Source organism: Hevea brasiliensis, chromosome 17 (assembly GCF_030052815.1).
Source record: "Hevea brasiliensis isolate MT/VB/25A 57/8 chromosome 17, ASM3005281v1, whole genome shotgun sequence".
In the NCBI taxonomy this organism is placed as follows: Eukaryota; Viridiplantae; Streptophyta; class Magnoliopsida; order Malpighiales; family Euphorbiaceae; genus Hevea; species Hevea brasiliensis.
The window spans coordinates 11,974,603-12,259,643 of record NC_079509.1 but is presented as its reverse complement, the minus strand read 5'-3'; the positions used below and the strand labels follow the sequence as shown (position 1 = coordinate 12,259,643).

Genomic DNA, 285,041 nt, shown 5'->3' with positions numbered 1-285,041 from the left:
TTTTTGGGCATCGTTTTCAGTTCCAAGACAAAATAAAAATTTAAATTTTTGTATCAAGAATCAGACCGGCCGAATCGAACCAGACCAGGTCGGACTGATCGAATCCTTTTTCCTTTCCCCTTCCCCCGCACGTCCTGACGTCTCCACTTCTCTCCTTGTTTTCTCTCTCCTCCCTCCGCCCCTCGCCGGCCAGCCACCTCCCCAGCCCTCCTCGATCTCTGGCGCACCTCCCTGCCCCTCCCCCGCCGCCGGTAAGCCTCCAGACCGCCGGAAACTTCGCGCGAAACCCACCCCTGTGCGCACGCGTCGCTTCGTCTTCTCGGCCAAAATTCGGCCAATCCGGCCATCGATTAGACCGAGTCTTGTGCCAAAACCCATCTACACCTCGAGAGCTTTCCATAGACACCAAGAAAATCAAAATCCATCGAGCGGTTTGTCCAATTTTTGTTCGGGAAGTTTTAGCCCATTTTGATTTTCGGGCTAGATTTCTCAAAAACCATAAACCCCACCAAAAATCCGAGAGTATCGGAGCACTCCACTCGTCGAGAGCTTCGCAGCAATACCCATTTCAAATTTTTCCGACACCGTTTTTCAGTGGGTCTGCAATTTCGGACTGAGCAGACAGGCTACCGAAAAAGTCTCCAAAGTGGTTCGAGGTTATAGGCTACCCCACTGTTTTCAGACGTCCCAGACGCGTCTCCAGGGTCGGAATTGGCATAAGTAAACCCGAACCCTCATTTTTCTTAAATATCTAATGCTTGATTTCGATTAAAAATCCATAAAATATTGGTGATAGGTTAGAAAAATATAATTCCATTTGCGTTAGCTCTATAATATTGCTAAGAACCGCGGGACAAATTTTTAGAATTTTTAGAGTTCATTTGGATAGTTTTGCAAAAGGGGTAATTGTAGGGACTAAATTATAATTTTTCAAATTATGATTGTTGACTGTTTGGGTGGGCCCAGGAGGGGCCACGTGATGTGATTGAGTTGTAGATGTGTGGCTTGTAAATATATAAGTGTAATTTGAATCCTTTTTCAGGTTGGGTAAGTCCTAGATATAGGAGAGATCTGCCAGATTTTCGGCATGACTTAAGGCATCTTTGGTCCTTTTCAAACTTGTATTGAGTCAAATATATTAAATAATTGTAATAAAATTTGTCAGGTGAGCCGGGACAGCCTTCCTCCTCCGCCCAGCCACCGTAGTAACCTAGGTTCAAGTTTGTGAGTAAAATATTAATTTTAATTATAATTTCGATATAATTATATGTTCAAGCATGCTCATACATCACTTATAAATATGTATCTATGTAGTTAAACACTAGGCACGTTTTATATTGTATTCATAATTAATGAAGTGCCATGGATGTTGTTTGTGGTAATTTGGAGCAGTGTGCGTGCGTTGGCGTGAGTGTGGTATGGTATTGGATATGGACAGAACGGGTAGACACTGCTTGAGAGACACTTGCTGGGACCCGGTCCTTTATTAATAAGTCGGGACAGACACGGCTTGAGAGACACTCACTGGGACCCCGCACTTAGTTTATTAAGCGAAAGTCAGGCTTGAAAGACACTCACTAGCAGAGGTTGGATTAAGAGAGCTATATAGGGGATCAGCTCCTATATATGTACTGTTTGAACAGTACTTGGTGGGTTAGTGTTCTAAATTACCTTTTTACTGCTATGATTTGGTTTGTATGAAAATTATAATGATGTTGCATTTCCATTCCTTAGGATGCATTAGCTTTAAATAGCTATAGAAATTGTGGTTAAAATTAGTATTTTACTCTCTAAGTCGAACGCTCACTCCTGTTCATCTATTTTTTCAGGCTACAGGAGGATTATTTGCTGTGGCTAACCTACTCTTCTTCTTCGCAGGTCCATTAATAGTATTTAATATATTTGTATAATTGAGTTAAATTTTAGACTCCGCATGTGTTAGAAGTACTTATTTTTATTTTGGGCCTGTATTATAAAAGTTATGTTGAACCTGTAAAATTATTAACTGTATGTATGACTGGATTGGATGAGGGAGCTAAGCTCCCATTAGACTTTTGATATTATGAGCATGTAGAGAGTGAGCTGAGCTCCTCAATTTATTTTATATTGTGTTTACAGGTCGAGTGAGTCAAAAACTCCTCATTGAATTGTCCATTTTATGGCCGGACTCTGTCTGGTTGAATTCTTGAAATTGGGCCCAAATGAAACTTAGAATTGGGTTGAGAAACAGTTAGACTTACTACGGGCCTCGGGGGCTTTAGGCTGGCCCAAGTCCTAGTGCTAGTCCGGTCCATAGGTTGGGTCGTGACAGTTGTTTTTGTTTCAAATATAACTAATTGTTAACTCACCAAACAAATATAGGAAAATTTTTATACACATCAGGTGTATATACATTCAATTAATAAATATTTAATAAATTATATTTTTAGATAAATTCCACTATAATTTTAGATAGAATTTATTATGATTTTATATATCATGGCATTTTATACATTGATTGAATATATACAGGTAAATAAAACATGTGTAAAAAAAATGCACTACTGCCTCGGAAAAAGAAGGGACACCCACCCTCGTGATCACAATATGTTATAGGTATAGATATATGAAAGATACATCGACGTGGGGATCTCTCTTCTTTTGGGATTTTTTTACAATATAAAAAATAAGCAGGTTTGCAATTGATTCTTGCAACCAAATTGTGGTTTTTTTTTTTAAATAAAATATTATAAAGCAAATTAAATTAGTTATTATTAGCAATCAAAATATAATCAGTTGTAAATCAATAATATAAAAATCTTAAATATACAATTAGCAATCATTCATAAATCAATTACTAAAATTGATTGTTATTGGCAATTGACTACTAAATTGTAGAATCTTTATTAATTAGCTCTGCAATTTGACAACTAATTGTGAATTGATTGTTAAATTTAGTAATTAATTCATAAATCAGCTGCTAAAATTAGAGACTTTTTGAAAAGCCATTTCAATTTAACAACTGATTAAAATTGTTTTCTATTAGTAACTGATTTTTGTAATCAATTTGCAAATTGGTTGTTAAATTTAAAAAAAAAAATACCGTCAATTTTTTCAAAAAACTTTTTTTATTAATTTGCATCTATATACGAATCGGTTGCTGTTGGCAACTGATTTTTACAATTACTAAATGAATTTGATTGTTATTAACAACTAATTTTTAAATCGATTGCAAATTTTAAGGAGGAAAAATACCACCAAATTTTTCAAAAACCTTTTTTTTTTAAGTTTGCAATCGATTTATGAAACTGTTGTTATTAGCAATCGATTTGTAAATTGATTGTAAAGAATTGATGAAAAATTCTATCAATTTTTTAAAAAATTTTAGCAACCAACCTAGATTTTTTTTTTCATATTTCTTTCATTTTCTTTTTCTCATTTCTCTACTTTTTCTCTTTTCTCTTATTTTCTTCGTCATCTTTTTTTATAGATAATTTATTTTCTATTAATCAATTTTGTTTCTCATATATTTTCTTCTCCATCATTTTTTCTTTCTCATCTATTTTCTTCTCCTTTATTTTTTCTTTCCCATCTATTTTCTTCTTAATCATCTTTTCATTTCTCATATTTTTTTCTTTTTCTTTTTCATTTATTTTCTTATGCATCATTTTTCTTCTTCTTAATCATCATTTTCTTTTTATTTTTTATTTAATTTTTTTGTTGGTTATAAAATAGAAATTTTTATACAAATGAATTTTTCATTAGTAATTTATTTATAGTAACAATTTTTAGTAATAATCAATTTTTTTATAATATATCACTACAAGAAATTAAAAAAATAGCTATGAAAATTACCGACTAAATATACTGAAATTTCGTAGGTAATCAGTGATTACCGACGAATTACCGACGAAATTTTTTCGTCCACAAATACTAGCGTAGGTAATTTTTACCGACGAAAAAAATATTGTCGCTAAATTTACCAATGAATTATTTCGTAGGTAAATTTAAATTTTTTTGTAGGTAATTTCGTAGGAGATTTTACTCTTATAAATTACCGACTATTTACTGATAAAATTTTTCGTTGGTAATTACTGACGAAAACAAATTTTCGTAGCTAACTTTTATTTAATATTTTTTAATTTAGTCATTACTTTTTAATTTAATTTAATTTTTATTTTTTTTAATTTAAATTAACTTTTAAATTTAATTTAATTTAAAATTTAATTTAATTTAATTTAATTTTAATTTAAAATTTAATTTAATTTAATTTAATTTTAATTTAAAATTTAATTTAATTTAAAATTTTTAAATTAATTTTTTAATTTTAAATTAAATATTAATTATTAATTATTTTAATTTATAATTTTTTAAGATTTAATTAACTTAAAAAAAATTATTAGTAGGGCCCAACGTAGGCCCTATATATGTGACTATGCCACAATTACTCTATGTTGGAAAGTAGTTTTCCTTTTATAGACAAACTCACTACCCTCCAATCTATTCTCAACTGGTGTGAGAATTTCACATTTTTTGTGATTTACCGACGAATTACCGACTAAATATATTTCATAGGTATTTTTTAAAAATTTTATTTTCAATTTCTCTTTAATATTACCTACGAAAATTGTTTCGTTGGTAATTACCGATGAAAACAATTCGTAGCTAAAATTTTTTAAGTTTTTAAAAATTTTTTTTCCTATTTTCTTTTTAATATTACCTACGAAAAGTATTTCGTTGGTAATTACTGATGAAATACTTTTCGTAGGTAAATTTTTTTAATTTTTTACAATTTTTTCTCTATTTTCTCCAAAATATTACTTACGAAAAGCTTTTCGTTGATAATTACCGACGACAAATTTTTCGTAGGTATTTATTTTATTTTATTTTATATTTTCTCTTTAATATAACCTATGAAAACCGTTTTGTTGGTAATTACTGAAGAAAATAATTCGTAGCTAAAATTTTTTGAGCTTTTTAAAAAATTTTTTTCCTATTTTCTTCTTAATATTACCTACGAAAAGTATTTCGTTGGTAATTACTGACGAAATACTTTTCGTAGGTAAATTTTTTTTTGTTTTTTAAAATTTTTTTTCTCTATTTTCTCCTAAATATTACCTACGAAAAGTTTTTCGTTGGTAATTACCGACGAAAATTTTTTCGTAGGTAAAATTTTTTTAGTTTTTTAGAATTTGTTTTCCCTATTTTCTCCTTAATATTACCTACGAAAAATTTTTCGTCGGTAATTACCAACGAAAAATTTTTCGTAGGTATTTTTTTTAGTTTTTAAGAAATTTTCTTCTCTATTTTGTCTTAATATTACCTACGAAAAACTTTTCATTGGTAATTACAGACGACAAATTTTTAGTAGGTATTTTTTTAAAAAAAATTATTTTTTATTTTCTCCTTAATATTACCTACGAAAAGCGTTTCGTTGGTAATTACAGACGAAAAAAATTCGTAGCTAAAATTTTTTCAAGTTTTTTAGATTTTTTCTTCTCTATTGTCTCCTTAATATTACCTACGAAAAACTTTTCGTAGGTATTTTTTTAAAAATTTTGTTTTCTATTTTTTTCTTACTATTACCTACGAAAAGCATTTTGTTGGTAATTACCGACGAAACATTTGGCTATTATTTTTATTATTTGGTCGCTAATTTGCCGCTAATGTTAAGCACCACTTTTACCTACGAAATTACATCGTCTGTAAAGTTTTGTTCGGTAATTAGTCGGTAATTTCGTCGGTAAAAATTAGTTTAAATTTTATTTCTCTTTTTCGTCGGTAAAGCGTCGGTAATTCGTTGATACATTACCAACGAAATTCTGTAGTCGGTAATTTTCGTAGTTATTTTTAACATTTCTTGTAGTATACATGGCAAAATTTTTAAGTAATTTATTTCATAAATGTATTTTTATATTAAGTTTTTGCTAGTATTATAGTTATTAATTATTATTAACAATTTGTTTTTAATAATATTTTTGTATTAATTTTTTAATATTAATTTTTCATTAATAATTTATTATTTTAGTAATTTTAGTAGAATTTATTTATGTGAATTTTTATTTGTTATCTGTAAATTTATTTTTTTTTTATAATTTTTTAATTAACAATGAAAAGTTGATTGCCAAATTGGTTGTTATTTGTAATTGATTTATCATGTTAAATTACAAAACTAAAGACACCGAAAATTTGCAGCGGATTACAAATATTGATTGTTATTAGTAATAGATTATAATTGCTAAATTGATTGCTATTAGTAATTTTTTGTCAAAATTTATATTTTTTAAATTTAATTAATTTAAGAATTAAATCGGTTATCAATTGTTGCAATCGAATTATTGGTTACTAAATTAATTGTAAAATAAATTAGCAATCGATTTTAATGAATTAACAACCAATTCAGTCATTTTTTTTAAATTTTTTTTAAGTGTTATCCATCATCATCTTCCTCTTCTACTTGGTTCAACTTCTATTTTCTACCCTCTCTTTTTACATCTCTATCAAATTTCTCTCTTATTTTTTTATGAAATTTTCTTGGCGGATTGTTAGGCGATTGCACTTTTTTTTATCAATTGCTAACTTGATGATCGAAGATTTCATCAGAAGGAAACTTTTCAAACCTGTCTCTAACTTTCTACTGTTTTTACAGGATCCAAATATCCAATGCTTGCAAATTTACAACCATATAGGTCAATTTGTTTTAATTACAAGAATATATATATATATATATATATATATATATTATAAAAGGGAAAGCAGTTAAGTTTAAGGCCTGTTTGGTATTACCGTTAAAATTACTATATATTGAGAAAATCACTTTTTAAAAAATACTAATTATAGGGTATTAAAAAATAATTTAAAATTAAATTTGATAAGTTTTAATCATGATAATACTAAAATAATAAAATATTGTTTTTTTAAATTACTTTTTTCAACAGCACCTAAAATGATATTTTTATTGAGAAAAATAATTTCGATCATCCAAACGCAATATTAAACAGACACTTAATTAATAACGAAAAAATTAGCTCTACCACATCAAATTTGAGACTAATTCAAACAAATTAGAAACATGATAAGTAATGAAGCCAATAAATACTTAATGAGTTTATTTTATTATCATAAACAATGGATGGAGCTCTTCATACATTTTATTTATTTAATAAGCTCCAACATATTAATAACTCACTAGTAATTCAAGCGACCTTATTTTCCTCTTATAAAGGATGGAGCTTTAACATCGCAGGTACAAACGTGATTTTGACAAGTACAACTTCCACACAAGCATTTGGGGTAGACACATTCTTGAGTTTCATTGCATCTGAAACTAACTATAGGGCCTCTTTCCACTTGAGCTTCAACAACATGCAGCTGCAAATCATCTATATATACAAAACAAGTTGCACATCATTACAGATAAACATATAGATACTAACAAAAAAAAAATTGAAATGATAATGTAAAATAAAGATAAATAGATGGATAGAGAGACTAACACGATCCAATCAGCAGGAAAATGAGAAGGAAAGCCAACTTGAGTGCAGACATTTTGATATGCCAATCCAAATTGCTGGGTCATGTGTTGATGGAAATGTTGATGTTGATGTGTATATATATGGAGTTATAAGGTTTTATTTTAGGAAGAATATTTTAATTTAGGAATGTGATATTTTGATATAGAATAATAGATTTTTCTTACCTTATATTAATATGATAGTAAATGATTTTAAAAAAAAAATTAATTTTAGATTTTATAGTAACTTATCGCAAAGTTTGATTTATTTGACAAAATAGAACAATCAGGCAGTTTCGCCAAGTAGATATTTTATATTGAGATATTGTTACCTTTAAAAGCAAGTTAATATTTAATACATGTGGATATATCAAATATGGTTTTATTCACTATACAGTTGGTCCCAAATGGAACTCAATCATTGGCCGATTATTTAATTATTAAAATTTTTATAATTATATTTGCATGTTTCTATTTATATCTCCTAATGAAAGGAAAGGAGAATTTGGATTTCAATCAGCAAAACATTAATTTTAAGAAAAAGGAGAAGGTAAAATTTTATAATAAAAAATTACTATATATATTAAAAGTATATATGTTTTATTAAATATAAAAATTATTGCACATAAATAATTTAATTACACTGAGAAAAATTATATGAAGATAAAAATTAATTTTTTTACTTTTTTTAAAAAATAACATCAAAATATAGTCATTATTTAATTATTATGATAAATAAAATGTAAAACATTTTTTTTTAAAAAAAATTATCATCTATTCTATATTATATATAAATGTGTAAACGGAGAGGAAATATTAGTTTTACCTAAATTATCCTTTATTATTTATAATATTCATAATTATATTTTTTATTATTTAATTTTATAATTTATATAAATTTAAAATTTTTAGAACTTAAAATTTAATTGTCTATATAATTTTATAGTTTATATAAATCTAAAATACTAAATCTTACTTATATTTAAATTCTAATTAAATGAATTGGTATTATAATATGATTTAAAATAAAATTTTATAAAGATACCATGAAATTAAAAAAATAGCTACGACAATTACTAACCAAATATAATTAAATTTTGTTGGTAATAATTGATTACTAACGAAATTTTTTCGTCCACAAATACTAACATAGGTAATTTTTACCAACGAAAAAAATATTGTGGCTAAATTTACCTACGAATTATTTCATAGGTAAATTTAAATTTTTTTGTAGGTAATTTTATATGAGATTTTACTCTTATAAATTACTAACTATTTATCAATAAAATTTTTCGTTGGTAATTATTGGTGAAAATAAATTTTCGTAGCTAATTTTTATTTAATATTTTTTTAATTTAGTTTTTACTTTTAATTTAATTTAATTTTTAATTTAAATTAACTTTTAAATTTAATTTAATTTAATTTAAAATTTAATTTTAATTTAATTTAATTTAATTTAATTTTAAATTTTCAAATTGCTTTTTTAATTTTTAAATTAAATATTAATTATTTTAATTTAATTGCAAAATTAATTTATAATTTTTAAGATTTAATTGACTTCAAAAAAAAAATTACTAGTTGGACTCAAAGTAGGCTTCACATATGTGACTATGTCACAATTGTTTTATATTGAGAAGTGGTTTTTCTTTTATAGACAAATTCATTACCCTCCAATATATTTACAAACGATGTAGGAATTTGACATTTTTTGTGATTTATTGACGAATTACCGACTAAATATATTTCGTTAGTAATAATCGATGAAAAATTTTTCTTAGGTATTTTTTTAAAAATTTTATTTTATATTTTTTCCTTAATATTACCTATGAAAAGTGTTTTGTTGGTAATTATCGATGAAAAAAATTCATAGCTAAATTTTTTAAGCTTTTTAGAATTTTTCTTCTCTATTTTCTCTTTAATATTACCTACGAAAACTTTTCGTTGGTAAAATTTTTTTAGTTTTTTAAAATTTTTCTTTTCTATTTTTTTCTTAATATTACCCACGAAAAGTTTTTCATTGATAATTTTTTTAAAAAAAATTATTTTTTATGTTCTCATTAATATTACCTACGAAAAGCGTTTCGTTGGTAATTATCGACGAAAAAAATTCGTAACTATAATTTTTTGAGCTTTTTAGAATTTTTTCTCTATTTTCTCCTTAATATTACTTATGAAAAGCATTTCATTGGTAATTACTGACAAAAAAATTCATAGGTAAAATTTTTTTAGCTTTTTAGAATTTTTTTTCTCTATTTTTTTTCTTGATATTACCTACGAAAAGCTTTTCGTTGGTAATTACCGATGAAAAATTTTTCATAGGTATTTTTTTTTAATTTCATTTTTTATTTTCTCCTTAATATTACTTACGAAAAGCGTTTTGTTGGTAATTACCGACGAAAAAAATTCATAGCTAAAATTTTTTTGAGCTTTTTAGAATTTTTTCTCTCTATTTTCTCCTTAATATTACCTACGAAAAGCATTTCATTAGTAATTACCGACGAAAAAAATTCATAGGTATTTTTTTTAATTTTATTTTCTTTTTTCTTTTTAATATTACCTACGAAAAGTGTTTCGTTGGTAATTACCGATGAAAGATTTGATCTTATTTTTTTTATTTGGTTGCTAATTCTTCTGCTAATGTTAGGCACCACTTTTATCTACGAAATTACATCATCGGTAAAGTATTCGTCGGTAATTAGTCGGTAATTTTATCGATAAAAATTAGTTTAAATTTTATCTCTTTTTCGTCAGTAAAGTGTTGGTAAATAATCGATAACTTACCAGTGAAATTCTGTAGTCGATAATTTTCATAGTTTATTTTAATATTTCTTGTAGTGATAATGATTTATATTATTTACAAAAATAGGAATGTATTTTATTTATATAAATCATCTTTTTAATGAATTTTAATATATTTCTATCTCTACCTTATAACTATCCATGTAAAAATTTTTTAATACAATTATATTTAAATTTATAAAAATTAAAAAAAAATTAATTTTTGCTAGCCAAATATATGAATACTTTTATTAATATTTTTTAAGTTTTCTTTTAATTTAATTTCTTATAAGTTTATTTTGAAAATCTTATAAATAGATATATTAATATAGTTTATTTTAATTATTGCATTAATTTATAAATTAGTTCTAAATAAAATTGAGTTTATAAATGCTACTACATTTATTGATAAGCTATATATATATATATATATATATATATATAACTATGAAAAAATATTATAAAAAAAATTCATATTTGTTAATTTATAAAAAAATATTTAATTAGTATGTAATATATAATAAAATTATATGAATATAAAATTTTAAATAATATATAATTACATATAAAATGTATAAAATAAATTATATATATGAGAAAAAAATTAAATAGATAAATATATTATTTAAAAATTAATAATTAACATAATATGTTTGACTTAAATTTAATTATAAAATTAATATAATTAATAGAATAATTAAAATTTATAATACTGGTTTCTTTTTTTATTTCAAAATGGTACATTATTAAAAGTTTAAAAAATACTAATATGTGTACATAAAAAAAAATAATGATTCTTTAATTTTTTAATACTATAATCTTATTTTAGTATGTCAAATAATGATATGTACACAAAGAATTAAAAATCATATTTTGAATATAGAATTGTTATTTCAATTAGATAAATTTATATTTAAATATCAACTTAAATTAATATTTTGATTTATAAATAGTCTAATTTTAACTCCACCTAAGTAGTTTGTGCTTAGCCAATCTCAAGTCCAAATAAAGGATGAGGGTTGCAGTAGGTAACAACCAGCGTAAAAATTTTGTCACACTTCATGATACAGATTCTTACGATATAAACGTTGGGGCATCCTTTACTTACGACACTCTACATCGGAGCCCGCGTGTAGTGAGAAATATGCAATGGCGTAGGGAATTCACCGAAAGCGACATGCCATACTAGCGCTTGGGTGTGGTGTTAAATAAACAAGGGTTCCCATTTCATGGACAGATGTAGGTAAAAAAGTTAGTCCATAGAATAGATAGTAGAACAGATAGTGAAACAAAACACAAGATAGGCATAAGGAACAATATAAGATATCATAGAAGAATATCAATTAGGAAGGAATAGGATAGAAGGAGAATCAGGGTGGGTACTTAGAATGTTGGATCACTTATAGAAAAATTAATAGAGCTTGTGGATACCTTGGAAAGGAGAAAAGTGAATATTGCTTGCATTTAAGAGACTAAATGGGTAGGAGAGAAAAGCAAGGAAGAGGATAATTCATAATACAAACTGTGGTTTACCGGAAAGGAGAGGAACAAGAATGGAGTGGGCATAATCATAGACATGACATTAAAAGATGCCGTAATAGCTGTGAAAAGAGTAGGAGATAAAATTATACTAGTAAAGCTAGTAATAGAAGGAAAAACAATAAATGTAGTTAGTGCTTATGCCCCACAAATAGGACTAGATAGTGAGAGTAAACAAAGGTTTTGAGAAGATTTAAATGATCTAATGCAAAACATACTGAATGAAGAGAATGTTCTCATCGGTGGAGATTTGAATGGATATGTAAGAAGTGATAAGCAAAGTTATGAGAATGTTAATGGAGGTTTTAGTTTTAGTAGCCGAAATGAAGAGGGGAAAAGCATACTGGATTTTGTCATGGCGTACGACCTAATACTAGCAAATACCTACTTTATAAAAAGGGAATCGCATTTAGTGACTTTCAAAAGTGGACAATATAGAAGCCAAATTGACTTTCTCTTAATCAGGAAGACAAATAGAGCTCTGTGCAAGGATTGCAAAGTTATTCTGGGAGAGGCTTTAACAAGTCAACATCAGTTAGTAATCTTGAATGTCAAGTTTAGGAATAATTTAAGTAAGGCTAGAAGAAATATTGTAGCTCAAACAAAGTAGTGAGAGTTCAAAAGAGTAAAGCAAGTGAAGTTAAAAAATGAGCTTCTCGAGTCTAAAGCATGAAAGCTGAATGTGAAGGCCAATGATATGTAGTTATGAAGTTGTGGGAGAGTCTAGAGAACATGGACCACCCTCAAAAGAGAGATGGTGGTGGAATCAGGAAGTACAAAAGGCAGTGAAGAAAAAGACAGAATGATATAAGAAATTAATTAAGTGTGATAATAATGAGACTTATGAACAGTACAAGATAGCAAAGAAAGAGGCAAAAAAGGCGGTTAGTCAAGTAAGAGCACAAGTCGTTGAAAAGTTGTATGAGAAACTTGGAACTAAAGAAGGGGAGAAAGATATTTATAAATTAGCAAGGAGGAAAGAAAGGAAATGTCAAGATCTCATTCAAGTTAGGAACATTAAGGATAAAGAAGGAAAAGTGTTGGTGAAAGATGAAGACATTAAAGAAAGATGGAGAAATTATTTTGATGATCTCTTTAATAATAGTCAAAGTGGTAATAGCATGAATATAAACTATAGAGCAATAGAAAAGAATGTGAATTACACTAGAAGGATTAGAGTTTCAGAAGTAAATGAAGCACTTAAGAGAATGAAAGTGGATAAAGCCTGTAGACCCGATGGAATACCAATTGAAGCATGAAAGTGTTTGGGAGATGTGAGAGTGGAATGGTTAACTAAATTATTTAATAAGATTCTAAACTCAAAGAAAATGCTTGATGAAAAGAGAAAGAGTATTTTAATACCTATTTTTAAAAATAATGGAGACATCCATAGTTGCTTAAACTATAGGGGAATTAAACTCATGAGCCATAATATGAAGTTGCGGGAGAGAGTTGTGAAACATTGACTATGTCATGACACTTCAATCTCTCTTAATCAATTTAGCTTCATGCCCGATCGTTTAACTATGGAAACAATTTTTCTCATTAGAAGCTTGATGGAGAAATATATAAATGGGAATAAAGATCTACATATGGTTTTTATCGATTTGGAGAAGGCTTATGATAATGTTTAAGAAATGTCTTATGGAGAGTGTTAGAACAAAAGAGGGTATCTATTAGATACATACAAGTGTTAAAAGATATGTATGAAGGAGCAACTTCTATTGTGCGCACAATAAGAGGGGATACAAGAGATTTCCTATCGCAGTTGGATTACACTAAGGTTTAACTGTGAGCCCTTACCTTTTTACATTAGTTCTAGATGAATTGACGAAACATATACAAGATAGTATCCCTTGGTACATAATGTTTACGGATGATATAGTTCTTATGGATAAGACGTAAGAAGGACTCAATAGAAAACTAGAGTTTTGGAGAAGTACTCTAGAGTCAAAATGCTTTAAGTTAAGTAGAACGAAGACAAAATACATGCATTGCAAGTTCAGTGAAGAGTTACAAATATTAAATATCATTAAAATCTTTGGCTAATTTTAATCGAATTGATACATTACATGATGTGAATGTTAAAATTTTAATCTTCAATTTATTTTATAAAAATTCTCAAATTTAAATTTTAATATCATTAAAATCTTTATGACTTAATATTATTAATGATTAATTTACAATTACATTCCAGTTACTATTTTTTAATTTAAATAAGTATATCACACTGTTTATATTATAAAAATTATTAATTATAAATTAAATTATATTTGTCCTTATTCAAATATTAAGTAATTTTTATTTATCAATACACACTTTCGAAGCATTACATGATATGACATTTTATTATTCACCATTACAAATATTAAATAATTAATAAATTTTAATATAACATTGTTAAAGCAATTTTAGAAGTACAAAAATCTGCAACTTAAATCTCGATTTAAGCAAAAGAAAAATAAATAAATAATGTTTTCATATTATTTTATATTATGTAATGTTGTTGTAACTAGGGGTGACCACGGTTCAGGAATCGCCGGTTACGGTTCTTGAACCGCCGGTTCAGGTTTAATGAAATTATGAACCTGAGCCAAACCGTCATGGGACGGTTTGGAAGACGGTTCTTGAACAGCCAGTTCCTGTTCGAGCCCCAGTTTAAAACGATTTAAAGGACGGTTCGAAAAATGACAGTTCAAGATGGTTTGAAAGCGGTTTAGGAGCTGTTTAAGAGCGACTTAAAGGAAAAAAATTAGAGGAAAATTTTATTGATTTAGAATTTAAGTTATATTTAAAATATTTTAATTTTTCTTAGAAATCTTTCAATCAAAATAAAATAAGAAAAATAAGAATAAAAATAACTTATTTTTAAGAAAAATTTAATAAGCAAAAACTTGAACTTATTAAAAAATTAGAGATGAAATTAATTCTTAAAAAAAATTAGAAAAAGGTGCATGAATTTAATTTTGCCTATGTATCCCTTTAGGATTTAGAGGAATCAAAATTTTCAGTTATAAGTTGAGAGAAGGGGGATTGAGGTGGTTTGGTCATGTGAAGCATAGACATAGGAAAACTCCAATTAGACAAGTAGAGCATATTGGGTTGAGGATAGAAAGAAAATAATAGGTAGACCTAAACTGACTTGGAGGAGAATAGTATAACATGACCTAGAAGCATTACACATTTCCAATGATTTAAGAGTGGAGAAAGAGAATCCATATAACTGACTCCAATAAATTTTTGAGATAAAAACTTAATTGAATTGAGTTGAATTGAGTATTACTTACCCTTTTTAAAAAAATTATATGATAATTGATAATTAAAAAATATAAAAGAAAAAAAAATCAAAATGGAGGGTATTGAAAATTTTATTGAAGATATAAAATAATAACAGAGTAATTGAGATAGCATAAAAATAATAAAGTAGGGGAATTTTGAAAGCACTGAGAATTAAAAGGAATGTAGAAAATAATTATTTAAAAAATTTGAGAGAAATTGAAAGAGTATTAAGAATTAAAGAGAGAGTAGAGAATAATTGTGTAGAGAATTAATGATATATATATATATATATATATATATATATATATATATATATATATATATAAATGAATTAGGAGTAGAGTAAAGTATTTATTGAATTTTTTTGTATTTAAATCGCTGATTTTTTTCCGATTCGAAATCGTCGGTTCAATCCGGTTCGGAACCGCCAGTTTGGTTTCTAAAAATTATGAACCTGAACCAAACCGTAGAATGACGGTTTCGGTCCGGTTCGAAGCCGATTTCGGTTTTGACCGGTTTTGATCGAACCGATTTCGGTTCGGTTCCGGTTCAAAACCGGACCGTGGCCACCCCTAGTTGTAACACCCCTAATTTTTAAATTTATTATTTTATGGATAAATATTAATATTTTATTTTATTTGAATTTCGAAAAATTATTTGAAATTTTTAAGATTTTAAAAATTGGGTTTGATTTTTTTAAAATATAAAACTTTGATGATTTTTAAAAATTAATTTAAAGACCACGTGACAAAACTAAAAATATATTTGGACTCTACGAATTTTTCTGAATTTTTTATAATTTTTGGGCATCGTTTTCAGTTCCAAGACAAAATAAAATTTTAAATTTTTGTATCCTGAATCAGACCGGCCGAATCGAACCAGACCGGGTCGGACCGATCGAATCGGATCGACCCTTTCCTTTTTCCTTTCCCCTTCCCCCGCGCATCCTGACCTCTTCTCTTCTCTCCTTGTTTTCTCTCTCCTCCCTCCGCCCCTCGCCGGCCAACCACCTCCCCAGCCCTCCCCGATCTCTGGCGCACCTCCCTGCCCCTCCCCCACCGCCGGTAAGCCTCCAGTCCGCCGGAAACTTCGTACGAAACCCACTCCTGTGCGCACGCGTCACTTCGTCTTCCCGGCCAAAATTCAGCCAATCCGGCCATCGATTAGACCAAGTCTTGTGCCAAAACCCATCTATACCTCGAGAGCTTTCCATAGACACCAAGAAAATAAAAATCCATCGAGCGGTTTATCAAATTTTTGTCCGAGAAGTTTTAGCCCATTTTGACTTTCGGGCTAGATTTCTCAAAAACCATAAACCCCACCAAAAATCCGAGCATATCGGAGTGCTCCACTCATCGAGAGCTTCGCGGCAATACCCATTTCAAATTTTTTCGACACTGTTTTTCAATGAGTCTGCAATTTCGGACTGAGCAGACGTCCCAGACGCGTCTCCAGGGTCGGAATTGGCATAAGTAAACCCGAACCCTCATTTTTCTTAAATATCTAATGCTTGATTTCGATTAAAAATCCATAAAATATTTGTGATAGGTTAGAAAAATATAATTTCTTTTGTGTTAGCTCTATAATATTGCTAAGAACCGCGGGACAAATTTTTAGAATTTTTAGAGTTCATTTGGATAGTTTTGCAAAAGGGGTAATTATAGGGACTAAATTATAATTTTTCAAATTATAATTGTTGACTGTTTGGGTGGGCCCAGGAGGGGCCACGTGATGTGATTGAGTTGTGGATGTGTGGCTTGTAAATATATAAGTGTAATTTGAATCCTTTTTCAGGTTGGGTAAGTCCTAGATATAGGGGAGACTCTGCCAGATTTTCGGCATGACTTAGGGCATCTTTGATTCTTTCCAAACTTGTATTGAGTCAAATATATTAAATAATTGTAATAAAATTTGTCAAGTGAGCCAGGACAGCCTTCCTCCTCCGCCCAGCCACCGTAGTAACCTAGGTTCAAGTTTGTGAGTAAAATATTAATTTTAATTATAATTTCGATATAATTATATGTTCAAGCATGCTTATACATCACTTATAAATATGTATCTATGTAGTTAAACACTAGGCATGTTTTATATTGTATTCATAATTAATGAAGTGCCATGGATGTTGTTTGTGGTAATTTGGAGCAGTGTGCGTGCGTTGGCCTGAGTGTGGTATGGTATTGGATATGGACAGGACGGGTAGACACGGCTTGAGAGACACTTGCTGGGACCCGGTCCTTTATTAATAAGTCAGGATAGACACGGCTTGAGAGACACTCACTGGGACCCCGCACTTGGTTTATTAAGCAAAAGTCAGGCTTGAAAGACACTCACTTGTAGAGGTTAGATTAAGAGAGCTATATAGGGGATTAGCTCCCATATATGTACTGTTTGAACAGTACTTGGTGGGTGAGTATTCTAAATTACCTTTTTACTGCTATGATGTGGTTTGTATGAAAATTATAATGATGTTGCATTTCCATTCCTTAGGATGCATTAGCTTTAAATAGCTATAGAAATTTTGGTTAAAATTAGTATTTTACTCTCTAAGTCGAACGCTCACTCCTGTTCATCTATTTTTTCAGGCTACAGGAAGATTATTTGCTGTGGCTAACCTGTTTTTCTTCTTCGCAGGTCCATTAATAGTATTTAATATATTTGTATAATTGAGTTAAATTTTAGACTCCGCATGTGTTAGAAGTACTTATTTTTATTTTGGGCCTGTATTATAAAAGTTATGTTGAACCTGTAAAATTATTAACTGTATGTATGACTAGATTGGATGAGGGAGCTAAGCTCCCATTAGACTTTTGATATTATGAGCATGTAGAGAGTGAGCTGAGCTCCCCAATTTATTTTATATTGTGTTTACAGGTCGAGCGAGTCAAAAACTCCTCGTTGAATTGTCCATTTTATGGCCGGACTCTATCTGGTTGAATTCTTAAAATTGGGCCCAAATGAACCTTAGAATTGGGTTGAGAAACAGTACGGGCCTCGGGAGCTTTAGGCTGGCCCTAGTCCTAGTGCCAGTCCGGTCCACGAAATTTTAAAATAAAATAAAACTTTTCGTTGGTTAAATTTTTTTAGTTTTTTAAAATTTTTCTTTTCTATTTTTTTCTTAATATTACCCACGAAAAGTTTTTCATTAATAATTTTTTTAAAAAAAATATTTTTTTACATTCTCCTTAATATTACCTACGAAAAGCGTTTCGTTAGTAATTATCGACGAAAAAAATTCGTAGCTATAAATTTTTGAGCTTTCTAGAATTTTTCCTCTATTTTTTTCCTTAATATTACCTATGAAAAGCATTTCATTGGTAATTATCGACAAAAAAATTCATAGGTAAAATTTTTTTAGCTTTTAGAATTTTTTTTCTCTATTTTTTTCTTGATATTACCTACGAAAAGCTTTTCGTTGGTAATTACCGATGAAAAATTTTTTGTAGGTTTTTTTTTTTAATTTCATTTTTTATTTTCTCCTTAATATTACTTACGAAAAGCATTTCGTTGGTAATTACCGATAAAAAAAATTCATAGCTAAAATTTTTTTGAGCTTTTTAGAATTTTTTTTCTCTCTATTTTCTTCTTAATATTACCTACGAAAAGCATTTCATTAGTAATTACCGATGAAAAAAAAGTCATAGGTATTTTTTTTAATTTTATTTTCTATTTTCTTCTTAATATTACCTACGAAAAGTGTTTCGTTGGTTATTACCGATGAAAGATTTGATCGTTATTTTTTTTATTTGGTTGCTAATTTTTCTGCCAATGTTAGGCACCACTTTTATCTACAAAATTACATTATCGGTAAAGTATTCGTCGGTAATTAGTCGGTAATTTTATCGATAAAAATTAGTTTAAATTTTATTTTTCTTTTTCGTCAGTAAAGTGTTGGTAAATAATCGATAAATTACCAACGAAATTCTGTAGTCGATAATTTTCGTAGTTTTTTTTAATATTTCTTGTAGTGATAATGATTTATATTATTTACAAAAATAGGAATGTATTTTATTTATATAAATCATCTTTTTAATGAATTTTAATATATTTCTATCTCTACCTTATAACTGTCCATGTAAAATTTTTTTAATACAATTATATTTAAATTTATAAAAATTAAAAAAAATTAATTTTTGCTAGCCAAATATATGAATACTTTTATTAATATTTTTTAAGTTTTCTTTTAATTTAATTTCTTATAAGTTTATTTTGAAAATCTTATAAATAGATATATTAATATAGTTTATTTTAATTATTGTATTAATTTATAAATTAGTTCTAAATAAAATTGAATTTATAAATGCTACTACATTTACTGATAAGCTATATATATATATATATATATATATATATATATATATATATATATATATATATATATATATATATATATATATATAACAATGAAAAAATATTATAAAAAAATTCATATTTGTTAATTTATAAAAAAACATTTAATTAGTATGTAATATATAATAAAATTATATGAATATAAAATTTTAAATAATATATAATTACATATAAAACGTATAAAATAAATTATATATATGAGAAAAAATTAAATAGATAAATATATTATTTAAAAATTAATAATTAACATAATATGTTAGACTTAAATTTAATTATAAAATTAATATAATTAATAGAATAATTGAAATTTATAATACTGATTTCTTTTTTTTATTTCAAAATGGTACATTATTAAAAGTTTAAAAAATACTAATATGTGTACATAAAAAAAATAATGATTCTTTAATTTTTTAATACTATAATTTTATTTTAGTATGTCAAATAATGATATGTACACAAAGAATTAAAAATCATATTTTGAATATAGAATTGTTATTTCAATTAGATAAATTTATATTTAAATATAAACTTAAATTAATATTTTGATTTATAAATAGTCTAATTTTAACTCCACCTAAGTAGTTTGTGCTTAGCCGATTCCAAGTCCAAATAAAGGATGAGGGTTGGGGTAGTTGACAACCAGCGTAAAAATTTTGTCACACTTCATGATACAGATTCTTACGATATAAACGTTGGGGCATCCTTTACTTACGACACTCTACATCGGAGCCCGGGTGTAGTGAGAAATATGCAATGGCGTAGGGAATTCACCGAAAGCGACACGCCATACTAGCGCTCGGGTGTGGTGTTAAATAAAGAAGGGTTCCCATTTCATGGACAGATGTAGGTAAAAAAGTTAGTCCATAGAATAGATAGTAGAACAGATAGTGAAACAGAACACAAGATAGGCATAAGGAACAATATAAGATATCATAGAAGGAGATCAATTAGGAAGGAATAGGATAGGAGGAGAATCAGGGTGGGTACTTAGAATGTTGGATCACTTGTAGAAAAATTAATAGAGCTTGTGGATACCTTGGAAAGGAGAAAAGTGAATATTGCTTGCATTTAGGATACCAAATGGGTAGGAGAGAAAATCAAGGAAGAGGATAATTCATAATACAAACTGTGGTTTACCGGAAAGAAGAGGAACAAGAATGGAGTGGGCATAATCATAAACATGAAATTAAAAGTTGCCGTAATGGCTGTGAAAAGAGTATGAGATAAAATTATACTAGTAAAGCTAGTAATAGAAGGAAAAACAATAAATGTAGTTAGTGTTTATGCCCCACAAATAGGACTAGATAGTGAGAGTAAACAAAGGTTTTGGGAAGATTTAGATTATCTAATGCAAAACATACTGAATGAAGAGAATATTCTCATCGGTGGAGATTTGAATGGATATGTAAGAAGTGATAAGCAAGGTTATGAGAATGTTAATGGAGGTTTTAATTTTGGTAGCCGAAATGAAGAAGGGAAAAGCATACTGGATTTTGTCATAGCGTACGACCTGATACTAGCAAATACCTACTTTATAAAAAGGGAATCGCATTTAGTGACTTTCAAAAGTGGACAATATAGAAACCAAATTGACTTTCTCTTAATCAGGAAGACAAATAGAGCTCTGTGCAAGGATTGCAAAGTTATTCTGGGAGAGGCTTTAACAAGTCAACATCGGTTAGTAATCTTGAATGTCAAGTTTAGGAACAATTTAAGTAAGGCTAGAAGAAATATTGTAGCTCAAACAAAGTAGTGGGAGTTCAAAAGAGTAAAGCAAGTGAAGTTAAAAAATGAGCTTATCGAGTCTAAACCATGAAAGCTGAATGTGAAGGCCAATGGTATGTAGATATGAAGTTGTGGGAGAGTCTAGAGGACATGGACCACCCTCAAAAGAGAGATGGTGGTGGAATCAGGAAGTACAAAAGGCAGTGAAGAAAAAGAGGGAATGATATAAGAAATTACCTAAATGTGATAATAATGAGACTTATGAACAGTACAAGATAGCAAAGAAAGAGGCAAAAAAGGTGGTTAGTCAAGCAAGAGCACAGGTCTTTGAAAAGTTATATGAGAAACTTGGAACTAAAGAAGGGGAGAAAGATATTTATATATTAGCAAGGAGGAAAGAAAGGAAATATCAAGATCTCAATCAAGTTAGGAACATTAAGGATAAAGAAGGAAAAGTATTGGTGAAAGATGAGGACATTAAAGAAAGATGGATAAGTTATTTTGATGATCTCTTTAATAATAGTCAAAGTGGTAATAGCATGAATATAGACTACAAAGCAATAGAAAAGAATGTGAATTATACTAGAAGGATTAGAGCTTCAAAAGTAAATGAAGCACTTAAGAGAATGAAAGTGGATAAAGCCTGTGGACCCGATGGAATACCAATTGAAGCATGAAAGTATTTGGGAGATGTGAGAGTGGAATGGTTAACTAAATTATTTAATAAGATTCTAAACTCAAAGAAAATGCTTGATGAAAAGAGAAAGAGTATTTTAATACCTATTTTTAAAAATAATGGAGACATCCATAGTTGCTTAAACTATAGGGAAATTAAACTCATGAGCCATAATATGAAGTTGTGGGAGAGAGTTGTGAAACATCGACTACGTCATGACACTTCAATCTCTCTTAATCAATTTAGCTTCATGCCCAGTGGTTTAACTATGGAAGCAATTTTCCTCATTAGAAGCTTGATGGAGAAATATATAGATGGGAATAAAAATCTACATATGGTTTTATCGATTTGGAGAAGGCTTATGATAATGTTAAAGAAATATCTTATGGATAGTGTTAGAACAAAAGAGGGTATCTATTAGGTACATACAAGTGTTAAAAGATATGTATGAAGGAGCAACTCCTATTGTGCGCACAATAAGAGGGGACACAAGAGATTTTCCTATCGCAGTTGGATTACACTAAGGTTCAACTGTGAGCCCTTACCTTTTTACATTAGTTCTAGATGAATTGACGAAACGTATACAAGATAGTATCCCTTGGTACATAATGTTTGCGGATGATATAGTTCTGATGGATAAGAAGCAAGAAGAAGTCAATAGAAAACTAGAGCTTTGGAGAAGTACTCTAGAGTCAAAATGCTTTAAGTTAAGTAGAACGAAGACAAAATACATGCATTGCAAGTTCAGTGAAGAGTTACAAATATTAAATATCATTAAAATCTTTGGCTAATTTTAATCGAATTGATACGTTACATTGTAACACCCCAAATTTTAAATGTATTATTTTATGAGTAATATTAATATTTTTATTTTATTTAAATTTTAGGAAATTATTTGAAATTTTTCAGATTTTCGAAATTGGGTTTGATTTCCCGAAAATATAAAACTTTGATGATTTTTAAAAATTAATTTAAAGACCATGTGGCAGAACTAAAAATATATTTGGAGTCTACAAATTTTTCTGAGTTTTCTAAAATTTTTTTCGAAATTTTTGGGCCTCGTTTTCGATCCCAAAACAGAGTAAAAATTCAAAAATTTGTATCCTGAATCGAACCGATCGAATCGAACCGGCCCGGATCGGACCGACTTAATCGGGCCGGCTCCTTTTTCTGCTTCTTCTCCTCTCCCGCGTGCGTTCTCCTTCCTCTCTCTCTCTCTCTCTCCCATTTTCTCTCTCCTCCCACCCCAGCCTGCCGGCCAGCTGCCTCCCCTGCCACCCCAGCCCGCCAGTGCACCTCCCTAGCCGCCCCAGCTCACTAGCCGTCACCTGGAGCGTCGGCAAGCGTCGCACGAAGCGACGCGACACACAAGCACGCCACTTCATCTTCTCGGCCGAAATCCGGTCGATCCGACCACCGATTATGCCGGGTCTTGTATCTAAACCCATCTACTCGTCGAGAGCTTTCCATAGACACCAAGAACACCAAAATTCATCGAGCGATTTTTCCAATTTTTGTCTAGGAAGTTTTAGCCCATTTTGATTTTTGGGCTAGATTTCTCACAAATCGTGAACCCCACGAGAAAACCCAGAGTACTAGAGCGCTCCACTCGTCGAGAGCTTCGCGGCGATATAAATTTAAAATTTTTTCGACACCTTTTTTTGGTGGGTCCCACGGAACTTCATAGTGTTTTTCCGAGCACTAAATGAGCTTAGAAAATTCCGTAAAATTTACGTACTAACCCCCGTGTTGTGGGCTTCATGTAGGTATCTTCAATTCGCGGAAATTCGACAGTTGTCCGGGTCTGTGAATTTCCAGCCAGACAGACCAGCTACCGAAAAAAAAAAGTCTCCGAATTGGATCGAGGTTTTGGCTACCCTACCATTTTTAGACGTCCTGAGCGCGTCCCCGAAGTCGGAATCGGCAGAGGTAAACCCGAACTTTACTTTATCATAATTTTCTAGTCCTTAAATGGGATTAAAAATTCATAAAATATTCGTGGTAGCTCAGAAAATTATGATTCTTTTTGCAATAGCCTAGTAATATTGCTAGGGACCGCGGGGCAAAGTTTAGAATTTTTAGAGCTTATGTGGACAGTTTTTGCAAAAATGATCAATTATAAGGACTAAACTATAAATTTACATATTGTGATTGATAACTGTTTGGATGGGCCCAGGAGGGGTTGTGTGATGTGATTGAGTTGTGAGTGTATGATTTGTGAATATAGAAGTGCGTTTTGAGCCTTTTGTAGGTTGGGTAGGTCCTAGGTATAGGGGAGACTCTGCCGGATTTTCGGCACGACTTAGGACGTATTTGGTCATTTTCTTAGTTTGTATTGAGTCAAATTTATTAAATGATTGTAATGAAATTGTCAGGTGAACCGGGACAGCTTTCTTCCTCCGCCCAGCCACCACAGTGACTGTTGTCAAGTCTGTGAGTAAAATATTAATTTTAATTGTAATTTCAATATTATTATATGTTTAAACATGCCCATGCATCACTTATATGTATGTATCTATATAGTTAAACTCTAGGCACATTTTATGTTGCATTCGCAACTGTTAAAGTGCCATGGATATTGTTGTGGTAATTTGGAGCAGTGTGTGTGCATTGGTGTGCGTGTGATGTGGTGTTGGCTATAGATAGGACGGGTAGACACGGCTTGAGTTCTTCGCTAGGACCCCGATTTGATTTATTAAGCGAAAGTCCGGCTTGAGTTCTTCACTGGCACAGGTTGGATTAAAGAGAGCTGTATAGGGGATTAGCTCCCATATATATATGATTTGACATTACTGGGTGTGTGAGTGCTCCAAATTACCTTTTTGCTGTTATGATGTGAAAATATTGCTGATGTTGCATTTCACTCTACAGGGTGCATTAGCTTTAGATAGCTATAGAGATTATGGTTAAAATTAATATTTTACTCTCTGAGTCGAACACTCACTCCTGTTCACCATATTTTTCCAGGCTACAAGAGGAGACCTTTTTCAGAATAACCTGTCCCTTTCCTCTCAGGTTATGAAAAGATTATTTAATTGTATTATTATTCTCCAAATTTGTAATTTAGGACTCCACATGTGCTAGTAGTAGCATTAAGCCTATCAGGGACTGCATGAATTTAAGTTTTCGTATTAATAATGAAATTTTTTTATGAGTTTTAATGATTGTAAATGAGGTAATAGGGTAGAGCTGGGCTCCCCTAATTTTAGTTTCTGATAATTACTATGTTAAGTTGGCCCAAAATATAATTATAACAGTTTAATTTAAATTATTTTATATGCATATTGGCCCTAAATTGTGGGCTTAGTCATGGGTTTGAAAACAGTAAGGCTTACTATGGGCCTCGGGGGTTTTATACTGACCCAGGTCTTAGTACCGGTCCGGCCCATAGGTTGGGTTATGGCATACATGATGTGAATGTTAAAATTTTAATCTTCAATTTATTTTATAAAAATTCTCGAATTTAAATTTTAATATCGTTAAAATCTTTATGACTTAATATTATTAATGATTAATTTACAATTACATTTCAGTTACTGTTTTTTAATTTAAATAAGTATATCACATTGTTTATATTATAAAAATTATTAATTATAAATTAAATTATATTTGTCCTTATTTAAATATTAAGTAATTTTTATTTGTCAATACACGCTTTCCAAGCATTGCATGATATGACATTTTATTATTCACCATTACAAATATTAAATAATTAATGAATTTTAATATAACATTGTTAAAGCAATTTTAAAAGTACAAAAATCTGCAACTTAAATCTCGATTTAAGCAAAAGAAAAATAAATAAATAATGTTTTCATATCATTTTATATTATGTAATGTTGTTGTAACACCTTTAATTTTTAAATTTATTATTTTATGTATAGATATTAATATTTTATTTTATTTGAATTTTGAAAAATTATTTGAAATTTTTAAGATTTTAAAAATTGGGTTTGATTTTTTGAAAATATAAATATTTGATGATTTTTAAAAATTAATTTAAAAATCACGTGACAAAACTAAAAATATATTTAGACTCTACGAATTTTTCTGAATTTTTTATAATTCTTTCAAAATTTTTGGGCATCGTTTTCAGTTCCAAGACAGAATAAAAATTTAAATTTTTGTATCCTAAATCAGACCGGCCGAATCGAACCAGACTGGGTCGGACCGATCGATTCGGACCGACCCTTTCCTTTTTCCTTTCCCCTTCCCCCGCGCGTCCTGACCTCTCCTCTTCTCTCCTCGTTTTCTCTCTCCTCCCTCCGCCCCTCGCCGGCCAGCCACCTCCCCAGCCCTCCTCGATCTCTAGCGCACCTCCCTGCCCCTCCCCCGCCGCTGGTAAGCCTCCATACCGCCGGAAACTTCGCGCGAAACCCACCCCTGTGCATGCGCGTCGCTTCGTCTTCCCGGCCAAAAATCGGCTAATCCGGCCACCGATTAGACCGAGTCTTGTGCCAAAACCCATCTACACCTCGAGAGCTTTCCATAGACACCAAGAAAATCAAAATCCATTGAGCAGTTTGTCCAATTTTTATCCGGGAAGTTTTAGCCCATTTTGACTTTTGGGCTAGATTTCTCAAAAACCGTAAACCCCACCAAAAATTTGAAAGTACTGGAGTGCTCCACTCGTCGAGAGCTTCGCAGTAATTCCCATTTCAAATTTTTCTGAAACAGTTTTTCAGTGGGTACCACGAGGCTTCACAGTGTTTTTCTGAGCATTAAATGAGCTTAAAAAATTCTGTAAAATTATATACTAATCCCCGTGTTGTGGCCTTCGCGTAGGTAACTTCAATTTGCGAAAATTCAACAGTTGCTAGGGTCTGCAATTTCGGACTGGGCAGACAAGCTACCGAAAAAGTCTCCGAATTGGATCGAGGTTATAGGCTATCCTATCATTTTCAGACGTCCCGGACGCTTCTCCAGGGTCGGAATTGGCATAAGTAAACCCGAACCCTTATTTTTCTTAAATATCTAGTGCTTGATTTCTATTAAAAATCCATAAAATATTTGTGATAGGTTAGAAAAATATAATTCCTTTTGTGTTAGCTCTATAATATTGCTAAGAACCGCGGGATAAATTTTTAAAATTTTTAGAGTTCATTTGGATAGTTTTGCAAAAGGAGTAATTGTAGGGACTAAATTATAATTTTTCAAATTGTGATTGTTGACTGTTTGGGTGGACCCAAGAGGGGCCACGTAATGTGATTGAGTTGTGGATGTGTGGCTTGTAAATATATATGTGTAATTTGAACCCTTTTTCAGGTTGGGTAAGTCCTAGATATAGGGAGACTCTGCCAGATTTTCGGCATGACTTAGGGCATCTTTGGTCCTTTCCAAACTTGTATTGAGTCAAATATATTAAATAATTATAATGAAATTTGTCAGGTGAGCCGGGACAACCTTCCTCCTCCGCCCAACTGCTGCAGTGACCTAGGTTCAAGTTTGTGAGTAAAATATTAATTTTAATTATAATTTCGATATAATTATATGTTCAAGCATGCCCATACATCACTTATAAATATGTATCTATGTAGTTAAACACTAGCCACGTTTTATATTGTATTCATAATTAATGAAGTGCCATGGATGTTGTTTGTGGCAATTTGGAGCAGTGTGTGTGCGTTGGCGTGCGTGTGGTATGGTATTGGATATGGACAGGACGGGTAGACACGGCTTGAGAGACACTCGCTGGGACCCCGTCCTTTATTAATAAGTCGAGGTAGACACGACTTGAGAAACACTCACTGGGACCCGCACTTGGTTTATTAAGCGAAAGTCCGGCTTGAAAGACACTCACTGGCAGAGGTTGGATTAAGAGAGCTATATAGGGGATCAACTCCCATATATGTACTGTTTGAATAGTACTTGGTGGGTGAGTGTTCCAAATTACCTTTTTACTGCTATGATGTGGTTTGTATGAAAATTATAATGATGTTGCATTTCCATTCCTTAGGATGCATTAGCTTTAAATAGCTATAGAAACTGTGGTTAAAATTAGTATTTTACTCTCTGAGTCGAATGCTCACTCCTGTTCATCTATTTTTCTAGGCTACAGGAGGATTAGTTGTTGTGGCTAACCTGCTCTTCTTCTTCGCAGGTCCATTAATAGTATTTAATATATTTGTATAATTGAGTTAAATTTTAGACTCCGCATGTATTAGAAGTACTTATTTTTATTTTGGGCCTGTATTATAAAAGTTATGTTGAACCTGTAAAATTATTAACGGTATGCATGACTAGATTGGATGAGGGAGCTGAGCTCCCATTAGACTTTTGATATTATGAGCATGTAGAGAGTGAGCTGAGCTCCTCAATTTATTTTGTATTGTGTTTACAGGTCGAGCAAGTCAAAAATTCATCATTGAATTGTCCATTTTATGGCCGGACTCTGTCTGGTTGAATTCTTGAAATTGGGTCCAAATGGGCCTTAGGATTGGGTTGAGAAACAGTTAGGCTTACTACGGGCCTCGGGGGCTTTAGGCTGGCCCAAGTCCTAGTACCAATCCGGTCCACAGGTTGGGTTGTGACAGTTGTTTTTGTTTCAAATATAACTAATTGTTAACTCACCAAACAAATATAGGAAAATTTTTATACACATCAGGTGTATATACATTCAATTAATAAAAATTTAATAAATTATATTTTTAGATAAATTCCACTATAATTTTAGATAGAATTTATTATGATTTTATATATCGTGGCATTTTATACATTGATTGAATATATACAGGTAAATAAAACATGTGTAAAAAAATGCACTACTGCCTCGGAAAAAGAAGGGACACCCATCCTCGTGATCACAATATGTTATAGGTATAGATATATGAAATATACATCGACGTGGGGATCTCTCTTCTTTTGGGATTTTTTTACAATATAAAAAATAAGCAGGTTTGCAATTGATTCTTGCAACCAAATTGTGGTTTTTTTTTTAAATAAAATATTATAAAGCAAATTAAATTAGTTATTATTAGCAATCAAAATATAATCAGTTGTAAATCAATAATATAAAAATCTTAAATATACAATTAACAATCATTCATAAATCAATTACTAAAATTGATTGTTATTGGCAATTGACTACTAAATTGTAGAATCTTTATTAATTAGCTCTGCAATTTGACAACTAATTGTGAATTGATTGTTAAATTTAGTAATTAATTCATAAATCAGTTGCTAAAATTAGATGCTTTTTGAAAAGCCATTTCAATTTAACAACCGATTAAAATCGTTTTCTATTAGTAACTGATTTTTGTAATCAATTTGCAAATTGGTTGTTAAATTTAAAAAGAAAAAATACCGTCAATTTTTTCAAAAAACTTTTTTTATTAATTTGCAACTATATACGAATCGGTTGCTGTTGGCAATTGATTTTTACAATTACTAAATGAATTTGATTGTTATTAACAACTAATTTTTAAATCGATTGCAAATTTTAAGGAGGAAAAATACCACCAAATTTTTCAAAAACCTTTTTTTTTTTAAGTTTGCAATCGATTTATGAAACTGTTGTTATTAGCAATCGATTTGTAAATTGATTGCAAAGAATTGATGAAAAATTCTATCAATTTTTTAAAAAATTTAGCAACCAACCTAGATTTTTTTTTTTCATATTTCTTTCATCTTCTTTTTTCTTTTTCTCATTTCTCTATTTTTTCTCTTTTCTCTTATTTTCTTCGTCATCTTTTTTTTAATAGATAATTTATTTTCTATTAATCAATTTTGTTTCTCATATATTTTCTTCTCCATCATTTTTTCTTTCTCATTTATTTTCTTCTTCTTTATTTTTTCTTTCCCATCTATTTTCTTCTTAATCATCTTTTTATTTCTCATATTTTTTTCTTTTTCTTTTTCATTTATTTTCTTATTCATCATTTTTCTTCTTCTTAATCATCATTTTCTTTTTATTTTTTATTTAAATTTTTTGTTGGTTATAAAATAGAAATTTTTATACAAATGAATTTTTCATTAGTAATTTATTTATAGTAACAATTTTTAGTAATAATTAATTTTTTTATAATATATACATGGCAAAATTTTTAAGTAATTTATTTCATAAATGTATTTTTATATTAAGTTTTTGCTAGTATTATAGTTATTAATTATTATTAATAATTTGTTTTTAATAATATTTTTGTATTAATTTTTTAATATTAATTTTTAATTAATAATTTATTATTTTAGTAATTTTAGTAGAATTTATTTATGTGAATTTTTATTTGTTATTTGTAAATTTAATTTTTTTGTAATTTTTTAATTAACAATGAAAAGTTGATTGCCAAATTGGTTATTATTTGTAATTAATTTATCATATTGTTAAATTACAAAACTAAAGACACCGAATATTTGCAGCGGATTACAAATATTGATTGTTATTAGTAATAGATTATGATTGCTAAATTAATTGTTATTAGTAATTTTTTTGTCAAAATTTATATTTTTTAAATTTGATTAATTTAAGAATTAAATCAGTTATCAATTGTTGCAATCGAATTATTGGTTACTAAATTAATTGTAAAATAAATTAGCAATCAATTTTAATGAATTAACAACCAATTCGGTCATTTTTTTTTATTTTTTTTAAGTGTTATCCATCATCATCTTCCTCTTCTACTTGGTTCAACTTCTATTTTCTACCCTCTCTTTTTACATCTCTATCAAATTTCTCTCTTATTTTTTTATGAAATTTTCTTGGCGTCAATTGCTAACTTGATGATCGAAGATTTCATCAGAAGGAAACTTTTCAAACCTGTCTCTAACTTTCTACTGTTTTTACAGGATCCAAATATCCAATGCTTGCAAATTTTAATTACAAGAATATATATATATATATATATATATATATATATATAGGCCTGTTTGACATTACCGTTAAAATTACTATATATTGAGAAAATCATTTTTTAAAATATATTAATTAGAGGGTATTAAAAACTAATTTAAAATTAAATTTGATAAATTTTAATCATAATAATACTAAAATAATAAAATAATTTTTTTTAAATTACTTTTTTCAATAGCACCTAAAATGATATTTTTATTGAGAAAAATAATTTCAATCCTCCAAACGCAATGTTAAACAGACACTTAATTAATAACGAAAAAATTAGCTCTACCACATCAAATTTGAGACTAATTCAAACAAATTAGAAACAAGATAAGTAATGAAGCCAATAAATACTTAATGAGTTTATTTTATTATCATAAAAAATGGATGGAGAGCTTCATACATTTTATTTATTTAATAAGCTCCAACGTATTAACAACTCACTAGTAATTCAGGCGACCTTATTTTCCTCTTATAAAGGATGGAGCTTCAACACAGGTACAAACGTGATTTTGACAAGCACAACTTTCACACAAGCATCTGGGGCGGACACATTCTTGAGTTCCATTGCATCTGAAACTAACTACAGGGCCTCTTTCCACTTGAGCTTCAACAACATGCAGCTGCAAATCATCTATATATACAAAACAAGTTGCACATCATTACAGATAAACATATAGATACTAAAAAAAAAGAAAAATGAAATAATAATGTAAAATAAAGATAAATAGATAGATAGAGAGACTAACACGATCCAATCAGCAGGAAAATGAGAAGGAAAGCCAACTTGAGTGCAGACATTTTGATATGCCAATCCAAATTGCTGGGTCATGTGTTGATGGAAATGTTGATGTTGATGTGTATATATATGGAGTTATAAGGTTTTATTTTAGGAAGAATATTTTAATTTAGGAATGTGATATTTTGATATAGAATAATAGATTAATTTTTCTTACCTTATATTAATATGATAGTAAATGATTTAAAAAAATAATAATTTTTAATTTTAGATTTTATAGTAACTTATCGCAAAGTTTGATTTATTTGACAAAATAGAACAATCAGGCAGTTTCGCCAAGTAGATATTTTATATTGAGATATTGTTACCTTTAAAAGCAAGTTAATATTTAATACATGTGGATATATCATATTTGGTTTTATTCACTATACAATTGCCTCCAAATGGAACTCAATCATTGGCCCGATTATTTAATTATTAAAATTTTTATAATTATATTTGCATGTTTCCATTTATATCTCCTAATGAAAGGAAAGGAGAGTTTGGATTTCAATCAGCAAAACATTAATTTTAAGAAAAAGGAGAAGGTAAAATTTTATAATAAAAAATTACTATATATATTAAAAGTATATATGTTTTATTAAATATAAAAATTATTGCACATAAATAATTTAATTACACTGAGAAAAATTATATGAATACATAAATGGGAATTATGAAGTATGTAAAGATAAAAATTAATTTTTTTACTTTTCTTAAAAAATAACATCAAAATATAGTCATTATTTAATTATTACGATAAATAAAATGTAAAAAAATTAAAAAAAAATTACTTTCTATTAGGTAGTTTGAATCATCTATTCTATATAATATATAAATGTGTGAAGGGAGAGAGAATATTAGTTTTACCTAAATTATCCTTCATTATTTATAATATTTATAATTATATTTTTTATTATTTAATTTTATAATTAATATAAATTTAAAAGTTTTAGAACTTAAAATTTAATTGTTTATATAATTTTATAGTTTATATAAATCTAAAATGCTTAATCCTATTTATATTTAAATTCTACTTAAAAGAATTGTTATTATAATATAATTTAAAATAAAATTTTATAAAGATACCATTCATTACAAAAAATTAAAAAAATAGCTACGACAGTTATCAACTAAATATACTTAAATTTTATTGGTAATAGGTGATTATCGATAAATTATTGACGAAATTTTGTCATTCATAAATATTAGCAGAGGTAATTTTTACCGATGAAAAAAATATTATCTCTAAATTTACCAACAAATTATTTTGTAGGTAAATTTAAATTTTTTTGTAGGTAATTTCGTAGGAGATTTTACTCTTATAAATTATTGACTATTTACTGATAAAATTTTTTATTGGTAATTATCGGCGAAAATAAAATTTCATAGCTAATTTTTATTTAATATTTTTTAATTTAGTCTTTACTTTTTAATTTAATTTTTAATTTAAATTAACTTTTAAATTTAATTTAATTTTAATTTAAAATTTAATTTTAATTTAATTCAAAATTTAGTATAATTTAAATTTAATTTAGTTTAATTTTAAATTTTCAAATTAATTTTTAAAATTAATTTTTAATTTTTAATTTTTTAAATTTTCAAATTAAATATTAATTATTTTAATTTAATTGCAAAATTAATTTATAATTTTTAAGATTTAATTGACTTCAAAAAAAAATACTAGTGGGCCAAAAGTAGGCCCCACATATGTGACTATGCCACAATTGTTTTGTGTTGGGAAGTGGTTTTCCTTTTATAGACAATCTATTTACAAACGATTTGGGAATTTGACATTTTTTGTGATTTATCAATGAATTACAGACTGAATATATTTTATTGGTAATAACCGATGAAAAATTTTTCATAGGTATTTTTTAAAAATTTTAGTTTATATTTTCTCCTTAATATTACTTACAAAAAACGTTTTATTGATAATTACTGACGAAAAAAATTTATAGCTAAATTTTTTGAGCTTTTTATAATTTTTCTTCTCTATTTTCCTCTTAATATTACCTACAAAAAACATTTCGTTGGTAATTACTGAAGAAAAAGTTTTCGTAAGTAAAATTTCTTTAGTTTTTTAGAATTTTTCTTTTCTATTTTTTTTAATATTACCTAAGAAAAGCTTTTCGTTGATAATTATCAATGAAAAATTTTCCATTGGTATTTAAAAAAAAAAAATTATTTTCTATTTTTTCCTTAATATTACCTACAAAAAGTATTTCATTGGTAATTACTGATGAAAAAAATTCGTAACTATAATTTTTTGAGTTTTTTAGAATTTTTCCTCTCTATTTTCTCCTTAATATTACCTACGAAAAGCATTTCGTTGATAATTACCAACAAAAAAATTCATAGGTAAAATTTTTTTAACTTTTTAGAATTTTTTTCTCTATTTTTTCTTGATATTATCTACAAAAAGCTTTTCGTTGATAATTACCGACGAAAAATTTTTCATAGGTACTTTTTTAGAAAAGTTTATTTTCTATTTTCTCCTTAATATTACTTACGAAAAGAGTTTCGTTGGTAATTACCGACCAAAAAAATTTGTAGCTAAAATTTTTTGAGCTTTTTAGAATTTTTCCTCTCTATTTTCTCCTTAATATTACCTACGAAAAACATTTCGTTGGTAATTACCGACGAAAAAAATTCGTAGGTATTTTTTTTAAAATTTTATTTTCTATTTTCTTCTTAATATTACCTACGAAAACCGTTTCGTTGGTAATTACCGACGAAAGATTTGGTCCTTTTTTTTTTTTATTTGGTCGCTAATTTTTCCGCCAATGTTAGGTACCACTTTTACGCACGAAATTACATTGTCGGTAATTAGTTGGTAATTTCATTGTTAAAAATTAGTTTAAATTTTATTTCTCTTTTTTGTCGGTAAAGTGTCGGTAAATCATCGATAAATTACCAACAAAATTCTGTGATCGGTAATTTTCGTAGTTATTTTTAATGTTGCTTCTAGTGATAATGATTTATATTATTTACAAAAATAGAAATGTATTTTATTTATATAAATCATCGTTTTAATGAATTTTAATATATATTTCTATCTCTACCTTATAATTATTCATGCAAAAATATTTTAATATAATTATATTTGAATTTATAAAAATAAAAAAAAATAAATTAATTTTTGCTAGCCAAATAGATGAATACTTTTATTAATATTTTTTAAGTTTTCTTTTAATTTAATTTCTTATAAGTTTATTTTGAAAATCTTATAAATAGATATATTAATATAGTTTATTTTAATTATTGTATTAATATATAAATTAGTTCTAATTAAAATTGAATTTATAAATACTACTACATTTGTTGATAAGCTATATATATATATATATAACAACGAAAAAAATATTATAAAAAAATTCATATTTGTTAATTTATAAAAAAAATATTTAATTAGTATGTAATATATAATAAAATTATATGAATATAAAATTTTAAATAATATATAATTACATATAAAACATATAAAATAAATTATATGTATGAGAAAAAAAATTAAATAGATAAATATATTATTTAAAAATTAATAATTAACATAATGTGTTAGACTTAAATTTAATTATAAAATTCATATAATTAATAGAATAATTGAAATTTATAATACTGATTTCTTTTTTTTTAATTTTAAAATGGTACATTATTAAAAGTTTAAAAAATAATAATATGTGTACATAAAAAAAATATAATGATTCTTTAATTTTTTAATACTCTAATCTTATTTTAGTATGTCAAATAATGAATACATACACAAAGAATTAAAAATCATATTTTGAATATAGAATCGTTATTTCAATTAGATAAATTTATATTTAAATATAAACTTAAATTAATATTTTGATTTATAAATAGTCTAATTTTAACTCCACCTAAGTAGTTTATGCTTAGCCGGTCCCAAGTTCGGATAAAGGAGGAGGGTTGCGGTAGGTGACAACCAACGTAAAAATTTTGTCACACATCATGATATGGATTCTTACGATATAAACATTGGGGCATCCTCTACTTACGACGCGCTACATCGGAGCTCGGGTGCAGTGAGATATATGCAAGGGCATAGGGTATTCACCGAAAGCGACGAGCCATGCTAGCGCTCGGGTGTGGTGTTAAATAAATAAAGGTTCCCATATCATGGACAAATGTGGGTAAAGAAGTTAGTCTATAGAACAAATAATAGAATAGATAGTGGAACAGGACACAAGATAGGCATAGGGAACAATATAAGATATCATAGAAGGATATCAATTAGGAAGGAATAGGATAGGAGGAGAATCAGGGTAGGTACTTGGAATGTTGTATCACTTACAGAAAAATTAATAGAGCTTGTGAATACCTTGGAAAGGAGAAGGGTGAATATTACTTACATTCAGGAGACTAAATGGGTAGGAGAGAAAAGCAAGAAAGAGGGTAATTCAGGATAGAAACTATGGTTTACTGAAAAGGAGATGAACAAGAATGGAGTGGGCATAATCATAGACAGAACGTTGAAAGATGCCGTAATAGTTGTGAAAAGATTAGGAGATAAAATTATACTAGTAAAGCTAATAATAGAAGAAAAAATAATAAATATAGTTAGTGCTTATGCCCCACAAATAAAACTAGATAGTGAGAGTAAACAAAAGTTTTGGGAAGATATAGATGATCTAATGCAAAACATACCGAATGAAGAGAATGTTCTCATCGATGGAGATTTGAATGGACATGTAGGAAGTGATAGGCAAGGTTATGAGAATGTTAATGGAGATTTTGGTTTTGGTAGCCGAAATGAAGAGGGGAAAAGCATCCTGGATTTTACTATGGCATACGACCTAATACTAGCAAATACCTACTTTATAAAAAGGGAGTTGCATTTAGTGACTTTCAAAAGTGGATAATATAGAAGCCAAATTGACTTCCTCTTAATCAGGAAGACAAATAGAGCTTTGTGCAAGGATTCCAAGGTTATTCTAGGAGAGACTTTAACAAGTCAACATCGGTTAGTGATCTTGGATATCAAATTTAGGAACAATTTAAGTAAGGCTAGAAGAAATATTATAGCTCGAACAAAGTGGTGGGAGTTCAAAAGAGTAAAGCAAGTGAAGTTCAAAAATGAGCTTCTCGAGTCTGAAGCTTGAAAGCTGAATGTGAAGGCCAATGGTATGTGGATACAGATGGCATCAAAGATTAGATAAGTAGCTAGAAAAGTACTTGGAGAGTCTAGAGGACATGGACCACCCTCAAAAGAGAGATGGTGGTGGAATCAGGAAGTACAAAAGGCAGTGAAGAGAAAGAGGAAATGGTATAAGAAATTACCTAATTATAATAATATTAAGACTTATGAATAACACAAGATAGCAAATAAAGAGGCAAAAAAGACGGTTAGTCAAGCAAGAGCACAGGTCATTGAAAAGTTATATGAGAAACTTATAACTAAAGAAGGGGAGAAAGATATTTATAGATTAGCAAGGAGGAGAGAAAAGAAATGTCAATATCTCAATCAAGTTAGGTGCATTAAGGATAAAGAAGGAAAAGTGTTGGTGAAAGATGAAGACATTAAAAAAAGATGGAGAAATTATTTTGATGATCTCCTTAATAATAGTCAAAGTGGTAATAGCATGAATATAGACTATAGAGCAATAGAAAAGAATGTGAATTACACTAGAATGATTAGAACTTCAGAAGTAAATGAAGAACTTAAGAGAATAAAAGTGGGTAAAGCCTGTGGACCTGATGGAATACCAATTGAAGCGTGAAAGTGTTTGGGAGATGTGAGAGTGGGATGGTTAACTAAATTATTTAATAAGATTCTAAACTCAAAGAAAATACTCGATGAATGGAGAAGGAGTATTTTAATATCTATTTTTAAAAATAATGGAGACATCCAGAGTAGCTCAAACTATAGGAGAATTAAACTCATGAGCCATACTATGAAGTTGTGGGAGAGAGTTGTGGAACATCAACTACGTCATGACACTTCAATCTCTCCTAATCAATTTGGCTTCAAGCCCGGTCATTCAACTATAGAAGCGATCTTTCTCATTAGAAGCTTGATGGAGAAATATAGAGATGGGAAGAAAGATCTACATATGGTTTTTATCGATTTGGAGAAGGCTTATGATAGTGTCAAAGAGATGTCTTATGGAGAGTGTTAGAACAAAAGAGGGTATCTATTAGGTACATACAAGTGTTGAAAGATGTAGAAGTAAATGAAGAACTTAAGAGAATAAAAGTGGGTAAAGCCTGTGGACCTGATGGAATACCAATTGAAGCGTGAAAGTGTTTGGGAGATGTGAGAGTGGGATGATTAACTAAATTATTTAATAAGATTCTAAACTCAAAGAAAATACTCGATGAATGGAGAAGGAGTATTTTAATATCTATTTTTAAAAATAATGGAGACATCCAGAGTAGCTCAAACTATAGGAGAATTAAACTCATGAGCCATACTATGAAGTTGTGGGAGAGAGTTGTGGAACATCAACTACGTCATGACACTTCAATCTCTCCTAATCAATTTGGCTTCAAGCCCAGTCATTCAACTATAGAAGCGATCTTTCTCATTAAAAGCTTGATGGAGAAATATAGAGATGGGAAGAAAGATCTACATATGGTTTTTATCGATTTGGAGAAGGCTTATAATAGTGTCAAAGAAATGTCTTATGAAGAGTGTTAGAACAAAAAAGGGTATCTATTAGGTAAATACAAGTGTTGAAAGATGTGTATGAAGGAGCAACTACTACACACAATAGGAAGGGACATAAGAGATTTTCCTATTGTAGTTAGATTACACCAAGGTTCAGCTATGAGCCCTTACCTTTTTACATTAGTTCTAGATGAATTAACGAAATATATACAAGAGAGTATCCCTTAGCACATGATATTTGCGGATGATATAGTTCTAATAGATGAGACGCGAGAAGGAGTCAATAGAAAGCTAGCGCTTTGGAGAAGTACTCTAGAGTCAAAGAGCTTTAAGTTAAGTAGAACGAAGACAGAATACATGCATTGAAAGTTCAGTGAAGGCCTAACTGGTGATAGGGAAGGAGTTAGTTTTGATGGAGTGGTATTGCTCCAAAGTAATCACTTTAAATATCTCGGCTCAATCCTTCAAGTAGATAAGGAATGTGAGGATGATGTTAGTCATAGAATTAAAGTCGAATGGTTAAAGTAGAGACGTGTCACGGGAGTTTATGTGATCGTAAGATTTCCATTAAGTTGAAAAGAAAATTTTATCGTACAGCTATACGACCGGCCATGTTATATGGTAGTAAGTATTGAGCAATGAAGGAACCATATGTGTCTAAGATGAGAGTTGCGGATATGAGAATGTTAAGGTGGATGAATGGCCATACTAGACTAGATAAAGTCCGTAATGAGAATATTAGAGAAAATGTGAGAGTAGTGCCAATTGAGTATAAGTTAAGAGAAGAGAGATTGAGGTGGTTTGATCATGTAAAGCGTAGACATACGAAGGCTCCAGTTAAACAAGTAGAACATAATAGGTTAGAGGATAGAAAGAAAAGAATAGGTAGACCTAAACTAACTTGTAAGTGAATAGTACAACATAACGTAGAAACATTACACATTTCTGATGATTTAATAAAAAATTGTTTAGAGTTGAGAAAAAAAAAATTCATATAGCTGACCCCAACAAATTTTTGGGATAAAAGTTTAGTTGAATTGAGTGTAAATAGTCTAATTTTCATATGAATATAAGTATTACATCATTTAATACAATTTTTATTTTTTTGGATTAAATAACTTTCTTTATTGAAATTTGACAATTTCTTTAGAAAATTAATTATAAAAAATTTAATTTAAAAATATGTTATAAGTTAATTTGATAAAATATTTTATTGCAAATCGAATAATTATCTACACATTTTTTAATATAATCATTATGATTAAAAATGATAATATATTAACGTTAGTATTTTTTATTCTATTAGCATTACTTTTTTATATGAAAAGAAAATTTTAATTATTAATTTATTATTTATAAATAATTTATTATTATTAATATATTTTCTATTTTATTTTTAAATTTTTTTATATATTATAAGAAAATAAAAAATTATATAAAATATTATATATCAAATAAAAATCAACAACATTAATACTTAATGATTCGAGTGTCCATACATAATTTTATTAAATAAAATTAAAAAATCCTATAAAAAATAATTAAAAATTCAATATTATATGAAATTACACTAAATAAAATTTATTTTACTATTATATATACAAATTTTTAAATGGTATTAAAAAAGTTTAAATTTTTCACACTAATTATATATATTTTATAAAAAAATTATATAACACTAAAAGCTAAATAGTCTTGATAAACATTTCATTATTAAAAAAATTTATGAACCAACTAAGTACCAAGTAGTTAAATTTATATATTTATACAACACTTACAATTATAAAATTATATTATAATAATAAATTTTTCATAATAAATTTTATTAAAATAATTTCTTATTTTTATTTATATATTTTCATTTTCATTAACTTAATCTAAAAATAATAAATACACATAAACATACATATCATAAAAAATAAAAAAAATTATCATATTATCATAATAATATAATTACAATACACATAATGAGTACAAAAAAATGTGCAAGGCACATTTAAAAAATAACTATTAAATTATAAATTTAACTTAGACGCCTCATTTTTAATTTGAATAACAAAAATTATTAAAATCAAATTTAATATATTTTCTTCTTCAAAATTTTTATAAAAATATTCATAATAAATTGAATTGTAATTAAATATAGAATCTAAAAAATTTTTTAGTTAGTTTCAAATTTTCTTTAAATAAAAATTATAATTTTTATAAATATTTATAATTTAATTAGTCAATTTAAAATTATAAAAATTAGTAACTCTTATTTATTAAACCCAAATAAAGCTTTCTCTGTCTGTTTAGTTTATCTCAAACCATACCGCTCCTATATAAAAATTTAACTAAAGCTTAAGCATATGATTCTTCGAAGAAAAAAAAAAGCATTTAAAATTAATTGCAAACTAAATGGTGATCATCCTTTATTTAAATATAAAGTCATTTTTATTTATCGATAAGCACTTTAAACATTACATGATATGGCATTTTATTATTCGTCCACCACATATATTAGGTATTAAATAATTAATAAATTTTAATATAATATCATTAAAGTTTTTTTTTAAATTATAAAAAATCTCTAATTTAAATAAAAAAAAATGTTTTTCACAATTTTAAAAAAATGCACACATAATCTCATATGTGGGTGAAGGCTTTTGTCACAATTTGATTAAAATACAGAAGCTTAGAAGCATAGGATACATAAAGCATAATTCTGGTTAGCTCCATATGCCAAAAATTGTAGCAATAAGTAAGCATGCGTTATAACAACATTCATTTTAACATACAGAAACTACAAGCCCCCAGAACTGTTATATCCAACTATTAAGGACAGATATAGGACCAGCTCCTTACTACAGAGTATATACCTGCCACTTCAAAACGATAAACAATAATAAATTTGAAGGCATATATATTGATGGAAATCAAAAGAGAAAAAGAAAATGCAAAGTAAGAAATGCTAGAATATGGAATGCACATTAATATGAAGGCACATCTGTTCTTTTAAGTTCTTGCTCAATTCGTCATGAAAAAGACTAGTGAACAAGACTAAGAAAGATATTGATATTGCACCATGCTCGTATAGCCTGAATTATACACATAACAGACTAAGAATTTTGGTGCCTACATTTACTCCAACATCCCTACGTTAGCAAGATAACCTTCGATAAAAAGAAGCATTCTAAATATCCCTCCGGCAACCAACCTTAAGAATCACCTCCACCTTGCCAATGCCGCCCTCTAGAACATAGCCAGAATAAAGAAGGAAACCAAAAGCAAATACTGTTAAAATCACTCAAAGGGCCAGGCTACCCGCATTCATAGATAGACTTCAAAAAATGTTAAGCATTATGTAGCCACCGGGAATACTCAATGAAGAGCACAATCACCACAAATCATCTATCAAAAAAGCAAATTTCGAGCCTCGTTTGAATGAGAATTACAAAACAGAAGGCAAATAACAGTCATGATAAATTTATGAGATAAACAATACCCAATTTAGGCTCCTTTACAACTACTAGACGGGCCTGATGAAAAAAAAGAAAACTGTACAGCAGTACAAAATGACAACTTTGAAAACCAAATTTTAGGGAACATTGAAACGAGAGGCAATTTAATCAGAGAACTTTGAAGACCATATTCCACATGAAATTCGGCCATTAAGAATCTCATCATTTTTCTTTGCCTCTCACATAAGCCTAACCATGTTGATAGTCATAGTGCCATTAAGAATCTCAATTTAATCATTTTTCCTTGCCTCTCACATAAGCCTAACCACATAATACCATATTGATAGTGCCTCTCACATAAGCCTAACCATTTGTAATACAGCAAAAGCCTATTCTTTAATATAACAGCTAATTTTGCTTAAACCAAAAAAAAAAAGGCACCCATTTTAGAACAATCATAAAGCTAACTACCATACACTAGAAATTCTTAAAAACCCAATTGAAAAATTCAGATCTAAGCAAATGCAATCAACAAAGCAAAGCAATCAGAGAACTTTGAAGACCAATACGACGAGATGCGATTCCACACCTAAATTCAGATTCAAAAGAAATCATCATTTTCGCTTTGCCTCTCAAAACTTTTGAACACAGAAAGACCAAATCCGATTCCGAAAACATTTGAAAAAGAATAAAGTTCCTTTTTCTTTTAAGGCAAAACATATTCTCTGCGCAAGATTACAAAGCTCAAATAAACAGCACAGGAATTAAGAGATTTGCCTCCAAAATTTTTGTTTAATATCGCACCTTATAATACCTTTATCTCGTCGATTCCTTGAAACTCTGCAACTTGAAGATTCAAGGGGCTAGTTGGTGCATTTGTAATAACGAAAGAAAGATATCTACTAATCTCTTGCTATTGCATTCATTCTCTTACCTAAAACTGAGAGAATTCTTGCTTTCAAGAAACTGATATGCTATAGAGCATAGAGTTTCATCTGCAAATTCGGAGACTTTTAATATTCTTTTTTTACCGCAATCATTTTTCCATTGTGGCTTATGATGCTTTTATAGTGCGTTCGTTCAATTCGGGATTAGGGTTTTAAATAATTGTCATGGAGGTGATAAAAATCGGCCACGTGTGCTGAGGGTGGAGGCGCTGAACTTGGTTGTGAACACGACGTCGTTTAATTTAAGGTGGTTCAAGGATCTTCACGTCTGATCGCTTCTGTTTAATTAATGCTCTAGCCAAGAGTAATTGATAGAAAAAGCATCAATATCAAGTTTTCATTCCCCAAACATTTAGAAAAAGGAAAAAAAAATTTCAAAGAATTGATAATGAATAGCGTCTCATTACAAAGATTCACATTTTGCCATGGATGGCACTGATAAGAAAAGAAAAGGGAAGAAAAAAGAACAATTATATTCAACTATGACACACAGACACAGTTACAACAAACTATTACAACATGTAATACAGTGGGAGCTGCTAGAATGTGGTCTTTATGGTCATAATTTCACTATGAAAGTCAGCCATCAGAAGTTCTCAAATGGGACATATTTCTTCTTGTGTAACAAGTACATGACCATCACTGCAATTACTGCAACAAGAATTGCTTTGAAATTAAGCAACCTGTTAGTTTGCCCTGCCAGCTTTGTCCTCTTCACTTGAAGCTTTGAAACCAAGTCAGAACTTTCATGTGCGGGATGAGAACTCCCCACTTCAATCTCATGCGGACTTGCATCTTCAAATACCTTATCCACCTGATTCATTGATACAGAGAATATATGGAATGCACTTCTAGAGCGAAAACCCACAGTAATAAAAGCAGTAGTACAAAAAAATTATAACTAGAAAATCTTTGTTTTCAAGAGAAACTGTTTAAAACACACTCAGAGAGCAGAGATCACCATTATCGGATAAAAGAATTAATAAAAGAAGAACAGAAAAGATCCTAAAAGGTACCTGCCTGAGAACTTTTAGATAACATCGCTTCCTCAGAAGCTTTTCCAAGAGTTTCATTAGATAAGTTGCTTTCGGAAAAGAGAACCTTTTTATCAACATCTCCATCTTTGCATACATTTATAGGAGCATTGCTTTTGGCATTTCTTAATTTTTCCACCAATATTTTGTTCTCCCTCATCAAAGAAAATAGCTGCAAAAAACATGTTATGGCCGCACAATTGGAGATGAATGTTCTAGTCCTACAAGTCTGCTATAGATGACAACATAAATTTGCATAATCTTTACCTTAAGGAACTGAAAAAAGGGGACAAAAAAAGAAAAAAAGAAATTAAGCAAACAATGAATGTCAGTGGATATCTCATGGAAAATCGGTGGTCCAAATTTGTTTTGAATACTTTTAATGATCAATTACCTAAGGCCAGTAGCACCAATGACAGGAGCCATCACATTGGTAGTACAAGCTTTAGGGTTTTACATGCTGCCTTCTATGTCTATGTTGTAGACTTGAACAAAATATTATAAGAGAGGCATAAAACATTTCTAGTTTCAGCAGAAATCCAAATGCACTATCAAGTTCCTCCAATCAATTTGAGAGCAAAAGATGAATAAGCACTTTAAAGTTACAGGTTCAGTATGAATGCTTGTAGCAAATATGCAACTGAGTTAATACCTGATTCTGGATGCGCTTCCTTTCTCTGCTTAGTTCCCTTAGTGTATCCATGATAAGCCTGGTCCTCAGATTGATTTCTTTTGCATTTGCTGCGTTTGAGCTGTTAACTTGATTCAAAGAAGCCTCTAAGCCTTTCTCTCTAGACCTTAAGAAACTTATTTCTTTACTAAGTTCCATATTTGTTTCAGATAATATCATGCAATGCTCCTCTGCACTCTCAGTCTTACTTTCAGCTTTGGATACTTTCGATTTTAGATCTTCAATCAACGTTTCCATATCCCATATTGCAGAATATAGCATATTTTGTTGCTCCTGACTTACTTCAGATGATATCTTTGAATGCTGTAGTTGGATTTCCAATTCCCTTACCTGCTTCTCAAGCAAGCTCACCTTTTCGCTATTACTATCTCTGTGACTTTTAAGAAAATTAATTTCTTCTGTGAGTTCCAAATTTGTATCTGTTATTTGTGTAACTTTAGCCTCTGCAGTTTCAGCCCTACTTTCTGCTTCAAAGATGTTTTCTTTCAAAGACTCGGCTATAATTTCCATCTCACTAAGTTGTTCATGAATTTCTTCATTCAAAGCATTTGAATGCTTTAGACGTAATTCAGATCTTTTCAGCTGTTCCTCTAGTGACTTTACTTTTTCCATCAAAGGGGGCACTTCTGAGCTTTTGGTTACATGTTCTGCAATGCTACTCTCAAGCTTCCTCAATGCAGTATCTTTGGCATCTAGCTGTCTTCTGCAATATAGGAGTTCAGATTTTAATTCAGCTTCTCGTTGGAGTGAACCATTCACATTAAATTGAACAATCTGAAGTCGACCAACCAATTCCTTTGCAATCCCCATGAGCACCTCAGCAGAATTTTCTGCCTCTAAAAACCTTCCCCAAACCACTTCTGCAGCTTCCTCCATGCGAAATGTTACTTGTTCTGTGTAGTGTAGCTTTAATTTCAGCTGTTCTTCATTCTTGCTTAGTTCAGACAATTTCTTCTCAAGATCTAGTTCTCGTGCAAGAGACTTCTCCAACATTCTTAGTATATTTCTTTTTGGTTCAGCTGTCTGCCTTTTTGAATTTGCATCAACATTTGACAGTTGACCATTGGCTGAAAACCTCATGGACTTATCCTCTTTCCCTGTCAATGTGGAAGTCTCCAACATGTGAATAATGATAAAGTAGAGACTTCTTAAATATCTGCTTTGAAATCAATAAATTTAACTTACAGTTCTCAATTCTGAAAGCTGTAGAGGCCCTCTGCAACTTGACTGACTGCAACTTCACCTCTACAAACTTCTCTCGAGTTTTCTTCAATGATTCCTCAGAATCATGCAATTTCTCTTCCATGCTTCTGACTAGTTCTGTTGAGTGTCTGCATGAAAATATTTTATGACGAGCATCAACAATATCTGCTTGGATATTATCCATGAAATTCTCCACCTCTCTAACCTCAGAATCCAAAATAACAGATAGAAGATCAAACACCAGTGCCTTCTCAGCAGATGTTGCTGAGATATAGCTATTTTCTGCGGCAATTACCTCAAGATCAATATCCCAAGCCAATAGATGAATTACAAGGACGTGCAAATATACCAATTTCTCAGAAGAATATGCCAGGTCCAAGGCTGTTCTGGTTAAAATTTCCATGACATTTTCTATATCCCTCATGCCTCCCCCTTGGAATGAGTTTCCTTCATGTCTTTTGTCAGATTCTGGATTGTCAGCGTATGTATTGTCAATAAAGTAGTCATCCATTCCTATTGCTCAATTCCTTAATCTTGAAAACCTGGGGGAAGGAATGCAGAAAATTAAGAATTAATAAGCTTTTTATTAGGTCTTCCATAAGTTAAAATTCTGCTACTGACTGCAGAAGGAGAGAGAGGAAGGGGAAGGATTAATCAAAACATCGAATGATAGCATAATCATGTAATCCAAATAAATTCAAAACATTGCTATGGGCAGATTCAATTATTTTTACTTCATCCAAAATAGCAGGCAATAGTCACAATTCACCAGAATTAAACAGCAGAAAACCAATACCATCAGACTTCCTGCACAGCGTCACAGAACCAATGCAGACCACCAGAAAAATGGTTGACCACATTGCCATGCAGTGGCAGAATGGATGAGCACATGCAGCTTTCCCTCTTTCCCCAATAATAATAATAATATTTAATGATTCCAACTTGAGCTAGTATGTTATACACTCTTTATACACTCATTTACCAATGGCTGAAATGTCATGGCAAGGCATTCAGACCAACACAAATCTGTTCCCCACTTCCGAAAAAGATGAAAAACAGGAATGAAAGTAACATCCCAATAATAGAAATCCCATTTACAAGAATAAAAAATTTTTACATGGAAAACAAACTTGAAAATGCTTTGCAGTACTTTTTTACCCCCTCATTGCCTCAGCCTCCCCCTTCATTTTGGACTTTGAACGAAAAAAAAAAATCTCAACCAGCAAACCAGCATCTGAATTACACGAAGCTCACTTAACTCCCTCTTATGTTTCACGTTCCTGGTAGAGTTCACACACAATCTGCAATCTATGAAGTCCAACTCTAGATGATGAAAAGATTCTCAGATTTCCAATCCACATAATCCAACCACATTCACCTCAAACATAATCATGAAAACTCCTTAATTCCTACATTTGCAAAACTGCAATAAACAAGTCCTGATTTTTCCAGTTGCCAACTACCATTTAATCACATTTAAAAGCTTAATTGTTTGATATTCGGTTCATCGAGTGGATCTCCAGAGGCATTGACTAAGTATTTTGAAATGAATTTGAGCCACATTAATGCATTCCCCTTTTATCACCACAGGACCACAAACGAACAACCAACTCTAGAACTGATGAGCTATGCTAGAATCTCTGGCAATCTCAAAAATTCATTAAAACATAACAATTAAGTAAACCGAATCCTTGAGTTAAAATTAAATACTACAGACTCGATCTAACTAAGTCCAAAAGATTCACATTTCATCAATAAGCCACTTACCCACATATCAAAAAAATAAATAAATAAACAAACAATGAACATATGGTGAAGAATTCAGCTCCAGACTGCAGTGTATAGCAGAGAGCCCTGAAAAAGTAAGAAGTATAAACATGGAAAGAGAATCAGTGAATTGGGTGTACTAAAACAAATTACGTACCTGAGAGAAATCCTTGATGGATATTGCCAAGTTTTAAAGAAGGAAGAGAAATCAAAGATGATCCAGTTCCAGCAGACAATTGAAAGATGCTGTCTTTAACTACCCCTCATTTCATTCATAAAACCGTTGATTTACTGTGATCTGTGTTTTTGCATTAAGGATTAACTGATTAAGTCTAAAATGAGCCGAGGTTGTACTGGCTGGTCAACCGTCAACGTCAATAGTTAGCCCTCAGGCAGCCGTCCGTGCTGACAAATTCAATGAAAGGCCCAGGGTGGCGCACGTTAGCCAACCGCAGAAATGTGGTTGAATTATTGAGGAAGTAACGCTCCTGTCAAAGATAAGCCAGCATAAGCATACAAAGTGTCACGTTCCTGACCCTTTTTTTTTTTTTTTAAATGTCTTTGTTTAGCTCTCATTAAAATTTCAATCGAAAATTTAACACCCTATAAAAATTATTTTAGTATTATTAAATTATAATTTTAATAATATATTTTAAACTTATAAAAATATATATTAAATTATATTATTAAAATAAAAAATAAATAATTTACAGAACGCACAAATCGACCAGTGGAACATGAAAATGAAAAACCATTCATGTATTTCTCAAAAAGAATTGGAATTCTACTCTTTTAATCCAATCATTGTCCTTTTTTTAAATCCAAGTTTCTTTATTTTTAGAATAATATAATAATCCAATCTCTGAGCAGGCCCTGCCTTGCATTTTAGCAGGAGTCAATTGGTTTGTTATCTACACTGGGCTTATGCAGCTTTTGGCCTTTTAAATGAAATCTCAATTACCAGATGCAATTTTGTTTGGACCTGCCATTGTGGGCCTTTTATGAAATTTCAAGCATGAGGTGGATATCTTACAAAGCAAAAACTATATCTTATTATTTCTATTTTATATAAAATGATAATTCAGACTTTATTTATTTTGTGAAAATTTAATTTTATATATATAAATTATTTTTAAAAAATATTTTTTATTATTTAATTATAAATATTTATGTCATATATGTATAAATATTTATACGTTTTAATAAAATTATCAAAATTTAAAAAATATTTTTTCTATTTAATTAGTAAAATATTTTTTATTAATCTCAAATACTAAAAATATGAAAAATATTTTCTATAATATAAATAGTCTAAATAAATGAAATGTATGTAGATAATAATAAATTTCATAAATTATATCTATCTACTAACTATTTAATTTTATCTCTTTATTTTCAAAATAATTATATTTCATAAATTTAATAATTATATTTATATATATGTCTTTCTTTAATTGAATTATTATTCTATATAAATTTATCTATATAAAATCACAACGATATAATAAGTTAATATAGAATTTTACTAGTAATAAAATTTTATTTTAATTAATAACAAATCTTAGAATTTTATAATTGAGATTTTTTTTTTCCAAATTAAAATGTACATGATATAATTTCATCCATTAAATTAAAAATAAATAATTTTGATTTTATTTTTTTTAAATAAAATCCCAACCATAAATGAATTGAGGACGTTGGGGTGGGGGGGAGAAGGAGATCATCCAAATATGATAGGTCATACGTCTATGAATTAGAGAGGATCAAATCATCATGAAGTTTTGAATTTGTAACAATAAAAATAAATAAAATTTAATAAATTCTTGTTAAAAAAAATGGCAATCATCATTTGGCAATAATAATAAGGGGCTTTGAAAGTGGGACAGGTTAGGTAATGGACCACAGAAGCAGTGGGAGATAGGCAACTATTAGCCCAAAGTGGACCAGCCACAGTTGGTTAGGCGTCATAATTTTGGGCTTCCATGGCCCATCTCAAGTACTGCCTAACCTTTGTGGTCCATTTCTTTGATAGAGAACTTTTTTTTATCAAATAAAAATAGGAAAAAAAAAAACAATTTCTCTTTCTTTTCCATATTTTAAGGAGATATTTTTCTATATTATAATGGATTCAGCCAATAACTTGATAAAGTTAGTAATCCAAGAAATGCATATATTTCTTCTACGCCAATTAAGGTTCCATTTAATATTGAATTTCAGAGCTCAAAAAAAATTTTAAAAATTATGATTTTCAGTTAAATCATTTTAAAAAGTTTATATATATATATATATATATATATATATATATATAAAATTTTCTTCTCTAGATAAGACTTTTAACTTAACAATAAATGGGAGTGAGCAAAAAAGTTAGTATCTCTGTTATTTTTAATTGTCACATTCGGGTTTTGTATGTAGAAATGACAATAAATAAAATATTTATAAAAATTATTATATTTAAATTTGAATTCGATTAATATTTTTAAAATTTAAATTTATTTTAAATACAATTAAAATTTATTTTTAACTACTCGAATTCATTTCAAACCTGATTATTATTATACAGAAAATATTGAAACCCATTTAATTTTATATGTTTTAATTAAAAATTTACATAAAAAATTTATTTTTTAATAGTTTATATTTTAAAATTTATTATTCTATAAAATATTTCAATTTTATTTTATATAAAATAAAATATATAAAAATTTATAAATATTATTATAAAAAAATAAATTTTATATTTAATTATATATTTATATAGAGGGGTTCGAGAGTAATGAATATTCAACATGAAAAATTCAAATCAAACTCAAACCCATTATGGTTATTAAAATTTAAATATGAACATTTTCAAATTTAATTATATATGTAACACCCCTGATTTTTTATATATTATTATTGGGTTTCGTGTAGGTATCCTCAATTCGAGGATATTCGACGATTGTCACGATGTGAATTTCCTACGGATAGACCACTCTAGGAAAAGTCTCCGAATTGGATCGAGGTTTTGGCTACCCCACCATTGTCAGGCATCCCGAGCGCGTTCACGAAGTCGGAATCAGCAAAGGTAAACCTGAACCTTTCTTTTTCGTAATTTTCTAGTGCTTAAATATGATTAAAAATCCATAAAATATTCGTGGTAGCTTAGAAAATTACGATTCTTTTTGCAATAGCTTAGTAATATTGCTAAGGACCGCGGGGCAAAGTTTTATAATTTTTAGAGCTTGTTTGGGCAGTTTTTGCAAAAATGATCAATAATAAGGACTAAATTGAAATTTTGCGTATTGTGATGGATGATTGATTTGATGGGCCCAGGAGGGGCTGTGTGATGTGATTGAGTTGTGGATATATGGATTGTGGATATAGAAGTGTGTTTTGAGCCCTTTTGCAGGTTGGGTAGGTCCTAGGTATAGGGGAGACTCAGGATTTTCGGCACGACTTAGGACGTATTGGTCTTTTTCTTTGTTGTATTGAGTCAAATTTATTAAATGATTGTAATAAAATTGTCAGGTGAGCCGGGACAGCCTTCTTCCTCCGCCCAGCCGCCACAGTGATTGTCGTCAAGTCTGTGAGTAGAATATTAATTTTAATTGTAATTTCGATATTATTATATGTTCAAGCATACCCATGCATCACTTATATGCATATATTTATGTAGTTAAACTCTAAGCACGATTTATGTTGCATTCATAACTGTTGATGTGCCATGGATGTTGTTGTGGTAATTTGGAGCAGTGTGCGTGCGTTGGCGTGCGTGTGATGTGGTGTGGACTATGGATAGGATGGGGTAGTCACGGCTTGAGCAATTGGGACCGATCCTTCGAGGGTAGTCACGGATTGAGTAATTGTTGGGACCCTCGATTTGGTTATTAAGTGGAAGTCCGAGCTTGAGTAATTCGGCACGGGTTGGATTTAAGAGAGGCATGAGGATCAGCTCCCATATGTTATGGTTGATACTACAGGGTGTGTGAGTGCTCCAAATTACCTTTTTGATGTTATGATGTGAAAATGTTGTTGATGTTGCATTTCACTCTACAGGGTGCATTAGTTTTAGATAGTTATAGGGATTATGGTTAAAATTGATATTTTACTCTGAGTCGAACGCTCACTCTGTTCAAAAATTTTTGAGCCACAGGAGGATATTTTTTTGAGGTTAACTTGCTTTCTCCCTCGCAGGTCAATTATTACTGTTTGTATAAACTTGTTAAATCTTAGAATTTCCGCATGTGTTAGAAATGTTTATTTGATTTGGGTCTGTAAACTAAATTATTATTTTGGGACTCAGAACTTAATATGCTATGCATGTTTGATGGATTGGATGAGGAGTGAGCTCCCATTTATTATTATGTTGATGAGTATGTGGAGGGTGAGTGAGCTCCCAATTGACTATATATTGTGTTTACAGTCGGGTGAGTCGAAAACTCCCGTTGGTAAGTCCATTTTATGGCGGACTCTGTCGGTTTGTTTTCTTGAAAATGTACCAAAATGGGACTTAGAGTTGGGTAAATGAATAGTTAAGGCTTACTACGGGCCTCGGGGGCTTTAGGCTGGCCCAGGTCCTAGTGCCGGTCCGGCCCATAGGTTGGGTCGTGACAGATGTGGTATCAGAGCTTGGGCTCCAGATTCATAGGGAAAAGTTATCTAAGTGTTGGGAAGAGTCTACTAGGAGTCACATGCGGAGTATAGGATTCTGTTTCGTCTTTTCCTGTAATTCTTTGTTTCTAGATTCTACGTTATGCCTCGGGAAATATAAGATTACCTCAGTTAGTGTCTTGATTTTCGTGGAGTACACAGAAATGTGAAATAGAGTTAGTAGACATGTGAGGTCTATCATGAGGATACATACTCCAAGAAATGTTATATTTTTGTCAATATGGGTTTAAATGGTGTGCCCATTTCGTGTAAGGCACGAGTACATAAAAGTGAGTCTTAAAGGTACAGTTGCCCTAGATAAGGATGAGGATACCACTACTGGCAGTCATCAGTATATGACCCAGTCATAATAAGTTTGTGATAATAGAAAATTCAGGAGAGATAAGAAATTAGGAGACCTAGTCCGGGGACGTATCGTAGTAACTATACAATATTCTCGATGTATGCATTACGTAAGCTGCATTATAGTGCAGACATGAGATTATTGTGTAGAGCTGCGTACTTCCCTGTAGTGCTTATGATGAGGATGTTTGCAGGCAGTCTCTGTTTTGGTACAGTAATACCATAACAGAGTTCTATATCTGTAGAGGAGTTGGGAACTCCTAGTTAGGGGTCTAGAGTTAGAATATTGAGAGGTCACAGTGGGGTGATAACTAGAGTCAGTGACTCAGTTACCCTAGCATGAGCTAGAGTTACAATAAGAATTGCCATCAGACCAGAGGTTTCGGATTCGTTGCAAAGTAAAGGTGACACCGCTAGAGTGAGATTATCTAGTATTCGATGGAATTTTGGATGGTTTTGCGAGATGACAAACATTTGGTTAGACCTGAGTGAGAATATTATACCTTGTGTGTATCAGTATGAAATAAAGTTTAACCCTACTACCTAGGGAAAGTCATAACTATGAATTGATGATTCATGAGCTATAATATGATAGGAGAGTCATTAATTTGACATGGTTTTGGGCAAGGTGGTAAATGTAGTATCTTTGTTCTGACAAGTTAGTGTATAGTCCTATCTTTTCATAAGGGATCGAAAGTTATTAATATTAATGTTGACCAACAAAATAGTGCCAGATGGGACCGTAGAGTGTGGTAGAGAGAAGTTGGCTCGGGTATCTGCGGAGGATGCAAGTTCTATTATAGGAATCATATATAATCGATCACGATGGATGTAAATCCTTTGAATTGGATGACGGGTTTGGGGGCCCGGAACCTTAAGTTTTGGCTAATTGAGTAAACATGGATAATAATAATAATAACAAATAAATAAAATTACTACAGAATCAGTTCTCGAGGTGGTAAGGGTATTATTTAAGCTAAAGGATAAGAATAGAGATCATACAATAAAAGTATGACTGTAATTTCTTTGAGTTCCTTTCTAATTTCAAATTATTCAAAACAATAGTATAATCTAATTATAATAGTGTTAAGAGTAATAAATTAGCGAAGATAAATCATAGAAGGCCAATGGATAAAGAAAGTGCGAATGAAAGTTTGGACAATTGATTGCGGATGCAATATAATCTAAATGCTAGTGGAAGTACTAGCTAGAGTGGTCAAAGGACCAAATCGAGTAGCACGGACATATGATAACGCGATAGAGACTCTGAAGATATAGTTAGCAAATGCTATTATGTTAGGAAGAAGAATGGAACCAGGGATAGAATAGTCAAGTTCTATTTTGGGTAAGACAAAGGAAATAAATGAAAGGACAACCTAAAGAGCGCATAATAAAAGGAACAAAGTTAAGATATAGGATAGGCTAAGGGTTATTCTTGGCAAGGAGAATGACAAGGATGGAAAACCCAAAATGGGACCACATTAGTGAGAAAAGTGATGGAGGTATGGAATACAATAATAATGAGTAAATGTTAGAAGGTGTGCGATGGTATTGCGGACTACCTAAATAGGTAGAGAAAGAGAAGTTAGTAAGCAGTAAGTTGAATAAAAGTCAGTATAAGGGATCAAATAGGTATGATGAGAGAAAAAGAATGAACACGTGAAGTATCTTGTTTGGAATTAAGGCATGACACATATTTCCTACAGCCGTGTTAATTCAGATGGAACTTATAGTTTATGGGGCTCATATTCATCCAGGATAAGCAATTTCCTACTAAGGCTGGTAGGGAATGATAATGTTCTGATAGTTAAGTTGGAAAAAAGGGGGTACAAAAAAAAATTCTCTATGGGTAATTATAAGTGTTACATAAGGTGAAGAATGTGCTGGTAGGAGTAAATCATAGGGTTAGAATTCTCGAAGTAATGAAACTAGTAATCAAGATAAGACTAAGAAATAAAAAGAAAGTTAAAGTTGATGATGGGATAGACATCTTTGAAGGAAAAGGTGTAAGGATAAGATAGGACTAAAATTAAGGAATAAGTACAGCAGGTTGAAAAGATACCAACAATACCAAAAATAGGAAAAGGGAAGTGGATAAGATCCAAAGGACAGGAAGAGAGCTCGATAGAGTCAGTTATAATGATGAGGATAAGGAGTGTCTAACCACTGCCCCTGTGTTAACACTACCTATGAGCGGTGAAGGATACACCGTGTACTGTGACGCCTTCAGAGTTGGCCTAGGGTGTGTTTTGATGCGGAATGGAAAAGTAGTGGCTTATGCTTCAAGGCAGCTGAAGAGGCATGAGCAGAACTATCCCACCCATGATTTGGAAATGGCGGCTGTAATCTTTGCACTAAAAATCTGGAGACACTACCTGTATGGTGAAGTGTGCGAGATATACACCGACCATAAGAGTTTGAAGTACATCTTCCAACAGAGGGACTTAAACTTGAGACAGAGGAGATGGATGGAGCTTTTGAAAGATTATGATTGCACCATCCAGTACCACCACGGAAGGCCAATGTAGTAGCAGATGCTTTGAGCGAGAAAATCTTACAGCGCTTTGGCGCACATTTCAGCAGAGAAGAGACCGTTGATACAGGAAATACATGCGTTGATGGATCAAGGTTTAATCCTAGATCTTTCAGATGAGGGCGTATTGTTGGCTCATTTTTCAGTGAGACCAGATTTGCGGGACAGAGTTAGAGTTTCCCAAAGACGAGACCAACAATTAATGAAGATCATAGAAAGAGTACAAAGAAGGTGAAGGTGGTGAGTTCGGATTTGCCAATGATGGCGCCCTAGTGCAAGGTTCTAGGATATGTGTGCCCGATGTGGACAACCTCAGGAATGAAATCATGCGAGAGGCACACTACACACTGTACAGTGTCCACCCAGGTTCCACCAAGATGTACCATGATATGAAAGATAGCTATTGGTGGAATGGCATGAAGAGAGACATAGCAGACTTTGTGTCCAAGTGCTTGACTTGTCAGAAGGTGAAGTTTGAACACTGAGACCGTCGGGAAGCCGCAAGAGCTCCCTATCCCGAATGGAAGTGGGAAATGATCACTATGGATTTTGTGACTGGGTTGCCTCGTACCATGCGAGGATATGATTCGATATGGGTAATTGTAGACCGCTTGACCAAATCAGCTCACTTCTTGCCTGTGAAGACTACATATTCTGTGGCACAGTACGCCCGACTCTACATTCAAGAAATAGTCAGATTGCATGGAGTTTCAGCTTCCATAATATCTGACAGAGGGCCCCAGTTCACTTCTCGATTTTAGAGAAAGTTGCAGGAGGCACTTGGCACCTGATTGAACTTTAGTACGGCTTTCCACCCTCGTGACGGACGGACGATGCGAAAGGACAATCCAAACATCGAAGACATGCTTCGCATGAGTGTCTTGGATTTTGGAGGTCAATGGGATGAGCAGCTAGCTTTGGTGGAGTTTGCCTACAACAACAGTTACCACTCCAGCATAGGGATGGCACCCTATGAGGCATTATATGGAAGAAAGTGTAGGTCTCCTCTGTGTTGGACGGAAATGGGGGAAGCGAAGGTGCATGATGTAGACCTAGTGCAGTACACTTCAGAGATAGTTCCTTTAATCGTGGAACAAGCGAAAAGCTTTTTCAAGAGGCAGAAGAGTTATGCAGACCCCAGACGGAGGGATGTGGAGTTTGCAGTGGGCGACTATGTATTCCTGAAGATTTTTCCAATGAAGGGAGTCATGAGATTTGCAAAGAATGGCAAGTTGGCACCTCGGTATATTGGACCTTTTGAGGTTACTGATAGAATTGGAGCAGTTGCCTACCGGTTGGAGCTACCACCCAACCTTTCTCACGTTCATCCCGTGTTTCACATCTCTATTCTCAGGAAATATATTCCCGATCCTTCTCATGTACTACAGCCGGATGTGATAGAGCTAAAAGAGAACTTGACATTTGAGGAGCAACCTGTAGCCATAGTGGACTACCAAGTAAGACAGCTAAGATCCAAACAGATCCCTATGGTTAAGGTTTTGTGGAGGAGCCAGTCAGTGGAAGAGTGCACCTGGGAGTCAGAACGGGACATGCGTAGCAAGTACCCTTATCTGTTCAATGTATAATCATGTGCTTTATTCTGTCTTGTGTAAAATTTGAGGACGAATTTTCTGTAAGGGGGAAAGAATGTAACACCCCTGATTTTTTATATATTATTATTGGGCTTCGTGTAGGTATCCTCAATTCGAGGACATTCGACAGTTGTCCGGATCTGTGAATTTCCGGCCAGATAGACCAGCTACCGGAAAAGTCTCCGAATTGGATCGAGATTTTGGCTACCCCACCATTGTCAGGCATCCCTAGCGCGTTCCCGAAGTCGGAATCAGCAATGGTAAACCCAAACCTTGCTTTTTCGTAATTTTCTAGTGCTTAAATAGGATAAAAAATCCATAAAATATTCGTGGTAGCTTAGAAAATTACGATTCTTTTTGCAATAGCTTAGTAATATTGCTAAGGACCGCGGGGCAAAGTTTTATAATTTTTAGAGCTTGTTTGGGCAGTTTTTGCAAAAATGATCAATAATAAGGACTAAATTAAAATTTTGCGTATTGTGATGGATGATTGATTTGATGGGCCCAGGAGGGGCTGTGTGATGTGATTGAGTTGTGGATATATGGATTGTGGATATAGAAGTGTGTTTTGAGCCCTTTTGCAGGTTGGGTAGGTCCTAGGTATAGGGGAGACTCTGCCGGATTTTCGGCACGACTTAGGACGTATTGGTCTTTTTCTTTGTTGTATTGAGTCAAATTTATTAAATGATTGTAATAAAATTGTCGTGAGTCGATGCCTTCTTCCTCCGCCGCCACAGTGATTGTCGTCAAGTCTGTGAGTAGAATATTAATTTTAATTGTAATTTCGATATTATTATATTTTCAAGCATACCCATGCATCACTTATATGCATCTATTTATGTAGTTAAACTCTAAGCATGATTTATGTTGCATTCATAACTGTTGATGTGCCATGGATGTTGTTGTGGTAATTTGGAGCAGTGTGCGTGCGTTGGCGTGCGTGTGATGTGGTGTGGACTATGGATAGGATGGGGTAGTCACGGCTGAGTAATTATTGGGACCCGATCCTTCGAGGGGTAGTCACGGATTGAGTAATTCGCTGGGACCCTCGATTTGGTTATTAAGTGGAAGTCCGAGCTTGAGTAATTCGCTGGCACCAGGTTGGATTTAAGAGAGCTGTACAGGGGATCAGCTCCCATATGTTATGGTTGATACTACAGGGTGTAGTGCTCCAAATTACCTTTTGATGTTATGATGTGAAAATGTTGTTGATGTTGCATTTCACTCTAGGTGCATTAGTTTTAGATAGTTATAGGGATTATGGTTAAAATTGATATTTTACTCTGAGTCGAACGCTCACTCCTGTTCAAAAATTTTTTCGTGCCACAGAGGATATTTTTGAGGTTAACTTGCTTTCTCCCTCGCAGGTCAATTATTACTGTTTGTATAAACTTGTTAAATCTTAGAATTTCCGCATGTGTTAGAAATGTTTATTTGATTTGGGTCTGTAAACTAAATTATTATTTTGGGACCTGTAAACTTAATATGCTATGCATGTTTGATGGATTGGATGAGGGAGCTGAGCTCCCATTTATTATTATGTTGATGAGTATGTGGAGGGTGAGCTGAGCTCCCCAATTGACTATATATTGTGTTTACAGGTCGGGTGAGTCGAAAACTCCCCGTTGGTAAGTCCATTTTATGGCCGGACTCTGTCCGTTTGTTTTCTTGAAATTGGACCCAAATGGGCCTTAGAGTTGGGTAAATGAATAGTTAAGGCTTACTACGGGCCTCGGGAGCTTTAGGCTGGCTCAGGTCCTAGTGCCGGTCCGGCCCATAGGTTGGGTCGTGACAATATATTATTCAAATATGTCATATTAGGATTCTATTGAATCGGATACTCATAAAAACTCGACTTGTTGCCACTCCTATATATGGTGATTAAACAAATAATAAAACAATCTCATTTTTATAAAAATATATTAATAATTAATTAAATTACCCTCTATTTCATCTAGAAAATTATATAAATATTTATTGTAATATTTACTAGAGACAAAGAATAAAATAAAAAAAAAGTTAATACTCTTTAATTTTTTAAATATAATATATGAAAATAGATAAAAGCAATATAAATCAATATTTCATGAAATTAACAAATGAATTTTAATTTAATAGTATCAGAGTGGTTTCCTCTTTAAAGTTATATGATTTCGAGTTGGATTTATATTTTTTAAAAATATTCCTTAAAGCTAGTGAGCGGATGCCTCAAGTCGCCTTCACCTCTGAGACGTATGTTTCCTCACATAATAATAGCCAGTGAGATTTGAGCCGAATCAAGAACACTCTCATATACACGGAACCATGGAGGCTATATACATAAAGCACATGGATTTCAAGTCAAAGAAATACCTAAAATACGCAACACATTGGCTTTAAATTTTATCTTCTGAAAATCAACATGTCAAAACCATTTATGGAATGCCTACAAGACTTATAAAACCTAAATCCAATTTACACCTACAACACAAACCCTAATATAGAAACCCTATTGATATTTCTGAGTCGCTCACCTTCCAAGCAGTATATATTAGTAATAAAAACGTGATCCCAAGCAAACTCTTTTCCTTTTTACCTTAATTGGAAGGACACTGCCCTTCATGATCTAATAAATTTTAAGGAGTTTTCTCAAGATGGGGCACATATATAAGTAAATTTCTTGCGATTGTTTCTTGCTAGATCCATATACCTTGCCAAGCTTTGCTTTAGTTAGGTCATTTCTTGTTTCTTGGATGATTGCACAAATCATTGAATCATCATTTTTATATATTGGTTCTTGGATTAATTCCATAGTATATGCTCTTTATGAAAATGATTAATAAGATTTTTTTTTTTATTAAAGATATTAGAGTGTGTGTATTAAGGGTAGAGTAATTTTATAGTTAGCAAAATTCGTGGATAGACTTAATTTTACTTCTCTCTCAATTTATAGAGTATTTCAATATTGTCCCTCAATTTTAATTTATATTATGAAAATCAATCGAATTCAATTTGATACAATTTAAAGTCTTTTTGCTTAGATTTTGTTAAGAGTTCTAGTAAAAAACTGAGCTAGAAATGGCACGTTAGCACTTTAACAATAAAAAGTATTTTCTCTCATATAACTAGCAATAAAATTTCATCATTTAAGAGATAGATTAGAAAAAAAAAAAAAAAACAGAAGAAGGAGAGAGAAAGAGTATTAATGCCAAGTATGAGAGAGATTGATTTTTTTTTTCTTTTTTTGCTGAAACTCCATACGAAATCTAGTTAGAAAGATTTTGGATAAAATCAAATTGAAGTTAAATAATTTTTGGCGATACAAAAATATTAAGGGACAATATTAAAATAATTCTATAAATTGAGGAACGATAAATGAAATTAAGCCTCGGATGACCTACATCACAGATAACAGGTTTTGTTTTGGTTTTTTACATTGCCAAAAAACTGTGCATGGTCAAGTCAATTTTAGCATCTAACACTAGACGGGGAAGAACACAAAATAAACCCTTAAATTGTATTGCTATAAAATTGTAGAAAAACAAAAATTTTTTCCCTTGACCCTTAAATGGTTCAAAACTTATTTACTGTTTCAATTCGATTCAATTTAAATTATATTATTTATTTAAAAAATTAAAAATTAAAAAAAATCAACTATTAAATTTTATCAAATAAGAAATTAATCAAACTGAAATCGACAAATCCCACTATTTTGATTTCAATCTTTTTTCAACATTGAATTAAAACTTAGAAAAGTGTAATGTGATTTATGTTATTTTTAATAGATCTTGTAATTTAGATTGATAAATTAATAATTTGTGGTTAAATCTATTTAGGAAAAAAAATCTAAGCATTTTATTTTTTTTTTTAAATCGACATTTCAATTTTGTTAATGATTGTTAATATGATCACAGAAAAAAAAATTATGTCATCAATTATTAATAGTATTAAGATATATAATTTTTTTAATTAACAAATTTAAATGTATAACATATTAATTTATCAATCACATAATATATTGATTTATCAAAACTCAAATCACAAAATATTATCTAAAAATGGGGCCAACGTAATTGTAATCTCTCCTTTTAGTAATGTATATCCAAGGAGCCATCAACATTATAAATACTATTAGAAATTCTTATGATGGGTATCCCAAGTAATATATATATAATTTCATAATTCTTTAATAAGATTTATAAGATTAATAAATACATTATAATTTTAGTATAGTAAAATAATTTTTTATTTTATACGACCAAATCTAATTATATAGTTAGGTGGTGGGAATAATTTTTCTTGGATTAGATGGTGACATGATCGGTGATTAAATCATAAATCATTAAGTCGTTAGTTTTGTTTGAATATAATTGATGGAGACGATACAAATTTACCCATCAAACATCGGTGTATGCATGTAAGTAGGCTTGGCAAAATCATGGAAAATTCTTAATAATAAATTTTTGAACTATCTATTATAATCATATGGAACACACCCTTCATATTACAATGAGAGTTCACTTTTCTATAAAAGAGGAAACATTACTTTCTACATACTGAGATTATTTTAAAATCTTCCAAATCTCTATAGGCTCTACATATACATGTCTCTTTCTCTCAACTTTACTACTCATTCTCATAATTTTTTAAGATTATTAAATTATAATACCAACATGTATGAAAAGTTGGCTAGCTAGCTACCTTAATTTCAAATTTACACTAATATATATGAACATATAGGCATATATTGATAGTAATAATCTTGAATTTATCAATTGAGTGATTAAATTTATTAAGTGAGTGATATACCTTTAATCATTAGATTAAATTAAATTAGACAGTTATAATTTTACATTACATCTAGAAAAAGCGTGTAGAAGCTCTTCTAATATAATACTATATGAGATGGATCTAAACTTTTCATTTATTTTTCTTTTTCTTTTGAAATTTAAATTGATAATCATAAGCACTTTGAGGGGACAAAGAGTTTGGAATAGTAGGTTTTCTTTTATCACTAATTCTTCCACACAAAAGGGTCCCGTACCTAACTCAACTTTCTTAGTAACACATGAGGGAGTGACTGAAAACTTGGGCCGGCCGGTGAAAAAGGTCCTCACATTTTCAAGAGGCATCTTCTGATAAGAAATAATTATAATAGAAAAGGTGGATCTTATGAAATTAGGTTTTGGAGAAAAGTGAAATAAAAATGACTAGAAAGTTTGAAAACAATTGCTCAACAACGTCTCATCATGCTTTTGCAATGATGTTTGCATGAAATTCATACAACTTGAAGAGGATTTATCATGTCCTTTGTAGACTCACTTTCTACTCTTTTTCCTCTCCACCCTTCAACGATTTTACTAGTCTCTTAAAAAAATATTATACTTTTAGGTATTAGATTAAATTAGGTTAAATCTTTTGATGTATATATTTGAGTTTCACACAGAGTTAATTATATAAACAAAAAATACAATATATATATATATATATATATATATATATATATAAATGAAAAGAGTTTTAAAATGTTATATTATTCGGCAACTGGGGAAGGACATGCATAGACATAATAGTAGTTATTTTAAATTTTGCCCTCCTAGCTAGCTAAGTTATTCTGTTGTAGCACGCTTTATGAAAAATATAAGATGTTAAGATTCGTACGACCAATATAAACATATAATTTAATTAATGACTAAGTACAGCAATAATATAATTAAAGTCTACGTACAGTAATAATATAATTAAAGTCTCAAACGTGCTTCCTTTAATTGATTAAAGCTCAAACCAAAACCCACTTTATCAGCACTTCTCCATAACATGGAGAGAGAGAGAGAGAGAGAGAGAGAGAGAGAGAGAGAGTAATCATCAATGATGCAGTCTTTGATTCATGTTAAAGAATTTTAAAGCTCTGCTTAAGAGATCTCGAATCCCCAACTCCCATCCCATGTTGCTTTGGATGGGATTTGGTTGTTGCCTTGCTTGTTTTAATATAGCTTTTCCCTAAAAGGAGAGCCAATGCCAACCATTAACCAATTCCTCTCACCTTATAATTTTATTTTTTAATAAAGAAATTAAGAGAGTAGAATTTGAATATAAATTTATTAAGTGTTATGTTTTTAATCTCTAAATCAAATCAGACTGATTAAAATAGTTTTTAAGTATTTTATCAGGTAGCATGTCCATTTGGCAATACTCCATTTGCCCATTCCTTGGCTTTGCCATAACTTAATGGAAGAAATGGGTAATAAGAAATTCGATATAGGGGTGAGCATTCGGTTCAAATCGAACCAAATTAAATCATAAAAATCGAATTACATATTTTAAAAATAGAATCAAATCGAAATGGATGAAAAATTGAATCGAATTGAATCGTTCTATTTTGGTTTGGTTCAAATCGATCAGTTTTGATTTTTGATTGATTTTTTAATTTATACTTGACTTTCAAGTTATTTGGTCTAATTTTGACTTTAGTATGAACTTAATAACCATTAATCAATGAAATTAAACAATTTATATAAATAATTAAATATAATTCATAAATTTCACATAAAAATAAATCAATTCAAAAATCGATTCGGTTCGATTTGATTCGATTTGAATATATAAAATTACTATTCAGTTCGGTTCGATTTAATCGATTTTTTCTCTTCAAAATTTAATCAAACCGAAATTATCAAAATTTTTATAATATAAAACCGAACCAATTGAAATTTAAAATCAAACTAATTGAACCAAATTAACTCGATTCATTTTGATTTTTCAATTTAAGCTGAAATCTGCTCACCCCTAATATGATCCCTCGACTCTTCCATGTATAGGCTGGTGTTTTTTTCTTTATTCATTTTTGCTGTCTTCTCCTTTGGCCTATACCTTCAAGGATTTTTGTTTATGGTTTTCTTATAAGGATCATATATAACTATTATTAATTTAGATGAGGAAGCAGATATTTATAATTGTATGTACGTATATATATATTTTTGTTATTTCTCCAACATATATACCTTGTAAAAGCAACCCAATCAATACAAATCATTTTCCCTCTTACATGATTATTTTCTATATCCTAGGGTTAATTAAAGAATAGGGTTTAGCAAAGAAAAGTGAGAAGAGATTCCATTATTTTAAAGCTTAGATCTTTGAAATTGCAAGTACCAATGCCAACTAATAATGACATGAGAAGGAGAGAGAGTCCATCAATAGTGTAAGGTATAGTAAAAAAATAAAAAGGAAATTGCAGCAAGTTGAGCAAAGTAATTGTTTATTGTTCATGGAATGAACTCCAGGCAAAGCCTTGTTAAGGAAGAAATTAAGAAGGGTTTTATTTTGGAGGTGAACTGAAGGGGTGGCTCTAATGTGAATTCAAGTGAACTGGCCCCTAGATAGTTGCCATAAAAAAATAATGGTAAAAAGTTCAATTTAATTTTTATATTTATTAAAAAAGTTTAATTTAATTTATTTTTTGATAAAATAATTTAAAATTTTTAATTTAAATTAAATTAAATTTAAAATTTACGAGTTAAATTTTTTGATTTAAATAAAAAATTAAAAAATTTAATTTCTTAATTTTTAGATTTAAACTCAAAAATCAAGAAATTTAATTGGTTGACTTTCTTTATTTTTAATTAAATTAAAAAATTTAAATTAAATAAAAAGTTAAAAATAAATAAAATTAAACTTTTATTAGAAATAAAATTGAGTTTATAAGTTAAAAAATAATAGATAGATAAAGAAAATTGGCCACTTGAGAGACAATTTTTAATTGGGATTTTTATTCAACTTGAGCATCAAACCCACCATTCATATTTTTATTAAGTAATCTGCTGACCAAGAAGTTTTGTGTTATGTAATTTATTAAATCTCAAATTGCATATATGTTCGGTGCATATTAAACAGTAAAATTATTATAAGACTTTTTGGTTGTAACTTCACATTCAATGAAAGATTACGTAATCTTATATATATATATATATATATATATATATATATATATATATATAAACTTGTTAACAGTATAGTTGGTACAAGTGTATTTTTTTGTATATTTAATTATGAAGAGTTAAAAAAAATTTGAAATAAGGAGAAAGGAGGTACTTCAAGTGAGGAAATTTAGGCCAATATACAACGACTTAAATTTGAAAAATTGTTGAGTTATATAATAATAATAATAATAATAATAATACCCACCGTATACGCCTCAGTTTCTTAATTACAGTTTCTCAGAAACATTTCTGAAAATGAGGTAAAGCTAGATTTTGGGTCCTTGACCAAACAAACCCCATTAAAGATCTTAAGAGCTGCTTCCCAGATTTTAATCAAAGAGACAAAATTAAATTATCACAATAAGTTAAAGAAAACCATAATGAGAGTTGGCAATGTCAGTTGCTCACTAAGCATAATTAAACACTAAAATAAGCGAAATGTAGTTTAAAAGAAGAAAAAGGTAATCGGAAGTAATAAATGCAAAGTGAGCAAAGAAATAGTAGAAAGGAGGAGTTTATAATAATTTTACGGTGGCAGTGGCGGTGGTTAATCATCAAAGCTCTCTTTTTGATGCTTTTTGATGCAAGCGTGGGTATAAATCTAGCGCCTTTGCCCTTCTATTCTGTTTTCTTCACTCTCCCTTCAATTACACGGATATCTATCTTCAAGTTTCTGTCCGTGTAGCTAAATTTTTTCTCTGTATCTCTTGTTGTGTATATGTATGTGTGTTTAGGGGTGTGTGTTTGTGTGTGTGGGGGGGTGGTTGGCAGTGTGTAGCAGAGTGTGGAAGCGAAAAAAGCACAGGAGGGATTTGAACAGAATAGAGACGAAAAATTCAACAAAGTTCTGTTTTTGAGTGGAAAAAGGCTTGAAAGAAGAGCAGGAGTACCAAAAGTAGCACAGAATCTGAAATGGGTATCTTTCTCTTACCACTTTTATCTGGGGTTTCTCTCTCTGCTGCTCAACTCTGACTAGGGTTTTGAATGGGCTATTTATTGTCCTGAAATCAATGTTTTTTTGTTTGTTTATTTGACTGCTTCAATGGGAACCTTTTGCGGCTTTCTTTGAACTTTCTTTTTCTGAGTTTCTTTTGTCTTGGGGGTGCTTTCTGTGTTGTAATTTTGGTCCACTTCAACTTCACTTGTTGGGTAGCCTTGGAAATGGTACCAATTCAATTTCTGTGATCTTTGGAACCTAGGGGTTTCAGTTACAGCATTATTGTGTTTTTAGGCCAATTAATTGAAGTGGGTCTTTCTACTTAGTTATGCATGGGTGGCTTTAGATAATTTTTTTTTTTTTGGATGGGAATTGAGCTTTTGAAGGAATATCTACATCACTGTGAATTGTCAAGTTTCTTGTGTTGTAAGTTCACACTTTTTGAAGTTATTTTTATAATATATATTAGGAAACTGGAAGTTCTTTATTAGATTTATTTTCCTTCTCTAACTTTCCCCTGCATCTTTTGATCTTTGATCATTTTGATCAATTAGGATATCTTGGGATGTAATTAATTTTGAGTTCCACTTTCTATTGTTTTAGAATTCTATAGACTGTTACTGATAGCTCAAACACAATTGTGAGAGGAGGAATCTACTGTTGGCTACTTTTACTATTCTTGTGAAGAAGAGATGGAAATGGGTGACAAGGATAAATTTGAGCTAGAGAAGAGGAGTGATAATCATATAAACTATCATTCACCTGATAGTATGCCATCAGACTGGCGATATAGCAGTGCCAATGTCGCAAATTCATCTCTGGGTTTGGTTTCCACTGATAATCAAATGCCAGTTTGCAGAGGAGATCTAGTTGGCGTTTCTTCTTGCTCTTCTGCTTCTATGGTGGACTCTTTTAGTCCAGGACAGTGGGACCACCCCACAAATTCACAGAACTTGGGATTTTGTGACATTAGTGTCCAGAATAACGCAAGCACTTCAAACCCAATGGGAATTAGAAAAGGCGGTCCTGCTTCTTTGAGGACTGGTCTTGATAAAACGCTGGATATAGGGTGGAATCCACCAAGCTCCATGCTTAAAGGTGGCATTTTCTTACCTACTGCCCCTGGGGTGCTCCCACAGAGCTTATCTCAGTTTCCTGAAGATTCTGCATTCATTGAGCGTGCTGCTAGGTTTTCCTACTTCAATGGTGGCAATTTTAGTGATATGGTGAACCCTTTTGGAATTCCTGAGTCTATGGATCTTTATTCTAAGGGTGGGGGAATGATGCAAGGACCACAAGAAGTTTTTCCAGGTAGTGGGTTGAAATCCTTATCTGTCGTACAAGGTCAGAAGAATGTTATGAATATGGGCGACTCCTCTAGAGATACTTCTTTGTCAGTTGAACATGTGGCTATTGAAGGGAGCCCACTGAAGAATGAGAAAAAAAATGGGAGCCTTGTAAGATCTCATGATGAAGCAAAACAAGGCGTTGGTGGGTCTGGTAATGAGTCGGAGGAAGCTGAGTTCAGTGGTGGTGGTCGTCAAGATAAGCCATCTAAGTTGGAAGGAAATGGTGGGGAACTGTCTGCTAAGAGCCCAGCCTCAAAGAAAAGGAAAAGGAATGGGCAGGTAAGAACCATGTTTGCAAATTGTTTTCTTATTCTTTTGGCTCTTACATTAATTTTCCCATAATACACAGCTACTTTTTCTGTTGTAGGATGCTGACCTTGATCAGGCCAAGGGAACCCAACAATCTGTTGAAGCTGCAAAGGATAACCCTGAAGTTCAACAGAAAGGAGATGAAAACCCAACTTCAACTCCTATTAAGGCTACTGGAAAACAATGTAAACTAGGATCTCAAGCTTCAGATCCACCAAAAGAAGAATATATTCATGTCAGAGCTCGAAGAGGTCAAGCAACAAATAGTCATAGTCTTGCAGAGAGAGTAGGTTTCTATATTAAGTATCTAGTTTGAAGCAACTTTCATTACAGCGTTTGTTCTATAGTTGATTAATTCTGGTTACAGGTTAGAAGGGAAAAGATAAGTGAAAGGATGAAGTTTCTGCAAGACCTTGTACCTGGTTGCAGCAAGGTTTGTTTGTTGGTTAGGGAATGTGATTGAGTTGTCCACATGATTAAAATGTTGTTGCAGTTCATTTCATGAACATCAATTGTATTTTGCAGGTTACGGGCAAGGCAGTTATGCTAGATGAAATTATCAACTATGTGCAATCATTGCAACGGCAGGTTGAGGTATGAAAGCAATCGTGTTTCACTTTTCCCTCCTATGTTTGGGTAGTCCTTAATTAGTCCGGTGCTTCTGTCAGAAATAATTCAATTTCATTAACAGCTATGTTTGAGGTGGATAAAATTGTGCTGCTTGTGTTTTGGATTGCTTTGAAAGGATGCTAGTTTCTGGTTTTTCTCAATCTCACATGACCATGATTTTGATAAAATAAACAAAATACATTCGACTCTTATTCAGATTTTACCTCTTTATTTGGACTTGTGTGCAGTTTTGCTGAGTTGAAATTTTTTGTTTTTCAGTTTCTATCAATGAAACTAGCAACAGTGAATCCAAGGCTGGATTTCAACACGGAAGGGTTGCTTGCAAAAGATGTAAGTGAATACAAGTTTAGTTAGCTCACCCTGTCTATCATATTCAGGGATTTCTTAACCGAGAGCTAGTTTATGGATCAGTCAATGCAAATCTACCTGTGCATGCAAATGGGAGGACCTGTGTGTACGCTTGTTATCTGGTCCCCATAATATATTGGATTGTGCCTGTCTGTGCAGATCCTGCATTCAAGGGCGGTTTCATCATCTACTCTGGCATTTTCAGCAGAGGTGCCCATGGTTTATCCCCCATTTAATGCATCTCAACCAGGATTTATTCAAGCTTCTTTTCCTGGCATGGAGAGCCATTCTGATATGCTCCGGAGAGCCATTAATTCCCAACTGACACCAATGACTGGAGGATTCAAGGAGACTACTCAGGTAACTCATGGTCCATTTCTAGATTCCTGATGATGTTTTCAATTGTTTGGCTTTCTGAAATACAGGCATGTGGTGATAAAAATATTTTATTTATCAAAGGGATTATTTATCATATGGAACTTATCTGATCTCTTGAATATGAGACATTTGGATGCCTAGGACACTGGTCTCTAGGAATCCTTCTTTGCAACATATTATCAAGGGATAATTAGGAATTTAGATCTTATAATGTTTCTTTTCGCTTTTTGTCATATATGATGAGAAAGTTCTTGTGGGCTGAGACGAATATTGGTGATATATTCAAACAATCTGGATGAAATTCTGTAGTACAGTGCCAATCAAATGAAATTAGTCTTTCTACTTGGCGTTTGGAATATGTGTATGTGCTAACTTTACATTTCATTTGAATACACTCACCAGCTACCGAATGCATGGGATGATGAGCTCCACAATGTTGTCCAGATGGGCTATGTAACTTGTGCTCCACAAGATAGCCAAGATATAAATGGTATTAACTTTTTTCATTTTGCCCAATTAACCTTTCCAATGCTGTAAGTCAAGTGCTTCTACGCTGAGCACAAAGTAATCTTTGTTACAGGATCACTGCCACCAGGCCATATGAAAGCTGAACTTTAATTATTCACTTTGCTTTTATGTGACAAAAGTATGGTTGCACCACTAATTTTGAGGATAAAAAGCATGGGAGACGAGATTCTCCTCAAAAGTACAGAGGCTGATAAAGAGAGATGCTTCTAAGCCCAGCTTCAAAGGTTTGAGGGTCAGTTGCATGTCCAAAGCAAGAAGGTTTTGATGACTTAAGATGGTCAGTTGCATAATCTAAGCAGGGAAATGGCCTTCTTTCATGATGATTCTTGTTCTATTTGATACCATATTTGATCTCCATGCTTCTATCATATGGGCTTTAAATTATTAGACTCCCAGGAAAGTGGAAAAAGGCTGTGTCATGGAATAGGATGCTCTGTTGCAAGAATGTAATGTATAGATTGATACTACAAGGATCTGATGAATATAGGTTAATAGAGAAGCTCACGTATTGATCTGAAATTAAATGGGCTCAGTAATTTGTAAAACGATGGAAACCATGGTGGTATTCTGATCATATATGTTTCAATTACGTATATATGTACTTACATGAAAGGATTCATCCAGTTTGATTTACGTTAGATTATGGAGCAGTTATTTATTTGTTTTTATTATTTGTCTCTTATTATTAAAATATATTTTTTTTTTCCCAAGGATAAAGTAATTTCATTGATGGGCTTAAAGCCGTTTACAGTACAAGAAGGCTCGAATTCAATGCCAAGAGAAAAGGGTTTTCCAAATAGTTGACAAGCTAGATCCATTTACAGGAGGCCCGACCTAAGCACTAAAAACCTAGGCCACAAAAGACCTCACACGGCCGAACTCCCGTTTGCCGCTTGGATATTGTTGCTTAATCTCCATTATAAGCAAGGAATCTCTCACACATGAGAAGAGATCAGGACAAAGAAGCAACAAACTTAAAAAAAAAAAAAAAAAAAAAAAACTAGATAGTTGCTTATCTTTATTGGAGACAACAGAGACCTCATAGGTAAACACAGAAGCAAGGCTTCCTAGCCAAGGAAGTCACTGGAAATTGCAGATCATCTTGGCCGTCAATGGGGAATAGGGTGGTAGGCTTCTTCGGCGACTCACTCGAAGCTTAGGGTCTGCCATTTGTTTGCCGGCTCAAATATTCAGTGAGATACCACCGACTCAGAAAATATGGAGGTCCTCATATGCATCTACTAAAGCCCATCCGATGATTTGAGTGCTTCCCATAGCACTTGCAAGAAATACAACAAAGCACAATACCACAAAAAAATGGCACCCCCAAAAGGCACTTCATATGCACACCCTTCTGCAATCAAATTAAAAAGGCTATCTACATTCCAGCCTAGAGCTATCTACATATGCAGTTCCATGGCTAATTCTTAACAAGTGAATGTAAAAAAAAGGTGTTAATATTGTGCTTTTAGCAAATTTAATTTATAATATATATACATCACGCGTTTAACGTAGAAAAAAAAAATCCTAATATTAATAAAAAAATACTATAATTTAATGCTTTTTCAAATAAAGATATTTAGTTTATTTTTACTCAATTAAAACTTTTTAAATTATTAGTTAAAATGATAAATAAAATAAATTAAAATAGAATAAATTAAAATATAATTTTAATTATTTTAAAAATATAGGTTCAATTCTATTTATTTTTTAAATTAATATTTAAATTGATGAAATAAATTATGTTAAAATTAATAATTAAAATATTGATTTGTATATTTAGAAATAATTTATTGAGTTAAATTTAATTATTTTTAAACTTTAATTTATAATTATAAAAAAATTAAGTTGATGAGTTAAATGAAAAATAAAATAAAATATGAACATGGAAACAATTATTTTACATATACTCTAAAAGATTTATTTAAAATCTTTTAAATATTATCAACTTATTCAATTCAATTTATCTTTTATTTTTCAGCTAAAAATATTTAAAATAATGATTTGAGATTTAATTAAACCATTAATTTTTCTTTACTTATTTATTATATATAATTTAATTTATTTTAATTTTTAATATATATATATATAATAGATAAATATTCCCAAAAGATGTCACGTGGCACTTTTCTTGAAGAGCTTATCACGTATTACACTTTATAAATAATTCTATTTATTATTTAATTTTTTTATTTTTCTTTTAATTATTATTATTTACAATATTATCTATCATTTATAATTTAAATTATTATTCTTTTAAAAAAATAATTTTTAAACATTAAAACCTTTTATGATTAAATATAATATTTAAAAAATTATTTATATTATTTTTTTTAATAAATTTCACATAATAATAATAATAATAATAATAATAATAATAATAATAATAATAATAATAATAATAAGTCACTAATTGCTATTAATTTAAAGAAAATTAGCTATTAATTTATAATTTCATTATCAACTATTCTATAATTTAATCAACCTTAAATTATTTCATATATTTAATAAATATTTTTATTATATTGTTATATTTTTTATTATTTTTATTATGAAATATTTGTTAAAAATATAATCTATATAAATAGTTATAAAAATACATTAAAGAGATTTGACTTATTTATAATTAGTATGTACTATTTTTTATGTTAATAATTTAATATTCTTTTTATTTTACTTTTCTAAGATTAATTAACTTTGTTTTATTATTATTATTATTATTATTATTATTATTATTATTATTTTATGGCTATTAAATTGAAAATGTCAAATAAATAAGAAATATTTTATTATTATAAAAATTAAATTTGAATACTTTTATTACTGTTTTTCAATTAAAATATATTGTAACATATCTTATAATAATAATCATTTATTATAAATTAGGAAAGTAACTATTAAATAATTTGTATCTTATATATACATAATTGGAAAGTTAATAACTTAAATATAATTTAAAACAATTAAATAACTAATTAATGAAAAATAAAGGAAATTTAATAAAATTAAAGAAATTATATTTTATAAATAAATTACATATATATATCTAAAAAATTTAGTTATAAATAAAAATAATTAAAAAAATAAAATTATAATATAAAATTATGGGATCTACCTTTTAAAAAATAGAATGTATTTTTAATATTTATTACATTAATAAAAATTTGATATTTTAAAATTTTAATTTTTATAAAATATATTTATTTTATATCATAAATTTATATAAAACGATAATACTTATGTGAAAGAGTTATTTTATAAAATATATATTAGATTAATAAAAAAATTTACACTTTATAAAAATTTAAAAATATTGTATTTTTAAAAATTAATAATAATAAAATTTTATGTTAATTAATAATAATAATAATAATAATATATTTTTATTATTTTTAAAATTAAATAATTTAATTTATTATTAGTAACTTAATATTTTTTTATTATATTAATAATAAAAATTTTATACTTATATACTTTTAAAATAATATTATTTTCTTATAGTCTAATATATTTTTTATAATCTAAAAAATAAATATTAATTTACATAAATTATAAAATAAAATATAAAAATTTTATGAAATCTTCTTTTTTAATAAAATAATTTTATTACATTTTAAATAAAATAATTATTAAAACTGCTATTAATATACATATAAAATAAATTAAATGAATATTTTAAATAATTACAGCATAAATTAATTAAAATTTATTATTGCGTAGATGAAAATTTATTTAATTTAAATTAAATAAGTAAATTTTTTAAAAAAAATTAATTTAATAATAATAATAATTTATTTTTATTTAAAATATAATTAATAATTAAATTAAAAAATAAAAATTATAAATTATCCACCTATTACGCTAATCTACAAATAAAATCAGCTTTGATATAAGCACTCCATTGAACCCGAAGTTAAAAACGGTTCTTCGTACCAGTCGGAAAACCCAGAACTTCCCTTCCCGCCAAAATTAGTAGTGCAAACAGTGCAAAACACATATAATGTCCACCCCCTCAAATTACTATTGCTCCTTGCTAAAATTCTTCTGCGAAAATCAAAACCAGACCCAGGCCAAGAGGCTTCATTGCCACATAATCAAGAACGTAACGAATCCAGAACCTTTTCTATATAATAACCTCATAAACGCGTATGGTAAACTAGGCAACCTAACGTATGCACGCCGCTTGTTCGATGAAATGCCCATTCCAAATCATTTTTCGTGGAATACCATCCTTTCCGTTTATTCAAAATCTGGGCATCTCTCAGAAATGCAAGAAATCTTCAACCGCATGCCAAGCAGAGATGGGGTCTCATGGAACTCTTTAATTTCGGGGTATGCCGGTTACGGTTTGGTTACTAAGGCTGTTAAGGCTTATAACTTCATGTTGAGAGATGGAGTTGTTCATTTGAATAGGATTACATTTTCGACCATGCTTGTATTGGCATCGAGTCAAGGGTGTATTGATTTGGGTAGGCAGATTCATGGGCAAATAAAGAAATTTGGGTATGCAGCTTATGTTTTCGTGGGTAGTCCTTTGGTGGATATGTATGCAAAGATGGGTTTAATTTATGAGGCAAAGCAAGTTTTTGATGAGATGCCAGAGAAGAATGTGGTACTGCATAACACAATGATCACGGGGCTGTTGCGATGTGGGATGGTAGAGGATTCAAAGAGGCTGTTTCAGGGTATGAAGGAAACAGATTCCATTTCATGGACAACAATGATTACAGGGCTTGTACAAAATGGATTGGAGAGAGAAGCTATTGATTTGTTTGGACAGATGAAGCTAGAAGGGCTGTCTATGGATCAGTATACATTTGGCAGTGTGTTGACTGCTTGTGGGGGTCTTACTGCCTTAGAAGAGGGTAAACAGGTTCATGCCTTCATAATTCGGAGTGATTATAAGGATAACATCTTTGTGGGTAGTGCGCTTGTTGACATGTACTGCAAATGTAAAATTATCCGATATGCAGAAGCAGTTTTTAAGAGAATGACACGTAAGAATGTTGTAACATGGACTGCAATGTTAGTGGGTTATGGCCAGAATGGCTTCAGTGAAGAAGCTGTCAGGGTTTTCTGTGACATGCAGAGAAATGGAATTGAGCCAGATTATTTTACTCTAGCAAGTGTAATAAGCTCATGTGCAAACCTGGCTAGCCTAGAAGAGGGTGCCCAATTTCATTGTCGAGCCATAGTTTCTGGTTTGATTTCTTTTATAACAGTCTCCAATGCGCTTATTACTTTTTATGGTAAATGTGGAAGCCCTGAAGATTCCAGTCGCTTGTTCAATGAGATGAACTTCAGGGATGAAGTCTCTTGGACAGCACTGGTTTCAGGATATGCACAATTTGGAAAAGCCAATGAGACAATTGCATTGTTTGAAAGAATGCTGGCCCATGGTTTAAAACCTGATGCAGTTACATTCATAGGGGTTCTTTCAGCTTGCAGCAGAGCGGGATTGGTGGAGAGAGGACAGCAGTATTTTGAATCAATGTCAAAAGAACATGGAGTCATTCCTGCTCCTGATCACTACACTTGCATGATTGACCTTTTCAGTCGGGCTGGAAAGTTAGAAGAAGCCAAAAGTTTTATTAATAAGATGCCTTTCCATCCTGATGCAATTGGTTGGTCCACTTTGCTGAGCTCATGCAGGCTTTATGGTAACTTGGACATTGGGAAATGGGCAGCTCAGTCTCTATTGGAACTAGAGCCCCAGAACCCTGCAGGTTATATCTTGCTTTCAAGCATCTACGCTGCTAATGGAAAATGGAATCATGTTGCCCAATTGAGGAGAGGAATGAGAGAAAAGGGAGCCAGAAAGGAACCGGGATGTAGTTGGATCAAATATAAGAATAAAGTTCATATTTTCTCGGCAGATGACTGCTCAAGTCCATTTTGTGATCAGATATATGCTGAGCTGGATAAGTTAAATGAAAAAATGATAGAAGAGGGGTATGTGCCAGATGCTAGTTCAGTTCTCCATAATGTTGAGGAGTCAGCAAAGATACAGATGCTTAACTATCATAGTGAGAAGCTTGCAATTGCCTTTGGGTTGATATTTATCCCTCGTGGCCTTCCCATACGAGTAGTTAAAAATCTTAGGGTATGTGGTGATTGTCACAACGCCACTAAATATATTTCTAAGATAACTCAAAGAGAAATACTCGTAAGAGACACTGCTCGGTTCCATCTTTTCAAAGATGGAAAATGTTCATGTGGAGATTTCTGGTGATATGTCTCTCCTACCATCCAAAGCTGTTGAGGATGATATTAAAGCCTAGTATCACCTAGAGGAGTAACCAAGATCTTTGATTTCATGGATAGTAAAGAGGGCATTATGCAGTCACACATTACAGGGTGCTTTTTCTTGCTGGATCGATAATCCTGGAAGAATATCTTAATGTTAAAACAAAATGAGAATTTGATGTGGGAATCTCCTTGGTTAAAAATGTTGGTACGTACAAACTTGAACCATGTCCTTGATATCTCATTTATTTCCTCTTCAAGATTTTGCTATGTTGAAAATTAGGTGACTCTCACGTCATATATGTTCTATGTACTTCCCCATGGAGCACAGGTTTCTCACTCTGATTTATCAGCTGAAACTCAATGACATATTGTTTTATATATATAAATAAAGGTTTTTCTAGCTGTTTCCTTGATCAGAACAGTTAATTTCATATAGATGTCAGCTGTTTCTTAAAGATATTCTCTTAAAATCTTTGTAACTGAATTTATCTGATTTAATCAGTAAATATGTAATTTTGGCAAATAGTATATCCTGGACTATGGTTATTGGAAAAATTGCAGAACTTTGTTTAAAATTTCTTTTCAATACAAGCCATAAAAGGTAAAACAAACTGCATTTGTAACAAAAGAATCACAAAAAATTGACCACCTATTGCATTTCCCAGGTACAATTGCATTCTGAAGGTGTCCTAGACTGAAACCCTGGCAGCAACTATCTATAGAATGTGCAGAAGATCACACAGGAACAGGATCGTTTTGTCTTTCCTGAATTACAAAGAACAGAAATATAATAAAAGGCGAATCTGAAGAATGTATGGATAATTAGGACAAACTTCTTTTATTCCTGTGATATTTTGATGGACTTCTCTTGACTTTGCTGCTGGTTCTGCATCAGAAGTAGAAAAGTTGTTTGAAGTAAATGCATATTGGATAGCAACTCATTAAAGGGCTGGGGGAAGCTGACAAGAATTACCTGCAACTTTCTGCAAATCTCAATTACTTCAGCTAGAGGAGCCCAATCGCCAAAATTCCTTTCAATAAACTGGTAAGCAATTCCAGTCTTTCCTCTGCCAATTATAAAGAGGCCACCTTTAATTTCTCCTTCCCCTTTGAAGTTTTGCTTTATTCCCATAGCTTTTGCCCGCTTGTAATTTGCAATAGCTCGTGGGTTGAAAATAAATCCTGATATGAACTTGTCCTTCAACAGTTCTCCACCACCAAGAGCTTTGAAGAACTGCCTATCCCGATCGTAGAGTATAACACCACCCCAATATCGGGGCCAGAAGTCTTTCACCTGCATGACAAAAGTAGCAGTGACACATTAGACAAAGGAGTTTATTAAATGATAAGGAGTTGACAGTTCAGTAGATACCTCTGACTCTATATATTCATGAAGAACTGCAATTAACTGAATTCCTAGCGCATCAAATATGGGCTTCTTAGTATACAGCTGGTGAGCTTCGGCTCTGCACATGATGCATCTGTTTTGTAATTCAAGAAATACAAAGGAAATAATGTCAATTTCACCCATTTAATGGATATCTGACCAAGCTTGAAAGTTGATTCGATATTCAGAAAGTGCAGGACCTTCTAGTCCTGGCTCTAACTATTTATGGGTTCTTGAATTTTTTAGTTAAATATCCACTGCCACATCTTAGTGTTTTCATGCGTATCGACTGTTACGATTGCAATTTTTTACCGAAGTATCGTTTATGAAACAAGGTATCTACACAAGAAAACTATGCTAGTATGCAGAATATTAGTGTTTACCCAGGACGCCTGATGCAGAGGAGGACTGCTGGTTTATCTTGCCACAGTTCTAAGGCCTTCATCGGGGGCGCTTTTGTATTCACCAAGCGCTCCATTCCAATTTTGTACTCAGGAGCCAGTTTCTCAACTGATATTTTCTCAATCAAAGCGTAAGGAGCAACTTCATCAACCACTGGAGGAGGTTGTACACACCCGCATGCTCGAGGTTCAGCTGGTCCAGCAGCAACAATCCCTTTAAAGATGTATCCATCTTTAATCTTAAAATCAGCCAGAGATTGTTCAAGCGATTTATCATAATTTATGCTACTTCTAGTAGGAGATTTTGATGTGCCTTGCACAAATTTTGAGTTGACAGATCCAAAAGTCTTGAAAATGATATTATTTCCAGAATTTGTGCTAGTCATTTTCCTTACAGGTTGGGCATATGATTTGGGCAAGGGTTCTGCACATGCGCTGGTTCTGTCTGTGAAACGGGCAATGTGACCTCTCTTCATCCCAAATTGGGAAGAGAGATCTCCAGGGCTTAAGCTCAGAAGCTCGGGCAAACATTTCCCAGATGCCTCTAGCTTATCTCCATACTGCATGAGAGCACGATCATGCAGGTATGATCTTATTTCCAGAGCATCCTAAAGTAAGAGAGACACAAGCTCAGAATTTTATTGGTTATGACCAAACATTTGATGAAAAATGCCAATATATAACAGATTCGAGCAAACAGAAAGGGAAGATAATTCTATGAAACCAACCTTTTGCCTTTGTGTCATGTTTATTGCATCCATATCCTCTGCACTCATAATCTTCAAGGTTGGTACATCATCCCAACCATCTTCTAATAACTTTTGGAGCAGCTCCTTCAAAACTCCATTCCCTGCAAAATCCTCTATTGAAAAAGAAGACATTTTCTTTTTAGCTTTAGGGAATACTGCAAAATCTTGTTGCTCAACGAGGCCTCAGTGGGGTTTTCACAAGCTGTATTATTATCGTTAGGCCAACCACTCAGAAAAAACAGACCTTGAGCATAAATACTCAAAAGTTAATGAATATGCAATGATGGTGACGAGACACGGATAGGCTTAACTCTCTGCCTTATATGAGCCTCCATAGCTTTGAGATTAAAAAATTCAATTGGCCCATTGCTTTGGTGAAAAGCTCAACAATCCACCCAAATAGTGATTATCAATTTTTTGACTCAGATATTTCTTAAAATTTTGTAATCTTCCAAATTGGTAGCCCAGGAATTGGTATTTGTTTTGATCAAGTTTTTTTTTTTTTTTTTTTTAAATATTTCATACAGTTCCTTGTGTAGATGAACCATATAAAAATTGGAACTATATTTTTGGACTTTAGACCAACATTTGGAATCAAGAGGTATTGCCACGGAGAAAATATGCCAAAGAAAGAATGGTGGCTAAAATCCAAGAGCTAGAAACAACATGAAGACTAGTAAAATTTTCTTGGAGATGGTCAAAAGATGCCAACAGACATTTAGAGGAAGCAAGAAACAAGACGTGTTGAAATAATAAATATTAAAAAACATTTAGCAGTGAATATTAAAGGACTTAATTAACTATAAGATTGATTATTATAAATGATTTTTGTTTACAGATTGATTACAAGGGTAGATAAGTTTCAATTGCCGGCCAAAACCTACCCACCCTATTTTTATATGATGATGTCTACATCATCCAATGCTAATGGATGTCTTGTAAGTGAAGGAATATCTCTGTTGCGTTTGCATACAATGTCCAAGTCGATGATGTCCCTTTTACTGTTTTTATTTTCTCTGTTTATTATTCTTCCTGATTTTGTTCAGTTCTTGCCTGTTAATGATATTTTCCTGAAAATAAACAATGATTTCTGTAGTTGAAATTTGTGAATGCACTCCGGAGAATAAAATCTCCACATCTGTTCTTCTGCAATCAATTAGCTGTATGGATGCTGTTGACTTGTGTTTAAATGCTTGTACAAATTTTCACTCTGAAGTATGAACTTTACGTTCCCTTCACAAGTAAATCAATCATAGATGGAGTATAGAGAAGAAAAGATATCAAATTGTTGTTGCCTAGTGTTTTGCAAAAGTAGAAATTGAGAAAGTGAAGTTTGCCTTGAATTTAGCCTGCTTGTATTACTTATAATCATCTTGCAGTTGTCGACAACGTGTTTTTTGCATGTCTGAAAGTGCTATGATAACATTTCTCACCTTGGAGTGGACATAATGGATCCCACTTTTCTTAAATGAAAAGAATTTGGCTACCCAAAATTGATTCTAGAAATCACTAATTAACACTTACCAATATTGGTCTACAGTTTAAACATGTTTATTGTAGTGAGATTAGAATCAAAAAACAGCAGCAATACATTATAACTATATTCTACAATGTATAGCTGGAAGTAGAAATACTGGGCCCCTTGTTTAAAAGACTCAAGATCTTCTCAGCCATCTGCCTGGTATTACCATTCCCGTGATGAAAAGCACTAATTAAAGTGGCAGGCAACAACCTATCCTGTGATATGTCCGAAGCAGACTTATCCCCACCTTTCATCAAGAATCTTTCAATAACCCAAAAGGATTTTTGCCACAAACCTTCTTCTCGGTGTTCTTTCACAACATTCAGAACATGCCTTATAGCATTCAATTCACTCAAAATGCTAACACTCATTTCCACATCAACTTTGTCATCTAACAAAGTGCATATAGCTGACAATGCAGCCTCAACAACCACAACATTCTCACTGTCCAAACACGCCAATAACCTTTCCACTGCCTTTGCATCAACCAAACAGAATGTGTTTTGGGAGGAACAAGCTCCTCTGTGGACTGGACAGACAGGTTCTTTCCTCTTCTTTGAAGAACCAAGGTATAGGAACTTGCGTAAGGCTTTCTTCAAGGACTTGCTTTTCTTTATTTGTGGTGGTTTTGATAAACTAATTGATTCTTCTGAGAGATTTTCCAAGCCAATTGCTGATAATCTCTGAATTTCATCACTTGATGTTTTCATTAGCAGTTCTGTAAATAACAATGTGAAGTTGTAGTTTCTTGCTAGAGATAGGATTTCGGGCTCATACAGTGTTGTTGTGAATCTGACTAGAATGGCCACTAGACCTTCTAAGTAAGCACTTGCATACCTGCTTTTTCTTGTTCCAGTCATCTGGATTTGATTGATTGTCTGTACGACTGTGGGGACTGTATTGTTTCTGAGAAGAGCCAGATTGAGTGTTAGGTTCTGGTGGGGCAGTTTAGCTAGAAACTTTGCTGAAACTGCCTGCCTTTCTGAAATTTGGGTTGTTTTATGGCCTAGGATTAAGCTCTCAGGCTGACCCCTTGTCTTGCATAGCCTTTCAACAAAAGTGTGCCCCATGTGAGGTGAGAGTTCAATGAGTAGCTTGATTGCTGCAACTCCAAGCTCTTCATGAGGGTTATTGATTAGCTCAATCAAGGTGTAGCTAGCTTCACTCTCTTTTACCACAGAGACAATATTGTTGATAGAATTGGGATCCTTAACCAGGGATAAAAGAATCCTCAGGAGGTTGATATTGAGTTCCTCGGGAGTTGAGTTCTTGACCATGTGGATGATATTGTACAAAACATAGTCTGAAGTTAGTTTGTGTCCGTGAGTGTTTACTTGGAGATTTTGAAACTCAATCCCACTCTCAAAGATATTTGCAAGAATTGCAGCAGCCTCATTTTTTGAGTTCATGGGTTCATTGTAAATTCTCCGAGTGAACATCTCTTCAGCCATGACCTGTATGATTCCTGCTTTGGTCAATATTTTGGCACCTGGAGAATAAGATGAAATTTGCGCTAGAGCTTTAAATGCTGCACTTCTGCTCAAAGTGTTCCCCCTATGCACCATTTGAATGAGAGTTGGAGAAGCCCTCTCAGCAACATAGGTCTTACTGTCATTTCCGAGGGCAATTTCCCCAAGGTAGCTTGCCATTTCCATCTGTATCTCCTCAGAACCTGTTATATGTTGGATTTCGATGGACATTTTGTGATTAGAGAGCATGAGTTCTTATGTAATGTACTACTTGTCATTAACTACCACAATGATCAGAGTATTACCATTTCTTTTCCATAAAAAAAAAAAGCTGCTATTATCTTCTGGCATGTATTTGCAGTCAGTTTTGAACTAATTTAAAGTTCTGGAAGTTACCTTCAGTAAGATGATTGAGAAGGGGTTCCAAGAGTCCATTTTCTGCCATGTGCTTGATATTTTCTGGTGATCTCTCTAGTTTCCTTAAGATTTCATCTGCCTTTTCTGAAGAGAAGGCATCAACAGACTGATTGTATTTACTCCTAATCAGCATCAGAATCCCCCCAGGAACTGACCCAATTTTTTGACACAACAATTGGGACCTTGAGAACTCAAGTAATAACATCAATGCTGCATGCCTAATGGGCTGGTGGCCACTTGACAACATCTTGATTACTGTTGAAATATCAGCCATTTGAGCAATCATTTCCTGCAAAAAAAAAAATCCAACATTTAATAATTAAATTGTTGCATGGATTTCAGTTAATTGTTTCAGATAATAGTATATTCTCTTGTGCAGATAAATATCGAAACATACAGATAGGATGAAGCTTATTATGTGAATTATTAAGAGGTTTTAAGAGTTTATTTAAATATACGTCTGTTATGTGTTTGAGTTTTGCAGCTAATGTTTGATCAATTATGATGTTTCAGTTTGCCGGAAAGTCCCTTAGAGGCAGAAGCACAGCTAATATCAAAGCCTTATATCAAGCAAATGATTGAAGTTTACTCTATATTGGCTGGTCCACCAACAGTATGTTGCAAAGTAAATGACTTGAACCTGATGATAATTGTAGCCCTGGGTTTGGACATCCAAATGAGGTTAAATTTTACCCCTTTTTTTTTCTCCATTCATATAGGATAGTTTCCATAAAGTTTCAGGGTGAAAAGGAAGTTGAACCTTTCCATAATCATCATCATCATCTTCTGCCAATTCTCGTAATAATTCCAGCACTGCACATCTAACATCTCTGTCTTTGTACTCCAGAAACTTAACGAGCAATGGCAGTATTCCTGCATTACGGACTTGAACCTTATTGTACTGCTTCCTTGCACAGATGCCTTGCAAATCTCTTATTGCTTCAAATACCATACTTGCTGAACTACCTAGAGACAAAGCCGCACAGGCAACCTTGATCTTTGCTTCCTCATTTCTTGCTTTCCACTCCTCTATCGTGGTCTTAAGAGCTATATTGGGTCTTAAAAATATACTCAACAGCTTCTGCCCTGTGGTTGGACAGAAAATTTCCTCTGAGTTTTCAAACTCTTCAAACCACTCTACAATCGCATTTCTTTCATAGGTCACTCCACTTTCTATGGTCACTGGATCATCCATGATCTGCTTTGTTAATGGACAGTAGAAAGTCTTGTACAGAGGTTCTATGTACTCAACTGTTTGTGGCAATGTTGATGAGGACCAGCTTCTGTTATTAAGTTTACTTTGGCTGCTAAGGGTTTTGTTCTTCAGAAATTCAATCAAGTGTGGCATATTCAAGACCTGAGAATTATCTATGGAAACTTCAACATTGATGGAGTACACATCTGATTCTGTTTGTACTGGTTCTTCATGATCATCATGTTCCTCTTCAGAGAAAGACTTCTGAGGTTCCAGCTCTTTGGTCTGCAACTCTTGATTTTGGCTGACTTCAAAGTGTGCATGCTGCATTTCCTTTGAAAGAGAACGGAGTGAAACTTCTGCATATTTGTGGTTCTGAAATGTTGATGAAGGTATCAAGGTCAAGCATTCCCCCATGTGTTTTATCAACTCCTCCAGTTGTTGTACTGTGCTTTTTAGTTCAGAATCAGACTTTGAGCTGTTGCTTCTTTGGCATTTGTTTATTATATCCTTGGCCACATTAATGGCACTGGATAGGGAGTGTAAGATGTCCATTGCATTTTCTGGGGTATTCTCAGTCGTATGCAACTCCATTATGGAAGAAGAAGCTCGGTAAAAGTAGCATCCAATCTCAGCAAAAGTTTCCTGCTCTACTACTATCCCTGCTAGAGATTCTATTATCTCTGAAATTGATGCCAGCAAGGATTCAGCAACACTAGCGATTGAAGTTTGACCTTCTTTGAGCTGAAGAAAGAATAAGAAGATTAATGGGCCTCTCAAAGACGATAAGTTTGCAGTTGATTATGCTCATTAAACTTTGATAAATAAATTATATTTGCAAAGATAATAACAAAGCGTTGATTTTTGTTCTTTGGTGTTCAATAAAAAAAAAGGTTGGTTGTTTTTGCAGATGGCCAGCTTACAGGCTACTTGTAATTAATGGTTCAGAAATCACTTGTAATTAGTGATTTGCAGATGGTCAACTCACCAGCAATTCTCTGATTTCTTGATACCTATAGTTTTCTCATTCAGTTAGTGCAGCATATGATTCTGCACCTAGTATTCCTAATTAAAAAGAATGCATCAAACACCACCAACATATAATTCAACAGGTGTATGTACCTATGAAGGAAGTTCAATTGATGCTTGATTAGCATCTTTTATTTTATATGATGAATGAATTCGGCAGGCTACTCAATCCAATGGTTTGTTGATCAGCTACATCTAGAGGTAGTGGTGTTGAAGTAAAAAAAAAAAGGCACACATGGAACTTCATCGAAAGCATGAACAGTTAAAACTTCAAGGCTTATTGAAACTGTCATAAAGTGAAGAGAGAGAGAGAGAGAGAGAGAGAGAGAGAGAGCACTTAGAAGCTCATACCGACATCCAGCTGGAGCCGCTGCTGCCTTTCTGGTACATCCCCTCTTCTGCAAAACTTGAAGATGTAACTTACTCTGGTTGGAGAAGAATTTAATGATATTTGCATTATTTTTATGTTTGAGATATGTCTATCAAGCAGTCGAGCTGAAAGTGATTTTCCTACCAATAAATCAGACTGCTAATATAGAAACAAACTACTTGAGAAAGAAAGCATTTCAGTTTATAATGTCGGTGACGATACATTTTTCATAATTTTACTTTTGGTTTACATAGGAGACTTGACATGGAAAACTTGGCACTCAAATTAATAAGATTGACTTTGTCAACTTGTATTGGAAACTGTCATCTGTTTTGGTTGAAGGTTGCTTTCTGATATTTCACTCGCCAAATTCAACGAAGAAAACCTTAAATCTATATAAATTGCATTTGTATCTTCTTTTAACTTCACTATGCCAACTTTTCAGGTGCTTCTATGCCATGCTAATTTTTGCAGTAATTTATAAATTTGCATCAAGAAAAGAATTGCTGCAAGAAAACATTAGCTGGGTTTCAAAATATTTCTTGAATGACAGTGCATTGCCTAACATTTGACATGTTTGATTGGATCAGAGAACAAGAAAACACCCATTCATGCTAGAGACTTTCTTGGATTGTGAAGTTGAATATAAAATCTCATTTTGCTAAAATCTTGCAGACTTTGAGTGATTAGATTAATAAACCAACTTGATTTACAATTTACCTAACCTATTAGTATATCATATAAATCATGTTAAAATCAACATGATGCAGCTAAAATTTTTTTTTAAATTTGCTTTTCTCCTTGTTACATCAAGTGCTGACGCTGAATTTGTTTAAAAAAAAAAAGGAAAAATCTAATGGTTGAATGTATGATGATGGGTTGATATTTAAGATGCTATAATAACTCATTAAAACACCAATAAAATCTTGCATGACCTTGTCCACTAAATGCAATTTGCTTTTCTCCTTGTTACATAAGTGCTGACGCTGAATTTGTTTAAAAAAAAAAAAAAAGAAAAATCTAATGGTTGAATGTATGATGATGGGTTGATATTTAAGATGCTATAATAACTCATTAAAACACCAATAAAATCTTGCATGACCTAGTCCACTAAATAAGTGTTCAACTGTTAACTTGCCAAAGTCATGCCAACTCAACTAAAAGCTTTAATTTTTAGCTACCCTACCTCGATTAACTAACCATAGTTCTGATAAAACAGAGTTGATAGGTTCTCTGAAACCATGATTTGGGATATGGAAACCAATTCAATAGACTCAACTTGGTCTTAAATGGGCCTAAAGATAAATTCTTGAACACCTGGTTGCAGCCACTCCATTCTAACTCCATTGAATTTGGAGAGCTATCGTTAAAGTTACTCAAATTTTTTTAATTTTTTTAAAAAATTATTTAACTTCAATTTGAGTATATTAAAATTATTTGTGACTAATATTACAGGTTTTCACACATTAATTTAACTAATTTTCACTCTTAATCACTTAATTTTATATTTTTTTTCAATATCATCATTAGGCTTTAATTTTTTTTTTTTTAACTCAAAACTTTTATAACTTCAATTTAAGTAAATCTAAAACTTTTGTTACGGATTAAAGGTTACCACACACACACATACATACAGATATATATCTTCTCCTCACATCTCTTCTAATTTCATATTTTCTAATAAAAATTTAAAAATTTCAAATATTTACACTAACAACAATATATTTACACTATCTACATTATGTAATACCCTAGAAATTTAAGAAATATGTAATTATTAATTTTTAATTATTTTTTATATTTTAAATACATTTTAAGATTTATTTTAAAAATTTTAAATTTAAATTTTTACCATTAAATTTGAGTGTATTTAATGTAATATTATTTATTTATAATTTAAAGGAATAACTTGAAATAATTGTATTTTCTATATTATTATTTTATTAGATGATGAATATTTAAAATATGAAATTTTAAATTAATAAAAGATATTTTTAGGTTTAATGTTATTATATTAGTTATTTAATGAAGATTTTAAATAGTTTTTTTTTTTATTTTTATATTTTAAGTTAATTGAGATATTTGAAATTCAGTGATGCTATTAAAAAAACACTTAAAATGTGAGTAAAAATTAACCCTTATTAATTTGAAAAACTGCAATATCTTATTACATTGATATATGATACATGAATTGAATTGAAGTTGAATGATTTAAAAAAAAAAATTAAAATTGAGTGATACTCTAATTGATAATAATCCCTAACTTTGACAGTGGGGTTTGCTTTGCTGCCACATATTTTCCCATGATTCTTGAAGGTATATCAATTATTATCATTACACAAAATACATTAAGATAAGTCTACCAGACTGAATCAACAGATAAAAAAATCCAAAATAAATAAGAAAGGGTATTGACTCATGTACACGTAATTTAACTGTAGATACTGATCATCATGACAGAAGAACATTCTTTTAAGAAGGGAAAGTAAGTACTGACAAGACAGCTTTGTCCTTTAAGAGACTAAAGAGCTGGTGCCTGACTCTGATGATAAGAACGCTAGCAATGCATTATCGCTTAGTCATTAGTGATAAGTACCTCATTTATGCAAATAGCAACTATGAAGATTGACAAGAAAAAGATCAGGAAAACCCGACCAACCCAGGAAGCCATCAACCAGGAATCACCATTACTTCCCAAAAGAAGAGAAGACAGGCAAGAAATCAAAGAATTAAATGAAGCTTCTTTTGTTGGTGCAGTGTTTAATCTTTCAACGACTATTATTGGTGCTGGTATCATGGCATTGCCTGCCACCATGAAGGTTCTGGGACTTGGCATTGGGATTGGTATGATAGTGTTTGTTGCAGTCCTCACAGAGCGCTCTGTAGAGATTTTGTTGAGGTATAGCAAGGCCGGGAAGCTGGACTCCTATGGTGGGGTGATGGGAAGTGCATTTGGGAATGGTGGGAGGAGGTTGCTTCAGATTTTTGTGCTTCTTAACAATGTTGGGATCCTCATAGTCTACATGATTATAATTGGTGCGTTCATTCACCTAGTTCATATATAAATTCTGTTCATTCTTTTGTTAGACATGGTTTTGCAATTGCTTTAGCAGTTTCCAGATAATTAACATGAATTGGTTGTTACTTTGTTGATGTGTATTTATATGAATTTGATCACTGCTGCTAAGGTTTGAGATTATCATGTGAATTAGGTGCTGCACTTATATGTAGTTTTTGTGCTTGAAAGCAGAGCAACCTAAAGTAGAAGTGGCTTCTCTGTACATTTAGCCTAGCTACTGAGTAAAAAATCAGTGATATTAAGGAGTCGGTCTGCTTGTGAACTTAACACATTATGTGTTGCTCTTCTATGAAGAACTGAGAGTCTGGTGCTAAACTTAATTACCTGATTATACAGATTTTCATAAGATTAGATGGATACAAGACCCCAGACCACCTTTTTTTCTCCAATCTTTTAGATGTTAAATTATAAGCTATTCCTTAACTTGATCAACTGGAATTTTACCAGGATATGATATGTCGGGGAGACTATGCCAATGAAGTTTATTGCTTCTCTTCTGTCTAACAATGATTTTCCCGAACTCTTGCCCATCCCTGACGTTTGAAAATTCTTATTGATTCCTTTGACAAGGTGATGTATTGTCTGGGACAACTTCAAGTGGAGTTCACCACGCTGGTGTATTGGAAGAATGGTTTGGAATCCATTGGTGGAATGGCCGTATCTGTGTTATTCTTTTTATGACCCTTGCTGTGTTTGCTCCATTGGCATGCTTCAAGCGGATAGGTTAGTATCAAGTCATGACTCATTCTGATTTTATACCAGTCCTTAAGACCGACTTTCAAAATGACCCCCTTCCAGATACTTTCACACAACCACCTGGAGGTTAGTTACTTTCTGATTAACATGATATTCAAGGAAAATAGATTTATTCTTTTCCCACAATATCAGATATCATGTTCATATACATTAAGTTCCTATTGTAATTCGGATGATCTTCTGGGGTGATGGTGTGATGCGTATCAAGGTTGCGGCTAGACATTACAGATCTGAGTAGACTATTTTTTCCAATTGCCTAGTGCTTTCCCCCAATGTTATTTATCATGTGGCATATGTTTGTCAGAGTTCATTCATCAAGACACGTGCTTTAATTATTATTATCATCATCAATGGCCATCAAGGAATTCTGTTTAATAGGAATCAATCTTTTCTGTTAAATCTACAGTGCAGACCTCTATGTTGTAGATGACTGGTACTTTCTGATGCTCACAGATTCATTGAGATACACATCCGCATTGGCAATTGCACTTGCAGTGGTTTTTCTCATTATTACCGCTGGAATTACAGTGTTCAAATTGATTAATGGAAGTGTTGCCATGCCTAGGTTGCTCCCTAATGTTACTGATAACACATCATTCTGGAATCTCTTCACCGTTGTCCCCGTTATTGTGACAGCATTTATCTGTCATTTCAATGGTAAGTGGTCTTATCATCGTATCCTCTCCATGGCTGTGGATGAATTTGGCCATTTTAATGTTCTGTTACTTGTCCAATAAACTTAAGCACAATGAGAAGTTGCATTTTCTGCAGTTCATACAATTGACAATGAGCTGGAAGACTCTTCTATGATACGGCCAGTTGTGCGGACTTCACTTGCTTTATGCTCTACTGTCTATATAATGACAAGCTTCTTTGGGTTCCTTCTATTTGGCAACTCAACTCTTAATGATGTTTTGGCCAACTTTGACACCAACCTTGGTGTCCCTTACAGCTATGTGCTTAACGATGTTGTTCGCATCAGCTATGCTCTCCACCTCATGCTTGTTTTCCCTGTGGTCTTTTATCCATTGCGCCAAAATATCGATGGTCTTCTTTTTCCTTCAGCCAGGCCTTTGGTTTCAGATAACTGTAGGTTCACACTGCTCAGCATAGCACTCATTTCTTTCATCTTCTTGGGTGCAAATTTTGTACCCAGCATTTGGGTTGCTTTCCAGTTCACTGGAGCAACTTCTGCTGTGTGCATTGGATTTATCTTCCCAGCTGCCATTGCCCTGAGGTGGGTAGTTTTACTCTTGAGCCAGAATTTCAAATAACCCAAAAACTTACTACTTCTCTCAGTACGTCATTAATCACTTATTCACTAGATGGTTCAAATTTATGGTTTTTCAGGGATCCCCATTTGGTAGCATCCAAGATGGATAAGATCGTGTCTGTGTTCATGATTTTTCTTGCTCTGTTTTCGAGCTCAGTGGCTATTTACAGTGATGCTTATGCCCTCTTCAGAAAGAATCCCTCTCCACGCGAGTGATTTTGTTTGTTTACTAAGATTCTGATGTGCAAAGCAAATAAGCGATGCTTAGCAGAGAAAATAAGTTCCCCAATAAAGGCTGGCTTAACAAGTTGATGTGCAAGTATATAATGTTATGTAATGACTGTCCATAAGCATTGCTGTATTTTGGTTTGATCTTTTTATCGATTGTAATGCATCACCCTAATTCATATTTCATCAGCTTCAGGATGTTTTATATGCAATCATTTCTTTCGAGATTGCTTTTTCACTCGGTTCATCCTGTGGCTAAAAAAATGGAGCCTTTATCATTTATTTTCTCATAAATAGACAATTATGGCAAGAGACGAACAATCTCAAGAAAAGATACAACCACAAATCTTGTAAAATAATTAATGCAGATCCAGCAAAATACTACAAAAAACACATGTATAATTCCCATGTTACCTTTCCCTTGAACCCACTTCATTTTCAGAAGCCTAATGTCAATGTCAGCATCTCAGAAGGCGAGCACAGTAATGCCAGAAAATCTCTTATCCTTTTGTGATTAATTGGAATCACTTCAATAATAAATATCCCATCCCTACGATGCCGACGCTTTGATTCACTTTTGTGCAAGGCCAGCTTAGAATGAAACAACTTATTTGGTAATAATTGGAGCTATTCTTTCATACCATATCCTCGTTCACTTCGACTAAGGTAGACAAAAAAGACGGACAAATTTGAAGGAGCAGGGCCAGGATTGTAAAGGGGGCATCTCCAGCAAATAGTTATATCAAAATTTTTTCTTTTTTTCTTTTGACATATGTACAAAGTACTTGTTGGACACGCATACCTCAGATCTTTTAATCTTGGCCGTTTCTTCCTCAAATGAGTAGTTGGGTATCTGTGACTTTCACAAATGTGCACGGCAATGAGTGAAAAAACTGTCACCACCTCGCAACTGAATGAAAGAGGTATCAAGCGCAATTTCAGATCTGTCAAGATTTACTATATTGTTCAGACTAGTTGAAGAAATAGGGAGATTCCAGGACATCTCTGAGATCAAAGTCTCCTCGCTCTGGTAAGGGAGGAAATTTCAACTTAGGGAATGACGTTTGAAAGCCCTCCAACAACTACAAGCACAAAATCAATACAAATGAATTTAATAGTTCAATGCAACATGCCAAAAAATTAATTTTTCAGAATCAAGGCACTTTATATTTCTAACAATGATCATAAAAAAAAAAAAAAAAAAGAAGAAGAAGCTTTTAATACAGCCTTGCAGGTATTTAGCAGCAGTGCTAGGACCACAAATTAAAGAATGAAATTGATAATCATTTATGTTTTCCTGCCTCCAATTTCATGCTTTCTCAAGGGGCTAAATTCTCAAGCTTTTTATAATGGAAGAAGTTACTACCCTTAAGCACGTAGAAGATCTAAGAACAGGTTCAAGGTAATACATGATTATATGGTATGCTTCATGTTGACATCATGATAAAATAAATGCTTACATAATCTTTCTCTTTTTCCTTATAAACAGTGAAAAGAGAATAATACTACAAGCAAGACAAATAAAGTCAGGATCCTCTCAATAAGAAATAAACAAAAGGTAAAGTCAAAATTAACATAGCAAACTTCTAAGACAGTTGAATCTCCACTAAGGTATCCCATTAAATTAAATTCCCAGAAAGTAGAACACCATAGAGAAACCAATAAGATGATGCTAATCCCATAACAAACTGCAGAGTGCAGACGAAAGTATCAGTCCTTAAAAAAACATAGCACTCCTCTCCCACCAATACACATAAAATACAGACAAATAAGCAAAATAATATAACCAACTGAAATACTTGCTTTCTGCCAAGGAAAATGATCTGTTAGAACGGAGGGAGCACAAGGATTGTGTTTGAAATCTAAACAGTCTAGCTGACTTAAAAAAATGACCATCCCACGTTATGTTTCCTGCTTATTTTCAAAGAAAGCATATAGAGCTACAGATAGAAAAAAAATTGCATGAGGTGTCAGGATGGACTGGGAAAGCACAAGCTCTGTTCCATTTTCCCATAACAATGACAATATGAAAGAAATCTTGAGAAGCAGTTTTAAGATATTCTATAGACAGAGAAACTTTACATTCTCTAATATTGGTGCCTCGTAGAGTTCAACAAACTTTTCTCGAAGTATCCTATTCATTTCGTCAACATCACATGCATGCGTCCAGTATGAATCGTGGACCCCTGAAGTTGGATATTGAGATAAAATAATAAGATTCCAGACATGCACATATTGCAGAGGGTCAGAGAGAGAGAGAGAGAGAGAGAGAAGGAAAGCCACTAGCCCAGCACAAACCTGCAAAATTTAAACCTGCCCGTTTGCAGGCAACAGCAGTCATCATCATGTGAGAGCCATCAAGGGAGTGAACAAAGTTTGGGGGGAAAGCGGTTCTTTGCCGCTTAACCATCACCTAAACAATCACAAAAATATAATCAGAACCAACTTGAAGCTCTTCTGTCGCTTAAACATGCATTTTCATTTCTTGGTTTTCTGTTCAAGACTTATTTGAAGAGAAGACAATACATACAAACAAAAGGGGAAAGAAAGATCCTTCAGTAACCAGGCAAATCATATATGCTACAGTTATCGCAATATTAAGGTAATAGTTTCAAAAATATAAAAAGTGAAAAGTTCATGACAACCACCTTGTCTGTTTCTCTTTGCAATGCCAACATCTGCAGGGACGTTTTAATCTGCAAATAATTCAACAAAACATCTTAGAGACACTTAAAAAGAGTTGGCACTTTATCAGATTCCGCAATTGAATATAGATATTGGCCAATTTCTCAAAATTTTATAAATTTCTAATTACTCACAAGATGCCTTCCCAACTGTCTATACGGTTGTACAACAGGAAGTCCAAGAGGAGTGGTCCATCTCACAGGTTGATTCTCTGAAGCTATTACCTGTTTATGTTCCAGTTGTCAGCCACTGCAGAATAGTTCTTAAAAAAAGGCCATGGAGCAAAGAATATAAGATGTTGATTTATCCCAATATTCAAATTTTCAGAATTCAAGTGCTGAAGATACACCTGAAATATGATGAGGCAAGTAACATAAGAATGTGATAAAATCTTTTTCTTTCTCCATTTTCTATTTCACAATTCATAAGAACAGAAACTAGGATTTCTCCAATCAATGATCCATACTGCCCCTTTACAATTAGAGCCAAAGCCCACAAGCAGTAATGCAGCAACTATCAAATATCACAAAATCCCTACAATACATTTATACGTTTGTAAAGGCACCAAATAAGATATTATAATGATCCCAGACCAGCATCATAAAGATACTGGATACCAGGCAACTACAAGATAAGAGGTAGACCATGAATGATGAGTTGACTTTATAATACAAGTAGGGTGGAAAGGGAAAAAAAATAATTCATGTTGTGGGAGCATGGTTTAGTTTAGCGGAGTTACTAAATGAATATGCTTACACTCATGAACCACATTATGACTTGACACTTACACAATGAGAACCCCAAATAGGTTAACAAGATCCTCAAAAATGTTAAACAGTTCCTATGACAAAATTGAAGTTACAACAGAACCTCATAATTGAAACAACTAAGAAGACCATGCCCATTACTGCACCCAACAAGAGAGAGGGAGAGTTGTTGTTTTTTTTTTTTTTTTTGGTCGTGGTGGTGGTGGTGGTTGTGTGTGTGTGGGGTTGGGGGTGGAGGGGGGGGGGGTGGAGGTGGGGTGCGCGGGCAGCATCAACATACAAAATGGGATTCAACACATTAACATATGCAAACTAGTATCAGAACCTGACATTGTCCTCAAAGATGGTTGACAAAACAATAGAGAACAAAAAGAGAGTCCAATAATAATATAATTTAATCAAAGTATTCAAGAATCAAGAATGACATCAAATGATCATGAGAAAGAATTTGTCCTTGTTCAAATCCTTGAATAGAATTATCATATTAGAATATCAATCATCAAGGTCTAGAAAAAGAAAACATCAAAGAATCACCAGTGACTGGGATTTTAATCGAGTCTGCCCCTCCATGGGACTCATCAAATGACAGGACCAAAAAAATATTATGTACAAATGTTAGAAGTACAAGAAATTAACAGCTGCAACCACATAGGTTTGCTCAGAAAGATTTGATCATAACCCATGAATCCATTTGGCTAAGTAAATTTACTGTGATAGAAAAAGAAACACACCTTTGCACATTCACCAAGCCAGGCCATGATACTTCTAGCACCTTCAAACATCTCTTCCAAAGCCATCAAGGTGGTCTGCCAATGCAGCAAATAATTAATAAACAATCTTTTTGTTATAGGCCCACTCAGATACGAACCCAACTTCAGCTTAGTTTGCTTACTTTTGCAGCATAGCAAGAAGCAGGATACAAAGCTGAATCATCTGCAATGGTACCACGTTCTTTTAGCCTCCTTTTGATTTGGTCACGGGCACCAATATAAGTGACACCATACACAGATGTCATCACTGTCTGCTTCACCAATTTCCTATCCACCTAAAGTTTCCAAATTGTGAAGGAAATTATTAGCAATGTACTATATAAGTCATTCAAAAGCACAAGATCATACTTTTGGCTCAATCATCAAAAATAAAAGAATCATTCCTAATTTTAGTAATTCAAGTGACAAGAATTTTCTAGAATAATCTCATGCACCATTTAATAATGTTGTCGAGCGTAAGAAAGGAAGAAACCTGATTGATTAAAAGCTTAGCATGCAATGCATTTGGATCAGTTGCTGGATCTTTTTCAGCATCCCTCCTCATTATATCAAGAACTCTGCATCAAGATAACAATTGACTTGGATGATTTAACAAAAAAGCACCTTCAGACTATTATAAGGCTATTCAACATAAGTCGTCGGCACTTTCTCCAGAATCAGAAAAAAGAACTGCACAATATTATAGAAGAGTGTATTTAGACTCCAATAAATTGCCATTTGTTTGCCCTATTTTCTTTTATACATATAAATGCTTTTACTTATTGTTAATGTGTGTATATCCAAAAATTAAATCATACAAAACAAATTTCACGTGGCATCTGCTTTTGCAAAATGTAAATGATATTAATCATCATTTTGCTCAAAATATTGCAGTTCGCCCCCTACCCATCTTTGCATTCTCATAATTTCAACAGGTGTAGACACGCACACAGTGGCACCCACCTGGCAGCAATTCCTGAGTACACATCTGCAGGTTTCTCTCCCCCAACAAGATTAACCGCAGCTGCACCCAACTGATAAAAATGAAATTTTGTTAACATATATTAAAAATTACACAACTCTGGGAAACAGAACTAATATAACAAATCTTCATAATGTTATGGAACACACTGCAAAGTTTCCAACTCAAAAAAACGAATACTTAGTTATAAATTCTCCTTTTAAAATCCCAAATTATGCTTCTTTACTTCATTGCAAACAGGGTTTTCTTACCTTGTCCCTTCCAAGGGCAGCATAATGTTGCAAACCATTACAGGAACCATCCTTGAAAAAGAAACAAGAAAAGATAAAGTATAACTTGTTCAATGTGAGAACACAATCAAAGAACATTAACAACGGTATATTTAGAAAATGTTATTGCTGTTTCCTAAAAAATTCCATCACAAATGATCATATGTAGGCATAGACTTTATTTTGGGCCAAGGACTTGAAATAATAACTATGCAGAGAAAATGAACCTGATGGACTGGCATATGTGAAATAGTGGTCTCTGGAGAGGAGCTTCTCAATGCTTCTGAGAGATTAATACATGTTGCCAAGCATTGAAAAGGATCCTCTGCGTCCAACCACCAGCGCCTTCCTTCAAGAGGTCGGTCCGCAGAATCAAAAATATCATCCAGATGATTCTCAGTAAATGCCATCCTCCCCTCATGGGATAACTTGTCTACCCCACCAGCATATACATTTGCCAAATGTATCTTCAGCCAGCGTAAGCCAGACTTCCCAAGAGGTCGCCTCTCTGCAAACTCCAGAATGCCCCGACAAAGATCAGAGCCAAGATGATTCAAATACGGATGCATGGGGTAAGCACGACCACGAAAATCAAGGTTATGAGGGTAGTAGAAGCCTTCCTCATCCTTCATCTTCCGAGCAACCTGCACCAGTTAATAAAAGGTCATCATGCCATCCACAAAAGCAAGCAATATAATACACTGAGCATATCCCACCAAAACAGGAGTTTCTTACAGCAAGTTTAAGTTCTATATCACACCGCTGTGAATGTCTCTCACTATTTTCCTTTTTTACATTTCTCACTTTCCACTTCCATTTTCGAATTTGAGTTTCATCTTCTGTATCTGGTTCCTCAGGCAGAGGAACCTGTAAGATATAGAAATGATAAGGAAAAAATGGAGTTTCGGTAAGACAATAATAGATAGAAAAATGTAGGAAATTAGTAATAACAAGCACAAAAGAATGCTGAATTAAACACTTATACAAGAGACTGTGGAGTTGCTTTCTTTACCAAAGAAGGAATTCAAACCAGATTTGAAGAAAAATAATTCAGCTTATATAAATGCAACTCACATCTTCACGCTCAACTAAACCAGCAAGAGCACCTCCATTAGCCCATATTCTGTCAACTACTGCAAGAACCTTCTTATTTACCCTCCATTTGGTATTTCCTAGCGTATCCAGGGCCTGATTCAGGAAAAAAAAAAAAAAGAAGTCGCATAATTATTGGAATCAAAACAGCACATGGAGAAAGTGCAGGATCAAGTATAAATCTTATCACAAGTCATCACCATTCTGCAATAAAATTATTTAACTGTGAATGTATAACATAGAGAAGCAAAAAAATATTGCTCTCAAACCTCAAAAACAGCCTCTAATTGTTTCCTTGGAGTCCTTTTAACTGCTTCACGTTGTTGTTTTGCTCCATGGGTTCGCATAAAATAAGATGGCAAAAATAAGTATGCGCCCTTGTCATACCTAAAAAATTGGCAAAAATTTAAAAATCACTACATTATGGAGATTAATATTTTCTAGCTGTCTCAAATAAGATTTGAACAATATGGTTACTGTAACCCAGCAACTATAACTACATCATAAAATTGGTACCAAGAACAATTGAAGACCAAGTTGTTCAACTAAACTATTCTTAACCATGAACTTCAAAGAAATATAGGAATGTACAAACTCATGAAAGATCAAAGCTTAAAGCCATTACCCTGTCCAGTTTAAAGGAGGCACCAACATTGGCATGTAAGGAATGACCATGTGCCTAGCCTACATGAACAAACCACAATTATTGTCATCCTTATACCATAGGGATAGATACAGCTTTAAAGTGCGTAGAACAATGGCGAAACCAAGCCTGCAATGATATGAATATATTCATGACAATATGTGCTACTTACAGATTTCTCAAGCCCTCTACGAACAAGTGGATCACACTCAATAACACCGTATCTCCTGCTGGTTTTCCTATCCAAAATACAAAAATTTAGACATAATGGCATAAATGAGAGAGTCATTAAATTAAAAAGAGAATGAATCTTCTCACTGTGTGTCTTTTACGACATTTTTAAGTGTATGCATAAATGCAGGGCGAATATCAGGTAGACCATCTCCTAATTGATCAATTGGAGGTTGTATATAGGCTGTTTCAATTAACAATTGAATCAAGCGGCAGCCAACCTGGGATGTAGAAGAATCAGAATAAATTTAAAGAAAAGTGCAACTTCTACACATACAAATGCGGATATCACAAACCTTAACATGTGCTTCTTGACCCCATGGCAGTGAATCATCATGGTCCTTCACTAATCCCCTTAGTTGCTGAACCTTTTGCTTTTTCATCAGTTTAGTGACTTTTTTCCTCAGTTTCTCCTGTTCTTTAGCAAGTTTCTCTTCTTCAGTGATCACAGGATCTGATTCACCGTCAGGTACCTTCTCTTTTGTGCTCTTCTTTTTCTTTGTCCTCTCCAATAACCTGTGTATCCTAGCCTGATCCACAAAGAGGATGATTATGTTAACCTCTAAATATAAAAACAACAGGGCCACAAATGTTCTTCTCAGTACTATCAAGTTTGAATTGCTATGTGAATGACAAAAGATAAAGCACAGCCTCAGGAAATTGCCCATTAAGGCATCATTTATTAAGAAGCCAAATGACTAAAAAAGACCAAAAAAATTTTTTGAATCTGCAATTTTACTATTCAAACCTTATTAAAATGTACTAACATTTTATTTCATCAATATATCATTTTGTCTGTGTAATGAAACTTGACTACTAATGTAATGAGCATTGCATTTGTAATCAATTATATTTCACAACATGTTGGAGAAAGATAGCCAAACATCCATTTGTTTCGTAAAAATGGAAAACATTTTATGAGAAAAAATATTTGAGAAAATGACTTATTATATTGTTTAGCTGCTACAATGAAATTATAAATACACACACACACACACTTAAGAGTCGAATATGAAAAAAAAAAAAAAAAAAGTTGACTGTCGTTAGTGACAAAGCAGCAGCCACTGATGGCCAGTATTGCTAGAGAGGATAAGTGGTGGTCACTACTCACTAGACTAATAAATATGTGCTTTCATATGAGTTTCTTCCGTTTTATGAGTTCATAAAAGTCCACAAAAATTCACTCCTATCTTGAAAACAAGAATTCATTTTCCTTCCCTTTGATCAAGATAACATTTTTCAATAACCAATTTTCTTATGCACTCTAATTACTGGAAAATGCAAAAAATATTTTACACAAAAAAAACTGAACCGCACTGTAATCACAATTGCATCACAATAATTGAACTTTGTTTTTATATAATTAAAGAAAACAATTTCAAATATGAAAAATGAAATAATCAATGATAGAACTAAACTGCTAAGTCCACTCACCTCATGCTCAATTGCTTCACCTACTGCACAGGCAGCTTGAACCACCCTAATGCTCCCATTCCCTCCGTTACTAGTCATTAACAATCCCATCATCTTATGCATAGTAATAACCGCCATCATATCCGCTGGCAATGCTTCAAAATACTGTCCATGACCAAGAGATAACTTACCGCTCTTCTGCTTGCACAATTCCTGCTCTGCGGCAATTGCATCTCTCAAAGGCTCAAACCAACCCAGAAACAAAGACTTTACATAGGGCAAATTGGGTGCTAGCTTATGCTCACACATGTCCATTAACAATTCCTGATACTCTTTAGCTGCCTCCTCCCAGGCCTCTGTCTCCATTTTTATTTGCCTCCTTTTAAGTATATTGTACTTCCCTATACCCATACCTGCTATTGTTTTCTTTTGCTGGGGCCTTAATTGTGCCTCCATTTTCTGGTGGTGTTTGTCGATTTCCTCGACATATTCTTGGAGTTCATCGGACCCAGAAAAGTCTGATTCATCTGTTGAAACAATTGCCCGTGCAACTGCAGTTGCATAACTTTTGGAGAAAGCAGAAAGACCAAAAGGATTTGTTAAATTAGTGAAATTGGGTTTTCTCAATCCATCGCTTTGAGATGGTAAAATATCGATTCTGCGAAAACCCATAAACGAGTAAGGAGAAGTTAGGCATGTTTGGGCCTCTGGACACCTGATGTTCTCGACAAAAACTGAATCTTGATAGAATTTTGTATCATTTGAGGAAAATTTGAGCTTCTTAGAGGAAGAAGCTCGCTTGGCAAAGCTTCTCCACATGTTTTCGATTGATCAGAGACGGAACAAGACTGTAAATTTAACAGAAAAGAAAAAGAAGAAATAAGTGTTACAGGAACCAAATTTCAAGCGAGATGCGAGGAGATGAGAACTAGAGAGAAATATGAAGAGATTGATAACAGTGACAGATTCAATGTGGGAATGAGAAATCTCGAAAACAGATAGGAAAGGGGACCTGCCAGTGGCTAAAGTAGCCGCCTTAAAACCCTCCTTAAAACCTATAACCTGATATATCAAGTCTTCTTTGGATCTATCCAATCATTCATGTGTTTCGGATCCGACCCGTTTTAAGCCCAGTGTTAATAACAGCTATCAAAAGATCTATGGGTGGGTCGATGGATTCGGATGACCCGATCACTATTTTCTTCGTATTGTGAACATTATTAACCTGATCCCATACTAACATTTAACCCTAAAAAAACATTACTATTAAAAAAGTGAAAAATAAATTTAATCTCTTTAATTATATAAATAATATTAATAAGAATAAAAATTAATTTTGTATCAAATGCCTCCTTAATTTTTTTATATAAATTTTTTTTAATTCATAAATTCTATATTTGTTTTGTTTAAAATAAAATAAATTATTTTATAAAATTTATATAATCTATTTCAAAACATTTATGTAAATAAAACAATTAATTCATAAAAAATATTAAATTAAAGTATTTATTTTATTTAAAAAATTAAAATTTTATGAAATTTTTATATTTTATTTATATATTTTATATAAAGCGGTGCTCCGAACGTTTTTATTATTTGGTAAAAGAGTTATGCAATAAAAGGTAGTAAAGAAGTTTTTTGTAATTTATTATTTGATTTAATTGATAACTAATTTATATTTAGTATTTAATAAAATTATGTTTAATTATTTTTATTATTAAAATAATTATATAATTATAAATTTATTATATTATAATATTTATTTTATTATTAAAATAAAATATATAATTATTAATTTATTATATCATAGTATTTATTTTATTTTTAAAATAAATAAATTATGTTTGGAGATGTACTCTTAAACTCATTCCAAAAAATAATAAATTAAAATATATGAAAAATTAACTTAAACAACACATAAATAATAACCATTACCAAAATATATATATATATATATATATGAAATTTGTTTTTTTTTTTTTTATTCCATGTGCACTATTGACGCTTCATCCAGCACTGCTTGCTCTTAAATTTTATAATGTGAATGTGTTGGCGCAAGTAATGTTACAATGTTAACGCAGAGTGTACATAAGGATGAGGAATTGCGAGTTTCAATCCATGTATGAGTAAAGATTATTTTTGTCAAACAATAAAAAAGTTAAATTATTTTCACAAACAGTTTTATAATTTAAATTTATATAATTTACAACTGATAAATACCCTGCTAACCGTCACCTGCATTATTTAACGACTAAATCAAATAGGGGTGTGCAAACGATCGTTTTCGTTGAACCGAAACCGAACGAAAAAAAAAAAAAAAAAAAAAAAAAAAAAAAAAAAAAAATCGAACGAAATATGAAAAAAAAAAAAAAAATCGAAAATCGATTATATAAATTTCGGTTCGATCGATTTCAAAAAAATCAATATTTTATTTTTTTTTTTTTTTTTTTTTAAAATAAAAAAAAAAAAAAAAAAAAAAAAAAAAAAAAAAAAAAAAAAAAAAAAAAAAAAATAGTTTTTTTTCGTTTTCCTTTGATTTTTTTCATTTTTTTTTTTTTTTTTTTTTTTTTTTTTTTTTTTTTATTATATTATATATTTATTTTTTTTTTTTTTTTTTTTTTTTTTTTTTTTTTTTTAAAAACCGAAAAAAACAAAATAAAAAAAATTAAAAAATAAAAACCGAACCGAATTTAAAACCGAACCGAATTTGAATTAATTAATCGGTTTCGGTTTTTTTCGTTTTTTTTTAAAAAAAAAAAAAAAACCCTAAAATCAAACACCTCCTATACACAAAGGCTGTTTTGAGTCATATTTAGAAAGCATCAATATGTATTTGATAATATTTTTTTTAGGAGAGAGATTGGACCATCGACCATAACCAAGAAAAAAAAAAAAAGGCAACTGAGGAAAATACATTTAAAAAAAAATTATTGAGATTTACACTCGGCTTGGTAGCAACAAGCAAGTTTGGCAATGGTTCAAACTCTTTATAGGAAGAGCAAGGAAAGAGTGCAGTTTCTGCCATTGTTTTCACCTCATGACATTGACAAACATACAACACTTCATCTCTTCAACTATAAATCATCAGCAGAAAGAGACTATTCTTTTCCCACCACAAATTTTACCAGTGCTCTTTACTCTCTTCCACAGAGATCTTCGCTCTTGAATGCATATTTCCCCTGAGGTTCATGAAATAATACCCAAAAATTTCTAACATGTAAACACTTAATCGTTCCAAGGATCATTCTCTGCCCTCACTTCTGATGGTTCAACTACTTCTGGCTCTGTAGCTTTATCCGCATTGGCAACAGATTCTGCAGCATTATCTGCCTCGTCATCTTCAGATCTGCCCCATCTACCGCCAAGTGCCATAGCCATCATCTCATATATCTTGTTACCCAACTCAGCTGGGCTGTCAGGCTGCCATATATCAGGGGAAAAATATGAGTAATGCGAAAACTATGCAGAATCATTAAAACTAACATAGGGGAAGAGGGAAGGACCCTCATTCATCCTCACCGAAAATCCACTGGAGATCAATGCTGTGTCGTATAGGAGATCAACAGCTCTCTTGGCATCACTGCTATCAGGCACATTCTTGCATGCAGCCTGTGAAGTAAAAACATCATTATAAATAAATAAATAAAATAGAAAACCCCATCTAGAAACAAGCAATTCAGCTTCTATCTTAACATCCCATTGAATGATACACCACAGTTTCTTTCATCCGGTATGAAGTTTGCCACAGTCTGCATTCACAAACTATACCATTATTACAGTATTCCATTATTTACGGCTAAACTCAACCATTTCTAATTACACTTCAACATCACTACTTTTTATACTGCTCTACTCCATTCATGAATTATTTAGAAGGGATACAACTCTGCTATAAAGAACTAACGCAAAATAGCATGGCTTCGGTAATATCAACAACCATCGAGTAGAATGGCTTACATTTAAGTCTTTAATGATGGGGTGATCTGGATTAATCTCCAATATTCTCCTTCCTCTCATGAACTCCAAGCTGGAAGTGTCTCCAAGAGCTTGTGCTTTCATCAACCTACCGAAAGGTAAAAAGTCAAAATAAAATCAACAAACATGTGTTTGGGATTTTATTCTAAATCTAGAGGAGGGTTGGGGATCTTAAACGGTTAAACCATCCCCACCTTTCCATATTGGCTGACCAACCAAACTTGCCAGAAACAAGCACACAGGGAGATGAGCTTAGACGCTTTGAAACTTGGACTTTGGCAACCTTGTCACCAAGCTGTTGCTTGATCCAATCACAAAGGAGATTGAATTCCTGTTTAGTTTCCCTTTCTTTGACGTCATCCTCATCACCTGATATTAAACCCCAAATCATTAGCAAAGATGCACATCCCAGGGAGATAAGATCAATTAGAGGAGGTACGAACTTGGGCTATCAAAAATACAGCAGGAGTTGTAAGTTCTAACCAAGTTCTAGATCTTCCTTGCTGATATCAACAAATTTCTTTTCTTTGTAGGTCTGCAGGTTCTGGATGGCAACTTCATCAATAGGCTCAATTAAGTAAAGAACCTAAAACAATTAAAGTTATCAACCACATCAGAATCCAGGAAAGGAAAAGGTAAAAAGTGCAGTTATGTCTGCCTAAACAGGTAGCCTAAGACAGCCAAGTTTATAATGGGATTATGGGAATAGTAATAGAGAAGGTATGACGAAGCAAAGTATCATTACTACTTCAACCCCAAATAACAACTAGGCAAAAGGGGAAGGAAAACAGAAAACAGAAAATAGAAACTGCAAGTATCAGTTTCACTAACATAAATGAATATTAGTTTCATCAATTAGTCAACAAAGATTTATTCAAAAAAATAGTCAACAAAGAGGTTTAATCTACTTTAACATAAATCTATTTCATCCCTGCTTTGACACATTTATTCCCTGTACACATGCGTGAGTGGTTGTGTCATATTTAACCTCCTTTGCTTACTTCAGCTCAAATAAGAAAACATTTTATGTTACTGCCTTGCAGATGAACATGTATGCACTCTATTGAAAACTATTCAAGTAAAAGTATTGCCAAAATCTACACAACACACATACCTCAATTCCTTTCTGAACCAACTTCTCCAAGAATGGGGCACTCTTAGCACTTTTCAAGCTGTCTGTTGCCAGGTAATAGATAGCCTTCTGGTGTTCCCCCATGTTCTCAACATACTCATCTAAGGTTGTGAGTTCATCCTCACTTTTGGAGGTGTAGAACCGCAGCAAAGGAGTTATGCGCTTGTGATTACCAGTGTCTTCAATACATCCTAATTTGAGAAACCTGCCAAAATTCTCCCAGAATTTCTTGTAATCCTGAAATAAAGTTAAAAGTATCCTGAGATTCTTGGCTTAACTCAGATCAAACAAGAAAGCAAAGTACACATGGATTAATTGCGACCAACCTCCTTATTTTCACTTTCTGAGAGCTCTTGAATCATGTCAAATGTTTTCCTGACAAGTCTCTTTCTCATAATTCTTACAATTCGACTCTCTTGAAGAATTTCTCGAGAGACATTAAGAGGAAGATCATCAGAGTCAACCACACCCTTCACAAAGCTCAGATATCGTGGAAACTGCCAGAAAATCACATTCAGCTTATTGCTCTGAGGAAATTCTAACCTCACATTCCTATAAATACAAACATAAATATTTCACATAACTTACTAGCAGACAAACTAAAACATTGAATTTAATTTAGCTTATAACAACATCATGTTCATTTATATCTCCAATAATGTGATTTTCTATTAGCAGAAAAATATACATAATTAGTGCCAAACATCCAGACCACAAATAAAAGCATATATACAGATTTTCCCCAATTAAACTTCTGTTTACAGTGGTTAGTCAAGAACATAGTACTACATGGCCATGGGAAAGAAAAGCCATACACAATACAGAGCAATACTCGGGATTTCAAGCTATCAAGTCATAGCAACACTTACCAGCTCTCCATCAAAATCATCAGAGATAAATACCCGCTTCACATACAAGCGTATATTCTTTGTTTTTGGATTCACAACCTCCTCATTGTTAAGAGGTCCCATTCCAGGTATGTATAGAACACTCCTAAACTCCACCTCTCCCTGCAAAATTTTTCAAAGTACAGCTCATACCCAACCTAATATGTAGTCAACTAAGACAACCAAAAACATTTTGGTACCTCTGTAGTGAAATGCGTGCATGCAAGTGGGTCCAAGAATTCATTAAATGTTTTCTTGTAAAACTCATGGTACTCATCCTTTTCAACTTCCTTTGGACTTCGCATCTGCAAGATACCAAACAAAAACAAAACAAAATAAAATATATGATTGCATAAAAACATATGCAAGGCATCCATAAGAAATACAAAAGCAAAGAAAAGGGCATCTAATTGTGAACTAGTTCTCTCTCTCTCTCTCTCTCTCTCTCTCTCTCTCTCTCTCTCTCTCTTGCACATAGACGCTCATGCATAGCTACGAATCAGCAAAAAATAAATTGTCGATGCATGTACTCACCCATATTGGCTTTGTTTCATTGGCCAACTCCCAATCCCAATACTTCTCAGTTTTAGTTTTCTTTGTTTTCTTCTTCTCATCCTGGCAACAGGTACATAAACCGACTTAATGCCACAGTCAGCCAGAAAGATAAGCCACAAGCATAATCAGAACAGCTATGCTAATTTACCTCTGGTTTTGCTTCTTCTCCTTCTCTTGGTTCTTCCTCCTCTTCCACCTACCAAAATTTTGATTTAGCAAAGACAGTTTAATTCAGTGCTGGCTTTACTATACAAATAAAGTAAATAAGGAAAAGGGGAAAAAAAAGTAAACTAAAATCATCACCCTAAGTATTAACTCATGAAATGAAGAAAACAATTCATACAAAGATTTAAGAGGAAGGCCTAAGAGTAATACTTGAAAAGTTTTACCACTGCCACCACCCCCCTTAAAAAAAATACTGAGAGCACAATGTAGATTCAAGTGAAAGCTACCATCTACCATATATGTTATATGCAGTCCCTCCAATAACCTTTAAAGGTAAAGAGAGATGACATTTAATGTCAATGTTCTCACCTCAACAGTCCTTGATTTCTCTTGCCATGTATAGATGGGGAAAGAAACAAATTGTGAGTAGTTCTTCACCAAACCCTGAATTTTGACTGGATCTGAGAATTCATATTTATCGTCCTCCTGCAATAAACCCATGATTTATTAGACTCATTTTAGTATACAAAAAGCAACATCCAATAATGAGACTGTTTATTCATGCTATGGGAAAGGTAGATTAAGCAAAATATGAAACCCAAGGAAAAAAAAAAAGGAGAAAACAAGAAGAAGAGAAACCATTGTTGTTGTCTGTCTGTGAATAACAAAAATATTTCCTTCCAAAATTATGCTGAACATATTTTTTGCATTTAAATTTATGCATAACAACCAAAGAGCTTGAGTACCCTTAAATAAAGTGTAATTTGTGTTCCGCGACGTAGGAGCTTGTCAGGATCACTTTCTTCCTTAATCAAGTAAGAGCTACTGTCAGCTACTGCTTCCCAAACATATTGCCTATCTGACATTGGGCTCTTCGTAGCCACTACAACCTGATTGCACATAATATATAAAAACAGCCTTCATCAGTAAATTACCACGAAAAACTATCTGTTTTCTGCAAAAAAAATTTCAATAATTAAGCAATACATTGCAGCATGTCAAAAACATTGTAGAAATCGTATCATACCTTCTCAGCCACAAGAAAAGCAGAATAGAACCCAACACCAAATTGACCAATCAAACCATTGTCTGCCCCAAGATCCTTATTTTCCTGTACATGACAAGGGAGAACTTATTATAGGCACATATTCTATGAATTGCTAAGTTCTGGAGTTCAATGTCTATGTCTTGAGGATAAACAGACACCTTAAGAGCCTTAAGGAATTTTGAAGTGCCACTCTGAGCAATGGTTCCAAGACAGTCAATGAGCTCTTCTTTTGTCATTCCAATGCCTGTGTCTCTGCAAGTTAAGAAGAATAAAGAAGAATGCTCCAATCAACTTGGGAATTTTTTTTTCTTTGAAGCAAAAATTGTTAAAGAAGAAATGGCAATATACGTTATGGTGACGGTCCCATTGTCTGGATCAGGTTTTATGCGAATCTCCAAGTCACCAGCATCTCCAAGCAAAGATGGCTCAGTCACACTTAAAAACCTCAACTTATCTAAAGCATCGCTTGCATTGCTGGAGCAAAAAGAAAAAGAACAAAGTCAACCAATAGATTAAGAAAATATACTGCCACTTGCTGGCTTATGCATACTAGCAAATGAAAGAGAATAGAGAAGGATAAGGAAATAATACATTTCTTGAAGTAAAGAGAAAAGGCATGGTAACCTTTCCTGACAGATCACTCGTTTCATGTTTTTTTATGTAAAAGTTTGAAATTCTCTTAGAGCAATTACATACATTACTATGCTTCAAGCTTTTAGCAATCAGGGAACATGCTCACCTCACAAGCTCTCTAAGGAATACTTCCTTGTGGCTGTAAAGACTGTGAACTATCAAATCCAATAGGCGACTAACCTGAAATGATTAACCTTCTCAATCAGCAGTGCTTGGAACAAATATTCGACTCCCAGTAGAAAATTAACATAAAAAAGTTCAATCATATAACAAGCACAAAAAATCCACAAAGCCTCCGTCTTTTGCTCATGTAAAATGAAAAACCAATCTAACAATCAAAATTCTATACAAATGGCATCCATTTGTATCGATGACAGAAAAGAAAGACTGGTATTTCTTCTATCTAAAAATTTTCGTATCCGTGACAGACCAATCAAACTATTTATTCAAAAGTGTTCCAAGCACAAAGAAAAAGTACCAAAGCCAGCTATTTGAGGACCGACTATAAATTTCGTCTAGTGGGTCAAAGTGAAGCCAAACAGAATTAAACTAAAGACGCAGAACCCAAACCCAAATCGCTAAAAGCTCAAAACTCCCCAAAATCCGAAAATATAAAAGAGACCCACCTCAGCTTGATACTCGAATTTCTCGCCAGAAGAATCAGCGGCCTCTTTCTCAGCGACGGCCGCCTCGCACCTGACAGCAATTCGATTATTTCGTTTCTCAAGTTTCCAACTTAGGCCAGTACAGGAAAACCCCCTTTTAAGACCGTTATTCTGTGGCAAAAAGGGACTTCTTAGACAAAAGGACTTCAGGTTAAGGTGTTTACGTGAGAAGGGTGTGGAAAAGGGAGGGGAGACCAAAGAAGCAGAAGCACCTAAGCTTCTGCTCAGAACTGGAGCCATCGAGCCCTAGACAGATAAAAGGGAGTAGCAGTCAGTTGCTACAAGAGATATTTTGGGCGATCAATCAACCGCTATCCAGATTGCAAAGAAAACTAAAAACCCTCGAGGGGTTTAAGGGGAAGAGAAGAGGGTTCTAGACAGATGACAAAGAGGTATTGTTTTTGGACGTTTTTGTTTGGAATTATGAGGCCTAGATGCTGCCATCCCAGCATCAACCGTATCCTCCGTTTTCCATTTACTACATAGTGAAACCCAGTGAAAACAAATTTTATTATTATTAAATTAAATATTTATAGATAATATAAAATTAATTAAAATATTTATAATAAACAAATGAATTTACATATAAATATATAAATACTTAATTTAATAAATAATTAAACCCATCTTTATATGAGATCAAAATTATAATAATCACATCTAAAAAAATTTCTAATATTTTAAATAAAACATAAATGAATTTTTTATGTAATATTATCCATAATGATAGAATTAATAAATAGTTGTGGGTCAATCAGAAAATTCTCCAGTTCGGGTCTTCATTGAATCCTGAATAAACAGTTGTGGGCGTGATTTCAAATTGGTGAGAGGGATAAAATAATCAAAATTGGAATATCACTTAATTATAAATATAAAAAAAATAGATTAAATTAGCCTTTCCATTGTCATGGGAAATTTTTTTTCGCTTCTTTTTTGGGTTGGAATCCATGGTAATGTTGATATAGGATCCATTTTCAGTTCATCTGTCTACTGACATAGGAAAGGGGTGGGAAAGACCAATCTTGTGTGTTTCATTCTACTGAAGCCCAGGTATAAATCCCAGAGTTTGACGTTAAACTGATCAACGAAATGTTCAATAAATTTGGTTGACGGCGCTGTTTAGTTAAAATACTAGGCCGACCTTTTTGTGCAGGCAGAGTTAAAAGAAATAGCCAATCTTGAGATTGACTGCTCTTTTTCATTGGTAACTGTAATTTTTACAACTTCAGCTCATGGATGAATTTATCTGTGGAGATTTGTGATGCTCGCATTACACAATTCTTGACTCAAAATAAATATGGGTTTCACAAAGGGATGCAAAATCTGGAGGGCAGTGGCTTGGAGAATAAGCGCAAGCTTCCTTGCCATGTACCGACAGAGCACAGGCAAGCTATTTTGTCCCTGAATGAATCTGTAGCCTCTCTTCATGGCAGATATAAGCACTCTGCTAGATGATCAAGTAATAAAGAAGGGAAAATTGAGACGCAAGAAAAAAGATTTATGGTCATTGGCAGATCAGAATTTTGAGGGATGCAAAAACGAACCTAGCTAGTTAAATTATTTGCTTTTGTGTATTGCAAATAGAAAAGAGCAGCACCTCCACAAGAACCCAACCAATAAACCAAACAGAGAATCTAGGAAAGGATATTACATCCCACTTTCAAGCACTAACTTTCCTATATCAGGCCTCAGAAGCTGTCTGTTTCAAACAATCGACATTGCACAATCCCACAGATCTAACCATGTCTCCCAACCTGCCATAACAAGCCAGTTAATGCCAACAATTAGCTCACATGTTCAAATGACCAATAGAAAACCAACAATGGGAAATTAAACAAAGGAAGAAGAAAAGTTCTTAATTGTATACACTGACCGGTCGAGGCTGTTTCTTGCTTTCTCTGGCTGATCAGTGCTGTTCCTTGCTTTTGCTGTGCGATCAATGCTCTTTCTCGACTTCTCTCTCCTGTCAGTGCTTGCTCTTCCTTTCTCTCTGCTGTCTGTGCTTAGCCTGGATTTTTCTTTCTGCCCAGTACTAGGCCTAGCCTTATCTCTATGATCTGTGCTTGGCCTTGATTTTTCCTTATTGGAATCTGGGGTGTTCGAAGGCTGATCAGGCTGATCTGTGCTTTGTCCAGGTCCATTTCTAAGATGCGGAGGCAGCTTCTCAATGGCAGATATGAACTTCCTAAGATGCCGTAAGTACTCTGGGTAGAGTTCCAAGTTGCAGTGGCTTCCTCCTTTAAGCCACAAGGGTTCATACTTCTCTTTGCAGAGCTCCCACAACTGCTTACCATGGGAAAAGTCAACGACTTCATCTTCTGTTCCCTGCAATAACCAGCAGGGCAATTTTATTCTCATAACAACCAATGGCTGTTATCAAACCACAATTGCACAGAACTAGAAAAGGAAAGTGGCACTCACATGAATTACCAGAACTGGGCAATTAACTAGCGGAATCTTATCAATATTCTGTAATGATATGACAAAAAGGAAAAGTTAACACTCAATAGATGGATGAAATCTTAGAAAATAAGACAATTAGACTTATCTAATTGACCATCCAGGTGACAAACCTTGTAAATGTCGAACCAGAATGTTTTCTTGACAGGATACATGACACGAAGGCCTGAGAGGATAGGACTGTGAAGAATCACAGCTCTTAATTGAGGCAAACGAGTAGCCAATTCAAGAGTAGGTCCACTCCCTACTGATTGACCATACAATATAATATCTTCCTCCTTCACTCCATAAGTCTCTTCCAGGCATATATATGCAGCATCTATATCAGCATATGTATCTTGTTCACTTGGCTAATTGGGTGTCAGTGCATCACACAAAATCAGCAGTCTTTCTATTTATCATACAATTCACAGAATAAAACACATATTGTGCCAAGAACATGGCAAACAGGTATCAGAGTGTTTTCTAGTAATGAGCTTTAGTTCATCTCTAAATTGCCACTTCTTGTTTTGATACATTGCCTGAGCTGGCCCCGATGACCTATACTTTGATCTTTCTTGACTAGAATTCAAGATATAACTTTTTTTTCTTAAAATATGTTTTGAAATTTATAATGCGAAAAGAAATAAAATATGAGCTTCTTTAAGCAATTAAGCCGTCCCCCCTACCACCCCATCAACTCTCAGGCCAATCTGCCAAATGTGCTTGAGCCATGAAAACAGGGAAACATGGAAAATGTGATTGATTTGACATCAAATTACTAACAAACAGGCCTAAAATTTTTATCATGAGAAGTCAAAATTAAGTCCTACTCTCCTTTGACTGTGTACTACTACTACCATATGTGCTTGAATAATCATAGATTTGTCCTACGTAAGTCAAGTTAATTAATAAGAAACAACAACTTGTCAACTCAATTTGATCACTCCATCGAAATTTAGTTCGAGCATTTTGAGGTCAGAAAAAAGAAAGGGAAAAGAAAAGAATATACCTTTCCAGAAGACTGTCCATACCCAGAATAATCGTACCTGTAAAAGGAAAAAAAAAAAAAAGGCATTAATTTCTAAAAAATAAAATCCAGGATATTTTTTCATTAATAAACAATAGAATATGAAAGAACTGACCCCATAAGATTAACATTAAGGTGTTGGCTAAGCTCAGTGAAGATATGATACATCTGGCCAAGATCAGCAGCGTTGCCATGAGAGTATAGGACAGTCAATGAAGCTAATGGGTTCTTCACGTATATGGCAACAATCTCATTCCCTTTCTTTGTGGAAAGCTTCAACACGTCCACGTCGTCTTTCTGTTGGACATCTGAGATTCTCAGTTTCCCAGTTTCTTCATCAACTACTATGTTATAAGACGGTGGGTTAGGTGGGAAGAAGGCGAATTTCGCCGCCATTGACGATGTTGTTGTTCCCATAATTAACCCCAAAACAATGGTAGAACTAGGCGGTGATTTTTATATTCTATTTGAGAACGGATATGAGAAGACGGATGTGCATGGTCAAGTTCCAGTATATTTTGTTTTGAACTTTGAAAAAAGGTGGAGCGGCAGAGAGAGAAAGGATTTCGTAATTATGATGAATGAGAGAAATAGAACTATGTCAATGGGATTTCTAGATAATGGGTTTTGGTGGGTTGTTGTTTGTTTCTTGAGAAAATGGAAGGAACTATGGTTTTCTTGCGTTAAGAAAGAGAGAGGGAATGAAAGGAACAAGATTAGGGAGGAGAAACAGGCCTGCCAAATGGCATTTCTTAAAGGAAAAAATGGTTTATTGCCTTCCTTGAATACGAATAAATATCTTCCAATTCCTTTCCAAGAAAAGAAATATATGATTGGCAATTGGTAGTCTTTCTTTTTTAATTTGAATTTTCTTTCTTTTTTTTCTCATATTTGAATTTAATGAATATAAACATCATACATTTGTAGCCATTCTAAATTAATTATATTAAAATTTATATAAAATTAATTAAAATAAGTATTTAAAATAATAAATATATAAATTTTAATATAAATATTTAATTTAAAATTATTAAAGTTATTTTTATATAAAGACAAAGTCAAATTTATAATAATTATAACTCATTACTATTTCTTTCTCTATTTATTCCTTTCCCGAAATTCAATCGCATAATTTTCTGTACGGGCCACCAAAATGGTAGTGATAGCCTCAAAGTCAAAGCTTCATTCGAGTTCGAATCCCACGCCACACACTCAATCGAGACTCAATTAATAAAAATTAAAAAAAAAAAAGGCCGAAATAGGAAATATGACTGTAAAAATAATTTATTAATGAATTAATATTTAATTATTTTTCTTAAAAATAAAATTATCTAAAGTTTGCATAATTAAAATTTAATTTAATGTGCAAGGGTGCGTGAGTATATGACAAAAAAAATTGAAGTATGCTTATTTGCCAGTAAATTAGTCTTGAAAATCCCACATCATTTATAGAATGTGTTTAAATATGAATTATATAAGAACAGTGATTCTATTAAAATTGTTATAGTTTTAATGGTGATTTATCCTTGTAACCGATTCATATATTTTATCTCTTAAAAAAAAAAAGCAAAAAGCTGAAGGAAGAGTCGATGTGCATGAGTTCGTGATGAAAAAATCGAGACTGATCCATCTGCTGACAGGCTAGTTCTTTGGAATTTCATATCGATCATGGAGTGTGCGTGAATGTGGGGCATATGAAAGGAGAATTCGCTATAATTATTATGACTTTAATGATAGTCTATTTTCATCACTAATCTATGTGTGCGTACCTGACCTCTCTTTCTGATTTAATAATACTCAACTTACCTGTCGAGCATATGAAAATGAATATTTTTTCCCTATCTAAGCTATATCAACATAGCCAACTAGAAAACTCATCCGCTTGCCAATTCTTGATCTCATCCGTGTAAGAATTAGGAATTCCTTTTCCAACTCGTCCCAGAATGAGCGTTATGACAAAGAACAGGAAGAAAATAAAAGTTATTTTTGTTTAATGATAATATAACTACCTATAAGAAAATCATTGCTTAATTGTTATTTTCTCTCTCATGCACACACATACACAAATAAGTCATTGTTGAACATCCCTTAAATTCATGAAAAGAGCAATTCTTCATTTTAAGACTAAAACGAAGGGGCAAGAGTGAAATGAGTTTTCACATCAAAAATGATAAAAAAGTTGAAAAAACTTCGGAAGGGAACAATTTCACTGGATAGCAAACTTTTAAATTTTTAGTAAAAAATTTAAAGAATAAATTTGTAAAATCAGAATCAAAACTGACAATGCAATACTACTCAATTGAACTGAATTGTCACAATCGTGTTATAACTGCTCCATACTCTTATCTCCACTACAAGAGAAATAAGCCATTGCGTGCCACTCTATGGGCACGATTTTTAATTCCAAATCCATGTAAGTAATAATACATGTTAAAAGTTGCTCTCGTGACGCTTGCTTTGAAGCATGTTGGACAAAATGTATATATTTATATATAATATTTGGAAAATATGTTGGAGAAAATATATTTGAGAGAACAAGAAAGAGATGTTATGCTAGCAAAAGTGGAAGAATGATGAAGGGGGTGGGACTAATTACAAGACAGAGAGGGAACACTTCATGATTACATATATAAGTACATTATATATTTTTTGACTTTGAAAAATTAAAAGTAATTAAATTAAGTGGGTGCATATATTCAAATTATTGTTTTTAAATTTAGTAATTTAATAATTAGATATTTTATTTTTTAACGTATAAAAAATTAAAAAAATTTTAAATAATGGCAATACTTTCATTACAAAAATTTAGATATTGTGATAATAATATTACATTAGGTAGCCAACAACAATATGTTAAAAAGACGAAATTTGGATTTGCTTTTCCCTTTTAAGGTTGAATCTATATATATTGTGTGCTTAGTTGAGTGTCTTGATTAAGAAGTCCCCCATAAAGATAATAATATCAAGGTGGGTCCTTGAGAAGTTGGAGCCATGGAGTCCAAGCGTGAATTGCAGTGGAACCATCTTCAACTACAGAGGCTATCAAGAGCCTCCAGGCCATGCGACAACTCCTCATTCAATATTATATGCCCCAACCTTCTTCATCTTCCCCTTTTAAATGAAGCCTGCTGCGTGCCGTGCATTAAAATTAAATTTTATTTTTTAACAATTTGTTTATAATGATGGATTGACATTATTTTTTTATCTGAATTAAAGAATGCTTTAAATATAATGTAAAATGAATTCTATTCTATCTTTGATTTCTCTATGAAAATATGAATAGAAGTTTGAAGAAGGCAAAGGAGAAGAAGTCCTTGATCTGCTCAACTTAAACCAAAGGCCTCGCTCATAAAGTAAATCATCACACTTACGGCAGAGAGAATCAATAGATTTCTTTTCGGGAGCAATTCATCCTTCCTGAACATAAGGATACATCCTTTTATATTAATTTAACATATTGAAAATAAATAATTCTAAAATTTTCTTCAACAGAGAGACGAAATCAATAGTAAAAAAAAAAGCTTTCATAATTGAGTTATTAAAAAAAAGTTTAATGGTAGAAATTAATAAAAATGTTTTAATTATAATAATTTTTTCTATTTTAATCTAATTTTAAAAGTAAGTTGTTTTTTATAGCTTAAAATAAACATTAATTCTAAATTATTTTAAGTGGTATACAATTTTAATTGTTGATCTCTCCAATTTTAATCTTGTATCATAAAAATAGCTAACCTTTAAAATTAGATTAAAATTACAGCAAAAAATTAGTATAATTAAAAAATTGAATTTTTTTTGTTATCCCAAAAATGATCAAATTTTAAAGTCGATTATTTTCTTATCTTATTAGCGAGTGAAATTAATGGAGTTGAAAGGAACGGCTAGCGTTTGGCCCAACTGGGCTCGGAGCCAGGTGATTGGCTGCATGTTGAAGAAGGTGGATTGATCAGCAACAAAAAGTTCCATCCAGACCAGCGAAGCCCAGTCCAATAGAAACCAAACAACATCCTCTCCAATTCGTTTCCCATGGATATCTATGGACTTTGAAGGCCGTCAAAATGTCAACTAGTCAGCGTGAATTGAACTGGCACGGATTCTGGTGAATGTTGGTTCATGATCCAAAGATTTTGATTCAAAGTATGTGCTTAATGCTCAGGCATAATGGCTTTATATATAGATTTTTTTTATCTAATATTAATTTAAGATATTAGATATAAAATTGTCCTACCTTTATCCCAATTAGAGAGCTTAACAGGGTAATCCTTTCCTTTCCTCTAACTCGTGAAATTTTCTGATATATGTAAATGGTGCATATGCCATTGGGCAAATGTGAGCGGAACATGCCTCTGGCTAAAGGCTATGGCACGATTTTCGATTGAAGGAAAGTTGCCTGGAGGTAGAGTCACAGTATTCAAGGGGCTAGCAATAAGAACCCACTGAATTTCGAGTTTATTAGCAAGAGCTGGAGACCTTTTTCTTTCTCATACATTCTATGTCCTGGTTTCAGAGCTGCAATATAAAAATATATACCATAACCAAGGCATAGAATTCAAGTTCAAGCCATGTGGGGTGCAATAATATACCCCTATAGCTCTCTCTATACATGAGAAACACAGGAAAAATAAGCTTTTTCTTTTCTCGTTGATTGAATGGTTGCAGACAGGAGCAAAACACACGTACCTTCCATTCCACGTTACTGTATTTATCTCCTCTCGAGGGTTCATGTAAATTTCTGCTATTACTCTTTTTTTTTTTTTTTGGTCTACTTGACGAACATGGGGAAATCGAATGTTGGTACTTGTTACCATAGTTCTTAACTAGCTTTGACTTGGGTATATATAGGGCCTATAATGCTACTATTATTTAACCATCATCTAGCTCTATAAATCTCTGACATTGTGCTTTCATTTATTTCTCTTTTCTTCTGTTTGAATCTGAACATGGAAATGGCTGCAGTGCCAGCAAGGTTTATATGCTTTTTACTAGTTTTTCTGTTCAGTTCTGCAAGTTCCCAGGAAGGCAAGAATGCAATTCTCTTCGATAATATATTTTCGTGTAGCATTTCTCTGATTTGCTTTATTAAAATCTTTATCTGCAGTAGATGTTGCTGCTGTTTCAACTGAGAAGGTAATTAATTATTTCTTTAGTTTTTTTTTTATAGAAAAAAAAAAAACTCTTTATTGTTCACTGGTGATGCCGATGGTCTATTGTTATTTAGCAGGAAGTAGGGTATGGTGTTCTTGTTAAAAATGTTGCCACCAGAAATGAAATTGGAGGAAGGAATTATCTTCTGCAAAGTCACGGTCGAGAGGGTAGAAATTGAAGGCAATGGAGCAGGTACAACTTGGAGTTGAAATCATGTAGTGGCTGAAAAATCAGGCAACAATGGGAAGAAGAAAAAGGCTGTTGTGAATGGAGGAAGTAAGCCAAGCTTTAGTCATATTCCCGAACAGCTAAATAATGAGGCTGGTTTTGTAGCTTTCAGCTCTGATTACCATGCTCCTAGGCATCACCCTCCTAAAAACAATTAAGGGAAAATTGACATGTCATAAACTAATTTTCCTATCGATTTTCTTTCTTTATTTAATAAACTAATTTTCCTATCAATTTTCTTTCCTCAATTAATAAACTAAGTTTATTGTTTAAAATTATTTGAAGAGGAAATTATTTAATATGCATAAATTGACAAAAAATAAAATACTAAGTATGCAAAGTTTAACAGCCAATTTAATTATCGAAGCTAATAAAGAGTGCAAAAGATCAAAGCAAGTATAGATAGTAACTTCTGTTTTGAATTAAATTCAATCGAATTAATCAAATTATTAAAAATTAGAATTGAATTGAAATATAGTTTGAATGTAATCAAATTAAACCAAAAAATAAAAAAATCATCTTATTTAATTTTTCAGTTATAACAAATGGGTGTTCGGCACTAAATTGTATAAACAAGGGGTATTTATAAGTAAGAATAAATTGCTCTACTGTGGAACATTGAAACCATAAAAACTATTACAACTAACTTACAAGACTCAGTTTACCTAATTATTTCTCCCCATATTGAAAGAACCCAGAAAAGATGAAATTCTCGTTGATAGTTAAATACTAATTAAGCAATCTCAAACCTACACAATGGACAAACTCTACTCCTTTCTAGCCAAGTACAGATGCAACGATGATGATAAAGATGTGAACATGGCATGCGAACTGCTTCTGAACCAATCAAAATCTCCTCTAAACAAATCGTGCACTGTTGATTCCTAGGTCCGTCAACTTTCACAATCTCCAAAGCTTCAATGGATGATTTAGTTGCAGGCACTAGCAGGCTTGAATCTGCGGGATCATCATCACTCGCAACCTCAAAGATTATTGGTGGAACTTCGATGTTAACTTCCAGATGCAGAACCTTATGTGGACTCACATTGTTTTCATCATGGTCACTTCCAAATTGACGAACGTCATCGACAATCTGTTCTATCAAGAATTCCTGAATAGGAACATTCATATCAAGAAGAATTTGACGAACAGTAGACCTGGATGTTTCTGGTTGCAAGAAACGGTCACGTTCAACTAGGAATGTGCGTTGCGTAGTGTCCCATTCCGATTCGGCGCAAAGAAGAATTAAATTTGATTCATCATAATCATCTTCTTCTTCCACCATTGCTGAATCAAAATGAGGCATGAAGGTGGCGTTGACCGTGATGGAGAACATATTACTTGAGAAGGAAGCATTCTGTGGTTCAACAATGTGGTGAAGGGGAATGACATCGCAATTTATTTCGTAATCTTCTATATGGAGCGCCATAGAAAAACCAGGACAAGCTAGGTATGAATTATAGTACAAGAAAAATCAAAGATATATATATATATACATATAGATAGATGGAGGTTTTGCAGTAGTTCAAAATCCTAATTTAAATGGGAAACCAAAATCCAAGAGGACAAAGGAATACAACCACCTTAGTTAATAGCTATTCCTCTTTTAACTCCTCTCCTAATTAATGCTGGTTTCTAGTTCTCAAATACAAAACCAATTCCAATTGGTATTATACTAAACACAAGTAAATAATAATAATAATAATAATTAACTAGATGTTTATCCAACCAAGAAATTAACAAATCTCTTCCTAAACTAAACTAAACTACACTTTTTTATCGTTATTATCCTTTGTTGGTATTTTTTTTTTTTTTTGAAAACTATTTCTTTTTTAATTTAATTGTAACTATTGTTTAATTTTTTGTAATTAATTTTTATGTTTTAGAATTTTTTAATTAATAAGTGGTTGCCATAGGAAGGAGTTTTAAGAGGGTTACTTTTTTCTAAAACAAGGTCAGTTTTGAAAGTTACGTCATAGGTTGGGATTAATTTTATAATTATCACTATAACAATTAACATCCTAAATCGCATACAGATTATTAATTTCATCGTACAGTAAAATATTGTAAATAAGTGACACATATTCAAATTATTACATCGAGAAGCCAATAGCTAATAGATGCTTAGGCTGATACAAGCTGCATAATATTCAAAGGATTGCATATTGACGTCTCATTGAAGCAACGCCTTGCATAAATCATATTGGCACCCTGACTTGTATGGAATGCATCAAAGAAGAGATACTTGTCCCTCGCCAAGCACAGACTTTGGTTTGGAATCCAGCAAGTACTATTCATATTTGTTATCCCTGTAATAAAAAAAAAAAAAGGCTGAGAAAAAGAGTTTGCCATAAGAGAGAAATGTAATAATCACAATTGACACAAGGCAGATTATTGCCGTATGTTTCAGGGTTTTCTTTCAATTCTTGGAAATGCTTAAAGTTATCCGAGTGGATGAACAAAGAACCAGGAAGATGGGATTGCAACTCTAGCAGCTTTGTGGATAGTTCGACATTGTAAAGGTTCACAACCTTGTTGATGAATTCAACACATTCTCCCTTATGTTGAATTGAGTTGGTCATTCCTGGGGTACATCCTAAGGGTCCAATGCCATTCAACAAAAATTTTCTGGCGCCTAACTCATACAGTTTCTGCCAAGAGAGATCATATTCTTTAAACTGTTAGTTTAGATACCATCTTTTTGGAAGGAGTTTGCATAAGCAGGACTTGGGTAAAAAGCATATTCATTTTAGCTTGTGCTATGATCTATTACTGTACAAAGTGACACTAGAAAAGAAATTGAAAGATGAGAATGGAAAACATATTGCAAATTATTGTGCACCACATAAGAGTATAAACTATAAAAAAAAATAAAACAAACACACAAAATAATAATATTTACGCTTTCACCCCCTCAACATAGTGTTAAATCCACGGGCATGCCATTTTTCACTATCATTAAATGATAAATCATCAATTACAAGCTCAAACTATACTATCCATCAACCCAATTATACTCAAGAGAACCCATACTACTTAACAAATATATTAGTTAGTTCTTTCAGTCTTCTCTAGACATAACCCAATACATTTACTATTACAAACACTTCACCACAAAGGTGTTTTCAACTATAATGTACTATGATCCTTCCTCTTGGATTATGCTATTTCTCCATCTTAAGCCAAAGTCTTTTTGCCTCCATAGGACTGTAATGGGCAAGAGCCTTTTCATCAGTTGGGCAAAGCCAAATCCTCAGTAATTGGCAAAACACTTTTACTTACTTTTTTACAATGAGCTACAGCCTCACTTCATAGGCTGAAAGCCATTCTACGTAGGCATAGCCACTCTCTATATGTAAAATCAAATTAATCTTTTCACAATAATCCTATTTATAGCGTTAGTCTCTCAGTCCTAATCTAATTAATAATCTCACTCAATTTAAGAATAACACTAAAATAGAGTTCTACTGTATAGGAAATATTCCTCCATTATTTCTCCCACTCATACTCAAATTAGGAAGGGTCTTCCAAATCAACCAAGATTTTTGCCATAAATCTAATACAAATAACTGCATCACCACAATTTCCTTCCTGAAATTCATAGAATATTATTGAAATACACGAAAAGAATTTGGTAATGTATAATTCCAGCATCAGGAGCCTCCAAGATCTAGACGAGCAACCATAAACTCATGTAAGACAGAGTGGTATAGTTACATTTTACCAATGCAAGATGATGCATTGAAAGAGCTGCATTAATTGAGAAGGGTTAAAGAAGAAGACATAACCTGCAAGCGCTTGGCAAGCTCATTTATAAGGAATTTGGCAAATTCATCTGGTAAGAAAAGCTTGCTTATATCGCTTGAATTCTTAAAATAATTCAGGGTGTAGTCATTAGGACCAATGGAGATGAAAAAGATCGACTTGGCTAGATGCATTTCAAGGTTCTCCCTAAGCATATCATTGTTTGCTGTACTTTTGAAAAGATCTATTTGCTTGTCTAATGTCAAGCAGGATCCCTGAAACAAAATCCCAAATAAATAAACCTACGTGAATTCCTGAAGACCATTAGGTAGTGTACAAGGATTTCTTAAAAAAAGACAGGTAATAAATTTGCTGATTATGATCTCCATCTCTTCTTCTTATGCAGAACAGAACTCTTCTGGTAAATCAAATACATTTTTTTCTCTTATTAATGAATAAAAGAAAGCATGAAACTGATTCTCCTCTCGTATGAGAATCTTATTTAAATTGATGTGACATAACTATAGAAAAAACTTTAAAGTTGTAGCTTTTCTTCATCTCATACTCTCTAAAAGTTTACAATCTTAAAATCCTCACCGCAATTCTGTTCTTTTAAATATTCAATAAGGGTTTTTTATTTTTTAATTTTTCTATTGAAATGAAAAATAGAAAATTTCTTACCTCGGAAGATCCAGTTTCTGGCAGAATACCACAAGAAGAAGAACCATAATTCAACCCAGTTGTTATCTTACTCCTCTTGGTCTCTGAAAGATTCATATAAGCTGGGGGAAAAGGTAAACCAAGAAACATAGCTACAACAAAATCATACATCAGAAAGTGATCAAATGCAATTACTGTCTTGAACTTATATAGAAAAAAGGGTCCTACCAATACAATCAGCAATTGTCATGCCATTGGTGAAACGACCAGTTGGTGTATTATTAAAATCAATACCATAAGGCAGAAAATTAGCTTTAGCCCTTGTTGGGAGATTATTATTGTTTCCGGGGTCTACAGTGGAATCGCCAAAGATGTATAAGGCTGGTACAAGCCAGGAATTTTCAGCACTAACGTAAAAAAGCTGACGAGAATATATAAAAAGAACAAAGCACAACATCAGAGCTTTTCCCATTGGGCTTGGCAGCGAGATTCAACAAGAGATGATGACAAACATGAGAAGGAAACAAGTATCATGGGATCATTTTATAGGGCTTGAATGCGCTACTACCACTGGCTCTGAATTCAGAATCCAAGCATGAAGTATCCAACAATGGCCATAAACAGTGTTGTTGAGTTTGCTTCCCAAATTTTTCCAACACATCAATTTCCTAGTTTCTTGTTTAGGACAGTAGAAATAACGCATATGTTCTGTCAGGGGCCTACAAACTTAGAGGTTATTACCAGGTATAGGATAGGAAAGGTGTTCATCATGTGCATTCATTTAATTTTATTTAATTGAGATTAGGTCTGAAACGGAAAAAGAAATAACAAGAAATTAAGTTACTTTTGATGTCTATTTATTGGGAATTTAATAAATCAGTAATATGAAAAAAAAAATGATGGCATTTGACAATCACGGTAGGCCATTCTGAACCTATGTCCTCACAATGGAGCAACCTTATTGTTGCATAACTGTGATAAATAAATAAAAATAAGACGTCTATAGAATAAGTTCAATGGTTGCATGGTCTAATAATTGAGGGGACAAAGCAAGGGATAGCACACAGGATATGCATTTGCATTGTAATGTGACAGTTGATCTTGCAACCATGCGAAGTTGTTATACTAGGTAGTGGATAGCGTAGGATTCCATCATCTGCATTTCCTTTATTGAGATTTGAAATGAGGGAAAGGAGATTCACAAATCCTTATTAATTCTCAGAATGGAGCTGCGGTTCCTCAAGATATTCGAGGAGCTTCTTTCCTTTGCTGTTATCTTTGATATTTGCCTTTTTCAAGTTTGTTAGAAGGGCAGCCATCCATGTTCTAGCTTCTAAGGCCATTTGGGATGATGATGTGCTTAATCCCATGGCTCAAGTTCTGTTTATATCTAATCTTTTTGCCTACTTAAAGATTTCAATGAATTTGGTTTTGCCTAAACAAATCTATATAAATATTATAAAGCTGAACTTTAAAATAATTTAATACAATGTTAACAAGTGTTTATTTTTTTGCCAAGTGGCATCTTATGGAGAGAAAAGGTTTTTTCATCCATTTGTGCTCGAAGCCCCACCACCTTCTCTCTATCATTCCTCTCATTCAATTCTTATTATAAAATCCATCTTTTGCTTTGTCTCCCCCATTCTTTGGCTTCAGTTTCAATGATTTTTCGTCTTCCCCTTAATAATCCTTCATGTATAAAACCCCTACTCCTTTAGCTACGTGGTGCTTACAGTAGAACATGGCATTTCTCAAGTGTATGAAGAAGGATTTGAACCTAGAAAAATGCCTTCATAAAGGATAGAAAGTCACTCACTATGTCTTTGACCTATAAGCAATCTAACACTTGTGTTATTTTTGCATTTTTTGTCTTCCAAATAGTGCATCTCATTTTGTATCAATAGATGCTACGCAATTTAATCGTATGGTTTCTAAAATGAACCTTGTGTTTTTCTGTTTGATTGGGCTAAGGAAACATATTTTTTTTATTTTCTTAAAAAAATTCAAAGTACTCTATGTAATTTTAATCATTTATAATTTTGATATGGATATCTAAGTAATTTTATTTTTGCCAACCGTATACCTGCATAAACAATATTTACTCCAAGCACTTTTTAAAATTAAATAATTTGTGACAATTTCTTTCATCCGCTGATACTTCATAATTTAATCATTGTATAAATGGCAGCAATAACGCATTGTTGGAATTTAATTGCTACTGTTACTTGTGAATTGTAATAGCCAGTCATTGTCGAAGTGACTTGAACTGTAATAGTTTATTTCATAAAGAACAAGCATGTTATAAAGCAGGAAGATTATTTGCATCCTTGGAATAGAACAAATTGGTAATTCTTTGAAAACAATTCTATATACAATCTAGATGCAAGAGATTGACCATCACATAGCTTTTGTTTTGGTGAAAGTGAAAGAAACTGTTAGAATGTTATCATTTTAGACCAACAATAGTGATATCTGCAAGACCAACAGAAGGATACAGGGCAAAAGAGAGATCTTTCCAACCATGCAAGAAGTGGAGGAATCTGCAGCATCTAATAATAGGTTATTGCTTGGAAATTGATAGGAAGTTCCTATAAGCATTGGAAGGAGACCAATATCTCTTATGACAAAGTGCGAGGCAGATATTAGTAGGTCCACCCTCCAAAAAAAAAAAAAAAAACCTAAAACTTGGCTGAAATTTGCAATTATAACCAATATTATTATATACACAGCCTTTCAAATTTAGGTCAATGGTAACCAAATGTGATATGCTGTAACTCCCTCATTGCTACCATAGCATAAATTTTGATTTTAAAAAATTTCAAACATATTAAAGGGAAGAGATGGAGGGAGGGGCAGAGTGAGGGGTGGAGGTGGCGGTGGTTTGGGTGGGAGGAAAAGCGAATTTTATTTTAATATTAAAAGGAAGCTCGCGAGTATCCCTTGCTGTTTAATAATTTCCATTGCTCTCAGAACGCAACAGAATCTTTTGTGTCAGTGAGCCCTGGGCGAGGGAAAAGTTTTAGAAAAACAAAACCATATGTTCACCTGAAAAACACAAATAAATCAGAAGGTAAATAAAAACTTCATAAAAATAAAATAAACTTCATTGTTACCAAACAAAATGGAGTCTGCGCCCTTCAGGACCATGCTAACCTCCAATAGTACATAGGGAGATTGCTATTGAAAGCAGTGATCAAACTAGTCTCCACTTCGTGCGTTTTAGTATATTCAGCAAAAACCAAGTTAATGAATGTCTGAGTACCACCTTTCTGGCACCCCGAAGAAACAAATCAGTTGAATATGTACATTCATAAGCACACAAAGACGTAAGCTTCTACACTTTATCATATACTTATTCACTAAGGGAGGAAAAAGAACTTCTTTCCAAGAAAATGAGAAACGAAGAGGAAGTGATAAATTGTGTAAATAAAAAGTTCAACACCGAAGTAATAGCATTTATCTCATTATGCCATTTGTAATTGCAGTAACAATAACAATCTATTCTCAGAAAGAGATTGCCGTGAAGAAAAATTTCTTGGTTTTGTTACCTTTCCTGTGCTTTCCAAGATTACACAAGCACTTCATGAAATTGTTGACTCTTAAAGTGGCAGAAGGTACCATGATAAAGTAGCCAGAGATAGTATTTGAGGTTGATATTATATGAACCAAAATGTCAAACCGATGGATGTTCTCAAAATACTCCTGTGGTTTCAGGGTTCCATAGGGAGTTTCTCCCCACATTGTCTTTAAATGATGTGATCTGTTTCTTCATGCATATATATTCATTCTCCTACAAAATATGCCAAGAAGCTAGAATTCATTTTAGATTTTCTCTATTTATTTTCTTCCCTGTTATGCTTTTAGATTCTTTATTCCCAATTGGCCCGACCTGCTGGATTCAAATCCACCAAGGCAAGATTCCTCTCTATCGATTCCATACAATTCTCCATTCTTATCTGTGGCATTCGAGATGGCAGTTTGGACCAATTGATGGAGTAATGAATCTGTCATGATAACAAGGGGAATAGGTATGAGAGGAAAATATTATATAAATAGAGTAGCATTGTAAGCAATTGGGTCAGCCAAGAATTCAATACAAGAATTACTTCTCTCTCTATAATTCTCTCTCTCTCTACTTCTCATCCCTATTTCTTCTATTCTCTTATCTCCTTTCTCCTACTTCTCATCCCTATTTCTTCCATTCTCTCATCTACTTTCTTGTCATTATCAGAGGCAGAACCCTAACTCAGGGATTCTGTAACAAATTGGCATCAAAACCCTTTGATCAGTGGGTAACAACTGGAATGCTTCATCAATAGTAGATTAGTGATAGTCTCCCAAATACCAGGTTTCTTTCTATTCTTATCTTCCTCTCTTCTTTTCCTTCATTCCCTCTCTTTCTTCTCTTTATTTTGACTCTATTCTTCTTTCTCTTCCCTAATTCTTTTCAATTTCTTCTCAGCATCTTCTATTGTAGATCTGTAACCCTGGAATTAGGGTTTTTTCTTCTTCTTCCTTCATATCTGAGATTTCTTTTCCTTCTTTTCTAGAAATTTCTTCCCTTTCTTTCCCTTCTGTTTCTTGCTCTGTTGTTCTTCTCGACAGAACCCGGTTCTTTTTCTTCATCCTTCTTGAAATTCCAAGAATTTCTTGAAATAAAGTCTCTTTTCGTTCAATTTTTCTATTTCTCATCCTCTTTATATCTCTTTCTTAGTCTGATTTCTTTAGTTTCTCTTTATTCCTCTTCCCAATTCTTCTTTCTTTATCTGTTAGGGTTCCAAATTTAGATAATTACTTTAGCATTTTCCTTTCCCTTAATTCTTTCCATTTCTAGCTCTGAAACTCTATTTTAGGTTCTGGAAATAATTCCTTCGTTCAAACCCTATTCTTGAAAGTCTTGACTCTTACTAACCTTTCTTTCCTTGTTCCTATATTTTTTGATTATGGATGAGCAATTTTGGGAACAAAAGTTAAAGGATTTGGAACAAGGCATTTGTGTTGATAGGGCATTTAAAAGATATGAGGAAAGGCTGGATAAAAGATGGGAGAAGTGGGAGTATCGTTTCAAGAGAAAATGAAGAAATTTGAAATAGAGGAGCAAATGCCCATTAATGATGTGGACAGAGCAATAGAGGACCACAATGTAGAAAAGTTCGATGTGCAAATATCAAACTTAGATGAGGAACAAGTGGAAATTCATACTTCACTTGCTACTGAGGAAGAGAATTCAGAAGTTGCTTGTAGCCAAGAGATGGATGTTAAGGCTCATATCTTTAATTTGAAGTTGGAATTAGTGAGTCATTATGTTCCAAAAAAGTAGTTCATTATGATTTTCAGTGGTGATAAGGCAAATGGGATGTCATTTGAGCTGGTGAATTCAGAAGAATAGGAGGGAGATATTGTGGAGATATTGTTTCAATTCTTGAGGAGGTGCCAAAAACTTACCAAGTTACCATAAAGATAATTAAACTAAATAAATTATATACATGTGTCATTTATTCTAACAAACACCTAAAGGTCTTAAACAATTATAAACTAAAAAATTATCTCTAATATGGTAATTTATTTTATAATATACCATGTATTTAATTAAATTAAATTTACATGCCAAACATAGATAAAAATACAAATAAAATTAATTTTGGTATTTATCGAATAAATTACTATATTAAATACAAAATTGTTATTTCAAAAAAGTTTAAGGAATACTTATCTTTTAATTATTGTAGTTGCTATTGGGGTAAACTACCATTAAAGAAAAGTCTTCTCTTTTAGTATAACAAGTTAATCCTGTCTTACTCTCGTAAGCTCTACGCAATTACCTTTTGGTACTTACCTTAAGGCTACTTACTGATTTATTTTTAAAATAAAATAAACAATAAAATAAACATTACAATTAAAAATTTAATCACTTACAATCTAAATAACTGAATTTCTAATGAGCCAAAACTATACAATGCCCAAGGGTACATCTAACCTAATTTTAACACTTCATAATATCCTATTAAATCATATAAAACATTAAATTAACATTCAAATATAAATTTCTATAGAAGAGCATCAAATTACAAACATATATGATTATTCTAGATTTTTGATAGATTCGTAATGTTTTTGTATTTTAATTTATAAAATTAGTTAAACTTATATAAAATTTATACAAAAATTCCAGAAACATGCCAAGACATTATATTAAATTAGAAAATTATTAGTTAGTCTAAAATCTCTACTAAATAATTTACAAAAAATCGTACTTTACAAGTGTTATGCACCAGAGACGGACCCGCACTACTTTTTTTAAATCAATGTATCTCACAAATTATAAAAGATATTTATATGAAACCAACGTAAAAAAAATAGACAAGATCTTGAACTTATTTTTAGAATAAAAAATTGCAAAAAAAGATGAAGAATTGAGAGAGATATTGATCCAAAAGTCAGTTGTCCTGCAAATCGCAGAGAGAAGATATCTTAACTTTTAACAACTATAACTCTCTCAATTTAAAAGCTTTTTGCACGTTTTTACACTAAAATCATTAGAATTTGATGAAAAATACAAATATAATTTTTATACTTTTTTTTTAAAGAAATAGAAATACATGAAAAATAATAAATAACGTGAAGATAGAAAATCAACATGTTTGTAAATTCCCTTCAAATTTATCACATGAACATGAATGATATGAACCTATGAGATAATCTAAAGGCATATAAAAATAAAAGAACAAATATTTGGCATATTTGTTGAATATTCATAACTTATAACACATACTTTGAAGAATTCTTGAAAGTTTCTTAAAAAAAAAGGAAGAAACAAATAAGAAAAAAGAAAGAGTGAGATGGGGAAAGTTTGACGAATTGGAGAGATGGAGTGAGAGCTTTTTTTTTCTTGGGTTGCGTTGTTCTCTCTTTTGTGTTATTTTTTTCTCCTTTATTTGTCAAGTATTCATATGGTTATGGTTTAGAGTTCTAGAAAGATAGGTAATCCTATTCCTAGAGGGTTTAAAAGTGCTAACGAGATAAGGATAGGAATAAGGATAAATAGAGATAAATAAAAATAAATAAGGATAAAAAAATAAATAAAATTAGATAGGAATAGGGGAGAGAATTTGCATGGGAAAGGGAAGAGAGAAAAGAGGGGGTGTGTGAGGGGAGAGAGAAGACAAAGAGTGCGTGTGGGAGAGAGGGAGAGGGAAAGAGAGAGAGAGAGGGGGGGGGGCAGAGGAGGGGGAGAGAGAGAGAGAGAGAGAGAGAGAGAGAGAGAGAAACTCTTTCTAATAAAATTTTTTCTTTTTTTTATTAAAAATAAAAGAAATAAAAAATGATGGACTTTTATTTATTAATTAAAATCCCTTAATGGGCCTTGTTAGCCTTAGAGAACCTAATTAGATCCAATTAGGTTTTTTAATAAAACAAATTTTCAAAATTAAATTTAAACAAAAATAAATTTCATTTGAATTTAATTAAACATCTTTTTTACTCTTTTAAATTATTTTCTTCAAGAGACATGTTGTACATATGATTATCTATTTTTAATGCCTCTAAATATATTTCACAGTCATACAATTTTTCCATCATCGAGTTCCTCACGGCCTTAATGCACATGCTTATAAGGTCACACAAATAGAAGTCTACAAGAATATTTTAATGTTCTTGGAGAATCAACTCCCCCTTGGAAATAGTGTAAGCCTGCTGTCTTACAAAAATATTGATTTCATGAGCACAATTTCTAATTAACCCCATATTTAAAACATAATTGCAAGAGATAGCAGTTATGTTGTATGTCATACCTCATTCAGGAAACATGCATTGAAGATTCATGGTAAGCCATTAGATACCTCTGCCCATAAGTGAGATGCAAGAGAATGGTTACTTATTCATTGACTAATCACGAACTAGGCCAAACTTGATCATCTCTGCCAGTAGTTCAAACACTGAACTGAGATGGCCACCTCGGTGGAAGGCATTAAGCATTACTTCACAAATTTCTTCATCGGGAGAAACACCATAAGATAGCATCAAGCAGAAAAAGTACTTGGCTTCAGTCATTAAACATCGCTTGCATAATCTGCTAATCACAGCACTATAATCTCTAATAGAAACTTCAAACCCCTTTTCCACCATTTGACAGAAGTATATTGCAGCTCTATTAGGATCACCCTTGGCACAATGTGCCTTGATCATTGTAGTGTAAGCAAATTTATTCAGATTGATTTTTTGATCCTGAAGAGAAACCAGTAGACTGTCAGCATCCTTCAGATCACCATATACACAAAGGCCATTGATGAGAATATTGCATGTAGCAGAAGTAGGCTCAAGGTTATGCATTAGCATCTCATCAAATAACTGAAATGCTTTTATCATGTCTTTGGCCTTGCAAAATGCTTGGATGATAGTATTATATGTGATTTGATCTGGGGTTAGACCTTTAGCATGCATTTCCTCAAGTAGTTGGCAAGATTCTTGCAACCTCCACCGTTTGCAAAGTCCTTTGATTACTACAGTGTATGTGACATGAGTGGGTTCTATAGCTTTTGCTTCCATCTGTGATCGCAACTCAAGCAAATTCTGCATATTACCCTTCTCACAATATGCATTCATAAGAGTGGTATAAGTTACTGCAGTTGGTTCCAATCCATACAGCTTTATTGTATCCAACAACTTTCTAGCCTCATCTACCTTTCTGTTTTTGCAGAATCCATAAATAAGAGAATTAAAAGTGACTATTGTAGGAGATATGCCTTTCTCTCCCATTTGTTTGTATAATTTTACAGCGTCCCTAATATTACTAAGTTTTGCATACCTATCTATCATAATATTATACAGAATGACATCAAGTGTCAAGTTGCTCTTTACCAGAGAATCAAAATACAGTCTAGCCTTTGACATCATCCCTTTCTCACAAAGACCCATCAGAATAGCTCTGTGTGCAAGAGAATTTGGAAAGATTCCGCTCAAGCACATTTCACCATATAGCTGGATGGCCTGTTGAACTTCTCCTTGCTTGCACAGGCCATGAATGAGGATTGAATAGGATATAAGATCTGGTTGCAAGCCATTAGCTCTCATTTCACAAAATAATTTCAATGCTTCATCAACCCGCCCACTTTTACACAAGCAGCTAAGCAACACTGTGTATGAGATGATATTTAACTGAAAACCACGTGAAATCATCTCTTTACGCAACTTTAATGCTTCCTCAATATTGCCTACCTCACAATGCCCAAATATCAGTATAGTATATGTAACAAGATCTGGATTCAACCCCTTAATTAACATATTTTGAACAATCTTCCAGGCCCCACTCATAAAACCAAGGAGACAAAACCCTTTGGCAAGAATGTTGTAAGTTACTATATCAGGCTGTACCCCATGCTTCTCCATATCATTTGTGAACTCCAATGCTTCTTCCATGGACCCATCTACACATAATCCATGAATAAGAATATTATAACTGTATGCATCGGGAAGAAGTCCACGCTTGAGCATCATACAGAAAAATGACTTTGCAACATCTACAAAACCCAATTTACTAGATCTCGACATGATAGTATTGAATGAAACAACAGAAGGCCCAAACTCCTTCCCTTCAATATGCCGCAAGAACAAAACTGCATCTTGAAACCTAGACTGCCTGCATAGGCCATCTACAACAATGGAACTAGTGTACTTACTCTGAGGTGTTCCACTAAGTTTGATTTCATTATATACATCCCACATGATATTAGTGTGTCTGAGATTGTACAACAGACTGTTGTAAGTTTGTATTGAAGCTCCCAAATTCAAGTCTTTCATCTTCACAAGAACAAAGAGTGCATCATGAACCATCTCAAATCTTGAATAAGCACAGGCCAACATATCCCACACGACATTACTTGAATCCCAGCTTCTAAAGCCACTCAAGAGCAGCTCACAAAGTGAAGGAGCTGACCCAGAGCCTATCAGAAATCACACCAAATCTATAAACACGAAAATGAGCAACATTCAAAATTTTTTATGAAAAAATACAAATTTTTGAACAGTTTATTATTGTGCTATCATCCTTATTATCCACAAGCAATGAAGAAAACACATTACAGAGAGCTAAACCCAACAGAAAGTCCTATTAGGTACAACCACAAGAATTCACTTAAGAAAGAATTTTTGACACCATGTAAAACAAAACAGAACAGAAAAGAAAATTTAACGAATCAATTTCTTATCTTTAAATAAATATTTTGAGAAGACAAACCTTCCTCTAGCAGCATTTGGTCCAGAATTAAACGCAATTCTTTTAATCGCCTCTTTCTCGCCAATACATGTGAGACGACAAACTTTGAAAATCTTGAGTGTCGGAACCCAAATTCATTCCTCAACAAATGAAAGAAACCCACCACAGAATCCGCATTTTCAACACTCAAATACTCTATTATTTGATCAACCTGAGAACAATTCAGCATCGAAATCAGGTTTTTAAAATAACAACCATTGACAAATCTCCTTAAACCTAAGCACCTAAGACCGGAGAGAATCACGTGAACAGAGTCTCCAGAGTCAGGGGCAATGGAGGAGGTGGTCGGTTCATCAGCAAGACTTGCAGCGGTGGATACGGAGGGTTTAAACACTATAAAAGAAGAAATAGATGCAAGAATTTGCGATTTTAAGGGGAAATGGAGAGGTTTTCTCCACTTGCTAAGCATGGAAGAGGAATGGAATTCAGAGTTTTTAAGGACAAAGGAGCCGTTTTCTTTTGTTTTCTGGGAAATTTTCCTAAATCCAGAGCTAGAGAGGGAGAAACGTTGTGAGAGAAGAAACTAAGTGCTGTGGAATTAGAGTTTGTAGAAACGTTGGTTTCCCGGCAATATTGAAGCCTCCAGAGAGAGGCAAAACTATGGTGGCTGTGAGGGTTTAGGCTTTAGGGGTTTAGCTGCGAAAAAGCTGATCCTTGCTGTTTGAGCAAGGGCAAACCATCATGGCTACGATGTCGTTTCAATGAAAACCACACAAGCCCATGCCAATGTGCTTGGATTGGAAAGGCTTGGCCCATCAAGAACTACTTTCGGAGTATGACTTTTTTACCATACCAACCATATATTTAAGAAGAAAAGAGCACGTCACCTTGCCCATGTACAGCTTATACTAAACTTGAAGCAGTAAACAAAAACCCAATTGAAAATTTCATAGAAACATGATCCATACAACAGTGATAGTATAAGAAAAACTAAAGAATTTGTGGGATGAGATTTCTTTGTCTATGCAGGCAATAGGTATGCCTCAAACCTTGAACACATAAGAGTACAAGTTAAGAATAATTTGGTCCCATTTGCATTTGTGCTGAGACAAACACTACAACTAAAAGTTCCTGCAAGAATTTGGAGATTATCACTTTGTAACTGTAGATTATTTAAAAAAAATATTAATTGATTAGATTTTAATAAAGATTTAAACTAAAAATTTTATAATATTTGAGATGAATGGAAATACCATTGAATTAAAATTTAATAGTAAACATACAAAGGTGACAATACCTCATGGGTAATTAACAAATTGCAGCATTAGAATCATTAAGTTTATATCATTAAAAGGTTTGATTATGGTGGAAATGTGGTTTATATAAGGACAAATTATAGCAGTGCTCAACCTTACAAGTGGACATTAATGAAATATTCCTGCCATGTTGAATATTGGCTCAATAAACATATTTGGTAGCTGGGTGGTCATGAATGATCAAAGTACTTAATTAGTCACATATTAAAAATAAAGAATTCAATCACATCTTAAAATTGATTACAATCATCTTCAATTTTTCTTATCAATTAAATAAATTGTTCTAATTGAGTCTACTCTTACTTATTTTGCTTAAAAACCAAGAAGCACACAGAGTAATCCATAATGAAATTCACCCTTCACCAACTTAGGTGCAGCACTTTTGGACCTCTTCCCACGCTTTTTAAAACCCCAACCTTTATACACAAATCTTTCATCCCCCATGATCCATCTCACCTTTTCTCTATCTGCCCAATTCAAGTCATTCTCACACACACAACTCTACCAATGTCTAAAGCAACTGTAGTAAGAAAACAAGTTCTTGAGAAGAACATTCTGGAGAAGAACAACATTTTCATCAAAGAAAAAGAGAAGCCAAGTAGCCAAGGCTTTTTCTCTAAACACCTCAAGAGAGTTTACCCAATTGGCCTGCATAGGAGCAATTCTTCATTATCCCTTTCATCAGTATCTTTATCTTTGTCACAGAACTCAAATGACTCTTCTATTACAGATTATTCCACTCCACTTGAACAGAAGATATCGTTAGCTCTTCGCCTAATCACACCACCGGAAAGAAGAGAAGTCCCTGCTGTCTCTAAGAATGTCCATCAACAGCAGCAGCAGCAGCAGCAAAGTAATCAGGAGTCTAATGGTGGAGAGTTGAAGAGGTGCAACTGGATTACAAAGAATAGTGGTAACTTATGAGCTACATTCTTATATCAAATTTTAGAAAATTTTCTATCTTCTTTTCATTCTCATGCATGGTAAACATATATATGCAAGATTAGAAGTCATTGCAAAACCAAAGCTTCTTCCACTTCGATAGTAGCTGAAAGTAACAAGAAGAATTAAGTCCCATCTCTGATTATAGCAGTTGTTAAGATCTATAAATTTGTTTCTTCAAAGCATGAAGTTAATTATCTATATAGATAACACCATATATATATAGACTAGCGATTATATCTATTTTTAATTTGAAGGACTGAATAATTGAAGAAATTTCATTTGATATATCATTACAGATAAAGTCTATGTCACCTTTCATGATGAAAGCTGGGGAGTTCCAGTCTACGACGATAAGTAAGTGATTAGCTGTGTATTATATCTAATAATAAGAAGAATCAAGGGCTTTACCTACTAATAATTATAAAGTGGTATACCAACTTTTATTGTTAAGTTATTTTAATCCAATAATTATAATTATAAACACAGCCAATTGTTCGAGCTGCTTGCCATGTCTGGGATGTTGATGGACTACAATTGGACTGAAATTGTAAAAAGAAAAGAACTATTCAGGTAATTTTTCTTTCTTTCTTTCTTTGGAGGACCACCCTAATTAATTAGATGATATGTTTCTTTATTTGTTATTTTAAGGCTTGAGGAGGTTTGCTTTCCTGATTATTATCGTATAAATCCACAGAGAAGCTTTTGCTGGATTCGATCCTAATATTGTTGCCAAAATGGAAGAGAAAGAAATCACAGAGATAGCTTCCAACAAGGCGATCATGTTGGCTGAAAGCAGAGTAAGGTGCATAATAGACAATGCCAAATGCATAGTGAAGGCAAGTTTAAATACTTGAAGTTCACTGCCCACTGATAGTTTTGATTAGAAATTTGATTATGGTTAAAAGATAAGTTGGTAACTTAAATTTTGGTTATGGTTAAAACATTGTAGATTTCGATGGAATTTGGATCATTTAGCAGCTACATGTGGGGGTATATGAATTACAAACCAGTGATCAACAGATACAAATATCCAAGAAATGTTCCACTAAGGTCTCCAAAAGCAGAGGCTATCAGCAGGGATCTTCTGAAAAGAGGGTTCCGGTTCGTCGGTCCGGTGATAGTGTACTCATTCATGCAAGCAGCAGGATTGACAATTGATCATCTTGTGGATTGTTTTAGGTATGGTGAATGTGTAAGCCTTGCAGAAAGACCATGGAGGCACATCTAATACTACTGTTATTTATTTTTACTACCCATATGAAGTCTATCAAGAAAGAGCTCACAAAAAGGGATGTAAACACAAGTGATGCCCTTCTTCTGCTGCTGCTGCTAAAATATATAACCCTTCATCCTGATTCCTGAAGTTTGTGTAAGAAAAAAATTGGATAGGAAAGCATATGATTGGACTTGTGTATAGCTCCTTTTCTATTGACATTTGCCAGTGATTTTGTTTAATTATTTATTTATTATTATTAATTATTGTTGTTATGTTATTCCCTTATTCTGTTATTAATGAATAAAAGAAAAAGCTTTTTAGTTTCTGTTGTGTGATTCAGACTTTTCCATCCATTAACAACAAATTGCAAATTAATAAAGAATCTGATTGTGAAATTGCTTCCTGTGGGAAACAATCTATGGTTTTATTAGGTTCTATTGTTGGCTAAATTTTTACCAATTGTCCCTTAATTTTAGGATTTGTTATATTTTTATTTTTATTTTCATTTTATTACCATAAAGTCTCTCAATTTAAAAAAATATTACATCAATGTCCCTTAACTTAAAAAAACGTTACATAAAAACTTCATATACTAGAATCTCATTATATCTTCGACTAATATAATATGTGGCAGAATCAAGTTATAAAATAAAAAGAAATTATAAAAAAAAAACTAAAATATCATATATGAAATTTATATTATTCTCTATTCTGCAACATCTATCTCATGTTTATTAATTATACTTAAAAGTTTAAAAATTATAACAATAATACTAAAAAGACCTAACTTTTTCATTTTACAATGTGATACAGTCACATATCAAACTGATCGGAGATATGATGAAATTTTGATATGACAGACTTTCACGAATAAATTTTTATGTAACGTTTTTTTTAATTCTAGAACTCTATAATAACAAAATAAAAATAAGGAATAAAAATATAACAAACTCTAAAATAAAGAATAACAAAAAAAAAAATTAACCTTCCATTGTGAAAGCGGGATTATTTTTTTTTTTTATTATAAATTTTTATTTGTTTCTGAGAAAGATATTTCTATTGCTATTTTTTTATCAGAATATTTCTATTGTTAAATTGCTTGAAGATTAGGCAGCTTTCTGTATTGGAAGAGTTAAAAGAATTTAGCAACCATAAGATTCTGCATTAATGAGGAATTAATTTCAAATACATTTTTTTTTTTTTTACAGCAAACCGTTTTTTATGTTTTTTTTTAATGTGCTCTTTGATTTGTATCAATTTGTGAGCAAAGCAAACTTCAGTAGATGCTAAAAGCCCATTGATCACTGTACAGGGAAGACGATCAAGGGCCACAAAAGGTCCGACTTGCCAGGATTGTATAAAGCCCAGAAGGAGCGTTAGCTTGGATTTTCACCTATTAATATAGAAGCTTTGATTTTCTTAGCATGGTCAGATGTCTTTTTTTTTTTAAAGACTTAAAGACCTCCATGATCAAATCTTTATACTGATATCTTAAACTGTCATTTTGCTTCAGGATGATTCAAAGGGGACAACCAGACAAAACCCTACGCCCACTTTTTATCTGTCCATCTACTCATCATTTTATCTTCAACTTCAATCCATTTTTTTCAAACACAAACACTCAGACAAGTGCCTGCCTAATATAAAACAAAAATAATGAGGGAGAGAATTTTATCCTGTGTGTGTATGAAATTCATCCATCCATGCTCGAAACTCGTATTTCGAGTGATTTCATTGAATGATAAAATTTTAAATAAATTACTAAATTATGTTTTTTTCCTTAGCATATACTTGTGAGGCCCTAATGTAATGTATCAAATATTATTAAATACATTTTTACCTGTTAAATTCTGTTGACTGATATGGTCGTTTTTCCTTGACGAGGCCGATCAACAACTTGAAAGGGCAATAACCTTTGAATCAAAGAGCAAAACCCAATTAATAGTTAAATGTTATTGTGAAATTGGTTGGTTGTTAGCAACTTTTCTGGCTTTCTATGTCAGCATAGACAATATTTCCTTGCAAATCTGCTGCCTCAACAGCGGATTTAGAACAACCATGACATAACAATACCTGCATCTTTTTCCATGTCTAATTAATAATCTCCCACAAAGGAACATCAAAAAATAGCTGGTAACCCGATTAATCCATGCATGGCATCCAGGCGTTTTGTAATAGAGAAAAGATACGGACCACCTATAGAAATACCTTGTTTTTGCCATCTTTGCATAGTGTGATCATAAGCAATCTAGACTCCACTGGCTATAGAAAATACAGAGCCATAGCTAAATCTAACAGAACAGAAAATATTGAAAGAATAACAAAGCCCAGGAGATGAAAATTTGATTCAAAGCAAGGTCCAAAAAAATCCGGAGATGAATATTTACACAAACTTTTCTTTTTTTTCTTTTTTTTTTTAAGATTTCAGTCTACAAATTATTTATCAAACAGGTCCATATGGAGTTCAAGGGGGAAAAATTGAGAGCAAAAAAGTGAAAATGAAATACAACCAATTCTACTCAGCTCCTCGCATAGCTAATTGCCATCAATATTTACAACAGTTCCCTCCTACCGTTGATCCCAACTAAACACCTTCCAGGGAGAAAACCCATTAACTGAACTTATCCTAGTTATCCATCACTCTCACAAACCTAGGAGTCTTATTCTTCATCCTCGTACTGGTATCTCAATCTCAAAATTGGCATGAGGTACCAAGCCTCTGTATCTGCCTCTGACCAAGGGTCACAGACTTCCGTTTGGCAAATGCCGGATACAGCAGTTCCTGAAATTTGTCCAAAAACACAGTCCATTCCTCCTCGCTCATGTCAGCCAGCTTCACAAAACTCAGGCTTGCAGGAAACTGCTCATTGGCACTCCTGTGCCCAGAAGATGTATTAGCAAAATAGCCATTTTCTGGTTTTGCTCCTGAGAATTTCTCGAATTTCTGTTTCTTGTCACCCAATGTGGTATTCTTAAGTGACACGGAAAGCTTTGACATGGTGGGTAACCTTTCAGGCAGGGGTAGAACACCAAATCCCTCTTTCCCTACATCATTCTCTGTTCTTTCCTCTTCTTCTTCCTCCTCCTCATCCTCCTCCTCTACGCTCTCCTCTAGTATTGAAAGTGGGAAACGGCCATTACCAGCCCCAAATCCAAATTGAACAGGTTCTTCTGTTGTCATCTTAGACATAAAGTCAAATTCTGTTTCTTCACAGTCTATATCAAATTGAAATTCCTCATCTCCCAAATCAGTTCCGGGGGACAATGCCACTCTCTCTGCAATCAACCTCCTTGCCTCAATACATACAACCTCAAGTTCACTGGGTTCCTCCCCTCCAGCATGAAATTCCCTGCTCATCATCTCACCAATTTCAGCAAGACAGAGACCACCAGCAACAGCTTCCTTAAGGAAAATTGTGCAGAGAACCAAGACCCTCAAACAAGCCTCTCGAATCATAGGGAGCTCCCTTCGCAGCATATCACAATCCCTACTAGGATCAAGTTTTTCTATATACTCAAGCTCATCATCTGAGAATGGGATTGAAGCCTGAGGCCAATGAATCCATTCAAAGTATGGATCCTCCAATGTTTCTGGCAAGCAAAGGCCATGATCAATTGGAATCAGCTCTACTTGCCCGAATCTCCCAACACGATCAAGCTTCCTCACTAAAAGGTTTCCCGCATGCCGGTCTGTGTTAAAAATCCTAATATCTAATATCCCAATACGATGCACAGCAGAGACTGGGAAGCTGGATGTCCCATGATCACTTGCATCAAAATCATGTGGTATGAATTGTTGGAAAGATGCAATCTTGCTAACCTGATTCTTCTTGTGAGGCTTGTTCCCATTCACCCCATCATTGACATTGAAGATTGAGTGAGTGATCTTCACCAAGGCAGTAGGAGGCACATTTGCAAAGTGATCATAGTCAAGGAGGTAAGCAGCTACTTCCCTGAACCCTGTCTCCCCAACCCGCACAGACCTTTTCAAACCTGGTTGCCCAAGTGCTTTACCAACAAAGCCTTTTGGGTTGTTTGGAGCAAAAGGTTCTTCATCTGTTGGTTTGACAATTGCAACACTCTCACCTTTGCTGTTCCTAAAATAGTATGCACCTCCAAGCCCACTATGAACTGGAATTGGATCAACACCCATCTTAATAGCCTTGATACTTTCCTTGACCAACTGTTTGATTTTAGCAAAGCTATTTAACTGTCCCAATATCTCAACAAGACCACTCCGATCTCTCTGTTGGATTTCCTTGCCAGTTGGTGAAAGACAAGGAGTAGATGAGCTTCTATGCAGACAATTCCGTGTTAAAAGAAGAGGAGAATCATTACGAACAGCACTAAGGTCATTATTCAGTACCATATCCCCAAAAGTCAAGGAACTCTCCTCAGTGGGGACTTTAAGAGCAAGCTGCAACCTTCTCTTCACTGTATGCGCATTGTCACCACGATCCAATTCCATCCCCAAAACACAACCAGTATCAGTTTGCACAAAAACCCGTCTCCTCCCAGCAGGTTGTTTCCCCTCCATTTTCCTGTTCCCGTGATATTCCCCACTGAGTGGGCTCTTAAAGACTGCCACTGCCATCTGGGTCTGAACTGGGCTGTCTAACTTACGAGACATGAAATGGAATGAGAATCTTGTGTTCAATGCCGCTGGTGACAAAGGCGGCCAAGAAGGAAGAGAGCTTCTTCCCTCTCAAAACACCAAACTCGGTTGCAATTGATATTCTTTGCAAATAGTAGAATTCACTATCAATCATTAAATTGACAGCCTCAACCTCAAACTCTCCCCACAATTCAAAACGCAGAAACCATCACCACAGAAGCAGAGTCTGTGAAAGAGATTTCAAGCTCAATGCTACATTAAGCAAGCCATTTCTACAACACTGGATAATCAGAAGTATCTGCTTTGAAGGTGGAGGAGATGGTATCAATATCAGAGCAAAAATGACAATTACCTCATAGAAAGATCCTACGTAGTAAATACTAAAACAGCACGCCTAACGACTACATGCAGTAGTTAAATTTAACTCAAGACCGTAGATCCAAAAAAAAAAAAAAAGGCTTCTAGACAAATGGATCCATACCAATTTTTTTCCTATTATCCATACCCATTCAGATTCTGTCATTAACATTTCCTAAGCATTAATGCATCAGCATCAATTAATCTAAGAAAATTCTATGATTAACGACTGGAGGAGAAAAGCAAAACTTGATTTAATCTAGAAAAGTAACAAGAGGATCAGTTTTAGTGAGCTAAACCTGAAGAAATAAAAAAAAATCCAAACGCTAGTCTACTCAAACCCTCTCTAAAACTGAACATATGCATTGAACAATGAACAACACTAGCATACATTACCCACAATGAAAAATAAATAATTAAATAACACACAAAAAAAAAGAACCATGATACTATATCAAGATACTACCTCGAAAATAAAAAGGAATGTTTCAATAATCAAATCTATGTATGATTATAAACTAGAAAAGCATTAATATTACCGACCTTTAAAACCCACAATGAAACCAATAACATTACAAGCTGAGAAAAAAAAAAAAAAAAAAAAACGCAACAAGTAGTGAAATGGCAACAAACAACTCACCAAAATCGCAAGATCTGAGAGAACTCCACCGTAGAGTCGCGAATGAATCAGAGCCGTAACATCAAACTGAAACCTTCGAAGAAAATTGAGAAAAAAGAATCACCAGAACGACAAGGGGTATGTTCTATGAAATCGTGTTCAGGCGAATTCGAAGGTTCTAAGGAGGAGGGAAAGCATGAATGAAATCGCCCGATTTGAATCAGAATTCAACCAAAGCCAATACCACAAAATGAAAAACCCTCCTCAAATTCTTGTTTCTTTTGGGCCTCGGTTTTCTTCTGTCCTGCTTGCCTTTCTCTTTCCTGGAACGTTCTTTAACCTGGTGTGGAACCTGGGTTTAAAACTAACCATAGTTACTTCTTCATTCCACTATCTTTCTCTCTCTAATTAACCTTTTTTTTTTTTTCCTTTATTCTCTCCAAGTTGCCGTGTTGCAACTTGGAAGACTCTAGAAATGGGCATGGGAGCTGTTGGATCTCAGCGGCAGTGGAGAGATCGATGCCGTTGGATGAGAAGTGTATGGAGGAAGAGACAACGGGGTGATGTGGAGATAAGGGATTGGGGCCATGACGTGGCGAAGTCACCATATAAACAAGAGGTGTCAGCAAATCGGATTGGAGTGTCAGAGTTTTTTTTTTTACAATTTTTATGCCGATCTCATTCAACGCCGATTATTTGACGCTGATTGCTTAATGAAATTACTGAAATGCCCTAAATTACTGTGTGGTGTAAAGAAAGCATTAAAATAGACTAATTTACTAAGCCATTAAATCGGATTGATAGTTTTAACGAGTTGGAGCTCTTCATAATCGCACCTGTGACGCTTGTTAAATATCTTATGAATGAAGATACTGTCTCCATGATGGATGTAGCTGGCAAGATTTGCAGTACTTTTTCTTCAAGTTGAGTCTTATAAATATATTTCAATTGGAGGCAAACTGGGAGTTGGATTTTTTTTTTTTTTTTGAAAGAATGGAAATCGTTTAAAAATAAACCAATAACATATATAAATATAAAAATCCCTCAAATTGATCCAAATCATCATTGTGTTTTAGATCATATAGGCCTTTTGCGTTGTTAGCATTGTGAAAGTAACAAAAGAGACTTAATTGGTAGTCACATCATCTGTCCCTAAAAAACAAATATGTATTGGATGATGTGAAATAAGCTGCTCCACTCTCTACTCTTTGATATAATTAATTGATTTAAAAAAAAAAAAAAAACTGGATGTAGTATTTTTAAAATATATTTTATAATTTATAATTTAATCTATCTTTTAAATAGAAGCATTTGATTAGAAAGTGTTTAAAAAGATTTTAATTTGTAAAAATAATAAAAAAATGTTAAAATAGAATAATATTTATATTTTTAAAAATTATTAAAGTAATATATTTTTTATTTAAAATTTAAAATAAATAGATAAATTATAAATAATTAATACGTGAAGAATATTTCGTTTTGATACTTAATTTTAATTTTTAATTTAAAATAAATTTTTAATTTTTGAGTTAAATTAAAAATAAATAATTAATTATTTAATAAAATTATTAAAAAATAATTTTTAAATAATTTAAATATTCGATTAGAAGGTGATTAAAAGTAATTTGATTTATTAAAATTATAAAAAATAATATGTAATTAAGTGTTCTGATATGTAATTTGATTAAAATTATCAAATGATATGTAATTTGATTTTTATAATTAAAAAAATAATTAAATTATTTAAATTATAATAAAATATTATTTAATTTAATTATTTTTTTATTTTAATTAATTAAGAAATAAGAAAAAATATTAAAATAAATTTTATAAAATTTTATGGATAATTATTATATTTAATAGATATAAGGGTAAAATAAAAAAAAATACTGATTGATCTTTTTAAAATGATAAGTAGTTTCGAACAAACAATTTATAGAAAACGATTAAAAAAAAAGGGATAGATGGAGTATATTTAAAAAAATAATAATAAATCTTTATACTTGAGGTTAAATAAGTAAAAAAATAAAGCTTTTAGTCAAATAAATCATTAAATTTTCTCATCAAAATTAAATAAATTTTTATTTAATTAAATAATATTTTTATAATAAAAATATAAAAAAAATATTTTAATATTATATAATTTTTATGATATTTAATTTTTTTAATTAATTTATTTAAAAAGTAATAAATATTTTTTAATATTTTAAAAAAATCTATATATATTATATTAAAAACAATATTTATTAAATAAAAACTTATTTGAAATTAATTAAAAAATATATAAATTTATTTGGCCCAAGATTAATTCTCAACTGGCTGAAATATTAGGTTCCCTTTTTATATTTTTTTCCTTGTAAAGTAAGCAAGGCAAGAACATGGGGAGAGCAGAGGAGCGACGGCAGGTCCAGATACAATGCAATGAATCGAACGCATAAACAGAAAGCGACAAATTAGCCGTCAATAGCAATCTGCCACGTCACTTCTCGAAATGTCAACAACTACTATGTCGTTGAAAGTTTGCCACCTCAGCATGGAGTCAGCCCGCCCTCGTCCGGTCGTGCCAGCCTCAAGTGTTCTGTAACAAGATGTTATTGTTAAAAATTATATTGAGAAATTATTTATTTAAATATATTAATTAAAATATCAAAATATTTTTAAATTATTTAACACATTTTAATTACAAAAAATTTAAAAATAAATAATAATTTATATTATTTTAATATTATTTAAGATAATATTATTAGAAAAATATATTTCTTTCTATGCATTTAGTTAGTACAATAAGATGGGATATTTTGTGGTTGTTTATTATTTAAAAAATATAAATAATAGAAAAATTATTATAGTGCTTTTTCTAATATACGGAATCTCATTTTTTTTCAATAAAAAATACTGTTGATAAAATTAAAACTCTCTACCTGATGGCTTAGTGCCATTTACTTGTTGCAGATTTTTAATTGATAATTTAAAATATCCAATAAATATGACATTTAATACAATTATGGCAACTTTATTTCATATGAAATTAAAATATGGTTTGTAAAAATTATATTTTTTGGTATTTAAAGTAAAAAAATTATTTATTGAAAAACGTTTTTTAAAATTTTATTTATTTTTAAGTAAAATTATGAATTTTAATAAATTTATCAAAGTATACAAATTAATATATATATATATATATATATATATATATATATATATATATATATATATATATATATATATATATATGTGCGCGCGTGTGTGAAGTAGGAAGGTATTTTTAAGGAAATGTAATGAAAACTTTATTAAAAATTTTGAGAGAGGAAAAGTGTAATATACATAAAAAGTTATAAAAATAAAATATGAAAATTTGACTTATTTATAATTAATATATATTATTTTTTATTTTAATAATTTATTTTTTTTTACTTTCTTATGATTAATTAATGTTTGATATTATTATCATTATGACTAATTTATAGCTATTGAATTAAAATAATCAAGTAAATGAAAAATATTTTATTGTTATAAAAATTAAATTTAAATGTTTTTATTATAGTTTTCTAATTAAATAATATTTAATTATAAATTTAAATTTTTATTTAAATAATTTCTATTTTTTATACGTATAATATATCATATGAGAATACCGTCTAAATAGTTTATGCTTAACCAGTTCCAAACTCGGATAAAATAGGAAGATTGCGATAAGTGATAAACAGCGTAAAAATTTTCGTTACACTTCATGATAATATATCATATGATAAATTTGATACATATCAACCGCTATTATCTTTCCAAGTATTTTCATTTCACTTAAGTGCCCTCAAATTTTGTTTATTTATTATATTTTTTATTATTTATTTAAAAAGTTATTAGTTATAATCCTCAAAATTTATTTATTTAAATATATTTAATTAATATTTATTTAATTACTAATTTTTTTTATAAATTTCTTATTTAATATTTCTTAAACTTTTTAATATCTTATTTCATTATAATTATGTATCGAACATAATTATAACTAGTATTTTGATTATTTATATTTTATTATTATCAAATTTTAGCATAATTATTTTAAAATTTTAATTAAATATTTAAATTTTATGCATAAATTATATCTCAACTATATTTTTATATAGAAGCAAAATTTGAAAAATAAATTATAAATATAATTATATAAAAAATTTAACTATAAATAAAGATGATTAAAAAAAATTAAAGTTACGATATTTAAAATTTAGAATCTTATTTTTGAAAAAGAATATGCATTTCTAATATTTATTATATTAATAAAAAATAATAATATTTGAAAATTTTAATTTTTATAAAATATATTTATTTTATATTATAAATTTATATAAAATGATAATCACTCTTGTGAAAATAATTATTTTATAAAAAATATGTCAAATTAATAAAAAGAATACACTTTATAAAAATTTAATGATATAGTATTTTTAAAAATAATATAATAAAATGTTATTTTTTATTAATAATAATGTTATATATTTTCATTATTATTAAAGTTAAATAATTCAATTCATTATTAGTATTTTAATATATTTTTTATTTTATAATAACATAAAATATTATATTTATATATTTTTTAAATAAAATTATTTTCTTATTAATTTAATATATTTTTCTATTATTTATAAAAAATAAGTATTGATAAATATAAATTATAAGATACAACATACAAATCTTATAAAATTTAGATTATTTTTTAAATAAAATAATTTAATTACATTTTAAACGTAATAATTATGGAAACTGCTATATATATATATATTAAATAGATATTTTAATTAATTATCTTATAAATTAATTAAAATTTTATTATTATAATAAATAAAAATTTATTTAAATCAAATTAAATAAAAAAGGAGTTTTAATTAAAAAATAATTTTATAGTAATATTTTGTTTTATTAGAATGTAAATCAAAATAAATTAAAAATTTTAAATTATCCATATATAATATAAATATTACGCTAGCTAGTATATAATATAAATATATACCCATTAGTTTGCAAGACAATTATTAATTATTCTTAGTATCAGTTACTATTATTTGTTATTACCACCGACCGACGGCAATTAATAGTAATTATCAAATTTTATTTTATGTTTTTTGTTATATAATAATAATAATAATAATAATAATAATAATAATAATAATAATAATAATAATAATAATAATAATAATAATAATAATAAATTTTTATGATTTAAATATTTTTTATAATTATATTTAAAAGGTAATTAATATTTTTAACGTTAATCATATGGTTTATAAAAAATAATATGTAATTAAGTGTTATAATTGTTAAAATATGATAAAGTTAGTATTTTTAAAAAATTATTAAGATAATATAAATTTTTATTTGATTAAAAAGTAATTTTAAAATAAACTTATCTTAAATTTTTTTTTTACTTATATATATATATATATATATATATATATATATATATATATATATATATTAAATCAAGTCATATTACGTGATAAAAAAATAATTTACTAGTATAAATAATAATAGTATATATTATCTCAATTTATTTTTATTTATTTTTAAAAGTTTTTATGAGTGATTAAAGGAGTAATTAAATCACTTGAATTATAATAAGATATTATTTAATTGATTAAATTGTCTTTTTATTTCACCTAATTAGAGATAGGAGAAGATATTATAATAGATTTTATTAAATTTTATAAATAATTATTGTGTTTAATAGATATAAGAATAAAATTAAAAATAAATAATACCAATTGGTCTTCTTAAAGTGATAATTAATTATGAATGAATAATTTATAAAAAATGATAAACAGAAATAGACAGATAAAGTATATTTAAAAAATAAATAAATAAATCCTTATATTTTCCACTGAGGTTAAATAAGTAAAAAATTAAGTTTTTAATTAAATAATTTATTTTATTTTATAATTAAAGTTAAATAAATCTTTATTTAATTAAATAATATTTTTTATAGTAAAAAATAAAAAATAATCATTTTAATATTACATAATTTTTATTTATCATGATCTTCAATTTCTTTTTTTAATTAATTAATTTATAAATAATAAATACTTTTTAATATTGAAAAATTAAAAAAATATATTTTTATATTAAAAAACAATATTTATTAAATAAAAAACTTATTTGAAAAATGTTTGGTCCTTTTTTCATATTTTTTTCCTTATAAAGTAAGCAAGGCAAGAACATGGGGAGCGCAGAGGAGCGACGGCAGGTCCAGATCCAGTGCAATGCATCCAACGCATAAACAGAAAGCGACAAATTAGACGTCAATAGCAATCTGCCACGTCACTTCTCGAAATTTCAACAACTACTCTGTCGTTGAAAGTTTGCCACCTCGTCATGCAGTCAGCCCGACCTCGTCATGCAGTCAGCCCGCCCTCGTCCGGTCGTGCCAGCCTCAAGTGTTCTGTAACAAGATAACATATTTTAATTACAAAAAATTAGAAAATAAATAATATTATTAGAAATATATATTTCTTTCTATGCATTTAGTTAGTACAATAATATGGGATATTTTGTAGTTTTCTATTATTTTAAATAAATAATAGAAAAATTATTACAATGCATTTTTCTAATATACGGAATCTCATTTTTTTAATAACAAAGATTGTTGATAAAATTAAAACTCTCTACCTAATAGCTAGCTTAGTGCCATTTACTTGTTGCAGATTTTTAATTGATAATTCAAAATATCCAATAAATATGATATTTAATGCAATTATGGCAACTTTATTTCATATGAAATTGAAATATGATTTATAAAAATTATATTTTTTGGTATCTAACGTAAAAAAATTATTTATTGAAAAACTTTTTTTTAATTGAAAATAAATTTTATTTATTTTTTTAAAGTAAAATTATGAATTTTAATAAATTTATTAAAATATAAAAGTTAATATATATATATATATGTGTTTAAAGTAGGAAGGTATTTTCAAGGAAATGTTATAAAAACTTTATTAAAAAAATTGAGCTATAAAAAGTGTAATATACGTAAAAAATTATAAAATTAAATATAAATAATTATAAAAATTAAATATAAATATTTAATTTATTTATATTTAGTGTATATTATTTTTTATTTTAATAATTTAATTTTTTTATTTTATTTTTTTAAAATTAATTAATGTTTGATATTATTATCATTATGACTAATTTATAATTATTGAATTGAAATGATCAAGTAAATAAAAAATATTTTACTGTTATAAAAATTAAATTTAAATACTTTTGTTATAATTTTCCAAATAAATAATATTTAATTATAAATTTAAATTTTTATTTAAATAGTTTCTATTTATTATACATATAATATATTATATGAGAATACCGTCTAAGTAGTTTGTACTTAGCCAGTACTAAACCTGGATAAAGGAGGAGGGTTGCAGTAGGTGATAACCCATATAAAAATTTTCGTTTCACCTCATGATAACATATCATATGAGATATTTAATACATATCAATTGCTATCCTCTTACCAAATATTTTCATTTCACTTAAATGCTCTCAAATCCTTTTGATTTACTATATTTTTTATTATTTATTTAAAAAATTATTAGTTATCATTCTAAAAATTTATTTATTTAAATATATTTAATTAATATTTATTTAATTCCTAATTTTTTATAAATTTTTTATTTAATATTTCTTAAACTTTTTAATATCTTATTTCATTATAATTATGTATCGAATGCAATTATAACTAGTATTTTGATTATTTATATTTTATTATCATAAAATTTTAACATAATTATTTTAAATTTTTTATTAAATATCTAAATTTTATGCATAAATTATCTATCAATTATATTTTTATATAGAAACAGAATTTAAAAAATATATTATAAATATGATTACATCAAAAATTTAGCTATAAACAAAAATAATTAAAAAAATTTAAAGTTACAATATTAAAATTATAAAATCTATTTTTTGAAAAAGAATATACATTTCTAATATTTATTATATTAATAAAAAATAATAATATTTTAAAATTTAATTTTTATGAAATATATTTATCTTATATTATAAATTTATACAAAATGATAATCACTCATTTGAAAGAATTATTTTATAAAAAAATACTTTATAAAAATTTAATGATATAATATTTTTAAAAATAATATAATAAAATATTATTTTTAATTAATAATAATGTTATATATTTTTATTATTATTAAAATTAAATATTTTAATTTATTATTAGTAATTTAATATATTTTTAATTTTATTAATAACATAAAATATTATATTTGTATATTTTTTAAACAACGTTATTTTTTTATTAATCTAATATATTTTTTATAATTTATAAAAAATAAGTATCAATTTATATAAGTTATAATATAAAGCATAAAAATTTTATAAAATTTAAATTATTTTTTAAATAAAATAATTTGATTACATTTTGATATATAAATATATTAAATAGATATTTTAATTAATTACATCATAAATTAATTAAAATTTTTATTATTATAACAAATAAAAATTTATTTAAATTAAATTAAATAAGAGAGAATTTTTAATTAAAAAAATAATTTTATAATAATATTTTGTCTTATTTAAAATGTAAATCAAAATAAATTAGAAATTTTAAATTATCCATAAAAAATATGAATATTACGCAAACTAGTATATAATATAAATATATACCCATTAAATTGCAGACAATTATTTTAAGTGCTTTAATTTTTAATTTTACAAATTAAAATTTTATAAATTATATGTTAAAATTTTTAATATAATTAATAGTTAATTTTACAAAATAATTATTAATTATAAAATTGACTATTAATTAATAGGTGAAATCTTATAAAAATAAACATTAATAATTTTAATTGTTTTAAATTATATTATGTTTTATATTATATTATAAAAAGGATCTGATCGAATTAGGTTTATGGATCATGATTAGACCCGTTATATTTTCTCTTTCTAAAGCTTCTATCTTCATATTTTTTGTGGCTATGAATTTATTGGGGACAAACAGATAAATGAAAGTGGGTTCTAATTTAATCACTTTATGTGATAATCAGATCGGACAGAAAATTGATAATCTTGTTGTTGCCTTCAGCCGTTAATGGGATCTTTGAAATTGTCAAATTAAACCAAGGTGGATGGAGAATCTTGCTGGAACAAGTAGTCTATAGTGAGGTATGAATCTCTGGTTCATCATCTTATTTCCTCAAATTTTATAATATAATAGTATATTAATATAATTAAATTAATAATTTAAATCATTAAATTAAATATAATAAATATTTTAAATTATAAATAAATTTAAAATATTTATTATATTAAAAATATATTTATTATACATAATAAATATCACTATAATAATTATTTAAATTTAAAATTTAAATAAAAAAGTATTTTATTTGTAATATAAAATTGTGATTAAATTATTTCAATTAGAAAATATATAAAATTAAGAATTTTTTAATTTAATTAACACATGTTAATTTAATAGAGGGATTAATTTGTATATTTATTTAAATATAAGATTAAATTGGTGACTTTTAGAAACAGGCTTAAGTTACAAATTTTATTATATTTTAAGATTAAATTATAATTTATTCTTTTAAAAATATTTCCTCGAATTTTGTTACAGTAACCAGAGAAGCTATAGTGAAAGAAAGATGATATAGAGGCCTGTTTTATTCTGAATGCTTAAAAGGGAATTGCATCTTCTAAAGAAGATTAGCCAATTTAATTAGTCCATGCTGACCTTAAATCATGATTATTGTAGTACTATTAAGAAATGTTTAGAGGTTATTCTAAAGTCAAACAACTAATTTAACATCAATGGATAATGTAATTTTAACAACTTATCTAAATAACACTAATCTATTATTATTATTATGTTGTATTTTGTTATTTAAACTCGGTCTATCATGGCTCCAATATATAGTGGGGCTTACTTATTAAATATATGAATCGTGAGTCTCACTTATTTATATCTTGAGTTATGTATTGAGTCTATATAAGAATTTTTCTATTATTATGTACTCAAAAGTATAACACTCGTTTTAACGCAAGTTTATGGGCAAGATTAAGAAGAAAAAATAACTTAAACATCCTTCTTTAAATTCTAATCAAAATTTCTAATTTATTTTAACTCCTAATTCCAATTTGACTTTTCTAACAAGCAAAGGCAAGCTGAATCTGTTAGGCCACATCAAAACTACCTTAATCATCAAGAAATGTGGTGTATACAATAAGAGCATAGACAAATTCCCCTAATTCTACAGGTAATTCATTCACAAAGAACCTTAATTTGTAGTTAAGAAGATGAGCAAGGACCATAAGGCAGAGAATGGGCACCCTGCTGGTCCTGAGGCCACCATGGTTGCAGTAGCTAAGCATTTCTCTTCTGCTCATAAAGTAAGGTTGATATAACTTGATGTAAACAACCGAGTATATTTTGAGTTAAGGGTATTGCTTCCTTCTAAAGGCTGCGTATTGGCCTTCTAGATCTTGTGCAAGTGACATAGACAAATTTGAAAGTTTCTTTAAATAAGCATCATCTTGTGTATTTAGTTACAGGTTACCTAACCTATCTATCAGTGTGAGATTTCAAGAAATTAAAATGCCTCAGCTTCCACTTAAAGACTGCTAACGTAATTATAAGGTTAGGACCTCTGGATTCCTAACTCTGCACAGATTAGCTACTTTGATAATATTGAAAATTAGACAGAATTTTTAAGAGGAAACTTGTAATCTAAAGAGTACTATAAAATATTCCCATTCCCACTAATTAGCAACTGCTAAAAGCATGTTTTTCATTGCTAAAGAATCATAGGATGCCACTTGTGCTCCAAGTTGTAGGATTTTTCATTCATTCTTTAAGCCTACAGCTTTGGTTTGAGCTTGGAGAAGACACTTCTGACATCCTAAAATACCTATCTTTCAGCATCAATCTAGGGTAGCCAAAAAAAAAAAAAAAAAAGAGAAGGTTAGATCAGTTTGCAGATTGTCTCTTTAAAAATAGATTGATGGCCAAGCTCTGACGATAAAATTTACCTTCTGAACTTTTCCTTTTGAGCTGTAGTAGCTGATGACAGGTAGCGTTGATTCAAAATAAACTTTCAGTCATTTTTGTATGGTATCAATGTTATCATCAACTCTTCCCTTTGAAAGCAATAGAAAATAAAATCACAAAAATTACGTAAAAAGTGAAAATCAAGCAACGATGTGGTGCATCAAGCTAACCTGGTTCCTGCATAGAAGACGTTTTGTCAACACCTCTGAGGCTCAATTTTCATCTGCAAGACAGTATAAAATTCACTTTTACAACAATGATAATGCGTGATATCAGCAAGGAATAAAGTCTCTACAACTGAAAGTAGAGGAATTCTTAAAATTATTCTCAGAAAAAAAAAGAAGAATTCTCAAAATTGAGAAGAGCCAATAAAGATATTATTAATTGCTGTTGATTGACAGTAAAATTCTCTAGCATTACACTGTTCTCAAATGCAGTGCGATTTTCTTCATTACGAGGGAATCAATGACAAATTTCTTGTTTTCACTTTGCTGCATTTCCTGCTGCAGATGCTTCACAGTTACCACGGAAGGGGCAATTTTTCCTTCTTTCATGAATTTCCGGATCATTTCTTTGTAGCAGGTGGCAATAGTTATAGGAAAAAAAATGTATGATGTTTTGAACAATATGAATATGATAAGATAAAGTACCATCTATTAGTACACACCCAGCACAGTAATAATAACGCAATCATTAAAAACAATGATTATGACAATTACACAGCTATGAGCTAACTACCTGCGAAGAATTATGATGAAATGAAAAAGATTGTTAATGCTAACCCAGTTTCAGATCCAGACTTAACTTCTGCTTGCACAAGTTCACCAGCACAATATGTGTGAACCAAGTGTTCCACAATTTTGGGACATTGAGCACCCTTTCTATTGCCTTGACCACCTGCACGCCCAAGCATCATCAGGAACACCTGCATGTCCAAGCACCATCAGGAACACATGATTAAGATTCACAAAATCATATATGGATATAAAATCTTAATCTGTTTTAAACATTAATTCCAAAGGTGTGCAAGAACACACACTCACATGGAAAGATACAGTGTAGATTCACCAAATCATTAGGACATCTAAACAATACTCTGCATTAAGCAACAATGCAATGTCATTTCTTTTAGTTTCATTTCACGTCATTCAAACGTCATTTCTTCTCTATTCTTGTTTTCTAACTATTCCTCTAACTGCAGCCAAATGCACAACTACCTAAAACTTCAGTCTACTAAGAAACTGGAGTTATAGTCACCACACTGTACCAACTGTGCTACCTGGGGCAGAATAGTTTTTGATTGTGCAACCTCTAAATTAAGAATAAAAAAATGCTTGTACGTTATCTTTAGATAAAGAGAGCGTTAAAAGGAAAAACGGCATGTCATAATTTACACCGATATTTTCTACTAAGACTGAACTACGGAAGCCATTTACCATATTTAAAAAGGATGCAGAACTTAGTCAAAGTCACAATTCAATCTCATTTGCAATTTGGGTATGATTTTATCATTAGATTCTACAAGAAAAAGACCATACCTTTTACATACCGGATTACCTTCTTCCCTTGTCGATGATTTTGAAGCCAGAATTTGCATGTGTCGTCGTCCTTTTCATGGGTGCACATCAATTTTTCTCTTCCAGCGCCAACATGTTAAATCTTCTTCTTCTTCAGACCGATGCAAAGATGGAAACTCCCAGGACTCGAGGATTTCCTGCTTATCATTGATCACTAACTGATCAATCTTTTTATCAGTAACATTCGTGGCTTTGTTAGCTGCAATCTTGGCAACTCTACCAATGCTGTAGCTAAAAATTTGTTGAACTTCATTTCAATGGATTAGAAACTGAAAGATCAACCAGGCCAATATAGAACTACCCAACAATGAAATCAATGGAGATGAATGAACGGAACAAAAATGCATGGAACTTAAATAGTCGCTGTAGGAGAAGAAGCAGAAGCACCGACAGTGGGAAAATGGGTTTGACTTGGCTTTTTGGTTACCCCATGCAATTTACGAATAGAAATGGGGAATAGATGTTAACATAAATTATTCTATTATGTACCATTAATAATTACCATTTTATTTTTTTTATTTATAAACTTTAAAAATAAATAATTAATATTACTTAATTTTCTAAATATGATAAATAATTTTAAATTAAAAAAAAAACCTTAAATGCCGTATATAATACTCAACTCAACTAAGCCTTTATCCCAAAAATTTGGAGTCGGCTATATGGATTCGCTTTCTCCACTCTGAACGATTTTGGGTTAAATCCTCAGAAATGTGTAATGCTTCTAGGTCATGTTGTACTACTCTCCTCCTAGTCAATTTAGGTCTACCCTTTTTTTTCTTATATCCTCTAACCTAATGTGTTCTATTTGTCTAATTGGAGCCTCCGTATGTCTACGCTTCACATGATCAAACCACCTCAATCTCCCTTCTCTCAACTTATCTTCAATTGGCGCTACTCCTACCTTTTCTCTAATACTCTCATTACGGACTTTATCTAGTTTAGTATGGCCACTCATCCACCTTAACATTCTCATCTCTGCAACTTTTATCTTAGATGCATACGACTCTTTCAGTGCCTAACACTCACTACCATATAACATAGCCGGTCGTATAGCTGTACGGTAAAATTTTCCTTTCAATTTATTGGGAATCTTACAATCACATAAAACTCTCGTGGCACGTCTCCACTTCAACCATCCGGCTTTAATCCTATGACTAACATCCTCCTCATATCCCCCATCTACTTGAAGGACTGAGCCTAGATATTTAAAGTGATTACTTTGGGGCAGTATCACTCCATTCAAACTAACTCCTTCCCTATCACTAGTTTGGCCTTCACTAAACTTGCAATGCATGTATTCTGTCTTCGTTCTACTTAACTTAAAACCCTTTAACTCTAGAGTACTTCTCTAAAGTTCTAACTTTCTATTGGCTCCTTCTCGTGTCTCATCTATCAGAATAATGTCATCCGCAAACATCATGCACCAAGGAATACTTTCTTTTATATGTTTCGTCAGTTCATCTAAAACTAATGTAAAAAGGTAAGGGCTTATGGCTGATCCTTGGTGTAATCCAATTGAGATCGAAAAATCTCTTGTGTCCCCTCCCACTGTGCGCACAATAGTAGTTACTCCTTCATACACATTCCATAAGACCTCTCTTGGAACACTATCATAAGCCTTCTCCAAATCAATAAAAACCATGTATAGATCTTTCTTCACATCTCTATATTTCTCTATTAAGCTTCTAATGAGAAAGATCGCTTCCATAGTTGAACGACCGGGCATGAAACCAAATTGATTGAGAGAGATAGAAGTATCATGACGTAGTCGATGCTTCACAACTCTCTCCCACAACTTCATAGTATGACTCATGAGTTTAATTCCCCTATAATTTGAGCAACTCGGTATGTCTTACTTATTTTTAAAAATAGGTACTAAAATACTCTTCCTCCATTCATTAGGCATTTTCTTTGAGTTTAGAATCTTATTAAATAATTTAGTTAACCATGCCACTCCCATATCTCCCAAATACTTCCACACTTCAATTGGTATTTCATCGGGTCCACGGGCTTTACCCACTTTCATTCTCTTAAGTGCTTCCTTTACTTCTAAAGATCTAATCCTTCTAGTATAATTCACATTCTTTTCTTTTGTTATATAATATATATTCACGCTATTACTATTTTGACTATTATTAAAGAGATCATTAAAATAATTTCTCCATCTTTCTTTAATGTCCTCATTTTTCACCAACATTTTTCCTTCTTTATCCTTAATGCACCTAACTTGATTGAGATCTTGACATTTCCTTTCTCTCCTCCTTGCTAATCTATAAATATCTTTCTCCCCTTCTTTAGTTTCAAGTTTCTCATATAACTTTTCAAAGGCCTGTGCTCTTGCTTGACTAACTGCCTTTTTTGCCTTTTTCTTTGCTATCTTGTACTGTTCATATGCCTCATTATTATCACATTTAGGTAATTTCTTATACCATTCCCTTTTTCTTGTCACGACCCAACCTATGGGCCGGACCGGCACTAGGACCTGGGCCAGCCTAAAGCCCCCGAGGCCCGTAGTAAGCCTTAACTATTCATTTACCCAACTCTAAGGCCCATTTGGGCCCAATTTCAAGAAACCAACCGGACAGAGTCCAACCATAAAATGGACCTACCAACGGGGAGTTTTTGACTCACCCGACCTGTAAACACAGTAAATACTCAATTGGGGAGCTCAGCTCACCCTCCACATACTTATATCATCATAAAAACATATGGGAGCTCAGCTCCCTCATCCAGTCCATCAAACATATATATCATTATATGTTTACAGGTCCAACATGATAATAATATTACAGACCAAAATCAAATAAATACTTTTAACACATGCGAAAATTCTAGGAGTTAATAAAATTATACAAATATTGATAAACAACCTGCGAGGAAAGGAAGCAGGTTAACCTCAAAAATATCCTCCTGTGGCCTGGAAAAATATTGAACAGGAGTGAGCGTTCGACTCAGAGAGTAAAATATCAATTTTAACCATAATCTCTATAACTATCTAAAACTAATGCACCATGTAGAGTGAAATGCAATATCAATAATATTTTCACATCATAACATCAAAAAGGTAATTTGGAGCACTCACGCACCCTGTAGCATCAATCATAATATATGGGAGCTAATCCCCTATACAGCTCTCTTAAATCCAACCTGGTGCCAGCGAATAACTCAAGCTGGACTTTCACTTAATAAACCAAATCGAGGGTCCCAGCGAAGAACTCAAGCCGTGACTACCTGTCCTGTCCATAGTCCACACCACATCACACGCACACCAACGCACGCACACTGCTCCAAATTACCACAACAACATTCATGGCACGTTAACAGTTATGAATGCAACATAAGTCGTGCCTAGAGTTTAACTGTATAATATATGCATATAAGTGATGCATGGGCATACTGAACATATAATAATATCGAAATTACAATTAAAATTAATATTTTACTCACAGACTTGACGATGGTCACTGAGGCGGCTGGGCGGAGGAAGAAGGTCATCGGCTCACGACAATTTTATTACAATCATTTAATATATTTGAATCAATACAAACAAATAAAATGACCAATACGTCCTAAGTCGTGCAGAAAATCCTGCAGAGTCTCACCTATACCTAGTACCTACCCAACCTGCAAAATGGCTAAAAATACACTTCTATATTTACTATCAATATATCCAAATCTCAATCTAATCACACAGCGACTCATGGTCCATTCAAATCATTCATCCCTCAGAGTTTTTAATATTTCAATTTAATCCTTATAATTGACCATTTTTGCAAAAACTACCCAAATAAGCTCTAAAAATTCTAAAACTTTGCCCCGCTGTCCTTAGCAATATTACTAAGCTATTGCAAAAAGAATCATAATTTTCTAAGCTACCACGAATATTTTATGGATTTTTAATCCTATTTAAGCACTAGAAAATTACGAAAAAGCAAGGTTCGGGTTTACCTTTGCCAATTCCGATCGCGGAACGCGCCGACGTCGACAATGGGGCTAGCCAAAACCTCGGTCCAATTCGGAGACTTTTCCGGTAACGGGTCTGTCTGGCCCGAAATTTGCAGACCAGGTCAACTGTCGAATTTCCGCGAATTGAGGATACCTACACGAAGCCCATAACACGGGGGTTAGTACATAAATTTTTCAGAATTTTCTAAGCTCATTTAATGCTCAGAAAAACACTGCGAAGTTCCGTGGGACCCACCGAAAAATGGTGTCGGAAAATTTTGAAATTTATATCCCCGCGAAGCTCTCGACGTGTGGAGCGCTCTGGTACTCTCGGTTTTCGAGAAATCTAGCCCAAAAGTCGAAATTGACTAAAAACTTCCCGAGCAAAAATTGGACAAACCGCTCGATGGATTTCGACGTTCTTAGTGTCTATGGAAAGCTCTCGCCGAGTAGATGATTTTAGACACAAGACCCGGTCCAATTGGTGGCCGGATCGGCCAGATTTTGGCCGGGGAAGCCAAAATGCCGCGCGCGCGAGGGAGGGAGTTCGCGCGCGTTTTCCGGCCGTTTGGGGAGGCGGTCGGGAGGTCGAGGCGCGCCGGGGTGGCAGGGAGGTGGTGGAGGAGAGAGAAAAAAGAGAGAGAAGGAAGAGAAGTCGACGCGCGCGGGGAAGGAAAGAAGAAAAAGGAAAAGGCCGGTCCGATTCGATCGGTCCGATCAGGTCGGGTTCGATTCGGCCGGTCTGATTCAAGATACAAAATTTTGAATTTTTACTCTGCCTCGGCACCGAAAACAAGGTCCAAAAATTCCGAAAAAATTTCAGAAAACTCAGAAAAATACGTAGACTCCAAATATATTTTTAGTTTTGCCACGTGGTCTTTAAATTAATTTTTAAAATTCATCAAAGTTTATATTTTCGGAAAATCGAATCCGATTTTTAAAATCCGAAAAATCTCAAAAAAAATTCCTAAAATTTAAATAAAATTAAAATACCAAAAATGCTCATAAATTTAAAATTTTTAGGGTGTTACATTTCTCTTCACTGCCTTTTGTACTTCCTCATTCCACCACCATCTTTCTTTTGAATTCCACCACCATCTCTCTTTTGAGGGTGGTCCATATCCTTTAGACTCTCCAAGTACTTTTCTACCTATTTCTCTAATATTTGATGCCATCTGTATCCACATATCATTGGCCTCCATATCTAGCTTCCATATTTCGGACTCGAGAAGCTCATTTTTGAACTTCACTTGCTTTACTCCTTTGAACTCCCACCACTTTGTTTGAGTTACACTATTTCTTTTGACCTTACCTGAATTGTTCCTAAACTTGACATCCAAAACCACCAATTGATGTTGACTTGTTAAAGCCTCTCCTGGAATGACCTTGCAATTCTTGCATAGAGCTCTATCTATCTTCATAGTTAAGAGGAAATCGATTTAGTTTCTATGTTGCCCACTTTTGAAAGTCACTAAATGTGATTCTCTTTTTATAAAGTAGGTATTTGCTAGTATTAGGTCGTATGCCATAGCAAAATCCAGGATGCTTTTTTCCTCCTAATTTCGACTGCCAAAACCAAAACTTCTATGAACATTCTCATAACATTGTCTATCACTTCCTACATGCCCATTCAAATCTCCACCAATGAAAACATTTTCTTCATTTGGTATGCTTTACATTAAATCATCTATATCTTCCCAAAATCTTTATTTACCCTCACTGTCTAGTCCTATTTGTGGGGTATAAGCACTAATTATATTTATTATTTTTCCTTCTAATACTAGTTTTACTAGTATAATTTTATTTCCTACTCTTTTCACAATCATTACTACGTCTTTCAATATCCTGTCAAATGCCGTATATAATGAATTAATAAAATTTTAAAGAAAAGTAAAAAAAAAAAAAAGCTTGACGTGCTTATCATCATCGTTTGTCGATTATTTTTTAGTTTTCAAAAAGAAAGTGGGAAAAAAAAAAAATCGGGAGGGCGGAAATCAAAAGAGCACACGGGAAGAAGATGGTCTAACGCACATGTTATCCTGTGCTCGACTTCGAGCGGAAAAAAAAAAGAACCTCATTCACGAGCAAACAAAGCCATTGGCAGAGCCGGAGTAGAAGCTCAACCGCGGTGGTGCTCGCTGGAAACAGAAAAGAAAATAATAATTATTGAAGAGAACCCCCCTACCATACCTGACTATTCAGATTCTAAAATACTCCAGGTCTCTTGCTCAATCTCTCCATTTTTTTTTCATTTCTAAAGTTCTTATTTTTCAATCTGTTTCTCTATTATGTGTCAGCAAATCAAGCAGAATTTGTTTTCGTGTCTGAATCTGAATTTTGGGTTCTTTTTATCCCAGATAAAACCACCATAATGAGACGAAAAGGAAATCAAAATCAGGACGAGGAAGAGTACGAGGAGGAGGACTTTGGTTCCAGAAAAGACGGACCCTCTTCGAATCTCACTTCTAACAACAGCACTAATAGTAACATTAACAAAGGTATGCTTATGTTTTATTAGATCCAGTTCTATTTGATTGCTTTGCTTGGTGATACGAAATTGCAGTTATTTATTCCTGATTTGAGCTGTAATTTTTCATTTCTTTAAAGCCTAGAGGTAGTGCAATTTTGCTGTTCAGTTGTTGCCCAGTAGTAAATTCTGGATGTTTTCGGTTTTTGGGACGTTAAAATAGTGTTTTTTCCATAGGGGGTATTGAGTTTCATTTGATATGTTTTGAAATTTTCCTGATGTGGGATTTGGATGTGGAGAGCAGATGGGAAGAATATTGATAAGGCTAATGCAATAAGATCCAAGCATTCAGTAACTGAGCAACGAAGGAGGAGCAAGATCAATGAGAGGTTTGTTACTTCTTCAAAGTTGGCAGTCATTTTGGTGCTATAAATAGATAAGTGTTGGCATTTGAGAGTTTATGTAATATATTTTCAAGTTTTTGTCGCAAAGTTTTTGTGCTTATTTTCTGTATCAACTGCTGTGCTGCTGCTTCTGTTCAAGTCTTGGGCCTTGTTGTTGCTTACACTTTGGTTTCATTGGAGTGGTAGATGGATAAGAAATCCTTGAATATAAGTAACTATTAAGGAAATTTCAGTTTGCTTTAGTTCAGTCAATTGTAGATGTTTGAACTTAATGGTAATTCGTGTAAACTTTCATGAATTAGAGATGAGGGTAACTTGATCTAAATTTCGGTTAAGCGTTTTCCAATGTGCAAAACTGTTACGGTGTTATGTCAAAGCATTGAGTTCCTTGGTTGTGCAATTAATCATTGGAAAATTCAGAGTTGAAAGTCTATGTGCTTGTGTACCTTTTCTTCTCAAAATTGGAAATCATATATTGTTGCGGTTTCAGATATACAAGCAGTTATAAGTCAAGCTGGTTCAAATTTCTATCCACATTTTAAGTTTTAGAGATTGATTTGCCAGAAAATCAAGGATGGATTAGAAATTCTTTGGCATATCACTCATTGGTTGTGAACCTTGTGAATAATAAATTTGATATAGCTTGATGAACCATAATCTATTTCTTTCAGATTTCAGATATTGAGAGATATTATACCTCATAGTGATCAAAAGAGAGATACAGCATCATTTCTGTTAGAGGTATGTCTTAACTATGAGAAGCAACTAAAACATCTATGCATTGAGTTAATGTACTATGTGATTCAAATTTGTTGACCAAATATTGATTTTCCTCTGCAGGTTATTGAATACGTGCAGTACTTACAGGAAAAGGTGCAAAAGTATGAGGGTTCATACCAGGGATGGACTTCTGAGCCCACAAAGTTGATTCCATGGGTTAAATTCTAATGCCTTGTCATTTATGTTTTATGCTTTTTGAGTTTCACCCAATTGTGTTGTGTGGGTTAAACACCATTTGCACATTCTGATACATTTTGCTTTGCCCTGGGGATAAGAATTGGTGAGCAGTTTTATGATTGGAAAGAAACTATGAAACAGAGGATGAAATTTATGGAGGATTTTCACATATTCAACTTTTTGGCAGTTATGATGCCTGATTTACAGCCTGTTTGGGATTGTGGTTTGAGGGCCAAAAAGCACTTTTCAGAAAAAAAAAAAAAAAAAACATTTTAGATATTGTTAGGGAAAAACAGTTTGGAAAAAACTGTTTTGTTATTTTGATGTTTTTTATGACTAAAACTTATTAAATTTAATTTCAAGTCATTTTTTTATTACTCTAATATATATATATATATATATATATATATATATATACATAAGTGCTTCTTTCAATAACAGTTCCAACAATAATATCAAACAGACCCTTGGTAAATAAGTACAATTTGGTTTTCTAATGGGTTTTGTGTTTCTTTGAAGTTTTTCGAGTTTCTTTGAAGTTTTTCGAGTTTCTTTGAAGTTTTTCAATGTCTTTATTTAAGGGGGAAAATATAATATAGATAACAATCAACCATTGTAATAGAAACCTTCATAATCCTTTCAAAGAAGTCAATTTGAGCACTTATCATCAAGCAATTGAAAATCACGTTTTCCTTTGGAGTCTTTGGTTTGACCCCACAAATAGATTGATTGGCATAGAATTTATGTAAAATAATAAATGGTATGTTTAATGCCACTGATAACCTCTTTAACCTGCCATGTGCCAAATTTTTGTCAAATCTTAAACCCTCTTTCTTTAAGCCTCTGGAGTTTGGATTTAGTGCGAAGTCTTGAGCTTATAATTTGTAATAAAAATTTCTCTAGTTAAACCTGTCTAGTTGTGATTTATTTGTGAACAGATGATGTGCTTTTTTCTTCAGTTCATCTGCTGCTTCTTCTGTGAAGGGTCTAGGCTTTTAACGTATGACTCCCATGAATTTTGCTTATATTTACCTACTGGTGTACCAATTTACTTAAACCAGTAGGTTGAAATTGGCTTGGTTTTGCTTTCACTGTGTTCAGGTTATCCAGAGTCTCTTCTGGATCTCCTTTAAAGTAATTACATTTTGGTTTTCATGTTAATTGCTTTTTACTGTAATTAGTGGGGAATGATTTTAATTCCTTTTGATTGAAATTTGTGGTGGTCGAGAGAAGCTGGAAATGCATTTGATTTCCATTTAGAAACTTCTCAGATAACTCATTAGTTTCCGTTTTTGGAGCAGAGAAATAGTCACTGGCGTGCTCAAAGTTTCATTGGTCACCCACAAGCAATAAAAAATGATTCTGGTCCAGGGCCAACATTTCCTGGGAAATTTGATGAGAATAACACTGCCATCACCCCAACCATGCTTACAGGCACACACAGCCAAGTAGAATCAAACCTTGGCAGGGATGTTGCTTGCAAAGCAGCAGAGCAGCAGCCTGAATTAGGAAACAAGGTTATGCCTCTTCCTGTGTCCTTGCAGACTGCAATGCCTACTCCTGTTCAAAGTGATGGTGTTGTTGCACTTCCTCTTCAGCAACCTGTTTCTGATGCACAGTCAGCTGACTTTCCCATCACAAGTGATACAATGAACCAGCAGGAGGAGCTGATCATTGGAGGAGGAACAATAAGCATCTCCAGTGTTTACTCTCAAGGGTGGGTGCAATATTTTCTTTTCTTTTCTTTTTTTTTTATTTATTTATGTTCTAAGAAGAATCATGTTCAGATATACGGAGCACCCATTTCATGTTGGGTTCCCTGAGCAAGTTTCCATGCCTTTATTCTTCTTTGTGGTTACTTTATTGCTGAGGAAATTTATATCCTAACTGTTCCACAGTTTCTGTTGTAACTTCAAGACATTTGATGATAACTGCTTAAAGGTTAATACCTCATTGCTTTTCCTTGCTTTGCCTCTTCTTCTTCTTCCTTTTTTTTTTCTTTTTTTTTTTTTTTTCTCCCTGTATTCAGCAGTTCTACAATTGCCAAAGCCATGAAGAAAACCTTGTGTCTTGGTTGTTGCAGAAAACATGATCCTACTTTCAGGGTGGGATGTAGTTTTGTTATTGCTATTTTTCTTGCCTTTTCTATTTTGGGAGGGGGTGGTGGCATGGTTGTGGTCTAGGTTTTGAATGTTCTATGTTTATCTTGTTGGAGGTGTTCTAACCCATGTGAATTAGAAACCAGGTGTTTTGTTTGGAAGTCTATTTTTTCTTAATTTCTTGAAGGATTCATTTATATGTCTGATGCAATTCAAGGCTACGGTCAGACCATTGCATCTATTTAATTATTCTTATTTTGGGAGCCTTTGTTTGGATTTGGTTGCTAGATAATAGGCTGACCACAAATATTGAATTTTGTGCAAACCAGGTTGTTGAGCAATCTTACACAAGCATTGCAGAGTGCTGGTGTTGATTTGTCACAGGCCAATATCTCGGTGCAGATTGATCTTGGAAAGAGGGCAAATAGAGGGTTGACATCGGGAAAATCATCTACTGATAAGGTATAAAGCCGAGAAATAAGAACGTCAACAAACAATGTTTCTTGTTAGAAAGCTATTATGTAAGTTTACGATATCACTTGATGTCAGTCATGTCTTCCATTGCTTTCCAGGATCCTCAGAATCCTACTCCTTGCAATCAAGCAATGACACATCTTAGGGATGTGAGCAGTGGAGAGGACTCAGATCAGGCTCAAAAACGGCTGAAGATGTAAGAATAGTATGGCTTCTTGGATCTTCATATTCACTCTGTTCCTCTTTCTACTTTTGTCTATTATTTCTTTTGGTTTTCTTCCCCCGGTGTACATGCTATGCTTTCGGTTTATCAGACTCTTAGCAGTATTTCTTGAGATTCACGTTAAGAGCTGTTACCTTAGATTATATGTTTTCCCTGGAATGTTCCTGTAGTTCTCTGATCAGGTGGTGCCATCGCCTGTATCATCGTTGTATCATACATATTAATCTAATATATACATATATATGAAATGGAGGTGGAGCCTTTTTGGGGCAATCCTTGTGGGAATAGATTGAGTTTTCATTTCTTGTGCATCTATCATACAAATATTTATCATGGCATACAGATGAGATTAAGGTTTGTTTGAGCTTATTTATACCTCATAATTGAAATTGAAATTGAAATTTTAATACCTGCAATTTGTTTTGTTTAACAATAAAAATGAAAAGCATGAAAATCCAATATTTCCACAAACATCAGGAATGAAAATCCAATAACTTTTAAAGAATAGTTAATTCATATGCTGGAACTGGTTGATCATTATAAAATGCTCTTAAAAATAAAGATTTAAGTTTCATGGAGAGTTGCAGCTTTATGCATCCCAGTTCTCAGATAAGAGGAGTCCTTGCTCCATGGGGCAATTACCAAGGGAGCCAAAGAAGATTATCTAGTAACTAAAGCCATTCCTCTCCAAGCATAGCTTGTGATCTTTAGCTTCTAATATACTAATTGGAGAACCAAAGCAATCCCTGCTACCTCTAGGTGAATTGAAGTTCCCACACGTCCAGCACCCTAAGGCACGCTTGTCATCTTTCTTACAGAATCTAACCTTCACCTCGTCTTGTGCGGTGAGTGATCCACATGAGCATTGACCCTCTTATTTGGTGGGAGAGACCAAGATATGACCCTCCATAGATTCGCCATACGATGCGCGCTTGTCACCTTCCCTAGAGGGAATGATCGCATCAGTACCTTGCCTATTGCTACAACACGAGAGATACAGCGCGAGATGTAATCAAATTGGTACTTGTATCTTCATTTTGAACAAATATAAAGCAGTGCCTTCATCATACTGGCAGGAAAAAGAAACAAAGATTGAATCAAAGCACAAACTGAGAGTCATGTACTTATATTACCTTGTTTTCAAACACTTTCTCAAGTTATCCATCATCCTCTGCAAAATTGCAAGAATCCCTCTTTACAAGGACTTGAGTAAATATTTCTGTTGATTTGGTAGTGCATCTCAGCAACAATCCTAACTTCTATCATTTAAGTCCCCTATAACCTTCATCAAAAAGGCATAATCATAAGCTGTTTCTTCACATTTGCTGTGATAACCACCTTCACCAAAATGTCCTCCAGCCATGTTTGTCTTTAGAATGACTGAGCAAGAGCAACTAGAACATGTGCTATCTCGTATTCTGGCCACCCATTTGGCAGCCTCCCAAACTCCAACCCTGAGAATAAGCAGCACCAAAAGTGCAAGTTAATGGATACGAGAAACACAAAATATGGGAAAAATGCTTGCATATAATCATAAATCTTGGATGGCACAAGATATGAATTTGCCTTGAGTCGAGAAATGATGTAGTAACAAGCATTGCAGGAAGGCAACCATCGCGATGAATGTTATCATAAGGAGAATAACTTAGAATATACTCAAAATGGGATTGTATCTGAGGATTCCCAAATTCTTCATAATCCAATAAGGTAAGAGGCAAACTCGGATCCAACAACGTGTTGCATATGTCAAGAAATGGCACCTGGCATACATATTACCAAAGATCAGTACCAATATAATATGAAGGTGTAGTGCACTAAATAAGTTCAAGCCATGCTTCGTTTCTTTCAAATAATACTAAAGCAATAGTAAGCATCACCGAAGCATTATTATTATAATTATTTTGCGGTACAACCAAATTACAGGTCAATTATACACATAATATTCTAATACTACATGCCAACTTCTTTAATCAGGCCTGTTGCCCATTAAAAATTAGTTTTTCCCTTTTTGGCTAGTGATAAGGCAAAAACACAAAAGAAGATTGACACTTCATTTGTTTCTCTATAAAAATAATCAAGAAAAGAGAAAATGCTAGTCGAACCTCCCTTCTTACAAATCTTTTTCTCCATTCCACTGTATGATAGCTAACCTTCAATATGGCAGCACAAAACAGATTTCGGTCCATGTTAATAGCTGCCCCAACAAGAAGGCCCCCAGCACTGAAACCAATGGCACCTAGCTGATCTCTATGAACGTAGCCTTCATTAATGAGGTAATTACCACATGATACAAAATCATATATGGAATTATGTTTGTTCAACCCACTGCCAGATTTATGCCATGAAGAATCCCCGCTGCCACCACCCCTGTCCAAGTTTTTGAAATGTAATGCCAAAATATCACAACATGCCATGTAAATTTAATTTCAACCAAGGTAGTAGCCTGCAAATGTTACTTGATTAATCTCACTATCAAACTCAATGGAGTGAAATCATGCAGACTCAACCAGGTCTCAGGAAATAACAAGTTCCTTGAAAAAAGAATATGAAGCAGGCAAAATAGAAATATAACAAAGTTCACACATAACTAATTTAAGCAGTGAAAGATAACTTCTGATGGGAAAACGCCATATCTGAAAACACAAGAAAGGGTTATGTATAAACTATTATTGATGTACATTTTAAGCAGTGTGTTGCAGTGCTCAATAAGAAAATAGTAATAACTTGATGGAACAAACCTCACATCAGCAAAGGCCATCACCCAACCACGATCAAGCAAACTCAGGCGGTCTGGGCACCAAGCTTTGTCCAGAACTTCCCCATATGCTCCATAGCCTTGTAATAGTCCAGGAGACAAACCCCTCTGCCAGGCTTTTCGAGAATACAAGATGGTCAGGGGAACCCTGACACCATCATGGGAAATGGCTTCCTTTCTTTCACAGCAGTATGCATCAGAAAAGTCTTTCCATCTCCTTAATTCAACATTGTGATAATTTTTATCCTCTCCATTTTGTGTATCAAGATATTCAGGAGTATCTTGCTTATGGGCTGGTAAATGTCTTCCATGATCACCGGAAAGTTCTCTTACTTCCTCTTGCTGAACGATTGAGAATGTCTGCCTTGACATGTCATAGTCAACAATCACATCAGGCATCTGGTCATATTCAAAGGGAGAAATTAGGTAGGTATGCTATGTATTATACTGGTGTCTTAATTATAACAAGTAAATTTTATCTTGGATGTTGAGAAACTTGAATACAATATACACTGAAACTTTCACTAAGTGATTGGCATCAAATAAACTACATGAAAACTAAGTATTGCTTAGGCAACACAAATGACAGAAGAATGAGAAAAAAAATTATTCCGACTTGATAAAGGTAATTTTCAGCAATGCTTTGGCTTCTTCCTAAACAGCTTGAGAACATGCCAGGTTTTTAGAGTGTTGCAACAGCTATGTTAAAATTACAGAAGAATAATCCCCTTTGGAAGTCCAAAACCATGGTAGCTGATTCTACATCTATCAATAGACCTTTCCAATTCTATGTAATCTTTTGAATCAGGAGCCCAAAGTTGAAAAGAACATAAATAGTTTCTGGAATTTATGTCAACTAATAAGTATGATTGAGGCAGTAATATAGATTCCACTAGTTTTTGGATGCAAGTATTAAATATAAAATGCATTTTAACACGTGTGTGTGTGTGTGTGTGTGTGTGTGTGTGTGTGTGTGTGTGTGTGTGTGTGTGTGTGTGTGTGTGAGAGAGAGAGAGAGAGAGAGAGAGAGAGAGAGAGATTAAATCTACAAAGCATCACATATGGTAATTTTTTAATTCTGTAGTTATGCTAATGGAAGTTATACCACTGGTGATGACAATACAACACGATATTTTGGGTTCATGAAGTCATGGTTCAACCCTGGAACAATGCTACATAGATTTGAAGGCAGAGGGAAAAACCATGGATCAAGATCGTCAACCTCCAATTGACTCTGCAAAAGAACTCAGGACAAATAGAAAAGTGAAAAAAAAAAATGCATTATCTTATATAAAAACTAAAAGTAGCATAAGTTGCTTTTATTGTTCTTTCATTGTTCGGCAAGAATGTATTTAGCATTCATGGGTGATGGGAAAATTTGAAGGCAAATATTCGAAGTGGTCCGCAAGGGAAAAGCACACATGGGATAACATATAATATGATAGTATACATGTTATTTTCATAACTTTGCTTCTTTTCTACAGAATGGCAGCAGTACTGTTGAAGATCTTTACAAGACCATGGTGACCCCTGCAAGCAAATCAACTTAATATTTCTAAGATTCACATTATACATGTCTACAAACACACTCACTTCACTTATTACTAAAACATAAAACTATATGTGATTAAGCACAATAAAACATGAGAAATTAGAAACTGAAGGCATATTTGTTGATTAAACAGCCCTTTCTTTCTTTCTACAAAATTAACATCAACTTTTTTGTTCTACAATGGGACAAATTTAAAAAAATTTATAAACTTTTAAACTAGAAGATAATAAATGCAAAATCAAAAGAAACACTAGGAACAATTTTGTAATTTATGAGAATTCTACTTTGTAAATAAGTGATAGAGACAAAACTGTCAATACCTCACAATCAACCTTGAAAGGCAAATTGATGGAACATAACAGGGGGAAACCTTTCTTCTGGAGAAAAAGCACCAAATGCCCACTAAAAATGTCCATATCCTGAAAGTTCATATCTTCACTTGGAAGGATGATACTCTGTAAAAGAACAGAAATATGTCAAAGGTGAGGGAGCAGGAGGGGGGGAAAAGGAAGAAGGAAGGAAGCAATTTAATAGTGGATATCATTAAAGAACTAGACCTGCCACTGGGATGACTTTATATGTTCAACTGGGCATGTAGCCAAGTAATAATTACCACCCGACGACCCACTTAAAGCAGCATTTGTAAGAATATAGAACAAACCATTGTGATGTTCCAAAAAATACTGGACATTAGAAACACGCTTGTGTATTCTTTGTAAACCGTCAAATGGATTGGTTGCATCTATCACATAAACCTGCAAAAAGGCATAAGACATAAGCCTCACCCTCATGATATAAATGTTGAAATCAGGATATTATTGAAAAAGTTTAAATTGAAACAAGTAAATTCCTTCCTCAGATGAAGTTCTTGAGTTTGAGTTGACTGTAATGAACTTTCCATCTTTTGTACTTGTAATATCCACACAAAAGTTCAAATCATCTTCTGTGAAAACTGTAACATCATCTATCACATCAGATCCCAGTTTTGTGCACAGAACCCTATCAAACATGAGACTGGTGAGATAATCTTCTGATCCACAAGGCAAAGACTCAACAAATTAGTGAAAGGATTTGCCTATAAGGTCGTTGATTCTGATCTGATTTTGTATAGAACAAAGTACAGCCATCTTGAGCCCATGCCAAACTAACAACCCCATCAATTTCTGATTTTGGAACAATAGATCCATCTCTGAGGTCCTTAATTTGAAGTACAAACTGTTCATTTCCAGTAAAATCAAGTGTGTATGCAAGAAAGTTGTGGTCCGGTGAAACTCGGCATGTACCCACATGGACATAACCTGCAGTTGTAAGTGTACATGCAATAATCAATAACATAATTGATTAAAGAATGCGCAAAACTTAATCTAGTACAATGGCAATTATTTAATTTACCAAAAAAAAATTAAAGCCTTGGCTCTGATAATACGTGTGTATATAAACACAGTTAAGGGCCTTCATTAGGATTCATCAATTTCATGTGGTCAATATTCAAGTTTCATCCACATAGAAACATACTCAGCATCAAACATGTCTACTCTTCTTATTGACCCTTTTATTAAAAAAGCAGAGATGCAATTCTCTCAATATATAATAAAATCCCGTCGAAACTAAACTGGACCATCTACAATTGCGCAAGCAATAGAGAAAAATAAGAAAAGAAACCAAAAACCATCTCATATCAATATGGATTGGAGGGATAAAAAAGCAGCTTGCCATATTGTTCTGCAATTTCGTTCCAATCAAGCAAAATTTGCTCCATCCCAAACTGTCCGCTTGTGTAACTGAGAAGCGTCTTTAGCCAACCATTTTTCCCAGACTCTAACCTCCTGCAAAGAACAGGGTATTCTTTCCCTTCTGGAATGTACTGGTAGTATAACCTGCTCAAGAGTAAAATGGAAACCACTCATAATTCCGGGGATAGTTTTCACTAAATCAAACCAAAACCAAAAATAAACAAATTAACTCAACCAAAAGATTGAATTTATTTCCCGACATAACATACCAAAATGCATATATTCATACACAACAATACTAAGCTCGCATTTAAATTCAACCCAGTAACATTGAGCATTCATGAATTTACATACTGCTCAACATAACAAAGACACACTAAAATATTGAATACTCAACATGTTGGCATAAACATACACTAAACGATTCCCATAGGCGCAATATCACTCTTTAAAAATAATCAGTTCCATTTCGAACAATAACGACTAATAGAAAAAAAAGTTGCAAAAATCGCCAAACCAAGAATTGGGTAGGTGGAAAACGGACAAACCAGGGACCCCAACGCTCGGGAGCAGTGGAAATTTTTGTGGGCATTCTATTTCTCATTTCCTCAAACAGAGTTCGTTGCAGGTTTTGAGTGTCGGCCATGAAAGCTTGGGCATACGAGTTCTCTTGGTTGAGGTAATCGACAAAATCGGGTTCATTGGTGTTGCGCATCCAATGGTAGGGATCCTGCCACGTTTTTCCATGAGCAGAGACTGTAAAAGGGACCTTCTTTGCTAACGGAGGAGATTCCGAAGGCAGAGAGAAAGGGGTAGCTAGGCGTCGTCTGCATTGGGAAGAGAATGAATAAGAGGGTATGGTGGGAATTAAGTGAAAAGAGAGAGAGAAAATCAAGGTTTTGAGTGAGTATTTGGAGGTCAAAAGAATAGCAAGAAGCGCCATGGAAATGGAGTTGGAAGACTTCAAGACCGAAGGCTCTGGGACCTGGGAGAACAAAGAACAAGGCCAAAGTACTTTTATATTTGGCAAATTAATTTTTAGTCCTTTTACTTTTCGAAATGAAGCAAGTGATCAGTAATTTTTTTATTTTATATATTTTAGCCCTTAAATTTATAATTTTATTTTTATAATTATTTATTTTGATTATAAATAAAAAATATAAATAGATAGTTGATTATTAATTAGAAAATATTTTTTCCTATTATTTTCATTTTTAATATTGAAACAATGAAAAAATAAAATTTACACTGCTTAAGAGTGTGAATGAAATTCTTAACATGTATGTTATTATAGTTTAAATGTAAGGTATTATATATTTAAACTATATTTTTACTAAAATTGAAAATTTTAATAATAAAATTTTAAAAAAATTAAAATTTTTGTTCTTGAATTTTTTTTTTAAAATAAATTTTCTCTATTAAAATAAATTCTAGAATATTTACATTTCCATGTTTAAATAAGAGATAATTGCATAGAAAGTCCTGAAAATAGATTATTTTTACCATTAAATATTAAAGTAAAATTTTTTTTTATAATTGTCTTAATATAACGTAAAAAAAAATTATAAAAAAAATGTTTTTTTATAGAAAAAAATGTTGTTATTCTCTACTTCTAGGACTTAAAACCAATGCAATTATCCTCTACTTTTTAGAAAACTATATATAATTGAAATTAATTTTACAATATGGGATAATTAAAATTTCCTAAATTAAAAGACTTGGTGAAATTTAAGAAGTCGAAAAAAAAGAAATTATTAGGATGAATTACAACTTTAATCTCTCAAAATTTGATTTAAATTTTATTTAATTGAGGTCAATGATATTAAATATTTTTAATCAATGTATTTTTAAAATATTTCATAGTTAATCATATTAATGTTTAATAATTATAATTTAGAATTATGTTTTCTCAATTGGCTAAATTTTTTATAAAGAAAATTATATGTATTTTTTTAATTGAAAATTTTGTAAACTTTTTCTTTTTAGAAAAGAATTTTGCAAACTTCATTATATCTTATGTGTCATAATTTTAGTATGGAATAGGTGCTTTAAATATAACATGGTAATTTTATCATTTTAAGAGTTCATTTATAATTTTTACCTAGTTTATGTTGAAATATTTAATTAATAAATGAGCCGATTAAAATTTAAATTCTGAATTTTTTATTTGAAAAATTCTGATATTATATCAAAAAATTATTTAATTTAAAAGTTTAATTTATACATGAGAATTCTAAAAATTGGTTTTATATCTCTCTGTTATGTCGTTGGTCACTAGAGGCAGAGACGCTTGGAAATGTGCCACAATCATAAGCAACAACATTAGACAGCCTGGGCATGACGAATCCGTATAAAGTGTCCCTTAAAAATTTCTTCCACCATTTAGAACCAACTTGCTGCACCCATCCTGAGAGATATGACCCAGTAATGAGCATAGCAGCTCTCCACTTCCTTTCTTTCACATACCCATCAGTGGCTGGAGCCATGTTCTCTGGAACAAGTAGTCCCCCATTTTTGATAAAAGAATTCCCAATGTGTCTGCCCAATACAACTGCATCCTCCAAAGCTGAACACCCACCTTGTGCTAGATCAGGTGTCATTGGGTGTATAGCATTACCAGCCAACGTGATATTTCCTTTGCTAAGATTTCCAAATATGACATTCCATGGATGTCTAAACATCAATGGAGCCCATGTCAAATTTGAAAGATCAGCATGTCGAACCACGTCTAAGTATTCTGGAGGAAAATCCTTTGCATGGTTCTCAATTACTTCTTTCTGTATTAGTCCTGGGTCTCTTGCCATGCTTTCTCCTTCAAGGCAAGCTAAAGCCCAATATAATTCTTTGTCGGTTAGAGGGACGAAAGCAGCCCTTTTTCCAACATCTACAAACTGTGCGACTTCCTTCTTAAACCCAAGACCTTGGGGAAAAACTGCTAATCCACGTACTGCTGCTTGACCTGAATGAATTGGTGCAGAGAGTCCTAGCCATTTGGCCACCGCCGAGTTCACCCCATCACAGCCTACCAAAACCTACAATAGCATCCCCATGAAAAAAACAGTTTAATCTCTGCGCCGTTTTCCTTTCTTCTCTAACTAATATTTGAAATCTATTAAAATCCAATAATTTTGCAATATGCAATTTTTAAAGATGATAGGTATTGGAGTTGTCTTTAAGGCTCCATTAAAGCCATCTATACAATATTTGTGTGTACCTTTGATTTGGTAGTAGTTCCATCTTTCAAATGAAGTAAAACAATGGAAACATCTCCGAGTTCTTGCTGTTCAATAGCAGTAAACTTGGAAGAAAATCGAATTGAATCAGCAGGCAATTCTTTTGCTAGAGCCTCTAATAGAGCTTTGCGATGAACTAATATGGGTCCCTGAGCTTTGCCTCCATTTCCAGTGTAGAGGACTTCCTGAACAGCTCCAGTAGCCACATCGGTTATAGACCCCCTGAGAGGATTAAGAAGTAACAATTAATTAATTAAAGAAAAAAATTTTCCAGTTAATTATATGATCAGAAAGCATAAGAGATGAGCATCAATTTACATACTTTGAGAAAGGAGTATAAAGGGAAGTAAGCTTATCAGAAACACCAAGAGCATCAAGGGCAAGCCAAGCATTTGGAAAGAGGGTTAAGGCTGCACCAGTGGATCGTAGAGTGTCTGATTTCTCTAAGATCAAAGCTTGAACCCCAACTCTCTTCAAGGCTACAGCAGTGGCTAGCCCGGCTATTCCAGCACCAATGATCACCCCATCTCCCACAATTTCCATATCTCTGTGGACTTTTTTCTCTGTTTCTTACCGTTTGAAAGATGCAACTTTCTTTGGACATGGAAAGCATTAGAACTGTCCTAATTTACAGTGACATTGAAAGAAGACACCACAATTGCCCAGATAGAACATAAAGCAGTTTGTCCCAGGTAACCAATAGGAGTGTATTTTGGTAAGAAAGATGTTCAATTTTTATATAGGCTATAGGATTGGGATTAATTATTAAAAAAATATAAAAATAAAAAGTATTTATAAATTTAATATGATTTTGAAATTATTTATAAAAATAATATTTATTTAAGAAAATATCAACAGGGAGAAGAGTTTTATTGATAGGTTAAATCAATTACTTTTTATCAAAAAATACAGATATATATTTTTAAAAATATCATTCTCAATGGTAATTTTAAAAATATATAGCTATATAGCTATATATTTTTTAAAATATTACTCTCAAAATAATATTTTCAGAAGCAAATAACTATATGCCTTTAAAAATATCACTCCAAATGATATTTTTAAAAGTAAATAAAAAAATTATTTAAAAATATACAATTATTGTTTCTGTTTGTGTTTTTTCTTTTATTTTTATTCAATTATTTTCTTTTTAATAAATGTATAATAAATATATATTTTAAAATTATTTAAATAAAATTATTTTTACAATTTTAAAATTATTTAACATTAAGATCAAATAAAAAAATAAAACAATTATAATATCCCAAGAACTCTGCCTAATGGATAAATTGAAATTTTTATTTTATTTTTAGTGTATTTTAGATTTTTTTAAGGTAAACTCCAATATAATCCCTGAAATTTAATAAAATTAATAATTTAATTTTTATATTTTAAAAATTAAATAAATTAATTTTTCACTTTTTATTTTATTGACAGATTAATTTATTTGCTTAATTTCTGTCTAATTACTGTTAATTATAATAAAAATTATTGAAATGCTTTTACTTCTATTTTTAACATCAAACAAGTAAGTTTTAAAGTTTTATTTTATTAATAAAATAATATCTTAGATTTAAACTTTATATTCAATTAACTAATAAATTTTATATTTAAATAATAATATTAAATTTATATTTAGATATATTAAATTTAAAATATAATATATACACATATTATGAATAAAATATAATAAATATAATTTTTAGTGACAAAAAATTATTAATTTGACCTGATAAGAAAACTATTTTTTCAATGGTGTTTTCTTAAATAAATATTATTTTTATAAATAGTTTCAAATTTATATTAAATTTGTAAATAATTTTTATTTTTATATTTTTGTAATAATTAATTCATGGACTTACCTATAAATTTTTCAATTTTAATATTTGAAAATAAAATAATATTTTAAATTTATTATTAACTACTCCATATTTTATTTTCATTACTTTTTATACAGATTAAATTTTTTATCTCATAATTTTTTTATAAAAACTTTTTAATATTATAAAAAAGAAAAATTTTAGGAATAAAATAATAAAAATATAACAACAAAATAAAAATACAAATTGAAAATATAAAATAATTTAAAATCGATTAAATCATATGATATTTTTATCATTTTAAAATATCAAAGCTTTTATATATCTTCTTAATATATTAAAGAAATATAATATGTTTAAATATTATATTTTTCAACAATATTAATATTATTCTAAAAATAATAATAATAGTCTGAAATGCATAATGATATAAAAAGAAAATAAAAAATGAAATATGTATATACACACCACATAAAGATCATGGCTGGGACCGAGAGTCTTTTGACTTGATTGCTAGGCTACCAGTAGCACGTCTTCGCTACCTTTCCATCCATTATACGGTAAACTTTGATTTCTCAGGTTGAGGATTCAATATAATATAATTTGCATATTAATTATTAAACTGAAATATTGAATCAACTGAATCAAGAAATCTGTACAAGGCACACAAAGGTTTTGACCTCCCCTAATTAATCAACAAATAGACATCATAACTTCTAGCTGTCCATAGAAATAAAAGAAAGCAAATGGCAGTTGTTATGAATTATGCAACACATACCCTACCAAAAAGACATTTTTTGCAAACTTCTTAACATGTGCCTCTCCCTTGTAAATTTTCAAGGCAGAGCGGCTGCTTGCCTTTACTCTTCACAGCCCCCTTTCTCATCCTTTATAAATGCAAGTTTCTTCTTTTTACTCAATGTCTAAAATCTAAACAGTAGCAGCAGTTGCTTTCTTCAAATGTTCCTCATCTTCAATATCCTGCAAATGCCCACAAAATTTCAAAAAATCCCCGATCAATGCACAGTACAGTAAATTTGAATAACTGCTGCAGACTAGCATGTCCATTTTTAAAACCATCATTAAGGCAAAACCTGTGAGTAACTTGCAAAATTAGTCTGCGAAGTAGGGGTTTGCAATAGGTCATTCTATTTTGATATTTCATAAACTGAAATAAACAAAACTTATATTGTAACCAAACCAAAGCTAGCAGTAAAATGAGTGAACAAGATAAACGTACAGAATTGTCAATCTTGTCAAAATCATCATCAAAGCTGCCATCACCATCATCTGAAAAGAATGCATAACATTACTAGAAGATAATGAGTTAAAAAGAAACATCAAATTGATGATAAAATAATTGTAATTCCAGTTCATGGATTAAATCTAATGAATCACGTACAGCCTGAGTTTTTGGCCCATTCCACATATACCAATGCATGCATGAATTATCAAACCAGACTGAATATTTTGTAAATGGAAGTTTAGACATTGATGAAGGATCACACGTCAATTAATGCTACACAGTGCACTGCACTACAAAAACCAACAAGGATTCAAGTATTTGATTATGGGATATCAGTGTATCTTTAGGAGTCAAATCCACCACCATGTCATATGTGAAATTATAAAATAAGTTCAATGCATTTTAACACTGAGCTTCTACTTATGAGGGTGTTCTAGGCTTCTAGCCTTCTAGGATTTCAATTATCAATAACTCGAAACAATGTATGTGCATATTTCAGCATTCAAACTTATTTTCATCACATTGTCACATGTTCCATTTTATGATGTCATATTCATTTTTCAGCAAATAAAAATTAATAATCCAATATGTGCACCACGCTGCATTTTGGCAAGATATATGCTTAGTTGTTCACTAGGAAAATCAATAGAAATAGATGGCATAACAAGTAACTGTTCAAAGAATGTACCTGCACCCCCATCACTGTCTTCAAGATCTCCCAAAAGAAAAGTGTCCAAGTCCTGCTCAGCCGAAGATGCAGTTGATGTCTTGCTTTTCAGGTTCTTTTCTGTCACCTCAGACCTAGAATTCTCTTCAGATACAGCACTTTGCTTCGATTTTTCATCTTTTATCTGCTTTTCTGCTTTGCGCTTGATCTCCTCCATATACTGCCTCTCATACCTGAGTTTTAAAAACCGAGAGAGATAAGCCTACTCTGTTAATTCAATAAGAATCTTTCTTCTTTACAAACAGATTAACTATATTTCACCAAGCACATGAAGGCAAACATCTCTAACTATTACAATATCCCTCTTCTGTTATTGGTAGAAAAATTTTCAATTTTCAAGTAAGGCATCAAAAAGTGCGGTATCTTCACATTGAGTTTCCTCATTAAGCTATGTAATGAACTACAGATCCTCAAAAAGTCATGCTTGTAAGTAAAATCATTTTTTTTAGTACATGCAACGTCAAACAAATATTCAACATAGAAGACACTATAATGTGTCCATCTAGGGGTGACCACAGTCCAGTTAGGTTCCAGGGCTAAGGGGGTCCGGAACCAGACTGAAGGGTCCCTCCGATCCCAGTTCTAGTCTTGATTCCGTTTTGGTTTAGTTCAATCTAGTTTTGATCAAATCCAGCAGTTGAAATTTTTTCAAATTTATTCTTTTTTAAAGTTCTGTGTTAGCACGAAAAGCAGACTGACCAGTTCGGTCTGGTTTCAGCCGATATGGGTTTGACCAGTTTCAGTTCTGGTTCTGGTTAGCACCAGTTCAGTTCTGATTCCAAACCGGACCATGGCCAAATCTATGTCCATCAACTAACATCTTTTTCAGATCATGAATGTAGCAACTTAAAGCACAATAAATCTCAAGCAATAGACACATACGGTGCAACATGAGTGCTCACAAGTGTAAAATAAATCCTCCAGAATCTCCTTTCTTTCATCACACGTGGGCATAATTCGTATCTTAGCTTTGAGATTTGCTGCATCAAATAAGCATCATAAGAAAATATGTCACCTCTATATAGAGAGTACAATCCAACATTGAATGACAAAACAAAAATCTAGTGTTGCAAGTGTAAGTCATAGACTCCATACCTGAGCCACAATTCTGATGCTATATATATATATATATATATATATATATAATCTTTTACTGATGTTGATGGTCAACAGCAAATTGGAGGTAGAGTTGTGAGGGTGAACTTCCCAGAAGTACCAAAGGGAGGTGAGAAGGAAGTAATGGCTGCAAGGATTTAGAGCTACTAATTAAAAATATTGAAAAATTATTAATTTTTTTAACAGGCTATAATTATTAGATTGAGGAGCTTAACCAATTAATAGGGATAACCTCATCAAAAAAAAAAAAAATGAAAAAAAAAAAGGCTGGTTCTTGCTTTTTGTACACATTGGGTAGAAAGCCCTTTGTACAGAGAGCCATAGTTAATACTTAACAGTCTAGCATACAGCTCATTTGCTTTTCCTTAATTTAGAATGTTGAGATAGGGTTAATGTTGAGATATTGTTCCTTGTCATTTTGCCAATTAAAGTAGCAAATGAAAATATGTACGTAAGAGATGAAAGCAAGTGATAAATGGATATTTTAAATGAATATTATAAATAAATAATGATTCAATAAACCTATTAATATATGAATGGGTTAAGGATGAGCTGTGGATTAATTAATTTATTAAAATTTACAATGCCCAAGTCACAATTTTAAACATTTCTGTATTTTTTCTATATTTTTAACTACAGTTCCATAGGTAAAATCTTCTAACCTACCAAGATTCTTTATAAACCTGGTCATTTTTCTTGGACCTTCCTCCTCGCCAGCTGCTCTAAATGCCATGAATGGAGTGGTAAGACTGAGATGGCTATCGATTTTGCACGTTCACACTATTCAATCTCAAAGGACGCCCTTCCACTTCTTTGAGATTGAATAATGTGAAAATGCAAAATTGATAGCCATCTCAGTCGCATTTAGAGCAGTTGGCAAGGAGGAAGGTCCAAGAAAGATGACCAGATTTAGAAAGACTCCTGCTAGGTTAGAAGATTTTACCTATAGAGCTGTAGTTAAAATATAAAAAAACACAAATGTTTAAAATAATGACTTGAGTATTGTAAATTTTAATAAATTAATTAACCCACAACTCATCCTTAAACCATTCATATATTAAAAGGTTTATTGAATCATTTTTTATTTATAATATTTATTTAAAATATAAAATATCCATTTATCACTTGCTTTCATCTCTCATGTACATATTTCATTTGCTACTGTAAATGAAAAAATAACAGGTAACTCTATCTCAACATTCTAAATTAAGGAAAAGCAAATGAGCTTAATGCAGGCATGTTAAGTATTAACTGTGTCTCTTTGTACAAAGGACTTTCTGCCCAATGTGTACAAAAAGCAAGACCCAGCTTTTTTTTTCAATTTATTGTTTTTTGATGAGGTTATCCCTATTAATTGGTCAAGCTCCTCAATCTAATAATTTCATCCTGTTAAAAAAATTAATAATTTTTTCAATATTTTTAATTAGAAGCTCCGAATCCTTGGCGCCATTACTTCCTTCTCACCTCCCTTTGGCACTTCTAGGAAGTTCCCCCTCACAAATCTACCTCCAATTTGCTGTTGACCATGAGCATCAGTAAAAGATTATATATATAAATAAGCACAATATTAACATTTTTCCCATCAAGCAAGCAGACTCATGCAACAAAGAGAAACCAAAGTAAAATAAATAAATAAATAAAGCAGCAAACAAAATAGCAACATGACATAGCCCAGAGTTAAATAAGAGAATTGACATTAATACTAAGACATCCATGAACCGCAATTGATATGCTACAAGAAAATGTTCTGTGCCATTAAAATAACAATTATTATACGTATCATCTTTCTAGTATGGCCATTAACCATTCTCTTTATTTAAAGTGAATGTCTTTTCTCTTTTCTCTCCACATCAATCTTTAAGCCATCATACAAAAGAAACTCAAATAAAACTGTTTTCCTATGCAATTTACATTAATAAATCAAAAGTGACACCAAGCGTACATGGTTAGCAAAAATCTCTAGCAATTAGATAGAAACATCAACAAATTGAGTTCAGAGGAGAGGTAGCATTATGTAGCTTCACCAAATAACCACTGCAGCTTGTGTCTAACAATAGTAACATGGTCGTAAAGAGCAAATTTAACTTATTGGCCCAACAATGATATATCAATAATTTGCCTGAACAAATACTTAACTACACAAAACGAGAACTACTAATGTTTAAAAGCACAAATCACCTTCACATTAGTGAGAACGAGAGTGGCATGCCTCTCCTGCCACTCATTAAGATCTTTCCGTACATTCGATGCCGTAGTCGGCACATCAGACGCCTCAGCTTCATCTACACCATTATTATTCATCATCATAAAACTCTTTTATTGATCATAAAACTCTTTTATTGATCATAAAAAAGCTCAAACTAGAAAAAAAAAAGGTGAAATGGCATTTCCATATTAATCCAATTACCTTGAATTGGGAAGTTATGGAATGTACTGGAAGTCAATCCCTTGACAAAATCTCTCAAATCTTCTGTAATTCCAAACTTCTGAAGCTCCTCTGGATCAGAAGCCGCAGAGACCGAAGAAGAAGAAGAAGAAGAAGAAGAATTCACGATCGAGAGAGAGGAGAGCTGATGAGGGATGATATCTGAAATGGACTTGATTTGGATCTGATCGGCTTGTTTCAAAGCGGCGACTTTTAGTTGATCGGCTTTCTTGGAAGCTTCGAATGCGAGTTCTTTGGATTTCTTAGCGGTCTCGGCGACTAGTTCAGCGATTTTGTTGGATGAGGTTAGGGTTTGGGATCTTTTGGCCGCTTCTTCAGCGAAGAGCTTCGCTCTCTTCCATATATCTTCCATGTTGATGCTCTAGTACTGCGCTGCTAATTTGCTTGCGAAGCAACTTGGTTTTTTATATGGTGCAGCTTCCTCCTTTGTCCTTTTACTTCCTGTGGTGCCGTCGTTAATAATTGCAAAAGCTAACGACACCGTTTATTAAAATAATATTTTTTATTTACTTTTATGTTTAAGAGAACGGCAATCAATGAGGATTCCGCTTCATCCTTCAAATTTTAAATTGTGAGACTATGGCAAATCACATATTTTTGCCTTGTTACACAAATAGAAGCACAAAACTTTGACGTGGCTTTCAATTTTGGTCCATTGTAAAAAATAAAAAAAAAAAAGGGCAGGAGAAAGATTAATATTGATTTATATAAATACCTTTTATAATATAAATAATATTTATTGACATTCCTTTTACACTTTGTTTACTTAATATTTTAATAATATATATATAATTAAAAAATAAAACATAATTTAAATATGTTATATATTTTATTCAATTAAACTTTATTTAATTTTCATATTAATAATTTTATAAAGTTAATTATACTTAGTCAGATAGTACTAAAATTTATAAATAATTTCTGTTTTTAACATATATAAATTATTAAATATGATAATTCACTTATAAAATAATAAATATATTTTATATTAAATCATATTATAATTTTTTAAAGTATAAAATGCTAATAATATATATAGACATTATCACATCATAGAAACCCTAATACCGAATTTACAAAATATAAATTTTATAAATATTAATACTATTTTAATTTTAATTTAATTTACTTTTAAATGAATTTTATTTACAATTTTATTACAATGTCATTTTATCTTATTGTTATTAATTTAGAATATATATATATATATATATATAGTAATAGTTAAATATAGTTTTTATCACTACCCGATCCCACGGGTTGGACCGGCACTAGGACTTGAGTCAGCATAAGGCCCTCCAAAACCTGTAGTAAGCCCAACTAATCTCTGACTCATCCATGCAGCTTATATTTTGAGCCCATTTTTAAAAAATCAACCAGACAGAATCCGGCCATAACATGAACCATTTAATGGGGAATTATCAACTCACTCGACCTATAATCTCAAAATAAAACAATTTGGGGAGCTCAGCTCACCCTTACAATCATCCACAGATCAATATAAAATCAAATGAGAGTCCAACTCCCTCATTCAATGAGCCATCCATCCACACATTTATACACATTCATAGATTAATAAGTTTACAACCCCAAAATAATTAATTTTACAATCTCAAGCTAAATAAAATGATTCTACACATGCGAAGATCTAGAATTCAATTTTAATATTACAAAATACGGGAATAACAGCTAGTAGACTTGCGAGGTACGAAGCAGGTTAGATACAAAAATATACTCTCCTGTAACTTGAAAAAATGGGTGAACAGGAGTGAGCGTTAAACTCATACAGTAAGATATTGATTTTAAAAATAATTTCTATAACTATCTAGTTCTAATGCATCCCTAAGGATGAAATGCAACATCGATAAGCAATTTCACCAAATTCAAACAATATTCGCACAAAAAATAATTTGGAGCACTCACACACACATACATACTATATCAATTAAAATACATATGGGAGTTGATCCCCTATACAGCTCTTTTAGTCTAAAACCTGCCAGCGAGATCAACTCGAGCCGAACTTTCGCTTAATAATTCAATTGAAGGGGTCAACGAGATCAACTTAAAGTCATACTCACCCCGACTTCCTCAAAAAGGACCGGGCCCCAAGCGATACAAGCTTAAGCCGATTGACCCATTCTACCCATATCAATCACACTACACCACACGTATGCCGACACACGCACACAGCTCCAAATTACCCTAAGGCGACATCCACATTCATTTTTCAAATAAAAAAAATGCAACATAAAATGTACCTAATATTTAGTTACATACATATATTTATATGTGATACATGAGCATGCCTTGAATATGTAATAATATTGAAATTATAATTAAAATCAATATCTACATTATATGGCCCTTCTAAATAACACTTAAATCATACACCTCAATCCATATCCCCTTAACATTATATGGCTCCTTCTGGGCCCTCCAAAATAGGTAAATTCATATAATTACATATAAAATAATTATTTAAAAATTCGAAGTGTTACATTCTTCCTCCCTTACAAAAAAATTATCCTCGAATTTTATACAAGGTAGAACAATGATATAGAGTTACATATCAAATAAATATGAGTACTTACTGTGCATATCCCGCTCTGACTACTAGTGCATTCCTTTATAGATTAACTCCTCAATAGGACTTTAACCATAGAGATCTGCCTTGATCGAAGCTATCTCATCTGATAGTCTACTATGGCTATTGGTTGCTCCTCAAAGGTCAAATTCTCATTTAACTCCATTATGTCTGGTTGCAGCATATGAGAATGATCGGGAACATACTTTCTAAATATAGAAATATGGACTATTTGGTGGACATAAGAAAGGTTTGGTGGTAACTCCAACTGATAAGCAATTGCTCTCACTCTGTCCGTGATCTCAAAAGGTACTATGTAACGGGGTGCCAACTTGCCTTTTTTTTCCAAATCTCATAACCCCTTTCTTAAGAGAAACCTTCAAGAACACATAGTCACCCATTGCAAATTCTATATCTTTTCGCCTTGGATCTGCGTAATTTTTTCTACTTGCTGAAAGTTGTCTTTAACTGTTTCCTGATCAAAGAAATCATCTCTGAAATGTACTGCACCAAATCTAAATCATGTACTCTCGCCTCTCCAACTTCTGTTTAACACAGAGGGGATCTACATTTTCTGCCATATAATGTCTCATTAAGTGCCCTTCTAAAATAACTACCTTTGCATGCACCTTATCGAAAATTATCGCTGATCCTATTTGGCCATTGAAGCGTTAGTAAGACTTTTTTCCATTATAAAATCACCTGTATTTCTTAGTTCCATGATATTATGAGCTTCTAGTCTACTTTTTACCATGAGGTCATTGTACCAACTCCTGCCTGTCTTATGTAACCAGTTGTGTAGAACTGCATCCATCTCCTCTGCCTCAAATTTAAATTTCTCTATTGAAAAATATACTTTAAGCTTTTATGGTCGGTGTATATTTTGCATATTTCACCATATAGGTAATGCCTGACTACAGCTGCTATTTTCATATCATGAGTGGGGTAGTTCTGCTCGTGCTTCTTTAACTGCCTTGAAGCATAAGCCACAATGCTGTATCAAAACACACCCCAACCAACTCTAAAAGCATCACAATACACTTATACCCTTATCCACTCACCGGCAAAGTCAACACAGGAGCTATAGTTAAACAGTCCTTAAGCTTTTGGAAGCTTTCCTCACATTCATCTAACCAGAAGAATGGGATAGTCTTTCGAGTCAATAGTGTTAGAGGAGCTACTATTTTGAAAAAATTCTGCACAAAACGCCTATAGTAACCTGCTAGGCCTAGAAAACTTCGCACCTCGGTGACCGTAGTAAACCAAAGCTAATTAGTTACTACTTTAATTCTCTTAGGGTCCACCCGATACCTTCATTAGAGACCACATGTCCTAAGAATGAGATGCTCTTCAGCCAGAACTCACACTTTGAAATTTTTGCATACAGCTGATGCTCCCTTAATATCTGTAATACCATCCTCAAATGCCACACTTGCTCTTCTTCAGTTCGAGAATACACCAAAACGTCATTTATGAATACAAGGACAAAGTGATATAGGAATGGCCTAAATACCCTGTTCATTAAGTCCATAAAGGTTGCTAGTGCATTAGTAAGTCTAAAAGACATCATCAGGAACTTATAATGACCATACTTAATCCTGAACACTGTCTTTGGCACATCCTCACTTCTAATCCTCAGCTAGTGATAACCTGACCGTAAGTCTATTTTGAAAAGTACCTTGCTCCTTGTAGCTGATTAAACAGGTCATCAATCTGAGAAATTGGATATTTGTTTTTAACAGTCACTTTGTTCAACTATTTATAATCAATACACAACCTCAAAGTTCCATCCTTTTTCCTCACAAATAGGATAGGAGCACCCCAAGGCGAAGTGCTTGGCCAAATGAAACCCTTATCCAACAATTCTTATAGTTGCTCCTTCAGTTCCTTTAGCTTTGCTGGTGCCATCCTATAAGGTGGCATAGAAATGGGATTTGTACCTAGCATAATATATATGCAGAACTCTATCTCCCTATCCGGTGGCAATTCTGAAAGCTCCTCAGGAAACACATTTACAAATTCTTTGACAACAAGTACATTCTCCACATCAGTACCTTCAATAGATGTGTCCCTCACTAGTGCCAAATACCCCTGACATCCACTCCTCAACATGTTTCTAGCGCTAATGGCTGACACTAAGTTGTATGGAGCTACACTCCTGTCATCATCAAAGCTAAACTCTTCCACTTCAGGAATATAGAAATACACCTTTTTATTATTTCTTAATCTTAACTCTGCGATTGGTTTTCACCAGCACATTTACTATATAGTATCATACTATAGTACTAACCTACTACTCATTTTATGGAACACGGACCATTCACTATGGATAATTCTTCCTGTTTCTCTTTCCTAATATGACCATCAAAGCATTATTGTCCACTACTATCCTTTGTAAGAAATTACCCTTCATGTTTAAAGAGGTATCCTTGAACCTATAAGTTCCACCTAAACTGTCATAGCAGTGAGAAATGTGTGTTATATCACAATCCCAGATAAGATACTTTATGTATTCATTCTTCTTGATTTAGCAACATCTATTGCCTACAGCTTTCCAAACTTCAGCCTTAAATCTACCCATTAGCAAAAGTTTCATCCATCGAATCTCATCCATAGATAACACTTCTTTTAGCTTATAGTTCAGGAGGGTTGCAAGCCCTGTTAACTAACTCGATTTAACTCCTGTCACTACTTTGATTGTCCTTTCATACTTAACATTAGGTATACACTTGCCGTCATTTTCTTTTAAGGAGAATGTGTATGGACTGGTGCCTACCAAATTCTTAAATATTAGGTCACCTCAGCATAATTCCCCTTACTTATGTAGTCTTCTATAGCCAAAAGCACAAGCTAAGCTTGAAGAAAAAAAGAAATCTCCTCCTACAATCATCAGCACACTATTGTCTGTAGAATAATGTTCAACCCATGTCTCTTGGTCTTCTTCTTGAAATTTCATCATCTCTTTCTATAAGATATCAGCTGTAACAATCCTTCTTTTGTATCACCAATTTGCTCAACATATCATCTTAAGATTTACTATCTCTACTTATACTCCATTTTTTACCTTTTATGCCTACCCTCTTTCTTTTGCATTCTTATATCTTACTGTATTCTAGAAGATATCTCTCACTAACTGACTCTTCCAAAATTGATTCCAATCATACTTACTACCATAACTCTTATCCTTATACTTTTCAGTGACTTGTGACTACCACTCATACATATCCCTTTCTGCTCTATCTCCTACTGTCGTTCTATCAATTATTTTTATTTATGTTTTCTTATAAAGTGACCCTATTGGTCATACTGAAAATGCTTACCTAACCCTTGATCGCAAACCCCATAACTGCTATCTCACCATCTTAACTCAAGACCTAAGCCTATGTGCTATTTTCCTCCATCCTTTTTGTTCGTCATGCCTATTTGAACCATTAGGTTTACTTTTATTTAACTTACAACTTATTAATTTACTCCTTCACCTGATAGAACAGTTCAAGACACAATTGTCCATCCTATAACTTTTGCTTACTCTGATTGTATTGATCAAATAACTTTCCTCGTACTATTAGAAATTTAAATGGATCTTATCCCATTGCAATATAATCCATCTTGGGAACAGGAATAGAAAGAATTTGATCAACATCCTACAACTCTAAACTCCATATTTTGGCTCCTAACACTGTCTAAACTATAACTTTCTCTAAGTCCTACTCTTCTGGATTCTATATCTTGACAACTATCCTTACTCATATAATCTCATTATGGGCTTTCTAATGTTGCTTTTCAGTTCATCCTATTTACCTTGCCCAAGATGGCACTTTATGCACTTTATTTCTCACTTTGACCTTCATGATCTTGTCCTATTCTTGGCTATTCAGTTTGCTCTTTAATTCATCTCTTTTATCTTCCTCAAAATATAACCTTGATTACCTTATTTCTTAGCTCCATTCTTCTTCTTGACCTGACAACAATGCTAGATAACTATACTTTTCAGTGTCTTTGCTAGGTCATATTCACTTTTGTACTACTAAAAAATTGGTCTTTCGACCACTCTGATTAGCACTTCCATTACCATTCGAATTTCTCTCCTGTTACATCTGAAACTAACAATCCAAATTTTCATTTCTATATTTTCTTTTATCTATTGATATTCTATTACTTATTTTTGCTGACTTGCAGTCATTGTCCTTTCCTTTGCTTAACTACAAATTACCCTTTAATACCTTAAGGAGGAAATCTACAGGATCCCCTTTTTCCCTTGCTACTCCAAAGCCCTGCATCCATCATGATCTGATCCTGTATAATCCTTACAACGAAAATTGTGCTCTCTCTAAGGGGGTACCTGAGCCACTATTTTCTATCACACTACAGTCCCATTTAGGACATCATTCTATAGATCGTTATACTAGCAGTACTCTTCTGTCTCTTCTGAAAAGACATTACCATACTTTGTAGCATAACTGACTACAAGAGAGGTACTACCTCTACCACATTACCACAACTATACAAGGCTATATGCTCTCTTTTTATATTATAAACTTTCCTAGAATGCTATTTTGCAGGCTATAAATATTATTCATAAAATCCAGTCTCCTTTAGGGAGTAGAGTTTACTTATGCTCCACGGTTGCATAAAGGAGGTGCTATCTTCATTAAACTTTAGGCAATACGTCCACCGTAATGCCAACACTACTAGCAATCTCATACTAGAGACCAGATGATCCCACTAAATAGGTGTCATCATTACACTGCCACTATACTAAAAACCCCTAGTCTCGTGCCGTTTATGTTATAACTCTGTGCTTAAGTTAGGATAACTGAGTCACTGACTTTAGTTATCACCCAACTGCGACCTTTGATATTCTATCTCTAGGGTCTTAAACTCTAACTAGGAGTTTTCCCAACTCCTCTACATAAATAGAACTTTGTCTTGACATAACTGTACTAAAATAGAGACAGTATGCAAACACCCTTATTATGGTGCACCACAGGGAAGCACGAAGCTCTATATAATAATTTCATGTTGGTACTGTAATTAGCAGCTTACAATACAAATATTGAGAACATTGCATAGTTACTACAGTACGTCCCAAAAGACCAATTTCCTAATCTTTTATCTCTTTCGGATTTACTGACACTATAACTTTCTCGGATTGGGCTATCCACTGACGACTGCCAGCAATGATATCCTCAATCCCATCTAGGGCAGCTATGCTGTCATAACTCACCTTTAAATACTAGTACCTTGTACTAGGTAGGTATATCATTAGCCCTATACTGACAAAAACACAACATTCTTTGGAGTACGTATTTCCATGGTAGATCCCAACATGTCTGCTAACTCTATTTTATATCTCTATATACTCCATGAAAATCAAGATACTAAATGAAGCACTCTTATATTATCCAAGGTACAACACAGAAGCTAAAAACAAGGATTTACAGAAGAAGACAAAATAGAATCCTATACTCCGCATGTGACCTCCTAATAAGACCCTTTTTAAATCCCTAGACACGCACTTCCCATGAATCTAGAGCCTAAGCTCTGATATCAATATTGTCAAGACCCGATCCCACGGTCCGGACCAACACTTGGACTTGGGTCAGCATAAGGCTTCCAAGACCCGTAGTAAGCCCAACTAATCTCTAACCCATCCATGCAACCCATATTTTGATCCCAATTCCAAGAAATCAACTGGACAGAGTCTGATCATAATATGGGCCATCCAACGGGGAGTTCTCAACTCACCCGACCTGTAATCTCAAAATAAAACTACTTGGAGAGCTCAACTCACCCTTACAATCATCCACAGATCAATATAAAATCAAATGGGAGTCCAACTCCCTCATTCAATGAGCCATCCATCCATACATTTACACATTCATAGATTAATAAATTTACAGCCCCAAAATAATTCATTTTACAGTCCCAAGCTAAATAAAATGGTTTTACACATGTAGAGATCTAGAATTCAATTTTAACATTACAAAATACGGGAATAATAGCTAATAGACCTGTGAGGTAGAAAGCAGGTTAGATACAAAATTATGCTCTCCTGTAACATGGAAAAATGGGTAAACAAGAGTGAGCGTTCGACTCATAGAGTAAGATATTGATTTTAAAAATAATTTCTATAACTATCTAGTTCTAATGCATCTCTAAGGATGAAATGCAACACCGATCAGCAATTTCACCAAATTTAAATATTATTCGCGCAAAGAATAATTTGGAGCACTCACACACACACACATACCATATCAATTAAAATACATATGGGAGTTGATCCCTTATATAGCTCTTGTAGTCCAAAACCTGCCAGTGAGATCAACTCGAGCTGGACTTTCGCTTAATAATCCAATTGCGGGGATCAACGAGATCAACTTAAGGCTGTACTCACCCCGACTTACTCAAAAAGGACCGGGCCCCAAGCGAGACAAGCTCAAGCCGATTTGCCCATCCTACCCATATCCATCATACTACACCACACGTACGCTAACACACGCACATAGCTCCAAATTACCTTAAGGTGACATCCACATTCATTTTTCAAATAAAAAAATTCAACATAAAATGTGCCTAACATTTAGTTACATACATATATTTACATGTGATGCATGAGCATGCCTTGAATATATAATAATATTGAAATTATAATTAAAATCAATATCTACTTACAGTACTTCACAAGTCACTGCGGCGACTAGGCAGAGGAGGAAGGCTGGCTCGGCTCACCTAAACAATTATATTACAAACTAATCAGTATTTACTTAAAATAAAATTTTGAAAGAGTCAAAGACAGTCTAGATTTTGTCGAAAATTCGGCAAAATTTTCAACATACCTAAAACTTACCCAACCTGCAAAATGGCTCAAATAACACTTTTAAATCATACACCTCTATCTATATTCCTTCAACATTATATGGCACCTCCTGAGCCCTTAAAAATATGTAAAAATTATATAATTATACATAAAATAATTATTTAAAAATTCAAGGTGTTACAATTTTCTCAAACATTTAACATAAAACTGCTATCATTAATTATCGGTTATCAACTATCAATTAACAGTAATAATTATCAATTAATAGCTATTAGCTATATTTAATAGTTAAATTAATCAGACTCGTAGTCACAGAAGAACAAATTTTTGGATACTAAATTTCTATTTAGTTTTATTTTTGAAGAGGTGGCTAAAATTTCAACCACGGACTAAAAGTATTCGATGTAAAAAAAAAAAAAAAACAACGTTGAATAAGTTTTGATAAGAAATATATATATATATATATATATATATCTCTTTTCATCCTCCTCGTCTCATCTTTTACTCTATTCCTCTTTATCTCCTTTTTGTTTTTTTTTCGGTGGCCACTGACGAGGGTTCTCATCAATACCTAGACTCAACTCCTTTTTAATTAATTAATTTATTTTTTATAGTTTTTTTTCATTAACTCCCAATTCATTTGAAGCATAATAAATCTTGAATGTGTTTACTCATTAGAATTTATTGTACTTTGTCTGGTTCTTATGGGTTGGTCCGCATAATTGAAGAGTTTTTTGCGTGTTTTATGATAAATTATTTTTTATTAGATAGAGTGCATTAAATCATTTCTCTGATACGAGATTTATATTTAAAGATCATTTAATAAATCTAATAAAAAATCATCAAATAATGGTCATATATCTCTATTGAGGGAAGTGTGTTGTCTTAAATTAAATATTTTATCCATACTATTAGATCATTCAATTAAAATACATTTTGTTATTTTTTTTTATTAATGATTGAATTTATTTATTCATATTTTAAATTCACATTTATTTAGGCAATTGCATAACAAACGATTCATTACAATTATAAAAATAAATAACTAAATAAAAAATATTAAATAATAATTTTATTCTCATATATATATATATATCATTAAATATTATTTTAAAGAAATAAATTTATGTATAATAAATAAATTTTATTATATAATATGAAATAAATATAGCAGAAAATTACTATAAGTCTGTCATTATGCATTACTTGGTTTATTTATTAAATTATATTATGATGAATTTCATATTAAACTTTTTTAGTGTAAAATGCTAAATTGCTAACGCTAATATTCACCATCTTTCAGTTAATTAAAATTTTATTTTTGTTTTATATTTATTTATTTTCCAAGCCATAGCCTAAAGTTTTACTGCCACTGCTAGGCGCTACCGCGTTGACAATATCTTTGAACACTACGCGTTTATTCCTCTTCATTAATACTGCCAGGTCCTTTCCCTGATAGCGCTGACTTTAACAAGGAAGGTCATGCTTCCATGGCATAAATGTTCTCATTTCTTTTTCTTCCTTGTGGTGTCAAAAGAGAAACTCATTCTTCTGGGAGAAACAGGTGAAAGAAAATCTACTCATTTCTTCATATATATTATGTTGGTTTTGGATTAATTAATTTTATTTGATACCTGAGGTTAATTTATTGATTCTGGAACAGGAAATTATCTAAGGCGATGGAGAGTATTGATCATAAAATTGAGATAATATCCACTGCTGTGGGAAGGAGGTTGGAATTCGTGCATCCATTATCCGATCAGCGCTGTATATATAGAGTGCCCAAGCGATTACATCAGTTAAATGAAAAGGCTTACACACCCCAACTAGTTTCTATCGGCCCTCTTCATCATGGCAAACAAGAACTACAAGCAATGGAAGACTATAAAAGCAGGTATTTGCAACAATTTCTTCAACTTGTCAATTTAAGTGTTGGCACTTGCATTAAACTTATCATGGAGAGTGAGGTCAAATTGAGAAATTATTATGCAGAAACCATTCTTCTTAGCAGCGAGGACTTTGTGAATATGATCTTATTAGATGCCTCCTTCCTCATAATGTTGGTGCTGAAACATTATTTAGTTGACTTGAGGGGTAGTGACGACGCTATATTCAACCGGCCATGGATGGTTACTGAAATAAATTATGATCTATTGTTGCTTGAAAATCAACTTCCCTTTTTTATTCTGGAGGACTTGCTAAAGCTGACTGATTATCTTGCTCGTCATGAGGGGCTTTCCATGATCAAACTTCTCCATGAATACTCCAAACAATGGTGGCCTTTATGGGTGAAGGAGGATGCTCTGGGGAAGAAAGATTTCTCTGACGTAAAGCATATTGTTGACTTTCTAAGTATTTACCACAGGCCATCCCAGTTGCCATCTCCTAAGAATTGCAAACAGATATCCCTTCCCAGTGTAACAGAGCTCCACCAAACTGGAGTAAAGTTTAAGTTGAGTTCGAGCAAAAACTTCTTCGACATAAACTTCAGAAATGGGATTCTGGAAATTCCCCTATTGATTATAGATGACCGCACTGAAATTTTTTTGAGAAATCTCCATGCCTTTGAGCAGTGCCATTGCTCTCCCTGTGACCGATATTTGAGTCAATGTACAATCCTGATGGCCAAGCTCTTCAATGCTGCTAAAGATGTGGAATTGCTCGCTCGAACTGGGATCATAAATAATTGTTTAGTGGATAATGAGGCTCTATCAACTCTTTTTCGCGATCTTGTCAGAGGGCTTTGTGTCGGCAAAATTTACTTTTCTGATCTAGAGGAAGAATTAAACAAATATTACAGATCCCCCTGGCACCGTCGGAAGGCTAACTTGAAACAGAATTATTTCAACAGTCCATGGGCTGGCATCTCTGTTTTTGCTGCTACCATTTTGCTCACTTTCAGTATTATTCAAGCCGTGTGTTCTATCCTGCAAGTAAAACAAGGTTAGGTGCTCCCATTGCATGTGTTGCATGTGGATCTTTGCGTTACTGTCTTGTATGCTGGAAATCACTGTCGCTCTTTCATCGTCTCTTCTTTTCTTTCACAATGTCAGTGATTGAAAATTGGAAACTGTGGTCAATTATAGATCTTTCTTTTTCTTTTTCCAAAAACAGAATTGTTCTGTGTTAATAAGCTTGGTGAGTCTTTTCATTTTTACTCATCATGAATTATAAGAATTTCTGCTACTCAAGACATCACTCCATGCTTTGAGAATTTGAAATTTAAGTCTTTTCTCTTGTTTTTGCCTAAGGTTTCTATTGATTATTGTTGTGCTGTTTTTGGGATACAAAATCACAGCATAATTTTTTATTTGAAATAATTGAATGAAGTTCATAAATTTTGTTTCATATTTCTGGATAGTGTTCCTAGACCCACATTAGTTCTAGAAAATTAGAACACAAAACACCTTCAAGCATTCAGCGGCCTTTTTGTTTTCAAGTACGTATTATCAAATGCTATACCTAGAATTTTGCCTAATTGCTCACCCATTTCAATTTATTGTTACTATATTGATGCTGCTTTCCTCTCTACTGGGTTATGGATATTGTGTATTGGATTAGATCTGCAAGGCACCAGGTCGAGAAGAGCATTGGGTGAGTTAGGTCACCGCTCCGGAGTGGGTTAGATAACTATCACTCTGATACTTAAGTATGCATACTTGATGGCTTTATATAGGCCTTTGATGTTGGCTCCTATTAAGATTATGAGTTCTTTAGTTGAACAAAATTAGAATCTACTTTGCCCGTTGAGTCCTTTTAACGAGTGTGATTCTAACTATGACAGATATCTTGAGATCCTTATCTTTGTTGAGATGGTCCAAGTATCGCTAATATGATTGGGCGAGTGTCTGAATATTAAGATCTATTATTCAATTGCTCAGTCTCTATTATTATTTTGGTTATTTATTATATCATATATAATGTCTAACAACTAAGATTTTAAATTGGGCTTATTCAAACTGAGCTTGGTCTTGCCTTAAGCCTGGCTTAGGCCCCACTTTCTTTTATAAAATTTCTAATTTCTACAACTAAATGTTGGAGATTGAATTGAACTAAAAAATATTGGAGTTTGAACGTTGAAACCCAATTTTGACTGGTAAGAGGAAAAGGTCCATAAAACAAAGAGAAGAGAAGGGTTAATTATATATATAATCTCACAGGTAGTACATGTAATTTGATACAAAATCTTAGGGTTTTGCAGCATAATGTCGGCCATAAAGGAGATATGCTCACAAAAAACACTGCCCCATTTTGCTAATTACAATAACATGAACGTAGATTAAGGCAAAACTGTGTCCAAAAAAAGCTTGTAGCGATGGATATCTACTTCTGTACTGGAAAATTAATTGGAATTAAAATCCATGTGTCATGGACCAACCGGCAAGGCTTTGTTATGTATTGGTCGTCTTCTTCTAACGTGGGAATAATCCATCGTAAAATACTGCGATGTGTCGGTCCCCTCCGCCCATTCTTGCCTTGTCCCTCTGCTTCCTCTCAAAACATTTTCTTCCTTTTGATATGGTTTTCCTGGACAAATATATATCATATTATTATTACATATTAAAAAATTCCCGATAAGAGTTTCAGTTTTGGAGAGTTAGGGGGTGTTCGGTTTACCTGTTGGGTGCAGCTGATAGTTGATAGACACCCAAACAGGTAAATTGTGGTGTTTGACAAGTTTAAACAAATAGAGCTGATAGCTGATAAGCAACTGATATGATATCCATCAGCTGTAGTTTATATCAGCTCTATTTTTAGAGTTGTTTCTCATCAGCTAATAGCTGATCTGGTTTTATTTTTTATTTTGACCATATTATCCTTTTTTATTTAACTTGAAAATTAATATTATTAATATTTTTATTTTTTTATTTATAATTTTAATATTTTAATTAATGTATTTCAACTTTATTAAAATATTTTTTATTAATAACATAAAATATAAAATATTTATTTATATCCAAAAACTTAAAATTAATTATCTTAAAAAATAATTATCTTCTTATTTCAATAATAAAATAAATGATATAATATAAAAGATTAATAATTATATATTTATTTAAATAATATAATATATTAATTTAATAATTATATATTTAATTTAATAATAAAATAAATAATATAGTGTAATAAATTTATAATTTTATATTTATTTAAATAATAAAATAAATTATATGATATATATTCTTATTAGTCATTTCACGTATTAACAGCAACATCTAAATATAATTTTACCAAACACTTAATATAAAACAAATTATCAGTTATCGATTATCGCCTATCATAGCTATCACCAATGTATTCAACAGTTAATCCAAACAGGCCCTTAGTCATGTCTATCATTTAAGCCTTTAAAAAAAAAAAATCTTTATAACCAACTTTTTTGTAAGCTTTTAAATGTGTGTTTTTATTTCTTTAAAAGGGTATATGCTGCGTGGAGGTAGGGAGACAGAGGCTTGGCCCAACCCTTCTAAATTTTTCATATATATACCTAGAAAAAAAATATATTTACTTTTAATTATTGATTCTTTTAAAATAATTTATATTATTTTTTAATTCTTTATAATGAACTTTTTTTGTAGGCATCTAAATTTTTATATTTTTAAAAGGGTAGCTACAGTGTGGACTGTGGAGGGAGCATGGCATGGGAAGCCTTGGCTGGAACCTTTCTAAATTTCTTCATATATATATATATATATATATATATATATATATATATATATATATATATATATATTGTATTTAATTTTAATTAATTATTAAAACCATTTGTTTCTTATTATATATTCAATAAATTTTTATACTATAAGCACACTTAAAAATTTTTTTTGACTTACTCATATTCTATGATGACTTTTTTAAAATTTCCTCCCAAACTATATAGACAATGGATATACTTAACCATTTTTCTAATCAATTTTATAGGTAACACTGTCTCTTAAAAAAGAAAAATTTTCTGAATCACTTCTCTCTACAAGTAGCTTAAAAGTTTGTTAGACTAGCAAGGTGATTTTTATAACTGCATAGAACCCGGGCTGGTTAAATGTCTATCTCATAATGCTGTGCATCGGCTAACTTTTTGAGTTCGTAGCATGAAGTTTGCTAGATAGGTGATATTATATGTACCTGAAATATCTCCTCTCTGCAGGATATCGCTTGAAGTGGAACCTTGACTTTTATGATCATTAACCTGTTTTTCAGAAGTTAGAAGACAACAAATTAAGTTGGTGAAAATTAATGTTAAATTAGCATCAATTATGGCTAGAGATAATAATGACACTTACAGGTGCTGCTTTCTCATTAAGAATTACTCTAAGCTTCCTTGGAAGTGTAGCAGCGGGGAGAGAAAACTGGACTTCATCAACTCTACTGGCCATGACTGCTCATGACAAGAAACAGATAAATAAATGAGAACATGCATGAAAATATATAATCTAAGGGTACAAATAATGATCATGGAGAAATTACTATTAACAGAAAGAATATTGATCTCTATTACCTTGTTCTTGAATTTGGATACCAACACAGGGTGTTAGAAGCACAGAGAAACACAAACAAAGAGCAGGGAAGATGACTAGAAGCTCCATTTCTTTCCTAGAGAACTTTGCGTGGGACATTTCCTTTTAGCATGGTAAGGATATATACTTGTATCAGGTACACGGAGAGAACAAACACAAAGCACAAAAAGAAGACTCCCAAAACGAGTACATGGAAATCCTCTATTCTTACTTTTTAGGAGGCCTTCACACCATTTGGGTTGGATTTTTTGTCACCACTTGCTATAGTGGGGCCCTTTATTGGTTTATGTTTTGTAACCATGTCTACACTACACTATGACATATCCCCATCAAAACCCAGAAAAAGAAATATATTTTTAACTAACTGTTGTGAATAAAGACTACCATCTTTCTTTCACTTTATTGGAGAAAGAAAAAATATTTGATAATTTCATCTTCTTGCACTTTATTCTTCTCTATCATTGCTAGCTAAATGGAAATGCAGATTGCAGGCCAGCTCATTTACCATTAATTGAATCATGCAACTTGGCGGTTAGATATTCTCCTTTTGCCTCATGACTGCCCCAGGAAAGTGAGAATTTTATGGCCTAGCTTCAGGCTTCCAATTCCACAATTTTATGACCACAGGAGCACTTTATTCTCTCTGTACTTGTAAGAGAGAAAATTACTCTCTTTTTCTCTTCTGTTCAGAGATTAGGGTCTCTTTGCCTTGCCGCATTTGGCCTCCCTTGTCTCGATTTAGTGGGTTTTCCTCTTCGCTAATCAGTTGGGTTGTAGATATGTTTTGTTTGGGGAGTAACGGTGATGAATTGTTGAGGGTGATTTTGGGTTGCCGATAGTTTCTGTATGCTTTTGTTTTCTCTCTCTTGCCCTTATTTTTGTTGGTATTTTTATAATGTTGTTGCAAGTCTGGTGGTGCTTTAGGGAGGAAATTATGACAATCTACTTTGATTGGGTGGATTGCATGTGCATTTGAGCGTTTGTGTGGACTTGGCAGGAGAAAGTATCTGTTGCTGGGCATGAAGGAGGAAGCATCCCTAGGGTTTGAAGAGTTGGTTGAGTGAGTGTTGCCGCCTTGAATAAAAGAGATTGAGACACTGGTTGAGCCCTGCTCCTTAACTTCTTCCCCTCTGTGCAGGTTGCAAGTTTGAGCTTGAATGGTTTCCTTGGCCCCATAGCCTTCATTCTCCACATGGTTTCTAGTTTGGCTGCTCATGTGGTATTGCTTGGTCTGAACGGGCTAGTCCTTGCTGTTGGGGTTCTTCTCGGTAAGACGATACCTAAAAGTGCAGCGTAGGTTGGCTTGATGTTGGTATTCTGTTGCGGGTTTTCTACCCGTTTAACTTACCCTAGGGTTCCTTGAATAGGGCTAAAGGATTTGGGTTGGGCCTTTCCTTGTATTTTAAGCTTGTGTTGAGCTTCTGTTGGCTATAGTTATGATCCTTTTTAAGGGATATGGGACCGTTTTTTAAGTTTGTACTTGTCCGCCAATTCAAAGCCTTTTAATTAAGCTTTTGTCTTAAAAAAAAAATAAAAAAATAAAAAAAGAGAACACTTTTCTACTTTTCTGGTTGTGCTACGTCAACCTCAATTCGAGTATGTATAGTTTCCATTTTTAAATAATTTTAAAATATATTCTGCATAAATTTTTGTAATTAAATAAATATTTTAAAAAATAAAAAACATATTGAAAATGAAAACAAAGATAAATTCAATAATCAATGATAAATAATGTAATTGTAAAGTAACAGGGGAAAACACCTTGGTCTCATTTTAATGAATAGCAAAAGACTAACTTGTAAATTATGACAATATGTTGATTTTGATGAATTTTAAAATAGTTTAAAGAGAAAATTGGGTCCTTTCTCATGAGATTTCAAATCATAAGGTATTATAAATTCTTGAGATAGATTTATAAATAATAAGAGTGATATAATATGTTAATTAAAATTTAGAGTATGAAGTGTTATTTTTTCTTAAAACAAATTATGTGCATCAAATAAAAGCATGAAAATAATTATTAAAAAGATGAAATTTTAGATAATCAATAATGTTATTATTGATACTTAAAAAACCAAAAAGGCAATAGTGGTGCTTTTTTAGAAAACTTTTATAGGAATTAAATAGCTATCAATTTCTTCATAAAAAGCTTATACATATATAAAATCTCTTGTTTAGAGCTCCTTGAAAGAACAAGTATATTTTGCTTTTTAACATCACAATGTTTTATATTCTTGTCCATCATAAATTAAATGTAAAATAAAGATTATAATCTTGATTAGAAAATTATATAAAAAGAGAAACGCTCAAATAAGGGAAACTGTTGGTGAATTTAATCAAAATTAGAAAGGAAATTTCCACACAATAGTTATCATGAACAATTAAATAATTGGCAACAAGCAGGGCACATAAAATTGATCCCCAAATATTGGGGGCTAATGAGATCAAATAATAACAAAATTATAAAATATTGCTTATAGATCAACTGGCATAGCATGGCATGAGATCAAACCTATAAACAATGACAATTTAAGCCTACTGCACTTACATCCCAAGCAATAGAGAAGACAAATAGGTATATTTATGCTACTGCCTAAACCATAATCATTTGTGATGATGTATTTTTTTTTTTTTTTTCACTCTACCCTATGGACAGAACAAAAGCATTCAGAATCTACAGCAAAGAAGGCCCTCCCTCCAATTCCTATGTTTCCGGTGATGCCTACGGTCAGCTTTCGCCATTCTTACAGGGCTGCTATTCCATTCGGACTGCAATCTGTGCAAGCAATTAGCAAAATCAATTTATTACTATTAATTCAAAATATATTTGGGCAGATAGAATGATAAATAATTAGCTTGACACTTATTTTACATGGGGAATGCGAAGGAGCGGGTGCTGGTTGTGCTGCTATCTGATCTAAGAGAGACACTGCCAGAATTTGCAATTGGCCCTGAATAACTTATCAGACCTGATAGAGGTACTGCAGCAGAGAAACTTGTCTCCCCAAGGCTGTATTGAAGTTGACTTGATAATGGCTCGGTGCTTGTCTCTTCTGGCAGGAATGAGCAAGTCTCAGTACGTCCTGAACCACAATTTTGAGAATCATCCTCTCCCCCACTTGCCGTTGGTGGTGAAGAGAGAGAGTTAAAGGTTATAATTTTAGTCTCCACCCTATTGTTGCAAGATGATTCACCTTCAATTTTCCTGGTTGATTGAGACACAGAAACCCCATTATGGCTTGCCATTTTATCACCACTGCTGCCATTTTCTAATCCCTCAGTTGTAAAATTCAGAGCATTACTTGCTACGACTGTTTCATCATGGCCATGATCTGACGCCTTAGCTGTAGAATCCAGGGCAAGAGTTCCCAAGACTGCTTCCTGATGGCCAAAATCTGATTCTTCAGCTGCATATACAACAGGATTCACCAATAATACTTGCTCATTGCCATTTTCAGATTCTTCACAGCCAGAAGCCGTTGCCATGATTGTGTTTTCACATGGCCTCTGCATTAGAAGCATCAAAACCATTAAATCATAGAGCCACACAACCCCACCTACCCACCCCAGATCCAATACTCTTTGTCCCCCATCACTGAGAACAAAGTTTGAATTGTTCTTTTAAAAGATGACCCATCAATCCCTCTATATGGACTATCATTGAGAAACAAAGTTTAAATTACTTAGCCATAAGAGGTTGGATCATTGGGGTAATGTGTACACCTATGGAAGACTCTGCTCATGGTACATTGATATGACCCTGCATTAGTTTGAGCAAGTATCAAGGGGACAGGGTTCCGCATTGAAACTTCAAAGGACACACAAGCTCCTCCCCTCCACACAACCACCACCCCCCAACAAAAAACCACATACACGGAAAACAGACATGCTAGACCTTTCAAGAAATTCAAGGAAATGCTTCATCTTAAATAGATTAAACACATGCCCATTTTATAAAAATTTGGCAAATTCTGAAATAATTTAAGATGTGCATACCTGAACAGACTGTAGTTCAGTTTCACCAATGCTGTTATGAGTAGACTCAGGTTGTGAAAGCTCTGTGCCCACCTCTGGCGTTGAAAGCAATTGCCCAAATGAAAAAATCTCTTTAGATGCAACATTTGCAATTTCCTCTTTTGAATCAACCTCTGTCTCCCCTACTGGGATCAACTTCTTGAAATCACATTCAAGAGAAAATTCATTTTTGGAACCCTTTTCTTCAGTAGATATTAGAACATCAGGAATAGGCAAATAAAGAGTCGATTTTTCTTTTTTTGCTGAAGGTTTCATATCATCTGGAATAAAGGCATCTAGGTTAACCCTTTCTTTTGCTATCTCACTATTTATGTCCTCAGGAGGTAGAATCGTGCACAGATTCTCCTCACTTACACCAGGGTCAAACAAGAACCTGTCCTGGGAGGGGACACCCTCATCAATGCAGATGTCCTTGACAATATGGTAAGCACTATCCCTGTAACAAACTACCAACTCTGGAAGTTCAGATTCCATAACACTTTTGTCTACATAGAAAACTTTGTTCTTCTCAAATGATTCAATTTTCAGTGAAGAATGAGTTAATGGCGTTGGTGCCACAAAATCTCGTACTTCTTTCTCATTATCACTTGTTGAATCATCCACACCCATAGAACCATCAAGTTTTGAGGCATGCCAATTGTCTTCTTCATTTACGGCATATTTTACTTGATCTGCATTGCCTTCCTTGCCATTCATACTGCTGAAGACCCCATACTGATCTTCATTAACAATACCATTTCCAGACTGAAGTCCAGTCGAGTCTAAAGCAATATTGTTGTATCCAAAAAGTTTGGAGTCGGGCTTATGGTCAATAGTTCCTTGGCAAAATACTTGTTTACCATCTGCAGGATGCAATATTCAGTGGTAGTGAAAACTGAAATTCGACAAATTGTATTAAAACGTCTATAATGCCAATATATATAAAGCAAAAATTTGAAAATTCTGACTTATTATAGAAAGTCAAAAAGGCCGTTGGTCTGGAAAGAAATTTACAAGACAATAAAGAAAACAAAACAGTAATACTCCACATGGTGCATCAGAATAAATTTGCATGCTATGTTAAGCACCTTCATAAACTGCTTTTTTTTTTTTTTAAATAAATGGAGGAATGAATAAAACTTCCTTTGATAATTTATTTTTCCAAATACAAGATTCATTGACCAAGGGACACAGATTCTATCAGAAAAACTGATCCTACTGAAGAATTTATGACTTTCAAACTTTCTATATAATAGTTGCAGGAAAAAAAAAAGGAAAAAGTTAGTGCTTCTAATCATGGAAACAATGATAGAGACGTCAAATAGAAGTTGTCAATAAGAGATTTAGCATTACCAAGTTTCATGTTCGCATAGATTGCATAAGATGCAAGATTGTATAGTTCTTCGAGCTAGTTTTAGCGAAATCTTCAAGCACCACACCAGAAAATGTAACCTATCATGCCCATTAAAATTAAGCAATCAAGAAAAACTATATAAAACCACCCTGCATATGAGACAAAATCATTGGAAAGATGCACAGGATTCAAATATATTATAAGGAAATTTTATTTCAGTTAAGCAAATTAAGATAAAAACATAAAAGAACTTTCCACATATATTCTGAGAAGGCATAACTGAACCAGGTTTAATCTGAGACCACTTACTAACTAAAATTGTTCACAATTTAGGAAGAAGAAGAAAGACTTTGACAGACTATAGAGAAAAAGGTCAACCAAGCTTTCAACAAAGTTCATGATCCAAAAATACTTTTACAGATACTAGCAACTTGAGGCAGCACAAAATGTTTAAACAACAAAGCAAAATCGTCGCAAGTGAAACACCGAACACTCTTCTTCTTCTTCCTTCTTCTTCTTTTTTTTTGGCACACACGGGCCCCGCAGAGTGGAGGAAAAAAAAGGGGGAAAAGGGGGGGGGGGTGTGCAGGCAGGCGTGGTTTCAATCTGGCAGAGAAATTTTCTGGGGAAAAAATAGTCAACCTGAAACTACTAAAAATCATAAACTATCTACAATTAACTTGTAAAATTATCAAGGGGGAAGAAATTCATAAACCATTTTGTATGTCCATGACTACCTTTTCTACCTCAGAAAAATAGGAAGCACAAGTCAAAATTGCATATCAACACAAACTAATCATGGAAAGAAAGCATCTACCAGTTCCGTTTTCAATCACAAACTAGGAAAAATAGTACAATTCTGGGGTGGAAAGAAATAGAGTGCTCAAACAGTTAACCACCCAAAAATTAAAAAGAAAGAAATACAAATTTCAAAAATAATGGCTACAAAAAAATGACTCCAGAGCCAGAAACTTTCGGCTAACCATGTGGAATCTTAAATCTGTCCTCTATATATGCAAAAGGACAAGAGAAAAGTGTTAACTTTTACGAAGGCTTGCTTAAACTTTCAAAAAAATATACTTAATTGTATTTTTAAACATAAACAAATGAAACTATATGACCTTCAATCTGTGACAGCACCAACTTATTTATGTTTGGTAGCTTTTGTTCAGATCTAACTCGTCACTAGAAACCCCAGATGGGTTTTAAAGTTAAACTTGATATGGAGAGAAAAATCAGTAGAAAACAACATTAGGGAATATCAGAAATCCAAAAGCAGATCCAACATGAAAACAACCCTCAACATCGAACCAAAAAGAAAGAATTATGAAAGCAAATAAGATATTAACAGTGGCATACCTTTTTAATCAGAGAGGAATTTAGTTCCCTTTTCCGCTTTCTGATTCAGAATCCGCAGGCACCCTGCTCAAAAAATACCTGCAAAAAGAGGAAAAAAATTAGCAAAACACAAAACCAACACATCAAAATAAAGGAAATATACTATATGATTAGAAAAAAGAAATTGCAAGAAACAGAAAAGACAAACCAACTCTCAAACTCGTACTTAGGAAGCGAAAACGAAAAGGTATTATGGATAACATGACATGATTATTTAAAAGCACAGAAAGAGAGAGAGGAGAAGGGACCTGCAAAGGAGTAAAGAGAGAAACATTCCATGGCTGAATTTAAGCGGGGAGATTACAGATAGCAAGGCTCTAATCGAGCACCATGTTCAAGGTTGTAAGGGGAGTGTAGATAAAATGAGGAATAGAAAAAAAATGCAGAAACAGAGAAAGGCAGGGAGAGAGAGAGAGAGAGAGAGAGAGAGAGAGAGAGAGAAATGTGTGATAGTGCTGTAATTATGTAGCAATATAAACCTTAATGACAAGGTCAACTGTTAACACTAGCTCTCTCTATATCTCCCTGACTCCCTGTACCGTGTAATTAATGCGCAGCGAAGAGCAGCAGACGGCTCTTTCTTTCTATTTCGCTCTCGCTTTTCTTCCAGCATCATTTTCATCTATTAATTAGCCTCAATTTTAAGCAAAAAATACCTCCCCAACTAATACCCAACAGCAAAAAAATAAATATTAAATTAAAAAAACAAAGACATACCTTACACGTAGTACGAAATTTTCCCGTTAGCCAAACAGCAATACTCTCAAGAGAAAATAAATGTTAACAAAAAATAAAAAATAAAAAAGGGAAGGTTCTGGGCCAGCATCGATCCCGAGCAAAGCTCCAGCTTTTTCTTACTTTTGACTCATCCCCATTCATCTTCTGATAAATACTATACTATTTAAAAAGAGAAAAAAAAATACGAAAGCATTGAACTGACAACTATGTCCTGGGAGGTAGAAACCGAAAAAGAACTTGAAAGAAGAAAGAGAGAGAGAAAATGAAAGTGGGGTTTTGTTTTTTCTGTTTGGTTTTGTTGTTGCCGGAGAAAGCGACGCCAGGGAGATCGTGCAGAGGGAAAAATGTTGTACTTGTACCTGCGAGCCCAAAGTGAACAAACTGCGCCGGTTAAGATAATGTTATGCGCGTCGCTGATGGTGCTTTGTGTCAGGTCGTTGAGTACTTGATTTGAGCTGGCCGCCTCTATTTTTTAATTATTAAAAAAAAAAAGAAATAACAGTATGAGGACCATACCAGAGACCAAAGGATGCAAGTTTCATCCATGCCGCTCAATGCTGCCCATCATTTTCAATTCAACAAAGGAACCAGCCTGTGATTTTATGTGATTCGTACCGTACTTCCTTCCTTATAAGCTCTCCCATTTATGGAATGTCGTTTTGCTTTTTATTGCTCATTTATTTTGTTTCCATCTTTGGTATCTAGAGAATTTGATTATGATTCTGACTTTACTAATGTAATATCAGGTGGAGATGTACCTTCATTCATTTCGGAATATTAATTAATTTAAGTTAGGTGTAAATTTCATAAAATTATTATATGTATTATAAAAATATAAATTATTCTTAAAATATTATATATAATCAAATAATTGGTATCATTTATATATTTAATCAATTAAAAATCTTTTTAAGTAATTGAAATTTAATTTTTATATTATTTTTATCATTAAATTCAAATTTGTTTATGCTGGTATTAATTGCATGAGTAGGACAAGGATTACAAAGAAGTAACAAGATCCGCGGCACACAGGATAATTCTCGGCATAAAGTAAGAAAACGGGAATTTCGGGATTAGCAGCAACTAATCAAGGCTCACGATCGCATGATCTCAAGTTTGATTAAGTGCACACGTGTCGCTTTGATGTTCTTTATGCTAAAGTTCTCGCCGGACCCAGTTTCTCTATTAGTCAATTTACACTCTATCAACACTATCAAATTTAAATTTTATATATTAAGTTTTATATAAATAATTAATTTTATTTATATAAAAATATAAAATTTTTATTTATACTTCTATTTTATATACTATTTATAATTAATGAAATATTTTCTTAATTTTTATTAAAAAAATAAAATGTTACTAATTCTCATTAATTCATTTGCTAATAAATTAATCCTATTATTTTTAGGTTTTGGTTACAATCTATTTATAATGCATTTTTTTTTTAGGAATTTTGATTAAAATTTTAAAAATATCTTTAATAGCATATATTAAAGCTAAATAACATTCTTTTATCTTGAAGTATTTGTCATTAATTTCATTTTTCTAATTAATATTGTTCTATGAATCATGAATTTGATGATACTGAATAGAATTGAATAATTCTATCAGTATTTACTTTTATATAACATGAGTTTACTGGAAACATTAATTAATTAAAAAAAATGTTGAACTCTAAGATTAACTGTAATGTAATAAAAAAAAAATTAATAATAATAATAATAATAAAAGGGTCAATAAACCAGATTCCATGAATATGGCACTTTTTGTATCGTGTCTTAATCAATGAAACGGTAGACATTTTAATTTACCCTCCTCCACGAAACGTGCTCAATGTTAAGTGATTTTCATACATTCTTTATTAGGGATTTGGATTATCCAACTTTCACCCCTCTTCTTCCAATCTCCAAGAGCCACATCACTCTTCCTTCTCTTTCTCTGTGTGTAATAAAATTATATTTATTTTTCAAAATGATTTTAATATTTTTAAATTAAATATATATTAATATAAATTTGATTTAATATTAAAAATGCTTTTATTAATTCCAACATGATTTTTGCAGCTCAATTTTTCATGTAAAATTTAAAAATAAATTTCACATGCATGGTGAGTACACTTTGGCTTTTACTTGATTTATGCAGTTGCTTATTTTGACTCCAATTTCACAAAAATCTTACACTTTGAGATGCTCTGTGGAACTTCTGAAAGCCACACTTGGACTTAAGAAATAGCTAAAGAACAAACTTGTGGAATTTATTTTGTGTATGATACCCACTTGGGTCACGCTGATGCAGAAATGACGCTATGATAGGCCCGTCCAACTACAACCAGTGGAGTGGACTCTTTTTTTTTTTTTTTTTTTTTCTTTCCCTGAGCAAGCCCAATGGCACATAACAATTTCATTTGAATTTGTAGATAATAATATATAAAATTAAGGATTCACATGTATAAAATAAATTGATATTTTCCAAGCCCTGGATCCACGCTTGTATCTCATGGAAGAATCAGAGAGCAGTTGTCATCCGCAAAAAGTTGCGTTGCTTGCTCAATGTCGATGCTTATTTTCCTTAACTTAGGGTGCATGGCTTGGTTATATGTGCCCGTTAATGGCCGTCTCTTTCTAATTTCTTTCTTTTGCCTTAGCTTAACTATCGTCATGGACTCCTCTTCCTCTTCCCATCTTCTCAAAAATGAAGACGAGAAAGTCCATGAAGACCCTCCGATTAAAGACGCCACTGTTAACAAATACGGAGAGATTATGTCTACTTTGCCTAGAGAAAAAGATTGGGCCAAGTCCTGTGATGATCTCTATCAGTACCAAGGCTTTTGGTACACAGGCTTCTTCTTGGAAGGAATCCTCTCTGCTCAAGACCATTTCAAGGCTCGATCCACCGATATACTCCTGGTTAGCTGCATGAAAACTGGCACCACTTGGCTTAAGGCTCTAGCTTTTGCCATTTTTACCCGGGCAAGCTTCGATACTTCAAGTAACCCTTTACTCAGCAAGGGACCACATGATTGTATCCCTTTCTTGGAGGTTGATCTTGCACAAGAATACAGTAGGCGAGACATGGAAATTCAGCTTTTGAATACACACATTCCGTACACTTCATTGCCAAAATCTATTATTGATTCTGGCTGTAAAATTGTCTACATATGGAGGGACCCCAAGGATGTGTTCATTTCCACTTGGTTTTATGTTGGCAAGGTACTGGCATTCATGGGTTTCGAACCCCTTCCCATGGAAGAATCGTTTGAGCTGTTTTGCAGAGGAATTCTAACCTACGGACCCTACTGGGATCATGTTTTAGGGTATTGGAAGGCAAAGTTAGAGTTTCCTGATAGGATACTGTTCTTGAAGTACGAGGAAATGCAGAAAGATACCTATTTTTACGTGAAGAAATTAGCAGAGTTCATGGGTTACCCTTTCACCTCATTGGAAGAGGAAAATGGGGTAGCACATAAGATTACAGAATTTTGTAATTTTGAGAATCTGAGCAACCTGCAAGTGAATAAAAGTGGAAAGCATCGTGAAAACACACCCATGGCGATTGACAATAACATATTCTTTAGAAAGGGAAAGGTAGGAGATTGGGAGAATCATCTGACGCCTGAAATGGGAGCTCGTCTGGATGGGATAATGAAGCACAAGTTAATGTGTTCTGGCCTGATTGCCTCCTCACATGAGATATTATGCCCTCCCAAGTGCCCCAAGTGATAAACAATATTAATTATTCATGGTTCAAAGACTATAATTTCATGGTAAACCAGATCGATTTATCTCATTTATTAATTGTTGGATCGTCTATACAATTATAAATTTACTTCCATTGTGTGGTTAATTTGTATTCCTTTCTTTTTACTATGTACTCCAATAATTAATATTACCCATGCATGTTTGCTTATCTAATTTATATTTTATATGAAAAATGTATTTTTATATGGTGTATGATTATTATTTATTTTTATGTAGTGCAGAAATTTATACTTACTGATAAATAATCAATTAATTTTAGTTTAGTGGTACTAGAGTAGTAAAAGCTGTGAGATTTTGAGTTCAACTTATAATGTCAAATAACACGTCGTTGATATTCTCATCTTTTAAGTGAGGTCGAGTGTTCAATGCTCATAGATGAATGAGATATTTATCAGGAGAGTACTTTTTCTTTTAGTAAATTAACCCAATATGAACATAATTAATTCTGATCTATTGAATTGGAGATATCTGTGGAATAAAAAAAAATACAGCATTATTTTTTTCATTCAATTCCAGATATATATATTTATGTTTGAATGTACATACAATTATATTTTTAACCATGGTAAACTCTTTTTCTTTTAATATTATCACACTATCATATTGAATTTTACCTAAAAAATAGATGCACCTTCAATTTTTTTTATTATGCTACATTTGACCTTATAATTTTATTTTTAAAATCAATAAATTTTTAATTGAATTAATTATTTTTAATGCATTTATTATACTGTGCTGGCAATTATAATAATTTACATTTAATATATAAAAATAAAAAAATTGAATCAAAATAAAAATTTTATATTAAAAATTTATAAAAAAAAACTAGTCAAAATATAAAAATTAAAAGTCGGAACATGAAAATAAATACAATAAATTTATTAGATGTTTGCAAATGAAAATTAGTAATTGGACAGGAATATTTCTATTTCTATTTTGCCTTCTCTTAAAAAAAATCATTTTATTTACAGCTAGCTAATTATTACTATTATTATTATTTTAAAATAAGCTAATTAAAATTAAATGTAAAGAAATCAGTTCTAAAGAAATAATTTTATTTTTTGCAGTTAAAAAAAATAATTTTATTTTTCAACTAATGGAGGGAGAGATTAATTTATTGGTAAGATTCGAGAGTTCGAGGGTGAGTCGCACTAAAGAAAACTGCCGGCAGCGAGAGCAGATCTGTCTCGCTTCACTATCAATGTGAGGGCGAACCAGTTCTGAATAATAATAAGAAGAAATGGCATCACCACCGCCGCCGCCACCACCACCACCTCCACAACCACCATCACCACCCTCTGCCTCCAATTCCCAGAACTCCGCGACTCCAATAATGCCCCCAAAGGTCCTCTCTCTTTCTCTAGATCTGTGCTCTCGCGATTTTGTGTCACTGAAAACTGGACCCGTTGGGGTTTTTGCTATGTTTAAGGTTGAAGATGGTGCTGTCAAGACTGGTGTTCCCGATGTCCCCCAGGAAAAGCCCGACGTAGCTCATTTCCAGTGAGTTCTTTCTCTCTATGGTGGAGGGAGTTTGATTTCGTTTCTCCTTCCTTAGGCATGTGATTTGTTCAAGTCAAATTCTATATCTGTTGGAGATTAATTTCCATTTATCTTCTTTCTTTTCCCCTGCATGTATATTACAAATTATTTCGTTATTCCTTTGTTGATAGGGAAGAAATTGTTAAACAAATTGAAGCCTCTGAGTCGTGATAGATTGTTGAGAAATTGTCGTGAGAGTGAAACTTTTGAAAATGATAGGACAATGTTGTTTAATGGTGATAGTAAGCATTTTCTTTCTTATTTGTTATTTATTTATTTCTTCTTTTCATTGAATTGTTCTAAGGATGACCTCTGTTGAGTTGCCCAGAAGCAAGCAATTCAATATCTCAAGGTTCTTAAAATCTGTTGCTTTTTTTTTTTGAGAAAAAAAATTCTGTTTGATGGCGTTCTGAATATCACATGGAACAATGTTAAGGGCCGCCTAAGGGGGGTGGGGTGGTGGTTGTTGTAGAGGAAATCTCTGTGGCAGTTATCAACTATTTTAGTCTTGAAACATACATAGTTGATTAGTAATTAGTTTTGCCAGTTTCTAGTTTCTATGGGGCAGTGTAAGATATTCTTACTGCAGTTTATTTTCACCATGGTTAGGATACTTGACAGTGCAGAAATCATGGACAAATACAGGAAATATGAAGCTGACTACACCCATCGTTTGATGGCAAAATACTTCTCTAAGAAGAATCTTTATGGCGGTAAACAGTTTCCCATAATTTCTTTTGTGCTCTCTTAATATGACTTTCTAACTGGTTTACATGGTCCAATCTATTTTGACTCTATATTGTTTCTATGACTTTTTCATTCTAGTTTCATTGTTCTGGTTAATTAGTTCATTTATTATGGCGATTGTCGTAATTTTCCTCTATGTTTTACACAGTTTATGCTCAATTAGTATGCCTACAATTCTTGAATTTGATTTGGATAGATTGTCCCTTCATAGGTAACTATGAGGTTCATTGTATTGTGATAGTTTAATGAAATACCATTATACACTAATACTCTCAAGTCCTACTTATAATTATTTGATGGACAGTTGACCTTATCATTATGATATTGTGATTATTGAAGTTATCTGTTGTTTTATTTTCTTTCAGGAGACGTATTTGATGAGAGATTGAGAATGGGTGATGAGACTATAATGTCAAGCAGGTAGAATGAATTTTTTGTGCAATAAAATAGGTTTATACGATAGTAGATCCTACTACATGGTATCACATATGCTTTAACCTAAGCTAAGTTTGCTTTGCCATCTTTGTCTAGGTGGCCTTCTACTCAATCATTTGCTGACCCAGTGAAGGGCTTTGAGGAACAGGGCAACGTTGGTTCAACATCAGAAGGCTGATTAGCGTCTCCAATGGAAGCACCCACCAAGGAGAACAGTAGCTTCCTTCTTCTCAAATGCGGTATTGTATATAGCTAGATATGAATGATGTAGACAAAGATATAAAATGAACAAAAATTTCATCCTAATTTCCCATCCACGTGTTAGAAATGGCAATATTGATGCATTTGTGTCTTCAAGCTTAGCAATCAAGCCATTGCATCTGTTATTCAATATTAATACCTTTCTAGTTATCAAAAAGAAAAGTCATGTTCATTATTCATTCTCTTATTTCTACTGATTTATGAGTAACTTATGTTGATAATTTTACGAATTGAAGAATCATATATATTTTATGCACAAGGGATTAAGATAGTTGTAGATGCAGAATAGCATGGATGCTAGAATGATTTTCAAATGCCTCCTTCAGGCGCTTGCAGAATTATTCTATATATGTTTGCAATCATGGGCTTGTACTGATGAATACAAATGCGTCTTTCGAGGGTCTCTAGTCCTTTGGATTGGTCATTGTAACTTACTGAGTGTAGGCCTGGAGCAATGACCTAGAAAAATAACCTGATGGTTAGCACTTCACCAAGTCTGAGGGGTTTCACAAATGAACCATCTTAGAATTTGGCTGCAAGGCTTCTCTAAAAAATTGTAAGAGGTAACTCCCATGGTAGACCAGTAAATGGAAAATCATTGATTAGAATGATTATTTGTTAGGATCAACGCATGGAAAAGAGGTTGTAGCCTTGTAGGCGCTGTTATGTGGTGTGAGAGAATGATTTTGCCATTGATTGTTATTACCAAATTTTGTCTTCGGTTGAAGAAACTCTGTTCATAATTCATTTCCGACCAACTACCTTATATATATATATAAAGAGAATATTCCGTATCCAATATGACAAGGGGCCATAAATTCAACGAAGTCCCGAATTTCAGGCGATAAAGTAGAGAGCTTTTGTTGGTCATCCAGTGGCTGAGTTCAGGCTATTTTCAATGTCTTCTCCTTCCTTCCTTTTTTTTTTTCCCAGCTGTTATGCTTCTTGTTTTTATAATTCCTATTTTACTGCACCTTGTACTCTTCCTCTCTGATTTCCTGCTTCTTTACCAAAACATTTGATTTCATTTAAAGCGAGAGCTTTCAGACGAATCTGTGATGATTGAATATTTTAACAGACCAAAGCAGACTACAGGGTCATATCCACTCATTTTACTTGAGAAGTTCTTTAATTTTCTGTTTGTTTTAGGGAAGTGTAAAGAGCAAGGCATTAACCTCTAAATATAACATTACTGGGTCACCTCAACAAAGTGAAAACCAAGTGACAAATTCAGCTCTTTAATTAGGTAGTTTTATGCACTTAATCCCCGGGAGATATCCTTGTAATGATACTTATTATAGATTGATCAATTTGAATTTCCCCCTCGAAGGCATTTGGCATCGTAGATGCTCTCTTCCACATTTCTAATAGGTGTCAACAGATCAGACAGAACGACTTGAAAAGAAGACACTTTCTCCTTGAGCTGAGAATTCTCTTGAAGGATCTGGTGGTTGTTCTCTGACAACCGGGTAACCTTCTCAGAAAGCTGATGATTCGTGGTTTGGAGATGATTAAGCTGACATTGGAACTCCTCGATTTGCTTCTTCTTGCGTAGACGTGATCTTCGAGCAGATTCTCTGTTGGATATCATCCTCTTGAGTCTCCTCTCATGGGAAATTCCCAGTTGGTGATCACTTGTTTCGTTTAAAGTAGAGTCTGCACTGAGAACTGAGGTGTTTGGAGATGATATATGGAGTGGGAAATGGATGAGAATGATCCATTGAAGAAACTTGAGTTGGATTCTGGATTTTTCGATAAATTTGCATGGGAATAAGGGTAGCCTGTGGACTTAATTGGTTGAAATTCAAAGTTGAGGTTGGCTACGGAAGGAGACAGAGTAGGAAGATTCTGTAACGAATTTGCATGAGGCAGACACTGGAGTCCCTTGATTTCCTGTGGCTTCATGGCCATGGAAGTGGCTTGCGCAAAGGGAGGGAGGAATCTCGAAGGGGAGAAATTGGGTTTATAAAGATGATGCTTCACCAATTAGCTAGAATGAGAGAGCATCTTGTTATGCAAGAATGATGATCTTTTATAGAAGGCGTATGTGGCTTGATGTGCATGAAAAAATGAATGCAAATTTTCATGTCATTTACGCATTTGAGCTCAGCTACCAATTCTTGCACTTTACATCTATAAAACCTACCTCTCAATGTCAGCATCAATATTTACAAATTGATGCATTAATTATAATGCACAAGAAGAAACTAAAGCAATCAATCTTAGTGTCAAAAGTAAATTATGGTGGTGAATTTTGAGGAATTCTGTTGAGACAAAGGTTGACGAATTATTACCTCTTTACTTCTTTCAATTTAAAACAAAGTACTTTTAAATTATTGTGGAACAACTAATATTTGAAAAAGAGTTATTATTTTCATTTTTTTTTAAAGAATTTGAGCATCAAATCTATGGTTTCATTTGTGATATTTTCTATAGTCCTAAATGTTTTCAATCACATTCTGCATAAGATAGAAGAAAAACCCTAATTTGGGACTGGGCAAATGGGATTATGTCAAATGATCGAACTCTCATTTGATCTTATTGATGACAACTCTAATTTATAAGGGGGAAAAATCACATTTATCTTCTTATTTTGTCTATTTATTATGGGGGTAGCTGTGCAACAATTAAAAGTTTCTGCTTCTTAATTTTTTTTTTTAACAAGCATTTAAACCTAAATTTAGTAGGTGAGTGATAACTTCATTCACTGAATAAAGTTAAGTGAAAATATTTTATTGGATAAAAAATCCAATTGTGCTAATATCATACGTGTAACAAAATAAAAAGACAATAAATAATATATAAAGTTTATATATAAATAAATAAATTGATGCAAGCAACATGTGAATCTAATATTAATGGGATGATTTGAAGAAGATAAAAAGTTAGAATTAATGGTTAGGCTCTACTAATCATGCTTTTTGACAAAAAACATGGTTAAAACAACCAGATTACACAACCTTGTAGCTGTAGATCTTCAATTCCAACATGAAATATACTCCTATAATGGAAAAATAAATAAATAAATAGATAAATAATCATGATGGTGAGTAGGATGTTCTTTAGGTGACTTGTAATGTTGCATAATCTTTATTCTTTCTGTTGTTCTTACTATACTGGCAGTATCTCTAGAAATTTATCTTCACATAATTAGCATTAATTCTAAAATTTCGTTAAAAGGTGGTTAAGACCGCAACTTTTTTTTTTTTTAGTTTTTCTCACTATAAAGTGTTAGTTCCAACATCACTATGATAGCGTAAATATGGCCGAATCTTGATAAAATAAAAAATCTAAAGTCTCAAACTTGTCTTAAATCAAGGTAAGCACTATAAAAAAAGAAGTTATAGATAATAATAATAATAATAATAATAATAATAATAATAATAAATTTTAAAGCGATAATAACAGTAGTTTAATTTTATCATTTGGATTTTATTTATTTTGTGAAAAATTCCCTTTTACATTTTTTAACGTTTAGAACTTTTAAAATAATTAATAAAAAATATTTTCTTAATTAAAGAGAAATTAAGTTATTTTTAAATAATTTTGACAATTAGTTAAAATGTGAAAACACTTACTCAGATATAACATAAATAAATTATATATATTATTAATTTAATATTATAAATAAATAATAAAAAAATATTTTCATAAAAATATTACTTTAAAAAATAATTTTAATAAAAAATATTTTCATATATAATTTATTTTTTATGAAATAAATAAAACCTTAAAATGAAATATATATATATATATATATATATATATATATATATATATATATATAAGAGGACAAAAATTGTATAAAAATCTTACAATTAAATTTACAAATATATAAAAACACACCTATTTTACTCCACAACCAGAAACATTTGATCAAATGTCCAACATCAACTGTTATCAAGCCATGGCCAAGAAAAGTTTGGGTTTGAAGTTGGCTTTTGTTATGCAGCATCCTCATTTTCTTGATTTGGAAGGGCATCAATGAAGCCATAATTGGCAGAAGCAAATGGCATCAGAGTCTTTCTTGTGCAAGATGACTTAACTTGCTTTCCCTTTTCTTAAAGAGAAATAATGCTTTTTTATGCTCCTTTTTTGACGCCGATAGAAAGCGAATTTGAAGCTGCACTACCAAACAAAAATCATCTTAATGATGAAGAAATTGTTGCACTTCCACAAATTCCCCCCTTCCCTCAATTGCTTACCCACATTTTGACACCCATTATATTCCTACTTCAAATAATATTTTCTCAAAGGACATAAGCCCTTTACTAGCAACAGTGAGCTCGCTTGAACCACCTAAAGGACAATTTTCTACAACTTTGGACCAGTTTTTCTTTGCCGGTTGCGCCTACCATTAATTGTTAATTTCACATGATGACTAAGATGGTGGCAATTAGCCTGCCTTTTCTGCATTACTTTTCTAGTTAGCAAATGCTTCTAAGCAACTTCATTATCATTTCAAAATTTAACTACCTTTTATTTACTTGCAGATAGATTTTCCCTTTTTTTCTGGTAAATGATAAAAAAGATTACAAGGCTTCCACGACCAATTCAACATAATCCAAATTCCAGGTGACAGTAGGTAGACCTGAAGAGAAATGAAATGAAATATTCTGAGCACAATTACCCACATAAGTTTAGTTTTGTCAAAACTAGTTACCCAATCTATAAGAACTCTAAATCAATCAGTATCCTACTTGGATAAGTAAATGTGTATGCCTTTTCTCTATGACAATGCCACTTGACATGCCAACTGTATCATTAAAAGTATTCTCCTAATAATTCACTTAACCATCTGTACCATGCCCACCTTTCAAGTAAAACGACACTGATGAAAGAATTTAATAGTTTGGAAACTATAACGACTTGAACAAGATGCACTGCTCTTTATCTTTCCTTTTTCCTCTCAAAAGCAGTTATAGAAAAGGGGGAAAAATTTGTTACTGAACGCAAGCAAAATTTCGGATGAAATTACAGTTTCAGAACTTTCTACAAAACCACCCAGTCGCTACAACCATTTTCTAGCCCCACAGCTTTGCCAAATTATTCTTTGCACCAAAGTATTCGAAATTTAACACCCTTTTTGGGATGCCAACCTAATACAAGTTTGCAAATCCAAGCTACAATGACACAAATCTTTTATAAATAAAATTCTGCCTTCAGGTTACTTGCAGTCAATAACCAATTTACAAGTATTGAAAGGCCTATATTTAATCTATAGTTCCAGATTATACCTCTACTCACAATAAATCAGTTTAAGAATTCATCTATTGTGAACAACATTCTATCTCCAATCACAATTAAAATTATAACAAGATATAAAAATGCATAACCAATGCAAAAATCATTAAACGTCATTAAAATAAAAATTTCCCAAGAGTACAATGTTAACAAAACAATATTCTTATACTCTCCCAAATACATAGTAAATTGTCATGAATATCGTTATCCTAACAAAGGGAAACCAATGCACTCCAACAGAAATATCTACATTCTTAACAAACCTATTACTAAAAAAAGGATCAAAAAGCATACATGAACAAATGTATTACCAATCAAAGGCGACGGCCAGTAGTAACAGCTCCTTGTGATGCTGCTACTTTCTTCCGCTCATAATCTGCATCATCTGTAGGCAACTCATATCGACATACTGGGCAAGTATTCCTAATCCCTAGCCAGGGCACAATGCACTCCCCATGATACCTATGTGTGCAAGGCAACTGCTTTGCCCTCTCTCCAACATTAATCTCATCTTTACAAACAGCACAAAGTGAATTATTATTCTCAACATCCTCTTTTGTCAAAACCACATATGGAAGTTTCTCAACAACAGATTTTGCTGCCGGAGGCCGACCAATCGATGAATTCTCATTCTCTGCAAATTGCCCAAACAACATCTCATACTCAGAAGTGTAAATAAAATCATCATGGTCCCCAAAATAAAGCTCAGCATTATGGTCCTGGATGCGGTCCAGATTTGAGTCGAAGTTGTTTGCGTTCAACAAAACTTCCCATTCCAAATTTCCCAATCCTCCTACCCTCTCTACACTCACCATATCCTCAGGGGCAATAATGGGCGAGATGGAGAGAGAAACAGAGGCCTCCTCATCATCAACAAACATGCTTAGAACGTCTCTCTCATCAACACGGCCATCCACTTCCTCCCACTCAAAATCCTCATTGTTTTCTCTATGGTCCTCCAATTGAAGCGAATCCCAACAAAGAGGAATAGTAACGGTTGCATCTTCCTCATCATCTTCATCAACATTATCATAATTATCATTTTCAATATTCGCTCGATCCAATCCATACTCATCCCCTGAATACAAATCTATAGCTACCGAGTTCTCATTATCCTCTGAATCAGAATCCGACCCAAACCCAGCCACCCTCATAGCACTTGTGCGAAAGCTAACGGTGGACTCGGCCCCACAAGATTGAATTCCGGAAATCCTTCTCTCCACGAAGAAATCATCATCATCATCATCATCGATAACGATATTTCTGCTATAATCATTATTATTATCACTGTGACTATGATTATGGCCTATATTTTGAAACGCACCACTCTCGTGACCGTCTAAATCAAAGCCTAACTCTAAATCGAGCTCCAAATTACCCATACCCAATTCACAATCCTCCTCTATAACACCAAAGTCCGATTCGTTAAGCGCATCAGATACCAAATGAGAACTACGACCCATTACCTGAGACTGCTCGACTCGCTGTTGAAACAGATCCAACACGAAACTAACCTGATTCTCACGATCCAGGAGATCTGGGCCTCCGAGGATAACTGATTCAGGATCCGAGACGTCGTCGTCGCCCAGGGTCCGAATATTGAAATTAGTGTGTTCGGAAAGTGGGTAGGGGTCGTGGAGAGTGGCGTGCGGGGAGTGAGGATCAGAAGAGGAAGAGGAGAAGAGATGGTCGACAGTTAAGTTACGAGGGCGGTGTGGACGGCGGTAGTTGTGATGACGCTGGTGAGAGTCGTCGACGGCGGAGTCATGGTAAAGGTAGCGGTGGAGTTGAGAAATGTTAGCCATAATTTGAGAATTTAAAACCGGAAAGCAGAGCTTTAACGTGACTTCGAATTGGAACCAAATGGATTTTCATTTCAGGGCGTGGAAACGATGGCGCTGAATTTGTTGTGGGTATAACTACAAAATTACGTAACTGTCCCCACTTTTTTTTTTTAAAGACAAAATATTCATTTAATGGACCAAATAAATCTAAAATAATTAACGTTAATTAATAGGGTAATTAACGTTCTTAATAGGGTTAAAAATATTATTTAATAATTAATTAATTTAAAATACAATTTAAAAATTAAATAAATAAATAATGTCAATTTTTCTAATTTTAGCCTTTTCTATGGTAATGTCCCTTTTCTCTCAATCTCTCCTTTTACTCTTTTTTTCCCCTTTTTCTCTTTGGTGGCCATTGATGGTGACTCGCTCTCTTTCTTTTCTATTTTTTTTAATAATTCTCATACCTATTTGGAATATATTTTAAATATATATATTTAAATTAATTATTATTTTTCAATTAATAAATCTTTAAATATATTATTATTAATAAATATGTGTATGTATCATGTTCCTTTCTTCTCATACAATTATTTTTCTTTATTAAAGAGTTTTTATATGTATATGAATGATTTATTTTATTTTATTTTATTTTTTAAATGAGAATACTCTTATATATTATTTTTTTATTAGAATATTTAAATTGAATACTATTTAATGTGATTCGTAAAATATTATATTATGAAATTAAATAGTGACGTGAACAGTTCATATATTAGCTAACTAATATACTCTGTCAATATTATTAAATTTTTAAAATTTTTTATATATATTCTTCATAAGTGATGAATTTTATTTACATAAATTGAATTATACCATGAAAAATTTACCTTTTGAACATCAATTTAATATAATTACTATAAAACACTTTGTTAATCAATGTCTTTCCATTAAAATTTTGAGCTTAAAATTGGCAAGAAACATTAAAATTTGGAAGATTGTTTGGAATACTCTCAGATATTCTTTTCTTAGCTTTTATATTTTTTTAATTTTGTATGTTAAGCCCTAAGACACGAATTTTCATTTTAAATTAATAATTAATGTTTTCTAAATTTATTTAAACTTAGATACGATAAATATTAATTTAGCATGTATATTCAATTAATTATTTTCCTTCAATATTTTCTTTTATAACCCCTTTATTTTTTGCGTAAGGAATAGCACATAGTGGTGTATATAAGTCAAGTTTCTCGAAATTTAGCTTGATAAAAATTAACTCTATTTGATTTATCTCTTTTTTAATAAATTAAAGTCTAATTTTTAGATTTGTCTAATACGAAGTCAATTATTTTAGTAATATTTGCGAGCAACTCATTAAACAAACTCATGAGTGAGTTAAATAAATTTGTGAATTAACTCATTAAACTAGCTCATTAGTAATTTATTAATTTTATTTATGACTCTTTTATAAAATAATATATTACTAATTATGATTTAAAATATAATATAATTAAATTATTTAAAACGTAGTTATGAAATTGAATTAAAAATTAAATAGAGCTATTTTTTAATTAAGGGCATTATTACAATTTATTAAGTCTATAATTAAACAAGTTTTAAATAACTAATAAAATTATAATTTTTTAAATAGTTAAACTTATTAAATTTGAATTCATAAACTTAATAAATAAATTAAATATAAGCCAAGGTCAAGTACTTGATAAAAGAGATTAATATATATTGAAATAAGCTAAAAACAAATTGAGCTTGAGCTCAATAAAATTTAAATGAGTGGAACTTAAATCTAAAAATTTAATAAAAAACTTAAGCTCTTTAAAATTTGGATTGACATATTCATTTACGCCCTTAACTAGGATAATTCATTTTTCCATCAACCCCTCTACTCATTCAACCGACTTTATTAATTTTATATATTTATGTATTTAAAATTTTAACAATATTATATCATATGAAATTAGTAGTACGAATCTCATCATGCTTGCTCTTGTCCCGAGATTCGTGTTTGTAAATCTGCCTTCATGGTTGATTTCCATATCAATACTTCGTTGGGTTTTGCTCTTGTATATTGGGCAAGCATCCAGTCTCTCTAATGCTTGACAATTTTAATGTTATATTAATGCTCAGTTCAGTTTTGTCCGAACAATATGATGTTCGGTTCTGTTGATTAGTGTGTCACTCGGCCTAATCAAACCGAGCCATCAAATATTCGGATTAATCATCTGCCATGACCTTTAACCAGACAGACTTGACTCTTTGACTTTATGACCTTTTAGCCAAACTGTTATGCCGGCTCTGCTGACTTTTTGACTTAGTTTTAGGCGGGTTATAAAACTGATTAAAATCTTCTGTCTTTGCTGTTTCTTGATTGTTTGATGATTTTAAAAATGGATTTGGGAAACGTAGAGATTGTACTTCAAAACTTCTGTAATCTTCACCTGTCCCACGCGGTTCATATTTCCAGCATTGTTTAGCTTTTCTGTATTCCCTGCATCAAAATCAATTTGCCCACCTGGAGTTTGGTTCGAATCAGTTTTTTCCTCGTCATGTTTATTCACTTTCTTGCTAAACAGAGGGGCTGACAGTAGTGATGGCAATGGAATACCAGGTTCCAATGCTTCGCTTTTTCCCAGTGAAGACGAAGCCTTGTTTGTTGTCTGTGACATCAGACCTCATAGGCACAACACTACTCGAGTTTAGCAGGAAGTGATTTTGAGCCTCCTTGGATTCATTAAGCAATATTTCCTGCAATGAGTTGAACAGGTGTAAATTACCGTATGAGATAGAGAACAGAAAAATTTCCTGTCTGGTTGACTAACCTTATTCAGATAACAATATGGCTTACCTCCAATATGCTATTGAAACGCTCTGCCAGATTAGTAAGCTTCAAGGCAGTATCAAGCTTTATTGCTCCTTCCACTGATTTTTCTAGTGATAAAAGCTTTACTAGTTCAGCAGCTCTCGCGAGCTCGTCTCCTGAAACAACCAACAAGCAAGCATAATGCTCAGGCTTTGGATTATATTTTGTTTCATATGGACTTATGCTACAAAGAGAAAAAAAATGCTAACAATAAATCAATTGCTTGTGCAAACTCACCGTTGCAGCCTGATGCAATCAGCCTGAGGATACATCTATACTGAGTCGCTTCCATATGGAAAGCCTCATCATCAAGTACACTGGTGTCCACACCAGCCCCTGCCATTTTTCTTCCATTCTTTTCAGAATCTGAAAGGTACATACACCTAACTTACTCAGCAACTGAAGAGCATTAAAGGAAGGGGGAAAAATCATTACAACTTTCCCAAATGATTATAGAAATCTAAAGTTTCTCTTTTTTATCAAATACTAAAATGAAATAACATTTGAGCAAAGGTAATAAAAGTTCACGCTGAGGGATGAAAGAAGTTTGCTTTAGTGGAAGGGGAGAAGAACAAACCTGAGGGAGGTGTACAGCCCTTTTTGGTTAATTAGCCCAAATCATATTTAATATATACGAAGTATATAATTTTGTAACTAATATATATCTCTCATAAGAGTTTTTATGATTAATTTTTACAAAATAATATATATAACATTACAGCCTCATTTGGTTGATTTAAGTGGTAAGAGATTCATTCGATTTAAGAGTTCTTAAGTTACAACTTCACCACTGACTTTTTGATGCACTTGTGCTCTCTAGTTTTCTTTCTTCTTCTTCCCTTAATTTGTAACCAAATTAATAATAATAATAATAAATCCAGATGTCTTACTGGAAAACTACAAATAATAATTATCCTCCATCAATGGCGATCCAACTTCTCATCTTCCTTACCCTCCTTTTCTTTCCTCTCTGTATCCTCTCCTCTTTATACCGAAAACATTCTTGAAGCATTTTTTTTTCCTCCTTTCTAATCTTTTGTAAAAAACTAGTGTTTGATATCTACCAAAATATATACTTAAGCTTTACTGCTTTCTCAATATCAGATCCAAACGATGAATCCAATCCTCAAAAACCCCAACAAATTCACTCCAAAACTGGACTAATCCCAATCTTGCAAACCCATGTTTCAGTTTTAACTCCTATCTCTGGTGCTGCTTGCAGCAATGGCCAATTCTACAAACTCTCCATTACCATAACCAACCTCTCCCTCCAAGGCTTTATCTCTTTTTATATATCCAACTGTAGCAACCTGCAGACTCTTCATCTCTTCCCCAACCCTCTGTCTGATCCTATCCATGCAGATTTACAATACTTGGTCAATCTTGCAGCGCTTAATCTTTCGTCTAAAAGACTGGAGGGAGACACCCCAATAAGGCTAAGAAATTACACTTGCATATTAAAAAAAAAAAAAAGCTAAGAAATTGAACCGCTTAATTAACTATCACGGGCAAGACTTCCAATAACTCGAACTTTGTTTTATTCTTGGATTCTATTAAACTTTGTTTTATTTCTCAAAAGCTTAACTTTCTTTAAACCGAGTTCAACTTTTTCAACACCAAATTGCCCTTTTTTTTTCATCTTCTGAAAATTTACACTGAACACTTTGTTCAGATCCACATTACTTTAGAATCCCTAAGCTTAACACAATAAAAAACTAAAACTCCTTTCCCGTACACATAAGGTACAAAACTCTCCTAGCCAAGAGTCGAGAGACCATCATACTGCTTGTTCTTCCATGGCATTATTACTGCTTGCTTTGGGTTTTCCATTACAAAGATCCCCTTTGTTTTTTCAATCTTTTTTTCCGTTTTGATTGGAAGATTATTTAATTACCATGGGAATGAAATAATAATTAATTATCTTATATAACAAAATAGAAAATATATATTTCAGGGCTTGCGAATTTGTTTTCATAAATTTTGTAAAAACGAAAGATGTGTGAATTAATTTTATACATCAAGTAAAAGTGTTGGCTAGCTTAGACTATTATTCATTTATTTTATGAGATGGAATTAAGTGCAATTCATTTTATGGTCATAAGAACATCTCTGTCTCACATTTTATACATTAATAACTTCAAACATAATAGGGTGAAAGTTAATTGAAGACTTTCTCTACGTGCATTATAAAGTGGGAGGACACAATTGGTATTAATCCAAAAAGGAGTAATAATTATGGTTTATTTCATTAACAAGTCCGCAGAGACTTTCTCTATGCGGACTTTCCTTTCTCTTGTTTGGACCTATTGGGGTTGTCTGCTTCAATCAGATGCTGGACCAATCCAATTAAATCCCGCCCACAGCTATCTTGGTCTGCTCCCCTGCACATGTTTGGAAATGGAATGTAGATGGTTATTCGTTGGGTAAACCTGGTAAAAGTGCAATTGGTACGTTGGTATATTATTGACGCTATTGGCAACTTTGTTTGTTTATTTTCTTACCCAACAGGCTTGGAAGACTCAAATGTACCAGAACTAAAAGCTATTCAAAAAGGCTCTTGAGCTATTTCTATTTTTGCCAGAAATTCGTAGTGGTTCTGTTTCTCTAATTATAGAATCTAACTCTTCAAATGTAATTGCATAGGTTACTCATTTGGATTTAGCACCATTGAAACTCAGTTCATTGATTAATTCAATTGTTCAGTCCATTAATGTCCTTCCAAGTGTCTCTTTCAAACGTCTTCTTCGTGAAGCAAATTATGCGCCCGACAGTTTTGCTAAGCAGGCGATAGTTTTGCTAAGCAATGTCTTAATCATGATACGGATTTTGTGGCTTTCATTTGATTTAGTTATCTTCTAATGTATGGATGCTGCTACTGCTTCTTTTATTTGCGGCTCATGAGTTCACCATCTTTTGATGATGATTGTAATAGAGGTGCTGCTGACTACTTGATTTTCTGGATTTTCTCTTGGTTTAATTTTTTTTCAGGATAGTGGAGCAAAATTTCTGGTTTGTGGGTTGTCTCTTGGCCTTTGTCTCTCCTTGATTTTTGAATTTTTTGTTGCTTTGGATGTCTTCGTGATTTCTTGGCTGCTAGTTATGTTTTCTTGGTGTCTTTTTATGTATTTTGAACTTTGCAGCAATTCCTTGGTCATTATGGCACTTTTGGGCTGCATTCTCCCTACACTCTGTCGATTTTTAAATTCTCTTGCTAGGTATTCAGGGGGTTCGTTAGTTGGCTCCAGTTTGCTTTCAGCTTGGATCTTGAGTTTGACAGGTTTGATTTACCGCAAGTCTGGCTCCTTGTCTCTGTTTTAGGCTCTGCTTGTAATTTTCAATTGATGGTTAAGCTATTTCTTGCTAGCTGAATTGTTTTGCATTGTGGTTTTCTTGTTTATCGAGTTTTGTACCGTGCCTATCTAGGTTTTTCACTTAGCATTTGTCCTCTTAGGTTGGGCATATTAGAGAAGTCTACTGGTTGAGTTTTAAGTGGATGACATATGCTAAAGTTTTTCTTGAATATATTATTAATAATGATAAAATAACTTGCTTATAAAAAAAAAATCATGATGGGTTAGTGAGGGTAATAATTTTGCCCATGTTCTTCAACCTCTATCGGTCACAAACTTGACTCTTTGAGATCTACACTTTCTATCACAAAGTTCAGTTTTAACCTCTTTTGAACAGAACTGCTAATCGAATACTCTATCAGGAGGTTTTATAAGTTTAATGATGGTAGCATAATGATTATAATCTGATAAACAATTAGTTGGTATCAAGTTTTAATCTGTTTCGTAAATTAATAAATACTATAAACTACTTTGAAAACTGGAACTAGAAAACGATTGCCTTGGGAAACTTTTAACATACATGTGCTACTCTCTTTGACCAACGAAGATGAAAACAGAGAGATCTTCTGGTTTGAGTATACCAACATGCATGCTAGCCTAGCAACCACATGCATGCTACTTTCTTTGGGCAAACGAAGATGAAAACAGAGTATTTTCGGGTTTGAATTACTTTACAGAACCCTAGATCGATATATATGCTTCTGTTTATTCTATGACTTGCCAAAACTTCAGTCAAAGTCACGCCCAGCTTAATCAATAATTAAGCAATGGATAATCAAGTAAGAAATTATTTCTCTTCTAGGACTATTCGATAGTAGCCTGGGTACCTTCCACTACTATAAGAAACTGTGCCAAAAGACAACTTGGGGGGCAGCCATGAATCTCTTTCTTAGTTCTTACTTTACCTTATGATGGACATAAAAAAAAAATTTCTATGGGGACTAGAGCTGCAGCAACATTATAAAACACAAAAAACTTCCTCGTTGCATGCATGGCGGCAGACAGGCGCTGAATACCCGTATCTTCAATCCCACGCTGTCATGCTTCTTTTTTCTAACATATCGAAGCAAACCCGCAAAAATAACTATTTCAATTCAAAGCTTTGGAACAATCCTTTGTGCTTTTGAGTTTCCCCAAGTGTAAGCGACCACATGTCAAGTATTTTATCAAGAAAAATGAAGACAAATAGTATTTATTAGAAGTTTTAACCCTAACTTTGACCTGTTTTGGACTTTATATAGACCCCCTCTTCTATCTTTCACATGATTCCTCTCTTTTGTTGTCTGATAACAAACATACCCAAAGAAGAAAAGAAAGACAAAAATGATGTCCACAAGGTTTAGTAGCTTTCTACTTGTGTTCATTCTTCTGCTACGTGTAGGAAACTCGAGTGCCGCCATTATTACCCGCCAAGGCCGCCAAGGTACTTCAACCACTCCTTTAGTTAATTTCTTGCTAATTAGTTTGTTTACAATTTAAGTTGTTTCAAGGATGCTTAATTAATGAATTTTATTCCACACTTTTTTTAGCAAAGGAGAAACCAGTGTTTGCTAAGGGCAGTGAGCTTGCAGTGGATGAAAGCATGCGCAGTTTGGTAAATTTCAATTAACAACGTTGTAATCAAACTGCCCAATAATGAAGTTGCAATCCTGAAAGAATTGATTTTTTTTATTACCAGGAAATTTCTGATGGTGTTCCTGTTGCCATTGCTGAAGTTAGCAACACAAGGCTTAGAGGAAGAAAAATGATGCTGATGAAAAGGGTTTTGAGGGAAAAGATGAAAGAGGAACCTTTAAACAAAGAAAACTCGAAGATTTCAGGTGCAGCTCATTTTGTAGGAAACTGTAACCTTAGGTCAGGGAAGGGAATTTTGAATGGGAAATGTAAATTGACAAGTGATAGGAGGTCTAATCCTTTGAAGGACAAAAGGGTTCGTTTTACGGCTTTCAGCGCCGATTATCATGTGCCAAAACCCCACCCTCCTAAGAATAACTGAGAGCTAGGGAGAACAATAGATAAGCCTCATAAAGATAGCCATTTGTTATCTTTGTCAATTTTGGTTTCATATATGTTCCCTCTCTTTTGTTTTCTTTGATGGGTTTTCTAGAGAGTGCAAGTGCGAAGTATCGTACCTGTATGTACGCAAGTACACATCTAATTTACATTGAATAGAATTCCATTTTCATTTTAAAGATCATCCTTTTCGGTTTTTAATTAATTATGGAATGTTTAAACCTACTGCTATGGCAGAGTTCGTTAATTACTTTGGCTAATTAAAGGCAAAACTCTTGCTATTGTTATGTTTCAATTTGATTATTTGAATGTTTGAATGCAGGAAAGAGAACATACGCTTCAAAGAAGCACCACCAGTCCTCACAAGAGAGCTTAAAAGACCAGGTTTCCCTTACTGTCTGAGATGCCTATTAATTCTTTCGTCTTAATTTCATGTTAATTATGTGTTTCTCTTCTTGATCTAGAACGAAAGTAGACTGTTGAAGGCGAAGTCAGGGAGTGCCAGAAGCCAGCAAGCTCCTGCCAAGAGGCCCAACCAAGCAAGCTATCAATATTCCAAACCAGTTTCAACTACAACAGGCAGCCGCTTGGAATGTTCGTCAAGGTCAACAATTCCAAATCCCCAGGAATTTGATAGTTCATCTCAGAATCTTGAATCCCAAAAGCTTCTTGACAAGGCTGCCACGGAAATTGTGAACTTGATGAATAAAGACTATCCAGGAGGGGGAGGTCCCCGTCACAAGCCTCCAATCAACAATGACCAGCCTATGAGTGATCAACAACATTATCCGAGACCATAAACCTGTTGTTGTTCCAAAAAATGTTGACCCCATAGGAAAGAAAATCCTCAACCTTTATACGCAACCACTAATTTTTCTCTTTTTTCTTTTGCTGGATTTTTTGATTTCCCGTTTTTCTGGTGGCTGCGTCGCAAATGAAGCAATAATTAACTTCCACTTGTGTTATGCTGTGAGACATATAATTAGCAGGTTAATTAGGGAAGGCTTGCAAAGCATTGATTTTTAATGTGCTATATGTTATGACAGGAATGCAATTTTAATTCACACAACACACATTATAGACAAGAAGAAAAGTATGGTTCCACATGTAAAATGCAAGAAAACATTAAATTATAATAAAAGAGTAAATTACAGTCATTCCTATGAATGAGCTTTTACCTCAAGGGTATTAGAATGGTTTCAGTGCTATAAAGTCTCAACTTCAAATTTCAATCTAACTTAATCATATATATATAAAAAAAAAAAAAGATATGGTTGCTCTTAACTTGTTAAATATTGTCCATAAAAATGTGCATTTAGTCTTGGATTGCTACCTTTCTTATCAAATCATTAAGTCTCTGCAAACTTTATTTCTAACAAAAAAAATAATGTAAGAATTTCATGGCTTTTTTACCCGTCCAATTTGAGACTTTATAAAAGCAAAAGATTAAGAATTTAATGTTGAATTGGAATTAACCTGAAATGCCGTTCATTTTAAATAATATTCAATAAATATGAAATTTATATTCTTTTATATATTAATCTTAGTATATTAATTTTTTAATACTAGTATATTGAATTCATATATTTATATTATGCAATTGATGATCTTTTATAAATTAATATTAATATAATAATAATAAATTAATACTACATTGATAAATATAATTTTTATAAATTAATTTTAATTTGTTCACTTATATATCAGAAATATAATAATTTAATATATTTAATCAAATTCTATAATTTATTTTCTAAATTATAAAATATTTAGAGAAACAGATATTATTATTGCGTTTAAAACATTAAAAAAAAATAAAACATTGTCGTTTTATTTTTTTTTTTTTCCATTTAGAAGGTTGCTACATATTACTAAATAATAACTGTCAAATATATAAAACGACATTAGTTTTATAAAAAAAATTAGAAAAAAAAAAACAAACAAATTAACTAAAAGATCTGTCATCTGGTTGATCAAGTTTTGACTTAGATTTCACATGTTTTGATAATTTTTTATTATTTTTTATTTTTAAGGATAATCTAAATATATCGATTATAGAGTCAATTCTTAAATTTTCATTAAACAAATTATATCGATCAAATCTTCAAAATTATGAAGAATTCAAAAGTTAAATTGCTTTTTTAAAAAAAAAAAAGTAAAGTGTTCTTATATATTTAATAATTTACAAATTAAAGTACGATTTAAATAATCTTGTAATTTTTAATATAAAATCAATATATGTGTAAGCTAAAGCTTTAAGTGGTTTCAGTAATTTATTTATAGTTGATAAAATAATATTCTTTCATATACATTTACGGATCAGATTGAGCAATTAAAAGTATAAAAAAAAATAAAAAAAAAAAAGGATTAGAGGGACTTTCACGTTTCGTTTCTCTCAAGCTCTGTCATTTAACCATTAATACGGAAGGAGGGAGTCTTTGGTCTTTGTCAGAACATACCTAATAAATTTCTACAGTAAGTCTTCTCTATGAGTAATGTTATTACTGTGCGTTTTTATCTGCGCTTTAAAATTTTTGTAGGCGCTAGAAAAAAAAAATCATCTTTGTAATTAATTATTACAATAATTAATTTTGTATTTAATTTATAATTTTTTTAATAAAATAATTAATTTTTAAAAATTTAATAATTAATTTTTAAATTAATTATTACTAACAATTGATTTATAATTAATTATTAAATAAATTATTAATTAATATTAAAAAAATTTTAAATATATAATTAGTAACTAATTTTAAAATTGATTAATTATTAGTAATTAATTATTGAAATTAATTAATAATTGATTAAGAAATTAATTATTAAAATCTAATCAGTTATTAGCAGCAATTAATTTTAAAATCGATCGCTAACAAAAATAAACTTAGAGAATCAATTATTAAATTAAAAAATTATTTTAATTAACTTCAAAGTTAACAATTAATTTGCAATCAGTTGTAAAAATTAGTTACTAAATTTTTTTTTCAAAAATTATCATTTAATTTTTTGTTTTCTTTTTTATTTACAATCGATTTGCAAATTGATTGCTAACAGCAATTAATTTTAATTTTTGCAACCGTATAATATCAGTTACTATTAGCAACTAATTTTTTTCCCTCAAAAATTCCTATTAACATTTTGTTTTCTTTTTTTTTTTATTTACAATCGATTTATGAATCAATTGCTAACAATAACTGATTTTTGAAACTGATTTTTTTCCTAAAAAATTTCTATCTTTTTTGTAATTTACAATAGATTTGCGAATCAGTTGCTAACAGCAACCAATTGCGAATAAGTTGTAAAATTTTCTCCCAAAAAATTTATGCCCATTTTTTAAAAAAAATAAAAAATTATCGGCCCAACCGATAATCGATTACTAAAATCGATTATTAATTCACTTATATAAACTACTACTCATTTTTTTCCTCACTAATTATTTTTCTTTTTTTCTTCTCTTTTCTCTACTTTTTTTTATCATCTTTTTCATTATCTTATATTTTCTTCATCAATTTTTCCTTTTTAACATATTTTTTTATCCTTTTCTTTCTCATCTATTTTCTTTATCATTTTTTTTATCCATTTTTTTTTCATTTTTTTCTCATATATTTTCTTTATTATAATCCTTTTTTTCTCATATTTTTTTTTCAATTTTTTTTCTCATCTTATCATGACCCAACTTATGGGCCAGACCGGCACTAGGACCTGGGCTAGCCTAAAACCCCCGAGGCCCGTAGTAAGCCTAACTATTCGTCAACCCAATTATAAAGCCCATTTGGGTCCAATTTTAAGAATTCAATCGGACAGAGTCTGATCATAAAATGGACCATTCAACAGGGAGTTTTTGACTCACTCGACCTGTAAACATAATATGTAATAAATTAAGAAGCTCAGCTCACCCTCCACATACTCATAATATCATAAAATCCAATGGGAGCTCAGCTCCCTCATCCAATCCAGTCATGCATATAATTAATATTCTTACAAACTCAACACAATATTATATTATAGACCCAAATTAATTAAAATACTCCTAACACATGCGAAGTCTAAAATTTAACTCAATTGTACAAAATACATTAGATACTACTAATTGACTTGCGAAGAAGAAGAGCAAGGTAGTCACAACAAGTAATCCTCTTGTAACCTGAAAAAATAGATGAACAGAAGTGAGCGTTCGACTCAGAAAGTAAAATACTAATTTTAACCACAATTTCTATAGCTATCTAAAACTAATGCATCGTAAGTAATGGAATGCAACATCATCATAAATTTCATACAAATCACATCATAGCAGTAAAAAGGCAATTTGGAGCACTCACACACCCAATACTATTCAAACAGTACATATATGGGAGCTGATCCCCTATACAGCTCTCTTAATCCAACCTCTGTCAACGAGTGTCTCTCAAGCCGGACTTTCGCTTAATAAATCAAATGCGGAGGCCAGCGAGTGTCTCTCAAGCCGTGCCTACCCCTACTTATCCATAAAGGACCGGGTCCCAGCGAGTGTCTCTCAAGCCATATCTACCCGTCCTATCCATATCTGATATCACATACCACACGCACGCCAACACACGCATACTGCTTCAAATTACCATAAACAACAACCATGTCACTTCATCAATTAAGAATGTATTATAAAATGTGCCTAGTGTTTAACTATATAGATACATATTTATAAGTGATGCATGGGCATGCTTGAACATATTATAATATTGAAATTATAATTGAAATTAATATTTTATTCACAGACTTAAACTGTAACACCCCAAAATTTTAAATTTTATGAGCATTTTTGGTATTTTAATTTTATTTAAATTTTAGGAATTGTTTTGAGATTTTTCGGATTTTAAAAATTGGATTCGATTTTCCGAAAATATAAACTTTGATGATTTTTAAAAATTAATTTAAAGACCACGTGGCAAAACTAAAAATATATTTGGAGTCTACGTATTTTTCTGAGTTTTCTGAAATTTTTTCGAAATTTTTGGACCTCGTTTTCGGTCTCGAGGCAGAGTGAAAATTTAAAATTTTGTATTTCGAATCGAACCGGACCGGATCGGACCGATCGAATCGGACCGGCTCCCTTCCCTTTTTCTTCCCCGCGCGCGTCGTTCCCTCTTCCTTTTCTCTCTCTTTTCTCTCTCCTCCCTCCCCTGCCCACCACCTCCCAGCCACCCAGCCCAGTAGCGCCACCCAACCTCCCGGTAGCGCCGCCCAGCAAACGCGCGAATTCCCTCCCTCGCGCGGGCGGTGTTTCGGCTTCTCCGGCCAAAATCCGGCCGATCCGGCCACCAATTGGACCGAGTCTTGTGTCTAAAATCATCTACTCGGCGAGAGCTTTCCATAGACACCAAGAACGCCGAAATCCATCGAGCGGTTTGTCCGATTTTTGCTCGGGAAGATTTTAACCCATTTCGACTTTTGGGCTAGATTTCTCGAAAACAGTGAATCCCACGAGAAAACCGAGGGTACCAGCACGCTCCACTCGTCGAGAGCTTCGTGGCGACATAAATTTCAAAATTTTCTGACACTGTTTTTCGGTGGGTCCCACGGAACTTCGCAGTGTTTTTCCGAGCATTTAATGAGCTTAGAAAATTCTGAAAAAATTTATGTACTAACCCCCGTGTTATGGGCTTCGTGTAGGTATCCTCGATTCGCGGAAATTCGGCGATTGGCGAGTGCGAAATTCCGGCGAACAGACAGTTCTGGAAAAGTCTCTGAATTGGACCGAGGTTTTGGCTAGCCCCCCATTGTCAGACGTCCCGAGCGCGTTCCCGAAGTCGGAATTGGCAAAGGTAAACCCGAACCTTGCTTTTTCATAATTTTCTAGTGCTTAAATAGGATTAAAAATCCATAAAATATTCGTGGTAGCTTAGAAAATTATGATTCTTTTTGCAATAGCTTAGTAATATTGCTAAGGACCGCGGGGCAAAGTTTTAGAATTTTAGAGCTTATTTGGGCAGTTTTTGCAAAAATGGTCAATTATAAGGACTAAATTGAAATATTACATACTGTGATGGATGATTGATTTGATGGGCCCAGGAGGGGCTGTGTGATATGATTGAGCTGTGGATATATGGATTGTAAATATAGAAGTGTGTTTTGAGCCATTTTGCAGGTTGGGTAGGTCCTAGGTATAGGGGAGACTCTGCCGGATTTTCGGCACGACTTAGGACGTATTGGTCTTTTTCTTTGTTTGTATTGAGTCAAATTTATTAAATGATTGTAATAAAATTGTCAGGTGAGCCGGGACAGCCTTCTTCCTCCGCCCAGCCGCCTCAGTGACCATCGTCAAGTCTGTGAGTAAAATATTAATTTTAATTGTAATTTCGATATTATTATATGTTCAGCATGCCCATGCATCACTTATATGCATATATTATATAGTTAAACTCTAGGCACGACTTATGTTGCATTCATAACTGTTAACGTGCCATGAATGTTGTTGTGGTAATTTGGAGCAGTGTGCGTGCGTTGGTGTGCGTGTGATGTGGTGTGGACTATGGACAGGACGGGTAGTCACGGCTTGAGTTCTTCGCTGGGACCCGATCCTTCGAGGGGTAGTCACGGCTTGAGTTCTTCGCTGGGACCTACGATTTGGTTTATTAAGCGAAAGTTCGGCTTGAGTTCTTCAGGCACCGAGTTGGATTTAAGAGAAATGTATAGGATCAGCTCCCATATATTATGATTGATGCTACAGGGTGCGTGAGTGCTCCAAATTACCTTTTTGATGTTATGATGTGAAAATGATGTTGATGTTGCATTTCACTCTACAGGGTGCATTAGTTTTAGATAGTTATAGAGATTATGGTTAAAATTGATATTTTACTCTCTGAGTCGAACGCTCACTCCTGTTCAATATTTTTTTAAACTACAGAGGATTTTTTTTTTGTTAACCTGTTTTTCTACTTCGCAGGTTGTTTATCAATATTTGTGTCATTTTATTTACTCCTAGAATTTCCGCATTTGTTAGAAGTATTTATTTGAGTATGGTCTGTAATATTATTATCATGTTGGACATGTAAACGTATAATGATATGCATGTTTGATGGATTGGATGAGGGAGCTGAGCTCCCATTTATTTTTATGAGGATATGAGTATGTGGAGGGTGAGCTGAGCTCCCTAATTGAGTATTTATTATGTTTACAGGTCGGGTGAGTCGAAAACTCTCCGTTGGAAAGTCCATTTTATGGCCGGACTCTGTCCGTTTGTTTTCTTGATATTGGGCCCAAATGGGCCTTAGAGTTGGGTAAATGAATAGTTAAGGCTTACTACGGGCCTCGGGGGCTTTAGGCTGGCCCAGGTCCTAGTGCTGGTCCGGCCCATAGGTTGGGTCGTGACATAAACCGAGGTCATTGTGGCGGCTGAGCGGAGAAGGAAGGTTATCTCGGCTCAACTGACAAATTTTATTGTAATTATTTAATATATTTGACTTAATATAAGTTTAAAAAAGACCAAAGATACTCTAAGTCATGCCGAAAATCTGGCAGAGTCTCCCCTATACCTAAGATCTACCTAACCTACAAAATGGTTCAAAATGCACTTCTATATCCACAAGCCACATATCCATAACTCAATCACATCACATGGCCCCTTCTGGGCCCATCCAAACAGTCAACAATCACAATTTGAAAAATTATAATTTAGTCCCTACAATTACCCCTTTTGCAAAAACTACCCATTTGAGCTTCAAAAATTCTAAAACTTTGTTCTGCGGTCCTTAGCAATATTATAGAGCTAATGCAAAAGGAATTATATTTTTCTAAACTACCACGAATATTTTATAGATTTTTAATCGAAATCAGGCACTAGATAATTTAGAAAAATGAGGGTTCGCGTTTACCTATGCCAACTACAACCCTGGGGACACATCTGGAACGTCTGAAAATGGTGGGGTAGCCTATACTCTCAGCCTGATTCTGAAGCTTTTCCAGTAGTCTGTTTACCTAGCCCGAAACTACAGACCTGAGTAACCGTCGAATTTCTATGAATTGAATGTACCTACGCGAAGCCCATAATACGGGAGTTAGTATATAATTTTTATGAAATTTTCTAAACTCATTTAATGCTCGAAAAAATACTACGAAGTCTTGCGGGATCCACCGAAAAATGGTGTCGGAAAAATTTGAAATGGGTATTACCACGAAGCTCTCGACGAATGGAGCACTCCGATACTCTCGAATTTTTTGTGGGGTTTACGGTTTTTGAGAAATCTAGCCCGAAAGTCAAAATGGGCTAAAACTTTTCGGGCAAAAATCGGACAAACCTCTTAATAGATTTTTGTGTTCTTGGTGCCTATAGAAAGCTCTCGAGGTGTAGATATATTTTCGGACAAGACTCGATCTGATTGGTGGCTGGATCGGCCAGATTTTGGCCGGGAAGGTGAAACGTCACGCGGCACATAATGGGAGTTTTTGGGCCATTTTTCGGCGGCTTGGAGCATCGGCCCGTGGTGGGGACAGGTGCTGAAGGTGCGCCAGCGAGTTGGGGAGGGAGGGGCGGTGGCTGGCCGGTGAGGGGAGGAGGGAGGAGAGAGAAAAAGGGAAGGAAAGTGACGGTGTCGGGGGAGGGCAAGGAAGAAAAGAAGAAGGGAAAGAGGGCCGTTTCAATTCGATAGGTCCGACCCGGTCCGGTTTGATTCGGCCGGTTCGATTCAGGATACTCGAAATTAAATTTTTACTCTGCCTTGAGACAAAAAACGAGGCCCAAAAATTCTGAAAAGATTCCAAAAAACTCAGAAAAATTCATAGAATCTAAATATATTTTTAGTTTTGCCACGTGATTTTTAAATAAATTTTTAAAAATCATCAAAGTTTTATATTTTTGAAAAATCAAACCTGATATCAAAAATTCGAAAAATTTCAAATAATTTCTAAAAATTTAAATAAAATAAAATATTAATATCTTCCCATAAAATAATTAATTTAAAAATTAGGGGTGTTACATTCTTCTCCCCTTACCGAAAATTCATCCTCGAATTTTTACATAAGGCAGAATAAAAGAACAAAATTACACATTGAACAAATAAGAGTACTTGCTTCGCATATCCCGCTCTGACTCCTAGGTGCATTCTTCTACTGATTGGCTCCTCCACAACACCTTAACTATAAGGATCTGTTTTGATCTTAGTTGCCTCACTTGGTAGTCCACTATGGCTATTGGCTGCTCCTTAAACGTCAAGTCTTCTTTCAGCTCTACTGTATTCGGTTGTAGCCCATGAGAGGGATCTAGTATGTATTTCCTAAGCATGGAGATGTGAAATACAGGATGGACATGAGAAAGGCTGGGTGGTAACTCTAACCAATAGGCAACTGCTCCAACTCTATCAGTAACCTCATAGGGTCCAATATACCGAGGTGCTAATTTACCCTTCTTTCCAAATCTCATGACTCCCTTCATCGGAGAAACCTTCAAGAATACGTAATCGCCTACTGCAAACTCTACATCCCTCCATCTGGGATCTTTATAACTCTTTTGCCTGCTGAAAGCCATTTTCAATCGTTCCCTGATTAAAGAAACCATCTCTGAAGTGTACTGCACTAGGTCTACATCATGCACCTTTGCTTCTTCCATTTTCGTCCAACACAGAGGAGACCTACACTTTCTGTCATATAGCGCCTCATTTGGTGCCATCCCGATGCTAAAATGATAACTGTTGTTGTAGGCAAACTCCACCAAGGGTAGCTGATCATCCCATTGACCTCCAAAATCCAAAACACACATACGAAGCATGTCTTCCAGTGTTTGAATCATCCTTTCAGATTGCCCATCTGTCTGAGAGTGGAAGGCGGTACTAAAGTTTAATTGCATGCTAAGTGCCTCTTGCAGCTTTCTCCAAAACTTAGAAGTAAACTGGGGCCCTCTATAAGATATTATGGAAGCAGAAACTCCATGCAATCTGACTATTTCTCGAACATAGAGCCTGGCGTATTGTGCAACAGAATATGTGGTTCTCACTGGCAAGAAATGAGCTAATTTAGTCAGATGATTTATAATGACCCATATCGAATCATATCCCTTTGTGGTATAAGACAACCCAGTTACAAAATCCATTGTGATCATTTCCCACTTTCATTTTGGGATAGAGAGCTCTTGTAGCTTCCCTGACAGCCTCTGGTGTTCAAACTTCACATTCTGACAAGTCAAGTACTTGGACAAAAAGTCTGGTATGTTTCCCTTCATGCCATTCCACCAGTAGCTATCTTTAACATCATGGTACATCTTGGTGGAGCCTAGGTGGACATTGTACAATGTATAGTCTGCCTCTCACAAGATTTCATTCCTGAGATTGTCCATGTCAGGCACACATATCCTGAAACCTTGCATAAGAGCGCCATCATTGGCAAATCCAAACTCACCACCTTCACCCTGCTGTACTCTTTCTATAATCTTCATCAATTGCGGGTCTCTGTGCTGAGAAACTCTGATTCTATCTCGCAGGTCTGGTCTGATTAAAAAATGGGCCAATAATACCCCCTCATCTGAAATATCTAAGATCAGACCTTGATCCATCAACTCATGTACTTCCTGAATCAACTGTCTCTTCTTCACTGATATATGCGCTAAGTTGCCAGAAGATTTTTTGCTCAAAGCATCTGCTACTACATTAGCCTTCCCAGGGTGGTACTGGATGTTACAATCATAGTCCTTAAGAAGCTCCATCCACCTCCTCTGTCTCAAATTGAAATCCCTTTGTTGAAAGATGTACTTTAAACTCTTGTGGTCGGTGTATATCTCTCACACTTCACCATATAGGTAGTGTCTCTAGATCTTTAGTGCAAAGACTACAACCGCCATTTCTAAATCATGGGTGGGGTAGTTCTGCTCATGTCTCTTTAGCTGCTTTGAAGCATAAGCCACTACTTTTCCATGCTGCATCAAAACACACCCTAAGCTAACTCTGGAGGTATTACAGTACACGGTATATCCTTCACCACTCATCGGTAATGTCAACACAGGGGCTGTAGTTAGACATTCCTTAAGCTTCTGGAAGCTCTCCTCATAATCATCTGTCCAAATGAACGGAAAATTCTTCTGAGTTAACTTAGTTAGGGGAGCTACTATCCTGGAGAAATTCTACACAAAACGCCTATAGTAGCCAGCTAGGCCTAGAAAACTTCACACCTCAATAACTGTTGTAGGCCTAAGCCAATCAGTTACCTCCTCAATTTTCTTGGGATCCACTTGAATGCCTTCACTAGAAACCACGTATCCCAAGAATGAGATGCTTTCTAGCCAAAATTCACATTTTGAAAATTTGGCATATAGTTGGTGCTCCCTCAAAGTCTACAACACCATCCTCAAATGCCACACATGTTATTCCTCAGTCCGAGAGTATACCAAAATATCATCTATGAATACGATGACAAAACAGTCCAGGAATGGCCTGAACACCCTGTTCATCAATTCCATGAAGGCCGCTGGTGCATTAGTGAGTCCAAAAGACATCACCAAGAACTCATAATGACCATATCTTGTCCTGAATGCTATCTTGAGCACATCCCTATTTCTGATTCTCAACTGATGGTAGCCTTATCGTAGGTCTATTTTGGAAAAGAATCTAGCCCCTTGAAGCTGATCAAACAGATCATCGATCTGAGGAAGTGGATACTTGTTCTTCATAGTCACTTTGTTCAGTTGTCTATAATCAATACACAACCTCAAGTACTCATCTTTCTTTCTCACAAATAGAACAGGAACACCCCAGGGGGAGGTACTTGGATGGATAAAACCCTTGTCCAGAAGCTCTTGTAGTTGCTCCTTCAGTTCCTTTAATTTTGCTGGGGCCATCCTGTAAGGTGGCATTGATATGGGGTTTATACCAGGCACAACGTCAATGCAAAACTCTATTTTCCTTCCTGGTGGTAATCCTGAAAGCTCCTCAGGGAAGACATCCATAAATTCTCTGACAATAGGAATATTCTCAATGTTAATACCTTTTACAGATGTATCTCTTACCAATACCAAGTACCCTTAACACCCACGCCTCATCATTTTTCTAGCACTAATTACTGATACCAAGTTACATGGAGCCACGCTCCTGTTGCCATCAAAGCTAAACTCTTCCACACCAGGTATGTAAAAGTACACCATTTTGTTCCTACACTCTAAAGTGGCATAATGAGTTGCCAACCAATCCAATCCCAAAATTACATCGAAATCTATTTCTGGTAGAGGAATTAAGTCTACTAGGAACTAAGTCTACTGGGAGGATCCTTTCATCCACTACCACTGGGCTACCCGGAAAACCATATTTACATCTATATTGTCACTAAGAGGGGTAGCTACAGACAAGGGGCATTCTAAAGTTATAGGGTTCCTACCCAATCTCATGGCAAAAATAGGGGAGACAAATGAGTACGTAGTACTCGAATCTATCAAAATGCAAGCCTTATAGGAACAGACTAGAAGAATACCTGCCACAATTGCATTGGAAGCCTGAGCATCCTGATGGGTTAAGGTGAAAACTGGAGCTTGAACCCTACCCTGTATTGCAAAACCCTGAAATTGACTTCTACCTCCTAACCTGCCTCCAAATCCACGTCCTCCTTGTCCTCGGCCCTGTTGGCCACTGAACTGACTGCCTGCCATGCTGGAAGCACCAGGATATAATTGAAGAGGAATATTTGCAACAGAACCCTGTGACCCATTTGTGGTTCGCTGAACATGGGACATTCTCTAGCAAAGTGACCCTATTGGCCACACCAGAAATATACTCCTGAACCCATCATATAAGGTCCTGAATGTCCTTTTCCACACTGCGTGCATGGTGCCAAGGAGGATCCTGAACCAGACCCATAACTGTTGTAACCCGAACTGTGACCACTGTTGAATCTATACCCTGTTCTGAATCCTCAAGATCTGTGTACTCCTTCCTCTGTAGTGACTTTGGCCTCCATTATCTGTGGTACCCATGTAGGGAATACCTGAAGAACCCTCTGTTCTATTCTTCTTTGCCCTTCCACTGTCATCTCTTATATAACTAATTTCAATTTGTCGAGCTCGATCAACTATCACATTAAAAGACTGATAAGACATCATGGCTAGGTTTGCATACCTCCTGTCCAACCCCTTTAGGAATCTATTTACCTTTATACTTTCTGTAGCCACTGCTGTGGGGGCATACCTACTCAGTTTTAAAAATTATGTAGCATTTTCATCTATGGATCTGCCATTCTACCTTAAGGCCTAAAAGGCCCACTGCTTTTGATCTCTGAAGCTTTCTGGCACAAACCTGTTGATGAACAATTCCATAAACTAGGTCCAAGATAATCTCTCAATACGAGGTAGTACGTAGTCTATCATCCACTGCCTTAGCACTAGCCCCAATACATGCTGCACACACTCTATAAGTCTCCTATCAGTTAACTGCAATTCTATCCCTGCCTGTTTACAGGAGTCCAAAAATCGGTAAGCATCATCTGACACATCATAAGTACCAGGCACCAACTTCTTAAAATTAATTATTTGTTTGTAACATTCCCCTCTTGGCGCGGTGGGCTACTGCTGTTATGGAGGGTGGACCATATATTGTGCTATCATATTGATAGTTCTCTGCAATCTGGCTAGGGTAACTGCCATTGGGTCCATTGGACCTTGAGCCACAAAAGACTGTTCCTGAACTGGTGGCGGCTACTCTTCTACTTGAGCAGCTCTAGGTCTCCTGCCTCGCCTCCTCGTGGCAGGCACCTCATCGTGTGCCAACACCTCGTCTAGCACATCCTATTCTGGTGCAGTGGCAGCTTTTCTACTTCTACGCATTTTCCTAAAATTCAATAGCATTAGTCCATAAAAATTCAAAACGGTATTTTACACAGCTCTATAGACTCATATTTAAACACAATTATATAAAGCAGAAACTAGAAGCAAAGATGACAATGCAATGACAAATGGAGACCCTAGTCTCTACATGTGACTCCTATTAGACTCTTTCCCAAAACTTTAGACATATACTCCCTATGAATCTAGAGCCTAAGCTCTGATACCACATTTGTCATGACCCAACCTATGGGCCGGACCGACACTAGGACCTGGGCCAGCCTAAAGCCCCTGAGGCCCGTAGTAAGCCTAACTATTCCTCAACCCAATTCTAAGACCCATTTGGGCCCAATTTCAAGAATTCAATCGGACAGAGTCCAGCCATAAAATGAACCATTCAACAGGGAGTTTTTGACTCGCTCGACCTGTAAACACAATATATAATAAATTGGGGAGCTCAGCTCACCCTCTACATACTCATAATATTATAAAATCTAATGGGAGCTCAGCTCCCTCATCCAATCTAGTCATGCATGTAATTAATATTCTTACAAATTCAACACAATATTATATTACAGACCTAAATTAATTAAAATACTCCTAACACATACGGAATCTAAAATTTAACTCAATTATACAAAATACATTAGATACTACTAATTGACCTGTGAAGAAGAAAAGCAAGTTAGTCACAAGTAATCCTTCTGTAGCCTGGGAAAATAGATGAACAAGAGTGAGCGTTCGACTCAGAGAGTAAAATACTAATTTTAACCATAATTTCTATAGCTATCTAAAGCTAATGCATCCTAAGGAATGGAATACAACATTATCATAAATTTTATACAAATCACATCATAACAGTAAAAAGACAATTTGGAGCACTCACACACCCAATACTGTTCAAACAGTACATATATGGGAGCTGATCTCCTATACAGCTCTCTTAATCCAACCTCTGCTAGCGAGTGTCTCTCAAGCAGGACTTTGGCTTAATAAACCAAATACGAGGGCCAACAAGTGTCTCTCAAGTCGTGCCTACCTCGACTTATCCATAAAGGACCGGGTCCCAGCGAGTGTCTCTCAAGCCACGTCTACCTGTCCTATCCATATCCGATACCACACACCACACGCACGCCAACGCATGCACACTGCTTCAAATTACCATAAACAATAACCATGTCACTTCATCAATTAAGAATGCATTATAAAATATGCCTAGTATTTAACTACATAGATACATATTTATAAGTGATGCATGGGCATGCTTGAACATATAATAATATTGAAATTAATATTTTACTCACAAACTTAAATCGAGGTCACTGTGGCCGCTGGACGGAGGAGGAAGGCTGTCCCAGCTTGCCTGATAAATTTTATTATAATTATTTATTATATTTGACTCAATACAAGTTTAGAAAAGACCAAAGACACCCTAAGTCATGCCGAAAATCCAACAGAGTCTCCCCTATACCTAGAACTTACTCAATCTACAAAAGGGTTCAAAATGCACTTATATGCACAAGCCACACATCTACAACTCAATCACATCACATGGCCCCTCCTGGGCCACCAAAACAGTCAACAACCACAATTTGAAAAATTACAATTTAGTCCATACAATTACCCTTTTTGCAAAAACTACCCATTTCAGCTCCAAAAATTCTAAAACTTTGCCCCGCCGTCCTTAGCAATATTATAGATCTAACACAAATGAAATTATATTTTTCCAACCTACCACAAATATTTTATAGATTTTTAATTGAAATCAGGCACTAGATAATTAAGAAAAATGAGGGTTCGCGTTTACTTATGCTAATTCCAACAGTGGAGACGGTCTGGAATGTCTGAAAATAGTGGGGTAGCCTATACTCTCAGCCCGGTTCTGAAGCTTTCCCAGTAGTCTGTCTGCCTGGTCCAAAATTTTAAACCTGAGCAATCGTCGAATTTCCGTAAATTGAATGTACCTACGCGAAGCCCATAGCACGGGGGTTAGTATATAATTTTTACGAAATTTTCTAAACTCATTTAATGCTCAAAAAAATACTGCGAAGTATCGCGAAACCCACCGAAAAATGGTGTCCAAAAAAATTGAAACGGGTATTGCCATGAAGCTCTCGACGAGTGGAGCATTCTGGTACTCTTAGATTTTTGGTGGGGTTTACAGTTTTTGAGAAATCTAGCCCGAAAGTCAAAATGGGCTAAAACTTTTCGGGTAAAAATTAGACAAACCGATTGATGGATTTTTATATTCTTGGTGTTTTTGGAAAGTTCTTAAGGTGTAGAAGTGTTTTGGGATAACATCCGATCCGATTGATGGCCAGATTGGCAGGATTTTGGCCGTCAAGGTGAAATGTTGTGCGACGCATAAGGAAAGTTTTTGGGGCGTTTTTTGGCAGCTTGGAGCGTCAGCCAGCGGCAGGAAAGGGTGCTGGAGGTGAACCGGCAAGCTGGGAGGGAGGGGCTGTGGCTGGCCGGTGAGGGGATGAGGGAGGAGAGAGAAAAAGGGAAGGGAAGTGAGGGTGTCGTGGGAGTGCAGGGAAGAAAAGAAGAAGGGAAAGAGGGTCGGTACGATTCGACAGGTCCAAGCCGGTCCGGTTCGATTCAAGATACCCGAAATTGAATTTTTACTCTGCCTTGAGATAAAAAACGAGACCCAAATATTCTGAAAAGATTCCAGAAAATTCAGAAAAACTTGTAGAGTCTAAATATATTTTTAGTTTTGCCACGTGGTTTTTAAATAAATTTTTAAAAATCATCAAAGTTTTATATTTTTGGAAAATTTGGATAAAATAAAATATTAATATTTGTCCATAAAATAATTAATTTAAAAATTAAAAGCGTTACACATCTATTTTATTCATCATCTTTTTCTTTATTATCATTTTTCTTCTTCATCATTTTTTATTTTTCTTCTTCATTATCTTTTTTTCTCTCATCTTTTTTATTTAATTTATTTTTCTTTGATATTAAATAAAAATTTTTGTACAAATATATTTTTTTTAGTAAAACTATTTGTAGTGTTAAATTTTAGTAATTTTTTTGTTATAATATATATATATAGTAATTTACGTTATAAATATTTTTTTATATTTAATTTTTTGTTAATATTTTTTATAATAGTTATTGTTAGTAATTTTTTATAATATTTTTATATTAATTTTTAGTACTAATTCTTTTAATTAATAATTTATTATTTTAGTAATTTTTTGAAAATTTTATTTATTTGAATTTTTATTTATTATTTGAAATTTTATTTTATTTTTATTTTTTTAAATTAGTGACCGATTTTTTAGTTGCTAAACTAGTTGCATATAGTAACCGATTTACAAAATAATAACAAAATTTTAAAATTAAAGGCACTAAATTTTTTACAATTTATTATATTTCGATTGCTATTAGAAACAGATAATTAAAGTTTCATCTTTTTTTAAATTTAATTAATTTAACAAATGATTTAATTGCCGGTCACTATTTGTAACAAATTTAGTTGTCAGTTCTTATTTGTAACCAGTCTCATTGTAACTAATTGAATCGATTGGTAAATCAATTGCTAAATGAATTAGCAACCGATGCTATTTTTTTTTTTGTGAAGATGATTAAGAAAATAATTAAATCATTTAAATTATAATAAAATTTTTCATAATTTAATTAAAATGTCATTTATCTCACTTAATTAAAAAAGAGAGAAAAATAATAAAACAAGTCATAAAAAATTATAAAAATAATTATTATATTCAATAGAAATAATAATAAAATTAAAAAAATTAATTAATGTATTTTAATTTTTTTAAAGTGATAAATAATTTTAGATAACAAGAAATTCTCTTCTATTTATGGGGTGATAAATCTCTTAATTTTCTATAAAGTTCGTTATTTTATTTAAACAAAGTGGGTAATTTTATCATATTTCTCTAATTCTTCTCTCCAGTTGGATGAGAATGTATTGTTGTTGTTATCAAGAGTCTTTGTTTTTTTTTTTTTTTACACCTTTACCATGGCATCTTACATATAGAATTAATTGATGCCATGTTGTTAATTTTCACTTCTCCAAAGTCAAGTTGATGTAAATAACTAGATGGACTTCAGTCCTCAAATATACACTCTAACACGCAATGGAGATTTTTGTCACTAATTGTAGTATGAAAAGAAGAAGCCTTTTATTTTTAATATATATATATATATAAACAACTCCGAGGTGTCCTTCGTGACTAAGTGAGAATATAAGGGAGCCTTGCCTTGGCCTCAAAGCAAGCACCAGTCAAACTATGTCGGTTCAATTAGTTTAAGCACTCAATAGCTAGACAGTCATATATGACTTATTCAAGCACACCTGCCTGTGGCTAATATCAATATTATATGTAAGAATATTACAGCACATTTTCGGATTTTCTTTTTAGGTGTCTTTAAATAATTATCTCACATGATTTGACATATTTATATGTATGCGCTTAACTATTAATAGATGCTTAACAGTGAATGCGGCACGAATTTTTCTTGCTTATAAAATTCTATCACTTGCCAAAAGCAACTTTTGTTCATTATTGCTTCTATATATTTAATTTAAGTAATTAAAATATATAAGATTTGAATTAACTTTAACAGTAATTTAAAAGGCTAATTTAAATTTTTAATCAGTTATATAATTTTATATTGTATTTTCAAAATTTAATTGTTCATTCAAAATTAAGACGTTGTTGGATTAGTGTTCAATAAAATAATTTTTATATTAGTATTTAAAAATTAAGAAAATAATTAATTAATATTATTATTTTTATATTTAATAACTAATTTAATAATTATTTTTATTAAATATTTTTATTTTAATTTATCATATAAATAATTAATTATCTTAATAATTATTAAAATAATTAATAATTATTAAAACCGCTTAATATTACAGAATAGCCTAAAACTTCTTATCACAAATTCTATTTTTATTACTCGTGGAACCTTTATTTCTTTTAAAATGCAATCACCCTTCTCACTATATTTTTTTTTTAAATTACATTTATTACAGTCTTGACAAATATCTTGATTAAAAAAAAAAACGTGTGATCATGTGCTTGGTTTGGACCAAATGTCGACTGCTGCCATGCAACACGCGATATTGCATCTGGTTCACAGCACCTCCTTTTTCGTGAAAAAGCATCCAAATTGCACAGCCAAAAGAAAATAAATAAGGTTACCAAAAAAAATCAACAAATAAATAAATATTGCCGTGACAAGCGTCAGGCGTGACGTTAGCTAGTAAAATTGTCCACTTGCCCAACTCAACTATAAACACTTCTCCATCTCCTGTGCAAATGAAGAATCTATCGATTGCCATTCCAGCCATGTCCACCTCCACTACCTGCATGGGGGTGCACATCTTGGTCTACCCTTATGTGAGTTCTGGCCATATTATCCCCCTCCTGGACCTCACGCATTGCTTGCTCGACCGCGGCCTCGTAATCACCGTTGTGGTCACCGCCAGCAACCTGCCTTTGCTTGACCCGCTCCGTTCCTCCCACCCCTCCTCCCAACTCCAGTCCCTGGTCTTACCTGACCCAGGAAATGCCCCTCCTTCAAAAAGCCGCCTCCTCGCTAACATGCGCTCCTTGCGTGAAGTCCACTATCCTCTGCTCCTGAATTGGTTCCAATTACACAGCTCGCCTCCCGTTGCTATTATATCCGATTTCTTTCTCGGCTGGACCAGCGAATTCGCTTCCCAGGTCGGCGTGCCACGCATCGTTTTCTCGCCGTCGGGGGCCCTTGCTTTCTCCGTTGCCACTTTTGTTTGGCGTGACCAGCCACAAAACGATCATCCGGAAAACCTGAATCTTTCAGTGTCATTTCCTAAGATTCCGAATTCCCCGACTTTCCCCTGGTGGCAGATCTCTCACATTTACAGGATGCCCAAGGACTCCGATTGGGAATTTTATAGAAACTGTTATTTGGCTAATTTGGCGAGTTGGGGAATCATATTCAACTCGTTCGCTGAGTTAGAACGTGTTTACCTGGATCACATGAAAAGGGAGTTCCAAAATGATCGTGTGTGGGCCGTAGGCCCTGTTTTACCGCCGGACGATGATTTAACGGGAACAGCTAACCGTGGTGGGTCCAGCTCCGTGCCATGTCATGATGTGCTGACATGGCTTGATTCCTGTAAAGACCATTCAGTCGTGTATGTTTGCTTTGGAAGCCGAACAGCTCTGACGTGTAAGCAAATGGATGAGCTGGCAGCTGCCCTAGAAAAAAGCGGAGTCCATTTTATATGGTGCGTTAGGCAACCAGTGGAGCAACGGAGAACGTCGAGCGATTACGGTGACTTGCCAGACGGATTTGAAGATCGTGTGGCTGACAGAGGTTTCATTATAAAAGGATGGGCCCCGCAGGTAGCTATACTAAGGCACCGTGCAGTTGGCGCGTTCTTGACTCATTGCGGATGGAACTCGGTGCTTGAAGGTATCGCGACAGGCGCGGTGATGCTAACTTGGCCGATGAGCGCGGACCAGTTTACAAACGCTCAGCTTCTAGTTGATCAGTTGCGGGTAGGTATTCGATTTGGTGAGGGGACTGCGAATATACCTGAGTCAACTGAGTTGGCTCGGATATTGGCAGAATCCGTGGCTGAAACTCGACCGGAAAGATTGATAGCCAAAAAACTGCAAGAGGAAGCGTTGAGTGCCGTCAGAGGAGGGAGCTCAGATACCGATTTGGATGGCTTGGTTAGAAGGCTAAACCAGCTCAAACTTGAAACGGATGGTGATGCGATCAAGTGACATGGAGGGGAGACGGAGATGGGACAGAGTCACAGGATTGCTCGATTGGGCACAAAGTGGGAGACCGGAAACAGGGGACGATATTGGGGGTTTGATTGGTCAGGTGTTTGATGTTCGTCTTTCTCTTTTGGGTGTTTGAATCGTCTTTAATAGAGAAAATTACTACTAATTTGGATTTCATCAATCAGGACTTCAGAATTCATGTAAAAGATGAAAAAAAAAAAAAAAGAATTCATACAATAGATGAATAACAAAATTAGGAAATACTCATTTTTTGCTTAATTCTAAACATTCAATAGTTATTTTAAATATTAATAAATTACTATTAATAGCCAAAAAATATGCTCTTTTCATTGATGAGGTTAAGCATTTTCTTTAGTTCTTTAAATCATTATATTACGTAAAAAATATATAAAACCCATATGCTTGGTCTCAACTTTGGATTTTTTTTTTTTTTTTTTTTCCTTTTGGGGCTGGATTTATCTTGAATCAACGGAGAATAAATTCATGTGGCTAAAGAATTGCAAAAACCACCGTAACAGGCTGGCATCGCATAGCCCAGCGGCCAAAAGGCCCAAGACACTCTTGTAACTACTTGGAAGTATTGTCTAAAAATAAAAAAGAAAAAAAAAACATTAATTGAGACTGTTTTTACCTTTATTTTGTTTATAGTCAATAAGTCGCTATAGCTTCGGAAAAAAAAAAAAAAAAAGAAGATATAGTAGTGTTTTGTTTAAAGGTAAAGTATTGATCTATACATCTATACATTTATGTATGAAAGAAGGAGAAATATTTGTTTTATTCAAATTGTTCTTCAATATTTATAATATTTATAATTATATTTTTTATTATTTAATTTAATTTTAAAATTTATATAAATTTAAAATTTTTAAAACTTAAAATTTAATTGTGTATATAATTTTAAAATTTATATAAATATAAAATTCTTAATCTTACTTATGTTTAAATTCTATTTAATTAAATTTTTAATATAATATAATTTAAAATAAAATTTTATAAAAATAATTTCATAATTTATATTATTTACAAAAATTGAAAGGTATTTTATTTATATGAATTGCTATTGAAATGAATCATGATAAATTTTTAATTCTATCTTATAATTATTCGTATAAAAATATTTTAATACAATTATATTTGAATTTGAGTGAAAGAATAAGAAAAAAAATTAATTTTTATCAGCTAAATATATGAATTTTTTTTTATTAAACTTTTTGAAAATTTCTTTTAATTTAATTTCTTATTAGTTCATTAAAAAAATTTCATAAAATAAATATATTTTTAATTATATATATTTCAAAAATTCTTAATTATTGTATTATATACATTTTGGTTTATAAAAAATATTTAATTAGTATAAAATAGATAATAAAATTATATAAATATAAAATTTTTAAATAATATCTAATTATCATACAAAACACATAAAATAAATTTTATATGAGAAAACATTTAAATGAATAAAAATATGATATTTAAATATTAATAACAGACTTGAAATGTGACATCTTCACTTTAGATAGTATGTACGTTCTACTGTTTCGGTGACCAATGTCTGTCCGGACAGCCAGAATATCTGGAACTATATTTAAATTAGAGTGATAAGTCATAAATAACCCAAATAATGACAAGAAAAATTAAGAAAAAATTTAGAAAATGAAATGCAAAGAAGTTAAATGAGTCAGAGCTACAACGATTGGTAACCCTAATTGAAAGCGACTGTGAAGACAGTTGTCGACCCTAGACCCATGGGGAAACCCTGTGAAAGAATTTTTGAGAATCACTGAAGAGTTATTGAGATGAGATGACAATAGAATGTTAAGAAAATACTAAGAAAATTTTGTAAATCGGTACAGATAATTTTAACTCGGTAAGCTAAACGAAGGGTATTTTGGTCATTTCACCTTCAGAGATGATTTTTGACCAACTTATTCATTCAAGTAAGTGAGGATTATGACATAAAATGTGAATAAATATTGATGAAAAATTAATTAAAAATGAGTAGAAAAAAAATAAAATGAAATTAAATACAAATTATTACCTAAGCATGATGAGAGAATGATGTAATTAAAATTTATAACCAATACCAATCAGACAACCACATATAGATAGAGATAAAATAATTAAAGGAATTAAAAAGAATGGTCATCTTCTTCTTTTAACCAAGGTGGCTGAACCATCCTCACCACTACCTTCCTCCATTTTTATCAACTTCAAGCTTGATTTCCCAAGCTTTCTCACCATATTTCCCAAAGTCCCCAACATAAAAACTTAATTTTAGACCTTGATCAAGTGTTTAGTAGCAAAAAGAAGAGAAGAAATTGAAGAATTAGAAGACTTAGAATCTTGCCATATGAGGTTAGTGCCATATTTAAGTTCTTTTCTTTCTTAAATCTTTGTTAGTGAAGTGAATTAAGTTAAATTCTTATGAAATTGAAAGAAGGTGATGAATAATTGAAGGATCAATTTTCGGCAGCCATGAGAGGGTTAGGGTTTTGATGATTTAATTGCAATTAAACTTGTATATTAATGTTAATTGATGTGTATATTGAGTTAGATGATGATGTATATGTGTTACATGAGATTTACAAAACTTATAAATTAGGGTTTAGTATGAAAATTTGGAATTTGATGATATGTTGATAAATTGATGTTGTTGACATCAATTATGGACCATTTGAAGTGCATGGAATGTGATTTGAGATTGGTAGTAGTGTGGAATGGTGGTATTGGGAGTGTTGTGTTTATGCAAAATTTTTTTGACCTTGAGTTCAGTGTGGCTTTTAGGCCATAAGTAGAGTTATATTATCCCAATTGGTGTGAAGCCAATTGAAGATGAAACCTAAAACAATTTGTCACATTTTTTATGCAGAGACCCTGCCCAGAAACTGAACCTAAAATGACCAAAAATTGGCTTGAATCCAGGTAACCAAAATCTGGACCTCGAAAAATGACCATATGAACAGCAAATGTTCAAATGGCCATCACTCACTCTAGGAAGGTCAGAATGACCTGATTCTTAAAGCTATGGAAAGCTTTGATAATGTAGAACAACTTTCATGAAGAATAGAAACTCAAATTTTGACTATAATCAATTCAAATTACTAGCTAAAGTTAGAAGATCAAAACTGCCAGAAGTCAAAACTGCCCAGAATTCTGGACATGACCAATCTGGCCAGTTATGGTAAAAATACCATAACTTGAGCTACAAAATTTCAAATGGAGTAATTCAAAAAGAGAATTAAAGTAGAGACATTAAGGAACAACTTTGATGAAGAAAGGTTAGCCAAAATTCCACTGTAGAATGGTCCAATAAAACAGTAAATATATGTAACAAAATATGAAAATTTAGAAATAATGCTAGGGAGCCTTGAATTGTAATTGGTAACTAATGCCAATAAATTTAGAATCCAAAATGTTGTAGGATCATGTGTTTAGAATTTGTATTCCTATTATTTATGAAATAGTCAACATTTGCATGAATAGAAATGTGAATAGTAACCACAATAACATCAAACTCAAAGAACCAAAACCTAAATGACTTACACCTAAATCATGTGGATACGTAGATGGAACTTGTATTCCCATCACAAATAGAACATATAATACCTTAGTAATATAACTTGAAATATGAAATGTGATTTGCATAAATGGATTGCTAATTATATTAAATGAGGTAAAGTAGTCATTAGGATTTATGTCTCCATTGTAAATAGAATAATAATACCTTGCATAATAAATGACACATAAGAGGGAACAATGTGAATTATAAACACTTGTTCTCATCATGAAAGAAAAGAATAATGTTTGAGTACAATGGTACATGAAAACAATTGATATGAATTGTGATCAATATGGATGATAAAATGAATGTATAAATTATGTAGAAATGTGATTTGGAAAATTTTACTTTCATCATAACAAGAACTAAAATACTGTAAAATACAAATAGAATTTATAATGAAATAATGAAATATAAAAATACTTAATGGTATTATTGTGCCCATGTATTGTCTAGACACGTGTGTCAGATTGGATAGATTGACATGCCAATAGAGGATTGTGTGAGCAGTACTGCGTAAGGCTTTATGCCTATATTTATGGTTTTATGCCCACATTCATGGCTTGTATGCCTGATTATTTGTTACCATAGCTTTTTAGCCATATTGATTGCATACGTGGTTGACGTTTTGTATTTCATGTCCCATGGTATGACAGCCCAAGACACCAAGGTGTCCAATGCCAATGACCCGTTTATCCAGTTTAGTCAGCCTGTCATAGGTTACTTGGGCAGTGAAATTTATTGAAATAAGTTAAGAATATTATCAATTAAAAATATTATAAATTAAATAAATGATTAAGAAGACCATAAATAAATTAGATTAGCTCTAAGAATTTATTTATTAGAAGGACCTGAAATGAACTAGATTAGTTATAAAAATTTTAATTGTTATGAAATGATCTAAAACAACCTATAAAGTATTGAGGAAGTGATAAAAAGATTAGCAAAAGAATTATGACTTAAATAAATATTAAAGATGTGTCTTACATAATAATATAAGTATAAATTTAACATTTTTAGATTATTTTATATTATACATTATTACTGTAAATTTATTAACTAAGCACCTCCAAAGAGGACTAAATTATGATAAAAGATACTTAATTTTGGAAACCTCATATGAAGTATAATTAAATCTTAATTATCTGAATTATGTTTTATTTCTATCTTTATTTGTATATTATTTCTTTGTATATTATTGCACCACTAAGGAGCAATACTTAGCGCGATGGATTTGTTTCCTCGCGTAGGTACTGAAGGTAAAGCCTAGTGGACATTAGACTGAGATTTTGGAGTTCTAATCTGTAGAGTGTCAAAGGTTGTTACCTTCTCAGCAATGCATATACATATGGCCCATATAAGTCATATTATGTATTTTGTATATCACATATATTTCCTATGTTGTAATGTGACTATGAAAATGTAATTAATATGTATGTGATATAAATTAATAAATTGGCTATTTCATATATAATTACATCATATATAATTAATTTGTATATCATGTAAATTATGAATTTATGTAATTAGTGTGTAAATCATGTATCTTAATGAAATTTGTAAATTTTTATATATGAATTAAGCATGAATGGAATTGTATGGGAATGTGTATGTAATTGAAATACACAAATGATATTTGAATTACTGAGATGATTATGACATGCATGAATGAGATTATTCCTGGAAATTTTTGTTGAAATTTTTAAACAGGTAAATAGTGAAATACGTCAAATGGTAATAAAATAGGGGAAACTTCGTCAGTTTCTCCTTGGACTATAATTTACTTTAAAATATAAAGAGTTTAAAATTTTTAAAGGAATAAAGTAAGATAAGAAAGGGTGCTCCGACACCGAATGTAGCACATCTTGTTCGGCTACACTATAGACCGGTTAAGAGTTATTACATTTATTGGTATCGGAGCACAGTTTAGGTGTTCCTAGGCATAGATAGATAGAAAGTGATAGTGTACATAATATGCATTGCATTCATAAGAGTCGAGACGATACTAATGCAGATCTATTTTCTCTGATTATTTTAGGTTAAGGTATGGACCCTGAGTCACAGAAGGCAGTAGAAGAAGAAGTAGAAAATCATCTCCCAGCTGAGAGTGATGTTGGAGACAGGAGAGGTCTTGTTATGCCAGTATTAGAGGGACTTGCACAACCCCAACAAGTTTTATGGGAGCAGATAATCGAGTACTTTAGACAGATTACTGAGGTAGTTTTGCAACCCCAACCACAGCAGAAGTCACCTTTGGGAAAAATTAGAAAGTATGGGGTTGTAGATTTCAAAGGCAGAAAGGAAGACGATTCTACAGTTACAGAGTATTGGCTAGAAAGGAATGAAAGAGTCCTGCAGCAGCTCCATTGTACCCCAGAAGAGATGTTTGGAGTATGCAGTTTCACTGCTACAAGAAATTGCATATCGGTGGTGGGATGTTATAATTAAAGTAGTGTCGTCAGTCAAGGTGACTTGGGATTTCTTCCTGATGGAATTCAGAAAGAAATATATTAGTTGTATCCATGAAGAGGAACAGAATAGGAGTGGCGATCAGCAAAGGAGAGTATTTGGACAGTCTAGTAATAAGAGACTTAGAGAACTATTAAGTCAAACACCTTATCAGACTAGGAGACAAAGGCCTAGGCCCATGTCTAGAAGAGGTCAATAAGAAATACTAGTAGTGAGTACACTGGGAATAATAATGGGAAGTTCTACCCTAAGAAAATGTGGCCATTGTAACAAGTGGCATAAAGGTGAATGTAGGGGGTTGATTGGAGCTTGTTATAGATGTGGGGCCATGGACCATTTTCTGAAGGATTGCCCTCAAAGGAGGCTATATGCTATGGAGGCTCGAGAGGAGTCAGGTCCAGACAATGAAGAGGCAACAAGAAAAAGTGGAGAATTAAGGAGGTAGTAGATCTTCGACTACATAAATCAGGTAAATTTTGAGGACAAAATTTTTGTTAGAGGGGAAGAATTGTGACATCCTCACTTTAGATAGTCCGTAATTTCTACTGTTTCGGTGACCAATATCTGTCCGGACAACTAGAATGTCTAGAATTATATTTAAATTAGAGTGAGGAGTCATAAATAACTTAAATAATGACAAGAAAAATTATGGAACAATTTAGGAAATGAAATGTAAAGAAGTTAAACGAGCCGGAGCTACGGCGATGGGTAACCCTAATGGAAGTGACTGTGAAGACAGTTGCTGATTCTAGACCCATGGATAAATCCTATGAAATAATTTTTGAGACTCTAGTGAAGAGTTATTGAGGCTGAGATGATAACAGAATGCCAAGAAAATGCTACAAAAATTTTGTAAATCAGTATAGATAATTTTAACTCGGTAAGCTAAACGAAAGGCATTTTGGTTATTTCACCTTCAGAGATGATTTTTGACCAACTTGTCCATTCAAGTAAGTGAGGATTATGACATAAAATGTGAATAAATATTGATGAAAAATTAATTAAAAATGAGTAGAGAAAAGAAGAAAACAAAATGAAATTAAATACAAATTATTACCTAAGCATGATGAGAGAATGATGTAATTAAAATTTATAACCAATACCAATTAGACAACCACATATAGATAGAGATAAAATAATTAAAGGAATTAAAAATAATGGTCATCTTCTTCTTTTAACCAAGGTGGCCAAACCATCCTCACCACTACCTTCCTCCATTTTTATCAACTTCAAGCTTGATTTCCCAAGCTTTCTCACCATATTTCCCAAAGTCACCAACATAAAAACTTAATTTTAGACCTTGATCAAGTGTTTAGTAGCAAAAAGAAGAGGAGAAATTGAAGAATTAGAAGACTTAGAATCTTGCCATATGAGATAAATGCCATATTCAAGTTCTTTTCTTTCTTAAATCTTTGTTAGTGAAGTGAATTAAGTTAAATTCTTATGAAATTGAAAGAAAGTGATGAATAATTGAAGGATCAATTTTTGGCAGCCATGAGAGGGTTAGGGTTTTGCTGATTTAATTGCAATTAAACTTGTATATTAATATTAATTGATGTGTATATTGAGTTAGAAGATGATGTATGTCTTACATGAGATTTACAAAACTTATAAATTAGGGTTTAGCATGAAAATTTGGAATTTGATGATATGTTGATAAATTGATGTTGTTGAGATCAATTATGGACCATTTGAAGTGCATGGAATGTGATTTAAGGTTGATAGTAGTGTGGAATGGTGGTATTAGGAGTGTTATGTTTATGCAGGATTTTCTGGACCTTGAGTCCAGTGTGGTTTTTAGGCCATAAATAGAGTTGTGTTATCCCAATTGGTGTTAGACCAATTGGAGATGAAACCTAAGACAATTTGCCATATTTTTCATGCAGAGACCCTACTCAGAAACTAAACCTAAAATGACAAAAAATTGGCTTGAATCCGGGTAACCAAAATCTGGACCTGGAAAAATGACCATATGAACAGTAAATGTTCAAATGGCCATAACTCATTCTAGGAAGGTCAGAATGACCTGATTCCTGAACCCATAGAAAGTTTAGACAATGTAGAACAACTTTCATGAATAATAGAAACCCAAATTCTGACTATAACCAATTCAAATTACTAGCTAAATTTAGAACACTAAAATTGCCAGAAGCCAAAACTGCCAAGAATTCTGGACATGACCAATCCGGCCAGCTATAGTAAAAATGCCATAACTTGAGCTATAAAATTTCAAATGGAATGATTCAAAAAATGAATTAAAGTAGATACATTAAGGAACAACTTTGATATAGAAAGGTTAGCCAAAATTCCATTGTAGAATAGTCTAATAGAACAGTAAACATAGGTGACAAAATCTGGAAATTTGAAAATAATCCTAGGGAGCCTTGAATTGTAATTAGCAACTAATGCCAACAAATTTAGAACTCAAAATATGGTAGGATCATGTGTTTAGAATTTTTATTCCTATTATTTATAAAATAGTCAATATTTGCATGAATAGTAATGTGAATAGTAACCACAATGATATCAAACCCAAAGAACCAAAACTTAAATGACTTACACCTAAATCATGTGGATAGGTAGATGGGACTTGTATTTCCATCACAAATAGAACACATAATACCTTAGTAATATAACTTGAAATATGAAATGTGATTTATATAAATAGATTGCTAATTGTATTGAATGAGGTAAAGTAGTCATTAGGACTTATGTCTCCATTGTAAATAGAATAATAATACATTGCGTAATAAATGACACATGAGAGGAACAATGTGAATTATAAAAACTCGTTCTCATCATGAAAGAAAAGAAGAATGTTTGAGTACAATGGTACATAAAAACAATTGATATGAATTGTAATCAATGTGGATGATAAAATGAATGTATAAATTATGTAGAAATGTGATTTGGAAAATTTTGCTTTTATCATAACTAGAACTAAAATACTGTAAAATATAAATAGAATTTATAATGAAATAATGAAACATAAGAATACTTAATGGTACTATTGTGTCCATGTATTACCTAGACACGTGTGTTAGATTGGATAGATTGGCATGCCAATATGGGATTGTTTGAACAGTACCGTGTAAGGCTTTATGCCTGTATTTATGACTTTATGCTTACATTTATTGCTTGTATGCCCGATTATTTGTTACCATGAATTTTTAGCCATATTGATTGCATACGTGGTTGACGTTCTGTATTTCACGTCCCATGGTATGACGGCCCAAGACACCACGGTATCCAGTGCCAAGGACCCGCTTATCCAGTTTAGTCAGCCTGTCATAGGTTACTTGGACAGTGAAATTTATTGAAATAAGTTAAGAATATTAGCAATTAAAAATATTAGAAATTAAATAAATAAGTAAGAAGACTATAAATAAATTAGATTAGCTCTAAGAATTTATTTATTAGAAGGACCTGAAATGAACTAGATTAGTTATAAAAATTTTAATTATTATGAAATGATCTAAGACAACCTAGAAAGTATTGAGGAAGTGATAAAAAGATTAGCAAAAGAATTATAACTTAAATAAATATTACATATGTGTCTTACATAATTATATGAGTATAAATTTAACATTTTTAGATTATTTTATATTGTACATTATTACTGTAAATTTATGAACTAAGCATCTCTAAAGAGAACTAAATTAGGATAAAAGATATTTAATTTTAGAAACCTCATATGAAGTATAATTAAATATTAATTATCTGAATTATGTTTTATTTCTATCTTTATTTGTATATTATTTTTTTATTATATTATTGCATCACTAAATAGCAATGCTTAGCGCGATGGATTTGTTTCCTTGTGTAAGTACTGAAGATAAAGGCCAGTGGATATCAGACTGAGATTTTAGAGTTCTGATTTGCAGAGTATCCAAGGTTGTTACCTTCTCAACAATACATGTATATAGGGCTCATATAAGTCATATTATGTATTTTGTATATCACAAATATTTCCTATGTTGTAATGTGACTATGAAAATGTAATTAATATGTATATGATGTGAATTAATAAATTGGCTATTTCATATGTAATTAATTTGTATATCATGTAAATTATAAATTTATGTAATTAGTGTGTAAATCATGTATCTTAATGAAATTTGAGAATTTTTATATATGAATTAAGCATGAATGGAATTGTATGGGAATGAGTATGTAATTGAAATACATAAATGATATTTGAATTACTGAGATGATTATGACGTGTATGAATGAGATTATTATTGGAAGTTTTTGTTGAAATTTTTAAATAGGTAAACAATGAAATACGTCAAATGATAATAAAATAGGAGAAACTTTGTCAGTTTCTCCTTAGACTATAATTTATTTTAAAATATAATGAGTTCAAAATTTTTAAAGGAATAAAGCAAGATAAGAAAGGGTACTCCGACACCAAACTGTAGACCGAGTAGGGGGTTTTACATGAAATTAATTATAAAATTAATATAATTAATAGGATAATTAGAATTTATAATACTATTTTTTATTTTAAAATAATACATTACTAAAAGTTTAAAAAAATAAAAATGTGTACATATAAAAACAATAATAATTTGTTATTTTTTAATCTTATCCTAACTTAGCAAATAGTAAATACTTATAAAAAGAATTATAAATTATATTTTGAATATAAAAGTGTTATTTCAATCTAAAAATTTGTATTTAAATATAAATACAAAGTGATATTTTAATTTTTAAAAAGTACAATTTTTATATAAATACAAGTATTATATCATTTAATAAATAATTTTTTTATTGAAATTTTGCATTTATTTATAGAAAAATAATTATAAAAAATTTAAAAATATATTATTTGTTAGTTTGACGAAGAGTTTTATTGTAAACTGGATAATTGCTTATACATTTTTACTATAATAATTCCAATTTAAAATAATAATATACTAATATTAATGTTTTTTATTCTATTAACATTGACTTTTTATTTTTTACACAAAAGGAAAATTTTAGTTTTTAACTTCTTATTTATAAATAATTTATTAATTAATATATTTATCAAATTTATTTTTAAATTTTTTATTCATATTATAAAAAAATATGAAATTAAGTAAAATATTATATATCAAATAAAAATTAATAATATTAATATTTATTGATATCGTTTACACATTTAATTTTATCAAATAAAATTAAAAATCAAATAAAAAATATCTTAAAAAATTAATATTATATAAAATTATATAAGTTAAATTTATTTTATTATTATACATATAAACTCTTAAATAATATTGAAAAACAATTTAAATTTTTCACATTAATTATAAATATTTTGTAAAAATTATAAAATATTAAAAATTAATTTATCTTGATAAACTCAACATTTTACATTAAAAATATTAGACACAAAAGTATATTAATCAATAAAATAATAAATATTTAAATTTATATATTTATAAGATACTTATAATTATCAAATTATATTATAACAATAAAATTTTCATAATACATTTCTATACATTAGTTTATATACAAATAATAAATACACATGAAAAATTATATTATTGTAATAATAATAATTAATATATTATAATAATATTTTATATAAAAAATTATATATAAAAATATTAAGTTATAAATACATATAGAGAGCACAGAATAAAGAGTTTTACAAAATTTAAGGAGGGAACTGTTCAAATCAATTCACGATATATTGTAATATTTTAAAAAAAAAAAGATGACCAAATTTCCAAATAAAAAAATGGTAAGACGGCAAGTGCAGCGTCAGGCATGACAACATGCAACCAATGAGATTACACGCTAAGTCAACGAAAACTGATTAAATTAAGCCTAAGCAAGTCAGTGATTACACTCAAATTCACATAAAGCGAGCAAGGAAAGACAACAAATTAACAAGCGCCTCCTTTCTCTCGATAGTTCCAGCCATGTCCACCAACACTGCACACATCCTAGTCTATCCTTTCCCGGCTCCAGGCCATATTATCCCACTCCTCGACCTTACCCATCTGTTACTCACTCACGGCCTATCCATAACCCTATTGATTACTCCAAACAACCAGCCTTTGCTACACTCATTCCTGTGTTCCCACACTTCCTCTCACCTCCAACACTTGGTCCTTCCAGACCCTCCAAGGATCCGCCTGCTTGCTTGCATGCGCTCCTTGCGCCAACAACACTATCCTATCCTTCTAAACTGGTTCCAATCTCACCCGTCCCCTCCCTTTGCTATTATATCTGACTTTTTCCTCGGCTGGACCCACCAATTGGCTTGCCAGCTTGCCATTCCCCGCCTCGTCTTCTCCCCCTCTGGTGCGTTTGCCTTTTCTGTTACCACTTCACTGTGGCGCAACCAGCCGCAGACTGAGAATCCAAACAACGTGGATTTTATGTTGTCTTTTCCTGAAATACCGAATTCTCCAACGTACCCCTGGTGGCAAATCTCTCACATCTATAGGACGTCAAAGGAGGGAGATCCTAATCGAGAATTTTTCAGAGACTGCTTTCTGGCTAATTTTGAGAGTTGGGGAGTCGTGATCAACTCGTTCGTTGAGTTGGAACGCGTTCACATCGAGCATTTGAAAGGGAACTCTGGAATTGGAAGCGATCGTGTGTGGTCTGTGGGTCCACTTCTGCTACATGACGATGGTGGATCAATAGGGTCGCTTAGCCGTGGTGGATCTAGCTCGGTGCCGTGTCAGCAAGTGATAACTTGGCTCGAGGAGAAGGGAGATAATTCAGTGGTATATATATGCTTCGGGAGTCGCGAGATGCTAACATGTAAACAAATGGACGAGTTGGCATCTGGCTTAGAGAAAAGTGGAATAAATTTCATCTGGTCTGTCAGGCAGCCAAATGAAAGGCACGCATCAGCCGAGTGTGGGGTTCTACCTGATGGATTCGAAGATCGTGTGGCTGGGAGAGGTTTTATCATCAACGGATGGGCCCCCCAACTGGCTATACTGAGGAATCGGGCGGTGGGCGCATTTTTGACTCATTGCGGGTGGAACTCGGTGCTTGAAGGGATCGCATCCGGAGTGGTAATGCTGACATGGCCAATGGGTGCGGACCAGTTCATAAACGCGGAGTTGCTAGTGGATCAGTTGGGAGTTGGAATACGAGTTGGTGAGGACACGCAGAAAATTCTAGACTCAGACGAGTTGGCTCGGATATTAGCTGAGTCTGTAGCGGAGAATCTCCCGGAGAGACAGAGATCCAAGAAGATAAAAGAGGCAGCATTAACTGCAGTTAAAGGGGGGAGCTCTGATAGAGACTTGGATGAGTTGGTAAAGAGGTTAATTGAGCTTGGAAACGGGAGAGGTGTAAGCAAGTGACCTGATTGGGTGGTGGCTGAATTCTGTTTACGCTGCAAAAATTTAAATGTGTGCGGTTGAAACTCCCTGAAAGAGTTCAGAATTTTTGCAAAGTTTTGTGCAAAAATATACTGGTCAAGTGTTGAGAACATGATACAAATATATGATTTCATCTCCATTGCCATGTGCATAGAAATTCCAAATTGAAGTGTATGCATGGGAGTAGGAAGATGAATGAATGGCCAAACTTCATCATCGACAGTCACTAGATGCAAGTAGTTTTTGTAATTAAAGTTATGATGCTATATATTAAAGCTGATTCTGGAGTATAAATTCTGTTGATATTGTTCCATGACGTTTGTATTATACTGCTTGTTAAGTCAGAATTATATCCATCGAAATTGAATAATGCAATATTCTTTTTTTTTGTCAATCAATAATGCAGTATGACTTTGATATGATTGAAAATTCTGATCCTATCTCTCCAATTGGATTGCCTGCAGTCATGTCTTTGTTTCCCCTTTAGTATGTCTCTATCAGCGATCGATGCTTTATTATATATTACTGTTTCGAGCTTGAAAAATGGATTAATCCATGCTTAATTTATCAAATGTTTTGACTTTTTCTTCTTCTTCCTGATTTTATTTGACAATTATATATAGTCAGGATTGTTGGGAATCACTTAACAAAAAAAAATCTCTTTTCAAAATTCAGTCTCCATACATTCAAAGATAGAAAATGTGAATTGTTGAAAACATGTACGACTGTTCACTTTTAAGCGCATCATGGCATCGCCACTACGCTTCACCGACTCCACCAGAGCCAAACTTTTTCACCACTAATTCGCCTTTTTTCTTTCAAGAAAAAGAGAAGTTGATTTAGCAAAATCTATGAGAATCGGAGCACTGAGTGGTAAATCAAATGAGTTTGTCCGCATAGAGAATTTTTTTACCAATCATCAAGCAAACGAGAATAAATCTCTAGACAAGGAAACATAAAAAATACAAGTTCAAACATCCAATGTTGAGTTTCATAAATCACTTGACTTTAGCTTCAATTTAACCAGATTCTGCACCAACATTTCCAAACCCTTCACCGAACTTCCACCACCATCTTTAATAGCATCCACTGCCACACTACTTAACTTTTGGACTCTCTCCCTGTTCACTCGGTTTTCGCTCACCGATTCCTTTATAACTCGTGCCAACTCTTCCCAGTTTGGCACGGTTGTGGCTCCTTCACACGCCCTTACAGCCACCTTCAACTTATCCACCAATAGACTAGCATTCACAAATTGGTCAGCCCCCATAGGCCATGCAAGCATTGGCACGCCGGCTGCTAGCCCTTCGAGGACCGAGTTCCAGCCGCAATGAGTCAAGAACGCACCCACGGCTGGGTGACTTAGAATCAATACCTGTGGAGCCCACCCTCGTATTATGAGTCCCCTCCCAGCCATCCGATCTTCAAACCCAGATGGGATCAGGTTATATCCTCTCACGTGTTCCTCCTCCCTGATGCACCATATGAATTTAACCCTACTTCTCCCCAAACTTGAAGCAAGCTGTTCCATTTGATCATTGGTCAACGAAGTTTGACTCCCAAAACATACATAAACTACCTTATTATCTTCACACCTGTCAAGCCACGTCAATACATCGTCCACCGGAACAGAGCTGGGCCCAGGATGGGGGAACAAAGGTCCTACCGCCCACACATGATCGTGATGACCGAATTCCTTCTTTAAATGATCCAAATAAACACCTTCCAACTCAGTGAACGAGTTGACAACAAGGCCCCAACTCGCTAGATTAGCACAAAAGGCATCTTTGATGAACTCCGAATCTGTTCCTCCTTCAACATAGGTGCGATAAATAGTAGAAATCTGAAACCATGGAAATTCTGGAGAATTTGGAATCCTGGAAAACGAAACCAGTTCATTTTGGTTTCTCTTAGGCATGTCTCGCCAGAGGGAATAAATGACCGACAAAGCCATGGCACCAGAAGGAGAGAACACAATCCTGCGAATGTTGAGCTGCCTGGCTAAATGGTTGGTCCAGCCAAGGAACATATCAGATATTATGGCGACTGGCGGTGAAGGGTGGGATTTGAACCAACGGAGCAAAGGATCGCGAAGCTCAGCTAGGATGCGAATCATGGTAATGATATGAACAGGGTTTGAAGGCATGTCCTTGACGTTTTCTACTCCAGATGGGATCGATGAATGGGTGGGAAAATGAAGGACTAGAGTTTTGATTGATGGGTGGAGAGAGAGAAGAGGGTTTAAGAAAGGGAGGTTTTTGGGGGTGATCAAAATGGTTATGGTTAGACCATGGGTGGCTAACTTGTGGGTTAGATCAAGGAGAGGCATCATGTGTCCTTGCGCTGGGAAAGGGAAGATCAATATGTGAGTTTCAGTGGGTAGAATTGTCATGATATTGAAGTTCTGGAGTATGAGAGAGACAAATTAATGAAAGAAAGCTAAAGAATGCAAATATATACAAGTATGAGAGAGCTCCAAAGTCGAGAATGGTAAATTTCTTGAATGATTCATTTATGATTGCAATTTGCATTTCCACCATTTCCCACCTTTGTGAGGCCCCCTTTGGCATCATCCTCGGAAAAAAATATATATATAGATAAATTTCATTAATTATTAATTATAACAAAATTCATAATAAAATTATTATAGATATAATAATTATTTTTATAACAAATAAATTTTAATTATTAATTGTGATAAAATTTAGATGAAGTCCTCAAAATGTAAAATCATCATACAACGAATTTTATAATATATTTTAATAAAATCGTTGGATAAAAAATTAAATTTAATATATTTTTAATTTTAATAATTTTTATAAGATAATTAAATATATTTTTTAAAAATATACTTTTTTTAAAACTTTAATCTCAACTCAAATAAATTTTTTATAATTAAATACTTGATTTAATTGTGTGAACAAATCAATCCCTTATATAAAAAGGATTATGATAGGGATAAAGGAATCGAATTTTTTAAGGAAAGAAAAAAATGTATTATTAATTTTATAATAGAAAATTTTGATTCGATATATATTGAGCCGGCAAAACTTGGATTCTAATTAATTGTTGACGAGCCATGCATATATAATTACAAATAATGACAATTTTTTCATTAATGTTAATGATCATACCTTTCACATAACTAGGGCTGAGCAGAATTTGGCCTTTCGCGGCTACGAGTCTCATTTGGATTCAAAATAGCAACTGAACTATCTGAATTTGCAATGCCAACATTTTCTAAGCCTATTGTAGAAGCTAATAATGCCTCTTAACATACTCCATCTTCTGCGTATTGCCAATAACAATGTCAGATATTTGTATAAAATCTCCCTCAAGTTCATGGTATTTCTTATATTCCTCTGTCATCATTGGATAGCCTCCAGCAAAAAACATTTTAATATATGTGCGGTGCACATCTTTTCTCCACCTCTTAAATAAATATATTTCATTTATTACCTCGATGCCTTTTGTAACTATCACTTTCAAGATGTGGCAACAAAGTATTTCGCTTGAATCGAATTTTTTGCAATTGCAGTTGAAATATTGCCCGTTTTCTCTATGCTCAATCCTATAGACAAACTCCTTGTGCTACCAATCATTGATTATACAACTCTTCAGTATATTGTATCTCTCCATGCCATGCTCATTGCTCTCTTTATCCTCATTTGGTGGATTCACATCGCAGTACCACAAGCGCTTAATCTACTCTTGAACCAACTTGAACATTCATTAGTGAAGGCATGTTGAAATTGTCTTTCCCATCCAAATTGAGATATGCAGTTAACAACCTTATTTTTCGATATGAACTCTGAAAGCAACTCCTTCTCATTCTTCCCACGTATGGCTATCTCATATTGTTTGACGAATTGTTTCTGCGTGCTTCTTGAGTTAACATAACCATCAAAGTAAGCATGCGTGCCCTTGCTTCTTTAAGTAGACATCATTCCAGCCTAGAACATGTGTTTGAGATAGATGAATACCCAATTCTCCCTTTCAGAATAAAGCTTCATCAACCATTCATTATTTTCTAGTCCATACTTGGTCAAGAAATCATTCCAATTTGTTTCAAACATCTCAATCGTCAGACTATCGACTATTAAAGTCTTAAACTTATTGGTTGCTTTTGTAAAATCTTCCACACCCTTAAACTTCTCTGACACTTTGCTAACTATATGCCATAAGCAGAATCTGTGTCTTGTTTCAGGCATGACTTCCTTTATAGCAGCCCTGATGCTTTCGCATTGATCAGTGAGAATCGCATGGGGATGAATGTCTACCATTGCTAAAAGCCAAGTTGAGAACACCCACCTAAAGGTCTCTACATCCTCGTGGGACAATAAGGCACAACCTAACAGAATAGATTGGCCATGGTGATTAACACCAACAAATGTTGCAAAAGGCATCCGGTATCGGTTCACAAGGTAAGTTGTTTCAAAGCATAAAACATCATGGAATTTCTCATATGCAGCTCTACCCCGTGGATGAATCCATAACATGTTTCTAAGCCTTCATTCCCAATCAACATCGATCGTATAAAAGAAACTACTTTCTATTACTTGTAATCTGCAAAAGAGCTTTTGGATGGACTCAGCATCTCCATCATCTAGTCGTAACCTTCTCCTACTATTAATAGAATTTCTACAGTCTTTGGGCAAACATCCCATCTTTTCTGGACCACCAAATTGTACTTTTAGTAATCTAATGCTCTTAAAAAGCCTTATTCCAGCTATATCATCGGCCTCTAATGATCTTTTCACAATATTAGATAAACCTCTGTGACGAGTCATAAACCTAGACATAGATGAATCTAATTGGTGGATATGGTCAGTTACGACTCGTCCAACAACTCATAAGCCATTTTCTTTCAAAGAAGCACTTATTCTCGCTAGACAATTCACCCTCTTAGTTGATTTACCACCATGTGGTTTACTTCCTTGTCACAGGTGATTAGCACATATTTAGGAACTGAACTATTGCCTTTAGAAGACGATTTTATCACAATTGAAAATCCTTTCAATCTACCATGATGCTTGTAGAAATTAACCAAATCATCCATGGTTGGAAAATGCATCCAGGTTTTTGGACCTTCCTCCACATTGTAAGGAATTTCATCCTCATGAATGTTTGAACGTTGACCATCGCTGCTTGAATGAGATTCTTCAACCGAGCCTTCTGTAGACCCTTATTTCGTGATGAGTATGTGCATTGAGGCTGTGGGAAACTCGATGATGAAAAATTATATGACTGTAAGATGTAATTGGAGGCGTGGAGCTGAATTATTAATTCTGTGGCATGATCTTGAAAAAAAAATAATAATAAAGTTTTGGGGAAATTAATTTAATTAAATTTAAATAAAATTTTATTTTGTTTAAATTTAATATGGGTAGTTCTTAAATGAATTTAACTAAGTTTAATTGGGCTCCATGGGCCTAAGAAAGCCTAGTTATGAATTTTAAATGGGACCTATTTAATTATTTTCTAAAAATTAAAATAACAAAATATCTCTCTCCTCCTTGGCTCCACTCTCTTCCTCACTCCCTATTGGTGCCTTCCATTTTTTCCTGTCTTCCTATTGGCTGAAACACCTCACCCATATCCCAGTCTTATTCGAATTCTGCAATCGTAGTTGTTTAAGTCATTTAAACTTTATCACCCTAAGACTCCAAACCCTACCACACCTCTTCCTCACTCTCTATTGGTGCCTTTCATTTTTTCCTGTCTTCCTATTGGCTGAAACACCTCACCCATATCCCAGTCTTATTTGAATTCTGCAATCGTAGTTGTTTAAGTCATCTAAACTTTATCACCCTAAGACTCCAAACCCTATCACACCTCTCTCCCAAAATCCTATAAATACCCTACTAAAAAAAAAAGAAGAGAGGATGGGGAGGAAAGAGGAAGAGAAAATTCAGAGTTATAAGAAATTTAGAGATATTTAAAATTCTTTGAGTTCTTCCTTATTTTTTTCTTCAAGAAGATTTTCATACAAGATTTCTGGAAGGTTAGTTTTTATTGTTTTCTTTTCAAGATCTATGCCACACAATTTTTTTATTTTATGCTCTTTGTCTTCAATTTATTTTATATGTTCATATAGATCATGTAATCATGTTTAATTTGAGGGGATACACAACTCTGCACATGTTTAGTTTCTGTCTCTCGTACTTTTATTATTTTTCTTTATTTTCTTTATTTTTTATTATAAATAAAATTGGTAAGTAGCCCTAAGGTAAGTACCAAAGAGGGTATTTGCGCGGAGCTTATATAGAGCTAAACGGGAGTAAGCCAGGGATATCATTGCCATACTAGAAGAGAAGACCCTTTTTTAAGGGTAGCTTGCCCCAATGGCAACTGCATTTACCAACAGGTAAGTAACTCTAAACTTATTGAATAACCATTGGCATGAAATTATAGTAATAATAGAACTTTTATTTGGTAAATTAACTTTGTTTTTAATTTAACTGACTTTTGCATGTAATTAATTTAAATAAATACTTTGTAAATTAAAATTAATCTTGTTTGTAAATTAAACTAACATTGGCATGTAAAATAAATTTAATTTAATACTTGGTAATTGTAAAATAAATTTGCATGTTAGAAATCTTTATTAGGTTGTGATTGTTTGGGACTTATGTGATATTAGAATAAATTATACATGTACATAATTAATTTAGTTCAATTATCCTTAGGGTAATTTGGTGAAAATTAATTAATTAGGTTAAATAGAAACGTAGGGTTATTTGAAATTGAATTTGTTTGTAAATTAAATTCCCAATAATAAATTAATTTTAGTCATCTGGTAAATATCATTTAAATAATTAGCAACCTCATAGATAGGAATTACTTGTGCATGAAAATTGTGTATAAACAACAACCTTTTTGTGAATTACTTGCATGTGTGGGATTAGAATTGCATTTTTTAGGATAAAGTTTAATAAAGGAATAATAAACAAGACTTCTAGAAACATTAGTAGAGGACTGGCACTCGAATTAACGAGGTTAGACCAGGCGTAAGGGGTGCCTAACACCTTCCCCTTACGTATCCACTATCCCGAACCTAAACATTGGCCTATGGTAATGACGGTTGTGGAAACTCTGCAAGGAGTAAGTTGCCATCCATGACCCTCGGAAGAAACACTGAATATGTCCCGGTTATTACCCGGGTGGCGACTCCTGTTTATCTATGCCTTCGTGGCATAAATCCTTAGTATCGTGGTAGTGTTATGGGAAGACGGTACTTACCAGTGGTTTGATTCTATTAGGATTGTATGAAGTGCATGTCTAGGAAATGCTGTCTAAGGAGGTAGTACTTAAGTGAGACCATTGTGACTCCACCAACTTTCCTGGGCATTACCTGGTGCATTTTATATAATTTTAATGGATGATATTTCGCCTCACGCTCCCTCTTGCCCTACAGTTTGGCGACTCCACTGGGGACTAAATGGATAGTTACTCCAACATGTTTCTATTAGTCTAATATTATTCCTCTGTTAAACTTTTTGCATTGCACTACACTATAACACGAATCACCCTTACCCTTTTTAGCCCCGTTAGTACTAGCCAAGGAGACCATAATTCTACTCAAGCTATGATGAATTAGTGAATGCTAGCACCCCATGCCCGTACATTCGACTCTATAAAAGAGCCACAGCTCCGGCCGTTGTGCTTAATGGACAAGCTGTTGCATGGGTGACCCTTTTCCTACCCAATGAAGCCCATGAGCCATAGATTTCAACCCTAGGTACCCTGTAGATTTTTGTTGTGCTGGATTCGTATCCTTACTGATCAAACTATAAGTTCTAGTGGTAGTTGAGATGAACCTAGGCCTATGCATAAACCCAATGTGTGTATAGGCCCAAGTCCATTTCAAAACCCATGTTAAGCAAGAGGATGCTTACTTATGGTTAAACTTTAAGGATATAAATTCTTTGTTTGTGAGGGAAGGATCGTCCTAGACCTCCCCCTGTTGGTGTGTCCAGTGTACCATGGCCTAGGATAGAATTTTTTTTTACCCTGCACGTGAGAGTTGAAGGTATAAGGGGGCGAAGATTCAATTCTAGAGATTTTTTTTTTCGGTTTTGATTTAGTCTTTGGTCCGATTTTAGTTTAGTTTATATGGTCTGGTTTTGGTTCAGTTTTGGTTCTATTGGTATGGTTCAGTTTTGGTTTTATAAAAGTAGAGGCAAAAAAAAAAGAAAAAAAAAATGGTCTATTCATGCATTGCATTCATGTACATAGCATACTTAGGTTAACCCTTAAATCCTATTTTTTTTTATAGCAAACATAGCCTCAAAAGACACCAAAGAGACTTCCAATCAGGTCACTTGGGTTAGGGAAGGGAAGAGACTAGTAAGGATTTTACCTGCACTACTTAAGATGGAAGAAACTATGGCCGTGCTTGATGAAATATTGAACGCCAAGATGTTTGAGCTAGAAGAGACAATTGTGGTCAACTTTAGAAAGAGGGCCCCAAGGTAGGCTAATTAAGTGGCATTAAAGTTATTGAGGTTCAAATTGTGTCTCACACCCCAAGGAGATTTTTTCCAATTCAGCCATCCCTTATCTGAAGTTTTGGAGCGTCTCAAAGTTCAAGACCTCCTGTAGCTCTTAGCACCCAGACCACTACCAAATCCACTCCCACCTAGCTATGATATCAACCAATGTTGCCGGTTCTACCAAGCCCACAGTCATGACACCGACTGATGCTTTCAACTTAAGCATGATATCTAAGACCTAATTGATGCAAAAAGGATAATTGACCCAGAAAATCAACCCAAAAGCCTCATGCCTAGCCAAAATTTCTACCTACACCAAGTCTCTATATGATCTCCATCACCCCAAATAACCCTAACAGAATTATTGACTTTATCCAACCCATCCAAAAACCCAATGAACTTATCCAACCCATCAAAAAGCCTAGTGAACCTATCCAACCAATCCAAAAGCCCAATGAACCTCAGTCTATAATGGTTGTTGACATTTGTGATAATTCTAGCTATGATGAGGGTCTTTTAGATGTTTGCACCAATTTTGATGAGGAGTTAGTTGCATTACAACTAGATGGTTTAGTTCCACCAGTGTCTGATTTTCAAGTTGTTGGGATCTATAAAAATTATATGGATTTAAAAGTGGCTACTATGAAGAAAGGGATAAAGTTTTTTCTCAGCATAGGCCTAAGAGAAAGTATGGATGGTCTGGTGACTTTTCTTAAGATGATGGGGCAGGTCACGAGTCATGGTTTGGGCTATGAGCCAATAGAAGAGGAAGAAGAGCCAAAGCCTCCTAAGTTCTTGAAAGAGGGGACAATTACCTTGACATATGATTAGGGGTAGCAGAAAATCAGCACCACTAATCTAAAGACTACATGAAAGCTAAGCACCTAAAGCTACACTCCTAAGTTTGAGTTTATCTTTTGTAATGCTCACAGTAATGATACTGATGTTTCCAATTCTGATGTACTTGATAAAGATTTTGAGGCAAAGATCAATAACATGACCAGTCCTTTTGCTTACTTATTTAATGTTTATTCTAATAGGCATATGCATGGCATTCATAATCATTTAGAATCAGTTTCTATTAATGCATCAAAATTGATCTCTATTAATTTGGGTACACCAAATAATCCTAAAGACATTAAGTTAGCTGAATATTTAACCTAAGAAGAAAGAAATAAAGTTATAACCTTGTTAACAAAGTACCAAGAAGCACATGCCTCGAGCTTATAATCAGGTGACCGATTCCCAAGCCACACTGATGTCCGCATAGGAAAAGAGTGATCAAAAGTTGACTTAGCTAGTTATCCTAATGAGGAGTAAAATTTCATGCTATAAAGGATTAATAGTAGCACATGTGGACCTAGAGGGAGAAGGAAAATGATATGAAAACATAAGGAGGTCTCTGGAAGTGAGAGAATACTCGCAGCAAGCCTACAAAAGAGATATAGCAATAATTCATAGATTAGCCACTCAACTTACTTTAGCTGGGGGGCAATTCTATAAACTTTAATGTGTGATAGAAAAATAGACTGAGCAAATAATGAAAGAAGTACGTGCAGGAATGTGTGGTCCCCATATGAATGGAAAGGTTCTAGTTGAAAAAAAAAATGTTCAAAACATATAAGGATTGGCCTGAAAAACTCCTTTATGTTCTTTAAGGTTATCGTAGTACTACAAGGACATCCACAAGGGTAACCCCATTCTCTTTAGTGTATGGGACTAAAGTAGTGTTATCCATTAAGCAAGAGGTCAAATCCTTAAGAGTGATGCTAGAAGCTAAGATCCTAGAAAATGAGTGGGCCTAGAAGAGATATGAAGAACTAGCTTTGATTGATGAAAAGAGGATGTGAGCTTTGTATCATATGCAGGCTTATCAGAGGAAGATAGCTAGAGCCTTTAATAAGAAGGTGAAGCCAAGAAAGATCAAAGAGGGATACATGGTTTTAAAATAAGCTCGGCCCATCCCTTTTTGATTTGAGAGGAAAGTTTATCCAAGCTAGGATGGTCCATACATAGTCAACAAAATCTTACCACTGTAAGAATATTAGACCTGGATGGGAATAAATTTCAAGAACCAGTCAATTTAGACAACCCCAAATGGTACTTTGTGTGAGATAGGCCCGCTAGGCTGAAAACCTACAAAAGGCGGTCTAGGCAAAAGTGAGGGTCAAAGAAAAAAGAACGAAAGAAAAAAAAAATGAAAAGAAAAAAAAAAGAAGAAAAGAAAAGAAAAAATGCTAGATTGAAAACCTGTAAAAGGCAGTCTAGGCAAAATGAGAGATGAGAGAAGATCTGGATGGAAAACCTGAAAAGGCCATTCGGCAGGTTATAAAGCTTATTTATAACTTTGAAATGTTAGAAATTTGGCAAAACTAAATGTAAGAGGGAGTAATGGTGTACCTGAATAAATAAAGAAGTTTTTATTACATTGACTAGGGATGGGTTTTATTTAATTATGATCGCGAATGTTTGTGTCTTGAGGGATACATCAAATGATTAAGTAATTGAACTGCATTGTTTTGATTTAATCTATGTCTTCTGAGCATGACAAGATAGGTGCTTGATATGAATGCCCTAGTAATTGTCTAATTTCAAAAAAAAAAAAAAAAAAAGCTCGCTAGGTGGAAAACCTGAAAGGGCCGCTTAGGCAAAAGTTAGAGCAAGTCCGCTGAGATGAAAATCCATAAGGACATTTTAGGCAAAAGTTAGGGCACAGAGAATAGAGTTCATGGAAGAGAAATGAGTCAAGGCAGAAACCATAGGGGTAGAGAAGAAAAAAGAAAAATCAGAGGGCAATTGTATTGTGACCTTAAGGAAGTCTTTTAGGTGAATAATTTTCCTCAAAAAATTTTGAGGCTAAAAGAAAGTTTTGCAAAAAGAGGTCCCTCAAAGGACTAAGTTTTTTTTAGAATCTCTAGCAAAATCAGCATGCCCATGATAGAAAACAGCATACAAGAAGCACAAAAATCACAAAAAGAGTTTCGAGACCCAGTCATCTCAATTTTTTCAAATCATGAAATAGATATTTTTTGGTAAGTCCTTAGACTTTGTTTAGGGCGCACGACATAGTTGTGTAAGGCATAGAAGAACATGCATCAACATGTCACCTGTAGGTGTGTAAGGCATAGAATAACATGCATCACCACAGTTTCAAGTGTCGAACTACGAGGGGGTCTGATTCTTCCTCAGGATAGCGAGGGGGATACGTAGGTAGTTTAGGACCGCGGTCCTAAATACGAACCCACAACATTTCATGACAAATATTTTTTGATAAGTCCTTATTTAGGGCATATGGCATAGTTGTGTAAGGCGTAGAAGAACACGCATCAACATGTCACTTGTAGGTGTGTAAGGCGTAGAAGAACATGCATCACCACAGTTTCAAGTGTCGAACTACGAGTGGGTCTGATTCTTTCTCAGGATAGCGAGAGGGATACGTAGGTAGTTTAGGACTGCAGTCCTAAATACGAATCCACAACATTTCAAATCACATAGTTGCCATTGTCATGAGACCATAGCTAGTCTCATGACACAGAGTGTATCGACAGAGCAAGATGCACTCAATTCTCACATGACACAGTTATCACTGTTATGAGACCATAGCTAGTCTCATGACGCAGAGTGTATCGACAGAGCAAGATACACTCATTTTTCACATGACACAGTTATTACTGTTATGAGACTGTAGCTAGTCTCATAACATAGAGTATGTCGACCGAGCAAGATATACTTGATCCTCATAGCCAATGTTTCATAGTTATTAGAAATTTGAGTTTCACTTTGACGAAACTTGAGCAATGCTTTCGCATTGATTTCAACTTTCGCCAAAGTGGGGGGAAAACTATAGACCCTATTTTGTGATGAGTATGTGCATTGAGGCCGTGAGAAACCCAATGATGAAAAATTATATGACTGTAAGATGTAATTGGAGGCATGGAGCTGAATTATTAATTCCGTGGCATGATCTTGAAAAAATAAAAATAATAATAAAGTTTTGGGGAAATTAATTTAATTAAATTTAAATAAAATTTTATTTTGTTTAAATTTAATAGGGGTAGTTCTTAAATGAATCTAACTAAGTTTAATTAGGCTCCATGGGCCTAAGAAAGCCTAGTTATGAATTTTAAATGGGACCCATTTAATTATTTTCTAAAAATTAAAATAACAAAATATCTCTCTCCTCCTTGGCCCCACTTTCTTCCTCACTCCCTATTGGTGCCTTCCATTTTTTCCTGTCTTCCTATTGGCTGAAACACCTCACCCATATCCCAGTCTTATTCGAATTCTGCAATCGTAGTTGTTTAAGTCATTTAAACTTTATCACCCTAAGACTCCAAACCCTACCACACCTCTTACTCACTCTCTATTGGTGCCTTCCATTTTTTCCTGTCTTCCTATTGGCTGAAACACCTCACCCATATCCTAGTCTTATTCGAATTCTGCAATCGTAGTTGTTTAAGTCATCTAAACTTTATCACCCTAAGACTCCAAACCCTATCACACCTCTCTCCCAAAATCCTATAAATACCCTACTAAAAAAAGAAGAAGAGAGGATGGGGAGGAAAGAGGAAGAGAAAATTCAGAGCTATAAGAAATTTAGAGATATTTAAGATTCTTTGAGTTCTTCCTTTTTTTTTTTTTCTTTTCTTCAAGAAGATTTTCATACAAGATTTCTGGAAGGTCAGTTTTTATTGTTTTCTTTTTAAGATCTATGCCACACAATTTTTTAATTTTATGCTCTTTGTCTTCAATTTATTTTATATGTTCATATAGATCATGTAATCATGTTTAATTTCAGGAGATACACAACTCTGCACATGTTTAGTTTCTGTCTCTCGTACTTTTATTATTTTTCTTTATTTTCTTTATTTTTTATTATAAACAAAATTGGTAAGTAGCCCTAAGGTAAGTACCAAAGAGGGTATTTGCGCAGAGCTTATATGGAGCTAAACGGGAGTAAGCCAGGGATATCATTGCCATACTAGAAGAGAAGACCATTTTTTAAGGGTAGCTTGCCCCAATGGCAACTGCATTTACCAACAGGTAAGTAACTCTAAACTTATCGAATAACCATTGGCATGAAATTATAGTAATAATAGAACTTTTATTTGGTAAATTAAAATTAACTTTGTTTTTAATTTAACTGACTTTTGCATGTAATTAATTTAAATAAATACTTTGTAAATTAAAATTAATTTTGTTTGTAAATTAAACTAACATTGGCATGTAAAATAAATTTAATTTAATACTTGGTAATTGTAAAATAAATTTGCATATTAGAAATCTTTATTAGGTTGTGATTGTTTGGGACTTATGTGATATTAGAATAAATTACACATGTACATAATTAATTTAGTTCAATTATCCTTAAGGTAACTTGGTGAAAATTAATTAATTAGGTTAAATAGAAACGTAGGGTTATTTGAAATTGAATTTGTTTGTAAATTAAATTCCCAATAATAAATTAATTTTAGTCATCTGGTAAATATCATTTAAATAATTAGCAACCCTATAGATAGGAATTACTTATGCATGAAAATTGTGTATAAACAATAACCCTTTTGTGAATTACTTGCATGTGTGGGATTAGAATTGCATTTTTTAGGATAAAGTTTAATAAAGGAATAATAAACAAGACTTCTAGAAACATTAGTAGAAGACTGGCACTCGAATTAACGAGGTTAGACCAGGCGTAAGGGGTGCCTAACACCTTCCCCTTACGTACCCACTATCCCGAACCTAGACATTGGGCTATGGTAATGACGGTTGTGGAAACTCTGTAAGGAGTAAGTTGCCATCCATGACCCTCGGAAGAAACACTGAATATGTCCCGGTTATTACCCGGGTGGCGACTCCTGTTTATCTATGCCTTCGTGGCATAAATCCTTAGTACCGTGGTAGTGTTATGGGAAGATGGTACTTACCAGTGGTTTGATTCTATTAGGATTGTATGAAGTGCATGTCTAGGAAATGTTGTCTAAGGAGGTGGTACTTTAGTGAGACCATTGTGACTCCACCATCTTTCCTGGGCATTACCTGGTGCATTTTATATAATTCTAATGGATGATATTTCGCCTCACGTCCCCCACCCTTACACCTTCCACATAACCATGGGAAGGTGTGCCATTAGCGCCATTGGAAGGTTCATCGCTAAGTGAGTTTTCATCGAACAAGCTATCATCATCTCTAATCCCTAACGTATGATACAGCTCTCTCCGTTTTCTCTCATTTTTAACCTCCATTACCCTTAATCAATACTATAAATTTTACCCACTATAACACAAAATCTTGGATGGTATTGGTATGTTTATTAGAGTGGAAGAAGATTGATCATTTTCGTTTTACCCTAAACCATGGATGAAGGAAATATATTTTTTTTTCTAAGAGATGGAAATATATTTTTTTGAAGGAAATATATTTTTTTTTCTAAGAGATGGAAATATATTTCTTTTTCTATGATTTAGTGGAAAAATATGAAAAAGACTATGATTGGTTCAATTTTTTGAAGGGTTAGACATGATTGGTTGAATTTTTTGTGGGATATTGTTGGTTGAGAGATTGATGAAAGCTATTGATTGGTTAAAGATTTGGTGCAATGTGATTAGTTAAAGTTTTGGTACAATGTGATTGGTTGAAACATTGGTGAAAGCTGATTGATCAAAAGAAAAGAAAACAATGATTGGTTAAATAAATTTGGAGTCTAAATAGTTTAAGGGCAAAAAAGATACTTTATCTCATTTGTACAATTTTTATAAATATTTTTTTATACACCTAGTCAAGTCCATTAATTATATAGGATATAATTTATATTAAATTATAATATATATTATTAATTAATTATAAAATATTATTAAATATATAAAAATATAATGAAAGTTAATTTTAATGCCTTTTCTTATATTTATAATTTATTATCTTATTAATAAAATCTAAAATAGCAAATAATGTTTAAATAAAAAAATGTATTAAAATTAATAAAAAAATAATTATGTGATTATTATAAGTGATACACTATAAAATAATCATATATAATATATATCTATTTTATTTAAGAATATATCCTATAAAGAATATTTTTTAGAATATATTAAGAAATATACTCTTATTACTTTTTCTATTAATATGACGAGGTAAAAATGAAAAAATAATTATTTTTTCTCTAAGTTAAGCACCTGATGGGTTTTCACGAGGACCTAGATTTTATTATTCTGCTAGAAAATCTCTGTACTCTGATGCGAATAACCTAAACATATATGCTCTGAATGTATTCGCAATCCCTATTAAGTTTTGTCTACTGTCTTGTTACCCAAATGAGGTCTGGGAATTTTCTTCTGACCAAGTTTAGATATGTCTTAAATCATTTGAGTTTCGGATACGTACAAATGAATAAATAAATGTAACAAAAATGGATTTTGTTTGGAACAAAGGTGCTTTCATGATTAAAGAAGGTTGGCATATGGTGAAGGTGTGAGTTGTTGTGGTGCTCATTGAGAGCACGCACGATAGCCAAGGGCCAAATTGGTTCGCGGTTGGGGGATGACATCTGGTATTTGTACTCGGTAGTCGTCTAAGATAAGTCGGTATGTTGGAAAATGACCTTCAATAGTCGTACTCGCTGAAGTTGGTTGTCAGGAATAAGACGGTTAGTGGGTTATTATTAGTTCTAGTAGCAGTCACCTTGCTCCGTTGCTCGTTGGACGAGCACACAAGTCCACGACTGGACAAACTTGTTTATTCGTCGGCTCGTGTCCTACTAGAAACCAGTCGGCTAAGTTGCTTACGACCAGCAGCAATTGTACTCAGACAACTCATGCTTGGAGATGAAGTCGTCGATCTATGCAGGTCGTCGGAGATGTCCTGAATGGTCGATGTTGAACTCTTATAAACACTGCTTGTCTAGCTCACGTATTGGGATGAGCTGGAGCACCTCGTGGCGTGAACGAGGAAGTCGTCAGGCTTGTCTAGCTTATCCGCACATACAGGGCACTGGCTTGTATGAAATACTCTAGCTTAAGGAGAAAAGCTCGAAATTACAAGCTGGTTATTTAATCTTATTATGAAGCATGCCACTAATTCTTTAATTGAAAGAATATACTTGATTTAATTATATTTATTATAAGGCCCTATACACTTCAAGAAAAAGGGAGATTTGAAACCGTATATTCGGTTTCAAATCAGTGAAAATCGGTTTCTAAATACATTTAGAAACCGATTTGAAACCGAAATATTCAGTTTTAAATCTGCAAGTTTTTAAATAAATTTGAAACGGAAAATGGCGTCCGTTTCAAATTCTGAAGCTATTTTCAAACCACTATTCCATTTCAAATTTAGAAACCACATATATTCGGTTTCAAATTCCGTTTTAATTTAAAAACTGATATTTTGGTTTCAATTTTTTTGAAACAGAAATTCCATTTCAAATCGGTTTCTAAATTCTGAAACCGATCCTTGTGTTATTGGATTAGAAACGGAAAAATTCGTTTTTAATCCGTTTCAAATTACTAGTAGAAAATTTTTATTTTTTTATTTAATATATTATTTCCTGTATTGAAGCATATAATATAATAATAATTTTAAATGCTCAATATCATAATATTTGTAATATCAAGCTATCAAATATCAGTCAATATTATATATAAATATGACAGTGAAGGGTTATGACAATAATATACTGTATGGAAAAATAAAATATCATAATAACAAAAAAACAAGCTACTTGTCATCAACAAGATAATCACTCATCACCACTATCAGCCTCTCTACCATCATCTTGATGAGTCGCATGTGGAGTTGGGGCTGTAAACTGCGTACCCTGCATCATTTGTGCCATCATATTTTGCATCATTTGTTGCATGCGCTCCTCCAGTGTCTGCTCACGTTGTCTATATCTCTCCTCTAGCATCAACTCGCGTTGTCGATCTCTCACCTCCATTGCAACCAAACTATTCTTGAGCGTTGCAACAGTCTGATGCAATTGTTGAATCTCTTCCTCCATTACCTCTGACTAAGCACAATAGGATGCAGTAGAAGATGATCCATGTGATGAGCTAGGGTAAAAAATTGATGCTTGAGATCCAATGCCATAAACCCTGTTCTTCTTCTCCCCCCCCCCCACAACTTGATAATATAGTGCGACCTCATCTACAATAGGAGGGTCACTGCACCCCTCTTGTGGTTGAGATGACTGCTCCTTAAGCGCCAAAAATGCATCCTGCATAAGTCAATACACATTTTAAATTTATTTTTCTTGGCAATTGAATAAACAAACTCACTTATTCATTTTTTTCATATAATTGAAAGACATAAAATACTTATTCACTTACCTTAATTGATTGCGCTCGTGAATCAACCATATCGGAGGTGCCTTTCCTAGTGTGGGTCTTATGGAAAAGTTCATAAGGAAAAGGTCTTCGGCCAAGCTGGGCTTCCAGAAAAGATATAATGATTTTAGTGATGTTTATAATAATGTTCGATTATTTGCTACTAATATGTAGACAGACAATAACAAAACTAGAAAATATGAAATCATTACCATTCTATCTGCGTGAGTAGCATGTGAAACTGAACCCCCTGTGTGTCTAGAGATGCCTGCCCCAACTCCCCCTATCTCACTACAACGGTTAGCAGTGAACTGATGGCTCTTGGCTTTAAACTCTGGGCTACTCCATGCCTCCTTCCATTTTTGCATTGTACTATTAGGCACGATGACCTTGGATTTTCCTTTCCTGACATTGCACATTAGGGCCTTATAGCGCTCTGCAGCCTTATGCCTCCAAGCTTCCTTTACTAGTGGAGTCACCTCTTGCCAATCAAAGTATTTCTGGTATAAAATAAATAAAAATTAAGACAGTTGTATTAGTATGATAATATTTTAGAAAAAAATTGACAGCATTTTCCCTTAATTTTGGACAATCCAGCCTAGTTATTAGGTATTAATTGCACCTGTTAAAAACGCTTCATATATTCTCAACAATAAATAACATCCACCCCAACTACAACAACTCACAACAATACATATTTTCAATATCACACAAGCTGTACATATAGATCATTTAAGCATTAATATACTTCAATTGTGTTCTTTTACATTAATTCACAAATTCTCATCACTTAAATGATATTTGTTCATAACATTCTTTTTTGAGGTTTCATAAACTATGCAAATTAGTTATCTGATAGCTAATTATATTTAAATATTTATTTTATTACTTGAAATTCATCCCAAGAAACTTTTTGTTTCAAAGTGATAGTTTTCCAACAGTGCCCCTCTGGGTCCATCCTCTCCTTGAAGATATTCTTCATCTTCTTAGCACATTCCTCAGATGGATGTAACCTGTACAAAAGAAAGACAGCAAATATATTGATTTTATGTAAATGTAGAAACACGGTACTTCAATTGCCAATGATATGTAATACCAAATCATAGATAAAGTTAATTAATTTTAAATACTTACGTGCCATTAATGAGCTTTATTCTTTTCTTTCTTCCAAATGTAGTGAGTGATAGGCCATCCATCGATGATATTGGTGCTGCCCCAACTGAATGACCTTCATGACCAGAGGTTGATCCAATTTCAGGCTCAAAAGATGGGGTAATAGGTGGTGGCGGTGGAGGTGGAGGTGTAGCTCGATGCTGTGTTGAAGCAGTAGACCCCTCTGGATCTGGTGTCGACCTCCCAGTGGATCGTGAAGGAACCTGAGGCTGACCCTGTGTAGATTGGTCTAGTTGATCATTGGGCTCATCCCGCATGTAATCGCTTGACTGTGAATGACCCAACAAACCTCCCCTGCAACCGTTGCCTCGCATCCTGCATAAATAATTGTATTAATTAGTTAGCTTCATTCAACTTATGATACATAATACAGATGAAATTAGTTAGAGTTTATACTTCAAGTTTAGAAATATAAATTCATTAAGAGAAATACCTAATTCTAATTAGTATCACTATCATATAGATCATCGCATTCCTCATCACTTTCTGAGTCCAATTCAAGCTCTTCTTCATCTTCAACATCCTCTTCATTAATTTCAACTAGTAAACCATTTTGATCATTCAAATATTGTTGTTGATCATCATCATCGTCAATTTGAATCAAAGGGACTTCCATTTCATCTTCTTGAAATGGTTCTTCCCGTGCAGGGGGGGTTGTGACATTCACTTGCTCAGGAAGATCAATAACAGATCTCGCTTTGATTTTGAACACAGCCCACCAATCATCCTTGTCACGTTTTAAGCTTGGATATATGGAATAATTCACCTGAGCAGCTTGGATAGCAAGAACAAATGGTTCATACCTATTGAAGGATCTTTTATGATTAATATCCACAAGTTTATATTTTGGATGAATCTTTGTTCCCACATTTGGTGTTGGATCAAACCAATCACATTTAAACAATACAGTTCTTTTGATTGGTAATCCAGGGTACTCTAATCATAGCACTTCAATTAATTGTCCATAGTAGTCACTTTCATTAGTACTGTAATTAGTCCCCTTGATACATACCCCACTGTTCATCGTTGCCCTATGCGAACCATAACCTTTAGTGTGAAATTTATAACCATTAACTACATAACTATTGTAGCACATAACACTTCTTAATGGACCCTTTGATAGATCCTTTAAAAACTGGCTTGATATATTGTTGGAGGGATTGTGAACATATTTATTGAACCACTTATCAAATTCACGCTCTAGTTTCTCATCAACTTGTTTATCATTGATATTTGGATTGGCCATGTGTAACTCATTAACAAAAATGCTGCACACAATGAAAATAGTTAATTACATGTTTGGAATCAATAATGGCATTGCAACAATTATAATAATTGAATATTAGAAAAACTTACTCAATGTACGGTTTTACTTCTATACAATTCAACAAGATGTACATTTGTGCTGCTTGAAATTCTTGTTCTGTGAGATATCTAACCTTTCCTTTTCCTAGTGGCCTACTAGAATGAGTGAAAATTGATAGATTCCCTGGATGTTCATCGATATGTTCGACTGTATCATCATTGCGTGGAACCTTTCGATGCCTTGTGTTGACATGGGGTTCAAAATAATGAGCGCAGAATGACGATGCTTCTTCAACTAAGTATGCATTGCATATGGAACCTTCCACTTTGGCTTTATTTTTCACATTATTTTTTAACTTCCTAAGGTACCTGCACCATTTACTATTTAGTCACAACAAAGTTTTTATTTCTCCATGTAATGATAGTATACAACGATACATTAAACTAGTTACCTCTCAAATGGATACATCCACCGATATTGCACAGGACCAGCAATCCATGCTTCATAAGCCAAATGCACTGGGAGATGTTCCATGGAGTCAAAGAAACTTGGAGGGAATATACGCTCAAGTTTACATAATATTATAGGAATCTCTTCATTGAGCTGTAACATGGCTTCTTCTCTAAGTGTTGTTGAAGTTAACTCTCTAAAGAAATTGCTCAATTCGGTCAATGCTTGCCACACATTTTTTGGAAGCAATTCCCTAAATGCTATTGGGAGTAATCTTTGCATAAAGACATGACAATCATGGCTTTTCATCCCAAACAACTTTAGTTTTCGCATGTCTATACACCTACCCATGTTTGACACATAACCATCAGGGAATCTAAGATTTTTAAGCCATTCACACAATACTGCTTTTGATTGTTTGTCTAATGTGTAACATGCTTTAGGATACTTTCCTGTTGCCATATCCCTCTCTAACTCAGGTCGATGACAAAACTCTTTCAAATCTTCCCTTGATTTTGCATTGTCCTTCGTCTTCTCTTCAACATTCATCACAGTATTAAAAATATTTTCAAATACATTTTTCTCTATATGCATGACATCCAGGTTGTGGCGAAGCATGTTTGTACTCCAATATGGCAAATCCCAAAAAATGGTCCGTCTCTTCCAACCCGTGTTTTTTGCTTTGCAACTGTTATTCTCATCTGCACCCATATATGTGACACACATTAATCCTAGATGTTCTATTTGTTCTAAAATTTCCTCACCAGATAGAATGGGGGGAGCACTTTTTGTAACTGTCTTGTTCTTTCTAAAAGCAATTTTATTCCGTCTGAAAGGATGGTTAGCTAGTAAGAATTTACGGTGATTGTCAAACCATGATTGTTTACCACCCTTTGTCAATGTGAATGCATCTGAATCGCCCCTACAATATGGACAAGCGATCTTGCTGTGTGCTCCAAATGATAACATTGAATATGCAGGGAAATCACTTATTGTCCATAATAACGCAACCCTCACATTAAAATTATTCTTCTTTGATGCATCATATGTCTCAACTCCAACTTCCCACAACTGTTTCAACTCTGCAATAAGGGGCTGTAAGTACACATCCAATTTGTCTTTTGGGTTTCTCGGACCAGGAACTATTACCGTTAGGAACATATACTCTTCCTTCATACATAACCAAGGAGGCAAATTGTAAGGAGTGACAATGACTGGCCAAGATGAATATTGTTGTCCAGACTGACCGAATGGTTGAAACCCATCAGTGCACAGTCCTAGCCTTACATTCCGAACCTCAGCAGCAAATGAAGGATGTGTTTTATTAAAATGCTTCCATGTAGTTGTATCTGAACAATGACGCATTACCCCATCTTCATGGTCATGCTCAGCGTGCCATCTCATTTCTTTCGCTGTTGCATTCGAAGCATATAATCTTTGCAATCTCTGTGTGAGAGGAAAGTAGTACATTTTCTTATGTGGGACATTGGTTTGAAAATTAGAAGAGCCTCGACTATGTCGTTTGAACCGTGGATGGTCACAAAATTTGCAATTCATTAACTCACTATCTTCAGCCCAATATAACATACATCCATTAGTACAACAATGAATCTTCTCAACAGGTAGGCCTAATGCTTGGACCAACTTCTTTGTACTGTAAAAGTTTTCAGTCATTAAATTTTCATCTGGTAACACCTCTTTCATAAGTTGACAAATGTCATCAAAACACCTTTCTGACAAATGATGTTCTGCCTTAATGTTCAACATCCTTGCAACAACTGAGAGCTGTGAATGGCTTTCACAACCTGGCCACACCTCTTGATTAGCAGCTTGTAACATGTCATACAATTTTTGAGCTGATGGATTTGGAGGCTCCTCCATTACATCCTGAAAGAAATTAGGACCTGCTGCATCCATTACCATTTGCTCATATGTATTGCTTGTGCTATTATCAACCTCTTGAACAGACTCCGCTATCATAACATTTATGTTTTGACTATCAATATTACTTGTGCGGGGTTCCCCATGTAGAATCCATTTATAATAATATGGCACGAATCCATGCTTCATCAAATGTAATCGAATTGTATTCTCATCAACATAATTACGATTCTGACACTTTCGATGATTACATGGACACTTCAGTTTATCCCCATCCATCCACTCTGGATGTTGCTTAGCAAATGTTATAAATTGTTCAATACCTTCTATGAATTCTGAGGTCAATAGGCCATCTTTTAACCTAGCATACATCCATCTCCGATCTGATCCCATTTTGCTAATAGCTGTGTAATAATTAAGTGAATATTAGTAATGATATGTCAGATATCAGAATTACATCATATCCCCAATCATGCGTTGAAAGGTAAGGCCCTAACCCAATTAGAATTGTATCATTTCTACCAATAACAGACAGATAATGACATGTCATATATTTGTAAAAATTTAAAGATCTCCCATTAGTTCTCCAAGTGCACAACATAAAGTCTGCACCCAGAGAACAATGAGAGATGTTACGAAATTTCTACAAATATATAATACATATTTATATCCATCCTATTCCTATGTAGAGTATACAATTCCAATTTGTCCAACAGGACAATCCATTGTCCACTGACATTAATTGTCAGTAGGACATTGGACGGGTTTTCTAAGGTTATTATGTGACAAATTTGATAAAAAAAAAAACTATTAAGATATATAGAAAATCTAGAATAGTGTCCAACAATAGAAAAAATTATCACCTCAAAAATTGATATGCATGCATCTACAAATCAAAAGAGAGTGAGACAGACTGTAGTTCCAAAAAAAAGAAATTCTGTCAGTAAATTCTTGTATAAAATTTAACACCCAAAAGTAAATAAATAAATAAATAACTACACTATATGGCATAATAGTATAAAATTAAAAAACATAATAATCATTAAAATTAAAGGACATGAAAAAATAGATATTAGTATAGCAATAAAATAAACATACAATCTTTTATTTGTAATTAAATATGTAAGTTTGGTTGCTAATTTACATCTGAACTATTTGAGTGTACTCATCCACAACTAATAGCCTATTAAATAAATTTTCAAATAATTATTTAATTTTAATAATGAAAAATATAGTATAATTTCAGTTATAAAAAAAGTTATTTGTAAATCAAATAAAAATATGACTTTTATTATAAAGAAAAAGCATAGAAAATAACTTAAAATTGTTTTTTAAATATTAGTTAAATTTTAATATATATATATAATTTTATATTTTTTAATTTTTAAATTAAACAAGGATTTACTTATAATATTCTACTTATAAATAAATTTCATTCACATGTGTCATACTAAACACTCTTATTATTTTCTCAACAATAATTTTAATAGTAATACCAAACAGGCCTAACGTTGATAGACACTTTCCTTCAAAATTTGAATAAAAATTCTACGAAATTTAAAAATCTCACCTAAAATGTTAAGGGAAAAAAAGTTTTAAATTAGACCATCAAAACGCACAATGATCTAAATTATTTTTGTAATAAAGGCTTTTATTTATTTTATTTTATGCTATTATGCTGATCAAATAAACCCAAATTATTGGGAGGTGGCCAAAAACAATTGAAAGAAAGTTGCCAACAGCATACAAAAATCTCATCCGGAACACAAAGCCACAAAGGGTTTGGTTCATAAGTGAAATCCTAATCCTTAAAAAGGGGTTATGAAAGGCCTAGGTGTGTGTGTGAAAAAAGTCAATTAAGATGAGCAAATGAAAACTGGTACAGTCGCCAATTTAACAGACAAGCGTCTAAATAAAAAGCTACACATACATGTCTTTCTTTCTCTCTGTGAATAAAAATGGAAGATGTTGGGAACCTAGTAGCACCTGCAAACAGAACTCTTGATTAATCAACCAACTCTGGTAACAGGAATCTTCTTGCGTGCAGATATCATCTCATTCATTTGTGCAATCTGAACCAAGAGCTGGCTAATCTTCTGCATAAGCATACCAAAATGTTGAATTAAGACAAACGAACACAAATGAAAAAAAGAGAAGAGGACTTGTTTATGTTACACATTTACCCATATGTTGAAAATAAGAAGCCATGCAAATTGCAAAATCTGAATTCTGAATGAATTGGTCTTTTGTAATTTTGTGTAAACTTACAAAATCATACAAATATACACATTTGCAAAGTCAGACAAATGATGCAAAAAATTAATCCAACCTATATTTACAGAACCAATTAAGAACCTGTTATGTTGAGCATATTTGGAAATTGTTTTTGGCATTTATTCAAACACCTAAATTTAACAAGCAATCCAATGCTTATCCATAGAAGGGCACACAAATTAACATCACAAAGTGTTGAATTAGCAATGAACCTGGTCCTATCCGCCATGGCTCTTAAATTCTTGATGCAGTGTGGTATGGTTCCATTGATATTGTTTACAGAGAGGTCCAAGATTTGAACATTTGTTAATTGGCACAATTGCAACGGTATGTTTCCATGGAACTGATTGGATTCCAGGCTCAGATATTGCAAAGGGGTTAGGCTTTCCCCAATGCAAGTGGGTATGATTCCGGACAATTTATTTCCACTTAGGTCAATGAATCTCAACCAATGAAATATGTGGCGCCGTCCCACTCAAATTGTTGTGGGAGATATTTAAATGGTTAGAAGCAGAAGAAAAGTCCCAGAACCACTTGGGGACGGAATCAGAAATTCCAACATCAGAAATATCAAGCTCACAATAATTTTTCTGACTCTGAACCCATTTTGGAAAATGAGGTCCCATATTGCAGGATTGAAGATATATGTAATGTAGACTAAATGGATGAACCCAATCGAGACTTAAATTCCATACGAGGGAGTTACCGAAAAGAGACAAGGCTTTCAAATTGGACAAATTTAAGAAATGATCTTCAGAGATGACACCATGTAATGAACCCACATTCCATCGGCAATTGTTCAATCCCACTAATGTGCAAAATGCATAGTAAATGAAAAAAATAAGTCTGCAGCAAGATAAACTCACCTTAGTTCTGGAGCGAATGAGCTGCTGGAGAGCGAGTCGAATCTGCTGAGAATGAGCCAAATCTGTTAAGAATGAGCTAGATTGCTGAGAACGATTCTGTGTTGAGATTGATGAAACCGAAGAAGAAGCGACCGAAGAAGAAATGGCCGAAGAGAAGCGGCCGAACAACTATTGGAGAAGAAGTGGAGAACTGGATGAATGATGGAAGGGAGGACTGTCGACTGTGTGGCTAGGGCTAACAAATATTTATTATTAATTTTATTTAATTATAATTGAAATTTATTATTTTTATTTAAAATATATTAACTTTTATATTATTAATTAGCTTATACAAAAATAAAAATAAAGACTTATAAAAAGATTAATTTGGAAATTTTTATTGCTTTATGATTTAATAGTCTAAAATTAAAGGTTAAGATTAACTTTTGCGTTTTTCATTTTTTTTAACTTAAATTAAATCGAAATTATAAAGTTGAAATAAAAGTGGAATTAAAATAAAAATTAAAATTCAATTAAAAATAAGATTAAGTAATGTCGACACCATATTTTGGCCGATCCCCAGAATCAATAAACCTTGAAACCGATCCCCAGAATCAATAAACCTTGAAACCGATCCCCATAATCAATAAACTTTGAAACAGATCCCCAATACCAAGTATCCCTTTGACTATTAAATCACTCACCAATCTCTCAAACCCATTGTCGAATCTCCGGACCAGTCAAGTATATTCCTGATCTCTGTTGACAAACGAAATGAACTGACACTAAATCTTTTCTTACCAGTTTTATTGCCGATCTCCCTTTCAAAAGTTTAAG

General features: G+C 32.7%; 29 protein-coding genes, 2 long non-coding RNA genes, 2 other non-coding genes and 1 pseudogene across 62 annotated transcripts; 11 read left to right on the top strand and 23 right to left on the bottom strand.

Moving 5' to 3' along the window:
• Positions 1-41,029: 41,029 nt before the first annotated feature.
• LOC110647654 (uncharacterized) lies at positions 41,030-42,589 on the bottom strand. 3 transcript variants are annotated; one of them, XR_002493423.2, is made up of 2 exons: positions 42,326-42,589; positions 41,030-41,471 (listed from the first exon to the last, which is right to left on the bottom strand). It is a non-coding gene; the product is annotated as an uncharacterized LOC110647654 (long non-coding RNA). The 3 variants fall into 3 exon arrangements; XR_002493424.2 differs by having other exon boundaries at positions 41,030-41,312; XR_002493425.2 differs by having other exon boundaries at positions 42,336-42,589.
• LOC131175745 (small nucleolar RNA R160) lies at positions 41,688-41,753 on the bottom strand. Its single transcript, XR_009145934.1, has one exon. It is a non-coding gene; the product is annotated as a small nucleolar RNA R160 (small nucleolar RNA).
• Positions 42,062-42,146, bottom strand: LOC131175744 (small nucleolar RNA R160). The gene has a single exon (XR_009145933.1). It is a non-coding gene; the product is annotated as a small nucleolar RNA R160 (small nucleolar RNA).
• A 230-nt stretch (positions 42,590-42,819) lies between the features above and the next one.
• Positions 42,820-47,628, bottom strand: LOC110647647 (WPP domain-interacting tail-anchored protein 2). Of its 4 annotated transcripts, none has more exons than XM_021801585.2 (5): positions 47,321-47,628; positions 45,379-45,938; positions 44,155-45,290; positions 43,489-43,674; positions 42,820-43,282 (listed from the first exon to the last, which is right to left on the bottom strand). In XM_021801585.2, exons 2-5 carry the CDS (start codon positions 45,905-45,907, stop codon positions 43,055-43,057), a joined length of 2,079 nt encoding a protein of 692 aa, XP_021657277.1. In that variant the 5' UTR covers positions 45,908-45,938; positions 47,321-47,628; the 3' UTR covers positions 42,820-43,054. The 4 variants fall into 4 exon arrangements, with proteins under 4 accessions (XP_021657277.1, XP_021657279.1, XP_057995295.1 ...); XM_021801587.2 differs by having other exon boundaries at positions 43,485-43,674; positions 47,321-47,627; XM_058139312.1 differs by having other exon boundaries at positions 43,485-43,674; positions 47,164-47,322.
• A 16,868-nt stretch (positions 47,629-64,496) lies between these two features.
• LOC110647649 (transcription factor bHLH49) lies at positions 64,497-69,380 on the top strand. Of its 3 annotated transcripts, none has more exons than XM_021801589.2 (9): positions 64,497-65,157; positions 65,782-66,806; positions 66,895-67,122; positions 67,204-67,269; positions 67,362-67,430; positions 67,725-67,796; positions 67,974-68,174; positions 68,595-68,682; positions 68,773-69,380. In XM_021801589.2, exons 2-9 carry the CDS (start codon positions 65,871-65,873, stop codon positions 68,808-68,810), a joined length of 1,698 nt encoding a protein of 565 aa, XP_021657281.2. In that variant the 5' UTR covers positions 64,497-65,157; positions 65,782-65,870; the 3' UTR covers positions 68,811-69,380. The 3 variants fall into 3 exon arrangements, with proteins under 3 accessions (XP_021657281.2, XP_021657283.2, XP_021657282.2); XM_021801591.2 differs by having other exon boundaries at positions 64,499-64,834; XM_021801590.2 differs by lacking the exon at positions 64,497-65,157 and adding an exon at positions 65,168-65,604.
• A 3,195-nt stretch (positions 69,381-72,575) lies between these two features.
• LOC110647652 (putative pentatricopeptide repeat-containing protein At1g68930) lies at positions 72,576-76,532 on the top strand. 3 transcript variants are annotated; one of them, XM_058139097.1, is made up of 4 exons: positions 72,576-75,174; positions 75,635-75,781; positions 75,868-76,014; positions 76,177-76,532. In XM_058139097.1, the coding sequence occupies exon 1, from the start codon at positions 72,721-72,723 to the stop codon at positions 74,950-74,952; it is 2,232 nt and encodes a 743-aa protein (XP_057995080.1). In that variant the 5' UTR covers positions 72,576-72,720; the 3' UTR covers positions 74,953-75,174; positions 75,635-75,781; positions 75,868-76,014; positions 76,177-76,532. The 3 variants fall into 3 exon arrangements, with proteins under 3 accessions (XP_057995080.1, XP_021657287.2, XP_057995079.1); XM_021801595.2 differs by having other exon boundaries at positions 75,865-76,014; XM_058139096.1 differs by having other exon boundaries at positions 75,635-76,014.
• LOC110647653 (uncharacterized) lies at positions 75,513-77,990 on the bottom strand. 2 transcript variants are annotated; one of them, XM_021801599.2, is made up of 5 exons: positions 77,486-77,982; positions 76,740-77,365; positions 76,342-76,450; positions 75,943-76,263; positions 75,513-75,855 (listed from the first exon to the last, which is right to left on the bottom strand). In XM_021801599.2, exons 1-5 carry the CDS (start codon positions 77,636-77,638, stop codon positions 75,808-75,810), a joined length of 1,257 nt encoding a protein of 418 aa, XP_021657291.2. In that variant the 5' UTR covers positions 77,639-77,982; the 3' UTR covers positions 75,513-75,807. The 2 variants fall into 2 exon arrangements, with proteins under 2 accessions (XP_021657291.2, XP_021657289.2); XM_021801597.2 differs by having other exon boundaries at positions 75,513-76,263; positions 77,486-77,990.
• A 975-nt stretch (positions 77,991-78,965) lies between these two features.
• LOC110647651 (putative U-box domain-containing protein 42) lies at positions 78,966-83,717 on the bottom strand. 2 transcript variants are annotated; one of them, XM_021801594.2, is made up of 4 exons: positions 83,490-83,717; positions 81,675-82,853; positions 80,894-81,203; positions 78,966-80,700 (listed from the first exon to the last, which is right to left on the bottom strand). In XM_021801594.2, exons 1-4 carry the CDS (start codon positions 83,526-83,528, stop codon positions 79,112-79,114), a joined length of 3,117 nt encoding a protein of 1,038 aa, XP_021657286.2. In that variant the 5' UTR covers positions 83,529-83,717; the 3' UTR covers positions 78,966-79,111. The 2 variants fall into 2 exon arrangements, with proteins under 2 accessions (XP_021657286.2, XP_057995078.1); XM_058139095.1 differs by lacking the exon at positions 83,490-83,717 and adding an exon at positions 83,232-83,435.
• Positions 83,718-86,021: 2,304 nt separating this feature from the next.
• Positions 86,022-89,082, top strand: LOC110647639 (amino acid transporter AVT6A). The gene is made up of 5 exons (XM_058140206.1): positions 86,022-86,544; positions 87,158-87,310; positions 87,797-88,000; positions 88,115-88,580; positions 88,694-89,082. Exons 1-5 carry the CDS (start codon positions 86,112-86,114, stop codon positions 88,830-88,832), a joined length of 1,395 nt encoding a protein of 464 aa, XP_057996189.1. The 5' UTR covers positions 86,022-86,111; the 3' UTR covers positions 88,833-89,082.
• An 18-nt stretch (positions 89,083-89,100) lies between these two features.
• Positions 89,101-98,726, bottom strand: LOC110647638 (DNA-directed RNA polymerase 1B, mitochondrial). Of its 3 annotated transcripts, XM_021801572.2 has the most exons (19): positions 97,697-98,724; positions 96,559-96,792; positions 96,350-96,483; positions 96,204-96,270; positions 96,014-96,072; positions 95,658-95,775; positions 95,371-95,484; positions 95,032-95,163; positions 94,524-94,940; positions 94,279-94,329; positions 94,009-94,079; positions 93,539-93,623; positions 93,189-93,341; positions 93,028-93,102; positions 91,664-91,753; positions 91,493-91,540; positions 91,143-91,257; positions 90,927-91,030; positions 89,101-89,926 (listed from the first exon to the last, which is right to left on the bottom strand). In XM_021801572.2, the coding sequence occupies exons 1-19, from the start codon at positions 98,492-98,494 to the stop codon at positions 89,816-89,818; spliced, it is 2,976 nt and encodes a 991-aa protein (XP_021657264.2). In that variant the 5' UTR covers positions 98,495-98,724; the 3' UTR covers positions 89,101-89,815. The 3 variants fall into 3 exon arrangements, with proteins under 3 accessions (XP_021657264.2, XP_057996187.1, XP_057996188.1); XM_058140204.1 differs by lacking the exon at positions 95,032-95,163 and having other exon boundaries at positions 89,168-89,926; positions 97,697-98,725; XM_058140205.1 differs by lacking the exons at positions 89,101-89,926; positions 90,927-91,030; positions 91,143-91,257; positions 91,493-91,540 and having other exon boundaries at positions 91,736-91,878; positions 97,697-98,726.
• Positions 98,727-100,590: 1,864 nt separating this feature from the next.
• Positions 100,591-107,143, bottom strand: LOC110647644 (heat shock protein 90-5, chloroplastic). Its single transcript, XM_021801582.2, has 18 exons — positions 106,697-107,143; positions 106,177-106,250; positions 105,786-105,911; positions 105,596-105,689; positions 105,417-105,500; positions 105,136-105,279; positions 104,759-104,875; positions 104,373-104,420; positions 104,204-104,284; positions 103,870-103,974; positions 103,652-103,792; positions 103,109-103,279; positions 102,765-103,019; positions 102,134-102,236; positions 101,845-102,019; positions 101,633-101,738; positions 101,195-101,284; positions 100,591-101,095 (listed from the first exon to the last, which is right to left on the bottom strand). Exons 1-18 carry the CDS (start codon positions 106,973-106,975, stop codon positions 100,901-100,903), a joined length of 2,388 nt encoding a protein of 795 aa, XP_021657274.2. The 5' UTR covers positions 106,976-107,143; the 3' UTR covers positions 100,591-100,900.
• Positions 107,144-107,894: 751 nt separating this feature from the next.
• LOC110647643 (uncharacterized) lies at positions 107,895-110,972 on the bottom strand. 2 transcript variants are annotated; one of them, XR_009145712.1, is made up of 7 exons: positions 110,320-110,972; positions 110,187-110,223; positions 109,309-109,545; positions 109,157-109,204; positions 108,609-109,060; positions 108,280-108,489; positions 107,895-108,179 (listed from the first exon to the last, which is right to left on the bottom strand). XR_009145712.1 is itself a non-coding variant. In XM_021801580.2 (6 exons), the coding sequence occupies exons 1-6, from the start codon at positions 110,619-110,621 to the stop codon at positions 108,417-108,419; spliced, it is 1,149 nt and encodes a 382-aa protein (XP_021657272.2). In that variant the 5' UTR covers positions 110,622-110,972; the 3' UTR covers positions 108,213-108,416. The 2 variants fall into 2 exon arrangements, 1 of the variants encoding a protein (XP_021657272.2); XM_021801580.2 differs by lacking the exon at positions 107,895-108,179 and having other exon boundaries at positions 108,213-108,489.
• Positions 110,973-116,133: 5,161 nt separating this feature from the next.
• Positions 116,134-117,171, bottom strand: LOC110647645 (E3 ubiquitin-protein ligase CIP8-like). The gene has a single exon (XM_021801583.2). It carries the CDS (start codon positions 117,001-117,003, stop codon positions 116,308-116,310), a length of 696 nt encoding a protein of 231 aa, XP_021657275.2. The 5' UTR covers positions 117,004-117,171; the 3' UTR covers positions 116,134-116,307.
• Positions 117,172-117,587: 416 nt separating this feature from the next.
• On the bottom strand, positions 117,588-120,654 carry LOC110647650 (GDSL esterase/lipase At2g03980). Its single transcript, XM_058139084.1, has 5 exons — positions 120,207-120,654; positions 120,000-120,130; positions 119,363-119,593; positions 117,973-118,225; positions 117,588-117,883 (listed from the first exon to the last, which is right to left on the bottom strand). Exons 1-5 carry the CDS (start codon positions 120,448-120,450, stop codon positions 117,699-117,701), a joined length of 1,044 nt encoding a protein of 347 aa, XP_057995067.1. The 5' UTR covers positions 120,451-120,654; the 3' UTR covers positions 117,588-117,698.
• A 1,993-nt stretch (positions 120,655-122,647) lies between these two features.
• Positions 122,648-130,898, bottom strand: LOC110647648 (putative pentatricopeptide repeat-containing protein At1g13630). Of its 5 annotated transcripts, XM_058139082.1 has the most exons (5): positions 130,493-130,898; positions 130,210-130,399; positions 127,769-129,916; positions 123,132-123,982; positions 122,648-123,023 (listed from the first exon to the last, which is right to left on the bottom strand). In XM_058139082.1, the coding sequence occupies exons 1-3, from the start codon at positions 130,655-130,657 to the stop codon at positions 127,863-127,865; spliced, it is 2,409 nt and encodes an 802-aa protein (XP_057995065.1). In that variant the 5' UTR covers positions 130,658-130,898; the 3' UTR covers positions 122,648-123,023; positions 123,132-123,982; positions 127,769-127,862. The 5 variants fall into 5 exon arrangements, with proteins under 5 accessions (XP_057995065.1, XP_057995062.1, XP_057995063.1 ...); XM_058139079.1 differs by having other exon boundaries at positions 130,210-130,898; XM_058139080.1 differs by having other exon boundaries at positions 123,132-123,247; positions 130,210-130,898.
• Positions 130,899-131,879: 981 nt separating this feature from the next.
• On the top strand, positions 131,880-133,998 carry LOC110647642 (uncharacterized). Its single transcript, XM_021801579.2, has 5 exons — positions 131,880-132,417; positions 132,746-132,803; positions 132,936-133,019; positions 133,144-133,285; positions 133,399-133,998. The coding sequence occupies exons 1-5, from the start codon at positions 132,012-132,014 to the stop codon at positions 133,675-133,677; spliced, it is 969 nt and encodes a 322-aa protein (XP_021657271.2). The 5' UTR covers positions 131,880-132,011; the 3' UTR covers positions 133,678-133,998.
• Positions 133,999-136,047: 2,049 nt separating this feature from the next.
• Positions 136,048-139,678, bottom strand: LOC110647641 (phosphatidylinositol 4-kinase gamma 5). 2 transcript variants are annotated; one of them, XM_021801577.2, is made up of 2 exons: positions 139,278-139,678; positions 136,048-138,578 (listed from the first exon to the last, which is right to left on the bottom strand). In XM_021801577.2, exon 2 carries the CDS (start codon positions 138,293-138,295, stop codon positions 136,358-136,360), a length of 1,938 nt encoding a protein of 645 aa, XP_021657269.2. In that variant the 5' UTR covers positions 138,296-138,578; positions 139,278-139,678; the 3' UTR covers positions 136,048-136,357. The 2 variants fall into 2 exon arrangements, with proteins under 2 accessions (XP_021657269.2, XP_021657270.2); XM_021801578.2 differs by having other exon boundaries at positions 136,048-138,581; positions 139,278-139,661.
• Positions 139,679-149,867: 10,189 nt separating this feature from the next.
• On the bottom strand, positions 149,868-152,332 carry LOC110643889 (uncharacterized). Its single transcript, XR_009145798.1, has 4 exons — positions 151,866-152,332; positions 150,498-151,252; positions 150,309-150,416; positions 149,868-150,205 (listed from the first exon to the last, which is right to left on the bottom strand). It is a non-coding gene; the product is annotated as an uncharacterized LOC110643889 (long non-coding RNA).
• Positions 152,333-157,823: 5,491 nt separating this feature from the next.
• Positions 157,824-162,763, top strand: LOC110643907 (transcription factor BIM2). The gene is made up of 8 exons (XM_021796443.2): positions 157,824-158,071; positions 158,210-158,350; positions 158,624-158,708; positions 159,395-159,464; positions 159,564-159,659; positions 160,982-161,397; positions 162,109-162,241; positions 162,352-162,763. Exons 2-8 carry the CDS (start codon positions 158,224-158,226, stop codon positions 162,451-162,453), a joined length of 1,029 nt encoding a protein of 342 aa, XP_021652135.2. The 5' UTR covers positions 157,824-158,071; positions 158,210-158,223; the 3' UTR covers positions 162,454-162,763.
• A 193-nt stretch (positions 162,764-162,956) lies between these two features.
• LOC110643906 (uncharacterized) lies at positions 162,957-169,657 on the bottom strand. The gene is made up of 12 exons (XM_058140285.1): positions 169,065-169,657; positions 168,497-168,660; positions 167,859-168,081; positions 167,640-167,782; positions 167,341-167,540; positions 167,104-167,238; positions 166,337-166,465; positions 165,215-165,630; positions 164,627-164,843; positions 164,043-164,236; positions 163,610-163,930; positions 162,957-163,456 (listed from the first exon to the last, which is right to left on the bottom strand). Exons 1-11 carry the CDS (start codon positions 169,457-169,459, stop codon positions 163,729-163,731), a joined length of 2,418 nt encoding a protein of 805 aa, XP_057996268.1. The 5' UTR covers positions 169,460-169,657; the 3' UTR covers positions 162,957-163,456; positions 163,610-163,728.
• On the bottom strand, positions 169,369-172,487 carry LOC110643909 (monooxygenase 2). Its single transcript, XM_058140286.1, has 4 exons — positions 172,072-172,487; positions 171,731-171,971; positions 170,983-171,548; positions 169,369-169,501 (listed from the first exon to the last, which is right to left on the bottom strand). Exons 1-4 carry the CDS (start codon positions 172,290-172,292, stop codon positions 169,480-169,482), a joined length of 1,050 nt encoding a protein of 349 aa, XP_057996269.1. The 5' UTR covers positions 172,293-172,487; the 3' UTR covers positions 169,369-169,479.
• Positions 172,488-174,164: 1,677 nt separating this feature from the next.
• LOC110643911 (uncharacterized) lies at positions 174,165-179,519 on the bottom strand. The gene is made up of 6 exons (XM_021796446.2): positions 179,066-179,519; positions 178,837-178,940; positions 176,425-176,522; positions 175,504-175,715; positions 174,810-174,859; positions 174,165-174,550 (listed from the first exon to the last, which is right to left on the bottom strand). Exons 1-6 carry the CDS (start codon positions 179,454-179,456, stop codon positions 174,500-174,502), a joined length of 906 nt encoding a protein of 301 aa, XP_021652138.2. The 5' UTR covers positions 179,457-179,519; the 3' UTR covers positions 174,165-174,499.
• A 10,411-nt stretch (positions 179,520-189,930) lies between these two features.
• LOC110643891 (putative UPF0481 protein At3g02645) lies at positions 189,931-196,588 on the top strand. Of its 4 annotated transcripts, XR_009145625.1 has the most exons (4): positions 189,931-190,075; positions 190,175-191,454; positions 194,657-195,139; positions 196,024-196,588. XR_009145625.1 is itself a non-coding variant. In XM_058139734.1 (3 exons), exons 1-3 carry the CDS (start codon positions 190,011-190,013, stop codon positions 196,047-196,049), a joined length of 1,371 nt encoding a protein of 456 aa, XP_057995717.1. In that variant the 5' UTR covers positions 189,931-190,010; the 3' UTR covers positions 196,050-196,588. The 4 variants fall into 4 exon arrangements, 3 of the variants coding, with proteins under 3 accessions (XP_057995717.1, XP_057995716.1, XP_057995718.1); XM_058139734.1 differs by lacking the exon at positions 194,657-195,139; XM_058139733.1 differs by having other exon boundaries at positions 194,657-196,588.
• On the bottom strand, positions 192,637-195,128 carry LOC131175431 (protein GOLVEN 6). Its single transcript, XM_058139736.1, has 4 exons — positions 195,008-195,128; positions 194,793-194,887; positions 194,635-194,698; positions 192,637-193,038 (listed from the first exon to the last, which is right to left on the bottom strand). The coding sequence occupies exons 1-4, from the start codon at positions 195,123-195,125 to the stop codon at positions 192,878-192,880; spliced, it is 438 nt and encodes a 145-aa protein (XP_057995719.1). The 5' UTR covers positions 195,126-195,128; the 3' UTR covers positions 192,637-192,877.
• Positions 196,589-197,412: 824 nt separating the features above from the next.
• Positions 197,413-202,940, bottom strand: LOC110643894 (uncharacterized). Of its 5 annotated transcripts, none has more exons than XM_058139372.1 (6): positions 202,510-202,940; positions 201,754-201,831; positions 200,394-200,543; positions 199,023-199,903; positions 197,899-198,533; positions 197,413-197,802 (listed from the first exon to the last, which is right to left on the bottom strand). In XM_058139372.1, the coding sequence occupies exons 3-6, from the start codon at positions 200,401-200,403 to the stop codon at positions 197,694-197,696; spliced, it is 1,635 nt and encodes a 544-aa protein (XP_057995355.1). In that variant the 5' UTR covers positions 200,404-200,543; positions 201,754-201,831; positions 202,510-202,940; the 3' UTR covers positions 197,413-197,693. The 5 variants fall into 5 exon arrangements, with proteins under 5 accessions (XP_057995355.1, XP_021652115.2, XP_057995356.1 ...); XM_021796423.2 differs by having other exon boundaries at positions 200,394-200,492; XM_058139373.1 differs by lacking the exon at positions 202,510-202,940 and adding an exon at positions 202,041-202,463 and having other exon boundaries at positions 197,413-197,804; positions 197,894-198,533; positions 200,394-200,492.
• A 2,099-nt stretch (positions 202,941-205,039) lies between these two features.
• On the top strand, positions 205,040-206,362 carry LOC110643912 (cytosolic sulfotransferase 16-like). Its single transcript, XM_021796447.2, has one exon. The coding sequence runs from the start codon at positions 205,083-205,085 to the stop codon at positions 206,250-206,252; it is 1,170 nt and encodes a 389-aa protein (XP_021652139.1). The 5' UTR covers positions 205,040-205,082; the 3' UTR covers positions 206,253-206,362.
• A 1,042-nt stretch (positions 206,363-207,404) lies between these two features.
• LOC110643885 (sulfated surface glycoprotein 185) lies at positions 207,405-209,452 on the top strand. Of its 2 annotated transcripts, XM_021796410.2 has the most exons (6): positions 207,405-207,636; positions 207,721-207,791; positions 208,440-208,543; positions 208,726-208,788; positions 208,943-208,997; positions 209,109-209,452. In XM_021796410.2, the coding sequence occupies exons 1-6, from the start codon at positions 207,532-207,534 to the stop codon at positions 209,188-209,190; spliced, it is 480 nt and encodes a 159-aa protein (XP_021652102.2). In that variant the 5' UTR covers positions 207,405-207,531; the 3' UTR covers positions 209,191-209,452. The 2 variants fall into 2 exon arrangements, with proteins under 2 accessions (XP_021652102.2, XP_021652103.2); XM_021796411.2 differs by lacking the exon at positions 208,726-208,788 and having other exon boundaries at positions 207,412-207,636.
• A 741-nt stretch (positions 209,453-210,193) lies between these two features.
• On the bottom strand, positions 210,194-211,254 carry LOC110643914 (basic leucine zipper 43-like; annotated as a pseudogene).
• Positions 211,255-213,072: 1,818 nt separating this feature from the next.
• Positions 213,073-216,449, bottom strand: LOC110643899 (uncharacterized). Of its 3 annotated transcripts, XR_002492724.2 has the most exons (3): positions 214,829-216,449; positions 213,750-213,864; positions 213,073-213,396 (listed from the first exon to the last, which is right to left on the bottom strand). XR_002492724.2 is itself a non-coding variant. In XM_021796431.2 (2 exons), exon 1 carries the CDS (start codon positions 216,320-216,322, stop codon positions 214,832-214,834), a length of 1,491 nt encoding a protein of 496 aa, XP_021652123.2. In that variant the 5' UTR covers positions 216,323-216,449; the 3' UTR covers positions 213,073-213,396; positions 214,829-214,831. The 3 variants fall into 3 exon arrangements, 2 of the variants coding, with proteins under 2 accessions (XP_021652123.2, XP_021652122.2); XM_021796431.2 differs by lacking the exon at positions 213,750-213,864; XM_021796430.2 differs by lacking the exon at positions 213,073-213,396 and having other exon boundaries at positions 213,733-213,864.
• A 7,563-nt stretch (positions 216,450-224,012) lies between these two features.
• LOC131175608 (uncharacterized) lies at positions 224,013-225,510 on the top strand. Its single transcript, XM_058140300.1, has 4 exons — positions 224,013-224,126; positions 224,211-224,352; positions 224,868-224,929; positions 225,010-225,510. Exons 1-4 carry the CDS (start codon positions 224,115-224,117, stop codon positions 225,343-225,345), a joined length of 552 nt encoding a protein of 183 aa, XP_057996283.1. The 5' UTR covers positions 224,013-224,114; the 3' UTR covers positions 225,346-225,510.
• Positions 225,511-243,592: 18,082 nt separating this feature from the next.
• Positions 243,593-245,249, top strand: LOC110643901 (UDP-glycosyltransferase 89B2). Its single transcript, XM_021796434.2, has one exon. It carries the CDS (start codon positions 243,608-243,610, stop codon positions 245,063-245,065), a length of 1,458 nt encoding a protein of 485 aa, XP_021652126.2. The 5' UTR covers positions 243,593-243,607; the 3' UTR covers positions 245,066-245,249.
• An 11,718-nt stretch (positions 245,250-256,967) lies between these two features.
• LOC110643886 (UDP-glycosyltransferase 89B2-like) lies at positions 256,968-258,830 on the top strand. Its single transcript, XM_058139946.1, has one exon. The coding sequence runs from the start codon at positions 257,036-257,038 to the stop codon at positions 258,440-258,442; it is 1,407 nt and encodes a 468-aa protein (XP_057995929.1). The 5' UTR covers positions 256,968-257,035; the 3' UTR covers positions 258,443-258,830.
• A 497-nt stretch (positions 258,831-259,327) lies between these two features.
• Positions 259,328-261,012, bottom strand: LOC110643888 (UDP-glycosyltransferase 89B2). Its single transcript, XM_021796413.2, has one exon. The coding sequence runs from the start codon at positions 260,850-260,852 to the stop codon at positions 259,452-259,454; it is 1,401 nt and encodes a 466-aa protein (XP_021652105.2). The 5' UTR covers positions 260,853-261,012; the 3' UTR covers positions 259,328-259,451.
• An 18,189-nt stretch (positions 261,013-279,201) lies between these two features.
• LOC131175246 (uncharacterized) lies at positions 279,202-281,478 on the bottom strand. Its single transcript, XM_058138944.1, has one exon. It carries the CDS (start codon positions 281,476-281,478, stop codon positions 279,202-279,204), a length of 2,277 nt encoding a protein of 758 aa, XP_057994927.1.
• Positions 281,479-285,041: the final 3,563 nt, after the last annotated feature.

What these genes read in the sequence shown, in the direction of transcription:
- LOC110643909 (XM_058140286.1), bottom strand. Translation starts at nt 172,292, where the DNA reads ATGGAAATTGTGGGAGATGGGGTGATCATTGGTGCTGGAATAGCCGGG. An exon ending in GAACTACTACCAAATCAAAG is followed by an intron (nt 171,549 to 171,730) that starts GTACACACAAAT and finishes ATGCTATTGTAG; the next exon opens with GTTTTGGTAGGCTGTGATGG. An exon ending in ATGGCTCCAGCCACTGATGG is followed by an intron (nt 169,502 to 170,982) that starts GTATGTGAAAGA and finishes TTGTTCTCCCAG; the next exon opens with GTCCCAGAGCCTTCGGTCTT.
- LOC110643907 (XM_021796443.2), top strand. Translation starts at nt 158,224, where the DNA reads ATGAGACGAAAAGGAAATCAAAATCAGGACGAGGAAGAGTACGAGGAG. An exon ending in TAATAGTAACATTAACAAAG is followed by an intron (nt 158,351 to 158,623) that starts GTATGCTTATGT and finishes TGTGGAGAGCAG; the next exon opens with ATGGGAAGAATATTGATAAG. An exon ending in AGGAGCAAGATCAATGAGAG is followed by an intron (nt 158,709 to 159,394) that starts GTTTGTTACTTC and finishes TATTTCTTTCAG; the next exon opens with ATTTCAGATATTGAGAGATA.
- LOC110643912 (XM_021796447.2), top strand. Translation starts at nt 205,083, where the DNA reads ATGTCGATGCTTATTTTCCTTAACTTAGGGTGCATGGCTTGGTTATAT.
- LOC110647650 (XM_058139084.1), bottom strand. Translation starts at nt 120,450, where the DNA reads ATGGGAAAAGCTCTGATGTTGTGCTTTGTTCTTTTTATATATTCTCGT. An exon ending in CAGAAACTGGATCTTCCGAG is followed by an intron (nt 119,594 to 119,999) that starts GTAAGAAATTTT and finishes ATTTTGTTTCAG; the next exon opens with GGATCCTGCTTGACATTAGA. An exon ending in AGCTTGCCAAGCGCTTGCAG is followed by an intron (nt 118,226 to 119,362) that starts GTTATGTCTTCT and finishes CTCTCTTGGCAG; the next exon opens with AAACTGTATGAGTTAGGCGC.
- LOC110647653 (XM_021801597.2), bottom strand. Translation starts at nt 77,638, where the DNA reads ATGTCTTCTTTTTCAATAGAGGATTTTGCAGGGAATGGAGTTTTGAAG. An exon ending in ACATGACACAAAGGCAAAAG is followed by an intron (nt 77,366 to 77,485) that starts GTTGGTTTCATA and finishes CTCTTACTTTAG; the next exon opens with GATGCTCTGGAAATAAGATC. An exon ending in CTCTGCATCAGGCGTCCTGG is followed by an intron (nt 76,451 to 76,739) that starts GTAAACACTAAT and finishes ATTACAAAACAG; the next exon opens with ATGCATCATGTGCAGAGCCG.
- LOC110647652 (XM_058139097.1), top strand. Translation starts at nt 72,721, where the DNA reads ATGTCCACCCCCTCAAATTACTATTGCTCCTTGCTAAAATTCTTCTGC.
- LOC110643901 (XM_021796434.2), top strand. Translation starts at nt 243,608, where the DNA reads ATGAAGAATCTATCGATTGCCATTCCAGCCATGTCCACCTCCACTACC.
- LOC110647648 (XM_058139079.1), bottom strand. Translation starts at nt 130,657, where the DNA reads ATGCTTAGCAAGTGGAGAAAACCTCTCCATTTCCCCTTAAAATCGCAA. An exon ending in CCAAATGCTGCTAGAGGAAG is followed by an intron (nt 129,917 to 130,209) that starts GTTTGTCTTCTC and finishes GATTTCTGATAG; the next exon opens with GCTCTGGGTCAGCTCCTTCA.
- LOC110647639 (XM_058140206.1), top strand. Translation starts at nt 86,112, where the DNA reads ATGCAAATAGCAACTATGAAGATTGACAAGAAAAAGATCAGGAAAACC. An exon ending in AGTCTACATGATTATAATTG is followed by an intron (nt 86,545 to 87,157) that starts GTGCGTTCATTC and finishes TCCTTTGACAAG; the next exon opens with GTGATGTATTGTCTGGGACA. An exon ending in ATTTATCTGTCATTTCAATG is followed by an intron (nt 88,001 to 88,114) that starts GTAAGTGGTCTT and finishes CATTTTCTGCAG; the next exon opens with TTCATACAATTGACAATGAG.
- LOC110643891 (XM_058139733.1), top strand. Translation starts at nt 190,011, where the DNA reads ATGTTCTCATTTCTTTTTCTTCCTTGTGGTGTCAAAAGAGAAACTCAT. An exon ending in CATTCTTCTGGGAGAAACAG is followed by an intron (nt 190,076 to 190,174) that starts GTGAAAGAAAAT and finishes ATTCTGGAACAG; the next exon opens with GAAATTATCTAAGGCGATGG. An exon ending in TATCCTGCAAGTAAAACAAG is followed by an intron (nt 191,455 to 194,656) that starts GTTAGGTGCTCC and finishes TCCTCTCTGCAG; the next exon opens with GATATCGCTTGAAGTGGAAC.
- LOC110647651 (XM_021801594.2), bottom strand. Translation starts at nt 83,528, where the DNA reads ATGTACCAGAAAGGCAGCAGCGGCTCCAGCTGGATGTCG. An exon ending in ATGATGATGATTATGGAAAG is followed by an intron (nt 81,204 to 81,674) that starts GTTCAACTTCCT and finishes TTTTTTTTGCAG; the next exon opens with GAAATGATTGCTCAAATGGC. An exon ending in TCTCAATCATCTTACTGAAG is followed by an intron (nt 80,701 to 80,893) that starts GTAACTTCCAGA and finishes AACATATAACAG; the next exon opens with GTTCTGAGGAGATACAGATG.
- LOC110647647 (XM_021801585.2), bottom strand. Translation starts at nt 45,907, where the DNA reads ATGGATGACTACTTTATTGACAATACATACGCTGACAATCCAGAATCT. An exon ending in GGAAGCGCATCCAGAATCAG is followed by an intron (nt 43,675 to 44,154) that starts GTATTAACTCAG and finishes TGTTTTTTGCAG; the next exon opens with CTATTTTCTTTGATGAGGGA. An exon ending in TGTTATCTAAAAGTTCTCAG is followed by an intron (nt 43,283 to 43,488) that starts GCAGGTACCTTT and finishes TCAATGAATCAG; the next exon opens with GTGGATAAGGTATTTGAAGA.
- LOC110643888 (XM_021796413.2), bottom strand. Translation starts at nt 260,852, where the DNA reads ATGACAATTCTACCCACTGAAACTCACATATTGATCTTCCCTTTCCCA.
- LOC110647645 (XM_021801583.2), bottom strand. Translation starts at nt 117,003, where the DNA reads ATGGCGCTCCATATAGAAGATTACGAAATAAATTGCGATGTCATTCCC.
- LOC110647638 (XM_021801572.2), bottom strand. Translation starts at nt 98,494, where the DNA reads ATGTGGAGAAGCTTTGCCAAGCGAGCTTCTTCCTCTAAGAAGCTCAAA. An exon ending in GTTTAGTTGAGCGTGAAGAT is followed by an intron (nt 95,164 to 95,370) that starts GTGAGTTGCATT and finishes TATATCTTACAG; the next exon opens with GTTCCTCTGCCTGAGGAACC. An exon ending in CTAAGCTTTTAATCAATCAG is followed by an intron (nt 93,342 to 93,538) that starts GTTTCTTCCTTT and finishes TGGAAACTTTAG; the next exon opens with GTGGATAGGAAATTGGTGAA.
- LOC131175246 (XM_058138944.1), bottom strand. Translation starts at nt 281,478, where the DNA reads ATGGGATCAGATCGGAGATGGATGTATGCTAGGTTAAAAGATGGCCTA.
- LOC110647641 (XM_021801577.2), bottom strand. Translation starts at nt 138,295, where the DNA reads ATGTCTCGTAAGTTAGACAGCCCAGTTCAGACCCAGATGGCAGTGGCA.
- LOC131175608 (XM_058140300.1), top strand. An exon ending in AGAAAACTCGAAGATTTCAG is followed by an intron (nt 224,353 to 224,867) that starts GTGCAGCTCATT and finishes GTTTGAATGCAG; the next exon opens with GAAAGAGAACATACGCTTCA. An exon ending in AAGAGAGCTTAAAAGACCAG is followed by an intron (nt 224,930 to 225,009) that starts GTTTCCCTTACT and finishes TTCTTGATCTAG; the next exon opens with AACGAAAGTAGACTGTTGAA.
- LOC110643885 (XM_021796410.2), top strand. Translation starts at nt 207,532, where the DNA reads ATGGCATCACCACCGCCGCCGCCACCACCACCACCTCCACAACCACCA. An exon ending in GATAGATTGTCCCTTCATAG is followed by an intron (nt 208,789 to 208,942) that starts GTAACTATGAGG and finishes ATTTTCTTTCAG; the next exon opens with GAGACGTATTTGATGAGAGA. An exon ending in GAGACTATAATGTCAAGCAG is followed by an intron (nt 208,998 to 209,108) that starts GTAGAATGAATT and finishes ATCTTTGTCTAG; the next exon opens with GTGGCCTTCTACTCAATCAT.
- LOC110647642 (XM_021801579.2), top strand. Translation starts at nt 132,012, where the DNA reads ATGTCTAAAGCAACTGTAGTAAGAAAACAAGTTCTTGAGAAGAACATT. An exon ending in CTGGATTACAAAGAATAGTG is followed by an intron (nt 132,418 to 132,745) that starts GTAACTTATGAG and finishes ATATCATTACAG; the next exon opens with ATAAAGTCTATGTCACCTTT. An exon ending in GTTCCAGTCTACGACGATAA is followed by an intron (nt 132,804 to 132,935) that starts GTAAGTGATTAG and finishes TTATAAACACAG; the next exon opens with CCAATTGTTCGAGCTGCTTG.
- LOC110647649 (XM_021801589.2), top strand. Translation starts at nt 65,871, where the DNA reads ATGGAAATGGGTGACAAGGATAAATTTGAGCTAGAGAAGAGGAGTGAT. An exon ending in CATTGCAACGGCAGGTTGAG is followed by an intron (nt 67,431 to 67,724) that starts GTATGAAAGCAA and finishes TTTGTTTTTCAG; the next exon opens with TTTCTATCAATGAAACTAGC. An exon ending in AAGGGTTGCTTGCAAAAGAT is followed by an intron (nt 67,797 to 67,973) that starts GTAAGTGAATAC and finishes CTGTCTGTGCAG; the next exon opens with ATCCTGCATTCAAGGGCGGT.
- LOC110643886 (XM_058139946.1), top strand. Translation starts at nt 257,036, where the DNA reads ATGTCCACCAACACTGCACACATCCTAGTCTATCCTTTCCCGGCTCCA.
- LOC110647643 (XM_021801580.2), bottom strand. Translation starts at nt 110,621, where the DNA reads ATGGGAACAACAACATCGTCAATGGCGGCGAAATTCGCCTTCTTCCCA. An exon ending in ATGGACAGTCTTCTGGAAAG is followed by an intron (nt 109,546 to 110,186) that starts GTATATTCTTTT and finishes ACACCCAATTAG; the next exon opens with CCAAGTGAACAAGATACATA. An exon ending in GCCCAGTTCTGGTAATTCAT is followed by an intron (nt 109,061 to 109,156) that starts GTGAGTGCCACT and finishes TGGTTATTGCAG; the next exon opens with GGAACAGAAGATGAAGTCGT.
- LOC110643894 (XM_058139372.1), bottom strand. An exon ending in CTGAACTACAGTCTGTTCAG is followed by an intron (nt 198,534 to 199,022) that starts GTATGCACATCT and finishes CTTCTAATGCAG; the next exon opens with AGGCCATGTGAAAACACAAT. An exon ending in CGCTCCTTCGCATTCCCCAT is followed by an intron (nt 197,803 to 197,898) that starts GTAAAATAAGTG and finishes TTGCTTGCACAG; the next exon opens with ATTGCAGTCCGAATGGAATA.
- LOC110647644 (XM_021801582.2), bottom strand. Translation starts at nt 106,975, where the DNA reads ATGGCTCCAGTTCTGAGCAGAAGCTTAGGTGCTTCTGCTTCTTTGGTC. An exon ending in CTTTTCTTGTGGCTGAGAAG is followed by an intron (nt 105,280 to 105,416) that starts GTATGATACGAT and finishes ATGTGCAATCAG; the next exon opens with GTTGTAGTGGCTACGAAGAG. An exon ending in TGGTTCAGAAAGGAATTGAG is followed by an intron (nt 102,237 to 102,764) that starts GTATGTGTGTTG and finishes TAATTGTTTTAG; the next exon opens with GTTCTTTACTTAATTGAGCC.
- LOC110643899 (XM_021796431.2), bottom strand. Translation starts at nt 216,322, where the DNA reads ATGGCTAACATTTCTCAACTCCACCGCTACCTTTACCATGACTCCGCC.
- LOC110643911 (XM_021796446.2), bottom strand. Translation starts at nt 179,456, where the DNA reads ATGGAAGATATATGGAAGAGAGCGAAGCTCTTCGCTGAAGAAGCGGCC. An exon ending in GTGAGCACTCATGTTGCACC is followed by an intron (nt 175,716 to 176,424) that starts GTATGTGTCTAT and finishes TTTAAAACTCAG; the next exon opens with GTATGAGAGGCAGTATATGG. An exon ending in TTGACAAGATTGACAATTCT is followed by an intron (nt 174,551 to 174,809) that starts GTACGTTTATCT and finishes GGGCATTTGCAG; the next exon opens with GATATTGAAGATGAGGAACA.
- LOC131175431 (XM_058139736.1), bottom strand. Translation starts at nt 195,125, where the DNA reads ATGTCCCACGCAAAGTTCTCTAGGAAAGAAATGGAGCTTCTAGTCATC. An exon ending in TATCCAAATTCAAGAACAAG is followed by an intron (nt 194,888 to 195,007) that starts GTAATAGAGATC and finishes TGTCATGAGCAG; the next exon opens with TCATGGCCAGTAGAGTTGAT. An exon ending in TTAATGAGAAAGCAGCACCT is followed by an intron (nt 194,699 to 194,792) that starts GTAAGTGTCATT and finishes TCTGAAAAACAG; the next exon opens with GTTAATGATCATAAAAGTCA.
- LOC110643906 (XM_058140285.1), bottom strand. Translation starts at nt 169,459, where the DNA reads ATGGCGCTTCTTGCTATTCTTTTGACCTCCAAATACTCACTCAAAACC. An exon ending in TTGTATTGTCATCACCAGTG is followed by an intron (nt 165,631 to 166,336) that starts GTATAACTTCCA and finishes GAATATGACCAG; the next exon opens with ATGCCTGATGTGATTGTTGA. An exon ending in TTTGTGCTGCCATATTGAAG is followed by an intron (nt 164,237 to 164,626) that starts GTTAGCTATCAT and finishes TATGTATGCCAG; the next exon opens with GTGCCATTTCTTGACATATG.